The sequence below is a fragment of the Mercenaria mercenaria genome, chromosome 10 (genome assembly GCF_021730395.1).
Source record: "Mercenaria mercenaria strain notata chromosome 10, MADL_Memer_1, whole genome shotgun sequence".
In the NCBI taxonomy this organism is placed as follows: Eukaryota; Metazoa; Mollusca; class Bivalvia; order Venerida; family Veneridae; genus Mercenaria; species Mercenaria mercenaria.
This window is the reverse complement of record NC_069370.1, coordinates 66122361-66410718: the sequence shown is the minus strand read 5'-3', so window position 1 is coordinate 66410718 and position 288358 is coordinate 66122361. Positions and strand designations below refer to the sequence as shown.

General features: G+C 34.9%; 7 protein-coding genes across 9 annotated transcripts; 4 read left to right on the top strand and 3 right to left on the bottom strand.

The window, feature by feature from the left end:
• The first annotated feature begins 9160 nt into the window (after positions 1-9160).
• LOC123561377 (multiple epidermal growth factor-like domains protein 10) lies at positions 9161-37876 on the top strand. Its single transcript, XM_053516961.1, has 15 exons — positions 9161-9770; positions 9929-10080; positions 11318-11653; positions 12743-12883; positions 14361-14504; positions 17807-17935; positions 22111-22245; positions 22769-22903; positions 23519-23653; positions 25281-25415; positions 27522-27656; positions 28677-28811; positions 29946-30080; positions 34729-34875; positions 37647-37876. The coding sequence occupies exons 2-15, from the start codon at positions 10017-10019 to the stop codon at positions 37874-37876; spliced, it is 2136 nt and encodes a 711-aa protein (XP_053372936.1). The 5' UTR covers positions 9161-9770; positions 9929-10016.
• A 1054-nt stretch (positions 37877-38930) lies between these two features.
• Positions 38931-47953, top strand: LOC128559963 (uncharacterized). Of its 2 annotated transcripts, XM_053553247.1 has the most exons (6): positions 38931-39200; positions 40193-40315; positions 40970-41045; positions 42204-42278; positions 44303-44383; positions 46713-47953. In XM_053553247.1, exons 1-6 carry the CDS (start codon positions 39011-39013, stop codon positions 46960-46962), a joined length of 795 nt encoding a protein of 264 aa, XP_053409222.1. In that variant the 5' UTR covers positions 38931-39010; the 3' UTR covers positions 46963-47953. The 2 variants fall into 2 exon arrangements, with proteins under 2 accessions (XP_053409222.1, XP_053409223.1); XM_053553248.1 differs by lacking the exon at positions 42204-42278.
• A 7752-nt stretch (positions 47954-55705) lies between these two features.
• Positions 55706-74871, bottom strand: LOC128546443 (PE-PGRS family protein PE_PGRS33-like). Its single transcript, XM_053516960.1, has 2 exons — positions 74842-74871; positions 55706-56497 (listed from the first exon to the last, which is right to left on the bottom strand). The coding sequence occupies exons 1-2, from the start codon at positions 74869-74871 to the stop codon at positions 55706-55708; spliced, it is 822 nt and encodes a 273-aa protein (XP_053372935.1).
• Positions 74872-81249: 6378 nt separating this feature from the next.
• On the top strand, positions 81250-202379 carry LOC123561380 (fasciclin-2-like). 2 transcript variants are annotated; one of them, XM_045353714.2, is made up of 21 exons: positions 81250-81405; positions 112137-112290; positions 116070-116218; positions 119324-119461; positions 120101-120235; positions 122544-122662; positions 125334-125529; positions 129170-129321; positions 130748-130910; positions 132955-133178; positions 134693-134798; positions 136562-136726; positions 138359-138511; positions 154785-154912; positions 156398-156602; positions 160527-160553; positions 188404-188596; positions 189906-189977; positions 192241-192297; positions 193594-193684; positions 194266-202379. In XM_045353714.2, the coding sequence occupies exons 1-21, from the start codon at positions 81348-81350 to the stop codon at positions 194350-194352; spliced, it is 2772 nt and encodes a 923-aa protein (XP_045209649.1). In that variant the 5' UTR covers positions 81250-81347; the 3' UTR covers positions 194353-202379. The 2 variants fall into 2 exon arrangements, with proteins under 2 accessions (XP_045209649.1, XP_053409221.1); XM_053553246.1 differs by lacking the exons at positions 160527-160553; positions 188404-188596; positions 189906-189977; ... (1 more) ...; positions 193594-193684; positions 194266-202379 and adding an exon at positions 170301-178827.
• A 2071-nt stretch (positions 202380-204450) lies between these two features.
• On the bottom strand, positions 204451-205068 carry LOC128546442 (uncharacterized). The gene has a single exon (XM_053516959.1). The coding sequence runs from the start codon at positions 205066-205068 to the stop codon at positions 204451-204453; it is 618 nt and encodes a 205-aa protein (XP_053372934.1).
• Positions 205069-217606: 12538 nt separating this feature from the next.
• LOC123561383 (hemicentin-1-like) lies at positions 217607-253796 on the top strand. The gene is made up of 16 exons (XM_053553243.1): positions 217607-217838; positions 220854-221105; positions 221311-221580; positions 222269-222406; positions 226859-227026; positions 227288-227557; positions 233338-233475; positions 234087-234251; positions 235243-235512; positions 238805-238942; positions 239240-239404; positions 240192-240464; positions 243181-243321; positions 245922-246080; positions 246814-246951; positions 247204-253796. The coding sequence occupies exons 1-16, from the start codon at positions 217742-217744 to the stop codon at positions 247293-247295; spliced, it is 2874 nt and encodes a 957-aa protein (XP_053409218.1). The 5' UTR covers positions 217607-217741; the 3' UTR covers positions 247296-253796.
• A 1643-nt stretch (positions 253797-255439) lies between these two features.
• LOC123560235 (uncharacterized) lies at positions 255440-261387 on the bottom strand. The gene is made up of 3 exons (XM_053553244.1): positions 260895-261387; positions 260471-260610; positions 255440-255523 (listed from the first exon to the last, which is right to left on the bottom strand). Exons 1-2 carry the CDS (start codon positions 261367-261369, stop codon positions 260471-260473), a joined length of 615 nt encoding a protein of 204 aa, XP_053409219.1. The 5' UTR covers positions 261370-261387; the 3' UTR covers positions 255440-255523.
• Positions 261388-288358: the final 26971 nt, after the last annotated feature.

Sequence of the window (288358 nt, the reverse complement as noted above, 5' to 3'; positions counted from 1 at the left end):
TTCAAAGGTCTAGGTAACATTTGAAGGTCAAATGTCAGTTGGGCTTTTTCCTGCTCAGTCTATAATTCTGTCATCCATAAAGGAATTTTAGTACTACTTTTAACATACATTCACTATAATGAGATGATATATTTCCACAACTTTCAAACGCCTAGATTAATTTTAGTTCAAGGTCACACTTGAAGGTTAAAGGTCAACAGAGAATTTTTCCCTGTCCACTCCATAATTCAAGCATCCATCAAGGAATTTGATGGTAATACTACTTGGCACAAATATTAGGGAAATTTGTATTGCATGGCAAAACTTCAACCATACGTTTGGTCATTCTTGTGATACCTTTAAATGGTGTGATTTTTTTTGCTCCAAGAAAAGCACCCTTAAAACCATCTGATTGCTTCAGTGGAATGTTGTATAAAACAAAGCCAATAGGATAGAATGCTGTTTTCACATTTTTTCTTCCCGCCAGTTTTCCAACAAAGGAAAATATTTTGTTTAATGAGGATTTATGTATAAACAGTAGTTACTGTCCTATATCTAAACATTTTGGTTTGAACTCGTACATACCACAGTGAGTATGTTGTTGCTATAGGTGATGCCTAGTGGGATTTGCCATAATTGTGATCTGAAAGCAAACAAAATGTTTTACCATTATTCAAATAATTTTCAATCAATACATTTAAATGTTGACTTAGGAAGCATAGTGGCCATTCAGACAGTGTTGACCAAAGAAAATCTCGATTTTTTCGGCTGAAGTAATAAAAAAAATGTACTTTATTGTGGTCACTTTAACTATCAGTCTTTTCGGGGACAAGGTTAACGTTAAAATTTTCCGTTAACATGCATGTATTAACCGTGTTTTAAATGCATTAAATACAAGAATGCAGTATTTGTTTTACATTTTTTGTATTAACCTATTGAATTAACATCAGTTCAGTTAGTTTTAAGGGACCATTGCTTTGGATTATAAAAATTCCCATTTATTTAAATTAATGTAGATGGTAAAATTTTTAATAAGAATTTCATGCTTGAATGTATTTGTTTTGCTTGTCCCTGATAAGCCTTTCAATATTTTCATATGAATGTCAACAGAGCTTTCTGTCTTAAAAGTATTATGTACACAAACATCATAATTTGGTCATTTTTAACAGCAGAATAAATAGAGATTTAAGGTGAGGACTTGTACCTCATTCTAACTTTGGCCGTCTGCCTGATATCAGTGATAGTAACCTGCTAAATAAGGACCACACAATTTGACAGGGCTACTGTACACAACTATGGAACGCCAGAGCTGTCTTATGTTAGATGAATACAAGGTATCTTCTTTATTTAGAGATGTATCTTCTCAAGAAACTGTTATGTCTTGTTAAGTAATGTGTTATCATGTTGACTTGCAATGCTATGTACATGTACTATTTTGTCAGAGTGACATATTATTTTGTTAAATGACCATCCTATTTTCTTAAAGCAACATGCTATCATGCCCAGTGTATATGTTTTCTTGTTAGAGTAGCATACTATTTTGTTTAATGACCATCCTATGCTATCATGTCCAATGTGTATACTATCTTGTCAGAGTGACGTACTATTTTCTTAAACGACCATACTATTATCTCAAAGAACATACTTTTTTTGCCAGAGCGACAGACTATTTTGTTAAATGACCAATTATTATTTTCTCAAAGTAACATGCTATCATGTCCAGGATATATACTTTCTTGTCAAAGTGACATACTATTTTGTTTAAACGACCATTCTATTTGGCCCTTGACAGATAGAAATATGCAGAATGGGCTTTAAAGTTTGTGTCACATGTATCTCCAAAGGTAGAGATTCTAAGTATACGAGTCCTTCGCCATTTTGCCACACACAAATATGATTGTTTTGTAAATAGAAAAATGAAGAAACAAAGACAGTCATTGATTAACCCCATAATCAAGTGCAAAATCATAGGATGTTATAATGATATTGATAAAGTAATTTCTGCCTTTGTCAATAAAACTTAAGTGAAATTTTTTATGTTTAAGTTTGCAATGTAGTGCTACAGCTTGTTATAACACCAGTTTCTAACATCAGATACCAGTACATTAATGATATGTTGCTTCCATTTTTCAGCAGAAGTCTATTTCTTGATAACTTTATACAAAATAAGCTTTTGATTTTTTTACAGAAAATATAACAAATAGATCCAGCTACTTGGATAAGAATTTTTGTTGCTTTCTTTTCTTTACACACATGTGTTTGGCCCCTATGACATTACTTTTGGATAAACCCTCAAATTTATTTTCTAAATCACATAAGATGCATTATTTACCAGAAATGATCTTTCATTATCACAGGCATGTGACCACCAAAATAAATATTCTTCTTTTTATCATAAAAACTTCAGTCTTTCAAATTGATGTAAGATGTGTTTGTCAACGTAAATTAAAATAGATATCACAAACCTTCTTCAGTATTTAGCAGATGAATTTCTTCCAAACATTTACCATTGATTTGTTTAAAACTTAATCCTTTAAATTATTCAACCTTGAGTTAAATAGAGATTATGGCGGTAAAGAGGTACATAAACAGCTTATCCAAACTTCTACATTCACATGTTTGTTAATTAATAATTTATGTTAGTGGTTAAGATTGTTATTCAGTTTAAAATCCTTAGCATTATATACATCAGATATGAAAAAGAAAAACATACTGTGAATACATTATTATTTGTGGGGGACTAATTTTCATTGATTTTGCTATTTTGTGAGTTTAGTTCATGAAATTTTAAAAAATGAAACAAACAAGTAACATTTCAATATAGTTTATCGTTATAATTTGAAATCAACAAATTCACACCTCAAAGAAATAGCTGTTTTTGCCAAAACTTCAAAATTTTATGCTTGCAAAATTATATGATTTCACAGTTATGTTATATAATTATGCTCATGCTCATGCATATCATTAGAGTGGATGCAGTGGTCCAAGGGTAACACTGTTTGACTACAAAACCAGGGGTCATGAGTTTGAACCCTCCAACTGAAATTACCAATGTTAGGATAAGAGTACATTCATCACCTTCAGTGATAGCTCTAGTTTTAATAATGTAAATAATTATAAGACTATAATTATAAGGCTAGAACAATCTGACTAAAGTACTTGATCTTCTAAACGTAGATCTGAGAATGACCCATTCACATTCGTCTTCTGTATATTTTGGATTTCCGATATTGCTATTTTTACTTTCGCAAATCTATTTTTAGCTCGACTATTAAAAGAATAGATGAGCTATTGGACTCGCCCATGCGTCGGCGTCCGTGTCTGCATCAGCGTTCCGATTTGGTTAAGTTTTTGTATATAAGCTGGTATCTCAGTATAACCACTTGTTGGAATGGATTGAAACTTCACACACTTATTCACTGTGATAAACTGACTTACATTGCACAGGTTCCATAACTCTATTTGCTTTCTTAAAAAATTATGTCCCTTTTTCGACTTAGAAATTTTTGGTTAAGGTTTTGTATGTAAGCTTGTATCTCAGTACCCACTGAAGGGAATAGATTGAAACTTCACACATTTGTTCACAGTCATCATCTGACATGCACTAAGCAGATCCCATAACTCTGTTTTGCATTTTTTCAAAATTATGCCCCTTTTTATGCCCCCGGCATCTCCTGATGCGGGAGGCATATAGTGATTGTCCTGTCCGTCCGTCTCTTCCTCCATCCGTACAAGGTTAACCAAATGGGACCGTTTCGTCTAGCATCAATACCCCTAACTAGAATGACTTGATACTAATGCAGATGTAACCTGTGACCATTCCTCATCTTCAGACATCACCTGACCTCAGTTTCACCTTGAACTTGACCTCGTTTTGTACTTAGCTTTGCTTTGTATCGACAAGGATGCCACTGGGGGCATCAAGCGTTTATTGAACGCAGCTCCTTGTTTCACTTAGCAGTTTTTGGTTAAGTTTTTGTATGTAAGCTGGTATCTCAGTATCCACTAATGGGTATGGATTGAAATTTCACACACTTGTTCACTGTCATGATCTGACATGCATTATTTAGGTCCCATAACTCTATTTTGCATTTTTTCAAAATTATGCCCCTTTTTCGACTTAGAAAATTTTGGTTAAGGTTTTGTATGTAAGCTGGTATCTCAGTACCCACTGATGGGAATGGATTGAAACTTCACACACTTGTTCACAGTCATCATCTGACATGCACTATGCAGGTCCCATAACTCTATTTTGCATTTTTTCAAAATTATGCCCCTTTTTCGACTTAGGAGTTTTTGGTTAAGTTTTTATATGTAAGCTGGTATCTCAGTACCCACTAATGGGAATGGATCGAAATTTCACACATTTGTCCACTGGCTTGAGCTGATAAGCACTGTGCAGGTTCCATAACCCTACTTTTCCATTTTTACAAAATATGTCCCTTTTTCGACTTTTGTATTTATTTAATTGACAAGGCTGTTGAATAGTCGAGCGTTGTTGTCCTCCGACAGCTCTTGTGTTTTTAACCAATCACACGACTTGTTTTAACATGCATTTGGCTGAATGTCAAAGGGTGAGAAAAATGTGCAGTCAGTCCAGGGCTCGAACCTGGGACCTCTCACTTACAGGGTGAGTGCCCTACCGACTGAGCTAACCAGCTGTCTGACATCTTACGTGACCAAGTCCGTTCCATGACATATTGTTTCTCTCAAAACACGAAGGCGTAGTTGCGATGTGGTCGCCATAAGAATTGTAAATATGAAAAACCCAGGCTAAATATAGATTTTTTAAACTTCTACTTTCGTTTATAAAATCTTGTAAGTAGGCTCTGATTGGTTACCGTAAGAGTAGTCAGAACGAGGCTATCAATAGCACGTCTTCAGATCCTATGTGCGTAGCGTTAATTGGAGCTGTACTTTAGTCAGATTGAGGCTAGAACTAATTATATAAAACTAGCAGTATGAGTAGAAGACTATAAATAACATTATGACTATAAGACTATAATAATGAATTACTGCAAAATCATTTTATTTCGTGGATACGAAAGTTTGAGGTTTCGGCCAAAATGCCCGATTCATGGTGATTTGAATTTGTGGGTTTCATTTAATGAACATAAAATGAATGTTCACTGGGATTTAATTTCGTGGATTGTCTCAACAACCAAATAGATGAAAGTTAGTGCGCAATGAATATTAACCTTTAGCCTGCTGGCAGTAAGTGATTTTGTCTTTGTGACCAGTGCAGACCAAGATAAGCCTGCACCCGTGCAGGTTAATCATGGTCTGCACTGTTCGCTATTCAGTCAGTAAATATTCAGTTAACACCCCTTTGAATAATAAATAGTACTGCCCAAATTGAATAATGGACCAGTCTATTGTAGAAATTTAGCAGGCTAATAGTTAATGATTTCACAGTATGTAAGATTTTAAGACTGTAAGTGGTATGACTGTAAATAGTTATATCTTTGTTAGGCTGTTACTGTAACACTGAGTCAAGCCTTAATCTATCAAATAACAATAAGCCTATAAGACTATAGTCTGAAGACAGAGTAAAAAAATCACAGTCAATGCCTATTGATTTTAAGCTGACTACTGGAAGAAAAGGTAGAGCTATTGGACTCAATGGTGTGTCTGTGTCCTGATTTGGTTAAGTTTTTAGCTCGACTATTCAAAGAATAGTCTAGCTATTCTACTCACCCTGGCGTCGGCGTCGGTGTCGGCGTCGGCGTCACACCTTGGTTAAGTTTTTGCATGCAAGTACATACAGCTATCATTTAAAGGCATGTAGCTTTGAAACTTATTTATTCTTTTTTTAGGTCAATTACCAACCTCACTGGGTCAAGTTCCATAACTCTAACATGTATTTTGAATAAATTATGCCCCCTTTTGGACTTAGAAAATTTTGGTTAAAGTTTTACATGCAAGTTACTGTCTCCAAAACTAATGCAGATATTGAATTGAAACTTCACATGTGTCTTCGGGGTTATAAAACTAGTTGATAGCACCAAGTCCCATAACTCTGACCTTCATTTTGGCCAAATAATGCCCCCTTTTGGACTTAGAAAATTTTGGTTAAAGTTTTGCGTGCAAGTACATACAGTTATTACTAAAAGGCATATAGATTTTAAACTTATTTTTTCTTTTTCTAGATCAATTACCTACCTCACTGGGTCAGGTCCCATAACTCTGACATGTATTTTGGCCAAATTATCCCCCCTTTTGGACTTAGAAAATTTTGGTTAAAGTTTTGCGTGCAAGTACATACAGTTATTACTAAAAAGCATATAGATTTGAAACTTATTTTTTCTTTTTCTATATCAATTACCTACCTCACTGGGTCAAGTCCCATTACTCTGACATGTATTTTGGCCAAATTATGCCCCCTTTTGGACTTAGAAAATTCTGGTTAAAGTTTTACATGCAAGTTACTATCTCCAAAACTAATGCAGATATTAAATTGAAACTTCACATGTGTCTTCGGGGTTATAAAACTAGTTGATAGAATCAAGTCCCATAACTGACATGTATTTTGGGCAAATTATGCCCCCTTTTGGACTTAGAAAATCCTGGTTAAAGTTTTGCGTGCAAGTACATACAGCTATTACCAAAAGGCATATAGCTTTGAAACTTCTTTGTTCTTTTTCTAGGTCAGTTACCAACCTCACTTGGTCAAGTTCTATAACTCTTAACATGTATTTTTAGCAAATTATGCCCCCTTTTGGACTTAGAAAATTCTGGTTAAAGTTTTACGTGCAAGTTACTGTCTCCAAAACTAATGCAGATATGGAATTGAAACTTAACATGTTTCTTCGGGGTTATAAAACTAGTTGATAGCATCAAGTCCCATAACTCTGATATGCATTTGGTCAAATTATGTCCCCTTTCGAACTTAAAACTCTTTTGATATTTAACATTTTGGGTAATAATTTCCTGCTTCTGTGACAATATTTCGAATAGTCGAGCTTGGCTGTCTTACAGACAGCTCTTGTTATATGTAAGCTGGTATCTCAGTAACCACTTATGGGAATGAATTTAAACTTCACACATTTACTCATGGTGATAAACTGACTTACACTGCACGGGTCCAATAACTCTATTTTGCTTTTTTTTGCTCCACTATTCAAAGAATAGTAGAGCTATTTGACTCACCTGTGCGTCAGTGTCGGCATCCGCGTCAGCGTCCCGATTTGGTTAAGTTTTTTTATGTAAGCTGGATTCTTAGTAACCACTAATGGGAATGGATTGAAACTTCACACACTTGTTCACTGTGATACACTGACTTACATTGCACAGGTTCCATTACTCTATTTTGCTTTTTTACAAAATTATGCCCCTTTTTCAACTTAGAAATTTTTGGTTAAGTTTTTGTATGGAAGCTGGTATCTCAGTATCCACTAATTGGAATGGATTGAAACTTCACACACTTGTACAATGTCATGATCTGACATGCACTATGCAGGTCCCATAACTCTACTTTGCTTTTTTTCAAAAATTGTTCCCCTTTTTTCGACTTAGGAGTTTTTGGTTAAGTTTTTGTATGTAAGCTGGTATCTCAGTATCCACTAATGGGAAAGGATTGAAACTTCTCACACTTGTTCACTGTCATGAAATGACATGCAGTGCAAAGGTTCGGTAACTCTACTTTGCATTTTTTCAAAATTATGCCCCTTTTACAATTTAGCAGTTTTTGGTTAAATTCTTATATGTAAGCTGGTATCTCAGTATCCACTAATGGGAATGGATTGAAACTTCACACACTTGTCCACTGTCATAAGCTGATAAGCATTGTGGCATTGTGCAGGTTCCATAAGCCTGTTTCACATTTTTACAAAATTATGCCCCTTTTTTGACTTTTGTATTCATTCAATTGACAAGGCTGTTGAATAGTTGAGCATTGCTGTCCTACGACAGCTCTTGTTTACAAAATTATATTAAGTTTTTGTATGCAAGCTGGTATCTCAGGACCGAGTTACTAAATGGGAAGGGATGGAAACTTGACACAATTGTACACTGTCACAGTGATGATCTGACATGCAATGCACAGCTTCAATAACTCTAGTTACTCACGCTAAAGCTGTGAGTAAATTAATTATTCTCTTATCCCAATTAACTAATTACATAAAACCAAAACATGAATAGGTTTAAGGTATATATTTGGCAGCAAATATCGCGAACAATGTATCGCGGAGTAAATATTCAACAATACAAGATGTCAAATTTATGTTGTCCTCGACAGCCTCGTCTCTTGGGATGACTTTGTGTGATTGTAAAAATCTGAAACGACACTAATATAAAAAAAATCATGTTAACATATAGATGCTATAAAATGAAATACCTATTTTACATCTATTGTGCTACAAAGCAATATATTTAAAATTAAACATTTCACTTTAAATATGGAAATCATAATGACAACTAAATGAACGTTAAAGCGGTTCCCTCTTAAGAGTTGAAAGCCTCGAACAAATTTACCAAATTATCAAATTTAACTGGGAGGGAGGGTGGGCATAAACGTATGTTTGCTGCCAAATTTTAACCTGGAGTGGAGATAAAGCGCGAAAAAACCTATATATACTGGCAGAATTGCACGAAATGTTCGTGCAAAAGCCCGCCAAAACATATACAATAGAAACCAATGAAGTATAAAACTAATGAAGGATAGTTAATTTCGAAGCGATAATAATTACATTTTGCATTTATACAAAATTATGCCCGTTTTTCGACTATCTATCTGTCTATCTTGTTTATTTCTCTAGCTTGACCATAAAACGTCACCTTGTTTTTCAGGGGTGAAAAAATGGGCATATTAATGACTATTTAAAGTACCTGTAATATGATTAATGACACGGTATCTGTACTTAGAGTAGTGACTGCCACAGGTATTTGACAAAAAAATCAATTGGCCAGAGATAATTGTAGGTGGCAATTCATACATTTAATAATTTTACAACTATTAAAGGAACCTCCAATTTGAAATAAAAAAATATATATAAAAGAAATAGCACTTGATGATAGATATCGGAAATGATTAAGGACTATTTCTTACAATAGATATTTTTGAAATATATTATGCACTGTACAGCTAAATTCCATATATTGATATTAAATTTCTATAGTAGACTACTGTTTTCGTGTTTTCTGCTTGTTTTATTGACTAAAAGAGTGCTGTGTGCAGAACTGCATGGAATCATTTTTCAAATATCTTTCTATTGAAGTTACTAACTAAAGCCTTTTCTAAATGTCAGAAAGTTTGAGATAATTCTGCAGCATTAATACAGATAATATGTCATCCGTAAAATCTTACAGATGTTAACAATTTCCACATTTAAATTAATCAACAAATAATCTATTGTTAACTTCAATTTAAAAAGACGTTCATTTGTTAAAATCATTCTTGAAGATATTTGATATTAGAAGTTTTACGAAATGGGCAAGATTACTTTCTATTATATTGTAAAAGTATGTATGATATTTAACGATATTTTACCGATTTTAAAAACTTGCAAGGTTAGGTTGAATTGGCTTGTATTGGTATAAAATTTTGCCATTGAAATAGAGTAAATATTATACCTGAATTAATGGTCATATACAATATGTATTGGAGAATGGATTACAACCATCTTGGTAGTATGTTTGAAACTGTGTGTGTGAAAGGGATTAACCGCCTGTATAAACTTGTCATTTCTGATCATTTTATAAAAACCGTTTAATAAATGGTGTATTTGTAATTGCATAACTTTGTGTATTGGATCAAAAGAGAACTTTGAACATAGAAAAGAATGATTTGATCTGTATGTCCTTTTTTTAATTATTAGACAGAGTTAAAATTAAGATATTTCTAAAATGTTTTTTCGTAAATGATTATCTTGTAATAACAGAGACATAGATGGAGTTTTGAAATTACATTCTACATATGAGAGCATACAGAATTTTTCATTTCATTTTGCAGAGAAATAGATGAGACATTTTGAAACCTGGACATGATGGAGAATTGAAATAAATTTCTACACTTGACAGCAACATCATTCTCTAGCATAATGAAGCCAGTATATTTGACAGTGTTAATTTTAGTGCCTTATTTATCTTGTGTTGAAGCTGCAAGTAAGTGACCTTGTTACATTATTCCTTTCCATTTTAACCCTTAGCCTGCTAAATTTCCTAAATGGACTGGTCCATCATTCAATTTGGTCAAAACCATTTATTATTTGAAGGGGTGTACACTGAAAATTTACTGACTGAATAGGGAACAGTGCAGACCATGATCAGACTGCATGGATGTGCAGGCTGATCTTGGTCTGCACTGGTCGCAAAGGCTGAAATATTCGCCACCAGCAGGCTAAAGGTCAAGATTATTACGGTTGAAGAAAAGGTGCTCTGCATCACTTGAATATACCTGCCAAAGTAAACAAAACAATTTTGTACCCAATCCCAACTTCGGTAAAACTGAGCGTTATTATTTGTTTTTCTGGAAATTATTTCACTTTGAATATGTAAAACAAAGTGATACAAAATAACTCCAATGTCAGTGGAATTTCTTAATTTGTTTGTTCTTTAGTGATATACAAATACTTGTTATTTTTATTAAATGTTGTTAAGAACATGTATTTTCTTTTCAAATAAAAGTGACATAAAATAAAGTAAAAAATTGTAGAAATTTAGTTAAACCTTCGTTAGAAATAAAGTTAGCCCTTACCATGTTGGACACGATTATTTCTGCCTTTGCGACCAACGTAGATCATGATCAGCCTGCACATTCATGCAGTCTGATCATGATCTGCACTGTTCACCATTCATTCAGTATCTTTTTGGTAAGCACCCCTTTAAACAGTAAATGCTACTGTCCAAATTGAAAGATGGACAAGTTCATTATAAAGATTTAGCAGGGTAAGGGTTAGTATAATGATCTAGATTAAAATTATATCTCTCTTGGTTGTGAACCACTCACCCTGTTTTCATTTAATGAAAAGATTTCAGTTCTAAATAACAAACAAACATCCTCTATACACCAAATAATGAATGCTGAATTTGTTTATTTGATGTTTCATCACATAAAAGTTTAACTGAAAGTTAGATGTCCTAAGCTGCTCATACAGTTCTAAATAAACTTCTTTCTTAAACATACTAAATAAGCTTATCCCAGAAAAAATTCTTCTCTATTGCTTTCAAGGTGCCATCAAGCTTTTAACTTTGATCGGTCTGATAAATGAAAAAGAATTGTAGGAGTATAAGGAAAAACATTAAGTTGCTACAAGTGAATATATTTAGTAATATTTACATGTTAAGTGTTTATTCATGTATCGTATATTGCCTTTTTAACCTTTGTTTCTATATTTTACAGCATCATCATTAGTGTTAAATCTAGCGAACAATGTAGCTGCAGGGCAGTCAGCTACGTACAACTGCACAAGTTCCGGGAACGGAGTGGATCCCACGTTAGTTTGGTTTATTAGAAGAACTGACGGAACATATATAAGAAACAACAGTCAGCTGACCAGTTCAGTGGTAGATGGAGCGTCAAATCCAAATGACGGTACAGTTAAGAGTAGTGTGACATTTATAGTGCAGTCGTCTTACCTAACTAATCATCGACTGTGGTGTGGAGCTATTGACTCGGGGTCCTCAGCAACATCAATAACAATATATACCACTATTACTGCAACAACAACAACAACAGGTTTATTTTTTTAATTTTTTTCTTTTCTTTTTTTGGCAGTTTGCAATTCTCATAGTCTAATATTGGTTTACTTTCTACAGCACCATTTTTGTCATCCTTTTATGAGAGGTGTATATTTATGTATAGTAAACCCCTATACAAGATAATGTAAGCATCTCCTAAATTTCTCAGACTAACCTTGTTTGCTACAGGTAGTTCTACAATTCTAACTGTTACAAAAGTAAAGACAGACTAAAGGAATGTATGAATTGAGTTGCACCACCTGCATATTTGCAACCTGCACATTTTGAAATAAAACATAAATGGCAGAGTACCTTTAATGTTTAGTTTGCTGGTGACAAGTGATTCTGCCTGTGCTACCAGTGCAGACCAACATCAGCTTATCCGTGCAGGCTGATGTTGGTCTGCACTGTTTGCTGTTCAGTCAGTAAGTTTTCAGTAAACATCCCTTTGAGTAATAAATGGTACTGTCCAAATTGAATGATGGACCAGGTCATTTTAGAAATTTAGCAAGGTAAAGATTAAACAGAAAAGTTTAGGCTTTACTTACTTTAGGCAGTAGTTTGCGATTTCATACTTATGAGTCCATCTCTGTTTGAAATTTCATTCTTTACCTCAGTATTAGTGTCTGACGTGTAAAAGTTCAGCGCAAATCAATTTTCATAAATTTAGCTGTACACATTCAAAGTGTACTTGTAAAACTAAAGTCTCATTAATTTTTTTAAGAAATAAATTTCAGTTTTTTAGTCTTCTCAGAAATAAACTGTGCCTCTGGCAACAGTTTTGAAATCATCTCCTTTCCTCCAAAGAACAGATTTTCCTGTTTCTGTACTATTAATAAATAGCTGTATTCTGTTCAATTGGTTGAATTCAGACTCTTTCTAGTTCCATATGTTACATTTTTGCAATATAGTTCTAGATTTGGTACGTTAAAATTTATTTTCAAAGACCTTTGAATCATTGTTCTATTTTTTCATAGAAAAGGACTACATAATTTTGTAATCTATGTTGGTTGTTTTCAAAAATATGTACAACATTTAAAAAAGCATGTTACATCTTAACAACATCTTTTTATTTTATTGTCCACAGCGAGTCTCGGAGAAGCATGTTCAAGTCAAGTAACTTGTTCTACTGCCAATGCTGCCTGCTCATCCTCTAATGTGTGTGTATGTAGCTCTGGTTACTATGACACCAACGGTGTTTCCAGTTCTGGTGGCAGTTGCTCACAACGTAAGTCTAACATGATCAACATTTTCTTATTTTCAGTTTAATTCTAGGACACAGAAACATCAACTTCTGAATGCTCTTTTAATCAATTACTTTATACTGGGGTACTCATTTTCAAGGATTTTAAGGTTGCACTATTTTCGCAAAATCAAACAAATACACAACAAAATTGTAGTTTTAGCTGAAACCACTAAATTTTATACTGAGGAAAATTGGATTTTTCAGTACTTGAAAATATTGAAGATACACAAATTCTTCAATAAGGTTTTTCCTTGATTTTCTTGATTTCTTTATAAATATAAGACAATACTATTATTCTAAAGAACTCTTTAGCTCAACTACTTTAAGAGTAAAGATGATAGATTCTACATCTTTACAGTCTTTGTATTCAAGATATAGATTATAATTTGGAATCTTTTCATTTTGATAAAGGCCACGAGGCCGAAACTTTAATGAAATAAAATAGAGTGAAGGAGAGTTGATGTCCCTTTGGATAAAAACATTGTTGCAATTGATTCTTTGTTGGTGTCTACATCAACAGACCATTTTCATCAAGTTTTTGTATATCAGGTGTTATCTCAGTAGTCACTTGGTAGATTGCATCAAAGCTTCACACACCTTTTAACTATGATACTCTTATATGCAGTGCACCGGTTCCATAATTAGGTTTGAATTATTGTCCCAAAAAATAATTTTAAGAGGGAATTGTCCATTGAAAATTTTAAGCATTTTGGGGCCAAAAAATTAGAACAGTCTCAATGATGACGCAATTTTCCACTGGATCCTTTCAAAACATTCTGAATATGGTAGTTAAGAAATATTTTATAGCAAAAGAGTGCTTTAACACTGTTTATGCACGATGGGTGGTTATACATCGGGCGTAATAATTGCACGAGGGCGCAGCCCGAGTAAAATTATTTGAACGACGTATTACCACCCAAGTGCATAAATAGTGTTAAAACACGCTTGTGCTATAAATTATTTCGATTCTAATGTGCTCTTAATCTAAAACAGTAAATAAAATATAGAAGCGCTCTTTCTTGGTCGCAACAAAAACTATGACGTCACCGCACGTTAACGTGACGTCATTCTAGCGTAAGAGTGTTTTAACAGAGACAAGCATATTAGAATTAACATTACAGCAAACATTAATACAACTTTGGAGAAAATATTAACAAAATATTGGAATTTTCATTGGCCAAAACTTTACACAGGAATTTATCTTTGAAAAAAAAAGATTGTCCATAAAATTAAGAGCTAAGACATTTTAATTTTTTTATAATGTACCTACAATTCCTGCTGGAGACCTGTAGAATGACGCATAACATATAATTTGACCTTGAAAAATAAAGCCGAAATTTACGAAATTCACTTTGTTACAGATTTGGTAGCTCATACTCTAGATACAAGATTATTTATGTATGAAATATGTCAATTTTAAATTTTATGGTTAAAAATCTATTCTGATTTTTGTTAACAGAGGTTGGATTAGGTTCAACATGTACTGCTGGAATTGATGAATCTTGTTTGACAGCTAATGCACGATGCAGTTTTAGCTCGCCATATGTTTGTCAGTGTGGTAGCGGATACGTGCAGTCGGGAACCATATGTATTTCAGATTCAGGTATGTACACTAGTAATTTGCAGGCAGTGTTATTTGTGTCATTTAGCCTTATTCAATATTTAGTTTTCTAAAACCCTGTATAGTGATAATTTCTGTACACCCTGTAAGATGGCTATAGAGTCAACTGTTTGTAGTTGTTTTGATTTTGTTTCATTACAATCAGTCACATTATTTCAGATTTACTTACTGTGTGTAAAACATAATAGTACAAGAGGGATTCAGAAAATTCCAGTATGGAGGTCATAACTTTTTTACTATTTGATATGTACATTTTGCAGAACAAAGATGGAACAGAAACTATCACTTAATATCATCTTATTTTACAAAAGAGTGATTTTTTTTAAATTGAACATCTTGGCTTTTTTATTTTTAGCTTGACTCTTTGGAATTTTTCAAAAATGATAGCTTTTGTTGTATGTACAGTTACATCTACATCACAAAAAATATCAGTTAAGCAGATTTCTCAAAATCTAGTAGGCCGAATACTTTCAGACTTCACTTATGTCTTGAGCATCATTGGGCAACCTCGCAGGACAAGTTACATAACTCTAGCTGTTATTTTGTCAAAATTATGTCCCTTGATATCATAGAAATTTTTTCATCCTGAGTTTATCTCACAGAGCAGGTTCCGTAACTCAGGCTTACATTTTGTCAAAATAATGCTCCTTTTAAACATAGAAATTTTAAGAATGTTTTGTATGTAAGCAGGTTTCTCAAGAATTATTGTACTAAATGCTTTCAAACTCATGACCGTTCTGAACCAGGTTTCATATCTCTGACTTACAGTTTACAAAATTATGCCTTAGTAATTGTTCAACTTAGACACATTTGGTAAATTTGGTAAAGATTTTGTATGTAAGCCAGTAACAAGTGGAAGGGTCTCAAATAGTTGAGTTTATTGTCGTACAGCTCTTGTTTGTTACACTGTCGAGGTCCTGCAAGTTCATGTCAGTTGCAGTGTGTATTTTCTTCTTTAGAAGTTTTTGATTAAAGGGCAAACAATAGCTTGCTTTTTTTATATTGCTTCCACATTCAAGTTAAAAATACATGATAGCTAAACAGCTGTTACTTACTAATAAAAATCTGAATTTAAAATTCTTTGCCTACTAGATGAAGTTCCAAGTATTTAAAATGTCAGAAGGGTAGCTTTTATAGTAAAAAAGTTATGACATCTTTATTTACTCTTTCTGAGCCCCCATCTGTGTATCATATAGGTATTCCTATGCTTCATTATGTCTCCCACCACACTGTGATGTGGGAGACATATTGATTTACTCCAGTCTGTCTGTCTGTCTGTCTGTCTGTGTGTCTGTCTGTCACAAAGCTTGTCCGCACTCTAAGTTGAACATTTCTTATCCGATCTTCACCAAACTTCAACAAAATGTGTCTGCCAATAAATGCTCAGCCAAGTTCGATAACTAGCCAAATCGGCATAGGCACTTCGGAATTATGGCCCTTGAATTACCAAAAACACTCAGATTTCTTGCACAGCTTTGCCCCAAACCAGCGCCTATACTATAGGTGTCCTTTTGGTGTCAAGAAAGCGCATGCACATGTGGATTAAGTTAATGGTATATAAAGACTGACTTACTATTTAGACAGTTGTGAGAGACATGCCCTTTTCTCAAAAGCATCTCTAGTTTATTATGATTCTGTGTTAAAACCTCATTGTATTCATCAAAGCATTCAGTCTGAAATTAGGCTTTGACTTTAAAATTCTGAACTCTCAGTTTACTCTATTTTTAGCTCACCTCAACAAAATGTTCAGGGAGTGATGTTAATATAGGCAGATGGTCTGGCATCAGTCATACGTTGTCAGCATTATTACTTAAACATCTCATCTGAATTTCTGTTTAGAATTACACCAAATTTGGTCCTTGGCAAGGTCCTCCCCCAAGTTTGTTCAAATGGGAGCACATGTCCTCTTTTGGAGGCTGTTAGAGCTAAAAGATAGAAAAACATTTAAACAACTTCTTGTAGGATAATCACATTTGGTCTGTGGTCAGTTCCCAAATTTATCCAATTTATTTAACTGCTTTAAGGATCTTCATTGAACTTGGTCCATAGCATCCTTGTAAGTTGCTGTCTCCAGTGTGTTCAGTTTGGGGCACTTGACATGATTTATGTTTTTAAACTAAATACAGATGTTACCAATCCTGATTTAGTGTGTCCTACATATACTCAAGGTCCAGTAATCAAGGTCAGAACTGATGAGAGACTTAGGGCCACTGACTGGACCATTTGTTTGTAAAACACTAAAGTTTTGCAGAGATCTTTGTTTGAAGATGATTCCTATAATGCCAAAGAGTTCTGCACATGTTCTATAAAAATCAGTTACAGCAAATTTGAAATTTTAGAGACCTGATTTCTAAGTCCTTACAGATTTAGAATGTTGAAGAGTTATGGTTTGATAGATACAACTACTGTAGGGTTATATTTGCAAAAGTTTAATTTCGCTAATTTTTGCTAAATGGCATCCTGCCGATTCAAGACACTGACATGAATAAAAACATCATTATCTCAAAAAAGAATAACATTTTTCTTAAATAATGATTAAGTTATTTCTCTCTCTTGAAAAGTAAACTGATATACAAGGATTTTGAGGAACATTATCAATATCAGAAATCATGAATAAATATTTTTTGAGTCAATGCAGTATGAATAAGCTGTGAAATAACTGCTGAATTCATCAATATTAATTTTACTGTGTGACTAATGCAGGAGACAGTTTAGTGGTGTTTTTTTTTTTTTTTTTACATATTTTACATATTATTCTAGGATAAAACTGCTGCTTTTGTCATTTTCAAGGGGCGTTTTAACAGGAAAATAAATCTAATTAAGCGGAGAGTTTCCCATGCTCTTGTGCTGTTAAAATACCTTTTTATATATGCTTGTTCCATAACAAAGCATATACATACATCAGCCCTATAACAGATATAAATTAAAAAAGAAATGATGTCAAATTGGACTTTTTATTCATTTTATTTTTATGCTAGAATAGCATTAATGGCTATAACATCTGCAGAATCTCTTAGCATATGTTAATGCCTTTGGCCATCTGTGCTTGGGCACTAGCCAATTCCTCGGGAATCGTCGAGTGTTCTAACATGAAAATGCACGAGTTATCCTGTAGAAAATAAATACTGCACACTCAATAATTCTTTTCACTTTTTATTTTCACTTTCTAACAATTGATTGTATTTAAGCTTTCATTTAAAATTTGAGGCATGACCCTTTAAGTCCTTTGCCCTGGATAGTTTTGCTGTATACATTTCAGTTATGAAATATGTTTTTGTTTACAGCATCTTTAGGACAGTCATGTGTGAGTCCTACACGAACATGTTATATTTCAAACTCAAATTGTAATGGTAATATTTGTGTGTGTAACAATGGGTACTATAGATCGGGAAGTGTATGTGTAATTAGCCCAGGTAAGACTGCATGTTGCACCCGCAAAATGTGTTACTCATATATGCATGCCTGATATATATACATACATCTATATAGAAAGAACTAATATATCATTGTCCAGTGTATTCACACACTTGTTTCATTCTTTAAAGCAGCCTGGGAAGTCGACAATTTTTTGCTTTGTCAAAATAGGTCATACCAAATGTCTATATGCATTAAAGATCCCTCTTTTACACTAACCAGTGGTAGTGTTAATTGGCATTAATTGAGTTTCTGATATTATCAGCAGAAAGAAAAAAGTTAGACATTGTTAGACCAGATTTCCAGGCTATCTTAAAGTTTATGGTGGCAGGAGTTTGTGCAAATAGCATCCTGGTCAGGTTATAAATGTGTAATTGCATCCCCTTTGTATAAATTATTATTACATACACATCTGTTTGTATGTTTTATTGTTACCTTAAACATATCAGTATTTTTCCATATTGACATTTAAATTTCAAATCATTTGCAGTTTTCATGTGTATCATTCATTAACAACAAAACTTTCAATTTTACTAAGGCTAAAGAAAAAATTTGTACCATTTATATAGTGTTAATAAAAGTAGATGCTTAACGGCATCAAGAAATATGCACACATTATTTCACAAAATAAAATTAATAAAGTCCTAAAGTAAGGCAATATTTGCTGCAGAAGTTGTGCATATTTCTCGATACAAAGCTTATAACCTATAACTATTTCCTTTAGTTTGTATAGAAACATTTTTACTTTCTGTGAAATTTACCTTTCCATATACTGCACTGTATCTAAATTAGATAGGAATATTTGAGACTAGCCTTTCTTTAATTTCAGGATAGTTCTTAATATCGAAATATATCATAAATTTGCTCCTTTGATTCTCAATGCATGTAGGATGCATTGATGTATATTGTGTTAAACTGCAGTCATTTTAGTAAAGTAACTAAAAGCACGACCATTTATAGCTCGACCATTTAAAGAATACGATAGGTAGAGTTATTGGACTCACCCATGCATCAGTGTCCGCGACCACGTCCGTGTTGGCATCCTGATTTGGTTAAGTTTTTGTATGTAAGCTGTTATCTTAGTAACCACTTGGGGGAATGGATTGAAACTTCACACACTTAATCACTGTGATAAACTGACTTTTATTACACAGGTTCCATAACTCTGTTTTGCTTTTTTACAAAATAATGCCCCATTTCCAACTTAGTAGTTTTTAGCTCGACTATTCGAAGAATAGTCTAGCTATTCTACTCACCCTGGCGTCGGCGTCGGCGTCACACCTTGGTTAAGTTTTTGCATGCAAGTACATACAGCTATCATTTAAAGGCATATAGCTTTGAAACTTATTTATTCTTTTTCTAGGTCAATTACCAACCTCTCTGGGTCAAGTCCCATAACTCTGACATGTATTTTGAGCAAATTATGCCCCCTTTTGGACTTAGAAAATTTTGGTTAAAGTTTTACATGCAAGTTACTATCTCCAAAACTAATGCAGATATTGAATTGAAACTTCACATGTGTCTTCGGGGTTATAAAACTAGTTGATAGCACCAAGTCCCATAACTCTGACCTTCATTTTGGCCAAATTATGCCCCCTTTTGGACTTAGAAAATTCTGGTTAAAGTTTTGCGTGCAAGTACATACAGCTATTACTAAAAGGCATATAGATTTGAAACTTATTTTTCTTTTTCTAGATCAATTACCTACCTCACTGGGTCAAGCCCCATAACTCTGACATGTATTTTGGCCAAATTATGCCCCCTTTTGGACTTAGAAAATTCTGGTTAAAGTTTTGCGTGCAAGTACATACAGCTATTACTAAAAGGCATATAGATTTGAAACTTATTTTTTCTTTTTCTAGATCAATTACCTACCTCACTGGGTCAAGTCCCTTAACTCTGACATGTATTTTGAGCAAATTATGCCCCCTTTTGGACTTAGAAAATTCTGGTTAAAGTTTTACATGCAAGTTACTATCTCCAAAACTAATGCAGATATTGAATTGAAACTTCACATGTGTCTTCGGGGTTATAAAACTAGTTGATAGCACCAAGTCCCATAACTCTGACCTTCATTTTGGCCAAATTATGCCCCCTTTTGGACTTAGAAAATTCTGGTTAAAGTTTTGCGTGCAAGTACATACAGCTATTACTAAAAGGCATATAGATTTGAAACTTATTTTTTCTTTTTCTAGATCAATTACCTACCTCACTGGGTCAAGCCCCCTAACTCTGACATGTATTTTGGCCAAATTATGCCCCCTTTTGGACTTAGAAAATTCTGGTTAAAGTTTTGCGTGCAAGTACATACAGCTATTACTAAAAGGCATATAGATTTGAAACTTATTTTTTCTTTTTCTAGGTCAATTACCTACCTCACTGGGTCAAGTTCCATAACTCTGACACGTATTTTGGGCAAATTATACCCCTTTTGGACTTAGAAAATTCTGGTTAAAGTTTTACATGCAAGTAACTATCTCCAAAACTACTACAGATATTAAATTGAAACTTCACATGTGTCTTCGGGGTTATAAAACTAGTTGATAGCACCAAGTCCCATAACTCTGACATGTATTTTGGGCAAATTATGCCCCCTTTTGGACTTAGAAAATCCTGGTTAAAGTTTTGCGTGCAAGTACATACGGCTATTACCAAAAGGCATATAGCTTTGAAACTTATTTATTCTTTTTCAAGGTCAATTACCAACCTCACTGGGTCAAGTTCCATAACTCTTAACATGTATTTTGAGCAAATTATGCCCCCTTTTGGACTTAGAAAATTCTGGTTAAAGTTTAACATGCAAGTTACTATCCCCAAAACTAATGCAGATATTGAATTGAAACTTAACATGTTTCTTCGGGGTTATAAAACTAGTTGATAACATCAAGTCCCATAACTCTGATATGTATTTTGGTCAAATTATGTCCCCTTTCGAACTTAAAACTCTTTTGATATTTAACATTTTGGGTAATAATTTCCTGCTTCTGTGACAATATTTCGAATAGTCGAGCTTGGCTGTCTTACGGACAGCTCTTGTTGGTTAAGTTTTTGTATGTAAGCTGGTATCTCAGTACCCACTAATGGAAATGGTTTGAAACATCACATACTTGTCCACTTTCATGGGCTGATATGCATTAAAAGGTTCCATAACCCTGCATTTTTTACAAAATTATACCCCCTTTTTGTCTTGTATATTCATTCAGTTGACAAGGCTGTTGAATAGTCAAGCATTGTTGTCATCCGGCATTGTTATATCTGAGAAAGATATAAAGAAGGATGACTGAAACATGTACAGTATTTCCTGTTATTTCTTGATTTACCTTGTGTCCCTAAGATAGTGCTATGCTTACAGTAAAAGGTACATCTACTAGCTTCATTCTGCTGCTTCATATATAAGCTTTTGTCACCTTTGTCTGTGGACAGGGAAGCTGGAAAATTGTCTAACCTTTGTTTTAATGTGGCTATTTATTGAGATGTGTTTCTAACTTAATCAAATTCAATAGTTACTGTTATCTTGAGTTAAGATGCCTTTTCACAATAAACATGTAACATTGTCAGACTTTTACATTGCAAATATTGATACTGAAATGTGTTCATTTCAAACTCTCTCCCAACACTCATTCTAGCATGTGCTCACTGCTGACACTCATCCGAGCCCATGCTAACTTCTGACATTCATCCTGGAATGTTCTCTATCCCAACAATCATCCAGACATACACTCATACCTGACATTCATCCTTATACATGTATATTTCAGATTACATATCCTAGCATGAGTTCATTTCAAACACTCATCCCGACATGTGCACATTCCTGACACTCATACTAAAATGTGTCCATTTAAGACACTTATACTGATATATGTTCATTCAGACACTCCTAATAGTTATCAACAAAAATAACCATGATTATAGATTTTAATTTCTTCTTTAATGTTCTTTTTGAATCACTCTTTTAGCAGTGGAAACAAAGGTACATTTCTCATTTATAAGACAAAATAAATTCATCAGGATAAAGAAGTCCCATCCAAGGTTAAAATTTTTGGTTTTACTGACTTTTACAACAGATGAAATTATGTAAATTTGCCTGCTATAGCCACTTTTGCTTCATTTGACATTATTTTTATAATATAAGCTATCTCCCTCAAATACATGTCATAATATTTGTTTCTAGCTGCATTTGGGGCTGCATGTACAAATCCAACAAGGACATGTACTACTACAAATGCTGAATGTAGTGGTGGTACTTGTACATGTCAGTTTGGTTACACATACTCCAGTTCTGCTGGCTACTGTATCACAAGCTCAGGTAAGATAGTCCTGAATTTAATACTGGCATTAACTAACTGCTGACACTCAAACTGACACGTTCTCACTCCAGGCACTCATACCAGCATGTTTTCATTTCAGAAACTTATCCTGATGTGTGCTCGACACTCTTGACACTGCTTACCTCTGACACCCTTCTTGTCATGTGTTCATTTCAGACACTCATCCTGACATAATGCTCATTCCTTACACTCATTCTTGCATGTGCTCACCCTCATCTATCATGCTGACATGTTTTCATTTTAGACACTCATCCTAGCATGTGCACATTCCTGACACTCATACTTAAATGTATTCATTTCAGACACTCACATTTACATGTGTTCATTCACACACCAATAAAAAGTTGGAGAACTTTTTTCACAATCAACAAAAATAATCATAATTAAAGATTTTAATTTCTTCTCCACTGTTCTATTTAAATCTTTCTTGTAGCAGTTCATATTATTTTCAAAATTTCTGCTATCACCAAAAAGTACAATGTAATATTATTTGTTTTTCAGCTACTTATGGAGGTGCATGTACAAATCCGACAAGGACATGTACTACAGCAAATACTGAGTGTAGGTCCGGTACTTGTCAGTGTAGCTCAGGTTACACGTACTCTAATACACTTGGCTACTGTATCACAGGATCAGGTAAGTCAGTCTTCGGTTATTTGAATGTATTCTGTTAGCTGATAGATTGATGGACAACATTCAATATTTCAGGTAGGTATATTAAGTGTACATCAACAAGCAGACAGAGTGGTCCAGTGGTAACTACAAAACCAGGCATCATGGGTTCAAGCCCCTGCTCCTCAAACTAAAAATTACTTACATTGAGATAAGAGTCCTTAGTGAATGTTTTACACCTGCTGTGTGTAAGAACCCGGGAAGCTTCTGGAATGGAAGTATCTTCTGCAGGAGTTGCCCATATGAGCCGCCTGTGACAACTATAAATAATCTTACACTCATGAATAGTTATGCACTCTGTATGTTGACATTAATTTTTAGTCCACTACACAGAAATGTTCCACATGATTAGGCTATGTCTTCTCCCTTTTAGCAGCTTTTATCATCTGTAAGACAAAATGAATTTATCAGGATAAAGAAATCTCATCCAAAGTTGAGATTTTAAGTTTTACTGATTCTCTTTATCAGTTGATGTGCTCATGTAAATTTGCCTGCTATAGCCACTTTTGCTTCATTTGACATTATTTTTTTAATATAAGCTATAGCCCTATAGTACATGCCATAATATTTGTTTCTCAGCTGCATTTGGGGCTGCATGTACAAATCCAACAAGGACATGTACTACTACAAATGCTGAATGTAGTGGTGGTACTTGTACATGTCAGTTTGGTTACACATACTCCAGTTCTGCTGGCTACTGTATCACGAGCTCAGGTAAGATAGTCCTGAATTTAATACTGGCAAGAGCTAACTGCTGACACTTAAACTGACACGTTCTCACTCCTAACACTTATCCTGTCATGCATTTACTCCCAACAATTATTCTGGAATGTGCTTACAATTGACACTCATCTGGTCATGTTTTCATTTCAGACACTCATCCTGTCATGTGCTCACTCCCAACATTAAGTTTGGTGTGTGCTCCCTCCTGACACTTGTACTGAAATCCAGACACTTATATTGACATGTGTTTATTCAGACTCTAATAAAAGTTGTAGAACTTGTTTCACAAACAACAAAAATAATCAGAATAAAAGATTTTAAATTCTTCTTTACTTTCTATTTGAATCACTCTTTTAGCAGTGGAAGCAAAGGTACTTTTCTCATTAATAAGACAAAATCAATTCATCAGGATAAAGAAGTCCCATCCAAGGTTAAGATTTTTGGTTTTACTGACTTTTACAACTGATGAGGTTATGTTAGTTTGCCTGCTACAGCCACTGTTGCTTCAGTTGACATTATTTTTAGCTCATCTGATTTTTTGAAAAAAAATGATGAGTTATTGTCATCACTTGAGCGGTTGTCGGCGTCGGCGTCGGTGTCGGCGTCGGCGTCGGCGTCTGCGTCGGCGTTGCCTGGTTAAGTTTTATGTTTAGGTCAGCTTTTCTCCTAAACTATCAAAGCTATTGCTTTGAAACTTGGAATACTTGTTCACCATCATAAGCTGACCCTGTATAGCAAGAAACATAACTCCATCTTGCTTTTTGCAAGATTTATGGCCCCTTTTGTACTTAGAAAATATCAGATTTCTTGGTTAAGTTTTATGTTTAGGTCAACTTTTCTCCTAAACTATCAAAGCTATTGCTTTGAAACTTGGAATACTTGTTCACCATCATAAGCAGACCCTGTACGTCAAGAATCATAACTCCATCTTGCTTTTTGCAAGATTTATTGCCCCTTTTGGACTTAGAAAATCAGTTTTCTTGGTTATGTTTTATGTTTAGGTCAGCTTTTATCCTAAACTATCAAAGCTATTGCTTTAAAACTTGCAACACTTGTTTACCATCATAAGTTGACCCTGTATAGCAAGAAACATAACTCCGTCCTGCTTTTTGCAAGATTTATGGCCCCTTTTTGACTTAGAAAATATCAGATTTCTTGGTTAAGTTTTATGTTTAGGTCAACTTTTTCTCTTAAACTATCAAAGCTATTGCTTTGAAACTTGCAACACTTGTTCACCATCATAAGCTGACCCTGTACAGCAAGCAACATAACTCCATCCTGCTTTTTGCAATAATTATTGCCCCTTTTGGACTTAGAAAATCATTTTCTTGGTTGAGTATTATGTTTAAGTCAACTTTTCTCATAAACTATTAAAGCTATTGCTTTAAAACTTGCAACAGTTTTTCACCATCATAAGTGGACACTGTACATCAAGAAACATAACTCTATCCTGCTTTTTGCAAGAATGATGGCCCTTTTTAGACTTAGAAAATCATGGGTAGGACAATATTTCTATTACACAAAAAAAATCAGATGAGCGTCAGCACCCGCAAGGCGGTGCTCTTGTTTTAATATAAGCTATAGCCCTATAGTACATGCCATAATATTTGTTTCTCAGCTGCATTTGGGGCTGCATGTACAAATCCAACAAGGACATGTACTACTACAAATGCTGAATGTAGTGGTGGTACTTGTACATGTCAGTTTGGTTACACATACTCCAGTTCTGCTGGCTACTGTATCACGAGCTCAGGTAAGACCGTCCTGAATTTCATACTGGCATTAGCTAACTGCTGACACCCAAACTGACAAGTTCTCACTCCTAACACTTAATCTGTCATGCATTTACTTCCAACAATTATTCTGGAATGTGCTAACACCAGACACTCATCATGTCATTTTTAGCTCATCTGATTTTTTGAAAAAAAATGATGAGTTATTGTCATCACTTGAGCGGTTATCGGCGTCGGCGTGGGCGTTGCCTGGTTAAGTTTTATGTTTAGGTCAGCTTTTCTCCTAAACTATCAAAGCTATTGCTTTGAAACTTGGAAGACATGTTCACCATCATAAGCTGACCCTGAATAGCAAGAAACATAACTCCATTTTGCTTTTTGCAACATTTATGGCCCCTTTTGTACTTAGAAAATATCAGATTTCTTGGTTAAGTTTTATGTTTAGGTCAACTTTTCTCCTAAACTATCAAAGCTATTGCTTTGAAACTTGGAATACTTGTTCACCATCATTAGCAGACCCTGTACATCAAGAAACATAACTCCATCTTGCTTTTTGCAAGAATTATTGCCCCTTTTGGACTTAGAAAATCAGTTTTCTTGGTTAAGTTTTATGTTTAGGTCAGCTTTTATCCTAAACTATCAAAGCTATTGCTTTAAAACTTGCAACACTTGTTCACCATCATAAGCTGACCCTGTACAGCAAGAAACATAACTCCATCCTGCTTTTTGCAAGATTTATGGCCCCTTTTGGACTCAGAAAATATCAGATTTCTTGGTTAAGTTTTATGTTTAGGTCAACTTTTTCTCTTAAACTATCAAAGCTATTGCTTTGAAACTTGCAACACTTGTTCACCATCATAAGCTGACCCTGTGCAGCAAGCAACATAACTCCATCCTGCTTTTTGCAATAATTATTGCCCCTTTTGGACTTAGAAAATCATTTTCTTGGTTGAGTATTATGTTTAAGGCAACTTTTCTCATAAACTATCAAAGCTATTGCTTTAAAACTTGCAACAGTTTTTCACAATCATAAGTGGACACTGTACATCAAGAAACATAACTCTATCCTGCTTTTTGCAAGAATGATGGCCCTTTTTAGACTTAGAAAATCATGGGTAGGACAATATTTCTATTATACAAAAAAAATCAGATGAGCGTCAGCACCCGCAAGGCGGTGCTCTTGTTTTCATTTCAGACACTTACTCTAGCATCTGCTCACTCCCAGTACTCATCTTGGCATGTGCTCACTCCTGACACTCATACTTCAGACACTCATCCTGACATGTGCTCACTCCCAACAATAAGTTTGGTGTGTGCTCAGTCCTGACACTCATACTGAAATGTGTTCATTTCAGACACTCATCCTAATATCTGCTCACTCCCAACAGTAAGTTTGGTGTGTGCTCAGTCCTGACACTCATACTGAATTGTGTTCATTTCAGACACTCATCCTAACATGTGCTCACTCCCAACATTAAGTTATGTGTGTGCTCAGTCCTGACACTCATGCTGAAATGTGTTCATTTTGGACACTCTTCTTAATATGTGTTCACTCCCAACAATAAATTTGGTGTATGCTCAGTCCTGACACTCATACTGAAATGTGTTCATTTCAGACACTCATCCTAATATGTGCTCACTTCCAACAATAAGTTTGGTGTGTGCTCAGTCCTGACACTCATACTGAAATGTGTTAATTTCAGACACTCGTCCTAACATGTGCTCACTCCCAACAAAAAGTTTGGTGTATGCTCACTCCTGACACTTGTACTGAAATTCAGACACTTATATTGACATGTGTTTATTCAGACACTCATAAAAGTTGTAGCTAGAACTTGTTTCACAAACAACAGAAATAACCATGACTAAAGATTTTAATTTCTTCTTTACTTACTATTTGAATCACTCTTTTAGCAGTGGAAGCAAAGGTACTTTTCTCATTTATAAGACAAAATAAATTCATCAGGATAAAGAAATCCTATCCATGGTTAAGATTTTTGGTTTTACTGACTTTTACAACAGATGAAATTATGTAAGTTTGCCTGCTATAGCCACTTTTGCTTCAGTTTACATTATTTTTATAATATAAGCTTCCTCAAATACATGCCATAATATTTGTTTCTCAGCTGCATTTGGAGCTGCATGTACAAATCCAACAAGGACATGTACTACTACAAATGCTGAATGTAGTGGTGGTACTTGTACATGTCAGTTTGGTTACACATACTCCAGTTCTGCTGGCTACTGTATCACAAGCTCAGGTAAGACCGTCCTGAATTTAATACTGGCATCAACTAACTGCTGACACTCAAACTGCAATGTTCTCACTCCTAACAAACTGTCATGTTTTCATTTCAGACACTTACTCTGCTATCTGCTCATCCACAGTACTTATCCTGGCATGTGGTCATTTCAGACACTCATCCTGACATGTGATACCTCCCAGTAATCAGTCTGTCATATGCATGCTCACTCCTGACAATCATACTGACATTGTGGTCATTTCAGACACTCATCCTGACATGTGATACCTCCCAGTAATCAGTCTGTCATATGCATGCTCACTGCTGACAATCATACTGACATTGTGGTCATTTCAGACACTCATCCTGACATGTGATAACTCCCAGTAATCAGTCTGTCATATGCATACTCACTGCTGACACTCATCCTGACATGTGATAACTCCCAGTAATCAGTCTTTTATGTGTATGCTCACTCCTGACAATCATACTGACATTGTGTTCATTTCAGACACTCATCCTGACATGTGATAACTCCCAGTAATCAGTCTTTTATGTGCATGCTCACTCCTGACAATCATACTGACATTGTGTTCATTTCAGACACTCATCCTGACATGTGATAACTCCCAGTAATCAGTCTTTTATGTGCATGCTCACTGCTGACAATCATACTGACATTGTGTTCATTTCAGACACTCATCCTGACATGTGATAACTCCCAGTAATCAGTCTTTTATGTGTATGCTCACTCCTGACAATCATACTGACATTGTGTTCATTTCAGACACTCATCTTAGCATGTGCGAACTCCTGACATACTGAAATGTGTTCATTTCAGACACTCACACTGACATGTCTTCATTCAAACACCCATAAAATTTGTAGATCTTGTTTCACAAACAGCAATGATAATTCTAATGAAAGATTTTGATTTCTTCCTCACTGTTCTATTTGAATCTTTCTTTAACAGTTCATATTATTTTCAAAATATCTGCTATCACCAGAAAGTACAATGTAATATCATTTGTTTTTCAGCTACTTATGGTGGTTCGTGTACAAATCCAACAAGGGTGTGTACTACTACAAGTACTGAGTGTATTTCTGGGACTTGTCAGTGTAGCTCAGGTTACACATACTCTAGTTCACTCGGTTACTGTATCACAAGTTCAGGTAAGTCAGTCTTCAGTTATTTGAATGTATTATGTAAGTTGATAGGTTGATGGACAACATTTAATATTTCAGGTAGGTATATTAAATGTAAATCAACAAGCAGACAGAGTGGTCCAGTGGTAAGTACAAAACAAGGCATCATAAGTTTAAGCCTATGATCATTCAACTAAAAATTACTAACATTGAGATAAGAGTCATTTGTAGATGTTTTACACCTGCTGTGTGTAAGAACCTGGGAAGCTTCTGGAATGGAAGTATCTTCTGCAGGAGTTGCCCATATGGGCTGCCTGTGACAACTATAAAATTAATAATCTTACACACATGCATAGTTACGCACACTGTAATGTTGACATTTATTTTCAGTCCATTACACAGAAATGTTCCCCATGATTAGACTATGTGCTCTCCCTTTAGCAGTGGAAACAGATATGCTTTTATCATCTGTAAGACAAAATGAATTTATCAGAATAAAGAAATCCCATCCAACTTAGTTGAGATTTTAAGTTTTACTGACTCTCTTTATCAGTTGATGTGATCATGTAAATTTGCCTGCTATAACCACTTTTGTTTCATTGACATTATTATTATAATATAAGCTATCACCCTAAAGTACATGCCATAATATTTGTTTCTCAGCTGCATTTGGAGCTGCATGTACAAATCCAACAAGGACATGTACTACTACAAATGCTGAATGTAGTGGTGGTACTTGTACATGTCAGTTTGGTTACACATACTCCAGTTCTGCTGGCTACTGTATCACAAGCTCAGGTAAAACAGTCCTGATATTAATACTGACATTAGCTAACTGCTGACACTCAAACTGACACATTCTCATTCCTAACACTCATACTGACATATATTCATTTCAAACACTCATCCTGACATATGCTAACTCCTTACAATCTGTCTGGCATGTACTCACTCCTGACAATGATAATGACATGACGTTGTGTTCATTTCAGGCATCCATAAAAGTTGTAGAACTTATTTCACAACCAACAGAAATAAGCATGGTTAAAGATTTTAATTTTTTCTTCACTGTGCTCTTTGAAACATTCTTTTAGCAGTTCATATTATTTTCAAAATATTTGTTATTACCAAAAAGTACAATGTAATATCATTTGTTTTCAGCTACTTATGGTGGTTCATGTACAAATCCGACAAGGACGTGTACTACTACAAATACTGAGTGTATTTCTGGTACCTGTCAGTGTAGCTCAGGTTACACATACTCTAGTTCACTTGGCTACTGTATCACAGGATCAGGTAAGTCAGTCTTCAGTTATTTGAATGTATTATGTAAGTTGATAGGTTGATGGACAACATTCAATATTTCAGGTAGGTACCGTATATTAAGTGTACATCAACAAGCAGACAGAGTTGGCCAGTGGTAACTACAAAACCAGGCATCATGGGTTCAAGCCCCTGCTCCTCCAACTAAAAATTACTAACATTGAGATGTGTATAGATGTTTTACACCTGCTGTGTGTAAGAACCCGGGAAGCTTCTGGAATGGAAGTATCTTCTGTAGGAGTCATTCATATTCTGTTACATGATTGAGTTATGTGACATTATGAAATTTCGCAATATGATTGAATTGTCTGGCATTATTTACCTAGTCCTACATGCTTAATATCCCTGGACCTTACTGGATTGAACCATGTGCCCTTTATCTTTTTGAACCACCATTATTGGATCTCCTTGTATTATTTACTCCCCCAGTCATAGATGAATCTTGTGGCATTTTGTATTTTTCCTCCTATGTTATTGAACCTCTAACATTTTTAGCTCGACTTTTCGAAGAAAAAGTAAGCTTTTTGCTTCCCATTGCGTGGGCTTGCTGTTGGTTAAATTTTTTGATAAAGTCAGTTTAATCTGTTACTATAAAACTATTGATTGAAACTTAAAAAATTATTTCTATCAAATCAACACCAGGAGAAACAATCCCCAAAACTCGGATTTAAATTTTTGACAGAATTACCCCCTTTTTAACTTGAATTTTTTTGTTAAAGGGGGGGGGGGGTTTTGTAAATATTTTGTTTTTTATCAAAGATTGGATTGAAAACAAAAAAATCTTTTTTGGGTCTAAAGGAAAACAATAAAAAATTGTAAAATTTTTGAAGAATTGTTTTTAAAATTTAAAATTTTTTGGGGTTAAAATTTTGTGTTTTTTTTTAATTAAAATTTTGATTTAAACTAAAAATTTATTAAATATCAAAGCTACACCAAAAAAACCCCCCCCCCCAACCTTTTTTAAAGCAATTTTTCCTTTTTTAAACTGGATTTTTTTTTTATAAAGCCAATTCAATCCCAAGCTCAAAGTTGGTGGGGGTTTTTAGGACACCGTTTAAATTTTTTTCCAAACAACGGTTTTAACCCGTGGCATAAAAAACCCCTTAAAATGAATTTTCTGACGCAAATTTTCCCCCCCCTGGGAAAAGTTGAAAAATTTATTATTCACAAAAATTAAAGGCTTTTAGCCAAAATGAATAGGCCAAAGCTGCTCATGTACATATTTTAATAAACTTCCAGAGGGCGATACAAAGAGAATTTTAGCTCAAACCACCACAAAAGAACATGAAAATTTTGAGTTTTCCCTTTTCAGAAAAAAAATAAAAAGTTTTTTTTAAATTCATACACAACAAAAGGGTGGAATTTTTTGCAAGCTTACTGGTACCATTTTTTGGAAAATCTTTAAAAAAAAATTTAAATTTTTTTCCCAATAAAAGTCCCCACTCACATTTTTTCAGTAGAAAGTTTTTTGGACATTGAAATTTTTCCAAAATGAATTTCAGTCATGACAAATTCCCCCTATTTGGCACCAATGCCGCTGACGGGGGAATTTTAAAGTCATTTCGGAACTACAGGCTCATCCCCCTGGTCAAACGAAGAAATTTTTCTGAGTTTAATGGAGGCATTTATTAAAAAGTTTTAAAATCACGAAAATAACTTGGGGCCGGGGGCTAAAACCATTGTGAAATCGTTAATAGATGAACATTTTACCTATAAAATTGCCAGAAAAGAAAATAGAAAGCAGCATCATCACAGCATCATCAAAAACATTCAAATCTAAATTTCATTTCTCACTATATTGATTCCCATCTAACATCATAGCCAAAATTACATCACAAATCACAAATTATCTCAATAAAAAAACTTCATCATCATTACCATCAAAAAACTAATGTCCTCTTTTTCACAACATAACCACAATCACATCACACATCACATCTCGTCATTTTTATTATCTTTTATAAACCCACCACCATTTACACTGATCGTTTAAACCCTTTCAGGAAGACTTATTCAACTAGAAAAAGAAAAACCCTTATTTTAGCACCCTGGACAACCCTGTACAACACTGTTGGTTGTGCAACAAACCGGGAACAACGACAGCAACTGAAACATGCACCAAAAAATACTGTTGGGGCCCGTCGGGAAATTTTATGCAACATGGGGAGGTGCTATAACTAATAAACCCTTTCATACACATTATTAAATGTAAGAAAATAATTAATTGTTTAAATTTTTTTGGTGGAAAAACATCCAGCACCTCGATTGATCAACATAAAAAAAAAAAACGAGATTAGAGATATTTATTTTGTCACCCTATAATATGTAATGTCGATAAAGGGGAGCTCTAATTCCTGCTGTTCTGTGAAAAGAAATTTTTAAAACTCAAGAGTTTGGTTAAAAGTAAAAGCTAAAAATTTCCTTATTTAATGTGAAATTTAAAGAAAGATCCACCGGGAGTGAAGGGAAAATCCTTTGATTTAGTTTCGTAATTTATTTTTGTTGTGATAGCAGTGAATGTAAAATTTTAAAATAAACAATATTTTTTTTTAGGTGCTACCTGGGAAATCTTAACACGGTGCTTCCATTCCATTTTTGGGATATAATGCGCATGTACGGTTCCCTACTACTGCCAAGTAACTCGGGTTATCTAACTCGGGCGGTTTGCGTACAACAGTCCATTTCACTTCATGTAATACACACTGATGTAGAAGTCAGCTGGTTCCAACTTTTAAAAAATTAAACTAGAACCATCTTAGAAACGATGTCACCTTTTGGTCAATTTCAAATTTGAATTTAGAAACATCAGGCAGATGCTGTTTTCAAAAATTGGGGTTTTTTAACCTTACACATATCATTAAAATTGATACACGAGATTCCTTTGATAAGATTTACCCCTCCAATCAAAATAAAACTGTTTGGGAAATGCCTGTATGAAAAATAAAATTCCATTTTTGTTTTTGAGGGAATCTGTTTTTCTATTGTCTATGACTAGACCAGCCATGGGAAAACCAACAAAGTGGGTAGCGACCACTGGATCCAACCACCGCGCATCCGCGCATCGGGGTCGGCCCATGCGTCGTTTTAAAAAAGCCTTTTGGGAATTTGGGGGGAAACGTTCAACCAGGATCCTGACCAACTGCGCGGACGCGGGTGGCGGATCCTGCTGCGCACCCCCCCTAGTGATTTTCCCAGGGAGGGCTCAAATTCTATTTTTCCAAATTTTAGCAGGTTTTAACTAAATGCTTGTGGTGTATTAGGATGTGACAATACTACGTTTTGATAAAATTTTTCTGAAAACAAGGTTATTTTTTGGATTTTTTATAAATTTAAAAAAATTTTCATTATCAAAAAAACCCTTTTAAAGAGTGAAAATGGAATTTTTAAATTTTTGAAGTACTTGATTAAATTTTGAATTTATTGAAGGAAAAAAATGATAAAAAGGAAGAAAAGGGTTTCACACCTTGATTGAATATCATGCTAAATACCAAGGTCTCAAAAACTAAAACTTTCTTTTAAAACTGCAGGTCCGCGGAAGTAGTTCGCCTCAACTGTGACAGGAACCCCCTTCCCTCAACACCTTCAGTACTGTTGGCGTACTTCTAGACAAGCCCTTTACAGTACACAGGGATGGCATCAGAATTCTAAAGGGCGAGCTCACTTCTGTCTGCAAGATGGCAAAAACTCCCGAATTATAATACAGTAGTAATATCAACAGGTACGTTCATGTATTTTTACATTTATGCAATGATATATAACAGAAGGGTAATCTTTTTAATTTAAAACATGAAAAGGAGTGAAGTCCATGAATTAACCCAGGGGGCTTACTGGAGTAATTTATTCTAGCAGCATATTACCCTTTAGCAAAATTTAAAATTTCTAAAATATGTTCTGAATTAAAAATCTTTTAAGTTTATCATCCAGCCCCATATTTTGTCAAAAACTGTTTCACAAACTTTGGAACTTTTTGTTTACTACATACCCCAAAGTAGGCAAGACTACATAACTAGGACAAAGATTTTGGCCAAGTTATGGCCTTTTTTTGACATAAAAATTAGAAATCTGAAAATCTCTGGCAGTATTTTGATCCCATACTGACATCAGTTCTTCAAATAGCCAAGCGCGTTGTCAACATACTTACATCAATTCTTCGAGTAGTCAAGCGCGCTGTCAACAGACAGCTCTTGTTGTAAGGTAAGTCTGTTTATGTAAATGATAGAAGTTGACCATGCTCATTTAATCTCAGGTTGCCGTGACGATACCTGATGAAACAGACAAAATAATTTCTGTGTGTCTAACTTAGATTGTTCCAGTACTCCCTTTATTGGTTACATAATTACCTCGGGATCAGTTGTCTTTTGAAAAATTTTCTTTATATGTGGGTTTCAAAACCTCAATTATGGATTATGAGGCCACGGGGAAATCGGTTCCTGACTGTGTTCCCTCTTTAATAAAGTCTTTTATTATTTTATTATTTTTATTAGATTCTCTTTTCTAAATGCTAGTTTGTTTAGTTCTACCATTGTTTTCTCATTTAGGGCTAGTCCATTATTTTACACCCCCGGCTTTCTTGCTTACATGTATGCTACAGGAAGTGTTATGGGTTAATGTGTTATTTCAGGACGTTTTATAAATGGAGATATAGCCAATCCAAACTTAACAGTATCCAACCAGAGAGTGGGGGGCGCCGGGGTATTAGGTGCCCCTATGCAGGGTCAAATTATACACATTAAACCCGCAATCAAACCAGCTTATAGTCACGGAACTCGTAAGATTATTTCTGTATTTATTTATATTTTCAAAAGTGATCTGCAGCAGATTTTATTCTAATCAAAACATGTTTTGACCAGGGAAAGTAATCAGATAAGAATACAGCTTGGAGAAGATTTTTTTTATTTCAGCACAGGCATGTTTATGTATTACCAATACAACAAGAAAATTGTCACTTATAAAAGAATGTAAAGGTTTCTTATGAAACAGGGGTAGCAGGCAAAAGTCCCAACCTGGAATGGATTTAAAAAAGTTATTTCCATAACAAAATTTCAAATTAACTGTCATATTTACCTCATTATCACCAGTCCTACTGTCCGTTTGGGAAAAATACCAGTTTAATAACCCACAGGATACTTGCGGGCTATCAATTACAGGGGAATTAAAATTGAACACTAGAGACTCCAAGGCTGTATGTACAGAATTTTTTTTGTATTTCATCGTTTTTTTTATCAGTACCACGTCATCTCCACTCAGCTCAGTCTAACAGTGTCAGGGACACCGCCCCTCTTGTTACAAAGAGTTTCAAATCAAAAGCTGCGTTGTTGCAAAGGTCTCTCAAAATGTATTTTACTTTTGAGCTCTTGCAATGATTCCTTTTTAGTGCTAGTTTCAGTGTAATACAGGGCCATCAATGTAGTTAGATGAAACTGCCGACAGTTAAGCTCTTGGATGAACCTTTTTAAAAGCCCCCGTCACTATTTCCACATGGGTTCCTGAGAGAACCACTGACCTTCCGAAGCCACGATGGTTTCCCACTGAAAAATTTAAAACCCCCCAGTGAGGCTTTAACCCACATCGATGGGCAAGTGAAATTTAAGTCAGGGAACCTAAAAACTTGGCCACAGAGCCCCTCGGGCATACGTCACGGGGGGAATTCTACAAACCGTACGAAGAAAGTGAAAGAGTTTTACAATAAAAATTTCCAAGTAAAGGATGTCAGAGTCCACTATACATGCAAAAACCTCCTCCACAAGTGTGATTGTTAATCTTTTTTTGGGTTCTGAAAAGGGAAAGTTTAAACCATCCCCCTTATTTACCGACCTTTTCCTGTGACTTTTTTTTTTCCAAGGCTTAAGAAAATGCTTTCTTTAAAGAAATATTAGTCCAAATTCATAGGCACCGCCATTTACCCGTGTCCAAAAAGAACCAAAAAAGACTATTTACCCGCTTTTTACAATTTGGGGAAAAAGTTAAAAAAAAATTTTTTGATAAAGGGGGGAAAATATACCAAAAAAAAACAACCCAAAGACAGAACTTTTTGAAGGGCCATGTATTAGGTATTCTTTTCTGACTTGTTGAGTTCTTGGAGTGAATCATTTTTACTGCTAGTTTCAGTGTATCTACAGGTCCAGCCAGTGTAGTTAGGTGATACTTGTCTGACCTGTTGAGTTCTTGGAATGAATCCCTTTTTGCTGCTTACACTTCTACATGTGTAACAACATCTGTAGAATGCAGAGGGATTAGTTGATGTAGATAATGCTAGTGATAGATTGTTCAAAGTATTTCTAGTATCATTACCCCCACTGAAAGTTCTTCTTTGAAATTCCATACAAGTTCACACTTTTAATTGACAAATTAAAAAAACTGCAGTCAACAAGGTCATAAAGCCTGGTTCCATGTTTCTAGCATACTACTTTAATCTTTAGCCTCAGCTTCCAGTGATTTGCCTTTGTGACTATGCAGACTGACATGGTCTGCACTTTTGCTATTCATCAGTATATTTTCAGTTATACCCCTTTTAATGATAAGGTATGGCCCAAATTGAAAGATGGACCGTCCCTTATAGAAATTTTTGCAGCTTTGGGTTAAAATGTAATGCTTGAAATTTATTTCAACAACATTTTGATTAGAACTCTATACTGGTATGTTTAAGTGGAATGTGTTTAATTCGTATCACTACATATAGAGCTGCAATAATTTCAAAATATGAAAACGCTTTTCATACTTCAAGACAGCTCTAGTTTATTCTGTGACTTCTGATGTATTGAATGTTTAAAAGAGGGAGGCACTGTCAGAAGTAGAAATAGGGGGTAGGGGTTTAAAATGGTTGGGTATTTCAAGACATTTGTCTACAGTATAAACAAAAGGGGTATTTTTGGGTTTATACGGTACGTAAGTGTCTATTTTCAGCTTAAGTCACGAACTTTTTTCCAAAAGGGAAAACATTCCTTACTTTTAAGTTCATCAGCTCAGTATTGGCAGAAAAAAAGTTCTTGCTCTGTGTTGAAAGTAAAATAGTTCTTGCTCTGTGTTGAAAGTAAAATACATGTAGTTCTTGCTCTGTGTTGAAAGTAAAAACATGTAGTTCTTTCTCTGTTGAAAAAAAATATTCTTGCTCTGTGTAAAGTAAAAAATGTATTTTTTGCTCGGTTTGAAATCAAATATTCTTCTCTATGTTTAAAGTAAAATAGTTCTTTCTCGTGTTGAAATAAAAAACATGTAGTTCTTTCTCGTGTTGAAAGTAAATATTATTGCCTGTTTGAAAGAAAAAATTCTGCCTGTTTAAAAATTGAATAGTTCTTTCTATACATAAACTCAACACTTTTTTTTAACAAAAAAAAAACATTTTTCTTAAAGAATGTTTGAAATACTTATTTCCAGATTTTCTGGGGCTTAAAACCCGGAAATTATCAAAAAAAAACGTCAGCATGATAAACAATGGTAGTCTGCAAATCAACCCAAAAAAACTGCTGTTTAGATTACGTTGTATCCTTTTGGAGTTGACACATTATCCAGTAATAAATGCATGTCTGTATCATATTTCAGAAATAACAGCTGCCTCTGCTAGTGCAACTGCAACTACTCCGCTCAGAGGTAATTCTGTGACGTTCACTTGTACAACCACCCCCGCTACTGGCAACCAGCATTTGAGGTTCCTCGGGAGTACACAAGTGACACCATCCACAACACCCTACTACAAAAGGGAACAAGTCAGGCTGGGACCACACATTGAAGCAGGAAATAGCAGGCACGTGACCATAAAATTTATTACATGAGTGCAGTGTAAGTATAAAACCCTTCCACCTTACATACTGTCAACGTTAAAAGTCACACCCCCACTAGGGATATTAAAAAAAATTTTGGGTTTAATTTTTTGGGACTCATTTTTTTTCCTTTTTTGACTTTGGGCAGATGGGAAAACTTATTATCACGTTTCTGTCCCCCATAATACAAATTTCAAAACCTTTTAAAGGGGGGCAGTGGTCTTTGGTTTGGGGGTCAGCTCAGGGTTCAAGCCTACTGGGGGCACAACCATGACTTCTCAATGACACCCCATTTTTGGTTTTTCAGGAAGCAAACTCAAGAGTGGTTCAAATAAACTTGAAGCTTTCATCAAAATCATGCTATAATATATTAGTGATAACTAAACTAAAGTCAACACCATAGTGATATAAGAGGTTTATATGTGCATTATCATAATCATTAACCCTTTTTGTGCTTAATGATAATTACTTTTTTTGGACACTGAAATTATTTTTTTTACATTTACCTGCATTTCGTTGCTCTGGAAGATTTCAGTTTTTCCCAAAAACAAGTTTGAGCATCTTATCTTGAGTGTTCTTGATGACAATTTGACATAGACGACATATATAAATAATAATAGGTTCTCCACTTCTAAAATACTGTGAAATCATTAATAGTTGTGGGGAACTAATTTTCATGGATTTCATGAATGTATCAGTCTGCAAAATTCAGTCCCAAGAAACAAATAAAAATGCTATTCTTTGCATCTAAGAAAACTGGGTGTGTCTGCTAATTGAAAATACTGGAGAGCATGATAAACCTGTATTTTCTTTAGCCTGATGGCAGCAAAGGTTCTGCCTTTGTGACCCGAGTGCAGACCAAGATCAGCCTGCACATCCCTGCTTTGCAGGCTGCACCATTGGTTATTCAGTCAGTAAATTTTCAGTGAACACCCCTTTGAATAATAAGTGGTACGGCCTAAATGATTGATGGACTAGTCCATTTTAGCAATTTAGCAGGCAAAGAATTTCAATAACCTCAAAGGAACATCTGTTTTTCAGTATGTTTGATTTCTTACAGATTTACCTGAGGCAAGTGGGGGATCCTCAATAACAACAACAGGAAGTTTCGATGGAGATATTGCGATAATTAGGATAACATGTAGCATGAATGCGAACCCTGCCATTACAACTTACTATTTCTATGACAGTTCAGACAACCAACTTCAGAGTGGCAGCAGTAATACATACGTTGTCACTTCAAGTCTGGGGTATCAAACCTACAGTTGCAGGGCACAGAACAGTCGGGGACTGTCAGAGAAACAATTCCTCATTGTTGAGGAGGCAACAGATCCTCGTAAGATTTACACTTATACTCAATACTAACAAACCCTATTGTTCAAACACTTTTTACCCAATGACTAGTGAGGGGTTCAACTTATTTTCATAATATTTCCAAACTTCTGAAATATCCTCTTATTCATTAAGTGGTTCTCTAAGTGTCAGATGGGGCATATAGCTTTAACTTGGTTACAGATCATTTACTCACCATCTATTGAAGTACGTTAGTGTTCACTCAGCTACACTCTTTCACCACAAAAAAACTAGGTTCAATCATTTTTTCAAACAAATAATAAGGAATATTGGAAAGTATTACATATTTATTTTCATAATATTTCCCAATTGCTTAATTGACCCTCCTATTCATTAAATGTTCCAGTATGTGTCAAATGGCAGCATGTCAGTACATGCGATCAGCTGTTTAGACGTCATGCTGTTTAGACGGAGTAGAGGCTAGATATTTACATTTAGAAAATTTTTATATAAACAACACTGATATAAGAAAAGCAAATACAGATAGAACAAAGAAACACATCTTGGGTGGCTTCATGGTCTAATGCTTACACACTTGACTGCAAATCCAGAGGTCCAGAGTTCCAATACTTTTTCAGGCACTCGACATTTCTGAAATGCTCTTGAGTGTCTCCAACCAAGTAAAGAGGCCAGTACTGGTAGGAAGGACAGCTGGAAGGACAGCTTCATATGTATATGTGCTATACAACAGGCATCTTAAAGAACCATGCTGTCTATTTGTACAGAGCTTGGCTAAATTAGCCAGACATGTCTGTTTCTTTAAGATTTCTGTCTCGTGTTCTGGGTGCTTCCTCTTGCTCTGTCCCTCTGGTGAGATTGCTCCATGTCTGTGCTGGTAAAGGTTCAATTTTGTTCCCAGAGTGGCTTTCTTTGTATTTAAAAAAAAGCACCTATGAATGTGTTTAGCATGAAATTCTGGTAAATATATATGTTCTTTTCAATAGAGTTTTCTGACTTGGCATTTCTTTATTACAGCAAATATCGGAGCTGCAACCGAGAACACCGGTATTGGCACTGGAACTATTGCAGCTATTGTTCTTGGAATTATCTTCTTACTGTTGCTAATCATCATCATCATTGTCTGCTGCTGCAGCTACGGTAAATATAAACAGAGACATCGCACTGAAAGGATTTTCAGTATATACTGTAACATCATAATTAAATTTTGTGGTTTTACCAGTTTACAGAATAGACTCCTAACAATCAACAAAATTTCCCAATCCATAAATTTATGTACTGTCGGTACTGATAGGATAGTCATTTTCATGTCAATTATGTTAATTAAATGGCTACTTTCAGAACATAAAATGCTAACGGAAATAGAATAATTTTGATGAGCGTGGGAATTTAGAAATTAAGACCATGTATACTTACATTTAGCAGTGCATTTGACTAATTTATGAAATAATTCTTGCAAGCGTATATCACCACATGTGTTTATATTAGTTCCTAAACGCACTGGCATGTGAATGTTTATTGAAATGACTCTCGCTCTACATAATTTTCTTATGTGACTGTTGGTATATTATACTGTACTAATATGAATGCTTTCATTTATCATATGGTATATTGAACATGAAATAGTGGTATCATTTCTGAGAAATTAATGTCTGCATAACAGTGGCAGTCTGCAGGAATAGCAGACACGATATTTTTGCAAAAAATACCACTTATATGGTAGTTAAAATCCTATAGAGATACTGTTGATGAATAATCATGAAGACTTATCGAATGCCATTGTGTTTTATGCAGGTTGGTGTCGCAAAAAGGAAAAGGTCGAGCCACAGGTGATAGTTGAGAAGCCCATTGCCAAGCCATATATTCCAAGGTACTGTTATGTCTTTAATCCTAACTGACAATTTTCTCTCCTTCCAAGATATAACCAGGGTGTCTGTGATTTAAACTTTGAAGCACTGTGAGTGAGATAATAGATTCACCAAAATCTGGCTCCAAGGTTACAAAATTTTGTTGAAAAACCAGTCTAAGAAAGCTACCTTGCCATTGGTCAATTTTAAAACTGTGATCAGAAACAACCAATCAGATAATGAAGATTCCAGACTGGTTTTCAAACACTGTTTTGTAATCTGGAACCTTGGTTCTGACACATATTTCTTTTTGACTTACTACTAGATCAGTACTATTTAGAAGTTCTTTCTGTCAAACCTTGGATATCATACTATTAGATTATCCATAGGTAGTCTCTTAAACAGGTATTCAGGTACATTATTTTCAAATTATTTATTATTCTGTTTTATATATATTTGTTCAACACCATTTGAAACAAAACTCACAGGGTGATAGTAAGAACTTCTGGAGAAAAAAAAATGGTTTTGGTTTTATCATCATTTTGATGGGCATTTTCCTTTTGTATTTTTTCAGCTACATGTATTTCGGGCCACTAATTCTCTGCAATGTCATCAAACCTCATCCACATTCATGATTAAGTGCAATATATTAAATTTTAAGATATTTCTGGGACTTCGATTTATAAACACATATAACAGATTTAGTAAATGATTTGACATTTGTGAGATTTAGTCAGTTCTAGCAAAATATACAGGGACGCCATTTGGTTAAATAATCTTTGTTACATTACTGAGGTATTGATAACTCGTGTTTAAGTCAGCAAAAAGAAGATCACTATATACAGTGCATTAAGATTATTTGGATATGTTTAATAATTTACCTTGCTGGAATACCAGAATAAGATAGAATATTATAGGTTGTCATAAATTATTTGAAATGTCTATTAGCAAATATTACTGTAAGCCAAAATAAGAGCATACACTGCATGATCCAGTTTTTTGGTAAAATTATTCAAAATTTTACAGTGCCAAAATATCCAAAAGTTCAATAGGAATTCAGTTATTTGCCTTTGTCAAGAGGACTGACTCTGCATTAGTGTTAGTTACTAGTGTTATTTCCTATCCTTCTACTTACAGTCTTTCTTTCTCTAATCTGTTGTGCTCTAACATTTTACCTCTAGGACTATAGTATCAGCATCATCAACAGTTTCAAGAAAGGATGTCGGTGTAATGATGAATGGATATCGCGATGCATCGTAAGTTTTTCTGTTGTAGCTTGCCTAAATCCTTGCATATCTTGCAAGGCAATGCACAACACTTCATACATGGGACCATACAGGATTGAATCATGATTTTAAAGTCAACTATTCACAGAATAGGAAGAGATATTGCACTGACCAATCTGTCAATGTTGGTATCCTAATTTGGTTTCAGTTTGGACAGTACCACTGACTGAATAGCCAACAATGCAGATCTTGATCAGACTGCATGGATGTGCAGGCTGATTATGATCTACACTGGTCACAAAGGCAGACTCTGTCATGTCCAGCGTGCTAAAGGTTAAGTTCTTACACGCTTGTATCCCAGTACCCACTAGCAGGAATAGATTGAATGTGGTGACTTGATCTGTACTACACATGTTCTGTAACTCTGTTTTGCTTCTTTACAAAGTTACAGTCCTTGTTGTCTCAACAATTTTTGTTTAAGTTTTTGCATGTAAAATGACATCTCAGTAACCACTAGTGGGAATAGACTGAAACTTCTTACATACATATATCCCATAACAAGGCTTTTGAATAGTCCAGTATTGCTGTTCTCCAACAGCTTTTTATGATATGAGCCACACCATGAGAAAACCAACATAGTATGTTTGCGACCAGCATGGATCCAGACCAACATGTGCATCTGCAGTGGTTTCTCTAATTGCAACAGGCTTTGAAAGTGAACAGCATACATCCTGATCAGACTGCCCAGGCTGGTCTGGATCCATGCTGGTCGCAAATGCACTATATTGGTTTTCTCATAGCGCGGCTCAGTTATAAACATTGTTTCATGATTACACCAATTTTAAAATCTGCAACCAGTTAAGCTTCTGTGTTTTATTATTTCTTTAGATTTAGTGATATGTACTCAGTATCACATCTTCAGATCTATTGTCAGTACTTCTTTAGAAATTTAACAATTGTCTTGCAGTTTTCAGTAGCTACTGTTTGTTTATCTAATATATATATGAAGATTATGGTGAAAGTCTAAATTAGTTTGCCATGCATGGCTATATGGCTGTGTTTGGGGTGCTCTGTGCTTCCAGGATGTCTACCCTTACATTTTTTTTCAGATTTCTTTTCTTTAACTGAGAAAATATTTTCATTAGTTATTAACAGTAAATCAAAGGTGCAAACAGTGTGATTCAGTGAGCTTTATGCAATATTTATGACAAGTAACAGTGCTCTTTAAATGGTAGAAAAACACTTTTAATATGAAGAAAAGCTCATTAAATGTAAAAAAAAAACTCTTTAAATCATAAGAATAGTTCCTATAATGTGACAGAAAGCTGAAGAAAAGTGCATAAATTTTAATGCTCTTTTAATTGAGAAGAAAAGTTTTTTCAGTTGTGAAGAAAAACTTTTATGTGTGCAGAAAACCCACTAAATGTAAAGAAAAAACTCTTTAAATGTATAGAAAAACTCTTTAAATGTATAGAAAAACTCTCCTACCGCAAAAATTTGGGAGGGTGTGGGGAAGGATTTGTCCATATGCCTGTCTGTCCATACATCTGTTGGAATTTGTTTCATACATATCTCAACATTTCTCAAGAAGAATTTGACCCAGAGTCAAGAAATATTATAGGAATATTATTCAGCATGGAATTCTGTATTTTGTTTGGAATTCACTTAGCTAGATCAGAGTTATGGCTCTTGACTTAGTCAAAACTATGTACAAAAGACGTGTGTATCTAAAAAAGTATTTGACCAAAAGTCATGAGATTTTATAGGAATGTTGTCTAACACATGAAATTGTGTACCTAGGGTTTTGTTAGGATTAATCACCACCTTTACCTTAAGACACACCTGAAGGTAATATGAAATTTTTGTAAACAAGTAACATAATTATGACCATACAGTGACAGTATATGGGTGTGCCAGTGTCCTATGGACACATAGTTAGTTTCTTTTGATTTAGAACTTTCAGACTTGCAAAATTAATGAATCATTCCTGTTTGATTGCTTATCACTGATGTTAATATTTTGTTTTGTTTTGATAAATGTTTTATTTCTTACAGTGTGTCTACCGAATTTGAGGAACCCAGGTACACCACTCCAAGATACCACCTTAAACCAGCTAGTAACGGAGGACCAATCATGTACGTATTGTATTAATCTATTATTGCTCTGTATATGATAATATTATTACCTGCCTGGTTTGCTCATTATGTAGAGTTCAACACAATAAATCCACAGGATTTGAGTTTGATCATTGGCTGCATCTAATTCTCTCCCTGAAAATTTAATGAAAGACAATTTGTCTGAAAGCATTCATCCCACATCTTTAAATTATGTGGGGAAGTTGTCATAGTCATGTAATGACTTTTATTTTATACTTGCAGTTTTGTTTTGTTTTCCTTTTAATTGTTATTGCATACTTTTAAAGTCATAACTCTCTTAAATCATAAATCCCTGACAAGGGAGAGCTATCAACTGACAGCGCTAGCTGAAAAAGCAAATGGCATGCTTTCCTTTAAAATGTGCATATTCGATCTATATTGTGATGACTACACTAAACTTGTAGAATGTTCTGTGGGTTGATAGAGTTCATAGGAATTGAAATGTATTTAGCTGTATACAGCTTTCTTGAGGGAAACACATCTTGACTGTATATACGTGTAACATGATTGCAAGATTCTCTGTGTGAATGCAGATCTATGTGTGTACAACAGATTGCAAGATTGTCTGTGTGAATGCAGATCTATGTGTGTGTAACATGATTGCAAGATTTTCTGTGTAAATTCATATCTGTGTGTGTGCAACATGATTGCAAGATTCTCTGTGTGAATGCAGATCTATGTGTGTGTAACATGATTGCAAGATTTTCTGTGTAAATTCATATCTGTGTGTGTGCAACATGATTGCAAGATTCTCTGTGTGAATGCAGATCTATGTGTGTGCAACATGATTGCAAGATTCTCTGTGTGAATGCAGATCTATGTGTGTGTAACATGATTGCAAGATTCTCTGTGTGAATGCAGATCTATGTGTGTGTAACATGATTGCAAGATTCTCTGTGTGAATGCAGATCTATGTGTGTGTAACATGATTGCAAGATTCTCTGTGTGAATGCAGATCTATGTGTGTGTAACATGATTGCAAGATTTTCTGTGTAAATTCATATCTGTGTGTGTGCAACATGATTGCAAGATTCTCTTTGTGAATGTAGATCTATGTGTGTGTAACATGATTGCAAGATTCTCTTTGTGAATGTAGATCTATGTGTGTGCAACATGATTGCAAGATTCTCTTTGTGAATGTAGATCTATGTGTGTGTAACATGATTGCAAGATTTTCTTGTAAATTCATATCTATGTGTGTGCAACATGATTGCAAGATTCTCTGTGTGAATGCAGATCTATGTGTATGTAACATGGTTGCAAGATTCTCTGTGTAAGTGCAGATCTATGTATGTGTAACATGGTTGCAAGATTCTCTTGTGTAAGTGCAGGTCTATGTGTATGTAACATGGTTGCAAGATTCTCTGTGTAAGTGCAGATCTATGTGTATGTAACATGGTTGCAAGATTCTCTGTGTAAGTGCAGATCTATGTATGTGTAACATGATTGCAAGATTCTCTTGTGTAAGTGCAGGTCTATGTGTATGTAACATGGTTGCAAGATTCTCTGTGTGAATGCAGATCTATGTGTGTGGAACATGATTGCAAGATTCTCTGTGTGAATGCAGATCTATGTACGTGTAACATGATTGCAAGATTCTCTGTGTGAATGCAGATCTATGTATGTGTAACATGATTGCAAGATTCTCTTGTGTAAGTGCAGGTCTATGTGTATGTAACATGGTTGCAAGATTCTCTGTGTAAGTGCAGATCTATGTATGTGTAACATGGTTGCAAGATTCTCTGTGTAAGTGCAGATCTATGTATGTGTAACATGATTGCAAGATTCTCTTGTGTAAGTGCAGATTTATGTGTGTGTAACATAATTGCAAGATTCTCTTTGTTAATGCAGATCTATGTGTGTGTGACATGATTGTAAGATTCTCTGTGTAAATGCAGATCCTCTGTACTTATAACATGACTACAAGATTCTCTGTACAACTGTGACTGCATGTCAATGTACATGTAACATGGTTGCAAGGTTCTCTGTGTAATTGCAGATATATTTATGTGTAACATGTTTATAAGAATCTGAGTGTAAGTGCAGAACTGTATACCTGTAATATTATTGCAAAATTATGTGCCTAATTGCAGATCTACTTACATGACATTTTGTATGTGTAACAAGAATCTGAGTGTAAGTGCAGATCTATGTGTATGTAACATGATTACAACATTATCTGTGTAATTGCAGATCTGTGTATGAGTGACATTATTGTATTACTGTGTAAAATGATTGCTAGATTCTTTGTGTAATTGCAGATCTATGTATGTGTAATATGATTGGTAGATTCTTTGTGTAATTGCAGATCTATGTATGATGATGGTTATGAGCAGCCAAGAGCCCATCAGTTACCTGCCCTTGATACGCAGTATCTGTACACAGACACCAAGCCTAGGAAACACAAGAAGAAGCGTAGGCGTCGCCATGAAGATGTATCACCAAGACGACAACACTATGAACCGGAACCAGAACCAGATGTGAGATATGCAGAAGCTATGCCAGCTAGTGATGAAGATCTAGTTGTTGTACCTGGAAAACAAAACTATTTCGAATAGTGCTCCATTCTCACCTTGAAAACAATTGTGATATTTTTAGCTCATATTAACAAAATGCCCATCAGTTAAGGCTTTTGTTTTCGTTCTTTCTTTATATTTAAGTCTATCAATGATGTTTGTTAGTGTTGGATTAAGTAGATGAACAGAAGATGAGCATTGTCAGGTTCCTGTCATGATAAGAGGAGTATTCTCAAAATATCTCAGGTAGTCGGGGAAACTCTTCATGTATTGTTTTGAAAGATTTTTTGTATTTAAATCCCTGGTAAGTCCAAATAATAGGACATTTCAGGACAACTTTGATAACTTTTGACTGTCACTGTCCAGTCACATGACAACTATAAAATATCAGATCATATTTAAAAATAAGTCATCCTGATAAGCCAAAGTAAGCTAATACCTGGTGTGGTATATACTCCTATACCTTTATCAATAACTGCATTTTTCATGAAAGGGCAAAAATCTATACAATTCAAGTTTCTTATTCAGATTTATTAAGTTTTGCAATGTTATGCTTGTATTTAGATTTAAAATAATGCTGTTAATCAAAATTGCCTGTCACAATGTAGTTTGTATAGTTTTTTACATTGTGTAGATATTTTATCTTGTTCTGCTGAAGACTGACATTGTCCAGATTAACATTTAATTTACTAATTGCAGACTGATTTTGTCCAGTTTATTATATAATTATGATTAGTTGAAGATTGATATTGTCCAGTTTATCATTGTTAGTTGGAAACTGAAATTGTTGTGTTAGTCATGATTAATTGGAAACTGAAATTATCATGTTAGTCATGATTAATTGGAAACTGAAATTATCATGTTAGTCATGATTAATTGGAGACTGAAATTGTCATGTTAGTCATGATTAATTGGAAACTGAAATTATCATGTTAGTCATGATTAATTGGAGACTGAAATTGTCATGTTAGTCATGATTAATTGGAAACTGAAATTTCATGTTAGTCATGATTAATTGGAGACTGAAATTGTCATGTTGTCATGATAATTGAAACTGAAATTCCATGTTAGTCATGATTAATTGGAGTGAATTCATGTTAGTCATGATTAATTGGAGACTGAAATTATCATGTTAGTCATGATTAATTGGAGATTGAAATTGTTGTGTTAGTCATGATTAAATGAAGACTGATGTTGTCTGGTATACCATGATAAGTTTGAGACTGGTGTAGTTCAGTTTATCACAGTGAGTTGAAGACTGGTATTAATCAGTTTATTGTAACTAATTGGGGACTGACAGAGTTATTTGGAGAGAAGCCTTGTCCAGTTTATCATGATCAGTTTGAGACTGGCATTGTCCAATTCATCATGATTCTAGTGGTGTTGGATCTTAAAAAATGTAGTCAGAATGTATTAAATAATGCAATCAGACAAACATTTGAGCATAAACTTTTGACACAATTCAATCTTTCAATTTGTTTATTTTATAGAAAAGGCAATTTGGCAAAAATGATAGCTTGTTATTTGACTGTATATAGTTTAAAGTGAGCCAGTTTTTTTCTAAAATGACTGATATCTCAATTTTTGGCTATGAAATATGTTTGCCTGTTGGAATGTAGGGGCAGTATGCAAGTTACACACCTCCACCCCATGAATCTTGGAGACTAAAGTCCAGTTGATCATGATACCATGATTCGCTGAAATGTTCCACTGTACAAGAATAGACGGTGCTTGTTTTATGAACATTTAGTACATACTTTTTTCATTTGAATATAAGTTAGTATGAGCAAATGAAATAATATTTATTAGTTTTGTTTGTTTGATGAAAATTGTATTGTAACTTTGTCTTGAATTTTGATTTTCATGTGCAGCAATGCAAAACAGAAGATCTGTTTAAATAATGATATTGTTGAATTATTTGTATAGCTACACACCAAATAGTTGTGAGAAGTGATAGATGTTATGCATGCATGTTCCGCTCTTCTGGGGTCTTACATTTAATTGTTTGAAATACAGTCAAATCTGTCTACATAGACCAACCTATAAAATGAAAATTGTAGTATTTGTTTACAGACCTATGGTCTCATGTAACAGGTACTGTTTGTCAGCAAGCTTGAAGTATAGAATGGTGATCATTCCATATAGGTTACCACTATATAAGTATAGTCTTTCTTTAAAGTTGGACTGTAGCTCAGGTTTGACTGTACCTCAATTTAGTGTGTCATCACAGCACAATAACACATTTTTGACACATATCTTAATTTTTCAGGTATTTATACATTACTTTTGATGACTTTTAATTCTGATAAACAAATTCTATTGGAGTCGAGGGCCCACCCGCTTAGCTCAGTAGGTAGAGCATTGGTCTACGGATCGCGGGGTAGTGAGTTTGATACTCGGGCGGGTTGTATTTTCTTCATGACTATTTGATAAATGACATTGTGTCTGAAATCATTAGTCCTTCACCTCCGACTCAAGTGGGGAAGTTGGCCGTTACTTACAGAGAACAGGTTTGTACTGTACAGAATCCAGGAACTCTAGTTAGGTTAACTGCCTGCCGTTACATGACTGAAATACTGTTAAAAAGCGGCATTAAACCCTATTAAAACAAACAAACAAACAAACAGGAGTCGAGAATTTTAACTGCATTACTTTTAATTGTGCCTTCTATAAATATAGATACTGCATATATCTGTTTTATAGAAATATGACCAGTCTGTGATACACAAATGTATTGTAGAATATCTACATATTTTAGTGTCCCCATTGTCATTACGGATGTGGGTAAGTAACCCATTAGATTTTCTGATTTGATAACCTGTGTTTAATACATTCATGTGTTTCAAAGTTACTTTTGTGGGTTCATCATTCAACCTTACAAAATTTTGTTTGAAGTCCAGTCAAAGAATGAAAACTTTCCATAGGTCAATTTCAAAATTAAACTTACAAATAACCAATCAGATTTTAGACTGGTTTACAAACTTAATTTTATAACCTTTGACCTAAATGTCTCATTTGCATAATATGCAGGCTAGTATCTCAACCTGGATATTCATAGGTACTGTGTTTGTTTCATTTATGTATTACTTGTAGCACACAGTAATGTGTTACATTTTTATAGATTTACACTTGTATTTATATTTTCTTGTTACTTTGTTATACATGTATTTAGAGTTTGTGATAGATATTACAGTTTCACTCCGTCCCTTTTTGACTTTCTGTTATGTTTTCAGGGTAACGAAACAGTTTTATCTGATATTTATTAGCTATTTATTAGAAGAAATACTCTTATTTTTGTCCGTCCATGATAACGTCTCAGATTAAGTAATATTAAATTTCTTTCATTTTAATTACATGTATATGAATGAATGCAGGTGTTTTCAAAAACTATGATAAATAGTGTTGTAAGGGCAGTAGCGCAACATTTTCTGCATGAATATTTGCAGAGCTGTGCAATGCCAAACAAGTGATGTGTTTTTCCTTAAATAAACCTTATCACTTGGAAAATGAAAATAACCTACTGGTACCATAAGATGTTTTTGCAAGGTCATTTTCTTAACAGCTTTCTAACCCAAGTGTATATGTTATACTTACAGCAAAGTTTGGTAGGGTCATTAATTTTAAAATTCTTTCCATTAAAAATAACAACTCCAAAACAAAAAACTGTTTAAATTTACATTTTTATTCAGTCCATAGGCTGTTGTCTTGAGAGGGGGCCCTCTCTACTTGGAAACTAAAGAGCATATGATCCTAAAGAATTGGCAAAACAATATTTCTGGAAAGGTAGAAAATATTTCATGTATGCAGTATTTGACCAAAAAATACAGATTTAATTCTTAAACTCTTATTATTTGAATGTGTAAAAATTGTTGTAATAAAAAATACAGTTTTTACAATTCTTAATTGAATGACATTTTGTACAAAGTAAGATATAGATGCATTTATGCCTCTTAAATACAAAATGCATTTTGTATACATTATTGTTATGTGAAATCATTTCTAATCAGTGCTGTGTTATTTATACCTAGAATGTTCAAGTGCTGGTGCTTCTCACTGCATACTAGTTTTTGTGTCATGTGTTTTTCATAAGAAATCCTTTGTGAAATAAATGTGATTACTATTGTATACTATATACCCTGCTAAATTTCTATAATGAACTTGTCCATCTTCCAGTTTGGACAGTACCAATACTGTTAAAAGGGGTGCATACCAAAAAGATACTGACTGAATAGTGAACAGTGCAGATCATGATCAGACTGCATGAATGTGCTGGCTGATCATGATCTACACTGGTCGCAAAGGCAGAATCAATCGTGTCCACCATGATAAGGGTTAAAAAGTACGTAGGGTATAATACAGTTTGCAGTGGGATTTATATTTAAATTCAAGCAAATAGGTTAAAAATGGGATATTGACATTTAAAGGAAAAGACAACATAAAAAAAAGTCTGAGACATTTTGTCTAGCCAAATTAAGTTGAACATGTATATTTTGTGCATAAATTAATTATACATATGCTCATACAAGTTCTACTGTGAGTGAAATAGGTAAAAGGTATCATTTTATATAATTACAACAAGGGCTTGCTGCAAATGAAGAATAATTGTTATAAAAGGATTTACTAGTTCCTTTATAACTTAATTAATTACATAAATATATTATTTTGTTAACAGAGAAGATCATATTTTATAAATCTGCAGACATCTTTTAGAAATTTAGGTAAATTTTGTTTTTAACCTATGTCTGTGTATGAATGGGAGTGGTTGGGCATTGCTGTTGTAATTGTTTGTGGAACTATGCTGGTTCTCTAGAAATTCTGGTTCTCAATACATAAAATATTCTGGTTCCTATTTTATCAGACTTTGACCAAGCTAGTTTCCTGAAACTGGAATAGTTTGTGAATTCATACAAGTTTTATGTAATATTACCACAAGTTAATAAATATGCATTCATTAATTTGTAAAGATTGTAACAGAAATGCCCATCTACCTTCTAATAAGAGGAAGTATTTAAGTGTTTTATTGCTGTTCATTGTTAAATATTTAGGGTATTTAAGAGCTTTGCTTTGCTCCAGACATTGTTAGATTTATCAGGTAGATATTTTAATACAAAATCTATTACTTTGACATTGTGTTGTTTATTTTCTGTGTGTTAGAATAACAGACGAGAAAAGCTTTGTTTTGTCACACATAGTTATTGCCTGTCCCCCACATCCATATCCCGCCCTCATCGCCTAAACACAGATACTCAAAGTGACAGAAGAAATGTAACTCTAGGTTTTAAGATATCAGCGAAGTTTTTGAGTTGCGTCCCTTGTAAGAATGCCCGTTAACACGCACAGGAACATCTGTATCGTTATTAAACTACATCAACTAAGTTCAACTGTTACTTCAATTCAACATTTACCGCAAGACAAACAGAAGTCCATCCGCTTATTTTCTATATTTAAAGTACAAAAGTTTCAATTTTGTGGTATTTTTTTTTACCGTTCCCGGCGTGACGGGAAAGGCTAATGCGAGGCAGTATCAATATATAGAATTCAAGATGACACTTGGGTTGTTTGGGTTGTTTCAGTGACACAATGACAGTCGCTAAATTATTCTGTGCAGAAACCGCGTTGTAGAACCAGCCTCTGTATCTACCCGCAGCATTTAAATGAACCCAGCTATATTAGATTAGTACGGCTCGCTGGGCCGCTTATCTTATTTCATCTATACCATCTGTGACAACAGAATAAATTATTCATTAACATGCGACTATAACCGATTTCAAGAAAGGAATGACTATTGACCCCCATTGTAAATATGGACGATTTTTATATAAAAATATCGATTGAGAGCGCCTCCCAAACTACTGACAAAGAAAAAAGTAGTCCGGTCAGAAACAATAGTTTGCATACAGAAGATTAGGATCTAACTTCCAAATTTTTGTAATGTCAGTTTAGTAAAGTAGAGTCAAGTAAAGCGTCATACTGGCTTATGTGACACCTACATACATTGAACTACATTATTCCCCGATTCCTGTGAATGAATGAATGAATGAATGAATGAAAAGAAAGAAGACAGAAAAAAATGACAGAATCAATGGTGATCAGTGATCGTTATTCATGTTACGTGAGGCAAGAACTTTATGACTTTTGAATATTTTATACAAAAGCCGCTTAAACTGATGTAATGAAACGTTTTATTGCTTTTTTTTATCAATGAAGCAGCGAAATCCTCTATTAATTTCTTACAAGGTATGGTTACAAATGTATTTTGAAAAAAAAAATCAGCTGTAATTTTCCATTGAAGAGAAAAAAAAACTGTAAAATTTAAAAATGGTTTGTTTTACATATATATATATATATCTTTAACGCGTGAACACATCTTACATAAAGTATCTTAATAAAAAAGTCATTAAGATCAGAATTTAAGATTTTATTCATATAACTTTTTCTGTTTCACTTTAAACAAGTTCAGTTATGCATAAATATTTGTTTTAGATAATCGCGTCAACAGAAGATTATTTTTAATACTGAGATTTTTTTCTGTATAAATCCACTCCAACACCAATTACCGGAGAAAAAATCCGTATCACTTTCTAACATCCTTAAAAATTTCCAAATATTTATATTCAGGCTTGCGGCTGTGCACTAACATTTTAATTAAATGATTAGATAACCAGCGGCAAATTAGCATATCTAGATAATATCAGATTTAAAAACACGCCAATTCTGTGAAACAATTATATAGCGATTGTCTGAACGTAAAGGCTCGTCTACACTATTCAAGAAAATCTTGTAGGTCCCATAAATCACTAGATAATTTATATCTTGTACAAGCAATTAGTACTTTGCAATATTTCTTGAACTTGGAAGACACATTAATTTTAAATGGAGGGAAATCATGACAGGTAAATAAAAAAGATGGCCGAAATGATACCGGTACAAAGTGTTTATAAAGATAAAATTTTTGTACATTTAAAAATGAATCATTGCTGAAAACATTGATTGAGAAAAACTCTAGTTGAAGTGATACTGTCCAACAAAGCTACTTAAAAGATATTATTTCAGGAAATATGATAAAATAGTCATATTTTGTTAATATGTAACCTTGTGAGAAACATCATTGATAATGTAAAAAAATACTTTTTGAGAACACCGAACTTGCTGATGTTACTCTTCCATTGGAGTACTATATATAATTTTATCATTGAATTATATAAACTTGGCTTTTGAGCATGTCATTCAATTAAAACATCATTTTTTTCTGCTGTCCACACTGCCATGTTTATTGTTAAATTATCAAAGCCAAACATTCAATGATGGTTTTATTAGATCTCAATACACATTTAATGAAAAAATGTAAACAAAATACCATACTGGGCAGGTGCTCCTCATCAAAAACCCTTTATCAGAGCATCTGACAGCACTACCATCCAAGAAAAATAGGACGAGTTCTAAACGCTACAAGATCTTGTAGCCGAAAATTATCTGGAAACTGCCACTCAAAAAGACACTAATGGGGGACACAATGTACTGTCTACACTATACAAGTTGCTGTGATTTATATCTGGTGCAAGTTTTCTTGTATAGTGTAGACGACCCTTAATATTGTCACATGGATTTTTACAACAACTTATCAGCGTGCTGGGCTTGTAATTATGCTCTGCTGTCTTCACTATAACTACTCTCAGACCCAGGTGTCAGTTTAATACCACAATATATGTTCTGGCTTAAGTTTTTTTTTTTTTTGATATGTTTTTCTTGCTTATACATTTCTATACATTTCTAACGCTTTTCCTGACAAAAATTTGGAAATAATTAAATTCGTTGAGCTCCATTTACCTCGTGTTCAAATCCATACGCATGCGTTGTGAAATAAGTCTACTCGTCCTGATAATAAATCGAGGTACATCATGTTGTAATGTTCTGTCTGAAAACAACAAAGTAATAATTGTGTATTTAATATTTCGAGAGAAAAAAAGCAAAAACAAAAACAAAACGATACAGGTGTACTAATCAAGAATGTCCCACTTGAAAAAGATGCTGAGCACGTGCAATTTCGATTTCTTGAAATGTGGCAGGCTATTAAAACACACTTAACGAAAGAAATCATAATAACATATCTCAGGAACCAGTGATTATCCTAAAACGAGAAAAGAAAATAATCATAGGCCGCAGAACTGGTCATAATTTATATGTAAAACAAAAACTGACCAGGCTGACATATGAATGGAATTTTGACCTTCCCGATTGACATCTTGAAATGACCACCATAGCTACGGCTCATAATTATGTACAGATAAACATAGCCCGATGTATAAACACAACAATGACGATTGATGAATTAGGTAATTTGTCTGGACCTTGTAGGAATGTCTGCGAGAAAATAACTTCCCGGCAATAAAATTACATTTATTCCAGTCGGAATATGAAGTATTGTATGGAGAGGTAGATTTGTGATTAGTAATGAAATATAGCTTTTTGGAAAAATAATATGTATGGGAGTACCGTGACGTTAATAAATATTGTTTTCAAGGGATCGTACTTGTAAAAAATGGGAAGACCTTCTAACCTTTGTATTGAAAGTAGATCCTCTAAAGACCACTAAACTCTTCAAAAACAGGCTACTTTTGTTCCCGAGTCTATTCGGTTTTACAGGATTTTTCGGTGGGTTGGGTTTAGATTTCTGCCCTTTGCAATCGTACAGCACTGAAGTGATGGTTGTTTCTCGAAATATGGCACCTCGTATGTATGGTTTTCTCTCCGAAAGATGAAACAGGTTCAACAGTATATGAAATAGTTAGAGGCTGTCTCCACAGCCGACCCGAGCCTCCACAGCCGACCCCAGCCGACCCGAGCCTCCACAGCCGACCCGAGCCTCTACAGACGACCCGAGCCTCCACAGCCGACCCGAGCCTCCACAGACGACCCGAGCCTCCACAGCCGACACGAGACTCCACAGACAACCCGAGCCTCCACAGCCGACCCGAGCCTCCACAGCCGACAGCCGACCCCAGCCTCCACAGACGACCCCAGCCTCCACAGCCGACCCCAGCCTCCACAGCCGACCCCAGCCTCCACAGCCGACCCGAGCCTCCACAGCCGACCCGAGACTCCACAGACGACCCGAGCCTCCACAGCCGACCCGAGCCTCCACAGACGACCCGAGCCTCCACAGCCGACCCGAGCCTCCACAGACCACCCGAGCCTCCACAGCCGACCCGAGCCTCCACAGACGACCCGAGCCTCCACAGACGACCCGAGCCTCCACAGACGACCCGAGCCTCCACAGCCGACCCGAGCCTCCACAGCCGACTCGAGCCTCCACAGCCGACCTGAGCCTCCACAGACGACCCGAGCTTCCACAGAGGACCCGAGCCTCCACAGCCGACCCTAGTCTCCACAGACGACCCGAGCCTCCACAGCCGACTCGAGCCTCCACAGCCGACCCGAGCCTCCACAGACGACCCGAGCTTCCACAGAGGACCCGAGCCTCCACAGCCGACCCGAGTCTCCACAGACGACCCGAGCCTGCACAGGCGACCCGTGCCTCCACAGCCGACCCGAGCCTCCACAGACGATCAGGAATAAACTTTATATACGAAAGTTAACAATTTATAGACGAAATGGTCAACACAAGTAACCATTAGTTCGTTAGATCTGAAAACTTCTTCATTAGTCGAGCTAATATGGAAAATTTGCATTCCAGTCATGTAATACTAATCGTGCAGCTTAACCACGAACCCTAGGCACGAGTCGAAATAACCGAGACCAGTCTAACATTCTGGCATGTGATGCACAGTTTTTAACATTGACCAGTGACGCACAGTTTTATTACACTAGAACGGCAAACAGAAAGCGGATCCGATATTTACTCAAATGAATTTCAACTTGGCGCAACATTGAACTGTACATTATTTGTCTGGAGCGAAGTCACTGCTAGTTTTGTTGAACATGTTTGTTCTGCTTTTTGGCTGTGAATATCAAAATAACGGAGACATCATACTTATAAATTCAACATATGTTTGCAAATTATATTATATAACCATAAACTATATGCAATGCACCAGTATGACTTTAACAATTGTGAACAGTTTATGGTAAAAACATCACAACATCAAATAGTTGTACAGTGATGAATCTTTGTTTCTTGCCACATCAGCGTTCATATATATTGAACTATTTTAGACGTATGCGACTTCCTGTCGGGAGGATTCAGGTTCGAATCCTTGGAGATCACGGTTTTGTTTTTTTGTTGTTGATATATTTGGGTGTAAACTATAAAGTCGCCAACGGTAACATATATGGGCGACCCCTTCAGTAGGAGTATAGTGCAACAAACAGGGGATTCTTTAATCCAGAAGCTTCCCTGGTTCTTTAGCGTGCCCGATACACAGGAATCTTGTTCTAATCAGTGAGTTTTTAGTTAGAGGAACGAGGGCTCGAACTCAAGACGCCTAGCTACATTGTCGGACAGTGTTGCGCCCGCTCCCTTTATTTTTCGTCAGGACTAACTAAGATAATATGAATACAAACATGCTTCAGTGAAGGAATTGTCAGTTACTTGAGGCGAAAACAAGATTAGATGGGATATTCTTTAAAGACAGACTTCTGGTTCCCTACGGATAGAATTTCAGAGTCGTATGAAACTAGAAAGAATTCCAAGAACACTGGTATAGACCTTAAATACCGTTGAAAAAGAGGATGTTACCAAACAAAACTAACCTGGAGCTAAACATTGATTCAGTCTGCATAATTATTTTTGTTCTAAGAAGGAATTCGTGTTCTGCATAGTATCAAATTTTGTAAAGTGAGAAACAGTGCTGCACCCTTCATTTCCTGTTGTTATCTACGAAATTTGCATAATATCTTTTATAGATATCGGAATTTTATACAATCAATGGAAATGTGCTACAACTGGTATTCCATATAGAGATATATATGAGGGATGTCCGAATGGTAGTCACTGAGAATGTCGTGGCTATATACCAGAATATATGTGCAGTCTAAACTTGCATATATTTGAGGGACGTTCGAATGGTAGTTACTGAGAAATCGCGGCTATATACCAGAATATATGTGCAGAATATATGTGCAGTATAAACTTGCATATAGTTGAGGGACGTTCGAATGGTAGTTACTGAGAATTCGCGGCTATATACCAGAATATATGTGCAGTTTAAACTTGCATATAGTTGAGGGACGTTCGAACGGTAGTCACTGATAATGTCACGGCTATATACCAGAATATATGTGCAGTCTAAACTTGCATATAACTGAGGGACGTTCGAATGGTAGTCACTGAGAATGTCGCGGCTATATACCAGAATATACATATGTGCAGTCGAAACTTGCATATAGTTGAGGGACGTCCGAATGGTAGTCACTGAGAACTCGCGGCTATATAACAGAACATATGTGCAGTCTAAACTTGCATATATCTGAGGGATGTTCGAATGGTAGTCACTGATAATGTCACGGCTATATACCAGAATATATGTGCAGTCTAAACTTGCATAAAGTTGAGGGACGTTCGAATGGTAGTCACTGAGAATTCGCGGCTATATACCAGAATATATGTGCAGTCTAAACTTGCATATAGTTGAGGGACATTCGAATGGTAGTCGATGATAATGTCACGGCTATATTCCAGAATATATATGCAGTCTAAACTTGCATATAACTGAGGGACGTTCGAATGGTAGTCACTGAGAATGTCGCGGCTATATACCAGAATATACATATGTGCAGTCTAAACTTGTATATAGTTGAGGGACGTTCGAATGGTAGTCACTGAGAATTCGCGGCTATATAACAGAACATATGTGCAGTCTGATCGTGCATATATCTGAGGGATGTTCGAATGGTTGTCGCTGAGAATTCGCGGCTATATACCAGAACATATGTGCAATCTAAACGTGCATGGTTTCCGCCACAAGCTCATCTGGCGAAAGCCCTGAGTAAAACATCCATAAGCACTGTTAAGTACAATATGATATCATACATCAAAATGTTCGTTGGGAAGGAGAGGGCGGGAGGGAATTGAAATCAGTCAGGATGGGCATATACAATGTTTTGTCTAGAACTCGCGTTGGTTACCAGTCAGATGCTAGAATTTTGAAAATGACTTTGAATTCATGGCTTGTGCGGATGTACACGTGTCGTTTAGACAGATTTTAATTCCGTAGCTTGGTTGAGAGGGTCCCCTGCATGTCCGGTACCTCGAAAATAATATTTTCATGATGAAGCCCCACGAATGAAGATGTTCAAGAAGATATAAATAAACTATTATCTGAAGCTTATTTCAAGTAGAAATAATGTTAAAAAGTTATTGATTTCAACCTTGTTAACTTATATCGGCCTAGAATACTGCTCAGCGTACATTATCAACCATGTGCATTTATTTGATTAAACTCTTGCATGCAGTCCGCTCGAGAAGTTGCTTATTTCGGCCAAGCAAATGACTCGTACATTATCAATCACGTGAAATTATTAACTCCAGTGTGTATTTTCTGCCAAATGATTACCATGCACGGCTAAAGCTGTCAAATCATCAGTATATCCTCCGCAAGACAATGAAATTCGGCAGAACATAAAAAGTACGAATAGATACTGTATAGCATCGCTTTCGTCACAAAGCGGCAGACAAATACATGTGGACAATAATCGTCCATTTCCAGGAATATGTCATATCTTTATAATGGAAAAGCAAAACAGTGACAACTAATCAATGGATACAGAAGAGAAAAAGAGTTTTATATTATGTAATACGTTCCCAGAATTGGATACATTAATCAACACTTGGCGTCCCAAGATGGCTATCTTTTAGCTAGTTCAAATGAGCCGCGCCATGAGGAAACCGACATAGTGGCTTTGCGACCAGCATGGATCCAGACCAGCCTGCGCATCCGCGCAGTCTGGTCAGGACCCATGCTGTTCGACAACGCTTTCTTAGGCTTTGAAGGCGAACAGCATGGATCCTGACCAGACTGCGCGGATGCGCAGGCTGGTCTGGATCCATGCTGGTCGCAAAGCCACTATGTTGGTTTTCTCATGGCGCGGCTCAAATAAGAAATAGATACTCCAACTTTGTATGCAAATCGTAGACTGTAAAGACATTTGGAAGAAAAGGAAAAAATACAGAAAGATACCGAGCTGCAATACAAAGAAATTGTAATATTTATTATACGGTCTTTTTTCAGTAATCGTCCTTTTAGCAATTCTGGCTCAGTTATTGGAATCTTACTCAATACAAGGCCTTTCTTCCTCGGCAACAAAGATTAACAAGTACATGCACAAAACTGTACGTTTTATTACTACTGTTGTTGTTGTTTTTGTTGTTATTTGAAATTTCATAAATTAGTTAATACCAAGGACAAAATTACAACAAAGTATTAGTGCAAAGATGTATTTTATCGAAGTTCATTAACTCGAATTCCGTGGCTACATAGTGTGGCCCTCGGATAATCCTAGAGCAGGGTTATATAGAATGACCGAGCAGCTTTCGCTATTAAAATATCACTACATGTATTTTAATCATGGTTTAGCCTAGCTCCCTGGCTGCATGGTTATTTTTTTTACTAATGATACTGCAAACAATTTTAAAGTAACTGTTAAGCCTCCAAAATAACACATTTTATCTGATGATTGAACAATGTTCGGAGTCAATTAAAATTACTTCCTCCGTTAGTGAAAAATGTATATACATGTTTAAGAAATATGACGGAACAAACATAGGGACGGGAGCCAGTGCTAGTTGACCCCATATGCCAAGGAAATATAGACTAACAAGAACTTGTAGTTATGAGTCCGGCCAAGATGGGGTACCTGGGTAGCTCTAGATTTTAGGGCAAGGTCACAGGACCTAGTTGGAGCACTTCCACTAGAATGTAGTATTCTTATAAATGTATATATCATTTTTGGAGTAGCTATAGAGGCTAGGGTAGTTCACATATAGATATATATGGTATCCTATATGCTAGATACAATATATGTATATGAAGGTACATGTATCCACTTCATATATTTACTGTCTTAGAGTAAATACTATAGTACCCCTTAAACATTTTTAGCCCTTGACGAACGCTAAAATTTTGCGGATAAAAAGGCAATATAACCAATCGAACTCGAAATGTCAATTAAATAAAAAGACTATTCTGTCCTTAATGCTCTTCCGTAAACTTTGATATAATTCAATGCATTTGAAACAAATATGAGTTACATCATTGTTGAATGGTGTTGTGTTATTGATTTCATTTATCAATAGAACACTTAATTTTGTTTAATCAAAAGAGCGCCGTATTTATCTTTACTCCCACACGTGTTTGTTAGAAAACTAAGAGAAGTTCATTGACCTATTCTGTTAACTACAGGTATTTGTGATTATGTTTTGAAAATACTTGAGCCGCGCCATGAGAAAACCAACATAGTGCGTTTGCGACCAGCATGGATCAAGACCAGCCTGCGCATCCCCGCAGTCTGGTCAGGATCTATGCTGTTAGCTTTGAAAGCCTATAGAGAAACTGTTAGCGAGCAGCATGGATCCTGAGCAGACTGCGGGGATGTCGGGCTGGACTGGATCCATGTTGGTCGCAAACGTACTGTGTTGGTGCTCACTTGATGAAAATATTGTTGTATACCATTCCTAGAACTCCAATGATGATAATACTAGTATTTTTTTTTTCGGAAGTGTATTGATTTGCTTCAGTTTTCTTTCATCAAAATTTGGCGAGATATTTCCCGTGTAGCTGCATTTGGAAAGAGTCCTAAACATTTATTACAATATGCCTTATCATAAGTTTAGTAATATCTATTGTTTCGCAAACATCAGTAGTAAACAGAAAACGTTGTTAAAGCAAGATAATCGCTTGATATCCGACCCACGTTCTCTTGTTCTAGATTAGATAAACACAACTTGCGGTTATCTAATTAAGACTACTGGAATTTCCTTTGTTTCGCAAGCTGCGTCCGTTCCTGTCTGCTATTGTGGAATTTTCTAGTAGAAAACAACACTTTTTTTAATGCACCTGTATATTCTTTGTTTGTTACAGTTTATAACATAAACTCAATGAATTTATCAATTTATACAAGCATCGGCTATGATAAAACTCCTCTGACAGACATACTGTCTGTAGCCATTAAAATAACAAAATAACAAACTGAATGTGTCGTAATGTAACAGACAAAGCAAGTGACTTTGTCGCGAGTGTAAGAAATACACCAGTAAATGCATCACAGACTAATGCAACAGCCAATTTATACATTGATTTTAATTCTTCTGTAACGGACAAACACTGACTTTGTCGCAATGCTCCAACAGCGTCCCGATCAAATAAACCATGGTCACGATTCAAAGGGCATATCATTTAATTTTGTCACAATTTACGGAACAAGCGTTTATATATCACACAGACTATGTCGCTACTGAAATAATAAACGCATTTACTTATGTATTACTTTGTCGAATAAAGCAGTTAAAAGACATACACTTAAAACAGACACTGTCGCAATTATATGCACTTACCGTGTAAAATGTCGCAGTGTATATAGGACCAGTACTATAATATAAAATGCTCAGAAAGGACAAATCCATGCACTTATCACTGACATGGCCGTAATTTACATGTAAACGCCTGTATTTATTATTGACTGCGCCGTAATGTACAGGTAGACGCATGTACTTATCACTGACTGTGCCGTAATGTACAGGTAAACGCATGTACTTATCACTGAATGTGCCGTAATGTACAAGTAAACGACTGTAACATAGTGTGTCGCATTTTATAGTATAAATGACTTTGTTAAGATTATTGGACGATATACATGTGTGTGTGTATATCACTGGCTTTGTTGCAATTTACGAGGCAAACGAATATTCCTATAAATGGCATTGTCGCAAGTAGCGGGACACACGTGTAACAGTTTGTGCCGCAATTTACTTGTAAGCACGTGTATTTAAGTTTTACAAGACAAACGCATTTACCTGTATCTGACAGCTATTGTTGCATTTTACAAGACAAAGTCAACACACATGGCTGATTCTATAGCAGTGTGCATGACAAATACATTTGCTTGCAACTGGCTGTGTCACAATGGACAGGACAAAAGCATGTACTTTTCATTGACTGTCTGGCAATGTACATGACTAGTCTTGACCAAGCATGTACTTATCGCTCAATGTGTCCCAACATACAGGGAAAACGTAATTAATTAATGCAATTATCGCTGACTGTGTCGCAATGTCTAGGACAAGAGCATGTACGTTTCATTCATTCACTCACTGTGACACAATGTACATGACAAACTCGTATACTTATACCTGACTATGCCGCAATGTTTATCACAAAATGGTGTTTTGCATCAGAAAAAAATGGTATTTGGTTCTGTCAAAGCAATCTGCAATTGTATGCATTGATTATATTTGCCTGCTGCAGCGTCTTCACAGACACAATATAACATTATGAAACATGTTTGCGTTCAAATCAATAATTTCACATCATGAGAATATCATCTACAGACAGTATGTGAGAGGCAGGTTTTCCTAACTGGTACTAACATTGCTTGCCTGTACATGGATTTCCAATCCCGATCATCTGAATGTTAGGACTTTACAATATGTGGGTGCCATGTAATACCTCGTGAATTTTGACGCGCTAAAATCTTCAAATGTGTATATCTTTACAATATGAAATCAGGCAATGCCTCAATCGGGAATCGTTACAGTACATGTAGCTTATCCAGAAATGTGCGTTTGTATCAATTTATTTGTAGATTTTGGAATAAAAAAGAAAAATAATACTGCCCACTACGTCATGATATGCACGGCGTTGCGGTTTGGACAAGTTATGTGGAGGCCTATTACGCTCAAGGAAAAGGCGTATTCTTCCAAAAAAAGAAAAAGAAAAAAAAAACACCAAAAGAAACAACAACAAAAACCCCGGAGTCAGACGCACTGTGCACGTGCCGGAAGGACACATTTTTTAATTCGATAGTATATCTCATTCGGTATATATCGCATGTTACCGTAGAGGGATCGATTCCCTATTATATTCAAGAAAGCCCATATACATTTTAGAAGGTCTTTTAAATATATTAACATTGATAAAACCAAACTGATCACATGTCAATATGACTACAAAAATATATATAATAATAGGTCATTAAATGGACTAGAATATCATAATAAGAGGAATTCCCATGCAGCAAATGATTTTATGGGAACAGTGCCACAGAGCCTTAATATCTGTCTTCGAACTAATCTATGCCCTTATATCATATATGTGCAGCCCCTTAGCCACACAAAAATAGTAACCAGCCTAAAACGAATCAGTTGAAAAGAAAATCAACAAAAACAACAACAACATGACCTGCTCTCTTAAGGAGAGAGGTGTATGCAGTGTACCTTTCGGTATAGGGGGTTTTCCCTGGGTGTAGGCCCTGTGTGAAATTATAGATGGCAAGAAGAAAATGCATTCCTTTTGGAGACCTATATATCTTTGTGGTCTTACGCACTTTATTCCGTTTTATTTTATGTGCTTAGAGATAATACTTTTTTTAAAAATGCGTTTCTAATAACATGCATAATTAAAAACAATGTTACAAACCTTTGAAGATATTAGCGTTGAATGCCATCAGAGAAACCAAGTAAACTCTTTTCAAAGAAATATGCAATCCTTGCAAATCGAATGCAGTGCGTCTTGCACAACCAGGTTAGTCAGTATACCTGTAAGACACAACAAGTTTCACTACATTGCACTCGGAGACCAACAGAATTATATCCTTTGGAACGTTTCATTACAGGGATAATATTATATCCTTTGGAAAGATTCAGAACATGGAATCCGGCAAAACACAGTCATGGACACTACAGGACACTCGGCAATTTAAAATTGACAGAGCTATACACTGTATATCTTTTCTCATAAATGTGTAACTTAAAAATTCAAATCGATAGATTAAAACTTATTGATATTTTGCAAAACATAGGGCTTACATAGGAATTACTAGGTTTGCAGAACAAAAATCGAAACAGTTCATAATTTTATGATTGCAATGAAAAATGTTTGAGCAAGGGAACAATGCATTTAGAATAGAGTGGCTACAAGTCGTAATCAGTTTTATTCGATCTTTGGTTTTCAGAAGGTTGTTATCGAGGCATGCATCGCTAAAGGTAACATAGGAGGCATGGCAAATTAAAAGACTTTGGTGGGCCTCTCTTGAAGAGTTAATCTCCGTAAAACATAAAACATGCATCATCAATGATTAATGACACAGTTCTACCGATAATGTATTCTGTTCAACAGGCTGAGGTTTCACCATAAGCCTCATCGGGTTAATTTATCTGATTTTATCGGCCTTATCTAATTAATTTATCGATTATTGATAACAGTCAGACATTTATATTTCTAATACGCGGACTACTTTCAAAGGACCCGCTGAGCACGTGACGGGTATGAATAAGTTCTTGCAGGGAAGATAACTATCTCAGGTAGTAAATATTACGTTCAAACATGCATGAACATATTTTAGGATAAAACAGACGGATTACATTTGCTTGTACGATTTGAGTTGAAAAGTTAAGAACACATTTTACAAATGCAAGTCAGGTCCAGAAACAGGCGTGACGGGAGGTGCGCAGGACCCCCATCCCCGCCCCGCCACCTCCACCCATAGGAAGTCACCTATACTCATTAAGTTAAGGCCAAAAATGCACTGGTGGCCATCTTTTCATGCTTATATTTCTAAAATATCCAGGGGGAGACACCCTGATCTCCATCACAAGAGGGGATACCCTCACCATACCTACTACTCAGCACTGAGGGTTTTACCAAAATGGTGTCTGCAGTGTGGATATTATACCCCATGATCTCGATCAGCCCTCGTTCTCTCCCTACGTTCACTTTAATGACATTTGGGTACTCAGAATTTTTACCCACAGATGTACCATAGCATTTCTAGAGGGGGTCCTCTGAAACCCCTTCAGTACCCCTACCATACCCTCCCATACATACCCACAGAGGTTGAATAGCACTGAGTGGTGGAATACGACACGAGCCGGTGACGAAGGCCCAAATACTGTCATTAAATACAGACATGCAACTTTATCTTTTTTAATTAACCCTCACCCTGCTAAATTTCTATAATGAACTTGTCCATCTTTCAATTTGGACAGTGCCATTAACTGATAAAAGGGATGCGTACCAAAAAGATACGAACTAAATGGAGAACTGTGCAGGTCATGATCAGACTGCACGTATATGCAGGCACTGGTCGCAGCCGAAATAAGGGTTAACGGATTAATAAAATTTTCAAAGGAAGTCAATAACAATCAGTCTCTCGTCATACTCGTGATAATTTTATTGTATGTTAGAAAAATAAGCCTTGACACAGATGCTGCATGTGCGTGTCTTAACAGATTATCGAGCTTACCTTTCTGCATGAAAGCCACCAGATGCCGTGCATTTTTTTGTTGTTTACACGCAACATCTATGATAGAGGATAATGTGTTGATTTCTCTCTACAATAAAGAGACGGCATAAGGACATTCAGCGACGAGCTGTTACAAGTCATTCGGTCTTATATATGGGTTAATCAAAGCGCTGAAAGCACAGAAAGGTTGAAACCTTTCGATTTATAATCTGAAGAAAAACATGTGGTTCTGGTAAGAAGTTAGTTCAATAACATTAAACTTGCACAGGGCGCCTTTTAATATTTGGACGTTCAACATGTCCCTGTGTCAAGTTTAATTGAATGAAAACCATTTACATAGCAAAAATTCCAATCTTATTTTATCATGCCGTGAATTCCCGGTCAAAATTACCACTTTAGATTTTCGCAGTAGAGAACTGTGGCAAGTCTATATCTGCATGTAGTTTTCGTGTGGCTATCGGTGTGTAACATTAACGTATTCGCATTGACCGTTAATTATAGGCTATAGCATTTATATTTAACAAGTTAGAAGAGTTAAAGACCCACCAATTCCTAGTGGTCTACCTTTTCCTCCCACATGAACTTTGTGCAAATAATTCTGGTAATACTGGTATCATACAACTATTCTACAAGATGACAGGTGGACAAGCTCAGTCTGGTTTTCATAACTTCATCTGCAAACTTACTCAGTCATTCTCTTCTCAGAATAGTTTTATAAAAAATAGAATAATAACTATCTTACACTGTATATAGAAACAAAGTGTGATCTAAACTCACCTTAATACATGAAGTAACGCGCATACTACATTTAATTGAATAATATATTTAGTAATACATTGTCTTAGCCTTATATCTGTTACTGTCAAACTGTAATTAGACACTTGTTATTTCTCATTTCTCCATACAAAAATGTATAATTACAATTATGGAACAATCTGACTGAAAGTACTTGATCTTCTAAACGAAGATCCGAGAATGACCCATTCTTAATCGTCTTCTGTACATTTTGATTTCCAGAATTGCTATTTTTATTTTACGCAATTCTATTTTTGTTTATTTTAACCAATGAGACGATTTGTTTGAGTGTCAAAGATTAAGAAAAATGTGTAGGCTGTCAGGGACTCGAATCCGAGACCAGTCGCTTACAGAGCAAGTGCTCTACCGACAGAGCTAACGCTTTACCGACAGAGCTAACCGGCTGACACTTTACGTCATAAAAAATTTAACTATCAAAAACCCAGTCTAAATAAAGATTTTTTATTCTTACAAAATGTTGTAAGTAAGCCTTCTGTCTGGCTAACGGAATGGTCGTCAGAACGAGGCTATCAATAGCACGTTTTCAGATCCTAAGTATAGCGTAACAGGAGATGTACTTTAGTCAGACAGCATTATGGAAATACAAATGGTTACAGTTAGTTAGTGGTGTGTCTTTAAGGTAACTTGACAATAGCCACTACTGACCTTGACATTTTAAAGGGATAAGTACAATATATATAACTCTCAAAGTAAGAATTGAAGCTCAAACAAGAGATGGCACTATTAGTGACAAACGCCCCGAGGTTTGTCCAAGAATGCTACAGTTTGATGCGCAAAATATGCCAGAATAGTTAAGGTATGACTAATTTTTCGACAAGAGAAAAAATTTCTCCGAAGGTAACTTTGACCTTAGAGCTAGGGCCTGGGTCTTGAACATGACCACTAACTCATCATAGGGAAAATTGTGACAAATAATGTTTGATGATGGCAGAGTTATTGACTGGACAAGAAACATAAATGTTAGCTTTTTAATCTAAGTTTGACTTTGACTTTGAAACTAGAGATTTTGGAAATTGCGTCTGACACGTCAACGTTTATGCCATGTAATTTTAAAATGTCTTCATCGACGGAATAGGTATGGAACTGACAAGAAACACACCATGTAAACCGTTTAACCTCTAATGTGACATCGATCGTGGAGCTAGTGGTCTGGTTGTTATGCACGAGACGTTTTCTCGTTTTTCGGGGAATATTTCTGCTAATTAATTTCGAAATTTCTTGATTAATGACAGAGTTACGAACCGGATATGAAACAGACCCTTTTAACCTTTCACTTGACTTCTAAGTGTAAACTTGGTCTTGGAACGAGGGGTCTGGGTCTTGCGCGTAATCATTTTGTGGGGTCGAATCTACGTGAGTTTGTTTCATGTTTTGTCTTTGTGTGTGTGTGTGTGTGTGTGTGTGTGTGTGTGTGTGTGTGTGTGTGTGTATGTGTGTGTGTGTGTGTGTTTTCGTTTTCTTTTTCATTCCCATATTTTTTGTTTCATTCTTCGATGGTTTGTATTTGTATGTATGCCTTTATATAAAACAACAGTATGTTTATTATTTGCATGGCTTAAATGCATTTCATTTTAGTCAATATCATCTTTGATATAATGGTAACTTTTCTGACCTGCCATATCGGCTTTGATAGTGTTGTCACATAGTTCATGAAGGAATCTAAATGTTTACGAGAAAAAAAGTAATGTCGATGGTGAGTTTCGAACCCACACGGTAAAATATTTGTTTATCATGGACTGTATGCTTTACCACTGAGCTAATTTGCAATTGGTACAAAATCTTAGAATATTTAGATTGTAAACATGATTAATGACAGAGTTACGAATCGGATCTTAACCTTTCACTTGACTTCTAAGTGTAAACTTGATCTTTGAGCTAGGGGTCTGGGTCTTGCGCGTAACACATTGCCTCCTTATGGTAAACATTTATGCCAAGTTGTTTCAAAACCCCTCATAGATAACAGAGTTAATATCGGACACGTAAAGATCTATTATGATATGACTTCTAAATATGACACTAACTTTGGAGCAAGGGATCTGGGTCTTTTCGCGTGACACATTGTCTGATTATAGTTACCATTTATGCCAAGATATTTCAAAATCCCTCCATGGATAGCAGAAATATGGACCGGACACAAAAATAACACTGTTAACACCTTGACCTTGGAGCTAGGGTTCTCATTTTGATAAACATTATGCTAAGTACTTTAAAACCTCTTGAATGAATGGCAAAGTTACGATCCGGACACAAAAGAGACTGTTTGACTTTTAAGTGTGACCTTGACCTTGTAGAAAGGGGTCTGGGTGTTACACATGAAACGTCGTCTCATTAAGGTTAATTATTTATGCCAAACTATCCTCATGGATGACAGAATTACAGCACGGACAAGAATTACAAAGTTACGGTCGGCATTAAATCAAAGAACATTTCTGTAGTGTAAAAAAAAGTTATTTGCTGAAACATATTTAAATGATGTAAGGATGTTATCATTAAATAAAATCCTAAAATTATCTAATACAGTACATGCGTGAAAGAGATGCGCAGAAATTACTACCGCGAACGTCTTTAATAACAACATAATATATTAGACCCTAACAAAATCTGAAAAATAGATTCCTCAGAAGCAACGAGGACAAAACAAATAGTAAATATTGCAGACTCGATTTGTTGTTGGTTTAATTTGTACGCTAGTCAGCAGTGTACATGTATTTAGATAATTTACAACCATGCTTTGCACGGAATGAATTGCAACCGTGCTTGCAAAAGGAGTGTCATGGATCAGAGGGGTAGACTGGCTATATTCATACTAAAACCCGGCAAACTGTAAAGAAATCTAAAGTGGTAGGATATTCATGGCATGTGAAGTGTAATGTAGGAAAACTCTCAAACACGTAATATATTGGTTTACCGTAATTTAAACTGCACCAGCAATTACTTCCCCGACACATAACACAGAATATTCTAGTGTAATTTAATCAAATGTCATGAACAATACAACGCACTAGTAAAAAACTCTGCGGCCATTATTTAACGCACTTGTACCGCCGAATGCATGTAGACTAGACTTTTAAACTGCCTTTATATGAACTTATAACTTAATGAAATAAATTTTAATTTAACACAACCAATAAATGCTGGTTACACCCATCAATTATAATCATATGCACACTACACAGACAATACCTTAGTAACGGGCCGCGCTTTTTTTTTTATAAAATCCGACCATGAGAATACTTTTCGTCTACAATCATTTTTTATAATAAAGAAAACTGGACAGTTTCGTGTGGTGATGCAAAAGCGAATGGGTGTAAATTTCACTTTGAAAGTGAGGACAGGTCTTCGCTAATTTCAGTAAGACAGTATGTTCACTGTATGTGTAAAATAGGTTTTCTTTGTCCGTTGTTGGTATTTACCTATTACATTTTAGTCACTTCCACCGTGAACTTGTAAAACCTTCCGCAAGATATTTTGCGGAAAGGTCTACCGGGAAATTTATAAAATCTTCGATAAAACATCGGACTATATGAAATGTCAAAATTGTAAAATATTGAAGTCCGACGTTTACTTATCGAAATAGTAAGAAGTGGTATGTAACCTTCACTTTCACAGGAGCTGGTATTTAAGGCATGAAGGTAGTTATTCGCCGGATATACCACCATGGTCTACTCGAAATTGGTCTATATTAATAGATATTCCCGACTAGTAAAACCTGTTTTCACGTCAAATATCAGCTTTATTTATGCTTGTTTTTGTAAGGAAGAATGTCTGCTGATGTTTTAAGCTACATTATATGTTTCAAAAAGTTAGTCGAAGTTGTTTGGTAAAGTTAGAATAAAGTTTGTATTACCTGCTGTCTACCTATACCATATTTGCGTTTCCAAACAATGTTTATTCAACAGAAACTACAAACTCATTGTGTACATAAATGCGCTTCCCTTGTTTCCAAACTGCGCTTATCATTAAAGAAAGATAAAACAAACAAAAGTGTCATTGTGGTCCTACTGCTCACCAGGGTATAAAACGCTATTCTCTAAGTAATCAGATCTCCAATAGTTCAACTCCAATATTATTTATGTTGGCTATGTGTCAAGTTTTTTTTCTATAATTGAAAGTTGAAGCATATTTCCAAGAATTGCTAAATTGTGGTGATAAATTAGTAATTCAAAAGAATTATCAAGCGTAAATTAGAAGGATATGAAAATAATATTGTAAAATCAGACAACTACAGACAATGCACATCGTAATGTATCAGAATGCACTTACTGCAGGCACAACACCCAAAAATGTTCAACTCCAAACATTCAACACCTCAAAACTTAAACCCCAAGGTCATTCTCCAAGTAATCAGATCGCCAAGATTTTAAATTTGCTCACCTCCCATGACTGTTTGCTAGGTTTCAAGTTGTTTTTTTTTGTACAATTGCTAAATTGTGAGGCTTAATAGATAAATTAAACGAGAACTATGATTTGTTCTAGCAGGATTGGCATATAAGTGATAACTGTTCTGGAAAGGTTCAGAATTCAAAAGCTACACATGTATACCATCTTGGATGTACCTCTGCGTGTCGGTCTTTGGATTACAGTATGTTATAGCTTTTCGAAAACTAAAGAACAAATCTACAGTTGGCAGCAGGCAACAACAAATAATACATATTCTTGACCTAATCAATACTACTTTCTATGTTCACCAGTCTTTTGTACATATAATGTTTGAGTGAATGTTTTCTTGACAAATCGTTATGTATTAAAAAAAGAAGGCCACTTATTAAGAAGAGCCATTTTGTCGACTTCCACAAATCAAAAACACAATTTTCAGATATATAAAATAATGTTTTGACAAATAGGAATCTTATTCTTAACTTAGTCTATAAGCTAGAAGACATACTTTTAAAAGTATTTCTATGTAGCTATGTTAAAAGTATTGAGTAGAATAGAAAAATCTAATTATTTTTTCAAAATTTAACACGATATCACATAATACACCAACTTTCACAATTCTTGGAGCAAGGGTTGTATACTACACATTTCTGCGAAATCAGCTTCTTGTTTAGCCGACCCTAGAAAAAAATGTATTGATGTCTTAAGTCTTTAATTCATGGGTTGTTGTCTTTAAACTCCGCTACCTTGTTAAAAATGTTTGTACAAACGACCAACCCTGCTAAAACAACAGTAGAAGTCAGTTGTGGTCCACCAAGCTAGAAACTAGACCTATATCTACCCTAAGATCATGCTGTTTCGACTTCTATGCAGTTTTGAGATAAGAAAAAGAACTAATATTGAGACAAATATGTTATTTAACCAGACGTGCATTATGTTTCGTCATCAAAAGCACAAATTATGTCAATTACATGTATTGAATATTCTTTTTATATACTTAAAGGCACGATCTAGCGCCGCAGCGGCCAGAACTGATCCAAAATTTCTTTAATGATGTCCAGCAAATCCACTGTTCATAATTTGTACTACATGACTTGACTACATTCAACACATGTTTACTAGGCTAATAAGACAATCTTTTTGTGAAACTGATCTTCGATATCATGTAATAATCTGATAACATATTTATTATTATTATTATTATACCAGATTTATTGACTGGCTTGCCGGTCAATGTCAAAACTATTGGCCAGAGGTCCGAAGAATAGGTTTAACTATTGACCACTAAGCCATTCAATAAGTGTATATTACTCATCATAAAATTTGAAAATATAAATCGCCAGCCTATAGTTTGTGCTATATGATGTATATTCAACACATGTTTACTGGGATACCAAGTAAAAAAGTTCAAAACTAAAACATTAAAACTTAATATCCGATGTCATGAAATAAAAATTTTGACAACTGACCAGCAACCCATTTTATAAATGTATAAAATAGGTGGATTACAAAAACTTGTAATTTCGTTTCAGTGTCCTTCCTGACTCTTTCATATTAGTTTTGGTTAGTTCATATAATTTCTTAAATACTGTTTATTTTGAAAGAAACCTTTGTATATTTGTTTATGAAGTGTTTTTGTGAAGATTATAAAAACTCTGTTTAAGAGGAGTTAAATATTCGTTACATATTCTATCTGTGTTCATGAATAAATTAAATACCGGTTTCACTTGTTTTTTCCCTAAATATCAGATATCTCCAAGATCCCATATTCACTTTAATTAAAAAAAAATATTCAACATTGTTAAGCTTTTTAAAATTATTAGCCGTGCGTGTATTCGCGCCTCCGCAGTGTTGCTGCTTTGCTGTCAGAGCTGGGAACACGATCGTAAAAAACTGAATTTGAAGAAAAGTCTCAGAACTCCGGCAAATGATTGGTTGGTCTCGAAAATCTCGAAATTGTCCAATGGCAAGGCTGCATTTCGAACCTGGTTGCAATCTCAGTTTCTTTAATGCTTGGAACCTGATCTCGTTTTTTTTTTCGGTAACCAAAGGAGCAATAATAAAAAAGCATTGTTGCAATCCCGTGGGAAAGAACACCTATCTATGTGGTAGTCAATTAATCCTGATATATGAGTTAGTATAGGTCAATGAAATCAAAGTATCAAGATAAATAATTTGTGAATCACAAAACAAATGTTTGTTAAGGCGAAACATCTGCATCTTCTTTTTGTGTTATAATAGTCGTGTTTTTCTTCCTTCTGTACCAATTTCATGTCTTGTATGTCTTGTATCACGACGCTAAGTAATCATAGAGTTCAATTTTCTGATTGGTTGATTATGAGCCAAGTCTAGAAATTGACCAATGACAAGGCTGCATTCTGAGGCTGATTTCCGACCTACATGAAATGAAATTTAAAAAGAAAAAAAACCAAAAAAAAACTAAGTAAGACTTTTTTGAACCATCATAATGATGATCATTCAAATGTTGATTTTTTTTGTTTAAGAAATAATTTATAGCAAAAGAGTGCTTTAACACTATTTATGCACGATGGGCGATTATACGTCGGGCGTAATAATTTCACGAGGGCGCACCCGAGTGTATAAATAGTGTTAAAACACGGTTGTGCTATAAATTATTTCGATTCTAATATGCCTTTAATCTAAAACAGCAGATAAAATATAGAAGCGCTCTTTCTTGATCGCAACAAAAACTTCGACGTCATCGCACGTTAACGTGACGTCATTCTAGCGTAAGAGTGTTTTAACTGAGACAAGCATATTAGAATTAAGAAATAATATATCTCATCCAGTAATTTATCGTTGAATAAATCATTGTTTGGAGTTCAGATGCGAAGGAATAATATATAATAATACGCATCTGAACGACAAACAATGATTTATTCAAGAGAAAATCACTAAATGAGTTATATTATTTCGATTCTAACACGTTACCAAGGATTTTTAAGTACATCCTTGACGACATTCATTAAATATTTGCCCGTTTTCAATTGGTTTCTTTTCCAGCGCGCCGCTATGCCGTTTGACGCCATGACGTAATAACTGTGACGTCAAAACAGTGATTTATTGTATAATAATTCACTGTTTTCTGCCTTCTTTGTTTAAAGGGAATTCCTATAGTTTTTTTATGCGCATCTTTCTGCGCAGCCGACACTTTCTATGAAAAACTGAAATGAAGTCAACATTTGTTGCAACATGTGACAGACAACCTTAAATATGAGGAATCTTGAATGAAATAACATTTTTGATAAGTTTTATCCGTAATCAAATGTTGATACTGGTTTATGTTGTATTTACAAGTATCATACCTGACAGGTATCTTGCCATTTTTGTGTTTGTGTTTTCACATCGCATTTTAGTACAAAGACAGTGTTGTTCATATAATGTAAGACAATTGACTTAGTACTGATAAGACAATATCATCTTTCAGATTATTTAGTATTCAATTATAGAAGGAATTAAGAATTTTTAAAACTTTTTTTTTAACTTCTAGCAGATATACATGTAATCAATTTGGTCAGGTTCGCGCCATTTTTCGTCCGAACAGGTGTTGTATTCAAACGGTCTTTACATAAAATTTAAACTGGTGACCCATACATTTTTAGCCATTTTTATTCTCACAATACAATTATTCATATACAAGAAAAATAGGAAAAAATTCTATGAAACAGTTTTTTCAAAATTTAAAAAAATATTCTTCACTATGGGTATTTTTCATTGAAAAAAGTGAATAGGAAACAAGATTTATTTTTCATTTGTACCCATTATTGTAAGGATATAGTATTACAAATATGACTATGATATCTAATAAGTATATAATAAAATCTGTAAAAAGAATCAACCTTATTGTGTTGTCTTGATGTATATTTTGGTTGGTATTTATAAAAAAGCAGGAAATTATGAAAATGTTGAAAAATTGCTGGAAGTTTCAGCAAGAATGGGTGTGTTCAAAACAATTTTTCACAAAAACAAGCCTGGTGACCCATTGTTTTTATTTGTTCATTGTTTTCAGCACAAAATTTCCTATCATATATGTGAATTTGAAAAAATTCTATGAAAGGAAAAAAACTATAGGAATTCTCTTTAATAGGAAAATGAATCGGATCGTGTTAGAATTGGAGTTTAACGTCGTTTTTCTGAAGTTTAACGTCGTTTTTCAACAGTATTTCAGTTATGTAAAGGCGGGAATTGAAATGTTGAATATCTTCGTATACTCGCTCTGTACGATTAACGTTGAGATATAACGGTATTTAAGTTTTTTAAATAATTCACGGGTCGTGCGTTAGAGTCCCCGCTTCTCCTTTTTAAATAACTACCATTCGAATAAGAGATCCGTGTATGGGAGCTTTACACCTGACACGCTAAAGAACAAGATATGCTTCTGGAATCGGAACGTCTTCTGTATCTTGCAGTGTTTACGAACAGACGACTGCAGGAGTGTCTCATATCCTTTCCGCACCTGTAACGTAATATTTCCGCATCTGTAACGTAATAAAACGTACGAGCGTCTGGTGTCCCTTTCATGCGTCCGTAGAATCAACGTTTATTACAAGAAATTCATTTTAAAAGTTTGTCTGAAATGTCTAGGTCTGCAGCTCTAAAAAAAACAAACAACAAAAAAAACCCGGAAATATCTTACATCGGAAGCATATACTGATACTTCCAGACAACATCAAAAAGGACCTCTTGAGCGATATGACGAAGTTCCAAAAATTTCCATATACCCTTGTTCCGTTACGGACCCCTGTGGGATTGTTCAAATATCTTTTCGTAGATGAAAAGCTGATACGTCGTACAAAAGCCCAGGTACTTTCAAATACTAGTAGTTAGAAAGTGATGAAAATTGACTCCTTATTAGCAAAGAAAAAAAAAAGAAGTCCACGCGGCACGTGACCCCTGTATCGACCAAATTGAATGTAAATGTGACTTTCGTTTTCAACATTTCATCGGCAATAACTGAAGGTGGAGTGACATCATTTTCTGTGTTGTCAAAATCATACCTATGCCTGGCGAGATTGCATAAAGATATGCACGGTGTCCTATTATCAGTGGCGACTACAGTTTACTATCTCGCAACCACGAGGAAGGGACATAATGACGTGGGGCGAGATATCAAACCACGGAAACGAGTTATTATCTGGAACAACATACGTTAGCAATGGCCACGAGAAACATGTTCCCTTAGAGCTTCCACAAGTATTACATACAATGTACTATTTATTCTGTTTCTCATAAGTATACAATGAGGACTTGAATGAATCGCTTTGGCAGTAAACGTTTGCCAGTAGAAATTTGTCAATGTAAACATCTGTTTGACAGAGTAAATACGACAGTGTAAATATTTGTTTGACAGGGTAAATGCGACAGTGTAAACATCTGTTTGACAGAGTAAATACGACAGTATAAATATCTGTTTGACAGGGGAAATACGACAGTGTAAACGTCTGTTTGACAGAGCAAATACGACAGCGTAAACATCTGTTTGACAGAGTAAACACGACAGTGTAAACGTCTGTTTGACAGAGTAAATACGACAGTGTAATTATCAGTTTGACAGGGTAAATACGACAGTGTAAACATACGTTTGCCAGTAGGAATATGACAGTGTAAACACCTGTTTGACGGAGTAAAGTCGACAGTGTAAACATCTGTTTGACAGGGTAAATACGACAGTGTAAACGTCTGTTTGACGGAGTAAATACGACAGTGTAAATATCTGTTTGACAGGGTAAATACGACAGTGTAAACGTCTGTTTGACAGAGTAAATACGACAGTGTAAACATCTGTTTGACAGAGTAAATACGACAGCGTAAACATCTGTTTGGCAGGGTAAATACGACAGTGTAGTTATCTGTTTGACAGGGTAAAATGACAGTGTTAACGTCTGTTTGACAGAGTAAAATGACAGTGTAAACATACGTGTGCCAGTAGGAATTTGACAGTGTAAACATCTGTTTGATAGGGTAAACGTCTGTTTGACAGAGTAAATACGACAGTGTAAACATCTGTTTGACAGGGTAAATACGACAGTGTAAACATGTGTTTGACAGAGTAAATACGACAGTGTATTATCTGTTTGACAGGGGAAATACGACAGTGTAAACATCTGTTTGACAGAGTCAATACGACAGTGTATTATCTGTTTGACAGGGGAAATACGACAGTGTAAACGTCTGTTTGACAGAGTCAATACGACAGTGTAATTATCTGTTTGACAGTGTAAATTTGAAAATGTAAACATATGTTTGAAAGTGTAATTGACAATGTAGACATGTGTTTAAATTTGCTGTGCAGCTTTACCTACGAAGATATATTCCCGGAAACTAAAGGCGTTGAAGATACTTTGAGAACAATATCTATCATCATAAAATGTTTATTTATTAAGTCATAGGATCGCCATTATCTCGTTTGTAATATTGTTTTCAGTGTCTGAATCACGAAACCAATTAACTCAACACCAATGTAATCAATCATATCGTAGCGTCTGCATCAAACAACGAAACCGGGAAAGCTGGAGTATTCCTGGATGTACAATTATTTTATCCATACATCAAAGTAGATTGTGTGAAAAAAAAAGAATAACCATTCTGCATACTTCTCATTTATTTGTTTTCAGTAACACAATTATCTCTTCTGTACACGTGAGTTTGTATTAAATGTGATAACACATGTCAAGTCAAAACATTTACTGGCGAAAACATATATATATATATATATATATATATATATATATATGTTTTTCGTCAAAACTAGCCTAAAAGTATGTTAGTCTAAGAGCGTCCTTTTTACCTTGACAGGAAGAAAAGTGGATTCGATGTTGATCCTTCAATAACGTTGATACGACATTCACTAAAACATTTTTTAAAATCTTTGTTCTTATGTTGTTATACAGTTTCTTCTATGAACGCCCAAATTACTTTATTTTACGTGGTTTTAACGTAGTTGCAGTGGTGGAATACAACTGGTTTAAACATACTGAAATGCATATAATACATGTATTTATATGCATTGTGTATAATTACATTTAAAAATAAATGAGTTTATAGCAACAGGGTTGGGTCACAAATTCTGATAACATTTACCCAAAACGAGTTGATTAATGTGATAACCCCTTCCGAGTTCGTAAGTGTAATTCTATGAAATTTCTTCATTTGTATACCAGAACAAACGACAACAGTGGGAAAAACGGGAATTTTTTGTTCGTGTGTGTGCACATTTTCATTAAGCCCATGTCCCTTTTCCCTTGTCCAAACTCTTTTCTCCGTTGTACTTTACTATATTATTTTATCCAGCACCTTCCCGTTTTACCGGCGAATGAATATGGATCCAGCAACTTCCGTGCTATACCGGAGAATGCCGAATATGGATCCAGCGCCTTCCGTGTTATACCGGAGAATGCCGAATATGGATCAAGCACCTTCCGTGTTATACCGGAGAATGCCGAATATGGATCCAGCACCTTCCGTGTTTTACCGGAGAATGCCGAATATGGATCCAGCACCTTCCGTGTTATACCGGAGAATGCCGAATATGGATCCAGCACCTTCCGTGTTTTACCGGAGAATGCCGAATATGGATCCAGCACCTTCCGTGTTATACCGGAGAATGCCGAGTATGGATCCAGCACCTTCCGTGTTTTACCGTAGAATGCCGAGCTCGCATACGGAGGATACGTTTTCGAACGGAAATTTCCGATTACTATATATATATATAAATTATGCATCGTTTTCAATGGGAAGAGATGAAAGTGCTGTGAATGAAAAAAAATCTATAGTTACGATGAATCTACTTTATAGTTTGGTTTATTTACTTTATTGATTTAAAGTAAATGTATTATTGTCCATTAATAACACGACCTCAACGTGATTATCAGAGGTTATTCATATAGCAGCTCGCTACCTCAGTGTACCTGCCAATCATGTAGGTGGTAAATTCAAATTTTTACAACATTAAACTTTTTTTCCGACAAACACGCGTCTGGAGCGACCTTAAAGTTCAAAGCTTTTGAAATGTAAGAACCTGTATATATCGAAGATTTTTTTGGCGAAAGTTTACAATAATCTGTCTATTGGATCTGTTAAACTCGTAATAAGACTGGTCACTATGTGGACATGTTAGCGGGGGATAATGCAATATACAGAAAACGCTCAAATTCACCCATACACGGGACTCATGCCACAATGTTAGTAATTTTTTGTTGAAGGAGTGGAGGCTCGAATTCATGTTCCATTATTACGTTGTCAGAGTGTATTACCATTGGGCTTTGATCCCTTTTACACATTGTACTTGATATTCGTTATCTGTACAGTTTAAACTTTATCTTTACGTGTATTACAATGAATTCCGATAATGGAACCATTCAAATGAAAAAGATGGCAAAATTTCTGCTATACACTAGTTTATGCACGCGTTGCGTAGCAATCTACTTGCAACTGCGTTGCGTTATTTAGAAAACTGGATAATGCAGTTACTAGTCTGTGCTTTTGAGCAATGAAGAGGAAAAAGAATTTGGTCGCAGTAGTCTGTTACACTGATCTGTCTTATTGAATACATTAATATGTAGTATTTAACGCGCGGAAGAGTCTATTGGTCGCAGTTTTTGGACAATTGGCAAGAACATCAAGACACATATTGAGAAACGGATACATTTTCACTTTTGTTTTCATCATCCTCCTCATCATCCTCATCATTTAAAGTTGCCTTTTCCAAGTGGGAATCTAAGATGGCTTCTCCTCTCCCTACCCCACCTTGAATCTACCGAGCATACATTTTGGCAATCTAAAAATTGACTAGTACGTACATCTCGCGACGTGTCATGTGAAAATAAAATCCGTCATCTGTTTCAAGCATTTTTTTTCAAATATAAGAGATATCATTTTGTCAAATGTATGTCAGACTGCACCATTCGAGGTATATTTGGCCTAAAAAAGTCTTTGTTTCCGGTAACATGATAAAATAGGGTAGATAGGTCGAATTTTTTTTATTAGGGCCTAAGTGAGACTTTTCGGAAATTATTTTTCATTTTATGCCAAAAAATGAATACAGATAAGGGGGTTGTGCCTTTAGAGCATCAGTAAGTTGATTTCTGACATCACTGACCATGTTTACAGCATAAAAAGTACAGTTTTGAAAAAAAGATATATTCTCCAAGGCCATAAAATCATTTAGGCCTATAGGGTCGGGCTGAAAATTTAGGGTAGGTCGGGATACCGAAAACATACAATTATTTTTTGCGCCTAAAATTGCCAAAAAATGTTCATTGGAGGTATTCTCCCCGTACTGTAACGATACAAGCAATTATGAATACTTATAATTGAAAATGCGGTTATCATCATTTAGTTTTAAAATATGGTTATTAAAATGTTTTGGTGGATTCGTTATAACATATCAAGTCGCTTACGATCAGAATAAAAAGGGTTGATGCTCCCAAACCCAAACTCCCATCCCATCCACACCGGGGATGGAGATGGGGACATAAGTGCATGCTGTTTGTTGTCCCGCTTTTTATCGTCTGGTCAGTTAATAATCATTTTCATGTTTACTCAAAAAGTCATTCTTAAAATAATTTTAAAAAATCTCTTGAAGCTTTTCAGCCGTATCCCCCAAATATCGATGGCTGTTTATGATAATTTGAATATTGATTTCCGTTTGTTCATAGGACTATTTTCAAGAGCGCAAGTATAACAAGCACCGACTGTGTGTTGTTCGGTCCAATTGTCATTTTTGCAAGGGAAGGTTCATCTATGGAGTGACAAGCCGTTTAAAAACAAGCAGTGTTATTGTTTGTGATACAGAAGTCAAGATGGGGATTAAATTATTATATATCATTCCGTTGATGTTAGTTCAAACTGTTTATGGAGGTAAATACTTCATTAATGAGGAATTTATAAATTAGTCACCGCTTTTGACAGGACCCAAACGTTTTGATGTTGAGCACAAATATTGGATTTATAATGCTGGAATGGCCGCCGAATTCTGTATAACAAATAGTTGTTGTTTGTCCAGATTAGAAATGTACATATGTATTTACAAATATTGATTGAATGTTTATTTTTGTAGCAGTGGTATTTTTTGCCAATCGCAGTTAATTTGTTTTTAATTGGAAATTACCCCACCCACTCCCGGCATTATTTGATTTTTGAGTAATGTTTGTAAGCCAGGAAAAGACAATATTGTCGCAGATACAAAATTATTGTACTTTCAAGTAAGACGTACACACTATCTTCATCAAATTTTTATAAAATGTAAACGGCATCATCTATGGAATCACTGGAGATGAATCATTTGTAAGTGATTCACTTAAATTATTATAATAATCATATACCGCACAGAATAGATTGAGGGTTCTTATTGGAGAGTTTGCCTCTGGGATTCAAATATGTTACTTCTGGGATTCAAACCCAGAATGTTTGATAACGTTTAATATATGGGGACTGTCACTCACTTATTCTGGGGACTTCAGTATCAATGCTAGTCAGTAGTAAGAGTCTAATATAGCTTGTAGTCAGATTCTCAGACACTTTGGGGTCAGACCCTCCCTTCCTCTGCCCCTGCTACATGTCAGCCAATATATTTCAGCCTTTTAAAACAAACTTAGCACATCCATATCTTAATCATAAACTTTTTTTTTACAATTTCAGCATGTTTTAAATAAAAAAAATGCATTAATTTTATAGTCCATGCAATAAATAGGTACAGATTGTTTACTTCAAGATTTTGAACATGATTTCCTGGTCAAAGCAATATGTTCTGCAGAGGGGCTCTGGGTAAATTACAATGTATTACCATTAGTGTCATACCCCTAACAACATGCATGAATTTTGTAGATAAATTTGAAATGCTACCAGTTTTCATGCTTCAGTAGTCATGTCAGAAAATATTTGAACTTGCAAATAATTTGGAGTAGTTTGATTATGAACATTTAGGTTATCATGAAATTTATTATTTACTGTAGTGTATAAACTGATAACTGAATTAACAAATTGTTATTCTGATAAAAGTGAAATTTTTTTACACCCTCAAACCATTTAAATTTCCCATAAACATAAATACTTGTTGCTGTACCATATTAGTATTACAGAGTAGATGTAATGCTACCTTTATATTGTATTGTATTTAGGTACTATTTATTATCAAAAAAGTATATCTCTTTGCTATTATCCATTGTATTGCAGTACTTTGCACTACTAGTTTCTGCTGATTGACAGGTTTTGAAAACAATTTTATAATATTAACACCATCTGCAGCTGCATACCATTGTACAGTATCACACCACTAATTGTGTCAAAGCTTTGCCAGTGTCAGGATCAGATTCTGTATATTTGCCAATAACAGCTTTTATGGTATGTGAATGACACTGTCATTGACCAGTAAAATATTTTGGTTTGTGCCAGAGTATTTTATTTGATTTCATTGGTCAGTACAATTTATTTACAAAAGTATTCCTGCACTAGGCTTTCATTTTAAACCAGGATATCATTGTCTTTTGTTACTGTACTTGTTTTTATATGGTGGTCTAGAGCTCATGCTACATGACCTGTCTACGATGAATAGTATAATTGACACAATGTTGCTTGTCAAATGTCAGAACTAGGAAAACAGTTTGCAATATCATGTTAGACCTTGGAAAGTAGACTGGGAAGCCACTCGGTGTATACTATAAATACTCTAAATGTATTTTTAAAAGTTTATTTTCAGACTGAAAATCACTGTATTCAGTGTCAGGATAAGCAGGTAGCCTCCTGAACATTAAATCAGGTTAGGGCGTGTTAACTCTTAGCCTGCTGGTGGCAATTGATTCTGCCTTTGCGACCAGTGCAGACCAAGATCAGCCTGCACATCTGTGCAGTCTGATCATGGTCTGCACTGTTCGCTATTCAGTCAGTAAATTTTCAGTGAACTCCGCTTCAAATAATAAATGGTATTGCCCAAATTGAATGATGGATCAGTCCACTTTAGAAATTTAGCAGGTTAGGGCGTGTTAAATTGGTAGGCAGTGGTTAGAATACTGAATAGCAATTTGAACTCTGTTCTTATCTATGCCTGAAATGCTTTATTCTCTGTAGGCAGACATTTGTGCTTTTATATTCTGATAAAAACCTGCAGTACCCTGTGAAAAGCTTTTTACCGAATGGTAGAAAATACATAAACTCTTTTTTAAAAATTTGAAATTACTTTCTGGAACAGTCTTATTATTCGATAAAAAAAAGCACATGTTTTGTTAAAACAAACATTCCACTTTTTCTAAGTGTTTCTTATCTGCTAACAGGGGTGCTTTTTTCTGTAGAATAAAAGAAGGTGAGGTATTGTACCTTGGCAAGTCATTAATTAATGCTCTGATTTTTGCTGACATGCAAGAATGATTCAACTGTGAAAAAAACAGCCACTGTCTGCCTTTCCAATATGATATTATTATATTGATGGACAGAACTGAAACTGGTCTAAATACAGTGGGAGTTTGGTTCATCTGTATAGTGAAAGAAGACAAAAAAGTTGTCTGGAATAAGAGGTTTTGTAAGCTTAATATTAACCTAGGCTTTACCCTGCTAAATTTCTAAAATGGACTGGTCCACAATTCAATTGGGGCAGTACGATTTATTATTCGAAGTGGTTTTCGGTGAAAATTTACTGACTGAACAGCGAACAGTGCAGACCATGATCAGCCTGTGGCAATTTTTATAGGGTTATGTATGCTTGTATACTATTTTTTTCATTCTTTTACCATTGATATGCTGGTATCTGTATCAACTGGGAAAATCCAAATTGTATGTAGAAAACATAAAATAGAATGAAAAAGTTAATGACTGTCAAAATTTTTGTGCAATATCAAAATGTATGTTATCTAAATGACATTCGTGTAAAATATACTAATATATGACAAACTGCATACGCCGTGATAGGTCAGCATGACCTGGAGGGTAAGTCTCATCCAAGCCTATAGAAGGGTCGGTCCAATACAGATATCGATTTCCAGTTTTTTTAATGCATCTAAAGAGAAATAGTTAATCGTTGTTTGTCTTGCACTTCAGCCTTACATCGGAAATGCATGATAAACATTTTGAACCAGCAACAAAAAACTTGGTACTGTTAGTACAGTCTTCAAATTATTTTTACTACCAAGACATAATGGAATCCAACATGATGTTTCAGTGTGATTACCTTTTATAAATATTGTGCCAACAGCTGGCAAACACCAGAGATAAGTCAGAAAAAGAAGAAAGTTTCTAGATAAAACACAAGTTGATTTAGATTGCTCCTGGCCTAGTTATTCAAACAGGAGATATAGGAACTCATTTGAACTGTAATAATCCTTTTGATTTTCATTCCTCTAATAAAGCCCTTTGATGATGCAGCACATAGATCTGTTTTCTAAGGATATCACATCAAGTTTTAATTCTTATGAATGTCAGACAGGTAACTCATTTAAATGATTTCTCAAAGTGGCATTACTGTAATAAGTAGGATTCCATGCACATTGATAAGTCTGCTTGCTCTGCTAAATACCATTATTACAGGAACTCTAACTGTACCTTCATTACTGCTTTATACTGGGATTTAAGACTTATTAGCCCCAGACCTAAAGTTATATAAATGTAGAGCCTTTATGCTGGTAGAAGTTCTCAAAATTGTAAGTTAGACTCCAGGTTGTATTGAAATGTTTGGTTCATAGTAATTCTGTTTAAAGCAAGTTGGATCCAAATTTTTAACATTGCCATTCCTAATTAGGTACTAAGAAACTCATTAAATTTAATGATTAGGAGTGTGAGGTCATGGCAACCTTGGTAATTGTCCCTTGCAGATAAAGGTTTTCTTGATTTCTGTATTTCTTCAAACAACAGAATTATGGGTCTTGGCTATTTACATTGACTTTAAAGTGGTTTGCCTCCATGACCAAATGGTGGCTGCTGCAGACTTGGAATTGCCTCTCCTCTCTGTGGGTTTGAAACCTGGCATAATAGGATGTAGTATTTTATGGAAGCTATTCAGCTTGCTTGCTAAGGGTGGACCTTACTCAAGTGCCAGCTCATGCCTTACATAAAATCTCTTAGGACTTTTTTTACAGATTTTGGGAATGGTACCTTAATTAGTCAAATGGAGAAATGCATCAAATTAAGGATTTGGGGAAAAAACGAAGGAAACAGAAAGTGATGCACTGTTACCAGCAGATGTAGATGTAGTCCTGAACTTCAACTTAGTTTACCTTAAGTTTATAAGAAGTGTATTTCTTTTGTAATGTAAAAGGCTAGATTTTTCATCAGCCTCGTCATAATTTAGGTATAACAGTATCACTAGTAGTGTGCACTCAAGGTGTAGTTTGCTGTGAGAAATATTTAGTAGCTTTGGAACTTGTTTCAAAGAAGATTCTCTTAAAAATGTATTTTTCGTATATATATTGAAGATACTGTAATGCCTTTCATTTATTTTTATTGCCTGAATTTGGGGAATTTTCACCTTCCATTTGGGAGAAAAGGACATAGTTTTCAGCTGGGGACAGACTGTTTACTGGAGTCACATTGGAAAATTTCCAGGTCTGTGTCTGGAGACGTATTATCTTGGGATTTTCCTTGCCATCAAAGCTGAAAAGCTGCTGTATGTATGACCGTATTGTGTGAGTGCAACTTAACCCCAACAGAAAGAACAAAATTAACATTTTCATACATGCAGCAAGGTAAAAGCAATAATCAGCTTGAAACAATATCAAAATATGGAAATCAACATTGGGCTTTTGTCAGCAAATGGAAAATCATTGAGGTAGGAAGTGCTTGGGAGTGATTGTTCCGACAAAGCAACCAGATGCTAATTCTCTAATGGCCATGTTCACTGTTCTAAATTAAATTTTCGATTGGGGATTTTATGCAACAGTTCTCTTGCAGTAAGCCCAACATTGATCTAGAATGAGTCTGTATTCATGTGTCATATACCAGTATGAAAAGATGGAAGAAATTATACAATTTTCCAGAGGATTATGTTGAGTTATTGGTTTTGGTTACATGATGTGAGTCGATTAGTCTGGCCATAGACTACATGTGCCCCTTAGCTCAACAATCAATAGACACATCAGTTGAGTCATGAAATATTGAGAAAGAAAAAACACAGAGAATTATATAGGTTTTGTAAAATCAATAGAGCCGAGAGAGAGAAAGTCAAACTGGCTGCTAAACAGTATATTGTGGATGTGTACGATTGCATTTTATCTAAGAATTATGTATGCTCTACCAGTTTTACCTCTTATGAACTGAAGACAAGAAAGATTTCTGTGTGTCCAGTTTTATGAGACTTTGCAAGTTGCCATTGTGGGGAGGGTGGAAATATTTGCTGTCAGTTTGTTTTGCTTGGGATCGAATTCTTCTCTTGGAGAAAGCCATCCTACCATACACAAACAACCTATGAGATCTTTTTTTGCCAGTTCCTTGAATGTATCTCGTGGACAGATGGGAAATGAAGGAGTGGACCTATGCATTAAGCAGTGACATTTAGGGCAAGACTTGGAAGTATCTGATGTAGTCTATGGTACATTTAAGTACAGTCTAACCTGTGTATAGCGGTCATTGAAGGGGCTGACTGAAAGTGACCACTATAGACAGGTGACCACTATATCCAGGTTCACAATGTAGGATATCAACAATATTTGAAAACTTAATTATGTTTTTTATGTTCATAGGGTGCATTGTTTATAATAATATACTATTAAGTTCTTATAATATGTTACGCAGTGTTATCATATTAAAATGTATAATCTCATAATTCACATGCAACAGATTGGAATAGAATCTTTTATATATGATGGCTTCCTCTTCTGTTTCTTATGAAACTTATAATGTCTCATCAGTGATGATAATAATAATAACTCTCAGTTTTAATTTTGACATCCTTTCAAAACGCAAAATATTTCAATATGTGGCAGCGTTAAGTAAACAAGGCAGATTTAATCAAACGAGCATATCAAAAAAATCATAATCTCGCACCATTTTTAGCTCATTTGATTTTTTAAAAAAAAATGAGTCATCGGCGTTGGCATTGCCTGGTTAAGTTTTATGTTTAGGTCAGCTTTTCTCTTAAACTATCAAAGCTATTGCTTTAAAACTTAAAACACTTGTTCACCATCATCAATAGCTGACTCTGTACAGGAAGAAACATAACTCCATCCTGCTTTTTGCAAGCATTATGGCAGATTTCTTGGTTAAGTTTTGCGTTTAGGTCAACTTTTCTCCTTAACGGTCAAAACTATTGCTTTAAAACTTGGAGCAGTTATTTTCCATTAAAAGCTAACTCTGCACAACAAGTACCATAACTCTACATTGCTTTTTGAATTATGTCCCCTTTTTGACTTAGAAATAAGATTTCTTGGTTAAAATTTCTGTTTAGGTCACCTTTTTCTCCTAAACTATCTAAGCTATTGCTTTAAAACTTGCAACACTTGTTCACCATCAAAAGCTGACTCTGTACAGCAAGAAACATAACTTCATCCTGCTTTTTGGAAGAATTATGGCCCCTTTTGGACTTAGAAAATATTATAAAAACATGCGGGTAGGACAATTTTTCTATTAGAGACAAATAAATCAGATAAGCGTCTGCACCTGCAAGGCGGTGCTCTTGATTGATGTTTAGACGACTAAATTCCTTTCGACATTGTTAAAGAAAATAGCACCTTATTATTTTACCACAGAAGGTACAGAGTGACCGATACAGTGCATTTTGATGACTTTTATAGTGTCTTCTTATCGCGTTAGACAGGGTCACGCTATATATAGGGTCATTATGTAGGGGATTCCAAGGTCGCACTAGAAGCTGACAGTTTTATGCACGGTCGTGCTATATAATGGTGTCAGCTAATGCAGTTTAGACTTTTTCAAGTTTGAGAATGTTGCTCTTATACTTGCCAAACTGTTCAAAAGCGATGGTTGTCACCAACGCCTGCATTCCCGAAAACCTGAAATGAAGACTGAATGGATAAATTCCTAAGTATCATCATTTCAGTTCCATGCTATTTATTTTGACAAGCTGTCCTTTTGGACTTCTGGGCAGATCTGCTATGAATGTTTACTTTTGAAGAAGTTGGCTTGTGGCTTAATACTAACCCTTATCATGCTGGACATGAATGATTCTGCCTTTGCTACCAGTGTAAATCATGATCAGCCTGCACATCTGTGCAGTCTGATCAAGATCTGCACTGTTCGCCATTCAGTCAGTATCTTTTTGGTAAGCACCCCTTTTAGCAGTTAATGGTACTGTCCAAATTGAAACATAGACAAGTTCAATATAAAAATTTAGCAGGGTAAGGGCTAATGATGGATCTTTTACAAAATTAATGTTGACTTCTGGACTAGCCTTTTGGATACTGGATTACACATATTATTGATCAGAGTTTTGTGACCTTGAACTGTTACGAGCAATGATCACAACTTTTCACCTGGCTCTTAAGGTACAAACTCAAGATGGAAGAACTGAGTGGAATGCTTGATAAATAGGCAAAATTGGGCATTGTGATAAGTCAGTATTTTTATTAAAATTCACATTTAAAATTTTAAGAAAAAACAGTATCAAGTATATTGTGTTACATTTGAAGTACTCATGTATCAGTCTTTACCGATATATCATATTATGTAAAAAAAAAAAAAAGATCTTGGGAATTTTAGCTGTAAATTTAGGGAAAAATCATACTATTTTCAAAATTGGCTGCAAAAAGCCGCTGTTTGTTAAAATGAAGCCTAATTCCTCCCCCCAAAAAAACAATTTTTATTAACTGATTTCTGAACAGATATCAGATGAAGTTTTCAACATTTCAGTTGTTTTAAGAAAGTTCATTCCTACCTTTTATTGCTAGTTGATTCATGTAATTTTTATATCCTTAGTATGAAATAGTCTTCTTTTATGACTTTCTCAAGTGCTGGTAATTTAAAGATTTTGAAATGTGAAAGATTTAGATTTTCATGATTTATGATATCTGTTTAAACTGAATAAATAATGTGAACATCTTTGTAGAACCTGACATACATTAAAAAGAATGCACTGAGTTAATGCCGACCCTTTTCAAAACTTGATGGCCTATGGCAAGTTTGCATTCTAAGACCTGTCTTGCATTAATGCTAGCATTTGACCTTGAACATAACAACCAAAACTGTACTGCCAAAACTTAAACAGTAGCCCAAAGGAATTACACTAATTAGAATAAGCCTTTTAATCATTAATTCATTAAGTTATGGGGAATGCAATTGAAAGTGCAACATTCAAAATTCGCTATGAATTGAGTCAAATGTCCTTGTTCAGAACACACATATTTTACAATATTACATATAGACCATAAAAATGCCTTAATTTGGATGATATTTATGTGAGCTTTTTATATCAGAAAGTAACTGGGATAAAATAGCGCTTGAAGGGCTAATAAATGTGAAATAAATGGTACACTTGTTTAGTCATTTTTAGCAGCTGATATAATAGAAACTTCATCAAATTGCAATAAAATACATTTTTGTAATAAGAAACTTGTGTATAAGGCTTTCTTCTATCATGAGGTTACAGACTACATGTAATCTTTATTTATTTATTTTTAGTCATTTTCAATTTAATGTACACAAAAGGCTTGGACCTTTTATGATTCATACTTTCCTCAACTAGCTTCCTTCATATGTCTTTTCTTTCATGTCTTCATCATGAAAATCTCAGTCACTGAAGTTTCATCCAGCAGTTTGACCTGTGTCACAAGCCGGACAACATTTTTCTATTTTTAACTATGGTAGCCATTTTGTGCAGCGAAGGGGAATGTGACAGCAATATGCACAACTAAGGTACTGGTCACTTTTGTGTAAACAAAAAAAAAACAAGGATGAATTTCCTCGAAATCCAGCCAACAGTTTGACCTATGAAAACCAGACAAGGTTTTTCTATCTTTAGCTCTGGTGGCCATTTTGTGCAGTGAAGGGGAACATGTTGGCGATATGCACAACTTAGGCTTGGTACTGATCACTCCTGTGAAATTTCGCCGAAATCTGGCCAGCAGTTAGACCTGTGAAAGCCAGCTTAGCTTAGGACGGATGGATGGATGGACAGACAGGCGGCGAAGGCAAAAGCAGTATTACTCTCCCACCTATGGGGGAAAATAATAATTATCACCCCATAAATGCTGATAATTAAAGAAGGTTATGGTATCTTTTTGTGTTAATCTCTCGTTATAATGGGGTTTTTTTGTTTTTGTTTTTTTGGTTATTCAACCTAGTTACATGTCTATGCAGTTTTGCCAAATGAGGGAAGCACAGAAAGAACCCCATTTAATACATGTAAAATTATATTGCATTTGTTTGGAGTGTTCCGGAGGTTCTGTGGCTTGTATAAATAGAATGTCTTGACTAATTCTGGATGTTCTATTGATTTCATGATGTTTCTTCTGTCTGCGTGGGTTCCCTGTGATAAATGGAAGCTGGAGTATTAATGTACTGGTGCTTTAGAAGCTGTGAATACCTCTTTCAAGACAATTGATAGGCTAATCAAAATCATATATAAAATTACAGTAATTATTTCTATAGACGAGAAATAAGAGGAAGAGACAAATGGTCAGCATGAAAGATATCTGCTAAGATCTATAGCACTCTAGGCTGTCTGACATTTTTGCAACTTTGTTTCTTTGAGTGGCACTCTCTCTCTGTCTCTGAGAAGATACAAGATCTGAAGCTGGGAGATCAATAACAATCTAATGATTGTATTCTTATGTTTTTTCTTGTGAGGAAATGGTCAATATGGAAGGAAAAAGGATTGTGTCTTTTTATTACTTTGATGTACATTTCCCAATTATCCTCGGAGATCATTTTATTGCTTGTGTATCTTGTTATAAATATTTGGTATTATTTTAAGATTGTTGAGTGATTTCTGTCTTTCTGAAAAGATTTCTATTATGTCATTACTTTGTTTTGTAAATGTAATTGCAGAGAAGGCACTAATTATCATTGTTGACAATATGGGCTAAATTTAAAACTTTTACCAAGGGGAGTGCAAGTATTAAGGAAAGCCAGCACTGTTAGTTAATAGAGAACTCCAGATAACCCGGCCCATCCTCTGCTGTAACATTTTAGTATTAAAAATTGAATGACTTTAATCATGTTAATCTATGCAATCTATCCGCAAGGGCAGAAATTTATTCCTAGCAGAATTCAGTTAAACAAGAACATGCAGCTATATATAGATGAAAATGTAGAATACATTGAGTATTATTCTCCATTTTAGGGAGGTTGTGAATGTTGATTTATAAGTTAATGAAATGTTTTGTTTTAGGTAATAGTTGCACTTTTCAATATATCATATTCGTTATTATAGAAAATATATAAAGTGATCCGTCATTCAGGGTGAATGGGAATTGGGAATATTCTTAGGTCATGTGCATATTTTTCTCTCAATTAAGTTGATGCACAATTAGAATATGACATAAACATTGAGGATGTCAAAGTATTGTTTCATTTTGATATACTGTATGTTGTTTGTATGATATTGAATGGCTTCCAGACTTAGATATACTCTAAGACTGATTTTATTTAGTATAACAGCAGATTGAAAAATGGATTTTATATAACCGCTTCATCAATTTTATCGACCAGCGTTTTTGTAATGTATTATAGCAGTTACATGTATGATTAAGTTTGATTAGCTCAGAAAAGCGTGTTTAAGATCAGAAATCTAAAAGGTTATACAGACACTGGGACCTGGGCATGCGACCATGGAAAATAATTATTATTAGATCAACTATGTGAAGAAAAGGGCTATTGCACCCACCAATGCATTGGCGTTAAGCTTTTGTATGTAAGATGGTATCCCAGAAACCAATTGTGGGAATGGATTGAAACTTTTTATAACTATTCAGTGTGGTGATTTGACATGCAGGGAACAGGTCCCATAACTCTTATGCCCCTTTTTTTTTCTTTGAAACCTTAATGTGTGTTTATGGTGTCTCAGTTCTCACTTACGGAAATGGATTGAAACACAGTGATAAGGCAAAGGTTCCATAACTGTTTTGCATGTTTTTACAAAATGATGCCCCTTTTTATATGCCTGTCTCTGAAAGAGCAGGGTGTATTATGTGAACACCCGTGGCGGCGGCGGGCGGGCGGCATCCAAAACATGTCCGCTCTCTAAGTGGAAGAGTTTTCATCGGATCTTCACCAAACTTGCTGACAATATTTGCGGCCATAATATCTCGGCGAGGTTCGATAACCAGCCAAATTGTCCCAGGCACTCTTGGATTATGGCCCTTGAATTACTAAAAAATGTGATTTTAGCCTTGTCCACTCTCTAAGTCAAACAGTTTTCATCAGATCTTCACCAAACTTGCTGACAATGTTTATGGGCATAATATCTTGACCGAGTTCGATATCAAGGCAAATCGCCGCAGGCATTCCTGGATTATGGCCATTGAATTACTCAAAAACTGCGAATTTAGTGTTTTCATGCGATCTTCATAAAACTTGCTGAAAATGTTTGTGGGCATAATATCTTGGCAAGTTCCAATAACCAGCCAAATTGTCCAAGGCATTCTTGGATTATGGCCCTTGAATTACTAAAAAAAAATGCAGTTTTAGCCTTGTTCGCTCTCTAAGTCGAACAGTTTTCATCTGATCTTCACCAAACTTGCTGACAATGTTTGTGGGCATATCTTGGCCAAGTATGATAACCACCCAAATTGACCCATGCACTCTTGGATTATGCCCCTTGAATTAGGCCAGGTTCGATGACGGGCGTATTTTGTGACAGTCTTGCACTCTTGTTTGACTTAGCAATTTACTGTATGGTTACGTTTTTGTATGTAATTAAGCTGTTCGCAGTCTCAGTACCTGCAGAATAGATTGGAATTATTTTCTTCATTGTTTCGTTTCTCTGAAACTATCATTTATTTGTCTATATCAGCCATACACTGTTTTTTGAAACTGTGGTTAACAATGACATGATTGTGCAGATAAAAGCTATACTTATAATGCTTTTTATAGTCATATGACTAAATGAAATATTTTTAAAAATACAGCAGTGTGACACATGAATATGTCTCATCAAGACTAAAAGATACTTGTATTTTGTGTCTGTACTTAAAAACTATCTAAATATGTTGAAGTTATAATTTCTTTGTTTACAATATGTCACCTTAGGTCAAAAAGTGAATAACTGTATTGCCCATAAGGAGCATTTTATTCACTTTTTGCATTGAGGTGGCAAATTATTGTTGTGTTCTAGATTGAGGAAGAAATTATTGTCCTGGAAAATTGTCTCATTCTTATTTTTCAGAATGTGGAGTGTTTCATTATTTTATAATCTACATAAATTACATTCAGTATATACTGTTGTTCATAAAAGGTGACTTGATCTCTATTTAAAATGTTACTGACCTTTTCATAACCCTCAGAATGGTCATTTACAATATTTGTTCTAAATTCGAAACTAAAAAAGTCCCAGTCAGAGACTATCAAATTTTGGTGCGGACCAATACAGTTTTCATATTGGTAGTCTGACAGACTTGAGTTATCTACCCTGATCTTTTATGCCAACTATCTTGTCCCATGTGACATGTGTATGAAACACAGTTGGAACCATTGTCTGATTGTTAGAGGCGACTTATAGGGACTGAACTATTAGTTTTGCTGTATCTCTGTAGAAATACCTCCTTCTATTTTGATGTATATGAGATAAATAGCATGTACTATGTTGGTGCCCTGTAAAACCTTAATCAGCTTCAGCATGTTCATGTAATGTTGCACCCAAAGTTGAGCAGTCAAATGAGCTAGTAGAAATTTTGGGTTGGTAGGAAAAAGTTGTTTCTTTCATTTAAATGACCAGTACCTGTATAGATATAAGCCACCTCAGGATTTAGAGAGAATGTTGTAAAAACCCTTTTCAGTGTAGGTATAATATTGCTAGGAAGCCATGTTGGTCCTGAAAAGTGCAATTAATTTAAGGTACCTGACATATTAATGGTTGGTCATAAAGAAATTGCTGAAGAGTTAGGTAACACCTGGTGTTTTCCTGTACAAATGGTCTGTCCAGCTTGGCTTGTTACTGAAGTTCTCTTGTTACATTAATTTATGGTTCACACCAGGGAAGCATTTCCTAGTGGCCTCTAGCAATAAAATTGTGGTCATTTGGGATTTGAACAATTCTACAAAATGGTTTGGGAAGATTGTCAGACATTTCTGCTTATCTCATTATCTCCAGGCTCGGCTAGCTACATGTCTAAACAGTTTCCACAATAGAATTCTGGTTGTACTGAAAACATTTCTGCTATCATAAAATCTGACAACACATATTTCCTTTACTTTGTTTTGAGTTTTGAGAGATATTGTTCTGGGCAGTAATTGTTGTGTTTGATGATTTTTTGTTGTAAAATAGTCAAAAGGCTGTATTTGTAATAGAATGAACCAGGATGTCAGATAAAATAAGTTTCACCTGCAGTGCATGACAGGAGGGATGTTCCTGATAATGTCCACTTTGAATTTTTTGTACTTGCATTGCTTTATAGTGGTTTGAGATATGAGGTTCCATGGTGGTTCAACTTTTTAGGATCAAACATATTTTTATACGCCCGAAGGGACATACTATGTTATACCCCTGGTGTCCATCCGTTAGCAATTTCGTGTCCGCTCTGTAACTTGGAGCCCTTGAAGGATTTCAAAGAAACTTGACACAATGTTTACCACACTGAGACAATGTGTAGAGCGCATATTTTGGATGACTCGCTTCAAGGTCAAGGTCACACTTAGGGGTCAAAGGTCATACCAGTTTGTTTCGTGTCCGCTCTGTAACTCTTGAACTGCTTGAAGGATTTCAAAGAAACTTGGCACAAATGTTCACTACACCAATAGGATGTGCAGAGTGCATATTTCGGATGACTCGCTTCAAGGTCACACTTAGGGGTCAAAGGTCACATATGACTTTGCTTTGTGTATATTGCTCTGTATTGCAGTGCTCTTGTTTTTTTTTTTTGGCAGATCCCTTTTTTGTTCATTTATTCACTGTGATAAACTGACTTACACTGCACAGGTTCCATAAGGGTATTTTGCTTTTTTACAAAATTATGCCCCTTTTTCGACTTTGAAATTTTGGTTAAGTTGTTGTATGTAAGCTCGTATCTCAATTCACAGGAGCCTGAAATTCTATCTATAATGCTCCAAAATGGCTAAATATAAAAATTACCCCTCCTATATATATAAAAAAAGAACAGGAATGAAACAAAACCGTACCCCGCCCACTTTTTGTAAACAAGAAACTTCGAAAAACAGAAAAGCATCTCTATACGAGCGGTCTTATTTTGAAGAGGACAAAAAAATATAGTAGAAACACTGCTTACTGTAAACTGTCTTCCTTTTAACTAACACAAAATCATCATTTTCAATACCTTTTCGTTCATCGCCGAAACCATTGCGTGACGTCACATATACATGTACCTGTTTCACAGCCTCGCAGTTAATTCGATGTACTTTCACTTCGATAAGAAATAAAGGTAAGATATTGTTTATGTTTATATTTTATTGTTCATTTTTCCATGAATAAAAATTATATATTTGCATTTGTTTGTCAATGTATTCAACTAATATTTTCAAAACAAAAACGTAAACAAAACGGGAAGTATCTCCATTATTCACTGGAGGGAAATTTAAAAATTGGAAACTTCCATAGTGACTATTATTTATTATGGCAGATAACCTGAGCGCTGCGATATGGTATGGAAATCCTGTGTTTTTTATAAAAATGTTGCATTTGACCCTTAGTTAGTTATGACACATCGAAGTGAAAGTATATCGAATTAACTGCGAGGCTGTGAAACAGGTACATGTATGTGACGTCACGCAATGGTTTCGGCGATGAACGAAAAGGTATTGAAAATGATGATTTTGTGTTAGTTAAAAGGAAGACAGTTTACAGTAAGCAGTGTTTCTAGTATATTTTTTTGTCCTCTTCAAAATAAGACCGCTCGTATAGAGATGCTTTTCTGTTTTTCGAAGTTTCTTGTTTACAAAAAGTGGGCGGGGTACGGTTTTGTTTCATTCCTGTTCTTTTTTATATATATAGGAGGGGTAATTTTTATATTTAGCCATTTTGGAGCATTATAGATAGAATTTCAGGCTCCTGTGCTCAATTCCACCTAATCAACTTCACACACTTGTTAAATGTGATGATCTTACATGCAGTGCACAGGTTCCATAACTCTACTTTGCATTTTTACAGAATTGTGCCCCTTTTTGGACTTACAGTTGTTTTTGGTTAAGTTTTTGTATGTAAGCTGGTATCTCAGTACCCACTTCTGGGAATGGATTGAAACTTCACACGCATGTTCACTCTGATTATCTGACATGCAGTGCACAGGTTCCATAGTTTTACTTTGTATTTTTACAAAATTTTGCCCCTTTCTCGTCATAGCATTGTTTTGTGTAGGCTGGTATCTCAGTATCCACTAATGGGAATAGATTGAAACTTCATTCAGTTGTCCGTTGTGATAAGCTGATATGCATTGTACAGGTTCCATAACCCTGTTTTGCAATTTTACCAAAGTATGCCCTTTTTTCAACTTTCATAAATTCATATTCATTCAGTTGACAAGACTGTTGAATAGTCAAGCGTTACTGTCCTCCGACAGCTCTTGTTATTTCATGTTTTGATAGTTAATTGAGAATAGACAATACACTTAATATTAATGAGCGTTTTTGAATCCATGCATCACCCTGTTTGCAAATATGGTTGAAACTCGGTATCTTGAATTCTGAGGGATTGGGCGTTTTACTTCGAGATAACTGAATTTTGACTTAAAATGATATTTTGTGGACATGTTTGCAGGATCAGACTTGACAATGCCTTTGATATAGCTAGAATTTTTAGATAAGTGAGTTTGAGTTTCACTGGCAATAAATTAAACCATTGTGAATATATGATCCAGTATACAGTGGTGCAAATGTACCAATTATGAATACTACCTCCAATTTTTAGGTGTATTTTAATTTTTTGAATTACTTCCCTTTTATGTTACTATAAATAGCTTATTTTGAAATTTTTTTATTGTTGGTTATAGGGAAAAATCGAGACCACTTTTCTGTGGTACAACATGGATGGTACCTCCAACTTTAGGTATATTTTGATATACCTGTACCTGGTAAGGATTTTTTTGTGGACTTAGAATTTTTTTTGGAATTTCTTCCCTTTGTTGGTTCTGTCCTTTGGGCTTCAATAGTCAAGTCCTTTAAATTTTGCTCCCATCCTCTGATGTAACTCTTCAAGTGTATATTGCCTCACTTGGCACAGCTCTTGTATCATTTAGTTACCAGGGGCTGCTGTCTGGATTCCTTATATAATATGTTTGAATCAATTACAGTGACACTTGGTATTATAAGTTATTTATTTAAACATGTTGAAAATGTATTCATGTGTTACATTTTCACATGTTATTTTAGCACTGCATGCCCAGGAAATGTTTGTTTGGATACCATTAAAACATGGGGAGTGATTCCAGGTTTTTTTATCATTTCAAAGCAAAACAACAAAATGCCTGGTGTGTGTATTCATGTTGGTCCCTCTGATTTAACTATCTAACTAGTAGCAGAAATTAAGAGATTTTCAACTTTGTCAGACTCTGTTTATTTGTTAAAGGGAATACTAATGGAACATAAGGTCTTGATAATCTCTGGTTTATAACCAGTAGAATTGGATTTCACTATAACATGTTGTATTCGAGACATTTTACTTTCTTTCTCACCTACATACTTGGGTCGGATGGTGTCTGTGTTTACAGGTAGATGTCAGCAAAGTTTATAGGCATAAGGCTTGTCGGTACTATCTCACTTCACAAACTTGAAATATTGTCAAACAAATTTTTCATATATTTCATCATTACCTATAGAATAGATGAGTAGTATGTATATAAGATAGAGGAAACAGATTGTTCCTAATAGCTCAGCTCTGTTAAGACAGGTATAAGCAGGAATCAATGCCAACAAAATCTGTAGAAGGAAATGAAAAAAATATACAAGAGGCACACTTACCGATTGAATTCCTACACAGCTTGCATCCATTGAATGAAGTAAAAGTTTTCTTCTCTGTTAATTATAGTTAAGTGTGCATGTAATAATCATAATGATTGCAGCAGTACTGGGTGGTTATATAGCCAGAAATACAATCAAACTTCATTCGCTCAAATTTGGATAATTTAGACACCGCCCTTTGCTCAAACTCGTTGTAAGATCCCAGCAAATTCTCTGTATAATGTTAAGTTGTTTGATGGCTCAAACAGTTTATAACTCAAACAAATTTTGCTGGTCCCCTTGAGTTCAAGCGAATGAAGTTTGATGGTTTAGAGCAGTTGATTGTTCAGTCCAGAGGTTGATAGGGTCATGGTAGTGCATTCCCCATTAAATACTAGTACTGGTATTTCTTGGGTAGTCACTAGTGTGAAAGGCAGTCCTTGAGGTACTGTAAAATCATTTAACTTCTCAGGCATAAAATTTTTTGGTTTTGGTCAAAATGGCAATTTAGGGGATATTAAGGTAGTTCTGCATGTTTGATAAACCGGAAGTGATGGCGTAACGTCATTTATCCGGAAAACGTAGAATAAAGCTTGGATTCAGCGTACAGAAACGAAAATCATTTTCTGAATTAATCGAAACCCGTGAGTAAATTTATTACAATGGCACAGTTGCTATATTTCTAAAGTCAAAATATGATATTAAAACATATAACACGTTACAAACTTCAAAATAATGTCTTAATTTGCTTGAAATGGCCGGTTCACTTTGATCATGGTCACTTATATAAAAAAAAAAAGCACACGGACCTATACATTTTATTTCACCAAATAATAGGCCAAACCTGTATTTACAACTGTGATAAGTTTCATAAAAATCTACAGGGGTGTAAAATTCTTTTTCACACCACTCGCCCTGCAGGACTAGTAGCTAGTAAAATCTACTCGCCCTTAGTGGACAGTCACTCGCCCTAATAATTGACATTTTGAATACTGTCACGTTTTATGGAAGGAGTATTATGTACAACAAGCAAATTTTAAAGAAACACATAGCTCGTACACTACGTTTCCTTTTTGATTATTCATTTTTGTTACTCTTAAATTTCCTTTTCACACCAGACATTTTTCTTTCACTAATTTTGTCACCTCCACCATCAAGTTGCTCTCCATATAATAACTGCATCGATAGTAAAAATAATCACAGTCTTACCCCTACCGTAGTTTCCCAAAGTGTCAGGAAAGTATTAAACATCAGTTATTTTCATTTTCTCAAGACTTATTTCCCGAAAAATAATTATTTTGAAAAGTGTCTTAAAAATATGGACACCATAATCATCATCCACCTACCCGTCTTGATAGCGAAAAAAAAAATGTTGAAGATCATCGGTAATTATTCTGTTGATAAACTAAGTAATTGGCCTGTTTTCTCCATCAATTAACATACCCTCAAAGAGCTAAAAGAAGTGTGTCGGTATTATGACATCTGAAGTGGAGATCAAAGCGGTATTGTTGCGCGAGATTGTCATGGCATTATGTCATATTAAAGTTTTCGCACCATGTGACCTATTTGCCCTCAAGGAATTTACATTATCGTTTGGGAAGAATATTTTATTAAAAACAATACATGTACAAAGATTCATTTAAAACTTATTTAAAACCGCAACAACATCATTTTGTTTTATTTTAAAACCACATTTCTATTTACGTCCACGAGGTCACGTACCCTATTCAGCCGCACTAACAGAAACCTTTTTACCAAACAAATCGTTTTACTCAATGTATTTAAATTACTGTTGCTTTTTCATTATTTAAGATTTTTTAATTCTGTTTTTTGTTCTTTCTGGTCAAAAGTCTGAATTTTATGCCCATTGTATGTATCATTTATTTTCTCTTAGAAAGAAATCAGTAATTAAGATCGCACTGTTTGAAATTTAACAAAAGATTATATGAAAATTCGACCGTTTTCATACAAATTTGCTTACATTTCCGTCGATATTTTATTGAAATCTTAATAGAATTCAAATTGTATTACTTCTCAAGCGGTGTTGAAAAACTGAAGCGATAATGTTAAAAAATGAATGCACTACGCGGGTTTTTTGTGTACTTGTCGATAAACAAAACAAAGTAACGGAGATGTAAATTTGATATTACGATAGGTCGCATGTGCTCTCGGAATGGAAAATTACCGGCATAACGTTTGATATCTTTACGATTCGCAGGTAAATTCCAGTCAATCAAAGTAGCAACTGAACTATCTCAAAGTTTGTTGACGTTTTTCAAGATGTAATTTCTGAATTTCATTAAAGCAACGACGTAAAAACCACTAGCCCGATCGGTCGAGTATACAGCGAGATCCACTCGTCCTATCCAGACTTTAACTCGCTAATGCGAGCGAGCGAGTGGAATTTTACACCCCTGATCTACATTGTAGAAAAATGTCTATTCGCGAAAATGTTATGAAAGTTATGATTTTCCCATAGACTCCCATTATAAAATATTGCGTGAGGTCCACATTTTTCAAATCAGTCTAGCAAAAAAGCAAGCACACGACCCTAACTTTTTTATTTGCTGAACTTTCTAGGTATATTCTGAAGTTTTTATAGAGTTTAATCGAATTCTACATTGTAGAAAAAATTCTGATCCAAACGTGCAGAACTACCTTAATTTATAGATTTCAGCTTTCGAAAATAAAATGAATGGAAATTTTACTTGTTCATTGGGATTAAATTTCGTGGATTGACATAACCATGAAATCCATGAAAATTAGTTCCCCACGAATATTAATGATTTCACAGTAATCGTTATCTCTGAGTACTATAACCATAATGCTGATATGACACATATAAATGGTATATTGTGAAGTAAGTTTTTTTTGATAAAATGAACAAAATCTTCTAAAACCATTATGAGTCAACATAACTAACAGGATGAGTTTTTCCTATTTGTGAATTTGTTGTTAGGTTTTATGTTCCATCTCATTTAGCATACTGATACCACTATTGTAAAATTTTATGTCTAGAATTGCCAACTGCTTCTGGAACACTTGTCATCCGAAAGCTCTGTTCTATGTATAGAATTGCCAGCTGCCTATGGAACACTTGTCATCCAACAGCTCTGTTTTATGGCTAGAATTGCCAGCTGCCTATGGAGCACCTGTCATCCAATAGCTCTGTCTTATGGGTAGAATTGCCAGCTGCCTATGGCACACTTGTCATCCAACAGCTCTGTCTTATGGCTAGAATTGCCAGCTGCCTATGGAGCACTTGTCATCCAACAGCTCTGTTTTATGGCTAGAATTGCCAGCTGCCTATGGAGCACTTGTCATCCAACAGCTCTGTTTTATGGCTAGAATTGCCAGCTGCTGCCTATGGGGCACTTGTCATCCAACAGCTCTGTTTTATGGCTAGAATTGCCAGCTGCCTGTGGAGCACTTGTCATCCAACAGCTCTGTCTTATGGCTAGAATTGCCAACTGCCTGTGGAGCACTTGTCATCCAACAGCTCTGTCTTATGGCTAGAATTGCCAGCTGCCTATGGCACACTTGTCATCCAACAGCTCTGCCTTATGGCTAGAATTGCCAGCTGCCTATGGCACACCTGTCATCCAACAGCTCTGTCCTATGGCTAGAATTGCCAGCTGCCTATGGAACACCTGTCATCCAACAGCTCTGTTTTATGGCTAGAATTGCCAGCTGCCTATAGCACACCTGTCATCCAACAGCTCTGTTTTATGGCTAGAATTGCCAGCTGCTTATGGCACACTTGTCATCCAACAGCTCTAGCTGTTTTATGGCTAGAATTGCCAGCTGCCTATGGCACACTTGTCATCCAACAGCTTTGGTTTGTGGCTAGAATTGCCAGCTGCCTATGGCACGCTTGTTATCCAACAGCTCTGTTTTATAGCTAGAATTGCCAGTTGCTTATGAAACACTTGTCATCCAACAGCTCTGTTTTATGATTAGAATTGCCTGCTGCCAATGGAATATGTTTATTTGTTTATAAAAAAAACTTGTCATTCAACAGCTCTCATGTTATGTCAGGCATTGAGCATTAAATTCAACAGCCCTGTTTATAGGCAGGTAATTGTCTGCTTATGAAAGACTTGTTATCCAACAGCTCATAAGTTTGATTTTTGGACATATCAATGTTTTACATGATAATTTGACAGAAGACAGTTTGTCCTCCACCTTTGATTTATGTTTGGAACTTTGTGAGAATCAACAACATGGTACAAGCTTATGTTAAATGGTATCAGTAGCATATCCCAAAATATAGTCCGATTTCGAGGTCAGCAATGTTTTTGTACTTTTAATAATGGGATGGTCCGTTATTTAGGTAGTGTTATTCAGTATGATAGTGGTTCTTACCTAAATAAGGCAAGGTAAATCATGCTGATTTCCTTAATCGGCAGATGAGTCTATAAATGGAACCCTCAAAATTAATGTCAAAATCAAACTATAGTGGTGAACAAACAAAAGTAAATGCATATATAAATAGTAAAGAACGAACAAACAGAAGTTAACACATGTATGATTGAAAACATGGAACCACTGAAGATATCTTTTCATTTCAAAATGCAGCAATTTGCTGGTAACATGATATGATACAAGTAAGATGAAAATTCAAGGTATTAAATTTTCTTTAATGTTGATGGCAGATTATAGTTTATAGGATCATTTAGTGCATTTTATTGCAGTAAACACCTTTAGATTTCTCCATACCATCTGCTGGTGTACAACTCCAGCATTGGATTCCAGTCTGTTCTTTCATGATCAATAATATTTTCACTTAATTGCCTTCAGAATCATAAATGAATTCTTGATTAATACCACTGAGGGTTCTACATTTCATGGTTTTATGAAAGATTCATCCTTGTAGGCTTTACTTGTGTTGTGAAGTTGAAAGTTTCTGGTGAAACATAATCATAAAATGCAGTCCTGTCATAAAATGGAATCTTTAGAGATCTGTATAATTTTTAAATATTTGATAGTAGTTCAGAGTTGTGTCTGTCTTCCTGGAAAGTTAAATCTCCGCGGAGAGGCTGCAATATGATGTATCTCCGAATGCAACCGTGCTATTGGTCAATTTTAAACATATATGCACAGAGACAGCCAATCAGATGCTTGTGTTTTTAGACTGGTTTCAAAACTCACTCATGTAATAGCACGGCTTTTGCTCAGGTTAATTTGAAATGAAATAGCCATCTTTTTGTCAAGGAATCTTACTTTTTAAAGGTGTTGTATGGGGGTGGGGTAGCATTGGTCTTATGGGTTTGAGCCCATTGGGGTGACAACTAAACCTTATAAAGTGCCCTTTATCAGACAGATATTTATATTCAATCTTTCATCATAGTCAAGCTAAAATAAATTTAAAAAAGAAGTATTGTTAACTGATTTATACTGTATTTTGTACTTTTTTTGTAGACTTTAAAATTATTGATATTTGATGATGTCTATTCTGCATTTTGTAATGCATTATTTTAGATGCTATCAAAATTTTGATGTAAATTCTGCTGAACTTTTATATAAGTTTGTGTGCACCCAACAAAGTGCTGTTTCTGGTGTGACTTTTGTTTTGATATAAAAATGCATGATACTGTAATTTCCGTAAACATTTGAAATGCCAGTATGCCATGTTTTGTAAACATTTTTAAAATATCGGAACATGCATACAGGTTTAATGTTAACAAAACCTTGTGCATGCTGGGAAAACATCTACACCTTTTTGTTGGATATGTAATTTCCTGGAAGGCTGATAAATTGATATTAAATAGCTTAAGTGAATGTGGAATTTTTTTGTATTCTAAATTGGTTCTAAATATATCTTACAGTATGGTTTGTATGAAAATTAAGAGTACTGAAATGAACATGAGGGTACTGAAACATTAGGGTACTGAAACACTGGGGTACTGAAACATGAGGGTACTGAAACACTAGGGTACTGAAACATTAAAGTACTGAAATACTGGGGTACTGAAACATTAGAGTATTGAAACACTTTGGTACAGAAACACTAGGGTACTGAAACACAAGGGTACTGAAACATTAGGATACTGAAACACTAGGGTACTGAAACATTAGGATACTGAAACACTAGGGTACTGAAACATTAGGATACTGAAACACTAGGGTACTGAAGACTAGAGTACTGAAATACTGGGGTACTGAAACATTAGAGTATTGAAACACTTTGGTACAGAAACACTAGGGTACTGAAACACAAGGGTACTGAAACATTAGTGTACTGAAACATTAGTGTACTGAAACATTAGGATACTGAAACACTTTGGTACAGAAACACTAGGATACTGAAACACTAGGGTACTGAAACATTAGAGTACTGAAACACTTTGGTACAGAAACATTAGAGTACTGAAACACTAGGGTACTGAAACATTAGAGTACTGAAACACTAGGGTACTAAAACATTAGAGTACTGAAACACTAGGGTACTAAAACATTAGAGTTCTGAAACACAAGGGTACTGAAACATTAGGATACTGAAACACTAGGGTACTGAAACATACTGAGACACTAGGTTGCTGAAGCACTGGGGTACTGAAACATTAGAGTACTGAAACACTAGGGTACTAAAACATTAGAGTTCTGAAACACAAGGGTACTGAAACATTAGGATACTGAAACACTAGGGTACTGAAACATACTGAGACACTAGGTTGCTGAAGCACTGGGGTACTGAAACATTAGAGTACTGAAACACTAGGGTACTAAAACATTAGAGTTCTGAAACACAAGGGTACTGAAACATTAGGATACTGAAACACTAAGGTACTGAAACATACTGAGACACTAGGTTGCTGAAGCACTGGGGTACTGAAACACTACTTGGGTACTGAAACATAAGGGTACTGAAACATTAGAGTACTGAAACACTAGGGTACTGAAACACTGATGTGCTTAAAAAACACAATGGCACTGAGAAATAATGAGTACTCAGGTTTGCTGGTATTTCCATTGGGCAATAATTTACGTTTTGTTTACTTTATTGAGGGTACTGAAATACTGAAAGTATTGAAACATGAGGTTCTTAAACATGGTCGACCGTGGTGATTATTGACTATCAAAAACTGTATAAATATGAATTTAAAAGGGTTGTGAAAATACATGACCATGACAATAATTATTGTAGTCTATATTTTTGCAAGTCAGTCATTTATTTGTCATAAAATAGTTAAGATGACAACATTTTATAGTCAGACTATGAAAGTTTTCCTTTGAATCTGTCTATAAATGCAGGAAAACTGTTCTATAAGTAAGGAAAACCTTAGGAGCCAAATATTCAACCATAAAAAAACGTTGTGACCATTGTCAACCGTGGTGATCATTTCATCTGGGTGGGTGGGGCTTGACTGAGAAGTGACAATACTTATCAAAGTTTAGACTCATAAATGCAGTGAAGGCCTTTTTTTCATGCCTTCCTGACACAACACAAGGTTATCAGATTTACTTGAGACATACAACCATGAAATAAACAAAATCCCTATTGTTTGTGTGGGTGTAGCTGGGAGTAGAGAGAAATGATTATGCTTTTGCAATCCAAAGGTTAACTACTTGCTGTTATAATTCACTTCCAGAAATGCAGTAAAACAAACAAAAGTAAATTGAACAATCTTGCAATAATCATCATGAAAATAATGATCAGCAATTTTACACTGCCAGGAAGATCAAGGCTATATGCAACAATTGATTGCAGCAACGAAAAACCTGAATTGTCTCAACAATAATCAATGATCTGTTAGAGCTATATGTGGAACAAAACTGCTTCCAGCACATAATATAGGCTGTTTGTAGTCCCTTGGTGAATGATAACATCCAAGCTTTTTCAGGGAATAAATGATATATATTGATATAGTAGGCAACTTCAACTCTTACAGACATTGGGGAATCTGTGGTAGACATTTTGATTTCTGCTTTGAATGAAATATTATGTATTGTTGACCCAATGCAAAATTTTATGTATATAGTTACACAGTTTCAAAAGTTTTGCACTGTGATGATGTTAAGTTACAGCTTCAAGAAAATAACCTTAACATAAGTAAAATTTAATGTACCATATAAATATGGTACACTCATGAATTATTCAGGTTTAGAGATTAAATTTATTCTGGTTTAGAGGTTATTTTTAGTCACATGATTTCCTAGCTTTATAATGCACAGTCAGGACTACTGTAGCCATCCAAGTGACATTTTGTTGCAGTTAATTAGTTAATGACTTCCAATTATTGATAAATATGTGGGGTAATTTGTCATGGCTTTGGCCTTTTCACTGATGTGCAATAATTAGCTCTATACTAGGACGGGATATTAGTCAGAAGTCCTTGTGAATATAGTGTCTCCACCATCATTGATTTTCTACATGTTTAGAGTGCATAGCAACTTGTATTTGAAAACAAAATTGATTATTTCGGATATATCTGTTTCTTTGATGCAGCATTAAGTAGAAGCAAATAACACAAAGGAGAGAATATTATATTGTTCCAAAGACATTTGTTCTATTCCTTTCAAGATAAGCCATAAAAAAATTAACAACTTTTGTTTTCCCTAATTAGCATAGGGAGAAATTTCTAAAGGGATTCAATTTGAAAATTTTGGAGTGATATTATATGGCCATTTTCAAGAAAATTTTTGAAATTTAATTGTGGTAGAGATATTTCTCGTTTCTAACCGTGGGTGTGGGCTTTAATATAGTTGGGCATTGTTTGTCTAAGTTGTCAGTCATGTACATGTGTATATTATTTTAAAGGCACTGACCATCAGATTTTGGCTAAATATTATCTTTCTTTAGAATTGAAGTTTGGACATATTATGAACATTAAAATATAAGTTTTTGTTTCTAAACTATCTTAAAAATGCCAAACCAAGAAGAAAAAGATGCCCACGTCAGGAATCGAAACCAGGAAAGCTTTTCTACTGTCTTTACCAATACCGCCAGGGAGGATTACCTGTTAAAGCATTTAAAATGTAGATATTTATAATTAAGGTAGTTTATCTTGAGTAAAGTGTTACAAAAACTTTTCGATTTTCATTGTTACATTTGGTAAAAACAACTAATTCTCATGTCTTTCCATAACATAATTATAGTCTGTCAGTAATTAAGTTTTATAGCTATGTCACGGTACGGACTTGGTCACGTTAGGAGAGAAGATGTGCCAGGCAGCCGGTTAGCTCAGTCGGTAGAGCACTCGCCCTGTAAGCGAGAGGTCCCGGGTTCGAGCCCCTGACTGACTGCACATTTTTCTCACCCTGTGACATTTGGCGCCCAACATGGGACCGTGGCATGCTTGCTTGGTCAGTCTTACGACGCTTGCAATATTATGTACCTCCGGAATTCGAGGATGAATTTGCAATTTGTGGGGTGATTGTCAGGGTACGAACTTGGTCATGTTAGGGGAAAGATGTGTCAGGCAGCCGGTTAGCTCAGTCGGTAGACCACTCGCCCTGTAAGCGAGAGATCCCGGGTTCCAGTCCCAGACTGACTGCACATTTTTCTCACCCTGTGACAGCTATCTTAAGAAAATATAGCTTTAATTTCCTGATACCTATTTTTTTATTGTCCTGTTATCTGTAAGCCAGTGCCTTAGGATGGAGTAAGGATTTGAACCTAAATTAGTGTGGTGACATTCCCTAACAACATAAATCTAGCTGCTCCCAGAAAATTAAAATAAAGAAAAATAATGTGCTTTTTGGGAAAAGGAAACATTTAGGGTGAGAGCTATATGACATTAAATTTTAATGATCTAAAAAAAGGTTGTTAGTTGTCCTTGAAAACTAATATTAAACAACTTTCTATTGAAATGAGCTGCGCCATGAGAAAACCAACATAGTGCGTTTGTGACCAGCATGGATCTAGACCAGCCTGCTTTTCCGCTCAGTCTGGTCAGGATCCATGCAGTTTGCTTTCAAAGCCTATTGCAATTAGAGAAACCATAAGCAAACAGCATGGATTCTGACCAGACTGCATGGATGCACAGGCTGGTCTGGATCCATGCTGGTCGCAAATGCACTATGTTGGTTTTCTCATGTTGTGGCTCAAATATATAGGTATATGTGTATCTGTATTAAATGTATGGTATTTATGTTGTATTCATATTCATTCATGGATGGTTTTTTGAGACAAAGTCATTGAGGCGATAAGAGAAAAAAATATGGAAAAAAATCTAATGTTATAGATAAGTTTAAGATACGAAATTTACTCTTCACAGTTGAAACTTGTATCTATTATAAAGACCTATGCAAAAAAATATTTATTCATAAGTTAAAAATTTGGTTAAAAATGGTTGTTAGAACAGGTTTGGCTGTATATACAAAGGTTTTTGAACATTTGACAAAGAAATGTTGATATTCCCTTTCACATAAACCATTCAGTTGTTAACATTGATAAACATTATTATTAACTTGTGTGATAAACATGATAAACATATATTAACTTGTGTGATAAACATGAAATAGAAATTAACCCTTCTCAATTTACCCTGGACACAATTGATTCTGCTTTTGCGACCAGTGTAGATCTTGGTCAGCCTGCACATCCATGTAGTCTGATCATAATCTGCACTGTTCTCTATTCAGTCAGTATCTTTTTGGTAAACACCACTTATAACAGTTAATGGTACTGCCCAAATTATTTGTTATATTTTGATTTTTGATCACTTTTAGCCAGATGCAACAGGTACAGAGAATATAATATTAGTGATTTGGTGTTCATCACTTTGGGAGGTCAACAAGAATTACCGTATACTGTTGATAACTGCCTTATTGCTCTTATACTGTTGTTTGTTCCCCTGACAATCATAAGGGTATATTGTTTTACTGTGATGCCCAGTTTATACAACAGTGCATTGTACTTCCACAGAACAATCTGAAAAAGTCTGTTCCAAGTTTCTATTTTGAGTTTTATTGCATAAAAACTTGTTAATTTTGGAGAAGGGTGGAAATTTTGTATTTCCTGACACTTTGTGTCAGTTATTTATAGCTGGTGCAGTAATTATGACTAGCTTCCAGTCACTGTAATTCAGGAGGCATAATGATGTATTCATTGTCTGTATACTCATTGGAAGCAACCAGATTCCTGTTGTTAGATTAAATTTTATGCACCTTTTGATAAATGTGCAGTATTGTAGCCTTGACCTGTAGAGTGACCTACCCTACTGTTGCATGTCAGTACTGAGTAGTAACACAGGAATATACTGCAGAACTAGATCTGTTGTTCTTAGAACATAACCTTGTTTTTAGCTCATCTGGGCAAGTTCAGGTTGTGCAAGACTCAAGACCTATTATCCATCACCAGTTTACTTTTAACTCATTGGAGATCTTATTCTGGAGCAGTCTCCATGAAACTTACTCACCATGATATTAAATGCAAAAATGCCGCAGTAACACCGAAGTTATCCCCCTGAAGAAGACCATATGTAGCTGAAATGTTGGTGAAAAATAGTGACTTGTTTAAAAAAGTTTTTAGCTCAACTGAGCACAAAGTGCTCATGGTGATCTATTGTGATCATGCTGTGTCTGTCGTCTGTTGTGCATCCGTCTGTTCGTTCGTCGTCAACAATTGTGTTTAGACAACATCTCCTCCAAAACCATAGAATGGATTTTGATGAAACTTGGCCATGATGTTCCTTGGGTGGTCCTCTGCCAGAGTTATTCAAACGGCTCCACTTGGTTGCACATAGGGGCTGCCAAAGCTAAAAATAGAAAAAAACTTCAAACAACATATCTCCTCCTAAATCGATGGTCCGATTATGAAATAATTTCACACAAATAGTCCTTGTGTCACCTTCTACCAATACTGGTAAAATTTTACCGATTCGTCAAAAAACATGGCCGCCAGGGGGTGTGATTACTTTTTCCTATTATGTATTTAGTGGAAACTTTAAAAATCTTCTTGTGTGAAACTGCTGGTCTGATTTTGAAAGAATTTTACACAAATGGTCTTTGTTTGACCCTGTACCAGGATTATTCAAATTATTTTGATTCGTCAAAAAACATTGCCACCAGAGAGCGTGGTCCCTTTTCCCTATATTTATATATATTCGAAACTTTAAAAATCTTCTTGTGTAAAACTGCTGGCCCGATTTTAGAATAATGTTACACAAATGGTCTTTGTGTGACCCTCTACCAAGATTGTTCAAATTATACCGATTTGTCAAAAAAAAACATGACTGATAGGGGCGTGGTCACTTTTCCATATATGTTTTTTCTGATTCGTAAAAAAAAACATGGCCACCAGAGGGCATGTTCACTTTTTCCTGTATGTATATAGTGGAAACTTTAAAAATCTTCTTGTGTGAAACTGCTGGCCCAATTTTTAGCTCACCTGAGCAGTTCTCATGGTGAGCTGACATTTGAAAGTGCTTTTTCTTGATGCGTACATGGCGCTAAATATCACATTGACGTTACGTCAACATAATATCGTTGTGATGATTAAAGCATTGTTAGTCATATTAGAATTATTGTTACAATTTCAACATTTAAACAAAACCGCCAATATAGTAGCATAAAAATGGTCCAGACTAATTATTTAAATGAATTAGAGACATTTTCAAATGATTGGGGTGACACTGGTAAATACTTTAAAAGCGTTATGGAAGAAGGAAATGAGGCACATATGTTATAAATAAACAAATTTTTGATACAAAATAGATCGGATAAAAGTGTGGTGGCGATCCAGCTGGCTTACGGAAGGTCGGTGGTTCTACCCAGGTGCCTGCCCATGATGAAGTAATGCACGTAGGGGCTCCTGGGGTCTTCCTCCACCATCAAAGCTGGAATGTCGCCATATGACCCCAAAAAAAAACTGTTCAGCCAGTTCCTGAGGCATTGTGTATTATTTTTACTAAATACTGTAAAATCATTTAATTTCGTGGGCATAAAATTTCGTGGTTTTGGTTTCGTGGGGTCGTGATTCGTGAAGTTTTGAACATAAAATGAATGGTAGTTTTACTTGTTGGTTGTGATTTAATTTTGTGGATTGACTCAACCACGAAATACATGAAAATTAGTCCCCCACAAATATTAATGATTTCACAGTAGTATGTTTTGCTGTTACTAGGACAAATGGATTGGTATAAAGGGTTTATAAAAAGAAATCTAGGGGTGTAACTTATCTAAAAGACAAAATATTGGTTTGAATCACATTTTCCTGTATTTCCCACCGTCCTGGGAAACACGAGTTATTGATGATTTCCTACTTAACCATTAGCCGGCTAAATTTCTATAATGAACTTGTCCATCTTTCAGTCTGGACAGTACCATTAACTGTTAAAAGAGGTGCTTACCAAAAAATACTGACTGAATGGCGAACAGTGCAGACCATGATCAGACTGCACTGATGTGGGCTGATCATGATTTACACTGGTCGCAAAGGCAGAATCAGTCGTGTTTAGCATGATAAGGGTTAAATGCCAACCCTGGATAGTTTTTTTAACAAAGGCCAATCATGTCAGATTGGATTCTAGGATATCTTTGGTAAGAACTAGGTGAGATGATCGATACTGGCCCTCATGTTAAAGTATGTTTATACTCTTGTATAGGGTAAAATCCCACCCCTAAAACTGGTAGGGCATGACTTTGAGTTTTACATTTTGTATTTACAGGCATAGAATTCAATGTACAAGAGAATCCGCTGAAATGTCTGACAGGAAACTTAATAAATGTGATCTGTTCACTAACAGCAAATGAGGAGCATCAGAATGCGAAGTTACAATGGATTGACAAAAATGATAATCCAGTTTTAAGTACAAGCCTTAGGTAAGTATTTTAACACCATAATTACTCTCATACCTGTATCTTAAGACCATGTTTGGGAAGCCATAGAATGGTCCTCATTGACGTCATGTTAACATAAACTGAAAATGTTTAAATATGAAATGAATTGTGTGGTCTTGAAAGCCAGACCTGTAAATTTTTTACTAAAAAAATATAACACACTGTCTCATGAACAGTGAAAGAGCTTACACACTAAATTTTGTCCCTCGGTGATGAAGAAGTTAAGTACTTTCTTGTGCTCATGCTGCCAGTTCAGTCATCCTTGCTAAATCTTCCATTGGAATGAAGTTTTTAGCTCACCTGTCACATAGTAACAAGGTGAGTTTTGTGATCGCCCGTCATACGTCGTCTAGCCGCAAATACGATAGACACAACATTTTGCAATCGATTTTAATCAAACTTGCTTGCAACTTGTATTAGCATCAATATCTCTTCCTTTTGAAAACTGGCCTGATTCCATCATGGGTCCCTTAAAGGGCCAAAATTTGCTATTTTGGCTATTGCAGTCATATAGAGACTTCATAATGCCCCACTTCGAAGAAGGAGGCGTTTGCAGATGTCAGTAGGTCGGTCGGTGGGTATGTAGACCAATCCGTTTCCGGATGATAACTCAAGAACACTTTGGCCTAGGATCATGAATGTTGATAGGGAGGTTGATCATTGCCAGCAGATGACCCCTTTTGATTTTGAGATAAGTAGGTTAAAGGTCACAGTGACCCGGAACAGTTAAACGGTTTCCGGATGGTAACTCAAGAATGCTTAGGCCTAGGATCAGGAAAGTTGATAGGGAGGTTAGTCATGACTAGCAGATGACTCCTATTGATTTTGAGATCAGTAGGTTAAAGGTCAAGGTCATAGTGACCAGGAAAGGTTAAATGGTTTCCGGATGATAACTCAAGAATGCTTTGGCCTTGGATAATGAAAGTTGATAGGGAGGTTAGTCATGAGCAGCAGATGATCCCTATTGATTTTGAGGTCAGTAGGTCAAATATCAAGGTCACAGTGACCCTGCACAGTTAAACGGTTTCCAGACGATAACTCAAGAATGCTCGGGCCTAGGATCATGAAAATTGATAGGGAGGTTGGTCATGACCAGCAGATGACCCCTATTGTTTCTATGCCCCCAGCATCTACTGATGCAGAGGCATATAGTGATCGTCCTGTCCGTCCGTCGGTACGAGGTTAACCAAATGGGACCGTTTCGTCTAGCATCAATACCCCTTACTAGAATGACTTGATACTAATGCAGATGTAAACTGTGACCATTCCTCATCTTCAGACATCACCTGACCTCAGTTTGACCTTGACCTTGACCTCATTTTGGACTTAGGTTGCTTTATATGGGCCAACACTTGGTTAACCAAATGGGTCCGTTTCGTCTAGCATCAATACCGCTTACAAGAATGGATTGATACTAATACAGATGTAACCTGTGACCATTCCTCATCTTCAAACATCACTTGACCTCAGTTTGACCTTGACCTCGTTTTGGACTTAGGTTGCTTTGTATCGACAAGGATGCCACCGGGGGCATCAAGCGTTTATTGAATGCAGCTCCTTGTTTAGACCAGAGGTCAAGGTCACAGTGACCCAGAACAGTTAAACCGTTTCTAGACGATTACTTGAGAATGATTGGGCCTAGGATTGTGAAAGTTGATAGGGAGGTTAACCATGGCTAGCAGATGACCCCTATTGATTTTGAGGTCAATAGGTCAACGGTCAAGGTCACATTGAACCAGAACAGTAGAACTTTTGTGTACAGTGACCAAATAATTTCTGTTCCTTGTGCAATTACTGAATGCATCAAGGGGGGCATTTCGTGTTCTACGAGCTCTTGTTTATAGTTTGATTTGATACAGACTTTCAAAATATCTTAAACAACAATAGATCTTAGGGTCCATGATGAATCAGTCAGATCGAATCATAGGTTTCAGAGTTACAACCCCTGATTGACCCCTATGTGAACCAGAATTTGTTAATTTTTACCTTGTGAACACAATGGAAATGACATTTTACATTCGATTTTAATTACACTTACACACAACTTAAGTTACAATAAGATCCCGGTTCCTTTTAAGAACTGGCTAGATTTCAAGGGTTCTAAAGTTACTGTCCCTGAATGGAGCAAAATTTTCTATTTTAGCCCTTTCAGCCATTCATTTATGCTTTGATTTGATACACTTGCACAGAATGTTTATCTTGATGTTGTTTAGGCCAAGATCGAAACTGGGTCATATGGGGTCAAAAAACTAGGTCACCAGGTCAATTGTTAACACTAGAGGCCACATTTATGACACATTCTTGGTAAAAATGTTCATCTTGATGATTCCTGTTTGGGCCTAGGATCATGAAAGTTGATAGGGAGGTTGGTCATGGAGGTTGGTCATGACCAGCAGATGACCCCTATTGATTGAGGTCAGTAGGTCTAAGGTCAAGGTCGCAGTGATCTGGAACAGTTAAACCATTTTCGGAAGGTAACTTGAGAACGCTTAGGCCTAGGATCACGAAACTTGATAGGAAGGTTGGTCATGACAAGCAGATGACCACTAATGATTTTGAGGTCAGTAGATCAAAGATCATGGTCACAGTGACTTGGAACAGTTAAACCATTTCTGGATGGTAACTTGAGAATGCTTGGGCTTAGGATCATAAAATTTTATAGGGAGGTTGATCATGACCAGCAGATGACCGCTATTGATTTTGAGATCAGTAGGTCAAAGGTCAGGGTCACATTGGCACAGAACAGTAGTACTGTTTTTGCCAAATAACTAGGGAATGCTTTGGTTTAAAATCACATTTGATACAGAGGTTACTTATGACTGGTAAATGACCCAAAATTATTGATTTGAGGTCAGTATACTATCAAATGTCCAGTGCACAGTGACCAAATAATTTCTGTTCCTTGTGCAGTTACTGAATGCATCAAGGGTGGCATTTCCTGTTCTACGAGCTCTTGTTTAGCATTTAAGGTTAGGGTCTGAAAAACAAATATCAGTGTACCTAAAAACAGTCAGGGGTGTAACTGTTTTAAGTTATGTAACCTATTTCAGTTACTTTTTCAAGCATTTTATAACCTGTATTAGTTATAAAATATAGTTAACTCGGGATAAGTTATTCAAAAAAAGTCTTTTTGCTGTTTTCACAATGTGACCATTAAAGTGACATTAGTAGCAAACTGTGGTTAATCAAATTCTCTTTGAGTCTGATCATGACCTATTAAGCATAAATTGATGATAATGGGATGTTAAGAGTTTTACTGCTTTAAATCTTTTGCGTAAGACTTTATCAGCCTTGCGTAAAAAAATTTACTGCATAGCTGGAAAGATAAAGGCTCAAGGATTCAGGAAATAATTGCATTAGTCTCATTCAAAATAAGGAATTGGCACAGGAGGGCTTTGTAATATATAATGATAACTGAAACAAGTTATGAAAGAATAAGCAGTAACTCAAATGGGTTATAAACTGCGGTAACTTGAAACAGTTACACCCCTGACTGAAAAATAAGTTAAAGTTGTAACATTACATGTGTGAACTTCTGAGATCATTTCGTTGTTTCTAATAGAAATTAATGCAAATTTTCTTAACTTTGGCTACTTCCTTTTGATTAGACAGAAAATTCTGGTAGTGGCTTAGAAACACAGACTGCAAGTATGCCAATACTGTTTTGCTTTTGTACAAAAAACATGCACACCACAGTCCAGCTGTAACTCTGATTCTTTAAAAAGTCTTATTTCTTTTATTTGTAACTGTTTCTTCCTCAGCAAAGTGCCATATATAAAGGATCTTGGGGCAACAGGTGTTATGCTTTCACTTGGCACGTGTTCAGATGAAACGGCAGGAACTTACAAATGTCAAGCGGTCGTTGATGGAACTGTTGTATTCGAGAATGAGATTCGTATAAAGCATATAGGTAGGTATCAACTCCATTTCTTACACACACCTTCCAAGAAGAACACCTTCCAAGAAGAACACCTTCCAAGAAGAACACCTTCCAAGATGTTCTAAACGGTTTTTGCTCGTTATTGGTCCGTCTATTGACACTTCAGTTTCTAGTCAATTACTAATGAATGATTTTGCCAACAAGAATCAAAATTCATAGGATGACTGCATATAGAAAGTAGATGACTCCTATTGTTTTGGTGTTATTAGGTTAAAGATATAGGTTGCAATGACATTGAGATTGAAAATGGTTGATAATCAGTACTGAGAGACTGCTTGTAGTTACAGTGGTCAAATTTTATGAATTATTGACTGTTGTCTGCAGATGACCCCTATGTTTTCAGGGCAGTAAGTGAAAGGTTAAGGTTAGTGACCTCAAGCCTAAGCGTAAGTCAAACTTCAGAAATTGATTCATGTGGTAAATGACTTCCAATTGTTTTGGGGGTCAGCAAGTAGAAGGACAATGTCATAGTGATATTCAGACTAAAAGTGGTTTCTTATATCAATATAATAATAAGAATGATAATAATAATAATAATAATAATAATAATAATAATAAAGATTTTATTTAACGAGGCAGAATTCTTGTTGAAGCAATCTTCCATATTGGTCTCAACATAACAATATAATACATTTTACATATTTACAACATGAACAAAGAACAAAACAGATACATTTTACATAATCAACAGGGCTCAAATTCACGTCTCCGTAATTTTGGCTGGTCACTAGTGGTAGTTAAGTTGACACGTTCAGAATTATTTTCACGGTCATTTTGAAAATCAGTGTGCTAAAATGTACAAAATTGTGCACCAAGGAAATCCCTGCAAACAGTATTAATGTTCTAGCTCGATTTTTAAGGATATTGTAACATTTTTAATTGAAAGTCTAAATTTGCAAGTAGATTTTCAGATTTAGCAAGTAAGAAAAAAAGCTACTTGCTAAAATTTGCAAGTGGTCAAAAAAGATAAATTTGAGCCCTGATCAACAGTACAGAACAAAAAGATTTATTTTAATTGTCAGTTTGTCCCACAAGGAAACTAATAGAAGATTCTTGGGCCTTTCATAGCATAAGGTCATAGTTAAAGGTTATGTTCATAGTGTCCTTGTGGCTAAAAATGGTTCAGGGTGTAGAAGGAGAAGGCTTTGGCTTCTGACTGTCGTACCTCATTTTATGCTTTTCTCTGGTCAGAAGATGAATCGGTTTGTATTGGCAGTCATAAGGTCAAAGGCATACCTCAGACAGAAAGTTACACTCCCTTTTGCCTACAACAGGTGATCATGGGAGATGTGGGGGTGGGGGGGGACACATTTGTTTTACAAAGAGGTCTTGTCTTTCAGAATTTTTATTTTTAGCTCACCTGAGCACAAAATGCTCATTGTGAGCTATTGTGATCACACTATGTCCGTCTTCCATCTGTCAAGTCATCTGTTCATTGTCAGCAATTGTTTTCAAAGGACATTTACTCCAAAACCACATTTTGATTAAACTTGGCCTTGATGTTCCTTGGACAGTCCTCTACCACAGTTGTCAATCGGTTCCACTTGGTTGCACAAGTTAAAAAAAAAGAAAAATCTTCAAACCACTTCTCCTTCTAAACCAATGGCACAATTTTGAAATAATTATACACAAATGGTCCTTATGTCACCCTCTGCCAAGAATATTCAAAGTATACCAGATTTGTCGAAAGATATGGCCCCCAGTGGGCGTGGTCACTTTTCCCTGTATGTATGTAGTTGAAATTTAAGATATCTTCTTGTGTGTAACTGTTAGTCGGATTTTAAAATAGTTTTACACAAATGGTCCTTGTGTGACCCTCTACCAAGATTCTACAAATTATTTTGATTTGTTAAAAAAAACATGGCCGCCAGAGGGCATGGTCACTTTCCTATATATGTATATAGTGGAAATTTAAAAAATCTTCTTGTGTGAAACTGATGGCCCAATTTTAAAAGAATTTTACACAAATGGTCCTTGTGTGACCCTCTTCCAAGATTGTTAAAATTACTCCAATTCGTCAAGAAAACATGACTGTAAGGGGCGTGGTCACTTTTCTGTATATGCTTTTTCTGATTTGTAAAACATGGCCGCAAGAGGATGTGGTCACTTTTTATCAACAATTTCTTTAAACAACATCTCCTCCAAAACAACTGAATGGATTTTGATGAAACTTTACACAAATGATCTCCGGTAAAGCCTCTTTCAAAGTTGTTAAAATTGTTAAAAATAGGTTTTTAGCTATCAGACTTTAAAAATCCTTTTCTCTAGAACTTTGGTATTTGGCATGTGATATAAGGGTTGACGCTACCATAATTGTCCAGATTAGTGCCGTAAGGTCAAAAATGGCCATGCCCCTGTGTGTGACATGTTCTTATTATAGGCTTATATATAAGAAACTTTGAAAACGCTTCTTCTGAATCAGTAATAGCTAGAGCCTTGATATTTAGTGTGTGATATGAGAGGTGTACTGTGTACTGTAATTGTTCAAATTATTGCCCTAGATTCAAAAATGCGTATGACATGTATATAACATAGGCTAACAGAAAGTAGAAACCTAACTCTGTACTTGTACCATTATGTTATAAAAACACTTGAAGCCTTGTACATAGGTGAGGACACCTCTTCGTATTTTTAGCTCATCTGAGCACCTGATTGCTCATCGTCAGGCGTCCGTCTTTAAACAACATCTCCTCCTAAACCACCAGGCCAATTTTGATGAAACTTCACAGGAATGTGCCTTGGATGGTCTTCTTTTATATTATTCAAAGATTTGAATTCCATACAGAACTCTGGTTGCCATGGCAACTGGAAGGAAACACGTTAAAAATCTTCATGTCCAAAACCATTGAGTTAATATCTCATTTGTGATTTAGTGCTTTCAAACAAATTAAAGTATTCTTAATACTACAGTGGGTAAACATGAATAAAAAAAATTAACATGTTTAGTTTACCGAATATATCAAGTGAGCACAGAATTCCTGCCCCCTTAACCCAAAATTGTTTATCTGTCCATGAAGTCTACTTATTTCATATCACACTTTGTTTTATAATGACTTCATGTTGTTTCAATTTCAGCATTACTGACCTTGACAAATTGTGAATTGGAACAGTGGGGTATACTTGGACAAGAGTCACAAATTGAATGTACAGCCCAGCCTAGTGGGGTTATTGTGTTTTGGGACAGGGATCCTCCCCTTGGCAACAATAGTGACAGTAAGTCTATCAAAATACTGTGAAAGCCATAGTTCTTAACCCTTACCTTGCTGAATTTCTGTAATGAACTTGTCCATCTTTCAGTTTGGACTGTACCATTAACTGTAAAAGTGGTGTTTACCAAAAAGATAACTGAATGAATAGTGAACAGTGCAGATCTTGATCAGACTGCATTGGTTTACAGGCAGAATCAGTCGTGTCCAGCATGGGTAAAGGTTAACTATTTCATGATGGCAATATCTTTGATCTGCTCTTAGGTGTTTATGCAAGCAGTGAATCAACAAAATTAACCTAAACTGAAAACAAGAAATGTTATAGCTCCATTATCAACATGAAGTGAATCCTGAGTTTCATTTTTGGTTACTTCTATAGAGTTAGCCCTTTATGAACTTTATTATATATTCTGTCAAACATTTTCAGGGGGCATGTGCCATATAATGTTGGCATCATTCTTGTTAAAATTGAGTCGAGAGTGTAAAAATTAAAAAATGATATATTATGGAATTTTAAGAACATATTTCTCTAAAAATGTACAATATGTAATTTGAAGGATGTTGTCAAGATATTTTTGGTGAGGGATGTTGAAAGTTTTGTTAAGTGTATGTTACAGTATGAATCCTTTTCTTTTTGCATTTACAGATGAATATGTGAAATCGCCAACATCTTTAAGAATTAAGAACACTAAAATGTCTGATGCTGGGACTTACACCTACACTGCAGTTCAGAAAGAAGGGGCCCAGACTGAGGTTCGGAATATTAAATTTGACGTTTATAGTGAGTATTACAGATAGTTAGTTTTAGGACTACATGTAGTCATTTTTAGGATTTTCAGACCCGAAAAATTTACCAGCTGCAGGATTGCATTTTGAGACTGATCTTCAGTCTTGGAGTCCAGTGGCAAAGATCATTTTCTGGATATTATGACCAGTCATGTTTCTCCAGAATCTGATTAATGGATTCTGAACTTAAACTTCAAATTGACCAATGACAGAGCAGCTTTCTGGACAAAGGAAGAGACATGCTGTTTCTGCCTAATTTTGATTGGATGTTGCTTGTATTGTTTGTCAGTGTCAGTTCCATGGTTCCATGTATAGAAATAAAAAATTATATTTGTATGCATGCCAGAGTAGTTTGCAAAATATGTAATCTAAATATTGCGGTTAACCCTCCGCTTCCTTTATATAGGTAACTGACTGTTCCAAGGCGAAGCCCCTATTTTCAACTTGTTTTCTGTCTGTCTTGTATTTTGTTTTGCATATGATGTCTTGTTTGTTGTTGGCGTTTTTTTTTCCTCCTCACTCCCGCCATTGCCCCAATCCTTTCCCCTTGCAGTTACGCTCCCTTGTTTTGGCATCCTCTCCCCTTTTACTATGAGTAAGTTTTCATGTCTCTCTTTATTTTGGATGCCGGAATCCTAAGGCGTTACATGAGTTTTTTTTCCTGCTTATATGTGTGTGCTTGTGTGTCTTGGGTGGTGCCCTACAGTGTTGTTGTATCTTACTTGTCTGTTTACCTATGTTAGTTGGGTGTGACTGTGTGTGTTTATCTTTGGTACTTGAGTGTCTGCGCTATTGTAGCTTACGTTGTAGTGTAACTGTGATTAAGGAACATAGTATTCCCTTTGTATATTCATCCTTGTTCTACTTTCCCCTTCAACCTCCTCCCCCTCCCCATTCTACCCCTTACCCCTTCCTTCTCTATCTATATTTTGCTTAAAATTGGATTTTTGAAGCAACCCGTCTGTTCTGTGATATTTTTCCGTTACAGCTTCTTTTTGTTGTGGGCCTACTATGCAAATGCGTGGCTCTAAGGCTGTGTTTTTAGTGCTCTGTGCTTCCGAGAAATCTACCCTTAACTATTATCTTCATTGATAAATACGGTGGACATAACCACGAGTGGAATAATTAATAATGTCATTTTAGATTATGTAGTTGTTACGTTATCTTTCTATCCTGTGATATATTGTGTCATTAACTGGAAGAAATATACATACAAGATATTGAAATGACTATTGGTTAACCTTACCCTGGTAAGTAAGTTGTGAAACATTCTGTTTATATGTGTGTGTTCGGGTTTGATGTCTTTTTCAACAATTTATTTTTCAGTCATATAAATGACATTGTCTTCGTGTAGCAGTGAGCACAATGCCCAATTTTATAGTTCTGCCTCACCAGAATATCACGCCATAGACGTGACATGATATCCCACCCAGTCACATTATCCTTTTAATGCTGAGCACCAAGCGAGGAGCTACTAGTACGAGTTTAACGTTTCTGGTATGGCGCTGTGAGGGATTGAACCCATGATCTCTCGCACTCTTAAGTGGGCGCTATACCACTAGGCTACCGAGGAAGTCTTTTATTTATATAAATATGATAATAAGAAAACAACTTACTATAGGGAATTCTATAAGATGAAGGAAATTATTAACATAATCAGGATGATGTGCATAGCACTAACACCGGTCACTAGGTCCAAAGTCAAGGCCACACTTCGAGGTCAAACAGCTTAACTTTGTGTCTGCTTCATATTTTCTAAACTGCTTGGAAGATTTTTGTAGAAATAAATCAAGGACAGTTACAGAACACATGTACTTGGTCACTTTATCCAAGGTCAAGAATCAAATAGCATAAATTTGTGTCTATTCATTTATTTTCTAAACCACTAGAATGAATTTCATAAAATAATATTATTTGTTAACCTGATCTAGATGACAAGCACTATTCAGGTCACAAGGTCAGAAGTCAAGGTCACTATTAGAGGTCAAAGATAAAAAATCTGCTGCATAATTATCTTCTTAACCACTAGAAGAATTAAATAAAATAAGTGCCAGTAAGTATTGTAAAACTCATGCCGAGTGTACCACACAGATAACTAAGTAGAGGTCAAGCTCACATGTGAAGCTCAAAGGTCATGATAACGACATTAGATGTTATCAACAGGCTTTATTGATGAACTAGTTAAACTATATTCCAGAGGTTTAATGCATCTTCATAGCATACATTAGGAGTTAAATATGCAATTAGACCGTGTATTGGCATTGAGTGTATGATGAAAACATGAATCTTGTCTTTTGTTACAGCTGCACCAACAATTGTAGGACCAATACTTCAGACAACAGCTATTGTTGGAAGATCAGCAACACTGTACTGTAAGGCAAGAGGAATTCCTGATCCAGAAATTGAATGGAAAAAACAAGGGGTAATTATTTCATGTTTTTATCCAGGCAATTTGTAAACGGTTGGAATATTACACACTTGCCAGATTGCGAAAATTCTGCACATGATTTGCAACTTTATTTGCTGTGATCTGCTATTACACTGCTGTGATTAGCTGTAACACTACTGTGATATGCCATTACATTATTGTTATTAATACCCTGCTGGTTGAAAACCAGTTTCAGGAACTATAGGATTGCGCTTTTTGTCCATCATTCCATCTGTTCATCCATCTGTCAGAAAAAAGTTTGTGATACCTCTAGGTGAAAAAGTATTTGATACACATTGATGAAACCTTGCGTGATTCTTTATTTGATATGAACTTGCACACCTCCTATCTTAGTCTGGCTTTGCCCCCTATTTCCAGAGTTATAGCTCCTTAAATAGTAAAAAATGCACATTTTTACCTAATGACGTATCTAGCTCAAAAAGCATATGATGTAAATTCGTGAAACCTTGCATGAGTCTTTTTCATGCTGTGACATTGCACGTTAGGCATTCTTCTATAGATTTTAGCACTAATTACAGAGTTACGGCCCTTGAAATAGCCAAAATAGTGGATTTGTGTTTATGATGCTAGAAAGATAGAAACGTTTCTGTTGTAATAAATTTATTCACATGTTGCCATTATTGTACACTGATATAGTCTGAGTAAAATGCAATCATTACCCAAGTGAAATTAGTATCATTCCCCAATGTTTCGTACATGTTAAAGTTATGAATTGATGTTTATCTGCCCCTGCTATGATTTAAAATGTAGCTAAGATTTGACCTTTAACACAGTTGATGAATTCCATGCAAGATCTGCTATTGATTATATAGAGTCTTGCTGGAACTGACTGTTGTATAACCTAATCAATACATTGTTTATTACGGTACCCCAGGTCTAGACTATTATACTGTCTAGAATATTCATAGAAATTATGAACCAAGTTTTCTTTTCTATAAGCTGTAACTTAATTATTTTTGCTGGCACATGCCAACAGGCAAACAAAGGCTTAATTTGTCATAGAAATGTTGATGTTGCTCTTTCTTCAAGGCTATTTACTTTGAAAGTTGCTTTGTCTTCAAGGCTTTGAAAGTTTTTCAGTGTTATGATATATGCCAGACTGCTTTTAAGCCTTCTTTTGAAATTCCATTTTGTGCCTTTTTTTATGCTGTTTACATGTTAAAAAAAAATCCCAATCTGACTGTACCAGCCCCTTCCATAACAGTTTAAAAGACCTGGGTTGGTGGAGTGCAGAATATGAAGTTTTAATGTTGTCTATCTATTCTGACCATAAAGTAAAATCCATTTATACTGCATAGTGAATCTGGGTACATACTATAATGTCTGACAAATTTAAACAAGTGGATTGCTACACATATATGGTAACTATTTTTAACAGATAAAAATTAGATTTTACATATAGATTTAACAGAATTTGATCTTTTATTAATGGTGAACATCTAAATTTGGTTAGAAGGTTTTGGCACTAGAAGGGCATAAAGAATTCCTATACGTATGCTTGTATATATATGCGTGTATTATATCGGAGTCTTGCCATTTATCAGCCATTTTCTTTTTTGTATATATTTACCTGTTTGTAAAATGTGTTGCTGTTGTACGATTGTAGTGAAAACCATCGAGCAGTTAGCATGCAGTCTAAGAGGATTTTGACACAATGTTTCTGGGAACACTTTATCTCACTCATTAATCTCACATATTGAATGTAACAAACATGTAAAACAGCTTATAATGTTTGAGGGACAAGGCTGTGTATATAGCATTACTGCACTTAAGTGTTAAATTACTTGGAATGGAAACCTGCTAGGCTGCAAACAACTATTACTCAATGTGTATTGATTTCTCCAGTATGTTTTTTTCACTCCTCTGACAGTTATGTAGAGGGCAATGAAATATTGGCAATAGATGCAGAGAGCAGATATTAGGTGGCTCTGCAGATGATAGTTTGTGCATTGGTTTCTGTTAGATCAATTGTCCTTGAATTACAAATGCATCCCTAACCTTACCAAATTATATTTTCAGAATAATTATTGTTATATTATATTTAAGTGCAATGATTATTAAAGCTATTGTCATACGTATTTGACAACATTTGGCATGTACATTTGTATAAGGGAGAATATAAATCTTAGTGGCTTTAAGTTTTGAAGTGATGTACTGAAATATAATGGTGCATTAACAGATATGATGGTATATTATATGTTTACAAACTCGCAGCGATTTACTGAAATACAATGGTACATGATTAAATATGATGCTACTATGTTATATCCGTATGGAAACTCATTTTCATTTGATAATTGCATAAGAGTTTTTATATGTTTTTTTAGCAGTTTCTCTTTCCTGTAATAGAAAAAAAAAACACATGAACTTCATCTAAGAGTAAGCTTTACAAAAATGTATGGCCCTTATTAAAATGCAAATTAATTGTCTATAAATGTCATTTTATCTCACTTATTGTCTTCATAGCATTTGGTAAGTAAAATAAAAATTGGTTATCACACATATGAAAAACCTGCTGATGAATTATTTATTCCTATATAGATATACTGAATATTCTCTGTAACTTTGTACTTATGTGCAGTTTTCAAATACAGTAGAATATAAATATGGTTCCTCCATAATTTACAAAACATTTTTTTTTTAGTCGGCAAACGCTCTACGAACAACTGACCGTATAATTGTGAGTAAAAGAAAGGAGGGTGAAGATATCCAAGGAATTCTTAATTTTACATCTGTAGTGAAGGAAGATGAGGGTTTTTACACTTGTACCGCCCAAAATATCGCATCAAGTAAGGAATCAGTGGAAGAAGCAAAAACAGAAGATAAACTTACAGTACAAAGTGCGTATACTTTTTTACAAAAAAAAAAGCGAGTTTTTTGCATTATTATTACACCTTTTGAAACAAAGTTCATGGGGGTATATAGATGTTATCTGACAGCCCATTGGTCATGAAGTGTAGATTAGCATTACATATTTTTATCCGGGTTACGTGTACTTCAGCATAATTGTTATGTAGTACATTGGAGTTTATTGAGCAAACTACTTAACTTTAAGCCTGCTGGTGGAAAGTGTTTGCCTTTGTGACCAGTGCAGACAAAGATCAGCCTGCACATCCATGCAGACTGATCTTGGTCTGCACTGCTATTCAGTCAGTAACTTTTCAGTGAACACCCGTTTTGAATATTAAGTTGTACTACTCAAATTGAATGATGAACCTGTCCATTTTAGAAATTCAGCAGGGTAAAGGTTAAACAGTTTTAAAAGAACTACAACGAAACTTTATACACATGACGATCACTAAGACATTAGTGTAGATGTGTGTTGTGGAGTAATAATCTCTGTCTTACACTGGCATTTCTGGTACATAAGTGTGAGTGATTTGAACTTCTTCCACATTTTTAGCTCACCTGAGCCAAAGGCTCATGGTGAGCTTTTGTGACTGCTAAATGTCCGTCATGCGTAGTGCATCATGTGTCCGTCAACAATTCCTAAAAAAAATCTTCTTCTTGAAAACCACTGGGTAGATTTACTTGAAAGTTCACAGGAATGTTCCTTGGGTCGTCCCCTTTCAAAATTGTTCAAAGAATTGAATTCCATGCAGAACTCTGGTTGCCATGGCAACTGAAAGGAAAAACTTTAAAAATCTTCTTCTCCAAAACCACTTGGCCTAGAGCCTTTATATTTGGTATATAGCATCATCTAGTGGTCCTCTACCAAAGTTGTTCAAACTATTCCCCAGGGGTCAAAAATGACCCCGCCCCGGGGTCACAATTTTTACATAGAGTTACATAGGGAAAACTTTAAAAATCTTCTTCTCCAAAACCACAAGGTCTAGAGCCATGATATTTGGTATGCAGCATCATCTAGTGGTCCTCTACGAAAGTTGTTCAAATTATTCCCCTAGGGTCAAAAATGGCCCCACCCCGGGGTTACTAGTTTTACATAGACTTATATAGGGAAAACTTTAAAAATCTTCTTCTTCAAAACCACAAGGCCTAGAGTCTTGATATTTGGTATGTAGCATCATGTAGTGGTCCTCTACGAATTTTATTGAAATTATTCCCCTTGGGTCAAAAATGGCCCCGCCCCGGGGCTCAAAATTTTTACATAGACTTATATAGAGAAAACTTCTTTGCTAAATCCATAAGGCCTAGAGCATTGATACTTGGTATGTGGCCTTATCCAATGGTCCTCTATGAAAATTGTTCAGATTGTGTCCCTGGGGTCAAAAGAGGCCCCGCCCGAAAGGGGTCCTTAGTTTTACATAGCCTTATTTAGGAAAAGCTTTAAAAATCTTCTTGTCTTAAACTACAATGCCTAGGCCTTTGATATTTTGTTGGTATCATTGCCTAGTTGATCTCTAACAAGATTTTGGAATTATGCCCCTGGGGTGAAAAGAGGCCCCGCCCCAGGGGTCACTTGATATATCAGTTATATAGGAAAAAATACTTCATATATTATCAGATCATATTTCCTTGACTGTTTAATTATATTTACCTGATGACCCCAAGTGAAAAGGGGTCACCCAACTGTGACCTTGACCTACTGACCTACTTTCTTGTTTTTAAAGATACAGCCTTGATATTTGGATTACTTGTACAGTTTTGCACATCGATCTTAAAACTGACTTTCAGTGACCATGACTGTGACCTACTGACCTACTTTCTTGTTTTTTAAGATACAGCCTTGGAATTTGAATGACATGTACAGTTTTGCACATCGATCTTAAAACTGACTTTTAGAGACCATGAATATGACCTACTGACCTACTTTCTTGTTTTTGAAGCTTTAGCAAAGGAATTTGTTCAAGCAAGAACTTAACTAAGATGAGCGATATAGGGCCATCATGGACCTCTTGTTTTTTTGTTTTAGAAGCTTTAGCAAAGAAATTTGTTCAAGCAAGCAATTAAACTCAGGTGTGCGATATAGGGCCATCATGGCCCTCATACACGTGATCACAATAAAGTGAAGATATATTTAACATATTTTAAGCTTGACTATTTGGAGAATCAGTAGAGCTGTTGTTGATGTAAAATTGAAGCTTTTTAGCTCACCTGAGCACGAAGTGCTCAAAGGTGTGCTTTTGTGATTGCCCTATGTTCGTCGTCTGTCAGACGTCTGTCCGTTGTCCATCGTCGTCAACAATTTGACTGTTAACACTCTAGAGGTCACAATTTTGGCTCAATCCTAATGAAACCTGGTTAGAATGTTACTCTCAATAAAATCTTGGATGAGTTTGATATTGGGTCATCTGGGTCAAAAACTAGGTCACCAGGTCAAATTGAAGGAAAAGCTTGTTAACACTCGAGAGGTCAGAATTTTGGCCCAATCTTAATGAAACTTGGTCAGAATGTTACCCTCAATAAAATTTTGGACGAGTTCGATATTGGGTCATCTAGGGTCAAACACTAGGTCACCAGGTCAAATCAAAGGGAAAGCTTGTTAACACTCTTTGAGGTCACAATTTTGGCCTAATCTTAATGAACCTTGGTCAGAATGTTACTCTCAATAAATTCTTGGACGAGTTCAATATTCGGTCATCTAGGGTCAAAAACTAGGTCACCAGGTCAAATCAAAGGAAAAGCTTGTTAACACTGTAGAGGCCACATTTATGACTGTATCTTCATGAAACTTGGTCAGAATGTTAATCTTGATGATCTCAAGGTCCAGTTTGAATCAGGGTCATGTAGGATCAAAAACTAGGTCACCAGGTCAAATAAAAGGAAAAGCTAGTTATCACTGTAGAGGCCACATTTATGACCATATCTTAATGAAACTTGGTCAGAATGTTAATTTTGATGATCTATAGTTCACGTTCAAATCTGGGTCAGGTGGGGTCAAAAAGTAGGTCACTAGGACAAATCAAAGGAAAAGCTTGTTAACAGTCTAGAGGTCACAATTTTGGCCCAATCTTAATGAAACTTGGTCAGACTGTTACCCTCAATAAAATCTTGGGCGAGTTCGATATTGGGTCATTTGGGATCAAAAACTAGGTCACAAGGTCAAATCAAAGGAAAAGCTTGTTAACACTGTAGAGGCCACATTTATGACTTTATCTTCATGAAACTTCGTCAGAATGATAATCTTGATGATCTTTAGGTCAAGTTCGTACTTGGGTCATGTGGGGTCAAAAACTAGGTCACTGGGTCAGATCAGAGGAAAAGCTAGTTAACACTTTAGAGGCCACATTATGGCCATATCTTAATGAAACTTAGTCAGAATGTTAATCTTGATGATCTTAAGGTCAATAGATCAGGTGAGTGATACAGGGCCTTCATGGCCCTCTTGTTGTTTTTTTTTTGACAGTCTCTCTGAAGTGTCGGTTTTATACTGTTAGATGTTTTTATGCTGCGAAATGAAAGCATAAAGTCAGTACACGGTTTATTTTTACATTGCTAAGTTGGTCTGTACATTTGTCCCAATCATATTGTATTTCTTCCATACTGTTGCAAAATTTCTTGTTTGTATGTTTATTCTAGTACCTCCAACGATTGAAAAAATTTCTGGAGGTAAGGGCAAGGAAGGCGGGCCAGCAAATCTTGAATGTATAGCAAGAGGTGATCCAATTCCAGAAATGATATGGTTTAATGTGAAAACTGGTGAAAGGCTCTCAGTAGGAACAGCAGGCAAGGTGAGCAAGTCAGAATTATTTTCAGTCCCTTACCGGTGCTTTCTGCTCCTCACAGACCATTTACATTCATTTTCAGTTAAAAAGAGAACGCATGCAATATTTAACACTTGTATTCATTTAAAGACTAGATTAGAATTGCTTGTCAAATCTTTTGCACACATACCAGGGAAAAAACTGACATCACATGTTTCAGTTTTAATCAAAAGTACAAAGTTGGTTTCAAACAAAATATTCAGCTAAGTAAAATAATCCCAAGATGAAAGATTCTTATATAGATATTATATTTATATATGTGCCGCGCCATGAGAAAACCAACATAGTGCATTTGCGACCAGCATGGATCCAGACCAGCCTGCACCTCCGCGCAGTCTGGTCAGGATCCATGCTGTTCGCTTTCAAAGCCTGTTGCAGTTAGAGAAACTGTTAGCGAACAGCATGGACTATGTTGGTTTTCTCATGGCGCAGCTCATATGAAATATTTACTCCTGTATTAAATCTGGATATTTGTGTTTTGGAACATTGCAAGTAAAGCCTAACATAGGAAAGAACTCATCAATACTTGACACACTGCAAGTAAACCCTAACATATGAAAGATCTGATCAATGCTTGACACACTGCAAGTAAACCCTAACATGGGAAAGATCTTATCAATACTTGACACACTGCAAGTAAACCCTAACATGGGAAAGATCTTATCAATACTTGACACACTGCAAGTAAACCCTAACATAGGAAAGATCTTATCAGTACTTGACACACTGCAAGTAAACCCTAACATAGGAAAGATCTTATCAATGCTTGACACACTGCAAGTAAACCCTAACATAGGAAAGATCTTATCAGTACTTGACACACTGCAAGTAAACCCTAACATAGGAAAGATCTTATCAATGCTTGACACACTGCAAGTAAACCCTAACATAGGAAAGATCTTATCAATACTTGACACACTGCAAGTAAACTCTAACATAGGAAAGATCTTATCAATAATTGACACACTGCAAGTAAACCCTAACATAGGAAAGATCTTATCAATACTTGACACACTGCAAGTAGACCCTAACATAGGAAAGGTCTTATCAATACTTGACACATGTGGTCAATTTGATGTGATTTTTTTTGGTGAAAATCATGAAATGATAATGAAGTTGTCATTTGTTATACAGTAAATAGTTGCAACATATTTGAATAACCTTTCAGAATGATATGATATTTTAGAAGCTTCTGTTATAAGATACAGCAGTCTTTTAAAGGCAGCGGAGATAAAATGACTTAACAAATACTCAGTTACAGAAATAATGAAAGTTCAAAAACTAAAATTGAAATACCAGCTGTGAAATTCAGCTGAGCGATAAAAGGCCATCCTTATATTCTTTTTGTGTAATCTTATTATGCATAAAACAAATTACTCTTGGCATTTTTTAGGATATTAGTGTGACAAAAGAGGACCTTACAGAGCCTAGTAACCTGGGAGCCCGCCTGACAGTGAAATTTGACAAGCTAAAACATTCTGATGCAGGAGAGTATAAATGCGTGGCAACCAATAAGGCTGACACAGCTGAAGCTATTGTAAACCTTGAAGTACAATGTAAGTTTTTCTTCCAACTACTCCATTTTAAATTATTTGCTTGATTATCATGCACAATTTTAGTTCACATGAGCACAAAGTGTTCAAGGTGAGATATTGTAGTATCCCTGGGTCATCTTTCTGATATTTACAAAACTTGGTTGGAATGTTTGTCTTTATGGAATCTCGGTCAACTTTGACTTGATCATTGGGATTTATTGTATCGGTTCATAGCAAAACCTTGCTAACTCTGAGACTACCTTTTCTATTCAAAACATGGTAAGAATGTTGACTTAATCAGGTCTAGGTTAAGTTTGAAATCAATTGTAAAAATGTAGGTCATTAGGTCAGATGATAGAAATATCTTTTAAACCTGATGGATGCCGTATTTTTTACCTGAATCCACATAACATCTAGTCTGAATGTTTGTTTTCAAGAAAACAAAACCTAGGTCTAGATCAAAACTAGGACATCTTCGTGATGATCTAGGTCACTAGGACATCTTCGTGATGATCTAGGTCACTAGGCTCATTGTGATGATTTAGGTCACTAGGCTTATCCATAGGAAGACCTTGTTAATACAAGCCTAGAATTGGGCCTGATTTCAGGCTTTTAACTGCTATAGTTTCGTTATATAACTCCATTGAAAAAATAGATTCCATTTTTTAGAATTCAGATTTTTTCACTGTTTTGGTTTCTTTCTGAATCCCAGACCCGTACCGTCACAAAAAGCCGTATTTTCTTCCTGATCTGTATGAAACATGGTCAGATGTTTGTCTGTATGGAATCCATGCCATGTTTTAAACTGGGTCATTTGTAACTCGGCACAATTGTTCACCATCATGGGACAGAGTGTCATGCACAAGAACCAGGTCCCTAGGTCTAAGGTCAAGGTCAAACTTAGAGGTCAAAGGTCAAATTCAAGAATGACTGTCCTGAGCATATCTTCTCCATGCATTGAGGGATTTTGATATAACTTGGCACAATTGTTAACCATCATGAGACAGAGTGTCATGTGCAAGAACCAGGTCACTAGGTCTAAGGTCAAGGTCACAGTTAGAGGCCAAAGGTCAGATACAAGAATTACTTTTTCTGGAGCATTTCTCCTTCATGCATGGAGGGATTTTGATGTAACTTGGCACAATTGTACACCATCATTAGGCAGAGTGCCATGAGCTGGTCTCTTCTTTAGAATGACTTCCCTTTATTGTTACTATATATAACTTATATTGTAACTTAGTCATTACTGGTTGTAGGGAAAAATCAAAATCACTTTTCTGTGGTACAACATAGATGTTTTTTTTTTTTTTCAAATTTTAGGTGTATTTTTAGGTGTCTCTACCTGGTAAGGAGTTTTTTTGTGGACTTAGAAAAACAAAAGAATTATGTTACATATATTGACTGTGACATTCTGGCACTCTTGTTTTGCCATGTTTTCATATATGTCAATAAGTTTCAAGTCATCTGCTTCAATTTAAGATTTTTGAGATGAAGTGAAAAAGTCAGTTGTATGGGTTCCAGGAACATTGGCTTATTAATTTACCAGTTGCTGTTACAGGACTGAAATACTGTCGAAATTTGGTTTAATCCTTATGAAATAAAGATAAAATTATATTTGACATCTTGAGCAATGTTATTTCTGAGAGTAAAGAGACTAAATAACTCTTAGCAACTTAGAACTGATTGAGATGTTGTCCTAAAAGTTTGCTTAAAAAAATGTTTTTGCCAAGCCATGTTTATTACGTTAAGTTTCAAATATCAGAAATAAATATCCTGATCATCTTACACAAGGTTGTTACAGCTTATTGCATTTTGTTCTTTTTGCCTTCACTGTCTGTCCGTCTGCCTTAAGCTTGTCCAGTATTCACAGGTCAAACTGCTGGCCGGATTTCCACAAAACATAGAGGTGATAAATACCAAGCCTAGTTTTGCATATCGCCGACACATACTAATTCGCTGCTCCAAATGGCCGCAAGATCTAAAAGTATACATAAAGGGGAGACTTATGTTTTTGTGACAAAAACACCACCTAGATTTGACTATAAATTTAACAACTTCATTTCAGATAAACCAAATTTTAATGATCAGGGACCAACAACATTCTACAATTGGTATGTGGAAGGGGAGGATAAAGACAATTATCTTACATGTATTGCTAACGGCAACCCATTGCCATCCTTTACATGGTATAAAGGTGATGCAGAAATCACTCCCGGCTACCCCCAACATTCTGTGGTAAATGAAGAGACTGACCCTGAAAACCCACATAGAGCTGTCAGTAAACTATATGTAAGTAATAGCCAGTTACCAGGACATTATGTGACATATGAGCCACGCCATGTGAAAACCAATGTAGTGGCTTTGCGACCAGCATGGATCCAGACCAGCCTGCGTATCCGTGCAGTCTGGTCAGAATCCATACCGTTGGCTTACAAAGCCTATTGCAATTAAATAAACCGTTAGCGAACCTGCAGGCTGATCATGGTCTGCACTGTTCGCAAAGGCTTAATCACTTGCTGTCAGCAGGCTAAAGCTAAATTTTGTGAAGTTAAAATTTTCATTAAACTTTTAGCTGTAGAATAGAAGTGAGTTCCTTTGGATTAGTGAAATTTAATATTGTGGATGACATAACACAATTACAAAATCCAGGAATAAAGTTTTTTCAGGGAATACTTTTTCAATATGTATATAAAAAAGTAAAAAGTTTGGCTTTAGTTTTTGTTGGATTGTTACAAAACTTTCAAGATACCTCAGTTTGCATTGAAGAAAGTTTTTGGAAAATTTCTAAAAAAATAAATAGATTTCAAAATTGTTATTCTGTCCTAATGTCACCATGGGATACCTCAGAATGATATCTAGTTAACAACTGGATCTTGCAAAATAAAGTGGCAGTTTGTAGAAAACCCTGTCACATATAGGAGAGATCGGAATTGTCAATTTTTAATAACTTTTTCGCTCATTTATGAATTTTAAAAATTCAAAAGTTTTGAAATGCTTACGATTTTTATATTTTTTCATTTCAATATCTTTTTGAATTTTAAATGACATATGATTTTAAAAGCGGCGTAGCGATGCTCCAAACTTTTAGAAAAACACTGAAAGTTAAGCGTTCACAATTAATCCATTTTATTTGGAAATAATAATTAAAAGTAATCAATAAATTGCTTGTTTTATATCCTTGCCATTGATCAAAATAATATTGATATCATTTGTGTTTTAAGAAAGTTTAAGCTGTTTGAAAAACATCAGTGTTTACAAAAAACATGGACGCTCGGCGTCTACCCACCCGAACTTTGTCTTATCAGTTCTAAAAATAGAAAATACAACGGATTTGTATGCAAACACGATCTCTCCTATTGGGACAGATCAGTAATTGTGTTCGCTATTTAATCTATTGTAGTTTCAGATGGTTCTGGGTAGCAGAATGTGTTATGATTTCATTTTATACTCCAGTAGTTAAATTTTTAGAAAAGGTTTCTGTTGTCTTAGCAGCCTTAAGTGTAACATGTTCATATAAACATTCCGAGGAAAGGTTCTTTTTTGAAATATTCACAGACTAGACTGTTCCTTTTATTTTTCTCTGAAGAGATACATTTTGGCTATAAAGTTGAAATTATTCCAAGACACAAAAAAATCAGAATGCAAAAAGTTCAAGCTGTCCTAGCATGCCTTGAAACAGTAACAGCAACATAAAGAGTCCTTTATATGCAGGCTGAAATGCCCAGGAAACAGTAACATTTTATGTTTATATTTATACTGAAAAACAAGCTTGTGAATAGCAATACTGTTATTTTATATTGCAGGTAACGTATACTGGTCAAAATGGTGATAATGTATTTGGTGAATATAGATGTGTAGCTGCTAATTTGCAAGGCAGAAGTGAAATTACTTTGACTATGGAACAAGCAAGTAGGCTTCCTTTCTGTCCTTATTTTGTGTTTAACTTGTAGTAGAGGTGTGTGCTTAAATACAATTACACCAGGACTGGTTCTTTTTATTGGAAAAAAAAAAGAAATTTCGTTTTGGGTTTAATACTATTTTTAGCTCACCTAAGCACAAAGTGCTCATGATGAGTTATTGTGATCACACTTTGTCCGTTGCGAATGCGTGCATGCATCCGCCCATCATCAACAGTTTCTTTCAACATTTCTGGAATCACTGAATGAATTGGGGAGCTAAAAATAGAAAAATCTTCAAACAAAATCTCCTAAACTGCTGGTCTTTTTAAATAATTTAACACAAATAGTCTTTATGTAACCTTCTATTAAGATTGTTCGAATAATTATGATTCATCAAAAACATGGAGGTACAAGAGGGGTGTGGTCACTTTTCCTTACCTGTATATAGTGGAAACCTAAAAAAATTCACTTGTATGAAACTGCTGGCCTGATTTTAAAATAATTTCACACAAATGGTCAATGTGTGACATTCTAGCAATAGTGTTAAAATAATTTGGCTAAAATTGCCATTAAACATGGCCACCAGGAAGAGTCAGCCAGGGGGAGTTGTCACTTTTTCCCTATTTCTCTATATATACTGTAAAATCTTTAAATTTCGTGGGCTTGAAATTTCGTGGTTTTGGTCAAAACAGCAATTTCCTGGAGATATAAATTCGTGGATTTCAGCCTTCGACCATAAAATGAATGGGAATTTTACTTGTTTGTTGGGATTAAATTTCGTGGATTGATTCGACCACGAAATCCATGAAAATTAGCCCCCCATGAATATTACTGATTTCACAGTATTGGAAACTTCAAGAAAGTCAGAAGTAGCAGGCCCAATTTTAAAATAGTTTTACTCAAATGTTTTTGGGTGACCTTTTACGAAGATAGTACAAATTGTACTGTATCTTAAAAAAAAAAAAAAAGGTTTGGGTCACTTTTCCCTATATGTATGTAGTTGAAAAATCTTCTTGATATGTAGGTCTGAGAATATCATGATTTGAGAGATTGCATGTTTGGTTCCTGGGCTAGATGAATAATCTCTGTGTTGGTTGTATGACAGACAAAATATCTAAATTCGTTTATCCTTTACTTTTGATCAATGTGTAGAAGTTGCCATTCCTTTACTATTGATAATCGTGTAGAAATTGTCATTTGCTTGTGGAGAACAAGTCAATGCTGATACAGAATCCAGCAACACTGCTAAGTGAAGGTTAACTGACAGTTAATCTAAAATACTATTGCAAAATATGTGTAAAGGATCCATCATTGAAAAGCCCCTCTAAGTTAGTGGACCCTTAATGTATGCGATTTCAGCATCTTTTAGATTTAACAGACATGCATGGGGAAAGCTGAAATACCTGAAGAAAATACATAGTCACTCAGAAATTTCGGAGTGCCATTATGGGTCTAGTACCTTAAATACTTTTCATTTTTCATTAATACTATACTGAACAGCAAAAGAAACTATCCAGATGTATAACTGGTAAATTTTGACTTCACGGTTGATTGATTTTTTAAGATTTTACATATGAAGTTCTTCAAGTTTAATGTGATATGAAAAACACAAGTGATTTATAAATTAAATGTTTTTAAATAAAAAATACCCCAGTTATAAAACTGGATAGTTTCTTTTGCCGTTCGGTATATATAAATATGCTATTAAGTTGACTCCAAATGGTTAAAGTTCATGTGAAAAACACTAATACTGTGTGACTTTTACTTCAACAGAACCTCCGGGAGAGCCGATTGTTAGTGCACAAGACGAGGATGCTACTTTCATTGATTTCTGGTTAGAAGGGCCAGTAGTGAGAGGACCAGAGGTTACAGAGTATAAGGTAATCTACAAAGTTAAAGGAAGCCCTGATGAACCCAAGGAACTTACCGTCCAAAAAGGTACAGTATAAACTCTTGTTTAACTCCTCACTAGCAATACCTCACTGTAACATCGTATTCCCTATAGGAAACTGAATGAATTAATTAACATATTAGACTGTGAAGATGACTTTTTTGGATATTTTTTATATTTCCTTGTATGTGGGGACATAAAATTATATTGATTTGTACTGTCTATCACTTTGTCTGTCTATTTCAAAGTTGTTGGGATCACTTTGTGGAACTACAGGAGGGATTTCAACCAAGCTTTGTAGAATTAAGAAAGGTTCATGACTAAGGCTACTAGTTCACATGACCATGTTGAATGTTTTTTATACACCCAGTGGGAGGTATTATGTTATGTCCCCGGTGTCCATCCGTCTGATGGCTGGCCTCAAGGTTCCACTTAAGGGTCAAAGGTCATATGACTTTGTTTCATGTGTATATTGCTCTGCATTGCAGTATTCTTGACCTCTTACTTGTTCACTAACAATAATTATGTCTCCCACCACACAGTGGTGTGGAGGACATATTGATTTACTCCAGCCTGTCTGTCTGTGTGTGAGTATCTGTCACAGATCTTGTCCACACTCGAACATTCTCATCCGATCTTCACCAAACTTGAACAAAATGTGTTAAGACCCGGGCTAAGTTTGATAACTAGCCAATTGGTCCAGGCACTTTGGAGTTATGGCCCTTGAATTACTGACGGGAATCACTCGTTTGAACTATCCAGACAAGCTAGACATTAATGATACGAACCACTCCTCTGCATCATCCAGACAAACCAGACATTACTGATACGAACCACTCATCTAAACCATCCAGACCTCCAAGACATTACTGATCAGAACTATTCATCCAAACCACCCACACCACTTTGAATCACTAAAGGATTAGGCAGTTGTGGGAGACATGCGCTTTTCTCAAAAGCAGCTCTAGTTTTTTATTGAATTACTTTCCTTTTACTTTACTATAAATAATTTACATTGAATTTTGTAACTTTTTAATTATTGGCCGTAGGGAAAAACCAAGACCACGTTGTGTTATGTCCAGATATTGCTTATACAATAATCATGCCATTTAAAATGAAGGGGTATTTCAGGACATTCACTTTTTTCAAAAGCAATCCCCAACAATGATGTCATCATGAATTTATTATCAGAAAGTTTTTAAATATTTGTGTGCTGCAACCAGCTTAAAAAAGATAAAAGAATCAGGAACCACTCAACGTTATGCCGAGCTTATTCAAGTGTTCACATGTGATCGATTACCCAAGTTATGTGGAATGTACATTAATGGAGGCACTGTGGTCAAGTGGTAAAATGCCATACCATGAAACCAGGCGTAGTGAGTTTGAGATAGCCCCTCTCTTCCACCTAAATATTAGGATAAGATGCCATTGTATGGGTGCTTTGGCCTGTCATGCAAAAGAACCTAGAGAAAGATTCTGGAATTGGAGCAACATCTATATAGTGAAGAAGTTAATCATATTGGTAACTGGTGGTGACTATAGATAAACTTGTATACACCCATGGCCTGCTTCAGTTATTGTGAGAATGAAGATGGTTGTGTCAGTAGAAATGCTTGATGAACTTATGTAAAATATATTTGGTTTGACATTATTTATTTGATCACATTATTCAATTACAGAATATAGGGATCATATTGATACATCAAGGAAATATACTGTTCTCACTGTCAGAGATCTCCTTCCAAGTACAGAGTATGTGTTTACCTTCTACGCAACAAATGCCGTTGGGACAGGACCAGGAAGGGAGTTCCCCAAAACTACAAAAGCTGTCAGTGAGTATCTCTCTAACAATTCGACAATTTTCTAATAGTGTGCATATCTATATAAAGGTCTGTTTGTATTTTGTAGTCATGTGTTTTCATAAAAAATACATAAAAATTGACTAAAATTCCAAAACAGACATCATTAGATTTCTCTGGGATTATCATAGGTATAGGAGGAAGTTCTCCCACCAGCCCCGGTCAGTTTGGGAGATCATTTAGATGAAATGAAGTGGATTTGATGTGATGTCTCTCTTTTTTATGTATGTGAAAATTTTCAGGTTTAGCTGGTCGACCCCCTTTTGGCCCCACCCCCCAACTTTGTGTTTGCTCGTATGCCACTGATTATAGCATATTCGTATAAAGGCCATACTAAATAAGATCTTTGTTCAGCATCCCCATCTTTTATTTTCAGAACCTACTTGGAAAAAAGTGTCCATTCAGATTTATTTTTAGCACTGACCAATCTGTCAGAATATTGTAAGTTGTCCTTGAAAATAACACTGCAAAATATAGTACATAAATGCATGACACCTTATTAGTGATCATTTACATGCAATAACCTGTTTCCACTTTGATTTAATTGATAAAATCTTGTCAAGACTCCTTTGTCCTCCCTACTCTCATGTGGAGATATTTGTCTTGTGGAGAAGTTGTCGGTCCACTTTCTTGTCAGCCGCTTATTTTTGTAAAAAAAAAAACATATGAAATGAAACAGCTGTTGTTTAGTTAACCCATAGCCTGCTGGCGGCAAGTGATTCTGCCTTTGCGACCAGTGCAGACCGAGATCAGCCTGTACATCTGTGCAGTCTAATCAATGTCTTCACTGTTCCATTTTAACAGTTAATGGTACTGTCCAAATTGAAAGATGGACAAGTTCATTATAGAAATTTAGCAGGGTAAGGGCTAATGAGATGTTACTGAGTAAACAAAGCTAGTCATTAAAGCATATTTGTATTTCACTATGATTAAAGGTGACCCTTTTTACTAGCCCTTAATTGTGTTTAATGTAATGTAATTCAATCGTTATTGTTTTGTTTCTGTCTTATTTTCTTTCTCAACAAATACCTAGTGTATTGATTTTCCAATTGACCGTATCTAAAATAAGCTTTTAGTGCCATATAGCCTGAGGTACTCACTTTGTTGAAATATTCATTTAAAAGCCTTGGTTAAAGTAGGGTTGGAGTTTTCTCTCTGTTTAAATTGATTATTATTCTTTTTTTTTTTTGTTATTGTGGACAGAAGAGGAAAGTCCAATCATATTTCTTCATTATTAAATAATTTAAAGTTGTCATTTGTCCTTGTAAATAGTTGTTGTATTTTGAATATAATAAAGATGTAGAAGATATTTTTTTTTGTTGAAATAATATATACTGTAAGTGTACTTATATTAGCGCAGCTAAATTTTAGTGCAAACACCTTAAATTGAGTAGTTTTGACTTATTAGTGCATTGTATTAGCGCAGTATCAGCAGCGCTAAAATAGCCTATTGGCGGTATCTGAAACACCAATTTCCGATGAAATACTGAATGGCCCGAACGTGACAGTTGCATCAAACAGTTCTGCCACTATATATATATATATATATATATATATATATATATATATATATATATATATTATATACACACGCTTTTCTTTGAAAAATATTACTTAATAAAGTTTGCATATTGTTGTCTTTTTTTTTTTTTTTTTTTTTTTTTTTTTTTTAATAAAAAGCAAAATATAAATTATGCATCTGGATCTGTTTTCTTTTTCTTTCTTCTCTTACTGTGGAAAAATCTCGTATTAAATAAATGTTACTAAATCGACCAGGCATGCAAATAAATCTACATTTGTTTAGATCAGTGTTAATCTGTATACTATAAATTTGTACATGTATACAGTACAGAATGGTGATAATTGTTTGTTTTCAAATCCACACTTGGTTTTCACAGAAGTAAAATGTTATGTTGACCCTCGGAATTAGCGCAGCAAGACAAACTGGCGATTTACTCTGAATGTGTTATATACGTTTACATACAATGTCGAAGATAAAAAAATGTAACTTAATTTATAAAATTACATGACTTTTGCACTAATGTTCAAACAGGTTTAATTATTCTATTCAAAACTTTTGCAGAATATTAGTTAGGAATGCAGTTATATTTACACAATAAATATTTTTTCTTTTTGTTCTGTTGCATTGTAATTACGGTATTTTCAATGCGATAAATGTTACTTTTTATGCCCCTGAAGGGAGACATATAGTTTTTGAACCGTCTGTCTGTCGGTCTGTCCACAATTTTCGTGTCCGGTCCATATCTTTGTCATCGATGGATGGATTTTCAAATAACTTGGCATGAATGTGTACCACAGTAAGATGACGTGTCATGCACAAGACCCAGGTCCGTAGCTCAAAGGTCAAGGTCACACTTAGACGTTAAAGGATAGTGCATTGATGGGCATGTCCCGTCCATATCTTTGTCATCGATGGATGGATTTTCAAATAACTTGGCATGAATGTGTACCACAGTAAGACGACGTGCAGTGCGCAAGACCCAGGTTCGTAGCTCAAAGGTCAAGGTCACGCTTAGACGTTAAAGGATAGTGCATTGATGGGAGTGTCTGGTCCATATCTTTGTCATCGATGGATGGATTTTCAAATAACTTGGCATGAATGTGTACCACAGTAAGACGACGTGCAGTGCGCAAGACCCAGGTCCGTAGCTCAAAGGTCAAGGTCACACTTAGACGTTAAAGGATAGTGCATTGATGGGTGTGTCCGGTCCATATCTTTGTCATCGATGGATGGATTTTCAAATAACTTGGCATAAATGTGTAACACAGTAAGACGACGTGTCATGCACAAGACCCAGGTTCGTAGCTCAAAGGTCAAGGTCACACTTAGACGTTAAAGATCATTTTTCATGATAGTGCATTGATGGGCATGTCCGGTCTATATCTTTGTCATTCATGCATGGATTTTAAAATAACTATGCATGAATGTGTGACACAGTAAGACGATGTGTCGCGCGCAAGACCCAGCTCCGTAGGTCAAAGGTCCTAAACTCTAACATCGGCCATAACTATTCATTCAAAGTGCCATCGGGGGCATGTGTCATCCTACGGAGACAGCTCTTGTTTATTAGGAAAGCCATTCATTTCAATCTAATATTAGCTCTAGACATGAATTAGCACATGCCTGATTCCGCTAATAGCGCGAAAATTAGTACTTCGCTAATAGTAGTACACTTACAGTACCATGTAACAGTAATTAAAATTGAAGACGACCTAATGTATTTTCTTTTGGAAGGAAAGATCTTCTGTAGAAAGATATTTTACATTACCTCATGATTATACACCCAGATACAGCTGTGTAGGACTGTTACTTTTGTCTGTCATGTTTTTTCATCTGTAGGTGTATCTCCAAAATCTTTGTACAGATATTAGAGATAACTACACAATAAACATGAGGTCAAGGTCACTATGTCCAAGTCTAAATAAACATATTTTTTACACAGTATCAGTTGTTTACCCCATCAAGACTACATGTGTTTCCTGTCCTTGTATCAAAGCTGCTTCTGGGGGTATTAATCACCTTTAATGATAGGTCTAGTTTCTACTGATGTATTGTACTGCTGTATCATTAATTTACAATCATGTAGTTATTTATGGAATCTTTTCTTAACTTCTACCTCACTTTATTCATTTGTATTTCTTCATTAATTGCATACAGGCAGTAAAGTATCTAGTTGTCATAAAAAAATGCTTGCTTGCTTTCATTATAAAAATAGCTTTTTTGTGTCGGTATTTTCCCCCAAAATATTTTTTTGGACATTGAAGTTAAATTGCCAATAAGCAATTATTACTGTTAATTCAGTGAGTTGCAAATGTTTCTGCTTACGCTCATTGTTTGCTTGCAGTTAGAGGTCATAGAGCTTACCCTAATTTGAATCTAAAATTGAGATGTTGAGTGATTTTTCAGCATGAAATCTTTTCATTTGAAGGGAGGTCCATGGCCAAGGAATTGGTTTAATTTAAACATATTAATCCCCAAAATAAAGTACATACACTAATACATATGTCGTATTTGATCAAAGCAACACAGGAAAGAATATGAATGAAAGACAAGTCTTATAGAAGTTTTCTTGTAGTGGATGACCCCTGATGTTTTTAGCTTGACTGTTCCAAGAATAGTCTAGCTATTCTACTCACCTTGATTCGACGCTGGCGTCACACCTGGGTTAAAACTTTGTATACAAATACTTATAGCTATCATTTAAAGGTATATAGCTTTGAAACTTGCTTTTTCTTTTTCTAGGTCAATTACCAACCTCACTGGGTCAAGTCCCATGCCTGACTTGTAGTTTGGCCAAATTTTGTCCCCTTTTATTCTGGTTAAAGTTTTGCATGCAAGTTACAATCTCCAAAACTAATGCAGATATTGAATTGAAACTTCACATGTGTCTTAAAGGGTTATAAAACTAGGTGACAGCATCAAGTCTTATAACTCTGCCATGTACTTTTGCCAGATTATGTCCCCTTTTGTACTTAGAAAATCCTGTTAAAGTTTTGCATATAAGTTTTCTATCTCCAAAACTAATGCAGATACTGGATTGAAACTCTATAGATATTTTAAAATTAAGGGTAATATTCCTGCTTCTGGGACAACAATTCAAATAGCGGAGCACTGGCTGTCTCATGGACAGCTTTTGTTGTCGAGCCCACTTGCAGTGAGTTCCACTTAGTCCACTTTTGCCGGTTTGGTGTATGTGCGTGCATCCCTGTGTCTGTCCATGTGTGCGTGCTTCCGTCCGATTTTGTCAGGACCATAACTTTGGCATGCATGGACCAATCTTGTTTATATTTGGCTTGAATGTTTACCTCGATGAGAAGGCGTGTCATGTGCAAACCCCCTTGTTCCTATCTCAAATGTCAAGGTCACAGTTGGAGATCAAAGGTCAAATTGAAGTTTGTTCGGAGCATTTCTTCATGCATGGTGGGATTTTGATGTAACTTGGCATGAATGTTCACCATTTTTAGATGAAGAAGAAGCAGGTCCCTAGGTCTAAGGTCAAGGTCACACTTAACAGCTGGTGGGCTTGACATTCTTCCCGTGGGCATACTTGTTTAATTCATTTTTGGTTAAAGGTCAAAGAGTACAATACTCACTTGCCTCTGACAGGCCATCATCGGGGCATATATGTGTTTTATAAACAGCTCTTGCGCACAAATGTTTATGCCTACCACATTTATGTGGGGGCATATAGCATTCATCTGCATGTCCACCCGTATGTCCCCAAATCTTGCGTGTCTAACTCCACCCACACTTTCAGGCTGATATGCTTCAGTCTGGCACAGGTGAACAAGCTTGATGTGCAGATGACCATAAAGGAAGGAATTTTTTACTCTGTCTGTGACTATTTTTAGCTCACCTGTCACTTTGCTTTTGTGATCGTGCGGCGTCCGTCGTCCGTGCGTCAGTGCATAAACTTTTGCTTGTGACCATTCTATAGAGGTAACATTTTTCATGGGATCTTTATGAAAGTTGGTCAGAATGTTCATCTTGATGATATCTAGGTCAAGTTCGAAACTGGGTCATGTGCAGTCCAAAACTAGGTCAGTAGGTCTAAATATAGAAAATCCTTGTGACCTCCCTAGAGGCCATATTTTTCAATGGATCTTCATGAAAATTGGTCAGAATGTTCACCTTGATGGTATCTAGGTCAAATTCAAAAGTGGGTCACATGCGGTCAAAAACTAGGTCAGTAGGTCTTAAAATAGAAAAACCTTGTGACCTCTCTAGAGTCCATACTTTTCAATGGATCTTCATGAAAATTGGTCAGAATGTTCACTTTGATGATATCTAGGTCAAGTTCGAAACTGGGTCACATGCCATCAAAAACTAGGTCAGTAGGTCAAATAATAGAAAAACCTTGTGACCTCTCTAGATGCGATATTTTTCATGGGATCTGTATGAAAGTTGGTCTGAATATTCATCTTGATGATATCTAGGTCAAGTTCGAAACTGGGTCAACTGTGGTCTAAAACTAGGTCAGTTGGTCTACGTCGACAGTGTGTCCGTGCGTAAACTTTTGCTTGTGACCACTCTAGAGGTCACATTTTTCATGGGATCTTTATGGAAGTTGGTCAGAATGTTCATCTTGATGATATCTAGGTCAAGTTCGAAACTGGGTCATGTGTCATCCAAAACTAGGTCAGTAGGTCTAACAATACAAAATCCCTGTGACCTCCCTAGAGGCCATATTTTTCAATGGATCTTCATGAAAATTGGTCAGAATGTTCACCTTGATGATATCTTAGGTCAAGTTCGAAACTGGGTCACATGCGATCAAAAACTAGGTCAGTAGGTCTTAAAATAGTGAATCTACTTGGTGGTTTTCAATGAAACTTAGCCACAATGAACTGGGTTGCGTGTGGACAGGTGAGCGATTCAGGACCAGCATGGTCCTCTTGTTATAACAGTGGCCTTTTGATAGTTTTGTTATAGAGACTGTAGAGAAAAACCTTGTGTCTAACACTGTTAGCCTGATTATGCTTGAAAGTTTCACAGATGAAGGACCTTGATGTGAAGATAACCATAAATAATAGACTTTTTTTCTGTGGCTATGCTTTTCAAGAATTATGGCCCTTTTTCTCACAAAATAGGCCATAGTAAAGAAATTTGGTGTGTTCAGCCCGTACACTTCTTGAAGGAATGGCTTCAAAGTTGCTCAGATGCACAACCTTATCTGAATACAATTTCCATCAAACTTTTAGTTGCAACATCCTTCATGTGAAGATGGTTTGTACTTAAAACTTTTCGCCTGCTCATGATGAGATAATGCATGGAGGGGCACCTGGAGTTATTCTCCACTAATTGTGTCGGTGCGACGTTAAACCCAGCAAAAAAAAAAAAAAATAAATAAATAAAAAAAAAACCAAAAACAAAAAAAACTTTGATATTTAGAGGATGGCACAGAATGTGGGACATCACAGTTATAGTTGTTGCTATATAAACACTTTCTACGTAAAATATTTAGGTAGAAAAGACTATTGCATTTTTGTTCTAATGGCTGTAATCACTGAATGGCTGGATGTGCCCTGCTTTACTAAAAACTAAGTTTGAAGACCAGTCTACTAGAGCAGCATTGCTATTGGTCAATCGCAAGGTTAATGATCAGAAATAACCAGTCAGATGCTGGAAATTGGAATTGGTCTCCAAATTCAGTTGAGTTACCCCAGGACCAAGGTTACTTTTGAATTTAGTGTTTTGTAGAGGCAGTTTGGAGATTGCAGAGCAATTTATTGATTTGCAGATATAAATGTCACCCATTTTTGTCTATAATACATTTACAGTAAAACACCGCTCGCTCGAGGTCGCAAGGGGATGAGCAAAATGCTCGAGTTATCCATGGTTTCGAGTGACCCAAACATTGACCAACATACGAAGAAAACTAAAGTTTGTTTTACGGTCATCGGGACCGTTTGCTGAGTAAACGGTGATGCGTAATAATAACATACTTGTGACATTTTCGAAAACAAACGTATTACAAACGTTATCTATTGATAGACGTTTCAATATGTAATTTGTAAATGGCACATGCGAAGAAACAACTAAGACTTTTTTTTAATTTTTATTCATCAACAAGTGCATATCATAATTATCGTCTCAATTTTATGAAACGGCTATATTATTTCCTTCATTTGCATGCAAACAACTGCTGATTAAATTACTAAGATCTCGATCCCGCAGAAAAGATGCTTTAAATTAACAGTAATTGATCGATATTTGATCAATAAAACTTTTCTTTAAGCTTTTATCAATAATTAATCTCATCTTAATATAAAATATACCGACAAACAAACATTTAAGATAGTCTGGGAATAGACTACGCAATTCTCACGGTGTGTGAAAATGTTTAATTAACCGATGCATTCTGACCGCCGAAGGTGTGAAAAATTTTGACACCTTTGCTCGAGTTAGCCAGAAGCAACAAAGAGTAAATTAATACACAGGGACCAGGTGTCATGCTCGAGTGATCGAGTTATCGATGCTCGACCCAGCCATGGTAATATCACATAGAAAATAGAAGGAAATCGGCCGGGACCACATGAATTGCTCGAGCGAGCCCGGGTGCTCGAGTCATCGATGCTCGAGCGAGCGGTGTTTCACTGTAGTTTCAATGAATTACATTTATTTCTTGCTGTACACGTTTCCTTTATTGTTATGTATTGTTTTTACTTCTTTTTATGAATTTTTGCTTGTATGATACTAATATGTTAGCAGATGGCGTGCATTTTCATTCATGAAAAAAAAAATGAATTGGTGAATTCTATACCAGGGTGAATAAGAAAATATTCCATAGATTTTAGCTTTAACGTCAGTTTTATTTTAATAATGCATTTTGGCTTGTGTAAATATACATGTACTATATGTCACTTTCTGTTGTTTATCTTGATATGATTTTGTTTTGCAGAATATTTTGTTGTCTTGCCTGAAACAAAAGTTCAGGTTGAACTAATAGTATAGGTGGATAGGCCAGCGGCATCCATTGTCCATGTTTCATCTTCCAAAATTTACATTAACATCTCCTATGAAACTACTTGACAGAATTACGCTTGTCCACTTACTTCAGTAGGGAGAGCGCAGATTTATAGATCAAGAGGTAGTGAGTTCAGTCCTTGGGCGAGGCACAGTCATGTTCTCTGTGAAGATTTCATGAAATACATTGTGTCTAAAATCATATTTCCACCACCTCTGACTCATGTGAGGAAGTTGGTAGTTACTTGTAGAGAACAGGTTTGTACTGTTTTAGAAACTTGTTAGGTTAACTGCATGCCCACCATTATATAACTGAAATACTGTTGAAAAATGGCATTAAACCCAAAACAAACAGAAAACTTGTCATAATTATGCCAGAACCTGGCAAGGTTACCCATATCTGTTTGTATGGTTCTGCTTGACCCTTTAAAGTAGCAACTAGAGCTGAAAATAGAAAATAATTTGTTTTGGTCATAAACCACTTGATGGATCTCCATCAGACTTGATCAGAAGCATTATTATAAGGTCCTCTCCAAAGTTTGTCAAATGAGGGAACTGGTTTTGCTATAACTTGGGTGCTTTTAAACGACTTTTCTATGGCGGATCTTTATCAGACTCGAACTGTAGCATCAGTATAAGGTCATCTCGCAGTTTGTTAAAATGCAGGCATTTGGGGTTGTTAGAGCTAGAATTAAAACAATCTTTCAAGGACTTATGAACTGCTTTAATGATCTCCATCGAACTTGGTCTGTTCCAACATGGTAAGGTCCTCTCTCCTTTCAAATTTGTTGAAATGGGGGCACATGACCCCCTTTAGTGGCTACTATTGCAAATATAGAAAAACCCTATTGCAACTTTTTAAACTTGATCTGTAGCATCATGTAAAGTCCATTCTATTATTATACCTGTTTGTCTGTGCTTCCAGCCATCTGTCCAAAATTGTAATTGCTTATAATTAAAAAAAATTTAAGCTAGACTCACCAAACATTACATAAATGTCAGTTTGCAACCAGAGTTTCCTATCTCGATTTGTTTGAAAAAACAAATGCTTGTAATTCAAAAAATATTTCAGCAAGAATCACCGAATCTCAAGTAATTATTGATTAGCTTATGACTTTAGCTCACATATTGTATTATCCACTTGACCCAGTCAAAGCAGAGTTTCCCCCTTGATTTGGTAAAAATAATTGAAAATGATTATAATTCAAAAAGTGTTTTAATTAGAATGATCAAACCTCACATAATGATGAATTAGGTCAAACCTTTGCTCACATGTAATATTACCCTCCTTGATCAAGTATGAGCACAGTTTTTTCCTTGATTTGATAAGAAATATGGATTTTTGACTGTATCTATGTACATGATGTAAGTTTACACAAATGTGAGTACTGTGAGATGGGGATGCATGCAGTATATTGTCAGGGCTGAGGTGCAAGTGTTTCTTTCATCAGGGTCTCTTCAGTAACTAAAGAGTTATTGTCTTTTAATTGTTTTCATAAAACAAAGTTATCCATTGATGGTTCTTATTGAAACTTAATGCAAGAATAGATCACTGTAGGGCAAAGTTTACCTTTATTTTTAAAAAACCTTTGCCTGGTCCTTTTGTACATAACTTCTGTTTATTAAGATTTTGAAAATTGAATATCTTTCAAAATATAGGCCCCTCATTTGCAAAAAAACTTATTTGGTTGGGGATATAAATTCACTGAATTTGCTTGTTTTCAAATGGGGCACTTTGCCCCATTTAGGGTCTGCTATAGCTATAGTAGAAATACCATTAAATCAATTCTTCTCATGAACAGCTTCGTCAAACTTGGTGTGTTACATCCTTAAAAGATCCTCTCCCAATTTTGTTCAAACTTGGACATTCTGTCTGTTTTCTGTTAATTATATTGTTTAATATTAAACACAAATGTTACCATCCATGAGTCAAGTGTTTAATCATACATATATTTAAGGTCAAATAGTCATGGTCAGGTGAGCCACTTAGGGCCACTGTGGCCCTCTTGTTTATTTATGTGTGTAAAGTGAAAAAAGGAATCAGTTTAACACAGCATGTAACAAGTATTTGGACTTTTTCATTCGTTCTCAACTTTCAAGCTGTTTATGTTTCACTTCTTACTGGTCATCAGTTAATAAGATAAAATTTAGTTTAACTCTTTGACCTTACACATGAACTATTTCAGTTTTTGTTATTGTTGCAAGATTGATGTTTAAACATTTTCCAACTTTCAGGTGTTATATTAAAACAAGAGGGCCATAATGGCCCTATATCGCTCACCTGTTATCATTGCACTTAAGGACAAGAAGGTCAAAAAATTATAATCAAGATCAATCAAAAGAATCATGAGAAAATATAGTTGAAATTTTCTTAAAGGTACAGATAAGTCAAAATACATCTAAAAATTGGAGGTACCATCCATGTTGTACCACAGAAAAGTGGTCTCGGTTTTTCCCTATGGCTAATAATAAAAAAGTTACTAAAGCTATTTATAGTAACATAAAAGGGAAGTAATTCAAAAAAATTATTGTAAGTGAACAAAAGAAGGATCTGCCAAATAAAAACAAGAGCACTGCAATGCAACGCAAATGCAGAGCAATATACACACAAAACAAAGTCATATGACCTTTGACCCCTAAGCGTGACCTTGACCTTGAAGTGACCCATCCAAAACATGCGCTCTGCACATCGTTTCGATGAGGTGAACATTTGTGACAGGTTTCTTTGGAATCCTTCAAGGGATTCAAGAGTTACAGAGTGGAAGGGAAATTGCTGACCAACAGACAGACGGACACCGAGGCGATAACATTATACATCCCTTCAGGCATATAAAAAGGAATCGAGATCTTATGGTGATACAAGTTGTGTGCAAGTATGGTTAAAATCAAATCATAAATGAAGCTGCTATTGTGCAGACAAGGTCAAAATAGCTAATTCTGGCCCTTTCAGGGTCATAACTCTAACCCAAATTATGGGATCTGGCCGGTTCAAAAAAGGAACCAAGATCTTGTGGTGATACAAGTTTTGTGCAAGTTTGGTTAAAATTAAATCATAAAGGAAGCTGCTATTGTGCAGACAAGGTCAAAATAGCTAATTTTGGCCCTTTCAGGGGCCATAACTCTGAAGCCTATTATGGGATCTGGCTGGTTCAAAAAAGGACCCGAGATCTTATGGTGACACAAGTTTTGTGCAAGTTTGATTAAATTCAAATCATAAATGAAGCTGTTATTGTGCAGACAAGGTCAAAATAACTAATTCTGGCCCTATCAGGGGCCATAACTCTGGAACCTATAAAGGAATCTCGCCAGTTCAAGAAAGGAACCAAGATCTTGTGGTGATATAAGTTGTGTGCAAGTTTGGTTAAAATCAAATCATAAATGAAGCTGCTATTGTGCAGACAAGGTCAAAATAGCTAATTTTAGCCCTTTCAGGGGCCATAACTCTGGAAACCATAATGGGATCTGGCCGGTTCAAGAAAGGAACCAAGATCTTATGGGGATACAAGTTGTGTGCAAGTTTGGTTAAAATAACATCATAAATGAAACCACTATCATGCAGACAAGAAATTGTGGACGGACGAAGGACGAAGGGTGATCACAAAAGCTCACCCTGTCACTATGTGACAGGTGAGCTAAAAAGGAATGAACCCAGAAACACCATTCAGTCAATTATTGATGGCCAGTTAGCTTGGATTCACTTAAGGAAGTCAGGAGTTCTATGTATTGTCTATGTTTGAATTGTTTGAAACCCAGGATAACTTGAACATTTTGATCATTCTCTTGTGACCTCAAGAGATCAATAATTTCATTTGCATGAAACTGTTAATATATATTATGAGATTTACCTTATATTCATGTAGTTTTTCACTCACCTGAAAGGTTAGCTTTTGTGACTGCTCAATGTCTGTCGTCAGTCGTTTGTCATGTGTCGTGCGTCTGTCAACATTTTCTTAAAAATATCTTCTAATTAAAACCACTGAGCAGAATTACACAAAACTTCACAGGAATGATCCTTGGGTGGCCCCCTTTTAAAATTTTCAAAAAATTGAATTATATGCAGAACTCTGGTTGCCATGGCAACAGAAAGGTAAAACTTTAAAAAATCTTCTTGTCCAAACATAATTGTTTTGCAGATGTCAGTTGGTCGGTCTGTTGGTTAGTATGTAGACCAATCCGTTTCCAGATGATACCTCAAGAATGCTTGAGTCTAGGATCATGAAAGTTGATAGGAAGGTTGGTCATCACCAGCAGATAACCCCTAATGATTTTGAAATCTGTATGTCAGAGGTCAAGGTCACAGTAACCCTGAGCAGTTACACGGTTTCTGGATGATAACTCAAGAAGGTTTAGGCCTAGAATCATGAAAGTTGATAGGAAGGTCGGTTATCACCAGCAGATGACCCCTAATGATTTTGAGATCTGTATGTCAGAGGTCAAGGTCACAGTAACCGTGAAAAGTTACACGGTTTCGGGATGATAACTCAAGAAGGCTTTGGCCTAGGATATGGAAGTTGATAGGGAGGTTGGTCATGACCAGCAAATGACTCCTATTGATTTTCAGATCTGTATGTCAAAGGTCAAGGTCACAGTGACCCTGAACAGTTAAAAGGTTTCCGGATGATATCTCAAGAATGCTTGGGCCTAGGATCATGAAAATTGATAGGGAGGTTGGTCATGACCAGCAGACGATCCCTATAGATTTTGAGGTCAGTAGGTCAAAGGTCAAGGTCACAGTGACCAGGAACAGTAAATAGTTTCAGGGTGATAACTCAAGAAGGCTTGGGCCTAGGATCAGAAAAAATTGATAGGGAGATCGGTCATTACCAGCAGATGATCCCTTTTGATTGTTAGGTCATTAGGTCAAAGTTCAAGGTCAATTGGCCAGGAACAGTTAAATGGTTTCAGGACGATAACTTGAGAACGCTTTTGCCAAGGGTCATGAAAGATGATAGAGAGGTTCATCATGACCAGCAGATGACTTCTATTGATTTTGAGGTCAGAAGGTTAAAGGTCAAGGTTACAGTGACCCGGAACATTTAAACCGTTTCCAGACAGTTACTGAGATCGCTTGGGCCTAGGATCATGAAACTTGATAGGGAGATTGGTCATGACCAGTAGATGACCCTTGTAGATTTTGAGGTCAGTAGGCCAAAGGTCAAAGTCACATTTACCCGGAACAGTTAAACCCTTTCCGGAAGATACCTTGAGAATGCTTGGACCTAGGATCATGAAACTTAATAGGGAGGTTGATCATGACCAGCAGATAACCCCTATTAATTTTGAGGTCAGTAGGTCAAAGGTCAAGGTCACATTGAACCAGAACATTTGTTTACAGTGAGCAAATAATTTCTCTTCCCTGTGCAGTTACTGAATGCATCAAGGGGGGCATTTCGTGTTCGACGAGCTCTTGTTTAGTATCAGTTGCAATTTGAAACATGTAGCTCATATTACTCAGGTGAGCAATTCAGAGTCATCACGACTCTCTTGTCCTTATTTGTGTAACAAATGGTTTTGTCTTTAGATCATTGAATTTTGTGAAATTGCATTTTAGTAGGTATATATTAGATAGTTACAATTCATAATTACAACAATTCATTACAATCATCTTCAAACATTAAAGTGGCTTGCCTAGTTAGCACTATTTGAAATGAAGAACTCAGTTGTTGTTTTTTGGTAGTTCTTATTGAACATAGAAGAAATTACTGTTATTGGTAGTAAAGTATGTTAAAGGTTTTTACCTTGTTTTTAATGAGGAGTAGATTATCATCATGAATGACTTGTAATACTTCTCTATGACCTCATTAATATTTTTTGAGGACTAGTTTTTGTGGTTGTAACAATCTGAGAAATTTATGAAAATAAACAAATGAGTTCTCATTCCTCTAGTGTTCAAAATGTTGGATTTCACAAATTCATTTCCACACAAAATCGATGTTTTTCCAAAATACCATGGATTTGATGCCCACGGAATTAAAAGTTTTTACAGGATGTAATGATAACAGTCTAGTATGCAGATTTTTCATTGTGTTAAAATTTTGGGTATTTCGAAGTGAAAATTGGGAGCTTTAAAATGGAGAGACAGCAAGCAAGCATTTTTATTAGCTCACCTGTCACAAAGTGACAAGGTGAGCTTTTGTGATCACGCAGCGTCCGTCGTCCGTCGTCCGTCCGTGCGTTAGTCCGTCCGTGCGTGCGTAAACTTTTACTTGTGACCACTCTAGAGGTCACATTTTTCATGGGATCTTAGAAAATTGTCAGAATGTTCAGCTTGATGATATCTAGGTCAGTTCGAAACTGGGTCACGTGCAGTCAAAACTAGGTCAGTAGGTCTAAAAATAGAAAAACCTTGTGACCTCTCTAAAGGCCATATATTTCACAAGATCTTCATGAAAATTGATCAGAATGTTCATCTTGATGATATCTAGTCAAGTTCGAAACTGGGTCACGTGCCTTCAAAAACTAGGTCAGTAGGTCAAATAATAGAAAAACCTTGTGACCTCTCTAAAGGCCTATTTTTCATGGGATCTGTATGAAAATTAGTCTGAATGTTCATCTTGATGATATCTAGGTCAAGTTCAAACTGGGTCACGTGGGGTCCAAAAACTAGGTCAGTAGGTCTAAAAATAGAAAAACCTTATGACCTCTGTAGAGGCCATACTTATGAAATAATCTTCATAAAAATTGGTCAGAATGTTCACCTTGATTATATCTAGGTCAAGTTCGAAAGTGGGTCACGTGTTTTCAAAAAGTAGGTCAGTAGGTCAAATAATGAAAAAACCTTGTGACCTCTCTAGAGGCCATATTTTTCATGGGATCTGTATGAAAGTTGGTCTGAGTGTTCATCTTGATGATATCTAGGTCAGGTTTGAAACTGGGTCAACTGCAGTCAAAAACTAGGTCAGTAGGTCTAAAATAGAAAAATCTTGTGACCTCTCTAGAGAGCATACTTTTCAATGGATCTTCATGAAAATTGGTCAGAATGTTCACCTTGATGACATCTAGGTCAAGTTCGAAACTGGGTCACATGCCATCAAAAACTAGGTCAGTAGGTCAAATAATAAAAAAACCTTGTGACCTCTCTAAGGCCATATTTTTCATGGGATCTGTATGGAAGTTGGTCTGAATATTCATCTTGATGATATCTAGGTCAAGTTCGAAACTGGGTCAAAGTGGTCAAAAACTAGGTCAGTAGGTCTAAATATAGAAAAACCTTTTGACCACTCTAGAGGCCATATTTTTCAATGGATCTTCATGAAAATTGTCTGAATGTTCACCTTGATGATATCTAGATAAAATTTGAAACTGGGTCACATGTTGCCAAAATTAGGTCAGTAGGTATAAAAATAGAAAAACCTTGTGACCTCTCTAGAGGCCATACTCTTCATGAGATCTTTATGAAAATTGTGAGAATGTGCACCTTGATAATATCTAGGTCAAGATCAGAACTGGGTCATGTGCCTTCAAAAACTAGGTCATTAGGTCAGATAATAGAAAAACCTTGTGACCTCTCTAGAAGCCATATTTTTCAATGGATCTTCATGAAAATTGGGTCATGTGGAGACAGGTGAGCGATTCAGGACCATCATGGTCCTCTTGTTTAATTTTGAAACTACGAAATTGCTTTCACTTTATTCAGAGAATAATGAAAGTAATGAAGTAAGCTTGCTTTTACTATATCTGAGTAAGATGTTCACTTGATTAAGCATCAGGTAGAACCTAGGAAGTAGTGGTAGATGATTTTTTGTTGCTTTATTACAGGTGTGCCTGATAAACCGGAGATAACAACTCAGTCCAACTCTCCACAGCAGACCAGGATTTTGGTACAATGGACTGTACCAAGCAATGGAGGGGCTGCAATTTTGGAATACAAACTCACTTACCAAAGGGTATGTGTTTAGCAGTATGTTTATAAATTACAGTATATTAAGGTGTTTCGCATTCCAGGGATATCACCCACTTGAGAAAGTCGGGGCAATTTTACAGTTTTTGCAGGGCAGCGAATTGTCATGGAGTTCTGAAAAATAAAATTTAAGAAAAGTCAGGGTAAAGTCAGGGCAAATTAATTTTTCTGAAGCAGATTCAAGCAATATCAATAAAATGTTTTTCTATGTTAATGATTAAATTTGTTCTAGTACATAAAAGTTATTATTGTTGTCTTACACATGCTGAACAGTCTAAAGTGTAATTTTCTGTGCAGCTTTTGATATTAAGCTTTCTTGAATACTCACTGTCATGCGTGTGTGCATCAGTATGTTCTACCTTTACTTAGATTCCTATGTTTGAAAGGTATGGCATGTTCAGTTAACACATGAACATTCATATAAGAGGTTGAAGGTAAAAATCATTTTGAAAGTTGTTTCTTAAACAGAATATTTTCACTGACTAAAGCCATTGATTTTTAATGTGTGTTCATTTTTAGGCCGTCTCTTAAGGTTTGTTTGACATTGAAAAAAAAACAAACAATAAATGCGTGGACTAGAAGGTTGTAGGGGAGGAGGAGCCTAGCAAAATAGTGTATTAGCCAGTGAAAGTCATGATTTTGGTTAAGGAAAAGTGGGGGAATTTTATTTTGAATTACATTTCTGGTGGCAACCCTGCATCTACTTGGCATTCAAACAATATAAATGTTCAGGCTCAAGGATTTTCAGTGGAGTTATGGCCCTCTATTTGTCAAATGATATTTTGGCAACTTCTCTTACACCATTGGACAGGTTTTCTATAAACCTTAAGTTGGTTACTTGCAGAGAACAGGTATGTACTGGTACAGGTCCAAGGTCAAGGTCACATTTGGATATCAATGGTCAAATATCCTTACTTCACATCTGCCCCATGTTTTCGAAATTTCATGGAAGATTTTCATAAAACATATCAATTGTTTACCTCATCAAGACAACATGCAGAGAGCACAACTTGGATCACTAAATCTAAGGTGAAGGTCATTCTGGAAGGTCAAAGTGGAATAGCTAAACATTATGTCTGCTCTGTATCCTGTAAACAGCTTGGAAGATTTTCTTTAAACAAGTGTGAGATATTACTGTCTCAAGACAACAGGCCACTAGGTCTAAAATAAAATTACACTATCAGTTTTTTACCTCATCAAGATGGCATGCAGAGCACACATTCAAGACCTTAAGCTCGTAGTGTGCACAACCCAGGTCTCTAGGTTCAAGGTCAGGGTCACATTTGAAGGTCAGAGATAATGACAACATATGCCTTTCAGTGCATCAAAGCGGTACCTGGGGGAAATAATCACCTTTAGTGATAGCTCTAGTTTTGTGAGTTTTGTTACAGTTCTTTCCTTCTATTAATATTTCTAAACTTGTCACTGATAATTATCATGCATGTTGGAATTGATGTTTTCTCTTACACAGGTGAATGTAAACAAAACTTTTGATAGTACTAAAGGCTACGAAGTATTGAACAAAGTCAGCTCAGAGTCAACTATAACAGGAATTAAAGATCCATCTTATACTATCAGAGATCTTCTTCCTGGAACATACTACCAGATTAAAGTTTCTGCCCGCAATCGGGAGGGCTTTAGTGTTGCAGATAGAAAGGTTATTCGAACCCAAACCGGTAAGTACTCCAGTTATTTATGTGTAGGTTTCTGCAACTCCAAAGTTACTGTTAGTCATGGTGCTGATAACATAGTTCAAGGAACTTTTTCCTGTGATAACTGCAGTAGTTTTGTATAGTAAAGTTATTGAAGGATACAAAGAAGTTTGATTTGAAAGTTCAAGGCTTGTATTCCAATCAGCAGGTATGTCCTTAACTTTGTTTAGGGTGAGCTGTTAGTACAAGTGTTAGAATTACACCAAACTTGATCAGTAGCATCCTAGCATGGACCTTTATTATCTGTAGCATCATTGTAAGGTCTTCTTTTAGATTTGTGCAAGTGGTGACACTTGCCCCTTTTGAGGGATCACTGGAGATGAAAATAGAAAGTTTAACAACTTCTTATGAACGGCTTAAACCTTTCATCCAACTTGGTCTGGAGTATCATTATAGTTTGTTGAAATGATGATGCTTTGCCCCTTCAAGGTGCCAGTAGACCTAAACATAGAAATATCTTTAGACTCTCATGAACTGCTTGATAGATCTTCATCAAGCTTGGTCTGTAGCATCACAGTAAGGTCCCCTTCCAGTTTTGTTCAAATAGGGGCACTTGGCCTTGTTAGGGTTTGTTTAAGTAAAAAATAGAAAAAAACCTTTAAACATCTTCTTCTGAATCGCTTGATGAAACCTTATCAAAGTTGGCCTGTAGCATCATTATCTGGTCCACTCGCAGTTATGTTGAAATGAGTATGCTTGGTCCATTTAAATAGAGGTTATGAGGTTATTCCTAGGTGCTTCAGTACCTCAGTTGTTAAGGTCGCTGATTCCAAACCACTTGCCCTTCACTGATATAGGTTTGAGCCTCACGGAGGGCATTGAATTCTTGATGTGAGGAAGCTATCTAGCTGGCTTATGGAAGGTCGGTTGTCTTATCCAGGTGTCCTCTTGTGATGAAATATTGCAAGGAGCGGCACTTTGTGCCTTCCTACGCCATCAAAAGATGTAATGTCTCCATATGACCTGTAATTGTGTATCTCTTACATTTAACCCAAAATAGCTTGAAGGTGGTATGGCTAAACTTTTAAGTCATTCATCCTTCACCTCTGATTCAATGTGGATAAGTTTTAGTAAAAAAAATTAGTTCTGATATTAAATACAGGAGCACTGGTTAAGTTAAATTACTAATTTTATAAAAGTGAATTTGGAGATAAGTCGCAAAATGCAGCCTTATCATTTTTCGGATTCTAGACATTATAATCTGTCTGGTTCTCTTGTATTTATAACCTTGTACCCTTGTATTTTTAGCCTGTACCCTTGTTATTCAATTCTTTAGGTGGTTATATTAGCCACTGAAATTTTCAGCTGCAGATATATCTCGGTGTTAACATATAACATACTGGTTATGTATGGCAAGTTGTAGAAACCTACACATACTATTTTGTTTTTGTTCTTGGACGTACTTTAATCTCAATATAACACCACAGTGCCTCCAGTGTTTTTTCATCTTCTTTTGTAACCAGTGTCAGTTATGGCTGAAAGAAGTGCCAGTGCCGATTTTTACATCATGGAAACTAACAGAATATCAGTCTGTATTTTCTTTCTGATTTAGTACAAATGGTTTGGAATTTTGTAAACGATTATTATTGTTAAAAGACTGAGAGGAATTTTGGAAATGATAATTTTATTGTTGGCATATTGATTGTAATTTCAGCATTAGAAAATCAGTAATGCAAATGAACTGTAAATGTTTCAAGAGGTGAAAAGTTTGATCCCTGGGCAAAGCGTGGCAGTTTCATAGAAAGTTGTAGATTTCAAGCAATACAGGAACACTGGCTTAGGCTAACATACAGTATTACATAACTGAAATACTGCTGAAAATGGTGTTACACCAAAACCATTCCAATGTTTAGTACTTGTTACAGTGGTGTTATATTGAGAATTAAGTGTTTTATATCTTTCTTTATGTTTGATGATAGACACATTGTGTAAAATGAACAGAAGAATCTAGTCCTTTGACATCTGCTTCCACTATTGTTCTCGAATAAGACTTTTCCTCAGCTCAAATTCCAGACAACAATTTCACAAGAATTTCTTGGAAATGCAAAAGGTTATGAATATCTATTGATCTTGTCAAATTGAACTGCAGCCCATCTTACCAGTGGTGCAGTATGAAATGAAATTAAAAATGAATGTTGAAATACAAGTTGTCAGTTCGAGAACATTCAGTGAAAGGGATGCTCCTCAGATTTCTCTTTATTGATACAGAAAAAAGAAAAACAATTTGGAATGTTCTGTGATCAGTGATTGATCATGTATTTTTATGTGCTGTGATTATTTTGGCAGAAAATCCATGATATTAGATAAGCTCTTCTGCTTTCAATGGTGAACATAAAATTTGGAACTTTTTTTGGTAAATGCTCTATCTGTTGTTCACTTAATGAGATTTTTTTACATCTTATATGCAAATAAACAAATATTGAAACAAACAAAAACTCTAGGATAACTGTTGGAGAGGTTGCAATTTAGTGCTTGTATGTGTATGTGTGGGGCGTTATTCTTATACTTAAATAAACCACAGGTATGAAAAGTCAAAAAATGGCATGTTCTTCTAACAGTTTAACATGACAGACCAAACCATCTAGCAAACAGCTCAATGAAATTTGAATTTTTTTAGCAAATGATTATGTACAGTGGAACCCTTAAAACATTACCTCATATAAAGCTGAAATCATTTTAAACCAGATCCATTATAAAGTGGAAGCCCTTCTAAACCAGACCCACTGTAAAATGGAAGCCCTTCTAAACCAGACCCACTGTAAAATGGAAGCCCTTTGTAACCAGACCCACTGTCAAGTGGATAAGCCCTTCCTTTTACACAAGGCCCACATGTAAAGTGGAAGACATCCTTTCTGTATACCAGATCCTCATCTGTTCAGTGGAAATTGCGTTACTCAGAGAACAGGTTAACTGGACAGAAACCAGGAATATCTTAAGGATTCTAAACGCCCAGTTAATGCTGAAATACTGTTGAAAAACGGCGTTAAACCCAAAACAAACAAACAAACAAAAAGAATTTCTGTAAAAGGAAAACTCTTCTAAACCAGATCCAAGGTAAATTGGAAACCCTTTTAAACCAGACCAACTGTAAAGTGGCAACCCTTTTAAACTGGACCCACTGTAAAATGGAAATCCATCTAAACCAGGCCCTAGGTAATGTGGAAGCCCTTTTATACTTGACCCTCTGTAAAGTGGAAACCCTTCTCAACTGGACCAACTGTAAAGTGGAAACCATTTTCAACTGGACCAACTGTAAAGTGGGAGCCCTTTTGAACAGGACCAACTGTAAAGTGTAAACCTTTTTAAACTAGATTCAATGTAAAGTGGAAACCTTTTTAAACTGGACCCACTGTAAAGTGGAAACCATTTTAAAGCAGACACACTGTAATGTAGAAACCCTTTTCAGCCAATCTCCTGTAAAGTGGAAGTCCTTAAAGTGGAAACCTTTTAAACCAGACAAACTGTAAAGTGGGAATCATTCTAAACCAGACCCATTGTAAAGTGGAAACCATTCTTAAACTAGACCCCATGTAAAAAGAAACACTTATTTAACCAGACCCTTTTGAGACCTTTCTTAACAGTTAAGAAAGACCCTGTAAAGTGATACCTCTTCATAACTAGACTCTTGTTAAAGCAGAAACGATCTAAATTGGATCCACTGTAAAGTGGAAACCCTTTTAAACCAGACTCCCCACGTCCTCCTTCCTGTAAAGTGGAAATATGTCCAAACTAAACAGGTGTCTGATTTTACTACACATACACATACTGTTTGGAAATGCCAACCTCTTTGATATCTCTATCATGACATTTTATGCTAAATAATGTTACTGAATTTTATTTGATATAGTCTTGTTGTTCGAGTATGATGTAAAATGCTGCTGTTTTCAGCTGAATTTGCACCTGGTGCAAGCACTGGTAAGGGTTACATACACATTTCTATTGTATTTTCTGATTGTTGTTCAGAAACTTTTAAACATGTGAATCTGGAGACTTCAGTTGACAAAATGTAAGAAAATATCATGCAACAGGTCTGATGTCACAAATATATATATATATATATATGCCATGAGGTTAGAATGTTACCTGTGAAAGTGGATTTTAGGCATGATAGGTTGGGACAGTGCATGCCATTTCCACCAAAGGTTTTATATGCAAGGACTTGCTACCCTGAACAAGTTTTACAGCAGCTAGAAATCGTTTTTGACACACCCCTTTCTGTACGAAATTGATTACACCTATACCTTCCGTTGTGGTGTGATTATCTGTATAGAATCAATTACACAAAAGCCTTCAGTTGTAGTTAGATTTCCCATATGGAAACAATAACTAAATACGTTTTGTTGCAGCAAGATTTCTATTTCAATAGGAAGATTCAGTTATGTTAGTGTATAGATTGAAAGACATGTTGCTTCTAGCTGAAGAGAAGAACACACACTCATATTAATGGTTTAGTACACAGACAAATAAATATGCAAGTTTTAAGCATATTAATTTTGGAACATACAGTCAGATATGTGTATTTTCTAGTAAACTGCCAAATACATGTATCAAGTTCAGGAAATTTTCCATTAAACTGCCAAATACTGTGAAATAATTGATATTCTTGGGGTTTTAATTTTCGTGGTTGAGTCAACCCATGAAATTTAATCCCAACAAACAAGTAAAATTCTCATTCCTTTTATGTTTATCAGTTGAAATCCATGAATTCATATCCCAACGAAATCACTGTATTGACCAAAACCATGAAATTTCACGCCTATGAAATTAAATGATTTTACAGTACGTATGTTTTCCAGTATAGTGCCAAATATATAAAATATGTGCAGTGGGTGTAATTTCCAGTGAACAGAAGTATTTGTAAAATGGAGCTATTACTGTTAATAGAAAATGAAAGTAGTGAGTGTGTTTTTTCCAGTAAACTGCTAAATAGTTCATTTAGTGGCATTCCAGTTTGCCAAATATATAAGTGAAGTAGGCGTAAATTTCCAGAATACAGAAAAAATGTATCAGTAATAGTTAATACAAAATATTGCATTAAGCAGGGTTGATTTTCCAGTAAACTCTGAATGTGTGTGCATAGTGGGCGTAATTTGTGGCTGAACAGGCAAATATATTGATCAAGTAAGTGTAGTTGTAAATGTGCAAAGTTCAAAATTAATTTTGATACAACTATTTGGGAAGCTGATCTTCCAAAAAAACGAATTTCCATGATAGAGTATAATGAATTCACTTTTTAGATTCGTATACTTTGTCTCACTGATTGTTTCTTAGGTTGTCCCTTGCACTCTGTGTAAAACTGATTTAGGAGGAGTTCATCGTTGAATTTTGAATTCTTGTAAGATGTGTTTTTGACTGAAAACAGTACAGTGAAATATTTATACTGCTTTTGTAGTTCGGACATGAATGTTCACATAAAACTACTTTAGCTCATTTGAACCTGATTCAAGATGAGCTGTAAGTATAATGTCAATGGTCTGGCATCCCTAATCCTGTGTTTATCAATTTGCTTCAACATTTTTACCGAAAGATCTTCTGAAACTGCATGTTAGAATTACTCCAAACATAGTCTGTAGCACCCATTTGGGTCTTTTGAAGTGTGTTTAAATGGTTTTGCTTGATGCAGCGCTTGAGCTAAAATCAGAACAAAAAATCTTCAAAATGTCTTCTCACAGGAACAGCTTGATGGATGTTCACCAAATTTTGTAAAAAGCAGACTTATATCAATTTTTTTTTCAAATATATTTAAATGATTTGTTTTTCTACATGTAGAGGCCACAAAAGCTTATATAGAATAATCTTTAAATGGCTTCAAATGAACTGCTTGATGGACTTGCAGGTTTGTTCTATGGTTTCACTTAAAATCTTGAAAAATATCTGCTCATGAACCACTTGATAGATTTCAACTAAATATAGTTAGAAGCAAGGCCATGGTCAGGTAAGCGACTTAGGGCTTTCTTTCTAGTTATATTACATTTCAGAACTCATAATTATAAAATATGCTATGCAAATACACACACAAAAATCCACATGAACATGGAATTAGAACTAAAAATCTTTAAACTGTGTGTTAAGTTGCTGAACAAAAATTTTATTTGAAAACACTGTAGAAAAGTCAGGTGTAGGTAAGAATGGGAATGAAGTAGTGAAGCTTGAAATTTGATAAAGTGAAAAAACTTAAAATTTGTTTACTGTTTTTTAACATAAACGTGACTGGAATCATGTGGTTAAAGTAAGAAAAAGACAAAGTCAGAAATGCTAGCTGCTTTGATTGGTTTCCCATTGCTCTTAAATGTTGCTGTAGCCTGTTTATTTTTTCTCATTGCATGTACTGTGAAATCATTTGTTTTTGTGGGATACTTATTTTCATACATTTTGTGGATTAAAGTGTGATATTGGTCAAGGTGTGGTGAAATGACCAGCTAATGAAGAAGGAAACTCAAATTGCCCAGATGCCAGTAAAGGAATGGAAAAAAACAGACTCATGGAACATCAAATTGACCTAGTGTCAGTAAAGGAATGGAAAAAACAGACTCATGGAACTTCAGATTGTCCTGGTGTCAGTAAAGGAATAGAAAAAACAGACTCTTGGAACTTCAAATTGTCCTAGTGTCAGTAAAAGAATGGAAAAAACAGACTTATGGAACTCCAAATTGTCCTGGTGTCAGTAAAGGAATGGAAAAAACAGACTCATGGAACTTCAAATTGTTCTGGGGTCATAAAAGAATGGAAAAAAAACAGACTCATGGAACTTCAAATTGACCTTGTGCCAGTAAAGGAGTGGAAAATACAGACTCATGGAAACTCAGATTGACCTGATGATAATAAAGGAGTGGAAAAAACAGACTCATGAAAAACTCAAATTTGAACTGGTGCCAGTAGAAGAGCAGTCAAAGCAAACTTTCAGCCAGTGAAGGAGTAAAAAAAAGCAGATTCATAGAAACTCAAATTGAGCTGATACCAGTAAAAGAGTGAAAAGGTAGACTCATGGTAACAAAAAATTGATCTGATGCTAATGGATGTGTGGAGAAATGAAATTGATAAGATAATGAAAGGGGAAATTCAGACTGATGTTATGTCATTAATGATGCCAATCAGTATATAAGAAAACTCATTAAGACCTGGCTGATAGCAGTGAATAGATGAGAAAACTTTAGAAAACCTGAAAATTGGTGATCTCACAAAGACCATGAATGTGAACCTGATGCTTTATTGACAAAGGACTAATACCATTAAATTAATGGGACCTGATAGCAGTGCATGAACAGGACTTGGTGCCAGTAGATGAGCAGGATTTGATGTGTTACATGAGTTAAAAAACTCACAAAATCCTGATGCCATTGTATGAGTGGGATCTGATGCCAGTATGTGGTGGAAAAACTCACAAAGACCTGATGGCAGTATGTGGGACCTGTGGGGAAAACACGAAGACCAAAAGCCAGTACATGAGCAGGACTTTAGCAGAATGTGAGTGGGAAAACTCAAAAAAGATCTGATTTGAATACACGTGGGATGATTGAATGATATGATGGCAAGATGTTTGGAACGGAGTCTGTTGTTAATACATAAGTGGAAGATATACAGCTGCTATGCATGTTAAACTTGTTGTTGTATATCTCATATATCAGCATTATTCAATATTACCTAATTTAGATTGTTAATTGAAAATAACTCAAAATAGCTGAAGTTATATGGGATCTGATTACTTTCTCTTACAGTTTGCTTATCCAATCAGAAAACCCTTAAGGACTAAAAAAAAATTCTTTGTTTCCAGTAACATGCTCAAACAATTAGGGTAGGTAGGTCAGAAATTTTTTATTTTTTTTTTATTTTTTTTTTATTAAGGGAGACTTTTCGGAAATTATTTTTGTATCAAAAAATGAATACAAATAAGGGGGTTATGCCTTTAGAGCAGCAGTAAGTTGATTTCTAACATCACTGGCCATGTTTAAAGCATAAAAAGTGCAGTTTTGCAATTTTTTGTTAAAAAGTTGAAAAAAATATTCTCCAAGGCCATAAAAACATTTAGGGTTGGGCCAAAAATTTAGGGTAGGTAGGGATACCGGAAACAAACAATTTTTTTTTTTATGCCTAATTGAAAATAATCAAGGAATTTTGAAATCACAAAAACAGAACTTGCCAAAAATTGCATACATAGAATTTTTTATAAGCTGAAAGAAAGAATTTTTGAGACTAAATTACAGTTACTATACCCTTTTTTACTTTGTTTTTTTTTGCATTATTTTGCCTTCCTCAATATTTCATCAATAGAAATCATGACCAGAGAATTATCCAATAAAAAAGAATGTATTTAAGTCTTTGTTGCATATTTTCTGTCAGTATTTAGTCTCTGTCAAAATGTGTTGCTGACAAAATATTTGTATGACAACGTACTCACATTCACAGTAAAAATGTAATCGTTTCTGTAAGTCACTTCTGCACAGTATATATGTATCTTTACAATTCATATAGCTTATTCATGTCTTTCTTGTTTAGTTTCCTTTTACATACATTTAAACTATTTTACCACTTTTACCTTCGAATTCATCAGAATCTTTCTTAGAATTTTTTTTTTTATTTTGTATATGTGGAAGTTGAGTATACTTGTTTGTGGATATTATTAAATTATGTGTAACACTTTAATGTTTTTCTTCTGCTATGTCTTTGAAACTTCATTTTTGAGCTGGTTGATCCCACATAGTAGTCTTCATTGAGCTAAATTTGTATGATTATAAAGTTAGCATTATTGCTTGTGTCGGCAAGATGACTTGTCCTTGTAGCTTATAATGCTCCTAGTGGATTCTTGCAAGATGACTTGTCCTTGTAGTTTATAATGCTCCTAGTGGATTCTTGCAAGATGACTTGTCCTTGTAGTTTATAATGCTCGTAGTGGATTCTGGCAAGACAACTTGCCCTTGTAGTTTATAATACTCCTAGTGGATTCTGACAAGATGACTTGTCCTTGTAGTTTATAATGCTCCTAGTGGATTCTGGCAAGACAGGTTGCCCTTGTAGTTTATAATGCTCCTAGTGGATTCTGGCAAGATGACTTGTCCTTGTAGTTTATAATGGTCCTATTGGATTCTGGCAAGACAGCTTGTCCTTGTAGTTTTTAATAATGCTCCTAGTGGATTCTGGCAAGACAGCTTGTCCTTGTAGTTTTTAATAATGCTCCTAGTGGATTCTGGCAAGACAGCTTGTCCTTGTAGTTTTTAATGCTCCTAGTGGATTCTGGCAAATAGAGATGTCCTTGTAGTTTATAATGCTCCTAGTGGATTCTGGCAAGATGACTTGTCCTTGTAGTTTAGAATGCTCCTAGTTGATTCTGGCAAGACAACTTGTCCATGTAGTTTATAATGCTCCTAGTGGATTCTGGCAAGATGACTTGTCCTTGTAGTTTATAATGATCCTGGTGGATTATGGCAAGATGACTTGTCCTTGTAGTTTATAATGCTCCTAGTGGATTCTGGCAGGACAATTTGCCCTTGTAGTTTATAATGCTCCTAGTGGATTCTGGCAAGATGACTTGTAGTTTATAATGCTCTTAGGGATTCTGGCAAGACAGGTTGCCCTTGTAGGTTATAATGCTCCTAGTGGATTCTGGCAAGACAGCTTGTCCTTGTAGTTTATATTACTTGATGGATTTGATTCAAACTTAGAATAGTTATTCCTCATCATCACTTACATCATCTGACATAAGGGCCATAACTCTTGCACCAATATTTCATGATTTATTCCCCCTTTTCACTTACATTTTCAGGTTAAAGTTTTGATGCACTTTCACTCTATCTCTGTTATTTGTGAATGGATTTGATTCAAACTTAAAATACTTGTTCAACATCATCGCCCTCATCATATGTAGCAAGGTAACTCTGGCACACTTTTTCATGAATTATTCCCCCTTTTTACCTAGAATTTCAGGTTAAAGTTTTGATGCACTTTCACTCTATCTCTGTTATTTGTGAATGGATTTGATTCAAACTTAAAATACTTGTTCAACATCATCACCCTTATCATATGTAGCAAGGTAACTCTGGCACACTTTTTCATGAATTATTCCCCCTTTTTACCTAGAATTTCAGGTTAAAGTTTTGATGCACTTTCACTCTATCTCTGTTATTTGTGAATGGATTTGATTCAAACTTAAAATACTTGTTCAACATCATCACCCTCATCATATGTAGCAAGGTAACTCTGGCACACTTTTTCATGAATTATTCCCCCTTTTTACCTAGAATTTCAGGTTAAAGTGTTGATGCACTTTCACTCTATCTCTGTTATTACTGAATGGATTTGATTCAAACTTAAAATGATTGTAATATCATTACCCACATCATATGACACAAAGTGCATAACTCTGGCACAAATTTTTAATGAATTATTCCCCCTTTTTACTTAGAATTTCAGGTTAAAGTTTTGATGTACTTTCACTCTATCTCTGTTATTACTGAATTGATTTGATTCATACTTGAAGTAGTTGTTCAACATCATCACCCACATCATATGACACAAGGTGCATAACTCTGGCACCAATGTTTCATGAATTATGCCCCCTTTTACTTAGAATTTAAGGGTAATTTTGATGCATTTTCACTATATCTCAGTTAATATGAAATGCATTTGATTCAAACTTGAAGTAGTTGTTCCACATCATCACCCTCATCATATGACACAAGGTGCATAACTCCTGCACCAATATTTTATAAATTATGCCCCCTTTTTGCTTAGAATTATGGTTATGTAGTGTTTTGATACACTTTATATTTACCTCTCTTATTACTTGATATTTTTGGCACTGTAAATGTTGATGCTATCTTGAAACTCCAATGCTGTATATGTTGATCCAATTTTGACATTCCAGTGCTGTATATGTAGATTAAACATCAATTCTCCATTGCTGTAATTGAAGATTTAAGTTTGACTACCAAACTCAGTGTTTGATTCTCCAATGCTGTATATTATGTAGATTCAATTTTGATGCTCCAGAGCTGAAGTATATATAGGTTCAGTCTTGACTAATCAACTGAAATGTATCAGATTAAACCTTGATTCTTCAATGTTGTATATGTTAATTCAGTCTTGACTCTCCAGTGTTGTATATCCTTTCCATACCTGTAACACAATAAAACATATTAGTGTCTGATGGCCCTTTCATGCTTCCGCAGAATCAACATATATTACATGAAATTCATTTTGAAACTATTTCTAAAATGTTTAGGTCTGTAGCTTTCAAATGCGAAAATATCTAATATCGGAGGCGTATACTGACACTTAGAATACATCAAAAAGGATCATTTGAACGATTTGACAAAGTTCCGAAAATTCTACATATACCAGTGCTCCGTTACAGAACCCTGTGGGATTTGTGTTTAATACAGGTTCAAATAATTTTTCATAGATGAAAAGCTGATATACCATGCTGAAGCCCAGGTATTTTCATATCCTTACAAATTGCTGAAAAATGAGTCCCCATTAGCAAAAAAAAATGTCCATGGGCATACATTTAGACTGGGTGACTCTGCGCGTGACCCCTGACTATAGACTAATGCAAATGCGACTTTCGTTTTCAAATTCAGCCTGTTTACTTTCATTTTCTTTACTTCCGGAAAAAGCTTAAGGTCATCTGATATCATTTTCTGTGTTGTCAAAAACATATGTATGCCTGGCAAGACTGAATAAAAATGTGCCAGTCATCCTAAGGTTATGTAGATTCAGCCTTAACTCTCTAAGGCTGTATTTGTAGATTCAACATTGATTCTCCAGTGCTGTATATATAGTTTCAGTCTTGACTGTCAACCTTCATTCTCTACATTATGTTTTTCATGTAGATTTAATCTTTACTCTCCAATGCTCTGTATAATGATTCAATTTTGACTATCCAATGCTGTATATGTAGATTCAACCTTGACACTCCAGTGCTGTTATGTAGATTCAACCTTGACATTCCAATGCTGTTTTGTAGATTCAGTTTTGACATTCCATTAATCTTGACACTCCAGTGCTGATATGTAGATCCAGTCTTGACACTCCAGTGCAGTTATGTAGATTCAACCTTGACATTCAAATGCTGTTTTGTAGATTCATCCTTGACACTTCAGTGCTGTTATGTAGATTCAGTCATGACATTGCAATGCTGTTTTGTAGATTTAATCTTGATTCTCCAATGATGTAAATGTAAATTCAATCTTTACTCTCCGATTCTGTGCATAATGATTCAGTTTTGACTGTCCAAAATGCTGTATATGTAGATTCAGTCTTGATTCTCCATTGCTGTATATATAGATTTAATCTCCAGTCTCCAGTGCTGTATATGGTGGCTGCTGTGTACATGGATCCATCACTATAGATTCAGTTTTGACTCTCCATTGCTGTATATATTTTACTTTCCAGTGCTGTATAATTATATTGATTCAGTTGTTGAGATTCAGTCTCTTTTGTGTTTATCGGTCAACATTTTTCTAGACTTTCTAATTGTGTATACAGATTCAGTTTCTATATGACTATTTTCTAAACTGTAGGTAGAGTATCAGATGCTGTCAGAATGTCCTTGAAGAAAAAGAAAGCAAGTTAACTTTATTAACAGGTGTCACATTTTAGGCTGTATGTATGTTCCAGTTCAAACACAGCAATCACCGTTACATTGCTGATGTAGAAGTTACAACAAACTTAGGCAGTAAGATAAAATGGGTAACTAAGGTTTTCAAAGTAAGGCAAATGATAAAAAAAAAGGTTGTATAGTAAACAGTGGGTAATAAAGCATGCTAATAATGATTAAGGTGGTTTACTTGGCTTGTTGTGTACCCTTTTGCATTTTGATTTGTATAGATATAGGAAAACCAGGTTTAATTAAAAGTAAAAAAATGCTGTTAACACATTTGATATTGATAGAGCTAGGGGGAAATGATGAACAGACTTACATGTACAACAATGCTTTTGCAAGATTTTTTCCCACCTACCCTGGTTTTCTTAATGATTTATTTTATTTGTTTTGTCTATATTCTTGTTAGCTTCAGGTAGACTAGTTTGTGCATCTTTCAATATAATTTGCTTGTCAATCTTCTATGAACTCTATGATGATGTTTAACAATGAATGTGTAACCCTTACCAGTGCAGCACACTGCCGGCAATGTTCAGTATCTATATTTTATCATCATGGGTATGTAGGTTTGTAACTTTGTATCAACAACAACAGATTGTCTGTAACACTGCCTAAATTAGCTCCACGATCACTGGCTGTATATCTAGGAAGATTTCCATTGGGAATTTTCTATAGATATATAATGCAGTTTACGTAGACTGATGCTATACATCTTGTAAGAAAATAATGGTATAATAATATTGGGATGCTCATTATTTTCACGATAGGATAGATACTTGGAAATTCAAGTTGTCAGGATTTAGTCATGCTTATAATTTGCAAGGAAGACATGGAAATTGAAGTATGAATACAATATGCAAGATGGACAGTTTTGAAAATTTGCAGCCAATAACTTCCGCCATGCTTATGAGCTAAACGACAGACATTTTAGAAAATATATCCAGTGCAGTCAGCTTTTCAAGATAGACAGTTATAGACTTAAGATGTTGTTGATGCAGAGCGAATCTATATATACTCTGTTCTAAATATATCTCCTGCACTGAATCCCCTTTATTCCCTTTTTTCAGGTCCGAGATATGATCAAGACACTAGTGGTGGGGTATCGAGATGGGAACCAGTGAAAGTTTCTATGACAATGTTTGGTTGCCTCGTAGCCATCTGCGCATGCTTGAAACGCTTAATGTGATGTGTGTAGTCTCAATATTGTAATAATCTCTTCATTCCTTCATTCAGCAACTAGTCATTTCTGCATTGTTCTATAAATGTTCTATAAATAGAAAAATCTTGTGACCTTCAGGCGAATGTCGTATTTTTACAGTGTAAGCCCCACATGTTATTACTGACATTTTTTATGGGGAAAAAAGGTGTTTTTTTACATATTAAATACATATTGGTTGTTTTCTGTGTTTAATGTATGGCCTAATTTTTCCAGTAAGTAGGCCTTTTGTGCTTAAAAAACCATATAATTATTGGTTTCAGCATACATGCTTTGTAATATTTTGACCAAATGTTTTAGTTTAATTTAGAACTTATTATTATGCAATATTGTTGTATATTGTAACTGCATAAAAATTCTTCACCATTTCATGTTGAAATATTTTTTACTTATTATCTCACTTTACAACAGTGAGGTTGTATTTAGTGTTGGTTTTGTTTTCTCCTGACAAATACTGCGAAGCCTGCGACTTTGATTTTCTGTCCAGTAACAGTGAAATCGCAATATATCTTGACTTCTATTGGATTTCCGCAGTGATGTTTCTCCTTATTTTAATGTATATTGTTCTGTTAAATCAATAGTCTTCTTATTTTTTCCTGAACTTTGCTTTCTTACTTTTTTTTCCCATATTTCAAGTGCCACAGAGCACAGTATCAGTGCATACTTGTATTTTTTTAAGTTTTTGGGAATTGAAGTAATGTTTTAAACAGGTTGATTATGTAAGAGATAGGTTGTTACCTGCATATATATATATATATATATACATGTATGAAAGATCTGAAAAAGATGAGCATGGAGACTGTAATGAGTGACTGAATTCATATGTTTTGGACACCTTTGTCATACCTGAGTTTCTAACATTTTAATAAAAGCAGTCACCTTTGCTCCTTGCCGAGAAGTATTATTGCTTAGAAATACAGTCTTTGTATCTGTGTTGCAAAACTGGCAGCAATCCAAAAAAAAAAAAATAACACCAACAAACAAATTAACTCTAGTGTTTGGGGATCACCTATAAACATCTTGTGGCCTGGTGTTTTACTGATAGAACTTGTTTTATTTGTGAAAGTATAGTGTTTTGTAAGAAATTCTAATCTTGTAAATGTAATATCTTTGTGAAGGTGGACCAGGAGCTAAATGTATTGATCTCTGAATGTCTGATGTGAACATCATGCAAGATAGAACATTGCAGTATAAGTGAACATTTTTTGCATCGCAAAGTTATCTTGAAACACCAAAGATTGGCGTTTTGAATGCAGAGGTGTTTGCCTGTGATAAAATGGTGGCAGTCAAGGATATTTGAATAATTATTAGTAAACAATCAGCTGAGTTTGCCCTTTTACAGCAGTGAAAGTAGCTGAAGTTTTACATCTGTTTTGTTATAACTGTGCTAAAGGTTCTATTTTGTGGTAGATTTGGGCTGAAACATACTTAGGTGCGACAGTTTTTCTAGAAATCACAAGATTCATCACTTATACAGTACATTAAATATGGTTCTATTAATGGAATATCTTTGTTTGTGTAGCATCATACAAATCTCCAGGACAACTGGTGTTTTTGGCATTATCATTGACATTAAGAACATTGAGATAACTAAATAACTGCAAATTTTTATGCTGACTGACCAAGTGTAAAATTGTGATTAATTCCAAACATCTACAAGTGTGGCATCAATACTTAAAACTTTTCCATGTCTGTCAAGTTCTTCACTATAAATATGCAGAATGATACTGTCTAGATTTGTATCCCTAGAGGATAGTTTACTTACTTTATTTACATTTGATAAATGTGTCTCATTCTGTCAGCTGTGACAAATTCTTTGATTGGTGAATCATGCTGTTAGCTTCAACTTTTGCTTCTCTCTTGCATCTATAGGTATAATGAGGGTTCGACGCAATAATGGCGTATCTACATATAATAACTATATGCAGATGCGCCCTTATTGCGTTGAACCCTATATGTAAATTGAGGGTTGAATGCTGAACTGTTGTTACTCTTTATTTATTTAATAAAAGTTATGACAGTTTTGCACTTTACCCTTGATCAGTAAAGCTGTCATTTCTACAAAGTGTTGTTATTTTTTAGTGATACATATTTTATGAAGTGTATAGTCATACTGGAAATACGATATTCAAGACATACTGAATCATTGTAATTCATTGTGGTTTAAATGACATGGATGACTGTAAAACTGGAATAATATTTAACATCATAGGGTTTACTGTATTGTAGATTTTTTCCATGAGAATATTGAGTAATGTCTGTTTGTTTCTTGTCCTATCTGTATTGATATATTGATTTGCTTATTGTATTCATAACACACAAAGCCTCAGAAATCCGTATGATTCATTATCAGGTATTTATTATGAATGATTGCTAAGGTACGATGTCATATTTTAAACCATGTTCAAGCAGGAACTTGTTTTATCGCAGCTAAATCTTTCCTTTTTCCTTGAAAAAATAAAATCACCCTGAAAAACACTCATACAGTCGAATCTGTATGTAAAAACAAGCTTAGGAAAATGAAAAAAATTAATTGTTATGTACCTTTGGTTAAAATTAACAGAAAAGCCTTAATTAGAAATTGAATAAAATGTCTTTATGGTGAAGTTGACAATGTTGCTTTTCTTAGGTTCTGCTAGCACATAATTTCACTGTATTATCAGGCATGTGTATATGAAAGATTCACTTAAAAATTGACCAACCTTAATAAGAAGATCTGTTTAAAAAAACAACAGCAAAAACAGGAAGATTCTGCGGAGTTCAGACCATTCTCGGTAAAAAGTGCTCTCAATAAGACATTATGACCAAATTGATTCCACTCCCACAATCATTTCTTAGAAATATTGAAGCACTGACTGACCACAGATAAGTATTAAATTATGTAAAGAAAGAAGGTTTTTCACACCCGATACCAACAATTGTACACCTGGGAAAAAGAAAGTTGTTTCATTCGTCCATGTCATGGACATTTTTGACACTGACCATTTTGTGTTGTTGATTTCCATAGAGATTTGGCTGCAAATTGTTCTTGTGAATTGACAGAGGTCATGTCTTCAAGACAGAGAATTACCAGCAGAAGTGTTCACAGCTCTGCAGTTGCAATTTAGAAAAGCCTAATACTTTTCAGTCTGTCCTATAACTGAACAAAGTCTTACACAAAAACCTATCTTTTGTAGTTTATTGTCAGTTTATAGGTTTTATTGTAGATTTTTGTACATAGTTCTGCATAGCCAGAGTTGATATAAATTTTGTAATTACAGATGTTGCGTATGGTATTGTAAATATGTAAAATGTGTACTTAAAATATTGCTTGTGTACATTTGAGTATTGATCTGGTTCTTGCTATATTATTATACATATGTGTATACACATGCGTTTGTATGAAGCGATGTTGTTTTTACTCCTGTCAGCCATAGAAGGGAGCTTTCTGTATACTGTTTTATGTGTTCAACTAAAATGTCAAGGTCAGTCTGTCTCAGACAAATTAATGGAGTGAAATAGAACAGAACAATAGGATGTGTTTTATCATGCAAAAAGTTATACATATATATCAGGGATGAAACAGTAGGCTAATTGCAACAAACACTTACGGCTTAAAACAATAGCTTTTCAATAGAAAAAAATTCTTCTGTTCAGATATAAAACTCTTCAAGTGAAGGTGGAAAAGTGAACATTGAAGAGTTTTTAATTCTTCAAAGGGGTTGATAGAAGAGTAATGTAAGTTCCAGAACTCTGTTCTGTACCATTTCATTACCTTAGACTTTTGATTGGAACGTGCGTTATTTAACAGATTAGTGAACATTCCATGCTCACTTCAAAACCATCTTATGCTTTAATAAACAAAATACTCAATTGCTTTGCTGTATATTTTGTTGATACTATTAAGTGAGGTTTTGTAATGCCAGTCCATGATAAAAACAGGTAATGTCAAAGACTATAAGGTGCATATGTATTGAACCCTTACTGCAGTATGTATTCCATGCTCAATATTTTTACCCATTTTTAGATGCAAAAGTCTTGAACATTCTTCATGATGAAGACTTACAAATTAGGTTTAATTCTACTGACTTGAATTGGGTTTTCATTATGACTTAAATTAATGTATCCTTAATGGGCAGGACAGAGTACATTATAAATTGAACAGTGATTTAAGTAGTCAATGGATACAGCTTAATTGCATATGATATTTGATCAATTGAGTTTATGGAGCAGAGATTAATGTTTACCCAACGTGGCCTCTTTAATTTTGTACTATGCAGTGTTATATAAACATTTTCTCTGCCAACCCAGTTTGCATTCCATGTTTTTTGTCTTTTATTGTTTTGTTTTTGTTTTTTTTATGTAATTTTTTGCATAAGTTTGCCTATCCCTGTTGTGAACCTATGTTGTCTGATTATTCCACTAATATGTAAACAAGCCAGTACAGACCCTTTTACCTCCCAAATAGTTTTGGTGACTACTATCATAAGCAGTAGTTGAGAGTTCCATCAAATAATTTTTTAAATTGTGCTCTATCTCCAAAAGAGGAAATACGTTCAGTGACAAAATGAATGAAAATACTCCTAAAGTGTTTTTTTCCTCCTACAAGAAGCATCGACGATGGACTGGTAATGTGAAAAATATATTTGTGTTTATACCAGTTTGTACATTCTGTTTTTTTTTGTACATGTTCTGAGGTTCCCTTCATTGCTTGTGTTTGATATTACATCTATTATCTGTGCTTGATATACTAATAAGAAAATGCTTGTTTTCAAGTGCTAGATATTTATGTTATAGCATATGACCATATTCCATCTATTATCTGTGCTTGATATACCAGTTTCTAACAACAAGGGCTGTCTCCTCTGCTATGAGTGGGGGAGTTGTCTTTGTAAAGGTATTGCCTGAGAAAACAGGTTGGGAAATCAACTGGAATCTGTTTAGTTCATTGTTCAATGAAACAAAGTGTTAAGTAAGATGTGTTACAGAAATCGTTGCACAATATTCATTAATATGTTTTTCTGTGTAAAAGAAGTCTCAGAAATATTTGATAGACTAATGTTGTTTGTATACATGTGACAGAGAGTGGCAGTTAGTGAATCTACATCAGTAATATGATGGAATATGGTACGATGTTGATACAGTTTTATTGGATATTGACTTAGTTCTGTCTTTATTACAGATTGTTTTTGTGCATTAACTATAAGCATTATATGTTGTTATTTTTATATTTAGTTCATTATAAAGTGTGTATTTTTGCTCTACCAGATATTGGTGCATAATATGCTTCCAGATTTACCATAATAAATCTACAATTCCATATGTTTAGAATTACTGTTTGTTTGATATGTATTGCGGCAATATTTCTCACTTTTGTAAGAACTAGTTAAAAAACCTGAAATATTTACATTTTTATATTGGCAAAGATTTGAGGCTTTAATAAAGTTAAAGGAACAACCAGTTGATGTCACGCACAAGAAATTGTTCTCAAACTTTTGTCATACAGTAAATGTGGGAAAATTTCATCTCCTGGGAGTTAGTTCCTGCATGGAGATATAAATCATCTTGACTTGTTTATATTCACCAAGATTCGAGTTTTAAATGGAGTTAAATGGGTGCCATTCTCAAAACTGATTGGTTGATTTAGAACACACAGTAGAAACCAACCAATGACAAAGCTGCATTTCTTATACTTTTCTCGAGACTCAATTTTGTAACCTTGAAACCAGTAGTATTTCAAATAAAGAACAATTCCATTAGACTAATTTTATTTTTGGAAAGCTCTTTGGTAATGTAAAGGAAAAACAATTGGTGTGTTTTTTTTTGTGCATTATGCTTTAACTTTAGACAGGGAGAAAAAGAGAATTTCCCCACCTTCAGGCTCGAGACTATAAGTAATTGAATTTTATGCTAGGAAAGCCTTCAAAACCTCTTTAAAGCTTTAGCTTGTAGAAGGTAGAACAATTTTCTCTTGTTGTAAGTGGTCTTGGTTGTTATTTTTTAGCTCATCTGATTTTTTGAAAAAAAAATGATGAGTTATTGTCATCACTTGAGCGGTGTGTCGGCGTCTGCGTCGGCGTTGCCTGGTTAAGTTTTATGTTTAGGTCAGCTTTTCTCCTAAACTATCAAAGCTATTGCTTTGAAACTTGGAATACTTGTTCACCATCATAAGCTGACCCTGTACATCAAGAAACATAACTCCATCTTGCTTTTTGCAAGATTTATGGCCCCTTTTGTACTTAGAAAATATCAGATTTCTTGGTTAAGTTTTATGTTTAGGTCAACTTTTCTCCTAAACTATCAAAGCTATTGCTTTGAAACTTGGAATACTTGTTCACCATCATAAGCAGACCCTGTACATCAAGAAACGTAACTCCATCTTGCTTTTTGCAAGAATTATTGCCCCTTTTGGACTTAGAAAATCAGTTTTCTTGGTTAAGTTTTATGTTTAGGTCAGCTTTTATCCTAAACTATCAAAGCTATTCCTTTAAAACTTGCAACACTTGTTCACCATCATAAGCTGACCCTGTACAGCAAGAAACATAACTCCATCCTGCTTTTTGCAAGATTTATGGCCCCTTTTGGACTTAGAAAATATCAGATTTATTGGTTAAGTTTTATGTTTAGGTCAACTTTTTCTCTTAAACTATCAAAGCTATTGCTTTAAAACTTGCAGCTCTTGTTCACCATCATAAGCTGACCCTGTACAGCAAGCAACATAACTCCATCCATGATCCTGCTTTTTGCAATAATTATTGCCCCTTTTGGACTTAGAAAAATCATTTTCTTGGTTGAATATTATGTTTAAGTCAATTTTTCTCATAAACTATCAAAGCTATTGCTTTAAAACTTGCAACAGTTTTTCACCATCATAAGTGGACACTGTACATCAAGAAACATAACTCTATCCTGCTTTTTGCAAGAGTGATGGCCCTTTTTAGACTTAAAAAATCATGGGTAGGACAATATTTCTATTATACAAAAAAAATCAGATGAGCGTCAGCACCCGCAAGGCGGTGCTCTTGTTAAAAAGATAATACTGCAATTCCACAGAATGTAAAAGTGCAATATGGTAAGCCATGTATAGTATGTTTATAAGTTTGTACATGTATATGCTTTCATTTAGGCTAGGATGTAATGGTTGTTTTAAGTAAGGCTTTTCCCATCCCTTCCCATTTTGTAATAGTTCTAATGACTAATTTTAAGTGCAAATTTATTGTTTCAAAGTCCCATTTCTCTCGGATGGTAATTGTGAAACTTCAGTCACATTTCATCATTATTGCCACAAAATCTTACTGTTCTGCTTTGAATTTTATTTAGAAAAAGGTTATTGTTTACAAAGAAATTGTTTAATGCAAATGGCCTATGTATTGCAGTAACCTTCCTCTTTCATTTGTATATAAATCATTTTTGTACATTTTTCATCATTAAAAATGATAGTTTCGTTTCTCTTTAGAAAACAGATGGTAAAAATCTGGTTAAAGAATCATTGTCATTTAGAATTGCACAAAGTGAATATGAGAAAGCCAGTTGTGTAAAGAGGTTTATATTTCAATGGTCAAATGACATTGTTCCAAAATCAATCAGGACATACCTGTTATTGTTCTCCTTTAATATTATGTTTGATGTTTGGCTAAAGCTTGGTTTAAGTTACAGTTTGTTCTGAACTTCAAGACACAAAGTAAAATTTAAGTTTTTTGCTCAATCTGAATGTTTCACTGTTACTTCAGTTTTGACAGACTGTTTTTACGTCATATAGAACAGTACAATATGTCTGTAACAGATGCAGATTTAGAAAATGCTTTGACCACCTTTTTTTAGATAATACCCACCTACTTGTTTATATTGTCTTTTTTCCCTAGATACAGGTCCTCAAACACCTTACGTCCTAATTGTTTAGTATAACTAAATCTTTAAACAAACAGAAAACAATATGGTACACATATAGTATTATATAGATATTTTTTTTGTATGAAAAAGAAAACCCAGTACAAATTGCTTTTTCATAACATGAGATAACTCTTATTATGAGTACATTATATAAACAAGTATAAATTATTCTAAAAACTATCATTTTTATCTGGAAATCTTGTGGTGTTCCTATGAGCCGTATATAACCATTTAATTGCTAAGATACCTGTAAGTAATTAGTAATCAGTTACTTTTACTGGAATAAACGCTTCATTTTTCTTATTTATACATGTTTTGTACATCTGAAAGAGATTTCATTTGGCATATATTGTTCTATTGTAACATTATACTACATATTTTTCACAGGAATTTTTGTTCTTTAACTTTAGTTTTGGTGTAAATGTGTAATGAAGGATGTAAACATGCACATAATTTTGTTGTACAATGATCAGTGTTTTGGTAAATACTAATTTCTTGTAAAATCTGTACTTGCTATTTCTTTTTCTTGCATCCCTGTCAACAATCAGGCTTAAAGTACTTTGGTAGTTTGGATGCTGTAGTTTTGTCTCACGGGAATGCACAATACAAAATGTACCCGCAGAAAGTAAAGTGTATGACTCATACATGATGAAATATTCATGTTTGCTGAGTAATTGGTGTACATTTGATATGGTTATAGTTTAAAATGGGAGATTCAAGATTACTGAAAACCTTTATTTCCAGTATACATGATAAAATTACCCTGTAAGAACAGGAAACACAATGGATTCTGAAGAGGAATTTCCTGTGTTCAATAATGAATAATCTCAAGGTAGCACAGGAAGTGAACAGAGCAATAGTTACATGCATGATGCATTGAAATATGCACAACTACAGCACAAACTAATTTTAAAGTGAAATAAATATTGAGTCATGCCTGTGTATTGCTGTTTAAATTCTGTCTGTACACAGCAAATGTCCCCTTTGGATTGTGTGTTTTGGATGATGATGAATTCAATTTTATTTGGAATATGGCCTGTCTCTAGAGGAAAGTGTCTATTATTTGTTTCATTCAGCCACACAAATGTCCCGGGGACTTTCATCCATTCCATTTGACAAAAAATGTCTTGTTTGTATGGTGACATTTAAACAAATATCAGTAACTGTTGTCAATCAGCCAAAGTCCTTGGCTCAGAGATAGACTATTAGAATTGAGGAAACTTTATTGTAACTCCAGATACTAAGTATATGGGGCTATATTGGAATCATTTGTGTCTGTACTTTGTTCCTTTCTTGAGATATATCTCTGAAACCTTTGAATAGATTTTCAAATAACTACACATTAACTCCCTGGGGCCGAAATGCGACTATAGGCGTTATATTTTCTACCCCTGTAGCGTGGATATGCGACTATACGCACGTTATCAGGACTCCCCAGGACAGCAATTGACGAGTATAGTCGCGGCACCGAGATCATGATGATTGCGATAAGTACTTGTTGATTTTTGATAATCTTGACAAAAGCAAAATTTCTTTGCATACTGGCTATTATTTCTTTGATGTAAAAAAAAGAGTAAAATAATGTCGTCGGCCAGAGATCTTTCTTAAAATGATGAAAATATTTATTTATTATCATGCTGATTCTGAAATATCAGTTCCGTCGGATGATGATTCCGACGACGCGATTCCATTATCAGATAAATGAATGGTCGGAAAATGTTAAGTTTTAGAAGGCTGAAATATTGGTACACTTACATTACATACGATACAAATGAATAAAAAATAACACAACAAAGCATGTTTCATAAAATACAAAAAAGTATATGTAAATAAACGCATGTTTGTAACTTTAATAATTATTCAAAGATGGATGTAAATATTACAACTTAACTGTCTCAGCGCGTGACACACAACATTTGTGTACATGTTTAGAAATAGATTATACACCAAAAGAAACCACTGATATTAACACAAAACGGGTGTAAATTTATGTAATGCTGATGTAAATAATCGGTGTTAATGATGCATTTCTATTTATGGGAATTTAATGTTCAAATATCTATTAAACGCAGTAGGTGTGTTAAAATTATGAATATTTCGAAGCGAAAATTTCAATGTATATTTCAGTTTACACCCAAGTTAATCATGATTTCAGTTTACACCCAAGTTAATCCCTGCATGATTTCAACTGACTGTATGCGAGTGTGATTATGATAAGGTTAGATCATGTTCTTCGACGTCAGGTGGTAATTCTTATCCCGCCGCAGCAGGTATGTTACAATATCGGCCTCAGGGAGTTAATGTCCATCTTACAAAAAAGACCAGACCCACAACCAAGGCCATAAGGCTCAAGGTCGAAGCTGAAGGTAACAGCTTTTTCTAAGCGTTGAGCACAACATGCTATCTTATGTGAACCTTTTAACCATCTTGTGTAAAATATTACCTTGCGTACATGACTGAACTATCTCATATATAGTATATTATAGACTTGACTTAGACAAATAATCTTATTAGTTGCTTCCAGACTTGTGTTTAGTATTATTAGTACTGTCCAGGTGCCCGCTTCTGTCAGAAATACTGCTGAGAGGAGGCACTTGGTATCTCCTTCCCTCAGTTACAAGCTGCTGGAAAGTTCAAAATATGACCTACAGTTGTGTTGGTATGATATTAAACCAAACAAAAACAGTAATGTTAACTAAAAAGGTAAGTTAATGGAAGACTATAAGCCTAAAATTCAACTATTCTTTTGGTTATAATAGCAAAATTATACATTGATATATTAAGAAAGATGGTGTCTCCAGATTCACATGTAGCATGATGTTGTAGTGTTGATGTTGTGTATTTCAGTTGTATGCAGCCTTATTGTATTCATTCCTTGCAGATACTCAATGTGATGTGTATGTATGTTATAATTACATTACAAAATAATTCCTTTTCCGGAATGTATTGTAAGTAGTTGATGTTTAGTAGCATGGGAGATAACTCTTGAAGTTATTCAAAATTTTATAAATTGAACAAAAATGATTGATCATAGTTGATTACGATTACTTATTATAATTATTCCGGGTCTGATAGTGAATTACACAAGTTTAAAGATTAAGGTTGTTCACTCGCATTTAAGTAACATTTTGTTATTTTTTGCCTTTCATGTTATTTTCTTAAGGTTGTTCTGCATGTTTAAAACAATGTAGAATTTTAGTTAACCATAGTTTTTCAAAACACTATTGTGTCTGAAGGAACTTTGGCCAGTAAAAAGGATAGGGTTGTGTGCTTAATTTTTTATTAGATCAGTCTTCCAGTCAGTTTTCACAGAGGTCATCTATGACATTTTTGTGTATAGATAATTTCCATGTAAAGAAAGACTTCGACGAGGTAGATTTCAATGAAACTTCCTGTAGTTTCAGATTACCCTATTTTAAACCATGTGGCTAAAAAAAATATGTAGGTCTGTATGCTTCCATAGTGCTTTCATAGCAACTTGCGTTATTATTTTGTATTATTTTACATCAAAACCTATCCACTACCAAAATTGAATTGAAGAAAGACAATATTGTTGACTGTTTAATACAGTTCTCTAAATATAGTAGATAGGAATCTACATTTAAGTTTCCCATAATTATAATGGCAACCAAACATTCATATACATGTAGTTTTGCAGATTAGTGACAAATCACTGTCATTTCAGGTTAATAGACTTGCAGAACCACCAGAATAGATTTATTACATTACATAGGGCTAGATCTGTATCAAGATATTTTAAAAAGTTGAATCAGAAGGCAAGTTTCAAAACGGCATGGAACTTCAGAATTGTTGTAATTATTCATGCAACCAAGAGCACTCAGTGAAGGTAACAATAGTTTTGCAACGAATTGCGGCTAAATGTGTATCTGGCAAAGCAAAACCTAAACAAATGTAATACAATAAATGTTAAATGTATATTATTTGTTGGGGAAAAATACATTTATCAAACGGAGATAGGAAAATCAAATTTAAAAATACCAGAATGTGTTAAGCTCTTGGAAAACATAATGAGCCCACCCATGCCTGAACTAGCCAATGCAGGAGATAAAATTGTGTCATGAAATGCAACAACACAGCACAGACAACAATTAGGGTGTTATTTGTATAAAGACCATTGATTATTTGCCTTTAAAAGTGTTTGTACCCTCAGACAGTTAAACCTTTAGTAGGTACATCTGTTTTCAGCCAGGATTGCTGGCTTTGTCAATCAAAACAAATGAGCCTTATTTCATATAGTTATCTTTCTTATCCTACATTTACTTAAATTAGGAAGCAAATTGATTTAAGCCTCTAAAACTGATTCAATCAAAGTTGTTCACAAGAAAAACACTCCCAAGTAATGAAGTTTGGTATAGGCATTGCAGCAAGGGACCTAATCTGTTGTATAAGATATTGTACATTTGTTTACCATCAGTCCTTTCATTAGTTATTTTTATTTGCTTGAATTGAGTGTGTAGTTATTTCCGTAGATTTGTGCATGTTTGAATGTTGTCTAGTGGTGATGTATGAATGCTCCCAGCTGACGATGTTTGCATGACGGCTCTTCTTTATAACCATCAATGAGCTGAACCAAGGTATGTATAATATTGTAATGTTATGTTTCTTTTACATTGTTCAGTACAATATGGCAGTATATTTGGACAAGTACTCATTCCAAGAAGAATTAGGTGAGCCGATGCTCATATTTCTTTTATGAGGGGAGGCAGGGAGGGGTACAAGTCCAAATACACCCCATATTTTACAGGACAGTTTTAAAAAATCTTTTTATTATATACTTATTTTTCTCAGTAAAAAGTAACATTATTCCATCATACAGAAAGTTTATTATGTTGATAGTCATGCAGATAGTCATAACACGGAGATTCAAATCATAGTTTTTACATCATCCAATATAAAAAAACATTACATGGTCAGGTTATACAATGCTAATTGCTGATTGGAAGAGAAAAATAGGTATAAATGAATGGTATCAACTGAAAACTGTACAATGAGTTTATATAGTTGAGCAGCTAAGTAAACATAATTTACAGCTTCTACAAAACTAGGTGTTACACAAATTTACACATGAATGTACACTGTAGAGACTGCGAAACTAGGTGTTACACAGAAATGTGCACAGTAGAGACTGCAAAACTAGGTGTTACATATACATGTACACATAAATGTGCACAGTACTAAGAGACTGCGTGCTAGGTGTTATACATTTACACATAGATGTACACAGTAGAGACTGCGTGCTAGGTGTTACACATACATTTACATATAAATGTACACAGTATAAGGCGGCAAAACTAGATATTTCAAATAAATGTGCACAGTATGCCCTGCCGAAATAGGTGTTACACATAAATGTACACAGTATAGACTGCAAAACTAGGTATTACATATAAATGTTTACAGTACGGACTGCAAAATTAGGTGTTACATACAGCTTTTCCAAAAGTGTACACAGTAGAGACTGCAAAACTAGGTATTTCAAATATCTGTGCATAGTATGCCCAGCAAAATAGGTGTTACATGTAAATGTACACAAATAGGTGTTACAATATGAATGTTCAAATTATAGACTGAAAACTAGGTGTTACATGATTATATCACAATCGACCAATGTGTCAAACATCTTTTTTTCAGTTAGTAGTATCACCTATTAGATCAGGTCTTTTCTGATTTTCTAAATGCCCACTGGATGCAGAAACTACTTAAGGAAACTGCTTAAGGAAGGCCGGTGGTTCTCAGCCCCTTGAAACAATACAAAGAGGGGCATCTCCCAGGTCTTGTTCCACCATAAGTGCTGGATAGTTGCCATATAACCTTTTTTGTGCCGGTGCTATATCAGTAATACTTTAACATACTTCAAACAATACGATTGTAAATCAGCCATTAACAAATTAATAATTCATGCAATGTCTGTGGCACAGTCTATATGTGTTTCCTGATGAGGGATGATTTCAATAACCTTCACTAATCTTTATGACTGTTAAGCAGATATATTCAGCTAAAATTACAAGGTCAAACTGACATTGCCAAATATTTTATGATGTTAAATTTAATAAAACTCAAAATAGAGTGCTATGTGCCCACTCAAGAAGTTTCCTTCTTCTGAAACAGTTTTTACTTTTATCATTTATTTATACAATACTTTTTGTCCTTTGTGAGGTAAGGTAGCTGTTGTGGGACAGCGTTAGAAACAATTACCGGTAGTCTTGAAATATTAATGTTTAAAGTTGCCATTTTTATTTTGAAGTGCCTTGATTTTGCACAGTCAAAAATGTCTTTGCAGCTCTCTGATTGGTCAATCAGAATTCACTGTCAGTATTATGAATACTCAATCAAGACACAATTATAGTTGCTATGGTGATTTGTTGGAAAATATCTACTTCCAAAATTGATACCACTGCCATTCAAAATGTTGCCATATGCCATTCAAACTTCAGTTCATACATATGAATTAAATTACCCTCAATTCCCAAGGCATCAATTTCTGGGATGAACAGCCTTAATTTCCACTCTAGATTTCATGAATATTTATGAACAAGTTATTTTTGTGCCACAACAGTTGCATCTTGTATTGAATAACAATTGGCTGCTGCTTATCATACGCTGTCATTTTCATAAAAGCATCCCAAGAATTGGATAGAAGTATATAGAATGTTATTCAAAAGGAAAAGTTCGAGAGAATGCAAAGCATAGTAATAGATGTTGGTACTGCATTATCAAGACCATAACTTTCATTAACAGAATTAAAGTATTGGACCCATATGACACCTGACATTTTGTGTTTTGTTACATACTCCAGTCCCCATAGTGATTTTGGCATTTGCCAGTTGATATGAAAAAAATCTGTTTTAGCTGGGAACAATGCTGAAATAGCATAATAGAGAATTTAGCTTTTTTTAATTGCACAGAGATTGCAGGCAGTCATTACGGGTTAACTGTCTTAAAATACCAAATGTCATATCAGTTAAATACTTTTGATTATGTACAGGTAATAAAAGACTTGCTAGTCAATAGTTAAAACTGTTTACCAAACTTCAGACTGAGGGTTAGTAGTTTGCCCAACTTCAGACTAAGGGTGAGTAGTTTGCCCAACTTCAGACTGAGGGTTAGTAGTTTTGACTATCGACCAGCAAGCCATTCAATAAGTATTTTATCGAAGGACATCAAAAACAAGGTCTAAGTTTTTTTTCTCTGGGTTTGACTTGAGCCAAACAAACCTGTATTAAACTATAGATTAAATTAAAATAAAATCTTCATGGAATTCAAGTAAATGTACAATTTCACACCTGAAAGTTTCATACAAGTCGGCAACATGTTTAAACTAAGACTGACAATGTTTAAGGAGAAAAAGATATTTACAAGTCCACAACATGTTAAGAGGAGAAACAGAAATATACCAGTCCACAACACGTCAGTTAAACTAAGACTGACGATGTTTACTGGAGGTAACTGCATGAAATAAAGAAACACTTCATTAAATAAGTGAAATAAATCTTGATTAATAGAACAATTACTTCCAGTCACAAAATGTATATCACAAAATTCCATAACATGCAGTACTTAATGTCCTTTGTGCTAAATGAAATATAACATATATAAAAATATTTCAAGAATTTAACTGACAATTTTGTAATTATTTTCATAGAATAAAAAACTAATTTTGAACTATGCAGCATGTGCCAGTTTATTTATTAGTCTGGAAGTATTTTTGTTATACCATAACACTCATAAAATTGTTCACAGTTTTCTTAATTTGATCATGCTGGGTAACATTTATAAAAATGAGAATAGCAGGGTTTGAATAATACTCAGTTTATTGTAGTTTGTCATAGTTACATATGTATAATGCATTTAGTTTATACTAATTCGTTTTAGTCCATTCCTGAAAAAAAAAAACCAAAAAAAAAAACCAGTACTTCTATCAGAAGGCATAGTCTGATACCTTAACCACTAGATCACCACTCCCCTTAGATGCATTTAAGTGCTAAGTTAATACATGAAATGCCATGTCATCCCTCTTATTTGGAATTATCATGGCTTTCACTTTACTTCACTTTATGTATTGAGATGAAATTCAGATAGTTATTGTTATACCCCCACCAAACATGTTTGAGGGGGGTATATAGGAGTCAGTTTTGTCGCGTTTGTCGCGTCCCGTCCCGTCACGTCCCGAAATCTATTATCTCAGTTATTACCAAATGGATTTGATTCAAACTTAAAATACATGTTCCACCTTATCACCCACATCATGTGACACAAGGTGCATAACTCTTGACACCAAGTTTTCATGAATTATGTCCCCTTTTACTTAGAATTTAAGGTTAATTTTGTTGTATTTTCACTATATCTCAGTTATTACTAAATGGATATGATTCAAACTTAAAATAGATGTTCTACCTCATCACCCACATCATGTGACATAAGGTGCATAACTCTGACACAATTTTTTTTATGAATTATGCCCCTTTTTACTTAGAATTTAAGGTTGATTTTGATGTATTTTCACTTTATCTCAGTTACTACTGAATGGATTTGATTCAAACTTAAAATAGATGTTCCACCTCATCACCCACATCATGTGCCCACATCATGTGACACAAGGTGCATAACTCTGACACCAAGCTTTCATGAATTTTGTCCCCTTTTACTTAGAATTTAAGGCTAATTTTGTTGTATTTTCACTATATCTCAGTTATTACTAAATGGATTTGATTCAAACTTAAAATAGTTGTTCCACCTCATCACCCAGATGATGTGACATAAGGTGCTTAACTCTGAAATAAATTTTTTATGAATTATGTCCCCTTTTACTTTAAATTTAAGGTTGATTTTGATGTATTTTCACTATATCTCAATTATTACAAAATGGATTTGATTCAAACTTTAAATAGATGTTCCACCTCATCACCCACATCATGTGACACAAGGTGCATAACTCTGACACCAATTTTTCATGAATTATGCCCCTTTTTACTTAGAATTTAAGGTTAATTTTGATGTATTTTCACTATATCCCAATTACTACTGAATGGATTTGATTCAGACTTAAAATAGATGTTCCACCTCATCACCCACATCATGTGACACAAGGTGCATAACTCTGACACTATTTTTCTTGAATTGTGTCCCCTTTTACCTAGAATTTAATGTTAATTTTGATGTATTTTCACTATATCTCATTCTGATTGGCTTAGAGCCAAAGGGAAGTAACCTTTGTACTGAGTTTCTTCCCCTTAAATTCCAGGAATTAGTCTATTTTTAGAAATCCTATTTTTAGATTTTCAATCTTTTTTATTATAAGTCCTATGTAAAAAGTAAAAACATTTTTCCATGGTAACATGGGTCAGTAAGACACTTCTTTGTATTCACTTTTAGTGTATCTCTAATATTAGAGATTTAATATATTTACTAGTATTACTATACTAGTATTATACTAGTATTACTTATATGTGGGAGCCCAGGATGAAGTACTCCAAAGTATTTTTAAGATTCCTTATGGTTGCCATTCTTCTGTGACAAGACCGTATGGTGGGGGTATGAGTCACTCCTGTGACAGTTCTAGTTAGATTTTAAGTAACATTCCTTATTTAGGTGTTATGCATATTCATTGAAGATTGAATATTCTGAGAAAATGGGCAGAATAAATAGTGCAGTGCGCACTACTATTACGGAAGGATTATCCACTATTGCGTTCCGTATATGGAAACATCATTTTGATGTATCAAGACACCCTAGAGCTATGCATCTTTTGCAGGAAATGGCATTTGTAATCAGATCTTTATCCTGGAATTCTATATCTCTAAATATGCTGAATAATATTTCTCCATCCTGAAACTATAACTTACTTAATATTCTGATTATATTATCAACGTCCTGAAACTTTTAATCACTTAATATTCTGAATAGGATAGATTATCTTCATTCTGAAACTTTATCTCACTTAATATTCTGAATAATTTTCATCAATTTTATTTCACTTAATAATTAAGTTTATCATTTTCCTTGTCTTAATAATTCAAGGTCATCCTAAAACTTGATCTCATTTATTATTCTGAATATTTTATCAGGACAACCAGGAGGATTGTCAACAGCAGCGATCATCGGAATTGTTATTGGCATCTTTTTCTTACTGTTCATCATTGTCGATGTGACATGCTACTTCAAGAACAACTGTGGAATCTTGATGAGTATCAGGGAGAAAGTAGGAGGAGGCAGGGAGGAGGGCTATGCTGTCGCTAAAACAGAAGATGTTGAAAATTTGTAAGATTATCTCAAAGTTTTAGTTCACAAGAACACAAAGTAGTGCTCACTTGAGCTATTGTGATACCCTTGTGTCTGCCACCTGTTATGTGCCATGGTAATACTCTTTAAGTCACAGATTTTCGCCCAGTCTTAATGAAAAAGAATTTTTCCCTCAATAAAACTGCATGAAAAATTGAACCTGAACTGTGAAAAAAGATGGAATAACCATAACTGGTAAAAATATGTTTTGTGGCAGCTAGAGTTAAAAATAGAAATTCATTTAAACAATTTTTATATGCCCGTACATGTCCACTCTCTAAGTCGAACAGTTTTAATTAGATCTTCACCAAACTTGCTGACAATATTTGTGGGCATAATATCTCAGCCAAGTTTGATAACCAGCCAAATCGCTCCAGGCACTCATGGATTTTGGCCCTTGAATTACTTGAAAAACTGCGAATTTAGCCTTATCCACCCTCAAAGTCGAACAGTTTTTTGTCCGATCTTCACCAAACTTGCTTACAATGTTTATGGGCATAATATCTTGGCCAAGTTCGATAACCAGCCAAATCACCCGAAGCACTCTTGGGTTATAGCCCTTGAATTAGGCCAAGTTGGATGACGGGCATATTTTGTGACAGTCTGGCACTCTTGATTCTTTATGGATTTTCATCAGACTTGGGCTATAGCATCATTATAAGGTCAATTTTCCCTGGGTATTTTTTGGTGACTTTCAATTAGCAGTTGCATGACTAACCCATCTCCTAGATAATTAAAGACTTAAGTTTTGGTTACTCTGTACTGATACTGCATCTAAAGGACACTGATTGACAAGAGACAACTTTGTGCAAGTGGAAACTTGCTACATTTAATTACATCCTGAATCGATGAGAAGATCGGAATCGATGAGAAATACGCATACAACAGTGATGTTATTGCATAATAAGGCTACACTATCTAGAGGAAAACAAATAACTGCAGTATTAAATTTTCCTGTGATATGATGATAGAATTTTATGGTAAACAGACAATAATCTGCCAGTTTTAATTGACTAGGGACTGTTTAAAAGGTGATTTAGTGTGACAACTATTACTTTATTCCATTACATCAATATTTACTGCACATGTACTTGCTGTAGCAATCCTTGCAGCTTTCTGTTTATTAACAGTGTCAAGGGCAATACAGGGTTGTTATATTCCAGGCGTAACTATGTAAGAGGGACAAATCTTTCTTACTTATATTTACAAGCATGGATTAACTCCCCTGTGCTGTTCTAACTCTTGCAAGGATAAACCTCTCTGTTTCACTTCTTGCTGGCTATTTCAGGGCAAAGAAAGATGAATTAACTGAGGAGGTGAAAGCAGCAGAGGAGGGTGAACTTGCTGAGACACAGGAAGAGTAAGTTTGTTGTTATACAGACATTGTTACAAAAATCAGGATTGTTACAACTTGCAGTGACATCCACATAATGTATTAATACTGTACTTTGGCAGTGAGCTCGAAATCACATATGTATGATGTTCTTTGGAAGTGAACTCCATATGATGTATGTATAACATACTTTGGCAGTGAGCTCCACATCATATATGTATGATGTTCTTTGGAAGTGAACTCCACATACTGTATTAACAATGTACTTTGGCAGTGAGCTCCACATCATATATGTATGATGTTCTTTGGAAGTGAACTCCACATAATGTATGTATAACATACTTTGGCAGTGAGCTCCACATCATATATGTATGATGTTCTTTGGAAGTGAACTCCACATACTGTATTAACAATGTACTTTGGCAGTGAGCTCCACATCATATTTGTATGATGTTCTTTGGAAGTGAACTCCACATAATGTATGTATAACATACTTTAGCAGGGAGCTCCACATCACATATGTATGATGTTCTTTGGAAGTGAACTCCACATAATGTATGTATAACATACTTTAGCAGGGAGCTCCACATCATATATGTATGATGTTCTTTGGAAGTGAACTCCACATACTGTATTAACAATGTACTTTGGCAGTGAGCTCCACATCATATATGTATGATGTTCTTTGGAAGTGAACTCCACATAATGTATGTATAACATACTTTGGCAGGGAGCTCCACATCATATATGTATGATGTTCTTTGGAAGTGAACTCCACATAATGTATGTATATTAACATACTTTGGCAGGGAGCTCCACATCATATATGTATGATGTTCTTTGGAAGTGAACTCCACATAATGTATGTATATTAACATACTTTGGCAGGGAGCTCCACATCATATATGTATGATGTTCTTTGGAAGTGAACTCCACATAATGTATGTATATTAACATACTTTGGCAGGGAGTTCCACATCATATATGTATGATGTTCTTTGGAAGTGAACTCCACATAATGTATGTATAACATACTTTGGCAGGGAGCTCCACATCATATATGTATGATGTTCTTTGGAAGTGAACTCCACATAATGTATGTATATTAACATACTTTGGCAGGGAGCTCCACATCATATATGTTTGATGTTCTTTGGAAGTGAACTCAACATAAAGTATGTATAACATACTTTGGCAGGGAGCTCCACATCATATATGTATGATGTTCTTTGGAAGTGAACTCCACATAATGTATGTATATTAACATACTTTGGCAGTGAGCTTCACATCATATATGTATGATGTTCTTTGGAAGTGAACTCCACATAATGTATGTATATTAACATACCTTGGCAGGGAGCTCCACATCATATATGTATGATGTTCTTTGGAAGTGAACTCCACATAAAGTATGTGTAACATACTTTGGCAGGGAGCTCCACATCATATATGTATGATGTTCTTTGGAAGTGAATTCCACATAATGTATGTATAACATACTTTGGCAGTGAGCTCCACATATATGTATGATGTTCTTTGGAAGTGAACTCCACATAATGTATGTATATTAACATACTTTGGCAGGGAGCTCCATATCATATAAGTATAATGTCCTGTGGTAGTGAGCTCTAAACAAACATAATTAGGCATTGAGCATTGAGCTCCATATAGTTATCCAATATGTGCATAAGTTTGTCCATTAATCTTGTTCAGACTGTAACTGTATAAAGCAGCTGTGAGTGCAAAAAGTAATAAAAAGACATGCTCCTTCCTGGAAGGTATTTGTTGAGGTTTTTGCTTATCAGGCCATCAACCAAAAATGGGTTGGACATCAAAGATATTGTCACCATGTCATTGAAATTCTAGTTGCAATAAAAAAAAATGAAATAGTGCAAAGTTGACATTAACATAGACAACTACCAAACTACTGTGAATGAAAACACAGTGATCATTGACTTTATTCATAAGCTGACCATTAGCAGACTGCATTTGTTTCTTAGCATAGGACTTCAAAGATTTCTCAGTTACTGATTAAAATTCTGTCAAATATATAGTTTTCTTGTTCATATAATATAAAAAAACAGCAAGATTTCTTGCCTACATTTTCTAACAGTTTTACAGTATCATTCATGTCTTCATTCAGACTTTTTTCCTCCAAAAACCTGTCAAGGTTCCCACTAAAAAAAACAGAAAAAGGATAAGAAAAAATGGAAGAATTAGATGGTCATACTGCTCTTTGTTAAAACAGTTATAAACCAGTAAGAAAACAATAACTTACTGTTTATTTCAGTGAGAAGAAAGAGCCATTGTTATCAGAGGAACAGAAAGTAGACACAGTTGATGAAGGGTATGTTACATTTCGTATATCATTTTTTATCTAACTTAATTTATTGCCATCACTGTTTTAACTATTTGAGCATGGCCTCCAGAAAATGTTTGTCATTGAAAATTTTAGAAGATAGTCCTATGTGTAGAAGGTGCTACAGTAACCTTCCATGGTGATATACAATGTACCACCTTTAAATGTTGATTTACCATAAAATCCAACTTTCCCTAGGTGTTTAGACATACCAGGTGTAAATTGTCAATTATTGTCACCGTATTTGTGACATGGTGTTATAAGTGTGTTATTGCATTGAACTGAATGTACTTTTTGCCATTGATGTCAAAGACCTGGAAAGCATATAGTGTTTAAATTGTCTATCAGACCATCCATCAGTCCATCATTCCATCACACTTTCTTGTGTACTCAACTCCGCTTACAGTTTACATCCAACTGAAATGAAACTTGGTAAACACCATCAACATGAAGTGGAGATGCACATATTATCTGGACTTTCTTGTCTATTGTTTCCCAGAGATTACGGTCCTTTCTTTTTTACTTTTGAATATTACAACTACATCAGGACATTGGGTTCTCATCTCCTTCAACAGTTTCCTTCCAATTGAAATGAAACTTGGTATACATCATCAATATGAAATGGAGATGCACATATTTTTGGGACTTCCATGTGTGATTATTTTTCTGGAGTTATGACCCAGTTGTGGACATCATTAAACATTTTCAAGGGGCATGTGTCATACAATGTTGACATCTTTTGTAATACTCATCAGTTAATTATTATTGAAATTCTCTGTAACATCTTGCATAGACTTTTTAAAGGATATATTGTAAAAAAGGTATATAGACTTCTCATTAGTTAACTTTGAAGTGTTTTGTTTGGTTCATGGACATACAACTTGTGTCTGAAAAGAAATGGAACCACTGTCTAACCGTTGCATGATTGTAAGAAGTGACTAATATGGTCTGATTGTTTGGTTTTGCTGTATCTCTGTGATTCCAGGAAATATAAAAAGGTTTAATAACTCATATTTTCATTTTGGTGTAATAGAGATATAGACCAAAATTTTTAGCCCAGTTTGGTGCCTTATAACCTGTACTTTGTTGGTGCAACTCAGCAGATCACTTTTGATATAAGAAAATTCTGGTTTCAGGTTAGAAATTTTGCATTATGATGTAGAAAAAAAAATTGTCAGACATTTATAGGGAACTGATTGGTACTGGAAAAAAGCTTACTACAGTCTACCAGAGAGAATGTGTTATATAGATATGTAACATAAACATGTATATCATATATTGTAGAAAACCAGAAGAGAAAAAGGAGTTAGAACCAGAAGAGAAGGAAGCTGCTAATGCAGAACAAGCTAAAATTGAATCTCCAAAAACGGAGCAGGTATTACACTTAATTTTTTGTTTGATTGCTTTCTTGCATTTACACCCCACAGGGGTCTGATGTAGTCCCCAGCCCTCCAGGAGACCAGGAGTGGAATGGCTAAGGTTGCTTATTTCAAACCATTTGCCTGTCATTACTATGGTTTCTAATGTAACTGGGGGTAAACAATTGATTTATTTGAGATATCAAAGTGGTGTCAGACTGTGAGGAAGCCTTTCAGTTGGCTTATGGAAGGTTGTTGGTTCTACCGAGCTGTCATTTAAAGTGGGAAGATTGTCATATTGCCTGAATTAAGTCAATTTGATTTTAAATAAAAAACAAACAAACAAATAACCATAAAGCAGTAATTGATTGTATGTCATGTGAAATGAGGGAAATTAATAGGTTAACAAATTCAATACCATTGAAAAGGGTTTTAAACTAAAGAATGAAATAATACTACCATATACTTGTTAATACAAAGAATTAGTTAGTCTGTCATGAATAATTCATGTAAAAAGTTTAGTCTGTAGCTGCTCACTAAACAATCAGTATATGTTTTTCTATTGATTTTATAATTCATGCAGTAATATACCCTGCAGGCGCCCACTGAAGAACCAGCACAAGAAGATATCCCGGCAGCTGATGACCAGCCTTTGACTGAGAAAACAGATAAATCACAAGAGTAAACTTCTTGGTCAGCCCTCATCTATGAACATTTATAAGAACTGTCTCAGATTAGTGTTAACTTGCTGGCCATTTTGTACAATATATACTTTACTGTTTCTTTGTCTCAATTAACATGTGATAATTAGAAGGTGTGCGACTTTTCAGGACTGGTCATAATTTCAGGCTTTTAATTGTTTGAACATACCAGCTATGTAACTCCTTTTTGAAAAATGGTTTGATTTTGTGAGTTTATATCTGTGTAACTGTACTGGAAGGGGATGTTACAAAGTTTAGTATTTAGATTTTAGGTATCACGCTTTCAGCTGAAACTGAGGCCTGAATTAAAGTTAGAATCTTCACAACATTATTCAGTCACTGCACATACAAGATGAATAATGGGTCAAGTGAAGGTACTACATTTTTCTCAGTTGAGCTTGGTTTACTGACTGAATACACATGATACAAACCTACTTTAATAAGAGAATTTTTTCTTGTAATTTTCTTACTTACAAGTTATGTATGAAATTGTTCTTGTTTGTTAGTATATTTTATAAGACAAACAGTTAATGTTTAGTGACTTTGCTTATATAGTTAGAAGAGTGTTATGAAATTTATTTAGAAAAAAAAAAGATTTACGCAAGACTTTCAACATTCTATTGCATCATTTTTAAAAGCATTATTCTGCAATAGAAAGCTGTTACAAATTCATTACCGATTTAAATTTACATCAGTCACCATTCTAGAAAACGCTAAATCATTCTGTACCTCAAAATTTTTATTTTGATAATCGCGCCTCTCATCCGAGTGCTTTCTTAACACCGCTTCCATTAACAAAGACACTATTGTTTGGTTTATATATATATTTGTGTTTGTGTCTATAATAATGCAAAACATCAAATGTGAACCATTTTGAAATCATAAGCTTACTATATCTGACCTTTTATAATACTTGCTAACTTACTAAAATATGTTGTGAAAATAGTCCTAAAACGATAACTTGAATGTGTGTAATAGTTGTGTTCAGAGAGATTGGTTTAAGAGAGAAGGATATTGACTTGAAGTAAGCATACATACCAATAAAATCTGAAAAGTAGATCCCTCGGAAGCAGTCTCATGGATTTTCTGAAATAATTGAAAACTATTTGGAAATGTTACTCTTTATTGATACTACATTTTATGTCATGTCATTCAACCTTGATATTCAGGATGAATAACCATTCATGATTTTCAGGATTGCTAAATGTCCTTGATATTCAGGATGAATAACTATCCATGATATTCAGGATTGTTAAATGTCATTGATATTCAGGATAACTAAATGTCTATAATATCCAGGGTTGCTAAATGTTCATGATATTCAGGCTGGTTAAATGTCCATGATATTCAGGCTGGCTAAATGTCTATGATATTCAGGATGACTAAAAGTCCATGAAAATTTTTCAACTATTTGACAAAACCTGAAAGTTTTCAGTACACATTACAAAATAATACCATCTTATGATGTAATGAAAGCTTGGAGTTTACACAGTTGCATGTTTTCTTGATAATGCAATATAAATATTATGTGTGCACAAGAGTAATTTTTGGTGTGTGAGAAAGGTAACTTTTGTGTAGTGTTGTCGCCTGTTTTGAAATGTTTAATCAGTTTTTTGCTACTGTTGTAAAGTTGTATTTAAAATACAATTAAAGGGACCAAGTCCGGAAATCTGTAGTCATTTAGACCTGTAATGTTGTTGTTGTAGCTATAGAATGTTTAAGTTGTCTTATATACAAAGAGCACATATTTTCCTGAATATGGTAGATTCTACCTGTATGTTTATAATCTTTTTAAGATCATTTTAAAGAATGAGTGATTCTCCTTGTACACAAAGAGCACATATTTTCCTGGACATGGTAGTGCATAATGTTTGACAACATCTGTATAATAATTATATAGAACATTTTATAAGATATATTTATAGAATATGTCAAGTTCTGTAAGTACACACAGAATGCATATTTTTTTGAACATGGTTCCTATGTCTTAATTTAATATCAATTTGTGAGTTGTCAGGTTAACAAAAGTTCATCCAGTTTAATTTTCGAGAAATATTTTATGTTTTAGTTGTATTTATAAGCAAGCAGCTCTGTTGAAATATGTTAAAATTTTGTGTACATATTGATATATTGACAGAAAATAGGTTGACATCACTAAACTTTGAAAATTGTTTCTTTCACCTAAACATGACTGTTCTACATGTTTTTTTTATAACCTGGCAACTCACATTTGAATAGATATATCTTTTTGGATTGTTATATTAAAAATGCCTTTTGTGATGAATATTGCGTATGATAAGATTTTGAACAAGAATTATCAGTGTAGCAAAAATGAATGCAATCAATGTACTAAGCTGTCCCTTCCCTTCCCAACACAGAAGTATCTTTCTGGTGAACAAAGTGCTAATATTATGGTTTCTATCTGATACACTATTGGAATAGAACATGTGTACACAGTCCAATAGCCCATTACATAGCACATCAGAACAGTTTTCTGAGTTTTCCAAGGTCGGGAATTTCAGTGAACTCTTCAAATACTTAATGAGAGCTAAAGACTCCTAAAGTTAATCATCAGACCCTAATGTCACAGGGTGGTAAAAAGTAATTTTATCAGATATGAATGTCAATGAGTGAGAAAAAGTAATTCTGTCTGACCCATATGTTACAGGGTGTGCAAAAAATAATCTGTCAAACCCAAGTGTCACATGGTGAGACAAAAGTTATTCTGTTAGACCTGAATGTCACAGGATGAGAAAAAAAGTAACTCTATTAGACCAAAATGTCATAAGAAGAGAATAAAGTAATTCTATCAGACCCAAATGTCACATGATGAGTGAAATTTTGAATAAAAAAGCAAGGATGAATATTAAACAGACGACAACGCATATTAAGCATTACAATGACATCACGAATGTTGTCACACACACCAAATGAAGTTTACATGCCAGTATGGAAAATTATTGACATTAAAGTTTCTATTGTACATTAACCAAGTTTTAAAAAATGGATATGTAATAATAGTGTATGTTAACTTATATGAAGTAAGCTGAGATAAGCATGTTGTGTCAGTAAATGGTTGTTTTGTATCAGCCACCTTGCTCCAGTTACCCCACTCTAATCAAGGAATTAAATAGAATGAATATGTAATTGTCGATCTAGCTTTAATCAATCCAAACTTCAATCCATCTCAAATTTCTAAATTCCCAAAGCATTTTCACTCTCTTCACAAGTTACTAATAATAATGTTAGATCTAATATTTGTTATTAAGAGTCAAGTCTTGTAAAATTTAATTGCTTTGTCTTTTCTCAATTATAATGGCAGGGACAGTCTTAATCTAAATGTCTCATTTTGTTAACTGTCACGGGAAAAAGATGTGTAGGAAAAGAATTGGAACCACTGCCCCTTAAAAGGTAACTAATAGGGTCCGAACACTGAACACCTGGTTTGCTGTATCTCTGTAATTCAAGCAAGTATAAAAGTTTTGATTCCATACCTCATGTTTTTATTTCAATATCAATTAGATGTGAAACCAAAATGTTTAGTCCTATTTGGCGCCATATAACCTGTATTGTGTCGGTGTGTGGTAAACCCAGATCAAACCAAATTTCCCCCAAAATAGCTTTTGTTTTGTGATGGAAAGATTGGGACTTACATAACCATCTCTATTTAAGATCCTTGTTGTATTGCTAGATGTTCATATTTTAATTACTATAGTTGTGGATGTATTTTGTTTGGAAACCTCTGTCATAAGAGCTCATGTTTGTATTGTATTTAAGGATGTTGCAAGCATATTTGTGTTTTTTACTTGTATTTTATTTTACTTATTTATATATATTATATGTACTCGAAATATAACATGGCTAACCAGATTAGATCTTTACATAAGAAGTCTCTTTATTCTTATCTTAGAAAGTATATAAATTTTAAAACTAAAGATATCACTGTTTATTGAATCCCTAAATGCAAGATATCAGTAGTTGATAACTATAAATATTAGGTATTTTTGTTAAAGAAACCTAAAAACTTTTGATACCTCTGTTAAAATAACCATAAAATTTAAGATGTCACTGACAGGTATTTTTTTAAATGGAATTCGGCATCTATATTTGGATGAGAACAAGATGGCGTTATATTTGTTGATGTTTTTGTTAGATATTGCAGCACTTACCTCACTTAAACTGATTGTTAGTTTGTTTAAATTCTAACTGCCTTTGCTCTGTGACATATTAGAATAGTTCGCCAGTCTTTGGATTGAAATAAAGGTGAAAAGAGGTAAATGCCTATGCATGCATAAAAGAAAATTTAAAATGGCATTAGAAAACGGGTTTAAATTCTGTTAAGTTTTTTGGCATTCTTACATATTTTATAACTTGAGTTTTAATTTGTGAGACAAAAAGCTTAAAATTATTATATTTCTTTTAAGATATATGAGTCATTATGTTAAAAAGGGCTGTCTTGTTTGATTTTTTAGATCTTGATGTTTGCATATTACTTAAGAAAAGCACAATATTTTCTGTGCTGAAGTATAACATTGCAATGTTGAAAATTTGCACTATATCCAAAACTGTAGTTCAATGATTGCGACATAAATTACCTCAAGATCAAAATGTCATTTTGCAAGATAGTCTTTCTTACCATGACAACACATACAAATAAATACCCAAAGATATTATTTAGCTTAATTCTGTAGATAAGAGTATATTATGACATTTTCTTGCCTACCTCTTATTGATATTTTTTTTTGTTCATTATAAAGGATGTATACATCTTTAACTCTTACATACAGTATTGGCCCTTAGTCCACATGCAGAAATATTTATACCATATCAAGCAGATAAACCCATTACAAGATGTGCAATTTCACTTTTCTTTTTTCAGTTTCTCATAACATATAATCAGTATTTGCATTGATAGATACATTTTAAAATTTTGCTTTGTTTTTTATCAAATTAAATTATGTATTTTTGTAGGAAATAGTATTAATATTACAATAATTATGTAGTCTATTTATTAACTATTATAAAATTTAAATTTTTTGCAGTTTTCATATTTTCTACCATAATCTGAAGAGAAATCTTTCATACATATTGTAAAATGCTGATATATATACAAAATTAATGAAATACTTGATTGATCTTAATTCATTCAACTTTCCATTTTCTCAGTATGAACAGCTTTTGTAGTGTCTAAGGATGTCCTTGTTGTCAATTACAGCATTTTATAGGTAGAAATGGAGTTCATTTTGTTTAAGTTGAATTTATTTTCTGAAATGTAAAAGAAGACAATTTCAGATAAATGTTCTGTGTTCCTGAGTAAGCATCATGGATAGTATGCCTGCTTAAGCATTGTTCAATGCTTCTTGGAGTTCTGCTTGTACATTTTGTTATTATTCGTGAGAAAACCAGCTTGTTCACTGGAAACAAATACGGTCTGTTATTTGACATTGTTACAAGCTACCACTGGTACCTTTTAAGAATAAGCTTGAATTTTCATTAATTTGTCGGCTCTGATTATAAAGTGAATCAACAAATTATACAAATGGTACATTACTATAAAATTATTCGTCAATATTGCAACAAGCATATCTTTTTAACAACCATTGCTTTCATGTATACCATTTATTTCCTACTGAAAGTTCTTAATAGAGAACTACCCTTTTTATAGATCTCACAATAACAAGTGTTGTGATTAGTTGTTGCTATGGTGTCATCAACTGTACCTATGTTCTCACAAGAGTTTTTATTTTGATAATTATATTTGCATAGTTAGTAAATATCTCTTTCTTGTGATAAGTCTGCATACAATTGTTTACCACAGTTACCTTTGCACTAGCAATATTAGTTTTTAATGCCACTCATGTTTTAGAACCAAGCTCGCATTTTTCACTTATGCATTTTAAAATCTAAAATTTTAAACCATTTCTTTCAGAATTTTAAAACTATTTCTGAAAATGAAATGTTCTTCTGATTATCACATAATCATACAAAATGTACACTAGGTTTTTAAATTCTGTAATCTTATAAGGGAATGTTTATCGTGGTTGTTTTTCTTCCTTTCATGATTCATCCTTTTTGCTGACCAGAGCAGGTGGAGCTAGTAACTATAGATTGGCTTATATTCAATAGGAGCTTTTGATGTTGATTCGCCATAAAGTCCAACTCACTTATTTGTGATAGTTTTATGTTCGTGATAAGCGTGTCACACGAAGTCAAAACTCCCGCAAAATATAACTTGTGTTATCTCCAACAGTAGAAACAACTACAAAGTGCGAATTCTCAAAAATAGCTCTGTTGTATATAAAATCTTGAAACTAAGGGATGGAAAAAGTACTGCATCTACAATGAGGTGAACTAACTTGGTATAGATTCCAGTCATAATTTTGTCAGTTTTGCATAGCCATTTAACAGTCTTGCACAAAATTTGATGTGATGTGATTTTTACCAAAAAAATAGTGAAGATTTATGCTAACTGTGTCTTGTTAGATCTAAAACCCTTGAGCCATCCAGCTTGCTTAGGAAAGTTCAGTTTATCTACCCAGGTGCCTGCAATATTACCTGGAGAGTATTTCTCCACTATCAAAAGGTAGACAGTGGTCATATGACATATACTTTTGTCAGCGTGACATGAATCCCAACAAAAAGAAAAACCTTCGAAAATAAGTTACAGTTTAATTGTAGAAAAAAACAGCTGCTGAATGTGTATAGGTTATTTTCATAAGATTTTCATCAACGTTAGTCAAAAATGGTATGTGGATAAAATTTACAAGAGTATGTGTATAATTTAATAATCTAAAATATTTTCTTGTCAGAATGACTTTTGGTACGGCTCTAAAACAACTATTGTATGTAAGTTTACAAATATTCAAAGGCAAAACATGTTTGTGTGATCAGTGAAGAGCTATGATGGTGCATTTATTCTCATGCATCTAAGTCTTTTGCACCTGTGAGTTTAGCTTTGTATATACAGGAATAAGCTTAAATTGATGTTTTTTAACATTCCATCTTGGTCATGTTTTTGGACATATATTGTCCCTGTTATTCTTTGAGAATATTTGTTTATGATACAAAAGTAAGAAAAAGAACTAAAGAAAATGTTAAGGACGGACTGTTTGTTGGACAATTCATGATAATTGTTAGAATAATGATAATTTTAACACTATGGTTTTTCACAAAGATAATATGAAAACTTATAGACAAGTCAGTGCTAATATATTTTCAACATGCATAATATTTACTGCAATAACAAAATATTAATCCTTTATTAAGACAATATACATGTATATTACTTGATGTACATGTGTAGAAAAGGCATAATTTATATAAAAAATTGAAGCCATCGGTAATCCAAAGTTACTTAAATACATAGTGAACGCTGCTTTTTGTACATATATCATGTGTTGTGCAGTTTGAATGTGTTACACATATTACAATTTTCGTGTTTTCTTTATATATGTATACATACGGTTTTGAGAATACATTCTATGATTCAAGTGATCCGTTCATCAGATAAATTGATTGTATTTGTCCTCTACATAGGAAATGGAAATACATGTACTGCATTATTCGAGTACTTTATTTTAGTGAACATTTTGTTGTCAAGAACTACTCAAAAGATACTTGAATAGCCTAAAAATATAATTATATATATATCCTACAGAAATATATTTAAAATATAAATGGTTGTTTTGTGAAAATCAGTTTAATTTATTTGTTGTTGATTTTTTTCTACAGTTTTAATAGGATGTATATTTATAGAAATAAACTAGTTTGCAGTAACGGTTATAATAGAGAACAAAATTAATATTTTCTAAAAATGACTTATACTGAATCTGAAATAATTTCTCAGTACAAAATATTAATGTAAATTATAGTGGATGCTTGAATCATAGACAACTTGTATTGTTAATGTCATACAATGTCATTCAGTATTGTGCTTGCTGTTTGCTATATTTTAAAGAGTATTTGTATCTTTCTAATTACATATGCTTAATAAAAATATCACAAAAATAGAGTCTGTTGTTATTGTGTTAAAAGTCACATTGGTTTTGTTTGTTTTGGGTGTAGCGCCGTTTTTCAACAGTATTTCAGTCATGTAACGGCGGGTAGTTAACCTAACCAGTGTTCCTGGATTCTGTACCAGTACAAATCTGTTCTCCGCAAGTAACTGCCAACTTCCCCACATGAATTATCAGAGGTGGAGGACGAATGATTTCAGACACAACGTATTTTATCAAATCGTCACGGAGAACATACGCCCCGCCCGAAGAGCGACTCGCAACCCCGCGATTTGTAGACCCAACGCTGTCCCTACTGGTGGCAGTAAGGAAAGGAGCACCACAAACTTGCAAGACAATATATATAACATATAATACGAAATGGACAAAAGGCATGTTTAAAGTAGGGGCACTGCCTTAAAACGGTCAGTAAACTATACAAAGGAAATTGGGAGTTTAAACGCGTTTTAGGCATGCCAACCCTCGCACTCCCCCCCCCCCCCCCAGCCCCCAACCCCCACCCCCCATTTTAAACAATTTAGACAAAACATTGTAATTAAAATAACTCGCCACTGAGGAAGGTTCTAGATAACATAAATGAAAAATACAAGATTGTATAAAGTAAAACGGCCATCTTCTTCTTCTTCGTCTTTATCCTCCCATATGGAAGAACCGTGAATTCACGTATTAATATCAATAATAATAATAAACTGTCCACAAAATTCCCTGATTTTGGTTAATCGAACACCCAAGAATAAGCACATCCACCAAAATTGTACATGTATATGATTGCTTGTTTCAATTCTCAAGTAAAGGAAAAAAATTCTATGGTGGTTTCTCACCGGAAGCTCGGATTTCAGGGTACTTTCTTTTAGGTTTATTAACAGTAGTATACTGCCTATAACGATTACTATGCTGGGCACATACCAATCTCTTACACTGAAATTCTAGTTTTGCAAGTCTTTCTAGTTTCACACCGTGAAACAGATGTGTACAGTCAATATTAACTTGTAACTTTTCTTCAATGACCAGGTTACACCATTGTTGATTAAGTTTAAATCTTGTGATATCATGAGACGAGTTTAGTGGAATCCTAACCAAGGGATGAGGTTTACCAGGTTGAAATAACTCGCAGTTTAAGAACTTCAAACTTTTACTGTAACTTGCTAGAGAGAGTATTTGGTCTTTCCAATATTCATTTACAACCTTATTGACAGTCTTTTTCCATGATAACTTCTGAATTGGATGTTCAAGTAGTCCATCAATATTTGGTAGATCATATAACCAGAAAATTTTCTTAATCTCAATAAACCAACTGTTACTTTTCATAGATTTAACACACAGTTGTCTTTTAGCAATGGCTTTTTCGACTGACTGGTCGTTTTGTAAACAAATGTTATTAAACAGAACCAATGCTTTTTTATGTATTTGTGCTTCAACCGGTAAAAATCCAGACAGAATATAGACTACAGAATCAGTGGTATTGTTTGGTATAGATAAAATGTGTTTCAAGAGTCTCCTTTGATACAGCTCCAACCGTTCCAAGTCTGTTTTCTTTGGAAATATCACCTCAAGACCATAAGTTAATACCGGACTGACATATAACTGTATTAAGTGTAACATTGAACAATGGTCCAAGCCATTATGACCATGTAAACCTGAAGGCATAAAACTGTATACTTTCCTTCTAGCCTTTGAAATGTTGTTATCAACGTTATAACAACTAGTTGCGCTAACTGTAACTGACCTCTTGATCCCCAGATGTGTAGAAGACTTAACATTCTTAATCTCATAATTGTAAATAGTATATGTCCCAGTTGAAAGATTGTTTTTCTTGGATTTCCGAGGGTGTACCCTTAGGGCTTCAGTTTTCTTTGGTTGAAGAGTATACCTTTCCATGTTTGAAAATTGTTCAGCTGTGCTGATTAAAACTTGGGCGTGATCATTTAAACTTGAATTTAGAGTGATGTCATCAGCACATGCACTGGCATTACATCTGACAGTTCCAATGCGCGAACCAGTTTCAGTTGCTTCTAAAGTCTTCAACAGGGGATTAACATAAACCTTATATAAATCTGCACTTAAAACTCAACCTTGTCTCACTCCTTGTTTCACATTGAAGACATCTGTAACCCTATTTTGCCATTTAACTACACTAGAAGTTTCCTCATGAAGACTCTTTAAAAGTGTCCAATGTTTGTCTTGTATACCAATTTGATACATCCGGCGTAGAAGATGGTCATGGGATACAACATCAAACGCAGATTTAGCATCCAGAAAAATAAAATCAATGGGGATATTGTCGTCTTTGGAGTTCCTGGCAATTTCCTCAAAAATAATAGCTGCATGAAGTGGAGAAGTATTCTTTGTAAAACCACGTTGATACGGACTTTGACAGATGTCAATCAATGGGGCTATACGCTGCTTTAATATAGATTCTATAATTTTCACAATCACTGGTAGAACAGTTATACCCCTGTAGTTTGACACATCATTACATGATCCCTTATTCTTGTAGACAGGAGACAGGACACCAATTTTCAGAAGAGATGGAACATCACCCTTATCGAAAATAAAGTTAATAATCTGAAGCAACATCACATGAAGAGTTTCTCCGCCAAACTTAATGCTTTCAATTGACAAATCATAAAAGTCAGTGGCTTTGCCAACATTAATGGAACAAATTGCATTTTTCAGTTCGCACATACTAACAGGATTGACTTTTTTTATTAGAAACAATCTCTTGTATTTGGATAATTTCTTCTTCAACCATTTTATGGTATTCACTGTCAAAATTCTCAGCTTCACTTTCAACAGCTAGGGTTTGGAAATGCTCATAAAAACCATCAATCACAGTAGCAGTACCACTGTATTCAACCCCATTTACATGTAGTGAGTCCAAATCATCAGAGGATTTACATTTTTGCTTATTTACCAGTTTATTAAACACCTTTGAATCTTTGAACCGAGTGTTCAGAATTTCTTCTTGTTCAAGTTTCTTACGTCTTGCCCGTTCAATCCTACATTTAGACTTAAATAACTTCTTATGTAATTTCATTGTATAAAACCGTGGGTCATTTGGTTCCCGTGGTCTGCCCTCTGCGTTCCATGCTTTATATGATTTCCGTAACAGCTGAAGTGCTTCAGAAATATCCTTATTCCAGACTCTCAATTTTGGTTTAGAATTCAGTTTCTTGGGTTTAGCTTTGAAATTCATCATGGTATTTTTAATGACTTCCATGAATGATATGAAAAACTTGCCGGATCCTTAAAATCCATGAATTTAAGGTCATGTAGATTTTGTGTAATCATGGCTGCATATTCTTCCTTATCTATTTTATCCCATTTAATTCTTGGGGTATAGTATTTCACTTCTTTTTTATTTTCAGCTTTTGTGAATGAACAATATACAGCAATTGCTATAGGGTAATGGTCAGAACAGTTAGTAGCCATATCCTTCAACACTATCTTATCTGGCCAAAGGTTTCAAAAAAAAAAGTTCAGTACAATCATCACCTCTTGGATTTACGTAAGATTTACCACTAACGTCAAATTCCAATAACAAGTGTTCCATAAATTCAAACATAAGATCAGAGCGCTTATCTTTACCATGATTACCATTCTTTGATAAATCTACATTCAGGTCTCCACCTATCAACATACTGTGACTGTTGCTGTATTTTAAACTGATACTACGCAGTAATTCTAAATTATCTTCAAAACTAGAGTCAGAGTAGGCTGTTCCCCTCGAAGGCATACAGACAGACATAAATACTATATTATGTTAATCTGACTTAAATTCAATACAAATAATCCTCTCATTACCATCAGGAAGCACTGTTACTAATTTATCAATGTCAATACTCCATAATATTGCAACTCCACCATGACCCCGAGGCATTTGTTTACGAGGAATTGGATCAAAATAACCACAGCCTCTACCTACATATTTAACCCCCCCCCCCCCCCCCAGGAGATATTGCTCACACTGAAAAAGCCAAGTTTCTTGTAGTAATAAAATGCCTGATTTTGAACAGAGTTCGCGTATAGCTTCTACATTAGATTTCACATTTTTACAATTATACGAACTAATTTGCAATACTTGATTGTTTGATTTCTCTATGTCTTGTACCTGGGTCCCTGGCCTATCTCTAAAAAAGAGTTCGAGCTCTTTCTTTCATTTCCGTTACTAATAACCTGGACAGAAGGTTGATTTGTGATATATAATGGTGAGATGACATCCCGCGAGTTGTCATCACACTGCCTAATTGTACTAGCAGTTCTACAGTCAGATACATCTAAAGCGGTTGTTCTAGTCTGTAGAAGGTCAGACCGATGAGTTTTCCCTTGTTGTGGTTGACCATTCAGTTGATCCTTACTTGAACTAGATTCATGACCTGATTTAGTGGTTTGCTTCTTTGAATCCTGTTTATATAGTATTTGACCAGTTAATGCTACATCTAACTTGTCTTTTGGAACTGAAATCTCACCCAGCAATTTGTGCGGAATTGTCAGTTTTACATTCTCAGTGTTAGGAGTATCAGAAGTATTCATATCATTTGAACCACGCAAAAAAGTCTGATTACTTCTCGACTGGCTACTTGTTTTTAAAGTTTCTTTATTCACAGAATACGCAAAATTTTGTTGAGTCACAGGGATTGGCTCATTATGTTCACTACAAGTGTTAACATTCACATTTGAGGCACCAGTACTACCTTCCTCATTCTGAGTCTCTGAATGGGTTTGTTCTTTATGGGTAGACTGTAGATCTGATGTTACTGCATCGTAATTCAGGATGTAATCAAGTTTACCTAATTGTTTATCAATCTGCATCATTACAAAGTCAGAAATTTTGTTGTGCATTCTCAGAACTAAATCATTCTTATCAATAGGTTGATGACCCTTATCAGACATAGATGGGGAATTTCCTGTTTTATACTGCTGTGCAGTTTCTAGCATCTCAACTCTTTTTACATATGTTTTCAAGGTGTTCTCTAATTTATTGTTCTTCATCTCTAATTGTTTAGCGTATATTTCTAGTTTATCCACCCGCCCTAATGTGTCTTTAAGCTCTTTTTGTTTCAATTTTACCTCATTTTCTAGCTTCCGCAGTTGTGTATCTTTTTGTTTCAACTGACTTGATTTTAATTCATTAAGTTGGTCAACAGCGCAGTCTGTTTGAGTTGCTAAGACCTTTTTTTGTTAAATTCACCATTACCATTTCCTATATTACGAGTTTGATTTTGATCTACAGCAGGAAACTGATTGTCATTTACATCACTAGCATTGTACAGAGAAGTATTCAGCGAAGATTGTACTATCTGTTCAATGGAACCTGCACAGAGAAAGCAAGTAACCCTATTATCTAAAGTTTCTTCCATACACGTGAAGTGGCAATCGGACTGGCAGTGATCACATGTAGTATACTCATCAGTATCAACTGACTTATTACAGACGATACAGAGTAGTGGGCTTTCTACTTCTTCCATAAGAATGTCTTTAGCAGGATGCATCGAGATTGCTCTGCATGTGGGGGTAAGTATTTCCTTGGCACATAATTTACAGTTGAAGGGTTTTTCAGAGGCAGACTCAATTATTTCAATGCTTTCTTTAGAGAGCTTTGTACATCTATAGTGGATCCAATGTTTACCAGATTCACAGAACACACTCTTAGTTCTACAGTTTTTTCCACATTTAAAACACGCAATACTATAGTCATTGTTTGCATCTATGTCACATGGAGAGGCGTATAATTCATTGCGGTTAAGAATGGTACTTGATTTGGACGATGTCGAGTTCCTATGTAAAAATTTCTGGATTTCACTAGCTAACAGACTATTTATATTTACTGGTCTGCCTTCAAAAGTTGCGGACAATATAATATCTTGAATAACTTTCAAATGACTTTCAACAAATTCAACTGCATTTTTGCCATTGACAAGAAATCTACTAGATGTCGGATAGATATTGACTGTATAAGAACTGTCAGTTTTAATACAATAATGCACAATGTTCTTTTTAGTTTTATCTGTACCATGAGTAACACAAGCACCCGTATTACTAAAGAAAATCAAAATGGCTTCTTTCAAAAGTTCAAATGTGGTTGCATCTGCTTCAATTACAATATCACGACCATCATTTTTATATTCAATCACAAGACTTTCAGTTCGCTTTGCAGCCTCCAGCTTTTTGTACAAGGATTTCTTTACATTTAACTGATATTTGAATGTTTTAGCTCCCTCTGTCTGTAAACGTGTAGATTCCTTACTACTACTACTTCCCTTTGTCAAGAGTGCCATCACTCAATCTCTAGGTACTAGCCGTGCAATATATCAAGTGCATCAATAAAATCAAAACAGCTAAAGTCAGTAAAATTATGGCGGCACACAATCTAGTATTCAAAGTCACTACTGAAAAATTCAGCTAAAACTTGGTAGTTAAAAAGTCATAAAAGTTCTTCAAAAAGCCGATAGTAAGACTATAATACAAGGGAAGGATCTGACATCCGACCTTCCAGCAAGCAAACCAACTTTCCAATGTCGATTTCAATATGGCCGCCACGCTGCACGAGACGAGGTCAAATAAAAGTCGGAATTTTTGTCCTTTCTTTACATGGTTTTTCAATAAAAAATCATCACACCGATGTACTAAATTTGTCTGAAGTCGGAGCTTTTAAAGACACGCGAAAGCAAGTTGCACCTCGGACAATTTTTGTAGGCATCTCGGAGTGTTACACCTTATTAGTCACCGCGCCGCAAAATAGGAGGGCGAAGCGACTAACTGTAGAGGGACCAATTACCAAACATGCAGTTGAACCGTAATTTTCACACATACGAATTCGTCAGGTGAGAAAAATTTGTTCGAATTCCTCACATATTGTGTGAAAAATACGTGCGAATATGTCGCACATTTGTGAAAAAATTAGTTCTGTACCTATACTTCCCTCAAAACAGAAACGTATACTTCACAAGTCAGACAGAACACATTGAGTAGATGACCCATACACAATTTTAGGTCTTTGGATCAAAGGTCAAGGTCACAGGGGGTAAAATGTCATATTCTTCAGCACTCAATACTGATACTTCTGTCCGTCGCATTTCGTGTCCGGTCAATTACTTCATGATTCACTGATCGGTGTGCAAATAACTTTGCACAAGTGTTGACCTCATCCTGACAATATGTAGCATGCAAGACATATGTCTATAGCATAAATGTCAAGAGCACAGTGCACTTTGAGCTTTGTTGATTTTCACTATATAAGAATAGTGATGGTGTTGTTGGTGTCTGGGGCATCACTTTGTCATGCATAATGGGATTATAGAATGACTTGGCAAAAATGTTAACAATACGACCTGCCGTCCACTTACAGCCCGATGCTTTGCGGAGGAGCTGCCGATAAAATTTAGCTTGTTTCGGAAATCTTTCGGGAGCATTAATCAATAAAATGGGCGGAGCCTTGCCATCGAGCTCGTTCGGAATGTAGGAGTGGCATACGAGCGGTTGCGGTATAAACGCCGAAACCTATCCGAAGTAGCCGAATGCGACGCGGAAGAATGCTGACAGCTCCAGAATTTGCTCCCGAATGTTTCCCGATTATGCGGAAAGTCTGCGGTAACATTTCTGAACATGCGGAAAAGTTGCCGAATCGTTCCCGCTAGAATGCTGAAATGTTGCCGATTTGAGAGTCTGGGTATATAAATACTGCCGAACTACTATCTTGTTATGATAGCTCAGTGGTAGAGCGCATGACTTGGGATCTAAGGGTCACCAGGGATTGGCGACTTCGCATACTGGGGCTAACTACTGGTCTTTTCTAGGAAAAAAAGCCTCTGTGTATCGGTGCTATACATCCGGCACGTTAAGGAATCAAGGGAGTCTATTCGAAGAAGAGCTAGTGCCTGGTGCCCGAATTCCCTTGTATCTTCACTCTGTCTTAAACTGCTCTCCCTTGAGCAAAACCTGTGAGGTAGGTCACCTACCCATACCTCGAAAAGACCGCTCGGGATGGCTAAAAAAATGATTACGAAGCCTTGCAGAAGGCCTTCCGAAGATGCCGAGTAAATGGCGACGGGTTCCCGAACATCCCGAATGGCTGCCGATTGCTATCCGAAGATCCCAAAGCCGTCCCGAATATACCTACTTGTGACATATTCGTACGTATTTGTCACGCAATGTGTGAGGAATTCGTACTAAATTTTCACACGTGTGACGAATTCGTTTGTGTGAAAATTACGGTTCAGCAATGCACTGTGCTTAACGATTTTCTAATAATGAATGTAAATGAGGTGTGAAACCAAAATTTGTAGTCCTGTTTGGCGCCATATAACCTATACTGTGTTGGTGCGCCGTAAAACCCAAAACCTAAATAAATAAATAAATAAGTTTTCTAACATATTTTACAAGTATTTGTTAAAAATAACCAGTATGTTTAACGTGTCATTGTTTATAAACTACATCAAAAGAATAGGGGGTGTACAAGGCAAAGTTTTAGATTTGTTTAAGGTTTGTGTTATATTTCTTTAAAATTTGGATGATATGTGGTACAATTTAGTGAACGCCATCCGTTGTTTACGATATCGGTAACCCTGTTGTAACGATGTTCTGGAAATAAAAAGATTTCTATGATTAAATTCATTTACTTTTTAGCAAGCTCTTGCAAAACGAATAAGTTGTGATACACGTTGCTCGAGGGAGATCCCGTACCAGGTGGGGGAAATTTGAAATCGTCTCTTTCATCCTAAACTTTTGTGTCTAAATTAACATTCACAATTTAAAGTTGTAATTCTCTTGGATAAATGTGTTTCACAATTTCTTAATAATATATAGGTTTCTATATGTAAAACATATTCAAGGTAGAAGCTCCAATAATATCAAACTGGGTTTCAGTGACAAAAACGCGTTCATAATAATCTAAACATAAATAATCTACAAATGAGGCGCAGTTGGTCCCCAAGGGAATGCCAGTTGCTTGCCTATATGTTTTTTGCTAAATTAAAGAAATGTGTTATCCAACAGAAATGAAAACTCTTCGCATACCAGAACAACTCAAAGGTGTTGTTGTTAAAATTATGGTTATTAAAGTGCTTTTGATAAAAGCATTTTCTCTTGCAAATGTTTTCTGATTTAAAGCAATCAGCTCTTGTATGAGAGTATGTAGTAAATTAGTATACAACGTAGAAAACTTGTAAGTACTCGAAAATTTCTAGTGTATATTTAATAGCTTTTTGTAACCTCTTCGCAATACTTGATGGACCAAAAAACAACAACATAGATTAACACCCTATGTTCTCATATACTTTAGAGCAGTACATCAGTGTACCCGTGTAAGGTTTTAAATCTATTTACACTCTCTACAGACAAGAAATGCTCAGTCTCTGCATTCTCCTGCATATGTGAGAAAGACGACTGATGAACTCTCTTTCAATCATTGAGACGACCTTCATAAGTGCTTCAGTCTCCGCCTCGTAATTGCTGCAGTGTTTTTCTGTGGCTACATGTAGTGTTTCTCTCTTGCAAGATGGGTATAGAATGAAAACTCCTGCTCCTCCATCTTTGATGGCGCATGTGACAGGTCCATCTGTATAGACATGAGTCCATGTTTCCGGAGGATAGTCTTCATTGACCAAGCTAGTGTGAGGCTCTTCCGAATATCTTCATCCTCTTGTTTCCCGCGGTCAAGATGAGGAACAGCAAGTCTCACAGTCACTGAAGACAGAACAATCCCCAGAGGTTTTATAATGTAATCTCTACCTAGATGAGGCGTTGGTATGTTCAGCTCAGTTTCGAAAACTCGATTGAGTTTCTTTGCCTCATGAACGAAACTGCTACGTTTGAGCCGATATTTGGTGTAGCCTTACAACTTGGCTTTCATGGGATGGTCTTGAAAAGACCTGAACTTCTTTGCTTGAAGCAGGACCTTTGCATGTCTTCTGTCTTGTAACGGTTGTGTACCTGTTGTGTTGCTTCTCCATGAAGGAGATTGGCGTAGACTTTTAGCACCTGTCATGATCCGCAAAGCTTGGTTTTGAAACTTGTCTAGAGCCTGTTGGTTAATTTTGGCAGTAGTGGACCAGGCAGTTGCACTAAACTCTAAATGGGGCCTCACTGTTCCCTGATATACTGTCTTGAGTATGTGCTCATTTGCCACGTTGTTCCAAGAAGTTTACGCATCATGACAAGCTTTCCGTGGGCCTTCCCTTCTGCTTTACTAATGTTGGGTCTCCAGGTTAGCCGTTTGTCAAAGGTCACTCCAAGGATTGTTGCCTCGTCTGCTTCAGTCAGCGAAATATTTCCCTTGATTATACCCGCCCTCTGCTTTGACAACGGAGGACGATTTCTCTGCAATGATCACGACACACCAATCCTAAGCCCAAGCTGAAAACTTGTTGATGGTGTCTTGCATCCTGTTGTGGGATGTTCCTCCTTGTACCATAACACTAGGTCGTCAGCTTAGTGTGCAGCCTTAACTCCTTTCGGTTGTTCAGACACCAGGTCATTGATGAAAAGCAGGAAGAGTGTAGAGGATACGTCTCCGCCTTGCGGGACACCATGACGCAACAGGAACCTCCTACTGCTGGCATGTTCTAAGCAGACCCTTGTCTCCTGTGGTAGAGGTATGACTCAATCCGCTTCATCATGTGACCTCCTACTCCACTCCTCATCCGTTTGACAAGGAGTCCATCAGTTCAGACCTTGTCGAACGCTCGCTACAGATCAATCCATGCTGTAAGCACGACCTCTGCTCTTGGAAGGCGTCCTCTATCTCTTGCGATAGGCAAGTGCTCTGGTCCTCATTGGAGCGGAATTGTCTGAAGCCAGCTTACGGGTAGGTTGTTAGTCTCCATGTATCACTTCAGACGTGCATTAACAATCCTCTTCATGGGCTTTCAAACACAACTCGATTGATTGATTGAACGATAGCTTGCAGCCTTCTTTGGATCCTCCCCTTTCTTATGGATGGGGATCATAACTGTCTCTTTCCATATCTGTGGAAGTAATCCTTGTGTCCAGCTGTAGTTGTACATTTCCAGGAGTTTTCAATTGCTGCAGTGCCTAAGGAATCAGCATTTCATTTGTGACTCCATCTTGTCCAACAGACTTCTTTGTCTTCAACTGCCAGAACTGTCTGTAGCTCATATAGTTTAAGACTCTGTTTCATGCATTCTGATGTCACTTGACTTGTCTGCCTTTCCCTTTGTTATCTTTGGGCTTCCGTTTGCCATTCACTGTTCATTTGGATGTTGTAAACATCTTTGTAGTTGGTTGGAGACAAAAGTGTTTGCCGCTTGTTTACCTATCAACAATTCACCATTCTCTTCCAAAGTTGTTGAACCTCTCCCTGTGACTTCATCATTCAGCTGTCTCGTCAAGCTCCATAGCTTTTGGCCATCTCGCTCTAGGTTGAGCGAGGCTGTTTTGTTTTTCCAACTTTTCTCAGTGCTTCCAGTTTGTGCCTGAGGAATTTGGCCTTGGTTCGCTGTAGAGAAAGGTTACTCTCTTGTGAATGATTGTTTTCTGCTTCCTCTCTGGTTTCTGATAGCTTTGCCTGTAGATATTCCAACTCATCACTCCAGTAGGGCTTATAATCATTTCTTGCTCCCCTTGGAATGGCGCTGTAAGCAGCCTTTAGTATACTGGCGTTGAAGTCTTTGGCAACCCAGTTGATCTCTCTACCTTCCACTTTGATGTCTTCACAGAGCTCATCACTCAGACGTTGGTAAAAGGTCCATCTGGCCTTCTTGTAGTTCCATCTACATAGGGATGTTGGGTGAAGTAGACGTATACAATCCATAGTAAGATGGACTGAGCGATGGTCTCTACTTCCTAGTTTCTCATCAACTTCCATTTGTCATGTCCGTGTATGTCATCAGTAAGGTCAGAGGTTGACGTCGTTCGCCAGCTTCTGGAGTAAAACGTTGGGGGTCGTCCGACTTGTTGATGAGGTTAAGCTTGCTATCATCTTGTCAGGTCTCCGATCTCCACTTTCTCTTCCCGGTTATCCAGGAGGTCATATCCCAACTTTGTGAGTGACTGTTAAAGTCTCCTACAATGATGAATCTGGTTTCATCAGTTGCAACTTTGCCCAGGGACAGAGCTTTGTCACTTGGAGAGTATATATTCACAAGTTTTAAGTTGAACTCATTCATTTCTGTGGCTCGGAGTCATCCTTATGCATGTTGGTCTGGACAGCACTGCTGTGGTTCGTCAAGAGAGTGCCAATGGTCAAGTACCTCTGTTTTCAACTCTCTAGGTTTCTGACGGTGTTACTTCACCTTTAGTTCCGAGTTCAAACACAGGAGCTATTTGTCCCATAGCTGGGGGTCTGTTCATAGGCATCAGGGCGTGTCCACACCGGCGGGCCTGGCATGCCACATGCCTTGGGGCAGACCTCCTCCGTGTCACCTGCAGTTCTGTCTGAGGCTGCAAGGTCACCATGTGGCGCCATCTGGGAGGCACTGCAAAGGGCTTGTCTGCAAAGAGGCTATGTACTGGCACGGAAGACTTACGCACTCGGCTTCTTTGTCACCAGAAGGCTAGCCAGCGGCGGAGGCTGAAAGCGGAAGGTGACAAGCACACAACACATAACACATCACACTTGCCGCATTGCGAAATATTACATAACGTCATTTTATCTTTAATAGATAAGTAATCATTTATTAGCGTTTACGTTGACAGACGCACAGCGGCCATTCGTCCAGACCTAGGCATAAATACGGAATAATAGAATGCAATTGTCACTAGTAATTTCTGAGGTTCTCTTAAGCGTCTCCTACCTAACCAGAGGCCAATACTGGTTCTTTCTCGTGTATGTATCGGTCCTTCATATCGGACACGTTATAGCACCCGACTGTCTTTTCGCAAAGAGCTAGGCTAAGTTAGCCAGACATGTCTGTATCTTGAGGATTTCTGTCTCTCTTATAGGGATTCTTTGCATCTGTACTGGTAGAGGATGAATTGGTACCCCGAGTGGCTGTCTATGTATGGAAAATGCCTTTGATTGTATATTTCATGAAAAGGGCGGTATATAGATCTAGTAAGATAAATAAATTATGTTCACTTTGCCTTTCAGTTGTAACCAATCACAATTTATTAAAATAATTTTATGATTGGTTTATAAGTTTATTTTTTCTCTGTTATTATACAATACATGTTAAGTGACAAAACTGTCAATTCTAAATGGATGTCTGTACTATCTAAAATCCAGGCTACTCGTGCAATATTCAACAGCGTTCATTCAAACTTCATAGAGGAAGTTCGTTTTCACTTCTTTTATTTTCACTGAGAAGATATATTGTTAGAATCTACATTGCATTTGAACCGTAAAACTTATAAACTGAAGACATCACGCGAGTGACTAAGTTTCTTAGTGTTCTTCTGGCGACATCTGTTTTTTTTTCTCCAAAACATTGAAACCATATATGTAACTACAATATTTACGTTCTCCCTACCCGTTCTACTGAGAGAAATATAGCATGTGTTCTGACTTTCTTCGTATCATCAGGCTAAATTTTCTCTATCCGTCATATTTTTTCTGAAATAAAATGTATAACATTAAAAGACACTCTTTTGATGATGGTGATGAAGACTAGTATATGCTTGTGATCGTGTTTTTTGAAAAAATTTGAATTTATACTATGGTATTCGTAAAATATTCACGGGTACTGGGAGTAATACTCAATTAATACTCTAGTATTTCAGCAAAATTAGTTCTTAGTACTCACATGAGTAAGTACCAAGGTGTCAAGTACTCAAATTATACTCGAGTACTGACACCCAGTACTCGACTCAAATCTGGTTTGATCAAGTTATTTTTTCATTTAACAAATAAAAATACTAGTTGCAAAAATCAGAAATTCTGGCTAAATATCTCCCGAATTTTGCGAGTATGCGAGCTAAGATTTGAGCCCTATAATCACATTTTCTTTGGAGCCTCTACCTAATTGTTTAAAAGTATGCTGCCATTATATAGTTATGTTTGAACAGTGAAACTCGAGTGAGCGAGTCACAGTTATCATGGCCTTCTTGTTCTCTCATGTTGTTGCTATTTTCAGCATGAACCTGTACACCCTTTATCACAGTTGGATTGGCCACAGGTACTTGAACTTTACATATCTTATGATACCAGTTTTAGATACACATATTAACCTTAGACAATCCTGTCATTTTCAGTAAATATTAATGGTATCTGTTGATATATTCTAAAATTACACTAAAACATGTTAATGATATTTTATCGTTTGTGTATATTTGAGTCTAAGATTTTATAATTTATTATATTATACTCTATACTTTTAACACCCCTAAGTATTCCAGCAGTATTTTGATATGTTATTAACAATACATTTTAAGAAATTTCATAATATAATACTTAAGTAATATGAATGATATTGCCACAATAGCGTGTAGGTGTTAGAAAGTTTATTAAGTTTATTAAAGTATGTAACATAGCAATGCTATTCAGATCTTTTTTGATTTATTGCAAAAATGAAAGTAGGACCCGAAAAATATCAATAAGTTACGACGTTAAACGTTCATTCTAACATGGCTCGAATTGATTTCCAGTTAAACAAAGAAGAAAATCAAACGCAATATATCCTGCGATAAACAACGGTTGACGCACGGACCGGTAAGAGGACATTATGACGTCAATTTCGACGTCATGTAGCCGCCTGACGTCCGATACATTACTCCTCGCGTAAATGAATTCCAGCATAATATTTATTGAAATATATCAACGTGCATGTCAGAATGAAAACAATCAAGGCCTTCTTGTGATTTATCGTCTAGTTTACCACGGTTCATCGTTCAGATGCTTCAGTATTTAACCACTCGGGCTAACGCCCTCGTGGTTCAATTCCTACACATCTAAACTCTGAACCGTGGTAAATTAAACGATAAACAACGCGATGGCCTTGATTATTTGTTAATTAAACATCCGCTTAAACTTTAACACAATGTCGACACGTGAATTAATATCAGTTACCCTTGTTTGTCTTAGATATCATTAGGGAAGAATAGTTTAGTAAATTTATTGTTACAACCTAATTGCGCCATACATCGTATATAGATCTGGTTATATCTTGCTTTTGATATGTAAAATGCTAGAGCTAGTTTATAAAAAAAACACTATCCAGTCAATACATTATCAAGTTTAAAGCGGTATCACTAACAGCCAACCCCTGTCTCAACCCTTGTTGCGCGTTATCTTTATACACTGATTGATAACCCTGTGAGATACGATTTGATATTCTAGTTTTCGTTTCATTGTGTTGAACTTCCTTATTTATACGAATTTAAACACAAACCGAGGAAACTTAAGCTGTATTTTCAAGTTATTTTGTACAACTGGAAAGAAAAGGAAACGAAGAGACTATACAGGATGGGACAATTTTTAACTTTTCTATTGACGGCGTTATTGGCAGCTTTTGTGTTGTGTGTCTCGTCAACACCCGGTGGAAGGCCGTCGGTTTCAAGTGGTAGGTATGTTTTAATTATGTCTTATGGGAGCTATTTAAGTCCAAAGGGTGGTGAGACAGTTGATATAAATTGTGTGAACCTCCTGATCAATGCGTGAAATATTGATTGTTTGATTGTATAGTTTTAGAAACTAGATATTGTGTGATCATTAGAAGATACTCGGTACGCCGTTGCTAAATGCTATTGCAACTGAAACCAAGGATCATGACCTGTAAAAATGGTCGACTTGAGGCAACTTTCGTTTGAAGGACGACTAAGTTAAATGAGCTTGACATTCACAAAGAAGGCGCTTCTGTAAGTTAGTAATGTTAAAACGTATTTACAAGTTAATTAAGACGAGTATTTTTCTTCCTATTGTTTTCATCAACATTTTGTAGATTTTGTTCAAGGATTTGAGTTAGATCAATGGAAAGAACTAAAAATGCAGGTTTAACAATGACAGTACGAGTATATAACAGTTTCACATTGCGGTTATCGTATACAATTTCACTGGTACGTGCAGGAAAGGCTATATGAATAATATCAAAAGCTAATAAAAGGTAAAGGTTCATTCATTAAGACACAAACAGACTAAGGCTTCACCAAATTAAAAAGTTGTTTATCGAATTTGCCGCTCGTATATTTTCAGAAACACAAAAAAAAATATTTTTTTTGTTTTTGTTTTTGGCATGCGCTCGCCCCATTGAAGAAAATCAAGCCAAATTTTTTTGGTGCGCTACTTTCTACGGACGTAACCGTGTACAAATGCTTAAAATACCAGTCCAAGATTGTTCTGAAATGGACTTTAATCACAATAAATATATACCACGCACACATCGTCTACAATATATCATAATACTGATATTTAGTTGCATTAAACTTATTTCCCCATAAAGTTCATGTAGAGCGTTTGAGACCACCCCTTAGGTAAATTTTCATTTTGGAAACTATACCGGAAAGACTTATAATATTCATAACATACATATACGGGGTTGTTTAGAAGAAGTAGAAAATACTTTCTGTATAGGTCACCTTGTTTGGTAATATGTATTTTGTCTTACAAAACATGTACTTCAGCTGTCCACATTCTATTTTGTACAAAATATCAAACTTCTTTTTCAAACATATTTTTTCTTTAAGTTTGTTTTTGTTGTGTGTCTTACATACTTATCTAGGTACTCCGGGAAATGAAAAATAGGTTACTTTTATATTTGCTGGAATACTGCAGTTTTTTTGTCAATTTGACAGCTCTACTTTCACTTTCATTTTGCAATTTTTGCATTTTTTAAAAATATACATGGTTTGTAACACTTTCAACTTCCGGAGTACCTGGACAAATATGTTAGACACACAATAATTATAAAAGTAGTGACAAAATACTTTTGAAAAAGGAGCTTGATATCTTCTACAAAATAGAACATGAACAGTCAAAGCACATGTGTTATAAGACAAAATGTGTTGTTCAAAAATGGAATAACCTGTCTTGAAAGTTTCTTCTACTTATTATGAACATTTTGGTTTATTCTTTTTGATAGCCCAAGGCCTATGTGGCTTAAAAAAACTAAAACAAAAATTTCCCCGAGGGGTTGTTTCAAAATACTTTACATGAACCTTAATGCAGTTACGCCATTTTCGTCAAATGTTTACCAAATTAAGTTACTACAATATCGGCTTTATCTCATTGAAAATTGGATGAAAAACATACTAATTTATTTAATAACACCAATCTACATTATTTTGGTAAGGGTAATTACGTATTGATGCATGTCAATTTTCCGTTTTCTGTTTTTCTTGTCCAAATGATCAGCATTTGTATACGATAGTGGGTGGGGTAAGGAATTTACATTATGAGTTGTGTTCTGACCAGTTTAGATTTTCAAATTTTCCAATCCTCGAGTAGAATAATGTTAATGCACGTTAATCTCCATTTCAGACCTTAATTGAGACTTTGTTTCAACAAATTTAATCTGTTAAGAAAGTTTAAAGTTAGAACAAGATGCTGTCCGTAAGACAGCATGCTCGACTTTTCTAAGTGCTGGACTCTGAATAAGAGCTTTGCCAGTAAAAGGGGCAAAGTAGTCAAAAGCTTTGAAAGTAACAGACCTATTGGACGCTATATAAAACTTAAACAAAAATATTCTAAGTTAAAAAGGGGCATAACTCTGTCAAAATTGAATCAGAGTTATGGTCATGGGAATTGTTTCTCCTGGTGTAGACTTTGGTAGTAAATAGCTATTTTAAGTTTCAAGTCAAAAGCTTTTATAGTAACAGAGATATTTGACTTTATCAAAAACATCAAAAAGTCGAGCAAAAAATGCTACGTTTTCATAGCAGTAAATATTCAAGTCATATATCTATGTCATGGTTATGGTTTAAGGTTATGCATTGTTGTATATTACATATTTTCTAACAGCACTTTCAAAAGCATACATTATTTGATAACACTGTACTGTATGCCAATGTTACTTAATACCTTTCTTCACGAGTTCGCTTTGTTGTGTGTCTGCAGGTCAAATTTTCTCAATCCCTGGTGAATTATTTTTAATGTAAAATGGCTTTACATTCTAGTTTAAGGTTTTTATTAGTCAATCGAGAGCCAAATCAAGACAAATATATTTCTTCGCTCTTCGCTCGCTCTGATTTTCTCAAAAACCACTCGCCGCCTCAATTTTTTCAGAAAAAAAAATCCGATGAAAACTCCGATTGAAAATCCTTTTCAATTTGGTGTGACCTAAATTACGAATACACAAGTAGACTCATTCATAACAAAATGTAAAAGAAATCTATAAATACTATAAAACTGTCTACCATTTTCAATATAAATATGATAGTTTCAAAAATGTTTACCGTTGACAATATATGAAATAAACGGAAAATATTTCTTGTGAATACCAGATTTAATATTTGCAACGCCCGATAAAGTATTGCATCAGGTGATTCGTTGCAAGATATTCCTGTCTTTCATTGAAGTTAAAATATCATCTTTGTACATGTATCGCATAAAATAGAAACTATTTTTCTGCCTTGTCTTTCAGAGACTATCAATGTTAAATATGTTACAGAAGGTGAAGATTTGCATATTATGTGTAATGTCACAGCTACAGGTCAGATATTATGGAGTTTCGGTATCACCGCTTTTGAATATGGCCCACTACTGAACATTACAAATGTTACAAGAAAAAATACAGGAATTTACACATGCAGTGCCGTCGATAAAACCGACATGAAGTCAACAGAAGAGCGCAATATAAAAAAAGATATATATTCGTTTTTCCTGAATGTATTGTGTAAGTTTACTCATAGTTTACATAAATTTATAAAATGTCTGAAGCTAACAAATGCTGGCATCAGCGTTACGAATGTGTTGTTGTTAGAAAAGTCACATTTGATTACAGAAGCAGCAAAATATATAATTAAACAAACAAAATATACAAAAATAGATTAAGAGATAAATAAACAAATAGTTATGAGAAAGGTCATAATATGTTTTAGATCCGGCGAAGATTCTTCTGGTGAATGTCTCTAAAACAGAGTTTCACCTAGGCGGTAATTTCCACATGCAAGTTCAAGTAGAAGGAAACCCCGAACCTACCACCACTTACAGGTCATTGGTTGATGGACATTTATATTTTCAACATAACGGAGAAGGAATATTAAACATTACCATTCCGTCTTTAAATTGCACTGACAACGGCCAGTACGAGCTTGCTTGTAAAAACAGTCTAGCAAATGCTACTGCCAGAGAAAAAATTGTTGTATTGTGTAAGTAAATGTAATATCGGCTTTTTACCAGTCCTTAGCCCCAGTTAGGAAAATATTCATTTACAAATCTGCAAAGGCTTGTTTGTGAACAGCATCAGTAATAAAGTTTCAATATCTAACTCCCATTTGGGTCTTAGTAAATTTCAGTGTTTAATTAAGATAATACAGAAAATGAGATACATTTCCATTTAAGGGCCTCAAGAACTATGTGAATCTTTTCGAAATTTAGAACCTAATTTTCAATAGTTAGTGGTTGTAAAAAAAGAAAAAGTAATGTGACTCAGGGATTTCTAGCCAACATTTATTTTAATAACGCACAAGTAGTCTGTAAAATATGTAGAGTTTTACTTTTAATTCATACACTATCGACTTAAATACTATTAGTTCTTTTTAATACTCCGAAGTTTCACAGTTTCAAAGTTTATTGATAAAGTCAGGGCCCTTGAAGGGCCTGGGATACCTGTTTGTTTAATGTAATGTTACGACATTGATCTGGAAGCCAGGTGTTTACTGGTATTGTAACATTCACCACCATGTTGATATCAAATCTATTCTTTTTTCTTACTTCACAAAATAATATAATATTCTTTCTTATTACTGTAAAGGCGAAATACTACGTTCTATCTAATAAACTATTGTTTGCAAATCTAACTAGATTTGACGACACTGATTAACATTTATTTCGTAGGTCCTCCGGAACCAGTTACAGGCCTAAAAGTCTCTGACGTCACAATATACTCGGCTAACCTTAGCTTTATTACTGGTAACGATCATAATGACACTCAAACATTCTACATTATGCAGGAAGTTGATGGAAACCTCACAGGTATTAGCTGTACTATACGTATTGAAAATCTCCTAAGTTACACACATGTAGATAAACAGATAAACCTGTATTAAGACATCACCTGTAAATATAGACAGTATATTTTAACTTGTGAATGAAAATAGATACATTGTCTTAAAACATTTCTAGTTTATCGCAATGACGAGTTGTACATTTTGAGAGGAAAAAAAGAACCAAAAAAAAAAAAAAATAAATAAAAAACACCAAATCATAGAAAGGAAGAGTTGTTTTACATGAAAATTTAACAGCAAAGAAAACATGTTTCTTACTCTACAAAACAACTTTTAACTATAAGCTCGACTATTCATAGAATAGTAGAGCTATTGGACTCGACCGTGCGTCCGCGTCCTCGTCCGCGTCGCCGTCCCGATTTGGTTAAGGTTTTGTATGTAAGCTGGTATCTCAGTTATCACTTGGCGGAATAGATTGAAACTTAATACACTTATTCACTGTGATAAACTGACTTACATTACACAGGTTCCATAACTCTATTTTGCTTTTTTTTTACAAAATTAAGCCCCTTTTTCTACTTAGAATTTTTTTAAGGTTTTGTATGTAAGCCAATATCTCAGTAACCGGATTGAAACTTCACACACTTCACTGAGATAAACTGACTTACACTGCATAGGTTCCATAGCTATATATATATATATTTTACAAAATTATGCCCCTTTTTCGACTTAGCAATTTTTGGTTAAGTTTTTGTATGTAAGCTGGTATCTTAGTATCCACTTATGGGAATACTTGCACTGTGAAGGTTCCATAATTCTACTTTGCATTTTTACAAAATAATGCCCCTTTTTCGACTTTGAAATTTTTGGTTAATGTTTTGTATGTAAGCTAATATCTCAGTAACCACTTGTGGGAATGGATTGAAACTTCACACACTTGTTCACTGTTATGATATGACATGCAGTGCAAATGTGCAATAAATCTACTTTTCGTTTTACAAAATTATGCCCCTTTTTCAACTTAGCTTTTTTTTGGGTTAATGCTGGTATCTCCGTACCCACTAATGGGAATGGATTGAAACTTCACAGACTTGTCCATTGTTGTGAGCTGATAAGCACTGTACAGGTTCCATAATCCTGTTTTGCGTTTTTACAAAATTATGCGCCTTTTTTGACTTGTATTCATTCAATTGACAAGGCTGCTGAATGGTCGAGCGTTGCTGTCTGAAGACAGCTCTTGTTGATATATAAAATGAATTCCGAAAAAGTACAGTATAAAAGGACCAGTGCGAACGGTTCAACTCCTTTATAACTCCTGTTACATCTTCGTTTTATTGAATTTACAATAATCGCCCTGTAATGAATCTTCACAAGAAAGTGAAACGTAGTTTTCAGCAGTTGTTTATAATGCCTTTCATTTTTAAGGGAGACAACTTCCTGTCTTGATAATATTTTAAGTATCCGGTCGTAAAGGACAGTACGGTAGAGGTTGATTGTTGGTTAAGATGTTGTTTTTTACCAAATGTTTCCATGTTTTGATGCCATACTTCTAAACTTCAAGGGCGTATTTATCAAGTCATGCACTGTTTTCGGTTATTTAGAATCCCCGTAATAGGAGAAGTTGGACAAAATCCAATCAAGGAATTCGATTGATTGGTCAACGATACCTTTGCAGTCCAATCAGTCCAATCAACCAAGCGTTATATTTTGGGCTTCCCGTGAAATATAAGGTCTATAAAAGCACAGTGTATAGAAAACGGATTGGTCCCCAGTATAACTGTGTGTCGTTTTAGGTTAACGTGAAATATCTTCCTGCGTTTACTGTTCGCCAGCACATTTCCAGTTGACGTTAAGCGTAGTGCTTTCTGATAGTGTTCGCTGACTTGTGTTATCAACGTGACATACAACAGTAACAAAAAATGAGATTTGTCTCTGAAAAGAGTAGAATTATAAATTAACAAGAATAAAGCCACTAGATCTACGTATGACTGTTTCCTGTTATTTATTAGATATGTTAAGGTTTCAAGTTAAAAAATAAAAGACTGCCTTTATCAATAAAATATGTGTTACTACCAGATCGCCTAAAAAGAAACTTTGATATCATAGACAGTATTGACCGAAGCGATGAAGTAATGCAATCTGCCCTTTGGGTATCGCGGAGGAATTTTTGCCACAATTTTCTGTGCTTATGTTTTGGCCGATACCATTAGTCTGTAAAGGGACCTTGTTAATTAACAAACAAATCTTTATACAGCTTTAGCAAATAGGATTTCAGGATATCATGTACAAATACTTCCTTTTCAATCACCGGACACTAACTAGCTTGAAACAACTGCCTTCTCTGGACTCTATTTCCTCAACTAGCCAAGCGAATCCTTTTTAAAAGGATTTTTTTATTCGTACTAGTGAAATAACAAAATTATGTAATGGTTTTATTTCACTCCCACAACTTCAAACATGTAATGATAACAGTAATTCCACGGATATATTCAGTAATTTTACAATAATCTGGTTGTCAATACCTGATTCTGGCCAAGTCATCACTTGTTTATAAACTTTTTAGGGTGAAGCTGTACGCGTAAATGAATTCCTCAAGCATTTGAGTAATGTAAGATATCGACAGGAAGTCGATTTAAAGTCAGAATTGTATTACTCGGTTACCAAACATAGATAAAAAATAAAATGATTAAACATCAGCGTAAAATAAATTAAATTATGTTTGACTCTAGCATTCTAGCGTGTTAAAAATGCTGCATTAGACGGAAGATTGCGTGTTATTTTAGCAGAAACTCAAAATTTCGAGTTATTTACCTAAGTCATTGTATATTTCAAAGTTTAAGATACCTTACTCGAAATTTCGCCTTACTGACTGTACATTTCGAATTGCCTAACTAGGAAATTGCATTTACTTAATATATTCATACTAAGAATTTCAACGTAGAATCTGTCATACCTTCATTTTTGTCATTTCTTTATATTCCTTTGTTTGTAAGTGAAAACTGTAAGTAAGTAAGTCGAAGTTTAGTAAGGCATAGTAAGAAATTTCGGGATAGTAAGTCGACATTTCATTTACAAGTTAACTTTCCAGAGAATGTCCAGTAAGCTGGTAAAATTAGTCGAAATTTTGAGTAAGTAAATGATCTCTCAAAATTTTGCATTTCTGACTATACAAAGAAGCACGCAGATAGCACTAATGCTTATCTGTAGGATAATAAATTTCATGAATTTGATAAAAAGTACTTTTTGCAGAAGTTAGAAAAGAAATTCTTTTATATCTCGTTGGTCTATCTTGCAGCATATTTTGTTATGTCGTTCTTTTGTCGACTTGTTTAATGTTTTTGTATGCTAAACACAAATTTTATCATTCATGATTCAGTGTGTCATATGTTTACTCAAGGTCAAATATTCAAGACCAGGTGAGTGACTTAGGGCGATTGAATCATTTCAGCAGCCTAATCACTAATCAAATTGAAAAGTAGAATATACATTATGTTAATACAGAGTTGTTCTGTGCATACAATATATGTACAAACTTCTTGAAACACACCGAACGTAAAACATAAGTAGATCTACTGGAACGTTTTTAGTATGAGCATAAGTGCGTCTGTTGTTTGTAGGAGCAAACAATTGGAATAACTAAAATAATTGTATGTTTGCAATTAGATATGGTAATTATTTTCTAAGACAATGTATAGTGCACCCCAGTCTGACTAAAGTACTTGATCTTCTAAACGAAGATCTGAGAATAACCCATTCACATTCGTCTTCTGTATATTTTGGATTTCCAATATTGCTTTTTTTATTTTTGCAAATCTATTTTTATTTGAACCAATCAGACGACTTGTTCGAATGTCAAATAGTAAGATAAATGTGCAGGCAATCCAGGGTTCGAACCCGGGACCCCTCGCTTACAGAGCAAGTGGCATACCGACTGAGCTAACCGGATATCTGACACGTTACGACATAAGAATTGTAAATATCAAAACTCAAGGCTAACTATAGTTTTGCAAAATGTTATAAGTAAAGTTTGGCTAGCGGAAGGGTCGCCAGAACGAGGCTATCAATAGCTCGTTCTCAGATCTTAAGCATAGCGTAATAGGAGATGTACTTTAGTAAGATTGTAGTGCGCCCAACAAAAAATATCCTTCTCATTTTACTTCAGCCTTGCCTTTGAGTATACGATGCGTTTGAGAAAACACCCGATATATTATCGGCATGCGACATCTAACTCAGTTTCGTGATACGCTAGAAATGTCTAATAGTCGAGTACAACAGTTCTTAAGCCATCTTACAGATCTTTTAGTTGCTTTATTCATAGTATATACACTAACGTCATACAATTTATCACTAAGGTTAATCATAAGTCAGAATGCAAATGCTATTATTTCTATACAATAGACTATTCAAGATTTTAAAATGAAGATTTCATAACACGCAATATATGCACCTAATATTTTGCATAAACTTTCTAAAAATCTAGATTTCCACAGAAAGAAGGAAGACACACCAAATGACTCTGGTGGGAAACATGTCTCCCTTACAATCAATGCTCTCAACGAAAGCACTCAATACAGTCTCACAGTGGTGTCTGGTAACAGTCGGGGAAATTCAACACATTTTCCCAACAATGTTCAGTTTTCTACATACGGTATGAATATATGCCATTCTTCGTTACAGAGAAGTAAAATTGTCAAGTAAATCTAAGGTATTCAATATTTTAACTTGAAGTACAACCAAATATTTTCCAATTTGCACAATTTAGTCCAAAATAGAAAAAGAAAACGAAAAATACTTTAAACGTTACTTTTTACGTTTAACAGAATGATTTATATGTAGTTATATATAGCTATCAATTTTATCGGTACATTTGTGTTTTATTTATAACAATAATTTCTTTTCCATTGTATAGGTAAACCAAAACCTGATCCAAAGTTTCATACGAATACAACATTAGAACCACGACTTGGTGACACTGTAACTCTGACTGCACACGCTCAAGGTTTCCCAATTCCTGTGTTCCAGTGGCGGCACAATGGCACTTCAATAAACAGCACCAACGATAACTATACTAGCACCGTTCTCATCAGAGAAATTGTTGTCAACGATTTTGGGAAATATACACTCAACGTGACAAATAACTTTGGCTTCTATTTGGAAGATTATGAAATACTTGCAGATGGTATTAATGCCATGTTATTTTTTCATACAATAATGACTGATGCAAATACACCTCAATTTCATGATATATAGAATTGAAACAAATCTACTTTGAAAGTCAAGAATAGACCCCGTTGAAACAAACAAAATAAAAGCAGTATCGGGTGGATCGAGTCTGTTCATGAGAGATAATGAAACTTACAACACCCCTCACACCCCTCATAATAAACGCAAAAAGCAATGTATAATAATGAATTAGGGTAACCTGTTTGTCTGACATGTCAGTACTTTTTAAATATTTTTGAAAAGTTTTCAGTTTAACTGGAATGACCGTATTACCTCTAACATATCAGATACAAATCTGAACTGGTGCACTTTACTTGGGAAGGATAATATTTGCAAGAACATAGCATTATACGTGTCACAAAAGTTTATTAAGCCGTTGACCTTTCAAGCTCTTTCACTCGTTTGCTAAAAGTCATAGTTTTAGCTTGACAACATAGCTGGATCCTGGATATAATGTAATGCGTTCTTATCTTCTTATAATGTTAAAAATATTTCACTACTATTTACATGAACATATTTTGTGTACTTTGGTATACTAGACTAAGAGTTTATTCTAATTTTGGAATCCTTTTCATCATATGTTATTTCTTTTTTTAATCAAAGAACCTGTTTATAACCTTTTTTGTGTATTTTACAGGACCTCCTGGGCCCGTCTTACATCTGAACGTTGTTGATGTTAACGTTACATGTGCTCATCTACGCTTTATAACCGGATACAACTATAACAGTACCCAAACCTTTATCATTGAAAGATATAAAGGTGAAAACGTTACAGGTAAAAACAAAACCGTTATCGTCTGACAATAATTAATCTCATTACATCCATTTGAATTTGAAAGGTTTACCGTGGGAAGTGCATGATAAATAAGTCGTATCACAAACAACGGTTACATATAAAAATAAAAACGAACTACTATTCATTTCTTTCCTTCGCTATACGAAGTAGTTTAACATATTAGCTACAGCTATGCTTATATACTGCAGATTTCTAAACTGCATCGCAATTATGCCAACTTTAACGGAAAATACAGCAGCCGGGTTGCTTAAAAATCAAACAGGTACAGTTTAATTATATGCAAGATATAAAAATGGTTAAGAGGTACATAAAAGGGTGGATGTGTTGGGGAAAATGGAAAAAAGGCAATGATGAATTTTCAACAGAAAAAAACACGCTCAAAAAACAACCACACAGGGACGATCATTTACCAAAATTATGACTGGCACTTGACCTCACTCAGAGTCAAAGAAGAAGGGCGTAAATGCAAGGGGAGTGGGGGAGGTGATGGGGGAATAGGAAAAAAAACACCGACAACAAACAAGACAATATATGTAACATAAAGTACGAAGTAGACAAAAGTAAAAAAATGAAAATAGGGGCATTGCCTTGAAACGATTGTCGCATTGTTTCCTCATTTGATAATCTTTTTGTACACATTTTTACAAATATTTTATTAAAAAAGCGTTATGTTTAATAGATACGAGAAATGTTAAAAAATAACCATGTGATGCGAACTTCGAAAGTCAAAAGTTTCTTTTGAGGGTCATTAGACAGATGGTGCGGTTCTATACTAGTTGGGTAAACAAATGGAGTTAAGTAATTATTTATCGGATGTGGTCATCAGAAAATAAAAACAACATCAGCTAAGTTATGATAGACAGAGCACAGGTGTCGAGAAGCTGCGTATTGTTGTAGCTTTATGTAAAACAAAATTTTTTGTTGGGTTTAAGGACGCACGGATATAATGCAGGCCATATGACTACTTTTTCAGCATTTGTTGATAGACTTTCATCAGACATTATTTCATTACGGGCGGGCACCTTGTTAGAAACACTGACTTTCCTTAGACCAGATGGATGGCTTTCTCAAATGAAAATGAAATAATGTACACCCAAAGCGGGGTTTCGAACCCACATAGGTGAGGGACATGTGATTTCAAGTCAGCGACATTAACCACTTGGCCAAGGATTCCCCAAATAAATTTGATACCAGGTTAGGATATTAATGAAACGTTGTAAGAATTCTGTTAATAATTAATACCTTCATAATTTTGATAAACATACCTTTTTTTTGTTTAACATAGTTTTATGTTTTTTCTTTGGATAAATATACCGTTTTAATAAGCATACAGTCCATAAAATAAACAAACGTGTTTGTAAACATGGACGGATCCAAACGGAAGGGGAAGAAGCATTTTATAGAAATATTTTGATGTCAAAATACAATACATATCTTAGTCCTGACCAGCCTATTAACCGGGTCAGTCTATTATATAAGTACAACAACACGGCTGATCCATTTAAACGAGCTGTACTTCAATAATTTCGATACAAATACCTTTATCCTTTTTAATACACACAACTTAAAATTTTCTTGATAAATATATCTTTATTATTTTGATAAAAATATCATAATTCTTTATTATTAACATAACTTTATCATTGTAACATGCAGCTCGTTTAAATGGGTCAACCGTGTTGTTGCACTAATGAAATAGGCTGTCCCGGCTTATAGGTTGGTCAGGGCTACGGATGTATTGTAATTTGCCATCGAAATATTTCTTTAAAATGCTTCTTCCCCTTCCGTTTGGATCCGTCCATGTTTACAAACACGTTTGTTTATTTTATGGACTGTACCATTATAATTTTGATAAACATACATATAATTTTATAGAGCTAACACGGTATAAGGACATGACTAGTGGTAGAGGAGGTGATCAATTCACCTGTGAACTCTGTCAGCTTGAAGAGGATACTCTGTATAATGTAACAGTTGTTTCCAAAAACTCACGTGGTGAATCTCGGGATGTTCCTGATTCTGTCAAGTTTTCATCCTACGGTAACAAATCTGTATTTGTGTTTCAGTAGATCTTACGTTTGATAGTCAGTTCTGTAGTAAATCATGTTGTTTCACAGTATCAAAGGAATGTACTGTTTTACAGTATTAAATTTGTACAGTGACAAAAATAATAAATACAAAGCTTACACATAACAATAGAACATTGTATATACATCGCCACATATGTCAAAGTTACAGGTATTATTATATGTATTCATATTGCAAAGGCTGAATGATAACTTGTGAATTAGAGTTGATATTGCCCTGTTTAGGAGCCCAAAATTGTTTTTGCAGCTATCTTTGAGTGACAATAGTCATTATCACAATTCATTTATGTATTATAGGAAAACCCAAACCAGACCCGGGACATACAAGTAATTCCACATTTAAGCCACGCCTAGGTGACACTGTATCTCTAACTATTCAAGCTATCGGCTACCCACCACCTAAATATGTGTGGTTACATAATGGTACACAAATAAAAAGCTCCGATACCAACTACACTAGTACCGTATATCTAGCAAATATCAGTGTTAATGATTTTGGAAAGTATACACTCAACATGACAAACAAAGTAGGATATTTTGCGAAGGTGTACCAACTACTGGCTGAAGGTAAGGATCCCTTCTAAAGCTTACTGTATTTGCAAGTGTTTGAAATTTACATGATACTTAAGCATATTTGCATTTGTAAAAAGGATTGTTTCAAAATGCAGCTGCTAAGGGAAGAAATAAATGAACCTTTAAAGGTAATGTATCTGGAGTTACATTATTGCTTCATACCGCCTGCTTAGCTCAATAGGGAGATTGCAGATCTACGGACCACGAGATCGCGAGTTCGATCCCGGGCAGGGCCGTATGTTCTCCGTGACGATGTGATAAAAGACAATATGTCTGAAATTATTCGTCCTCCATCCATATTAACAATCATTCGAAAATTGAACAATCAGAATAAAATGAAGCAATTTGGCGTAATACTTTCTTCTGGAATTGTTTAAGTCGTCTCTACCACGGGCGGGCTTTTTTCTATATGTTTTTATTGGACACTTTGAACATTTTCTTGTCTAAGACCTATTTCGATATCATAATAAATTAATATCAGCAATCTTTAATAGAACATAGCTTACTTTTACAATATGTCTTGTGACGTATTATCATACTAGTAGTTGTAGTCCTGGTTCGCGCCAGATAACCTATACTGTGTTGGTGAGCCGTAAAACCCAAATAAATAAATAAATAAATTAACATAATAGTATGTTAAATGCCTTGTCGCAGTGTTTTAGTTATGAAAAGACGATCAGTTTGTCTGAATATCTCAACACTGATTTTCCCGACATAAGTGGTAGATTGTCATCCGTCATTCCTTACGAAGAATGTTTACCTTCCCAGGAATCATATGTATTATCTGGAGCCTTATCTCAGAGGAAAAGGAAAAATCAGTTTACATGAAAAAAACAAAAAAAAAAAAAAACAATAGCAGTTGTCAAATGACTCGCGTTTAAGATGTTGTAGAGAAACAAGCAAGCGAGAATAAGTGTAATGTAAGATTTGAGCCCAGTTAAGAATTGAAAAAGCCGCAAAATTTCTGCAAACCAAGTGTCTAATCGTCAGTCAGTCCGTGTCACAGTGTGCGAAAAAGTGAGAAGAATTGTGAACACCGTTGGTTAATAATAGGTGCAATTTATGTCTTGAAAGAACCCCAATTAACAAATTTAACTACAAAAAGATATACACTAGATGTTTTTATAACTAATGTAAATGTATATTTTCTGTTTGATCATCATCCACTTTTTCCGCAATAAGGTTTCAATGGTAACTTTTAATATCATCTCGGTTTGACTGAGTCAGTTAGTGAGAGATAATGAAATGTGCTATACCCCTCACGCCTTCTAGGGTTACATTCTACCAATTCAATTCCTTATTTATTTCATATTAATAACAAAACATTCCGACCTCATTTTCAGCACTTTAGAGCATTTCAATGATATGAAAACCATATATGGTCATTTAGTATAACATGTCTTCTTATCAAAAATAGAAAAATATTGACATGTTATGTTGTATATTAGAAAAATAATCTGATCTGAGAAACTTCACCCTTTAAAAATGACCTCCTGAAAACAGCCGTTTAGCAGTTACGTGTAGGTAGACATTTTTCGCAAAGAATAAAACTTATTCCAAGAAATTTACAATGAAAATGGTCTAGATCTATTTCCATACTATAAGCAATAAACATAGGCCAAAAAATTTAACTGTCACCTCCTCATGTCACTCATTATACCAGATTTCATCCATAGCATGGAACTACATTTTGGACTACTTCACATGTAACACTGAGTAGTCACTTCCGGTTTGGTGTAATCCGTCCTTAAAGCGCCGGCTGAAGTAAGAAAAACAAAACAGTAGATTATAATTAAGCGGGGTGACCTTTTTATCTGATCTGTAAGTACTTCTTTCTCTAAATATTCTTAAAATTTCACTTCTTACCGTTTTCAATATAACTGGGATGTCCGTATTATCTACAACATATTAATTACAAATCCTAACTGGTTCAATTGTACTTGGGCAGTATAATATTTGCAAGAACATCGGCACACAGATACATAATTATACCTGTCATTAAAGTAATTCAAGCCGTAGACTTTTCAAGCTCTATAAGTTATAGCTTTTGCTTGACAACATAGCTTACTATTCTGTATAGATAGTCTAATGCGTCAATTTTAGATAAATTATGAAAAGTATTTTCACCAATACCAACATAGCCATATTGTCAGCTAGGTTTAATCGACAAAGAGTTTATTCTAATTTTGGAAACATTTCATCATATGCCATTGTCATTTCCATTGTTAGATAAATGAACTATTCATAACGCTTTAAATATATGTATTTTGTATTTTGCAGGACCTCCTGATCCCGTCTCAAATTTGAGTGTTCTAGATGTTAACGACACATGTGCTCACCTACACTTTATAACCGGATACAACTACAACAGTACCCAAACATTTATCATTGAAAGATACAAAGATGAAACCATTACCGGTAAAAACAAAACGTTTTCGTCTTAAAACTAATGCTTTTACGTTTACAAAGGTTTAACAGAGGAAGTGATTTCTAAATAACGTCACAAACAATGATTGCATATAAAAATAATAGCTAACTACTCTTCATTTCCCTCCTTTGCAACACATTGACATTAAAAAGCTACATATTATTGTAGCTTTATGTAATCAATACTTTTTTGTTGGGTTAAGATGCACCTTGACACAACTTCGCGAGCATTATTTCAGCTATCGGCTGGCACCTGGGTAGAATAACCGATCTTCTCTAAGCCAGCCGGATGACTCTTTTACATTACAAATTCTACATTCCAACTTCCCAAGCAAGGTTTCGAACCAACGACGGTGGGGCAAGTGATTTCATTCAGTGACCTTAACCAGATAGCCACATAGGCTCCAAGCAACAGCTTCAGTTGATAACGTGTTTGAATGTTAGTAATTAGCTTGTGAGATTATTACTTGTTCATTATTAGTACCTTAATAAGTTTGATAAACATACTTTAATTATCTTGTTAATTTGTTTTTATAAACACACCTTTATAATTTGAAAAACATACATTTATAATTTTGATAAACAATCATGTGATTTTATAGAGCTAACACGGTATAAGGACCTGACCAGCGGTAGAGGGGGCGAGTCATTCACCTGTGAACTATGTCAGCTTGAAGAGGATACTCTGTATAATGTAACGGTTGTGTCCAAAAACTCACGTGGTGAATCTCAGGGTGTTCTTGATTCTGTCAAGTTTTCAACCTACGGTAACAAATCTATATTTGTGATTCAGTAGATCTTACGTTTGATAGTAAAAATTTTGTTTCAAGGTATGTACTGTTTGAAAATTTCAAAACTTACATATTTAAACATGCCATGAATATTCTACCACTTTAGATTCCCTACAGTTTGTCGGGTTGTAGTGATGAATATAGCCAGTCTATCCCTCTGATCCGTGACATTCCGTGCAAAGCATAGTAGTAAATACATGTACACTAAATTAAACAAACTAGAGTTAATGCAGACTTAATTAAATTGAGTCTGCAATATTCAATATTTGCTTTGTCCTCGTTGCTTCCGGGGGATCTACTTTTCAGATTTTGTTAACATTTTATGTTATTATTAAGTTATTAAGTATATATCTATTTCAAGAATTTTACAAAAACATTTGATACGTTTAGGTTCTTATTTATTTATTAATAACTTCCTTACATCTTTTAATGTTGTTTCAGCAAAGAACTAGTTTGGCATAAATATTAATCTTAATGAGACAACGTTTCATGTGTAATACTCAGACCCCTAGCTACAAGGTCAAGGTCACATTTAGAAGTCAAACGTTAATAGGGTCTATTTCGTGTCCGGTTCGTAACTTTGCCATTCATCAAGAGGTTTTGAAATTACTTAGCATAAATGTTTATCATAATGAGACGACGTGTCTCAGAACCCTAGCTCCAAGGTCAAGGTAAGACTTAGAATTCAAATGTTAACAGGGTCTGTTTTTGTGTACGGTCCATATTTCTGCCATCCATGAAGGGACTTTGAAATAAAATGTGGTAACCATAAACAGGCAATGTGTCATGCGCAAGACCCAGATCCCTTGCTCCAAGGTCATACTTAGAAGTCAAATATTAATAGGATCATTTTCGTGTTTGGTATATAACTGTGTTATCCATGAAGGGATTTTGAAACAACTTGGCATAAATGTCGGAACTATCTTTGAGTGACACCACTCATCATCAATCCATTTATATATTATAGGAAAACCCAAAACAGACCCGGGACATACAAGTAATTCTACATTTAAGCCACGCCTAGGAGACACCGTATCTCTAACCATTCAAGCTCTCGGATACCCACCACCCGAATATGTGTGGTTACATAACGGTACACAGATAAAAAGCTCCGATACCAACTACACTAGTACCGTATATCTATCAAATATCACAGTTAATGATTTTGGAAAGTATACACTCAACATGTCAAACGAAGCAGGATATTTTGCGAAGGTGTACCAACTACTGGCTGAAGGTAAGGGTCCCTACTCAGATCTGCTCTATTTGCAAGTGTTTGAAATTAGCAGGATACTTGGGCATTAATGTATTTGTAAATAGATTGTTTCAAAATGCAGCTGCTTCGCGAAGAATTAAATGAACCTTCAAAGTTAATGTCACCTTCCCCGGGATCGAATGTATTGTCTTAGCTCAGAACAAAAGTAAATCAATTTATATGGGAAAAACAATATCAGTTGTCAAATGTCTCACTTTTAATATGCTGTAGAAAAAGAAACAAGCAAGCATGAATGCAATGAAAGATTTGACCTCCGTTAAGAATTAAATAAAAAGCCGCAAAAGAAGACATGACACTTTCTGTAAACCAAGCGTCTTATCGGGAGACAGTCTGTCACAATGTGCGAAGAAAGGAGAAGAATTATGAATAATGTTTGTGAATAATAGGAGAAATTTATATCTTAGGAAGTATTTGAAAGAACCTCAATTAACAAATTCAAACTACAAAACTAATATACTTCAGATGATTTAATAACTAATTCTGTTTGATCCGTTTTTTTCGCATTTGAGTTTTTAATATTTACATATTCCTTAATCAAGCTTGAAGTTTTCGTTAAAACGATTTGTTGGGGTATTTTCCAGTGTAAACTTCAGCCATTTTGAACGCAAAAATCTAAAAATTTAAATTATGGCTTGAAGTTCCAGGTTTCATGTGCACCGCCGTATGAACACATCTCCGGATGTCACTAAATTGTTTTTTGTACTTGTAACATGTGCAAATGCAGGTTTAATCAAACCTTTCATTTTTGTCGTGTTGAGCGATCTGTGAAGTTCCATTTTCTCTATTTTATTTGTTGGTGGATTGGTTATAATACTTTTAGTATGTATTTATGATGAAAGGAAACATTTCCATGTTAAAAAGTATATTAAAATATATAAAAACAATTTGTTTTCGAAACTTTGATTTGAACTAATTTTTGCACGGGGGACAGTATATTTTTGGCAATAAAATTGACATTTGTTAAGATATATTAAACATTAAAAAGACCCCACTGCAGTCCTTTGAAAGAGTAGGTAATTGTGTCTGATACATTGATTTTGGAGAAATCATCGCACCACATTGTTAACGTTGCGCTTCGATGATTCAGTTTGCATGGAACCAATTAACTGAAAATCAATTATGTAATTCTGGTGCTGTGACCAAGATTAGAATTACCGAAATACTGAGAGTAGTTGCGATTTTAGACGTAGGTGTACATCCACATTGTAACAGGAAAAAAGTGTTAAATAGGAACTTCTGTAAGTACATCAACCACTTAAATGTGGCTACTTTTTTACACAACAATCTGTTTTCCATTGTAACAACCGTTTCTTCTGTCAGCACAATAGATGTCAGTCGGTCAGCCGATCCGTCCGTCCATCCTTGCCTACAATTTGAATTTATGTATTAGGATTTGCCCATCTTTGGTTTATCTAGTTTGGAATTGTGTGACGTTTTTGGTTGGAGGGGCGGGATGTAATTTATATTCTATTTGTCTTTAGCCGTACAAGATGCCCATGCGTCCGTCCGTCAGTCAGATAAAATGTGTACAGTACATGTATACATGTAAGCAGGCCTACAGCATACAAATTCAGCTCATCAAAATATACTTGCTGCTAGTCGGTGTTACATTAAATATTAACGCCGTAGAAAAAATGACCCCATTGATGAAAATTTAATTTTGAAATATTGGCGGGGTCATTTTGCAACGTTGAAAAAGAACCTTTTGATCAAAATTTAATGTTGAAATGTTGGCGGGGCCATTTCACAACGTTGAAAAAGGACCTTTTGATCAAAATTTAATGTTGAAATGTTGGCGAAGTCAATTCGCAACGTTGAAAAAAGGACCTTTTGATCAAAATTTAATGTTGAAATGTTGGCGGAGTCAATTCTCATCGTTGATAAAGGACCTTTTGATCAAAATTTAATGTTGAAATGTTGACGGGGCCAATTCTCAACGTTGAAAATGGACCCACAGGATCTATTTTCAACGGGGTCCGTATTTTATGTTACACTGGCAGTAGAATATCTGGCACTGTTTTGTCAAACTGTTGATGAGACATCCACTTTTTAAGACAGCTTACTAGACACACTGTGTGTCACACAGTTTCTTACACATGTGAGACAACTAGATGCCTCTTTGTAAGAAAGCTTACATGACCACTTTGTGAGACAGCTAAATAGGTTGCTTTTGAAAGACAGCGTACTAGACATCTGATTGGTGAGACAATTCATACACATCCTGCTAGTCAGACAGATTACTAGATACCCTGTTTTTCAGACAGTTCATGAGAAATTCAGTTTGTGAGACAGCTAATTATAGATCAGAGACAATAGGGTAGATAAAAGAGTACTTTGATATGAAATGTTGTATTCTGGTCAAGTGGGTTTTGCTAGCTCCTCGTGGGATACGATGTGGCATCCATGATAGCCGAATGCTTTTGGTGTAGATCAAGGTATTGCTGATATGACCCTTTTATGATATACATATTCCTATTTCTACTAATATCATCCAAATGGACAGCAATTTTAAACAAATTAAGCTAACTCGTTTGAAACGGCGAACTTTTTGACCCCTGGAACGTTGCAATTTAAAGAAGTAGTCCAACCATTGAATATTTTCACGTTTCCGATGAGAGTTGAATACAGAACTTCGACCGAAAATTCGTAGCGATATATTAAAATTTGATAGACATCCTGCTTATCAAAAGCTAACTAGACATCCGGTTTGTGAGGCAGCTTACGAGACACTTAGTTTGTAAGACAGCTACCTAGTTATCTTCTTTTAGAACATACCTTACATTCAGTTTAGCAATCATCCTATCAGACAACAAGTCTTTCGCATAGTTTACCAGATAGTCATGTATCAGTTATTTTGCTGGCAATTCATGTAATGAGGCATTCAGTTCGCAATTTCCTTTACACGGTATAGTCGTCAAGTTAAGTCGGACACGGTTAATCCATTTGTTCAAATACCTTGTTAATCTAACAGTCATTCGTTTAATGCTATTTAAAACGGACATCATATCCTGGTATGCTACGCGTTCTGCTAACACCCCATTGATGGTCTAAAGTGTGTATTATATATGTATTTCTTTACAATATCTTAGAAACCCATAAATAGCAACCATTTTACCAAATAAAAAATTGTTCCAGTGTAAAAATGGCAAGGATTTCATTTATATCTGCTAGGAAGTACCGAATAGCTATTCCAAAAGGCTATGCAGATGTTTTGAAGAAATAGTAAAGTTATGAATTCGTTTCGTCTTGACAGGTCCGCCAGCTCCTGTTACCAATCTCAACGTATCAGCTGTTACAACAACAACTGCCAATCTCAGTTTTGTCACTGGTTATGATTACAACAAGACACAAACGTTTGTGGTGATGCGATATGAAAATGGAAACTATACAGGTAAAAGATCGAAACATACACAGATAGTAGTGAAGGGGTATACTGTCAATAAAATTCTCTGCAGGCCTATGAGTGATGGAATATACCTTATTTAATCCTGTGTCTAAAGCACCTGACAATATTAATTGTTAACATGTGCTACAGTAACTGAAAATTGTTTGACAGTTTCCACCGTGATGTAAATATAAATACTTTGTACGGAGGAATTATATGTTCGCATCATAGAACTTCATACATATTATATTCTTAGCCTTTGTAGTTATCTAGTAATTATAATTTTATAAATTATTACATTAGAACTACACAGAGTCAACGACACGCATCCGGATCCAGGGCAGCAAGAATTCAGCTTTGTGGTAAAGAATTTGTCCACAAACACAGAGTATAATATAACAGTGGTGTCTATGAATAGTAATGGTACATCTACACCTGCAAAGGCTTTTGTATCATTCTTGACCGAGGGTAAGTATAGTATTCTTACGTGTCTTAGCTGCGTATAATTTTGTGCAGTTTTTTTCTAATGAGAATTATAAGATATTTAATAAAACACTTTTTATATATAGTAATACAGTTTACAATGACTGTCAAAACTGCAGTAGTTATTTACATGCCTAGTTAATCCAAATAGCTTCCGCTCGTGTATGTGCAAATAAAGTAGCCGAAAGTTGAAGCGACGAAATATTTCTTAATTTGTGCTTCCCTTTTGTATGGTTTAATGAAATTTGATATGCAACATGGTAAAATTAGTTTCCTTCGTTGCATCTGTAAAGCTGCGTTGCATCACATAATTGAAAGATATAAAAATTGGTAGAATACTGAGAGTAAACTCTTTGTTGTAAGGGAACATGAGATATCAAACCTCGTCCCTCCAACTAAAAGATTCAAACAAAGATAACATTGTGATAAGAGTTCTGCATTTGGGTGCTTTACATTTGGCACACTAAAAAGCAGGAAAGCTGATGGAATCGGTGTAACATGCACTATACTTCCGCTAAATTGCTAAGTCTTTTGGTGGAATCACCCAAATGGCTTTCCGGTGGCGATTATAAACAAGTTTAAATACAAACAAAGAGAGTAAAAAATGCCATATGTAAAATTGTGCTAGTTTAGCACACCCATTCTTTTTAGCGATGAAGATGTTATATTTTATACAACTTTCAAACAAAGTATTTAACTACATTTTAAGTTGGTTGCCAAACCAAATCATTTTTCGTGAATTATCTGTTTGACTCTGTTTAATCAACTAAAGGTATTCCCGAGCCGGACCCAGCGTCGCCGGTTGTCAATACAACTGCACCTCGTCTTGGAGCTAACACAACGTTTAAAGTACAAGCGGTTGGCAACCCTCTCCCTGTTGCTTTCACTTGGTGGCACAACAACGTACCTTTTAAACATACAGATCATGGACTCACTACTATGATAGAAGTACATAACGTTACTGAAGATGATTTTGGAGATTATGTTCTTAACATGAAGAATGAAATTGGAAATAAAAATTATACATTTACAATAAAGGAGGATGGTAAGTTGGGATCATGTAAGAATATGTAAAGAATGTTTGGTAAGATTTTAAATAGGTACATCTTTGTTTTGGAATATCGCATCATTTCAGGGAAGAGAGATATTAACCTGCCCTTCAGTCTGTCCTGTATTTCATTTTCGGATAATTTCCTCCAGTAATTAACATCATTTATCTTATAACATTTAAATGTTTTTTTTTTTTTTTGATGACTGACATATAATATTTAAAGTTATTTCATTTCCGGATAATATCTTTTAATAAGAACTTCTTCAAACCTATCAGATGTAATCTGTGACAGGTCTAGGTTTGCATCTGTGAAAGGGTTTCTAGTAACCAGGTAGTTACTATCATCGTTTAAGGATTCTCTTAAGGGTTCTCCTTGGTATTGCAAAGACATTTCGCACATTGCTTTGGACATTAAGTTACCGCACATATACTAAAATAAAAAATAGCAGCAACGTGAAGTTTGTCTTGCTTTTTGGAACTGAAGCATTGCATCTTCAAATTTAGTATTTAGTAAGTTCAAGACATTTAGATACAGCCTACTTTTATATTAGTATGTTTAAATTTTCTGAACGTCTAGAAAAAACATATTTTGTACACATAACGAAACTTGTAGCGCCCCAACTATATCTTGGCATAACTGAAAAATGCACTTATAACATTTGCCAAACGTTAAAACAATATGTTGTTAAGGTAGTTCTGCACGTTTAATAAACCGAAAGTGATGGCGTAACGTCATCTATCCGGAAAACGTAGAATAATGCCTGGATTCGGCGTACGGAAACGAAAATCAGTTAATGAGTTAAGGGCAACCCATGAGTAAATGTATTAAAATAGCACTGATCCTATATTTCTAAAGTTAAAATATGATATTAAAACATCTTACACGTTAAATAATTCAAAATAATGTCTTAAAATTAGCTTGAAATAGGCGATTCACTTTAATCATAGCCAGATATTTCAAAAATAAGCACACGGACCTATACATTTTATTTCACCATATTATAGGCCATATGTTTCTTTACGACTGTGAGAAGTTTCATTAAAATCTACATTGTAGAAAATTTTCTATTCGCGAAAATGTTATGAAAATTGCGTTTTTCCCATAGACTGCCATTATGAAAAATTGCGTGAGGTCGAAATTTTTCAAATCAGTCCAGCAAAAAATCAAGCACACGACCCTATCTTTTTATTTCCTGAATTTTCTTAATATATTCGGAAGTTTTGAAAAATCAGAGTTTAATCAAATTCTACATTGTAGAAAAAATTTCGATCCTAACGTGCAGAACTACCTTAATAACATAGTGATGCATTCTATTCATTCATCCCAATTTTCGAAATTCACAAAAGCAACGTTAATGTCTAGAATAATTGACGGTTGAGCTATTTTCATTCAAGGCACGAATATAAGATGCTTTCACTGGTTGTAGGTGCAGATGGGAATTTCCGGTCTCGAGGGTAACTGTTTAGGTGGTTACGAGGCTCCAGCCGAGTTACCGCCTAAACAGTTACCCGAGAGACGGATATTCCCATCTTCACCTATAACCAGTGACAGTATCTTTTTCTTGCATACCGATATCAAGAAATAATAACAAAAATAAAATCAACCGAACGGCTTTCTTTTTTAAACTATTTCTTATAGCAGCGTATTTAAACAAAACACGGGAAAGCAACGTCCATAAACAGGAAAGACGCCATGACGTTTCAAAGACAAATAACAATGTTTAGTTCCGGTTTTGTTTTATCAGTTGCAGCGTAACGTTATGAATTTTTTATAAAATAACGTGTTTTGAATCAAGAAATATACTATCAGGAACAAAGAGGAACTGTCAAGGTATTGGATTTTTATTCCGTTTTCCAGCACCGGTAAAGATACCAGAAATCCTCATCTGGTATGCAAGAAAAACATAACATTTCTTATCCTACCATATCCTAGAAACATAATTTTATTTAAATGGTTGGATATTTGAACATATATAAGTGAAACTTCATCATCTTCACCTCTGCATCCTTATCAATGATATTTACAAGTTGAATAAAAGCACAACACACATAATATACTGTATTTATGAGTTATTAAAAGTAGGTAGTGTTTGTAATATATACAGATGACATCGTTACACTACTAGTATCCAGGTTTGTTGTTTAAGTAGGCTATTAACAGCATACTTTTGACATACTTTTTCCAAATGTGTTAGAAATGTCACAAATGTACTATGTTTAATAATAGTTATTGCAAAATATATCAAACGGACTTTAGAAATTTCGTACGGTCCTTACATATTTACGTATTTATGGAAAAACGACATAATCATAATGTTATAATTACCAAATGAGTAAAACAAAAAATCTGACAACAAAAAAGATGCGCTTAGAAACATATCTTGTACTTTGTGTCTAAATTATTTGTTTCTTTTGGGCTGCAAGTCGTACAGTCTTCAATTCCGTTCTAGTGTACGTTTTTCGATATCTCTTTTCAAAGCCAGTTAGCATCTATTTCATTGACTTTGAAACTAATGACTTAAAGTAAGGTTCAGTCACATATGAATATATTTGCTTATGACGACCTAATGTCCATACAATATTGAATTCAGTATCCATTTGTATGCTGTCTTATTGTCAACTTAGATTTATATTAGTTTGCTTTAGATCCTAGTGGATGCTGTTTTGTTGTTTACAATCTTGTACCTGTATATATACTGGTTTTATTTAGGTCCTCCGGATGCCGTCTGGAACTTATCTTACAGCGATATAACTGCTGATTCAGTTGAATTAAAATGGATGGCAGGCTTTGATTATGGCAGTAAACAATCTTTTGGAGTTAAAGGGACAGTCAATGATAAAGAATTAATAAGTAAGTAGTTTATCTACAATACCTATTCGTTTCCCCTTTTGTCCATATTACAAAATGTATGTTATTATGACAGAAAATATTTTTATAAACAAGTAGCTAAAATAGCGCTCAGCATCGCCAGTTACATTTCGGCCATTTAAAGGACCGACAATATCCATCTCCAAGAACATTTGACACCTCCCGGTTCATTCTGGCATTTACTATGGTAAGAGCAGTGTGCTGATTATGTTGCTCAGTTTCACTCATCTCAGTAAGAATTGTCTTCTTGTGAATTTCCTCTCTGTGGTGAACTGGTAGTAATCTCTATAGTATGGTCTGCCGTAAAGACTTGATAGGCTGGTCTATATCCAGTATTAAAGTCACTGGTTCTCGTCACCTAAATAACCTGTTTGACATATCTGCAAATGTTAGATTATTGTTAACGTCTTTAGCAATAGATCTTATAGTCCGTCCTGCAAGTCCTTGTATTTTTTCGGACGCGTGACATCGCAAAAGGTTCTATGTAAGGTCGGACAGAAACTTATACTTCTACATTTAATTCAATATGTTTGAAAGAGGTTGTGAAATGTAACAAAACACACAATGTCATTATCTTTCAAAATTGAAACACAGATGTTTTTAACAAAATATTAAGTAGATTATATTTTTGCTCCCAATGTCATAATAAGTAGGGCCGGTGTAGCATTAAATATTGACCCAGTTGAAAATTGACCCCATTGATCAAAATTTAATGTTGAAATGTTGACGGGGTCAATTCTCTACGTTGAAAAAGGGCCTTTTGATCAAACTTTAATGTTATAATGTTGACAGGGTCAATTCTCAACGTTGAGAAAGGACCCATGGGGTCTATTTTCATTTGGGTCAGTATTAAATGTCACACCGGCAGCATTTTACTGAATAGGGTCGGGACATCGGAAACAAAAATGTGTTCACTTTTACAAATTAAATACCTGGTAAATAAATAATTACCTACCGATTTACTATCGTGAACTTGTGAAACAAGCAAACGGGGTAAGTTGTGACATTGCACCAATGTACCCCGTGCTCAATGTAACAACATGCCCCGACCCTACCACACGTGACAACATCTAAGATAGACAACTTAAGGAAAGCATGTTACTTTTAGAGATTTTACGGTTTTTACGGTTGCTCACATAGTCTTGTCTGCTGAAATCATGTTTTGACATTTTTTCAAAAGACGCCATCTTGTTTTTCAGAAAAAAAACCAAGACATATTTATGCAGAGATTTTTTATAAACAATTTTTTATTAATATAATAGTTATGTGAAACCATCAATGATATTTTTACAACTAACACGAGAAGTATTTTATAAAGGAATCACTCAATTCCAAATAGCGTCTGCTTTTATACAGCGTCTCGTCTGCTTACATATATCATTTCATCTGCGTATATAGCGTCTCGTCTGCTCACATAATGTTTTCTCTGCTTATATATGATTTCTTGCCTGCTTTTATATAGCGTTTCCTTGCTAATTTAGTCTCGTCTGCGCTACACATGTTCCGTTGTTTAGTTACAGTTACGATTATACCTTTTGCGATACTATTTAAAACGTTATTGAATCCAGGTTTGTTATGCAAAATGTCTGTTAAACAAATGTCGTATAGGAGAGATCGCGTTTGTATACAAATCCGTTGTATTTTCTATTTTTAGAACTGATAAAACGGCGATCTGGTGGGCAGACGCCGAACATTAATTTTTTTTGTGAACAATGATGTTTTCCTAACGGCCTAAACTTTCTTAAAACACAAATTATATCAATATTTTTTTTTGATCAATGAAAAGGTTATGAAACAAGCAATTTATTAATTACTTTTAATTATTATTTCGAAATAAAATAGATTAACTTACAGTGTTTTTCTAAAAGTTTTGAACGTCACTACGCCGCTATCAAAATTATATATCATTTCAAACGGTTATTCATTTAAAAAAGATATTTGAATACGAAAATATAAAAATTTTAAGTATTTCAAAACTTTTTGAATTTTGAAAATACAAAAATTAGTGAAAAAGTTATGTAGGGATAACGCATGTTTTTTCGTGTTATAACATCTGCAGAATCCCGAGGGATTCTGCTGATGTTATAACACGAAATCAACATGCGCTAACGCTATTCTAGCATAAAACGCGTAAAAAACTGATAAATGAATACATTGTCACTCAACGTCATTAAATTTCCACGAAATGCGCGAGAATGTCTGAGTTATTTTTTACGTTGACGTCATTTCGTTTTGAACTATCCGTTTTGGGGCCGAATGGCGTTTACGCTTTGCCACGGAACGCGCATATATAAAAAGGTGTTATAACAGCACGCGAGCGCGAGAATCTCCTTGTTTACACACGTTTTCTCTCCTGTTAAAACACCCCCGAAAAGTGACAATAACAGCAATTTTATGCTAGAATTAAGAATTAAAAATTCCGATCCCATACACAAACGATGTTAAAACATTTGTTTTGCCCTCCACCAAACAGATGTTGACACGTGACGTCACGGCGATCTTTCCTATTGTTGCTAGTTTATATTATTATTATTATTATAATTGTTATACCAGATTTATATATAATAAATAATATAATTTAGATATCAAAGACATAGATGATACAACAGGTGGAAGAGGAGGGCCGGAATCTTTCAAATTAGAAAAACTTGAGAGTTCTTCCAGCTATAATATTTATTTGGTGGCTAAAAATGCGAGAGGTTCTGCTTCAAAGTCTGATCCCGTCTCCTTTACAACACAAGGTACGTATATATCCTGCTTTAAATGTAGAAAATCGGCATTAAATGTAATATATTAATAATTGGGTATGCAAAGCTATATTCATAATCAAATGTCATAATAACTTCCAAGATTTTAGTAGTAGGACACTTTTATACTGTTTGCCTACACATGTATAAAGTGTATACTATTGTAAACGTGGTGCATAGTAATTTTAATACACATAACAAGTTAAGTTTATGTTAACATAATATGCAAATTATATAGACAGTAATTGTTCAAATTTGAAATTTGGGTCTAGTATACCTTAAATAATTACGGAGGACTGGGCAAGGAAGGTTTGTTTAAGTTGGTTGCAAAACATATGAATTTATTTCTACATTTAATAAATAGCATTTGATACAGTTTTACATTTACAATAAAGCAGAAACAAGTGAAAAAACTTAATATTTTAAGTTAAAAAGAGTCATCATATTACTACATAGTTCTACGTTTCTCATTGTATTTAATCAAACAATAATTAATCTGCTGATCATAAGTTTTGTATGTCACAGTTTAAAATATGGGAATCAACACAAATATTACAAGCCGTCTTGCTTATCTATTAAAGATAATTCCAACTTTGGACGACTAGCCGTCAAACGAAAGCTATTTTTGTAACCTTTAACAAGCATAACAAAAATATATTTTACCAGATTTATGGAGACGTCATTTTTGACAGTAAAATTTGCCTCTGCTCTCATTTTTCAATTTTAGCTGGTTCAAAAAATGGAAAGGGTACAACAGCCGCGGAGTATGTGGGATATGTGATGGGAGGTATCGGAGCAATCGTGTTTATTATTGCAATTATATCCGTGGTCAGGTGGTGTTCGAAACGAAGAAGTGAAGTTCCATGTAAGCTAGCAATCATTCTTTCAACCATAGCACTTGATATATGAAAGGTTTTCATTTTGATTTCCTTCTGAAATTGTGTCACGTATCATGACCCATTTTTTATAGTTTACTGAATATTTCTAATATTGGTATATCGATTGTATTATAATCTTTTTAAAAGTGATGTCGTATTTCTTAATTGAGCATGTGCAAGACTAAGTATGAATAACGAGTAAACGTTATCAAATAGATATGATATTATTTTTGATATAGACGAAGAACTTCCTGAACGCCCGGAGGAAGATGCACAAATACAACCACACCACTATCGATATGACGATGCAGCCGCGCCCTCTGATCTCTGAAATGCCATTAAATTCTAATATTCTACTACAGCTGCACTCTGTAACGTCTAGAGCGCCACCTGTTTTTATAACGTTGTCATGGTATGGTGCAGCCCCGCTGTTTTTCGTCTGAAAAGGCGCATTTTCTTACATTGCCTTGACATATACATTTTTCTACATATATGTGAACTATAAGTCCATGCTTTAGTATATTCTTTCAGTATCTTTCCCTTTACATTGAAATTAATTGTTACTTGTTTGACTGTGATTATTTTATTAGTCGCTAAGTCGCTAGACGGAGCTTGCGAATGTATTTGATAAACTCTAGGATATTGCTTATGGTAGAAGAATGCTTTAAACATGAAGACTGTAAACTCTTTACAAGATTAGTACAGATAAACAATATAATTTTTTTATCTGTATTACATCGATTGACATTGTTTTCATGGTGTTTGATTATCGCCCCTCATCTGAACTTTCTGGTGTCAGTGTTATACTTTATAGACTGATAATGTCAAAATAATTATACGTTCCTTTATTTAGAGTTTTTATCCCTTTTATAGTATAATACTAAGCCTCTTCATGGTTGATTTAGTAGAGAACATCAAACATCTTTTACAATTTGTTTCAAGACGTTTAAAATGATTATGCAATGAACGTGTTTCTTGTTTGAAATGTAAGATCAATGTTTATTTTGACTGTTTTACAAAATGAAAAAAGAAAATGCTGCAAATATTTGTAATATACATATATTTGTTATATTATCCCTCTGTATATTTATAAATGCTGTTTACTAAGAAACTTTTATGTGTATTTTTGTGATTTTTTAAAAATGGGATGTTATAGTAAAATGATGTCTTTGTGTAAGTTGATATTTCTAAAATTGTGAGATTGTTAGATTTTATTAACATGCTGATGTTTTATCAAAAAAGAGACTTACAGTATTTTTAATATAATTATTTGTAAAATAGCATAGGGCGGTTAGCTGTTTCGTTTAGTATATACATTACTTTGTCTAAGTTTATAACTCTGTACAAGTTCAATAGAGTAGAATAAAATTTGTTTATAATGTAAGAAATGTAACGACTTCATAATGTAAATATGGTATGGCAAGAAGACAAAATGACTGTCTGTGCAGAATGTATGTATAAAATTTCGTCTGAAACGTCCATTTTCTATTCGCATAACGTATTTACTATGTTATCATTAATTATAGTCGAGGCTAATAATGTTTGCTTGTTACAATTAAAAGAAGCATATTTATTTTGTCATTTGTCAAAACTTCTAATTTGCAGGTTCGTTTAATAAAGTCTAGTGAGCAAATAGTATTTTTTTTTATTTATCACATAAATCCATAGTCCGAAAAAATGTATAAATACTATAATAATTTGTGTTTGCAACGTGTGTAAAAAAGAAAGAGTATAACCGCGCCCATTATCGTAGTAATAATATCATATGTCGACATTAAATAATATTCATTTGAGATATTTTCTCTTATTACATACTCGTTTCTACTCCCTGTTAAGTTACACTGATACCGGAAACGTCAATATTTTTCCAAACACTGACGCCTGAATTCCATATCGGGTGCGTGACGTAATTTAGTGTGTGCTGTTGCACTATTTTTTCATTTAGTTCAGTATTGTCAATCCTATTTAGGCTGTTGAACAAATTCATAATATTTACATTAAATTTATACGCGTAAATGCGTATGTAATTAAAATGTTATTATCTTTATATCGGGAAATATGCACTTGTTCTTCAGCGGAAGAATATTGCGCTCCTAAAGTCGCGCAATATTTTCCACTGAAGAACTCGTGCATATTTCACGATACAAAGCTAATAACCTATAAATATTTTATGAACGTCGTTACAAATTTACATTTCAATGAACATCTCTGAGCATATGCTTTAAAACAACTAATGAAGGCTTTTGGAGTATAGTGCCTACTACATTGTGCGATTTTCACCATGCCAGCACTGTCTCCAAATTTCTCCAGACTACCGACTCTGTCTTGTAAATTATCCGTATTATCGTCAAATGTTCTTGTTAAAGACTTCATCAGCTTACATTGCGAGAGGCTTTTATTTATAGATTCTATGACCGCTTTTTTACAGTCCACAATATCTTGTGTAATTTTTGTAAATGTTGATCAGTCAGAATTTACCTTTTCCGTATGTATTTTATCACTTATATGAGTCCTTTGTTTTTCAGAACTGAAATTACCTTCTATAATGGAAACTGTTTACATTCATTGAATAAAAAATGTTCGTCTTGCCAGTCAGTAGCATTTTATTTTTTTACAAGTAGGATAGATATTTTTATGGCACAATGATTTGTCACGAGGTCTTTTTATAAGAAACAATTACTAATGTTTTGCAATTTGTGTTTTTAAAGCATAAATGAATAGTTACTCTCTTTTTGTCTGAATCCGCAGTTTTCATACAGCTTTGTATCTCTGAGAGGTAACAACATCTACAAGAAAATTTTGTACATGTATTGAACTCAACCTAGTAAAATAGTCTGTTCTTGAGAGGTAATTGAATGTGTTGCGTCCCACAGGTTCCATGGCAACGCCTTATTAATTGAACATCTTATGTTCTAAAACATTGAACGGACTTTACGATCAAAACGAACAAGAAAGTACACTAAGAAGTCCAAGCATGGAAGACATCTTACAGCCGTCTGAAAGACGATACTTTGGAAGCATATAACTCAACTAATCAAAAAGTAGCAAACTGGACTTAATCAAGTCTCTTCGTGGGAGGTAATGAAATGTGCAAAAACCATCACGCTCCCTAGTACCAGCTTAAGTGGAACATTTATATTCACAAACATCACTTGACTTAAAGAGAACGTTCTAATGAGATAAAGACAAAACCTCATCGTAGTTTGATACATTGCATGGGTATTATTTCGAAGTTTAATGCCCAAGTTCTGGCGACAGTAATTCTGATAAATGTCCGCTTCATCCAAGTGATAAATACGCAACTTGGCTCACTTGTAAAACCTGTTTTAAATGTGAAAAGTTTAGAAACACTTCCAATTTATCTGTTACTGACTTCAGAAATTGCTGAAAACCTATGTACCCTGAACAATCTGTAAACGCAACAAATATTTCTTTTAAATAACTCAGTTTGAAGTTTTACACACATTTAGAACAATACATTGCAAAAGTGCAACCTCTTTAGAGCAACACCCTTTGAGAGATACAAATATTGACTGTTATATAGAGGTTATTGTTCTGGAGAGGTAAATTTGATAGTAAAGTTCAGCATAGAAAAATTTTGATGATGTTGTTATAGAGAGGTTTTTTTTCTTAAGAGATACTTATTTAGATACGTTAAACAGTTTTGAACAACTTTTGGCTCTCCAAAGGGTGGTCTTTATAGACAGGTTTGACTGCATATTAAATTATGATAAGTTGGTACCACGTTTTAAAATTTCCGATGTAAGACAAAAGATAAAAAACAATCAATTGTTTTCAAAAATAATGACGTTATTATTCAAACTATATTTTTCTTTACCCTTCAGAAAGGAAACACTTTTGTGCCTTAAGTTCGAGTTTTAGGACCCATGTTACCAATAACAAATCAAAACAATAGAAATTCTTACGTGATTCCAATGAACGCAACAAAATAATCCCTAGCATAACTATTGTTGCAGAGTTTATTGTAATGTTACATACTACAATGCCCTACCAAGATATTTACAAAAACAATGCAAATGGAGAATGAAGAAAGACATTCATTTCGATAGTTCGTGAAAACGTATGACAAAATTTGACTGTTTGAAAATGACTCTTGTCATGATTAAAAGTTTGCTGAATCTTTTTTCGATTTTCTTAAAATGGTTCTTCTATATGTAGCTTACAACTCATGAATCAATACAATTAATGAATTGACTATTACCTTACTGTTGTTTTCGCTATTAGATTCACGTAAGAATTCCTATGGTTTCAATCACCTGAAAATTATGCTTGAATTAGACAAGACAGATCCTTTATTTTCACGTATATTTTGAGGATGTATCTAATTAAGCATTTATTTCAAACTGCATTTTTGAAAATGACCTCAACATGGACTTCTGCAATTTGACTCCTTTAAGGTCAACACTTTTCGAAAGGGGGATAACGCATGGTAAGGCACTTTTGGAAGAATGAACATACGCATATGTTTGAAAGTTTTATTATGACATTTCACTTTTTTTGTTATTTTCCTGAGTAAGAAATACTTTATGCATATATGATAATTTCTACAAACGTGTATGACTGAGCAAAATTTTATTTAATATACACAAAAATGTAGAATATGTTTAAGTTAACTTTTCATTCAAACTTTGACAAAATAAGGATGTTATTGTATACACTATGACCTTTTCTGTGTTACAATCACACTTTCTTGTTGAAAATATTCAACGCGTAACTTTTTATCTTTATTTGAGTCTCAGCAATGCGCACAGAGTACAGTCTACAAAAATATAAACAGCACAGTATAAAAGTACAGTGCCACTCATATAACGAGTTATGAGATATTTGATGCATAAACATTATATGATTCATAGCGATATACTAATTACATATCATTAGAGCTAAGAAGCAGTTAAAACACTGATATATGTAAACACAAGCATATAAACGATATCAATCCGATCACATCGTAGCTAGCAGACTACGTCCTAAAAATGATTAAGACGCATAGAAGGAAGTTTTTATTTACAAAGATGTAACTTTTTCTGATATAGGTTTTGGCATAAATTCTGATGAGTGAATAATTTAAAAATATACATGCATATATATTTATACACCATCCCAATTTATACATTATATAGTCAAATGATTGACTTATACATTCTACAACAGACACTTATATAAATATATTACGCATTCAATTCATTCTAATGATATGTAAACAAGAGGACCATGATGACCTTATATCGTTCACCTGATTTTAGTTGCTTGCTTGAACAAATTTCTTTGCTAAAGCTTAAAAAAAAAAAAAAAAAAAAAAAAAAAAAAACTAGGTGAGTAGGTTATGTTAAAGATTATTCAAGACAACTACTGAAATTTGTTACACAATTAAACAGGTGTTCCAAATCTCTTGGCAGTAGCTTCAAAAACAAAAAGGTAGATCGGTAGGTCAGGGTTAAGAATATTAGGAATATTGAAGTCTGTATCAAAAGTTAAACATGTGGTCCAAATTTCTATGCTGTACCTTCAAAAACAAGACAGTAGGTCTACAGATCAAGATTAAGACTATTCAAGATAAGTATTGAAATCTGTATCAAAACTTATACTGGTGGTCCAAATTTCTACGCTGTAACTTTAAAAACAAGGAAGAAGGTCGGTAGGTCATGATTAATACTATCTAAGAGATGAATATTGAAATTTTTCAAACATTTCACTCGTGGTCCAAAATTCTTTGCCATTGCTTCAAAAGCAAATAAGTCTATGTTAAACAAGAAACCACCCGGGCATGGCCTGTATTGACCCCAATCTTGGTAGAGAATCGCTAGAACGGACCAGCCGTATAGGAGGATATGTCGTTTAAAGCTTTTTATATTTTATATTTTAGCCCTGGCGGCCCCTATGTGTAACCAAGCGTAACCATATCAACAACTCTGGCAGAGGTCCTCACAAAGAACATCCAGGCCAAGTTTCATCAACTTCCACCAAATGGTTTCTGAGGAGATGTTGTTTATAGGAAAGTGTGGACGGACGGATAGACGGACGTCTGACGGTGGGCGATCACAATTGCTCACCCTGAGCACTTTGTGCTCAGTGAGCTACAAAAAAGGACAATCACATATTGTGTCAATTACAATAGACAGGTACAATGTCTTGCACATTTCTTTAAAACATTTAAGGCTATTTACATTGCGAATATTTAAAGATATATCATTCTAAAAATGTGTACATTCAAATAAAAAGTATCTTTAAAAATAGTTTGCGTTAGCGTTTGTACTTAATGTTAACTTTATGTCAGATTGTATTGTTTATTAATAAAATTAGTCATCGATTCCCACACATAATTCTGTGTCATGACATGTTATTAATGATTTGAAAATTAGTACCATTTATATAAAGTCAAACTGACGTTTGGAGATTCTGTAGTTCCTTTTAATATTTAAAACATTATTTATATACACATGCCTTTGTTACTTTTGACTCATACGATGGAGCAATAGTACAAAATAGGCAGAATATATATAGAACAATAATTTCGTACCAAAGTTGGAATTAATCACCAGTTTCAGTGTACTTTTTACAAATATTATCAATTAACAAGAACCAGTTTAAATGATGCATATGTCTAGAACGTGCTCAGTCATGTTTTCAAAACTATTCTATTTAGTTTATGATATAATATTCCTAAGTTGTTTGCTTCGCCTCGTGTCTATCAGTTTTGGTTTATTAGAATTTTATTGTGTACCGCCCTTCATTTGCATATAAATAAATGTTTATGTTATCGCTTATGTAATGTATGTCATTTTTACGGAAAATAAACAATAAACAGAAATTATTTTCATCTTTCTTAAGCATATTTTTAACCGTTTCCTTTCTGTATGAAATATGTTTGATATATTTAATAATGTGTGTGTGTTCGGGTTTAACGTCTTTTTCAACATTTTTTTTTCGAAAAAAAAACGACGGTGTCTATTTGTAGCAGTGAGCACAATGCCCAACTTTATAGTGCTGCCTCACTGGAATATCACGCCGTAGACACGTGGCATGATATCCCATCCAGTCATATTATACTGACACCGGGCTGACCAGTCCTAACACTATCCCCTTAATGCTGAGCGCCAAGCGAGAAAGCTGCTAGTACCATTATTTACGTCTTTGGTATGACGCGGCCGGGGATCGAACCCACGACCTCCCGCGCTCGAAGCGGACGCTCTACCACTAGGCTTACGAAGCGGTTGATATATTTAATAAAATAGAAAGAATAGTTAGATTGCCCAATGATGAAAATATTATGGTATTATAGTCCCTAACTACATCTTAATCTATAGATTTTTATACGCCCGTTTGAAAAACGGAACGTATTACGGGAACGCCGGACGGATGGGCAGATTTAATATAGGCTAGTATATACTTTTTGTGCATTGACAAATGCGGAGATCAAAAAACTAAGATCAAGTCCTAACGTTTATAACTTTAACGTGGTCCAGGGATTTTGCAGATGTTAACGCATGAAATAAGTGTATTATTGCTATTCATGCATCAAAATAGGATTAATTAATTGTTTTTCATATTCTTTAACTTCATTTTCATCAAAGGGAAACTGGTGGCGAGAACGTTACTCCATCTGTTGACGAGAAGTCGTTTTTAGGCAAAATACTTTTAGTACTATTTGAATAAATCAGTTACTGGTTGACATCGACACTAGATGAATTCAGATTTATGAGCCGCGCCATGAGAAAACCAACATAGTGCGTTTGCGAGCAGCATGGATCCAGACCAGCCTGCGCATCCGAACAGTCTGGTCAGGATCCATGCTGTTCGCTAACGGTTTCTCTAATTTTAATAGGCTTTGAAAGAGAACAGCATGGATCCTGACCAGACTGCGCATATCTGGATCCATGCTGGTCGTAAACGCACTATGTTGGTTTTCTCATTTTCTCATTGCGCGGCTCATATGTGATAATTATTAAAGTAATATCATTTTTGTGCCCCCCCCCATGAGTGGTGGGGGCATATAGATTTGCTCTTGTCCGTCCGTCCATCCTTCCGAGAATGTTGTGTCGCGCCTAGCTCCAAAAGTATATGACGTAGGGTCACAAAACTTTACAGGAATATTGGTCAGCATGCGTAGTTGTGCACCTGGGGTTTCGCGTCCGGATTCATTCAGTCTTGTAGGAGTTATGGCCCCTGACTTTGTAAAAATTGGTCATTTTAGTGTTGTGTCGCGCCAAACTCCAAAAGTATTTGACGTAGAGTTACAAAACTTTACAAGAAATATTGGTCAGCATGTGTAGTTGTGCACCTGAGGCTTTGCGCCCGTATACATTCAGTCGTGTAGGAGTTATGGCCCCTGACTTAGTAAAAAATTTGTCATTTTAATGTTGTGTCGTGCGTAGCTCCACAAGTATTTGACCTAGAGTCACCAAAGTTTACAGGAATGTTGGTCAGCATGTGCAGTTGTGCACCTGGGGTTCGCATCAGATGGTAGGTTATGACCGGAAACAACCTCATATGAATCGTGTTGGATCTTTCATGAACTGCAAACTTCCCCTTCTGTGATACCTGAAATATTGCTCATGTCTTTGCAAATGTTCGTTCTTGTACTTTTGTAGTGTAGATTTTAAGCAAATGCTTCGAATATTTACCTTTGTTGCAAAGCGTTCCATGTGATCAAGCTTTATATTGTAACATTTATCAAGTGTATAAAACACGTTTACACAGTGAAGTAAACGTTTTGCAGCAAGAGGCATTTTTAAAACTTTAAAATCAATTTGAATCAGTACTACTTTGTGCATAGATAAAAAGCTGAATTTTTACTTCACACCATCTAAATTTTATTACGTCATACACTCCTCGGTTTACAAATGAGATGCGCGCGCATAATCACTGGTGATACTTCAGTGCGTTGCAAAATGTCGGAGAGGTCGGACTATAATATATATATCATTCAGTAGCTACGCGGTAGCTACAATATAATAATTTAGAAAATATATATACTGTATATTACTACGCGGTAGTAATATTAAATTGAATGATATTCAATAATTTCCCACAACGTGGTTGCGGAAATAAAACAGTTCTTTTTTTGCTATAATTTTTCGTCTAATATTGACTGTGTGTAAAATTTTAATATTGGTAAAGCGTGTTATAGAAAATATTGTATAACCAGTCACATACTGTACATGTGCTGGAAAAATGGCGGACGCCATGTTGTCCGCCAAAGAAAATCAAAATGGTAAAAACACGCCAACTAAATTCTTTGTCGGGTAAATCGTCCGTTGGAAGTAATAAAGGGCCTTCTGGGGGGAAAAAGTCTCAACCTAAACAGGACAGTAATTCTAACAGTACGTCTACCTCTAAGAATCCCGAGGTTAATTTAGCCCAGTTCACAGCGGAAATGACCGGTATTATGAAAGAAATGAGAAACAACCAAAATCAACTGTCTCAGCGAGTAGAATCCATTGCCTAGAGAGTAGATAGTTTGACTTATGATTATGATAATTCTGGGGGCAATGATGATTATGATGCTCAGCAGTTTTGTGATAGAAGTGATGACAGTTTTGGTATGCCCTGTTCGGTCCCGTCTGCTATTTTTGGCCCTAATTTTCCGTCAGATCATGAGGACAGCTCATGTGATCAAGGACGGTTCAAAGGCCTCCTGAACAAATTAAAACAGTCTGAAGTAATAGATGAGGTGAATGATGATTTAGCCTCATTCATTAATGAAAGTTTTCGTGGTGGTATTTCAGACGAGGCATTTGCTAACCTAACAAAAGATATCCAGTGACCGTCTAATTGCACCAGTCTCACCAAAACCTCTGTAAATCCGCAAATATGGTCTTATTTGAAACCTTGGACTCAAACTGCAGATGTCAAAATGCAAAATATTCAATTAGCTGTCGTGAAAGCAGCAATAAATTTGACAAAAATGATGGACAAAACTGCCAATTCTGTTGATAGTGAGGTTCTTGAATTGGGTTCAGATGCACTAGGCATTCTTGGTCACGCTCATAAGTTAATAAACATACGTCGGAAAGAAATGCATCCGGCAGATTTAGTCAATAGATATAAACAGTTGTGTTCAGCAAATGTTCCATTTACAGACAAGTTGTATGGAGACGATGTCTGTAAAAATGTCTGTACCTCAGAAGCCAGCAGGCGCTAGATTCTGAGGTACGTATACCTATATTTGAGGTAGGCAGACTGAAACATTTTGAAAAACAATGGAGAAAAATTACTTCAGATCAATTTTAGATATTGCACTTCATTGTCATTTTGAAGTCAATGATAGTTACAGATTTGAACAACCACATCAGTGTGGTTTAAAGTTTGATGAAGCAAAAAGTAAAATTATCGACTTAGAAATTGAAACATTGTTACAGTTAAAAGTCATCAAAAAAGTAGATCATGAAGAGGGAGAATTTATTTCTCCCATTTTTATACGGCCGAAAAAAGACGGAGAGTACCGTATGATTTTAAATTTGAAAAATCTGAATGAACATATAACATGTCATCATTTTAAGATGGACTGTTTTGAATCAGCATTGACATTAGTGACAAAAATTGTTACATGGCATATTTGGACATCAGGCACGCTTATTATTCAGTGCCAATAGCTGAAGAACAGCAAAAATTACTTAAATTATGTTGGAAAGGAAATCTGTTTCAGTATGTCTGCCTCCCAAATGGTATTTGTTGTGCTGCCTTACTATTTACAAAATTGTTGAAACCAGTGTATGCAACTTTGAGGAAGCAAGGTCATAAAAACAGTGGTTATATTGATGATTCAATATTAGCTGCGCAACAATTACAGAGCTGTAAGAAAAATGTAGATAATACAGTGAAATTGTTTGAAGAATTAGGGTTTATTAAACATGATAAAAAATCTGTTGTAGTGCCTACACAAAAAATAACTTACTTGGGCAATGATATTGATTCTGTTGAAATGACTGTCAAATTACCACAAGAAAAAGTAAGAAAACTGGTACTTGCTTGCTCAGAGGTGTATTACAAAAATGTATGTTCTATAAGGAAAATAGCTCACATATTAGGGTTAATGGTGTCCACTTTCTCCGCAGTTGAATACGGACCACTTTTTTTACAGAAATATAGAATGTGAGAAAATAGCAGCTTTAAAACTGGTTAAAGGTAATTTTGATGCAAACATGTCAATCTCGGATGCTATGAAGCAAGATCTTTTATGGTGGATTGAAAACTTGCATTTACAAAAAGAGAAATTTGTCATGGGAACCCTGAAATGACTATTACATCAGATCTGTCCCTTATAGGATGGGTTGCAGACTGTAATAGAGAAAAAATCCAAAGTAGATGGCTATCTGATGAGACTGGAAAACACATCAATTATCTGGAGTTAAAAGCAGTCTATTTTGCTTTAAAATCCGTCTGTAAAAACAAAAGAAATATACATGTCATGATACAATGTGACAACACCTCAGCTGTATCCTATATAAACTCAAAAGAAGGAGTAAAATCAGCTGATTTGAATGATCTAGCTAGAACTATTTGGTTGTGGTGTATAAGTAGGGGCATTTGGTTGTCGACGACCCATGTTCCTGGCGTACAAAATATAGCTGATCATAGTTCACGAATATTCAATGACAATGTGGAATGGATGCTTGATAAGTCAATTTTTCAGAACATTTTGTCTTACTGGGGTACTCCAGAAATTGACATGTTTGCCAGTCGAGCTAATAGACAGTTGAAAAGGTTTGCTTCATGGCGTCCGGACCCTGAGGCTGAAATTATTGATGCTATGAAAACAAGTTGGTCAAATATCTATTTCTATGCTTTTCCACCTTTCAGGTTTGCAGAAGGTACTGCAGGACAGAGCGGAGTGTATTTTGATAGCTCCAGCGTGGGAAACACAGAACTATTATCCAGTATTAATGAATTTGTTGATAGACCACCCGGTGATGCTCCCTCAAGGAAACATTCTGTCAATAGTGAACACCAACAAAATACATCCACTAAGGGAAAAATTACGACTGATAGCTTGTCGACTATCAGGAGATCTTTCAAAAGTAAAAACATTTCAGTTAAGTCTACCAATATTATACTCGCATCATAGAGAAAAGATACGAAAAAACAGTATGTGTCATATATCAACCGTTGGACCAGATTCTGTAATGATAGACAGATTGATTCAATTCAGACAGATGTACATTTTGTTTTAGATTTTCTTACAAGTCTGTATGAAAGTGGATGTGGTTATAGTGCTATTAATACAGCACGTAGTGCTCTCTCTGCTAAAGGGATTATAAAAGATGGATTTTCAATTGGATCTCATCCAATAGTAATAAGGGTCATGAAAGGTATTTTTAACCTTCGTCCTACAGCTCCAAAGTATTGTGAAACATGGGACATATCCAAAGTGTTAACTTACTTGAAAAAGTTATCTCCAGGTAGTAAACTTTCACTGAAATTGTTGACTCTTAAATTGTGTATGCTAATTGCATTAACTTTGGCTAGCCGGGTTCAGTCTATATATTTACTTGATATAAAAAACATGAGGAAATGTTATTCTTCATATGTGTTGTACAATAGTGGGCTGTTGAAACAGACACGTGCAGGGGTAAGTAACCCTGTTGCTGAATTGAAATCTTAACCTCCAGATAGGAGGCTCTGTGTAGTTTTTGTGCTTAAGGAGTATCTTAAGAGAACCAAGGCAATTCGAGAGGGAAAAACATGTTTGTTTATAATTTACATTAAACCACACAATGCTGTCACAAGAGATACAATAAGTAGATGGCTGCGAACAGTTATGACAAATTCTGGTATAGACTGCAAAAAGTTTAAAAGCCATAGTATAAGAAGTGCCAGTTCTTCAAAAGCCAAGCAGAATTTTGTGCCTATTGAAGATATATTAAAAACAGCAGGATGGTCGAACAGTAAGACTTTCGCTCAGTTCTATGACAAACCAATACAGAAGACTACATACAGTAATGCAGTTCTGGAATGTAAAGGTAAATTCTTTACGGAATGAATATCATATTACATTTAAACACATGATTGGTATATGTGTTTTTCCTTTGCAAAAAATTTGCTTTGAAATCTCATTTGTAAACCGAGGAGTGTATGACGTAATAAAATCCCCCAAACAAACGAGACTTACCTCGGTTAAGTTGAAGTTTGGTTGGGATTTTATGTAGTCATACACTTCGAAGGTGGTCAAATGCCCACCCACATGGTTTACCCTCCCCATTTTTTCCTTATATTTTGTTGTTGGAAAGTTATCTGGGGGTTGTGGGAGGGGGCGGGGGGCGAGTTTTTGCAAACAGCAAGAGTTTGAACTTTGAAGACTGAAGTATCACCAGTGATTACGCGCGCGCATCTCATTTGACCACCTTCGAAGTGTATGACTACATAAAATCCCAACCAAACTTCAACTTAACCAAGGTAAGTCTCGTTTATTTGGGGGATTATACCTTATGTAATACAAAGGAATGAAAAAACGGGTTATCGTCTAAATTTAACTGAAATTTTACTTACTTAAGAGCACAAAGGATATAATCTCCTATGTTCCTCCTGTGGGTTGTCGGTTTCAGCAAATTCATATAGCCGTCCTCCACATATGTAGCACTCCACCATGTCATACACTGTTCTGTTGTTTTCTTTAATGAAGAAGGCCCCTAAAAACAAAACAATAACACTCCGGAAATGTAAAAATATATACATTTGAGGAAAACGTTTAGTATCAAATTAGATATTACTTAAAAAGTACATGACCTGTGTGCATCAAAGAGAATTCATGTATATAAATGTTTATATAAATATCTAAGCAATATGATTAAATTTTTACACACCTTTGTTCTATTTTCTCAATAACTTGTACAATGCTAGTAGATAAAACATAATAAATTACCATTATAAGAGTAACAGTCAGAATGTGTATGATATATAACTGAAGCAGTACCTTTAAATATCATTCCAGCAGCTGCCATCTGTTCAGCGGAAGGTGACGTATGTGGCCATACAATCGAACTCTTGATAAACGTTGACAGACGTACATTTACGTCATCATATTTTTCCTTTTGTTGCAAAAACAATTTACCCATGTCTGTTGTCACTATTGCCTGTTTACTTTCTATAGTGAATTGCTCTTCTTCTTTTGCAGAATCTGATCCTGATCCAGAGTCATTTCTAACTCTGGCACACTGGTACAATGGATATTGTAGGGCATACTGTCGTTGACTTAAAACTTCTGGCGGCTGCACTTCAGGAATTGATGGAGGAGTTTTGATTGTATACTCATGTGACCCGACAGCAAGTATTTGCTTTTTGTCGCATGCTTCTTCTTCAGCATGATTGGCTATAACGACACTTATGCTTTCGATATTGTCGGTTTCAACAATACTCAAATCATCGATGGCCTGGGTACTGGTATTCATATTTATGCGGCTGGCTTTAGCTGTAACATTGTAGCACTTGACTTATACTTAAGAAGAACTGGGCAATCATGTTACTAATATTAGGTTTATTTATGAATTAAATGATTAAACCAAATATATTATATTATATATTAAATATATTATCCTTAGATTGGTATGCTGTAATTTTGATTAATGTCGATGTACACGAGTTCGCAGATACCCAATCTCAATGCAAATCTGTATATTATCTTTACACACTGACGACGATCATGTGCAAATAGAAAATGCTTTCTCAATTAATAACTGTCAGTATAAATGTATATATAATTTATTGTAAGAAGCAATTAGTGAATTACGTAACAGTAAATAATTTCATAAATCGAAAATAATGTTTACCTGGCTAATGTCACGTTTCAAGTGTTAATAAACTTCCTTCTATCACAACTTTATATAGCGGGCTAATTTTAGATAGCGACCATATATAAGGTTTTAGCTCTGACTTACTGATTTAAAGTTTGAAACACATTCTTCGACTGGAAGTTTAATTAGCCCGCTTCATCGCTAATTCAAGCTCTTGTACAACTACAAATATTTCAAAACTATTAACAACATGTCTAACTGCTGTGAAATCCCACGTGGAAAGATACTGCGATAAAGTATACGAAAACTCTGGTAAACATTTATTTTGGTCGATTAAAAATTCTGGCGAAATCCTGGATAAGTTTAAAATTAATAATTACAAGGTATCTACAGTCAGCACATACGATTTTTCTACTTTGTATACCACTTTACCACATAACTTAATAAATGACAAACTAACTGCCCTAATTCAAAAGACTTTTTGCCAGAAAGAATGCTATATTTCTCGCTTGCAGTTTTGATAAAGCTTTTTTTACTAGCAATATTATTAAATATTATACAATGTGGACCTGTGACGAAGTTTGTAAAGCCCTTTCCTTTTTATTGAACAACATTTACATCAGGTTTGGGAATGCAGTTTTTAGACAAGTAGTTGGTATTCCCATGGGAACATATTGTGCATCCCTTGTCGCAGATTTGTTTTTATATTGTTATGAAAGAGACTTTATGTTGAGCCTTTCTCCAGATACGCAGGCAGATATTATAACTGCATTTAATAATACATCACGCTATTTTAATATGGATAATCCCTTTTTTGGTCAATTGGTGAGTACTATTTATCCTAGGGAGCTTCAGTTAATTAAAACTAACAATTCGGATGCTGATGCTTCGTTTTTAGATTTACATCTCTCTATTTATGACAATATTATACATACCAAAATTTATGACAAGAGGGATGATTTTAACTTTAGTATTGTAAATTTTCCCCATTTGGATGGGGATGTACCTCAGGCTACATCTTATGGGGTATATATTTCTCAATTAATTCGGTTTGCCAGAGCGTGTAGTCATGTCAAGCATTTCAATGAACGTAATCAATAAATTACAAGTAAACTTCTTTTTTCCCTAATTTTTACTGTCGTAATTCTGATTTAGTTTTAAAATTCAATAGTAATTTAAAGACACTTCTGCGAGAAGGTATTTCTAAACCCGTTTTTTATGGGGATGTGGTTTACAAACTTCGTAAGATCTTGGGTCATGGTAATTTTCCAAATGTATTTGGTAAAATTATAAAACGTTTTATTAAAAGAGGTTACGACCCAACTGTTTTGAGACATACCGCATGTTTAGTGTTCAAACCGTTTGCAGTTGGACACTACGTTTCCCTGTTTGATTGTGTCTGACGGAAGAGGGGGAGGACTCTATGATAAGCAGTTTTTAAATCCTACCAGGACTGAACTGTTTTGATATCTGTCTTCTGGTCTGTTTCGTCGGGCCCTTAAGGGTGTTTCTCTTGTTGCTCTGTCTTCTGAAATGGCATTGAGTACATACGTTTTTGGTTCTAAAGGTTTGCTTTTTATTTATTTATACACGAACATTTTTGTGTTTTACATGCCATGCCTTTTTGTTTCCATTACGTGTGTTAGAGATTCACCTGGAGGGGATTACTTTCATTTACACTGTCCCGTGTCTTTGGAACATGGTGGGGGTAAGAGTGAGGTTGGGTGCGCACCATAAACCGGTTTAAGCTCCCCAGTTGTGTTTTTGCCACAGACCGTTCCAAGGCGGTGCCCCACTGTGTTCCTTTGTTTGTTCGTTTTGTCCTCGTGTGTTGGTTTTGTGTGTGTGTGCGCGCGCGCGCGCGTGTGTGTGTGTTTGTGATGTGCACGTCTGCGTGCTGTAGGTTTCGTTTTGGGGAGGCTGCGTTTTGGTACATGACATTCCCTTTTTGATATTTGTCTTTACCTAGTGATTTCATGGAGACAAATATTCTAACAAATTTTCATTAAGGTGGTCTCTTGAGTGAGTGTAACAAGCTTTTTCTTTGGTTTGACCAAGAGACCTGCTTTTTTACCCCACATGACCCAGATTCAAACTTGTCAAACCTTTCATGGATACAAATATTATGACAAGGTTTCGAGAAGAGTGGAGCAAAAAAATGGCCTCTACAGTGTATACAAGCTTTTCCTTTGATTTGACCTAGTGGCCCAGTTTTTGGCCGCACTTAAATCAGATTGAAATCTTTCAAGACTTCATAATAACAAACATTCTGACCAATTTTTATGCAGATAGAATAAAACATGTGCCCTGTAGGGTGTAAACAAGCTTATTCTTTGATTTGACATGGTGACCTAGTTTTTGACTCCACATGACCCATATAAAAGTTCATACGATATTTCATGCAGAAAAAACATTCTGACCAAGTTTCATACACATCAAATGAACAAGAGTGTTAACAAGCTTGACCGGGTGGCCTAGTTGTTTTACCCATATGACCAAGTTTCGTACTTGGTCTAGAAATCATCAAGATAAACATTCTGAGCAAACTTCATGAAGATAGGGTCATAAATGTGGCCTCTAATTTGTTAACAAGCTTTTCCTTTGATTTGACCTGATGACATAGCTTTTGACCCGACATGACCCAGTTTCAATCCAGGCCTAGAGATCCTCAAGATTATCATTCTGTACAAGTTTGTATTAAAGCCAAGTATAAATGAAACCTCTTTATGGCTGAAGGGACCACAATAGAAAAGTTTGCCCCTTTCAGGAGCAGTAACTCTAGAAAGAACCAATGATGAAACCTAGCCGGTATTCGAAAGGAACAGAGATCTTATTGTGAATTAGGTTGTGTGTAAATGTGGTTAAAATCAAATATAACATGTCACATCTATCGCTTTCACAAGGTTAAAATTAACAAATTTTGGCGCTTTTAAGGGTCAATCAGGGGCAGCAACTCCAGAACCTATGATTGGATCTGACAGATTCATGATGGAATCCAAGATTTGTTGTTGTTGGAGATATTTTACAAGTTTGTATCAAATTAAACCATAAATTAAGTTTCTATATGGCTACAAAAGCCAAAATAGCAAATTTTGGCCCTTTAAAGGGCCGTAACTCAGTTTGTCGAAAGGAATAGAGATATTATGCCGATACAAGTTGTGTGTAAGTTTGATTATATTCTATTGCAAAATGTGGTCTCTGTTGTGTTCACAAACCAAAATAGCAAATTTTGGCCCTTTAATGGGCCATTACTCTAGAACCCATGATGCGATCTGGCAACTTTTCGAAAGGAACCGTGATATTATGCCAATACAAGTTTTGTGCAAGTTTGATTAAAATTAATTGCAAAATGTGGTCTCTATCGTGTTCACAAGAAATTGCGAACGGACACAGACGGACGACGGACAAAATGCGATCACAAAAGGTAAAAGCATCAACTGGCGTGATCCAAACGTCTATTTCTGTAGTACGGTTTTGATATAGTATTTCTGTCTGTAAGATATCAATCTCTGCTGAAATGGTGAGAACCTTTATAACATTATTTTCAAAATTTGTCCCCAAAAAGTTAAAAGCGTTATGATTTTATGATTATTTAAAAGTTCTGATTATTACTATCAATGCAGTCTTATTTATGAAATGTCTTTCTAACATTTTCATGTAATTGTCTGACCTGGAAATGTGTGTAGCACAACTTCGTTGCAATTGCCTTTGAAGTTTTTTTTTATAATCCTTAAAAATGAATTGGGTAAACTAAAAAATAATTCAAGGAAGTTTCTTGTCAGTTCTTTGGCGATTCACTTATGCAGCTAACATTAGAATTGACACGCGTTTGGGAATTCGGAATCTATTGGGCATCTACTATAATATTCTTTTATCATTTGGAAGCTTCACATTGCTCTCCCTTTAATCAATAGAGCAATTTTGCTACAACAGAGCGTTTACATGTTGTATCGTTTAAGAAATATATACCCTTCGTCAGTAGTATTTTTGTGCTTGAAATAATGTTTTACAAGTCCTTTACTTGTTCAGTGTAGGTTAGGTATACGTATATATATACATTTATTTTGTTAATGCCTGCATCCCAGATTTTTTACGTTTAGACTCATTAAAAAGGCAAAAGTAATATCTATTTACTTGTAACATAACGTTTAGTAAAGTTTACGCTATATAATGTAATTCTTTCTTTATTTCTTTTGTTTTTGTTGGGCTGAATGTCACAAGAGATGCAACTGATTTGAAGTTAATGATACTTACAATTCTAACCGAAAGCCGCTTAATTAAAACATGGAAATGATATCAATATTGTTCTTCTAATTTGATGTAAGGCTAATGTAATATCATGTCATATGAATGAAAGGCATGTTTGTCTGTACAATGGACATAACATGAATAACTAGGCTCTCATGTAAAATCGCATAATAGCACACTTTCCGTTGAGTAACAGATATTGGCGATATAGCTATACTAGAGGTCTATTTATAAAAGATAATTGGAATGTCTAAACAATCCAGATAAGACAAATCATTGTAATTGTCTGCGTCGAAATGGCGCTTGGAAGATAATGCCTGCTCTTAGATTTGCTTGTACATGAATAGCCGACGAAAGTGTTTTTTGGTTAGCACAACAAAATTTTAAAAGATAATTGTCAGTGACAAATTAGGTAATCTACTTACATAAGGAGCTGTCAATAACATGCCAGATGATGACACTGGAACAGAGGTAATAGCGCTGTTGGTTACGACGACGGGAAAATGTCTTTATTGCCGCGGCGGTCTTTTCTTGATTTGGATTTTTAAAAATTTTTAGAAACAAAAATTCATATTCTAATGTTCATAATATGACCAAAACTTCAATTTGAAAGAAAGATTAAATCTGGAGGCATGCTGCTTTAAGATGATATGTATCGTCTTTCATGACTTACGTAAATTTTAATGTTAACTGAGCAATTTGATTTTGTTTTATGGTCTGATTTTGAAGTTCAGTTAAGGTAGTTGTCACATTTGATTAGCCAGGAAGCAATGTTTCTTATCTGGATAACATAAAATAAAAACTGGACCCTGCATACAGAAAAAAAAATAATCCTTTACATTACTGTAAATGATTGTGAATATGTATGATTTTTACAGTATATTTTAAATTTCTGTGATTGTTCTCGTGCCTGTTGTATATAGTTTATTTATTTCTAATAAATTAGTCATAGAATTACGTTGTTGGTACTTGTAGCGTTTCCCTTGCATACATTTGATATACTTATATATGTATTTATGTATACCTTTGGTATAAAATTATGAATATAATATTCTTCGTTTTGCCTTTTTCCTGATTTACAGGAAAAAATATTTTGAAAATTTCTTATAAAAGTATTCAGTCCCTTCTAAAATTGTGCAGGTGATGCCTGTTGAATTGCAAATTTTAAAATGTGATGTCACAATGCTCCATTTAGATAAGACACAATTTAGTAAACTATTTAAGTCGTAAAGATATGGCATGTATAAGAGTATCTGAGTATAGATAATGTTTTAGTTCAGAAACAGTGCAATCAACTATTTACCAGAATCTCATTTCCTTGATCTTTCTTGCAAATATCTCGGAACATCAGTCGAGCTCAAAGAAGATGTTTACATTTGAACTTTGTCTTTAAACTCTCAAAGCATCTGCTACATTTTTATAACCCGCTTCCTGAACCTACGTGGAAACTCCTTTTGGCGTGAGCGTGTTTGGCTCATTGGTTTATGTAGAACCCCTTCTCTTTGGAACAGACATGTTTTGTCCCATTGTTCTGCGTAAAACATCCCGTTCTTTGGCATAGGTGTATTTTATCTTATTGTTCTACGCAGAGCATCCCGCTGGCTCTCATTGTCCTGCATAGAACCTTTCTTTGGCAAAGGTATACTTTTCTCATTATCCAATGTAGAACCCACATTTGGCACAGGCGTGTTTTTCCAATTATTCGACGCAGAACCTCTCTTTGGCATACGCGTATTTTTCCAGTTATTCCACGTAGAATCGAATCTCCCTTTGGCATAGGCGTAGGCGATCTCATTGTCCAATGCAGATATTCTGTTAATAACTGTAGACGCAGCTTTAGAAGTAACCTGTAATAATGAGACACTGCTTCACAAGAATAGATAGTTTTCATTGACGAAAGAGCTTAAAATTCGAAGCATATAATACAACTGTGTTTCAAAATGTCTGATTGTCTACAGAAAATTAATTGAACATAGAAAATTTGACATTGCTTTTCGTGCAACTTTGTAAAAACCCAAGAACGTCAATATCAGCGTGGTATTGTAAAATATTGTTATATAAAGGCCAATTTACTTTGCTAACTCTGTGGAGAAAGACATGTTTGTTTGTTTGTTTGTTTGTTTAAGATCTACCGTTAACCATCATATTTTATTAACATGGATAAACATGGGGCTACATCAGATCCACCAGACAACTTTCAAGTTTAAACTTATCATCAGGCGAACCCTGTTTTTTTTCAATATAGATTGATAACTTGAATATATTAACCTTGCATTATTGAGGATTATCAATATTTCGAAGAGTGTGAAATAACAGGAATTATTCCCAATATTTCCCTGAAATTGACGTTCAATCACCCGCCTAGTGTTCAACATAGTCTTCTTTCTATCTAGAAATATTAACATGAACAACATCTGATTGAAACTTGCTATCAATGAGTACTGCAGATAATACACACAGAAACAGGCTCATAAGTAATTAAACAAATCCCAATCACATGTGGATGATTGTATAAGGTGAAAACGGATGTCATTTTTCGATTTCTCTACAACGAACTTTCCAGAAACTGTCGAATATCTTCCACATTGAACATTTAAGTATTGAATTCGATATATCAAGTGAAACTTTGAAGTGTGAACAATAAGTATTTTTTCATTTCCACCTCAATCCTTTTGTCTACCCCCTCCCCCGCCCCCTATTTTTGTATTTTGCATATATATATATGGATGTTTGAAGCAACCCGCCTACTATATTTTCCTGTTACAGTTTATATTTGTTGTGGGCCTACTTTGCGATGCATGGATCTATGTCTGTGTTTGGGGTGCCTGTGCTTCCGGGAATTTTACCCTTACCTTTTATTACAAGATGTGTAAAACCATCTGATACGGCAAAATAAAACTGAACTCCACATGTCGCTTTACATGACAAAATAGAGTGTTGAAGATTTGGTTTGCTAGCGCCTATTCATGGACAGTAGTGGAAATACATGCTACTGTCCATGCACTTCAGTCATGGGTTGAGAAAACAACACGTACATATGAAACTGATGTACATCTGTTTGCTTTAGGCCCTCTACAAGTCCACTCATTGTGGATCTGAACATACTGAAGGACTATTAACAGAGTCTATCCACTGTCATTTAATCGCTTTCACGATACTGTAGCTGATGCTAGCGGTAATTAATTTTTTTTCAGTCTAACACTGCTCTTTTCAATCAACAGGTCGGCACAGCCGTATTAAGCTCGTGTCCATGACCTACAGTGACCTATGCCGCGCGACTAAGTTGGCAAATCAGATTGCTTGATAACGGTATCAAAAGGTTTTTTTTGCTATACTAAAGACTTGTGCAACAGTCTTGTTAATTGATGAAAGTGTTCAATTTTTTCACTCTGTCTCTTTTGCAACGTTGAGTCAGATGACAATGCGTTCACCATGAATGACATTATTTACAAATTAAAAAGGTCTCTGTCAGTCAGTATATTTAGCAAGTATACAATACAATACAGTACAGTACAATACAATATAGTTTATTCGTACTAAAAGGCCTCCAGCCCAAAATACATTTAGCATGGCAACAATTTATCGTACAGAATAGTATTGTGTGATTTTTGTTCCGTTAACAAACATTGTTATAAAATAATTATATCTTTAAGCAATGTGTTCAAATTGTTATATACCGATTATCTAGTCTTCTAGTGCTAGTCTCTACCATAACTTTCAAGCAAACTAATCGTGTACATATTCAACGAAAATGGCACTAAATTTGTGTAATGAAGTATTGGCATAATTCACAAATATGTTGAAACAGTTCACTAAATAGAAAACACATAAATCATATATACAAGTACATTGTCGACAGCAACAGATTGAAATTCAACTCTCATCGTTTAGTCGTTAACAATTGACTTTCGTGTATGAAACGCTTTTATAAAAAAATTTGAAAGCAGACAATTACTGTCTTTATCAGAGGCACTCGTTATATTTATTAACAACTGATTATTTATGACTGAAGATAGCCATTGCTGTTTAAAATATCTTTCCCGTAGTGCGTTGTATAATGGACAAACAAGGAGAAAATGCATCTCGTTTTCAACTGTGTATACATTATTGCTCAAACAGTAAGGACAGAATTTATACTCTCTATCTATATTTAAATGTCTCCCCTTTTCAATCATAAGTATATGACTAGAACATCGAAAGTTAGAAAGAGTTCGTTTTTGCATATATGTCAGTGGCAACGATAGGTACATCTCTGGGTTTAAGGTGTTTTTATAAAGTTTATACGTTAATGGTTTCGAGGAATCGTTAATATCCGACCACAATGACTGATAGGCACAGTCCTTACGTCTTTGTGTAAAAACGTGGAGGAACACTTAGGGGTCACCTACGTCCATAACCAAATCCATATTGGTACAGTAAGTGTTTAATGTACGCTGGCCACGTGACTCGACCGACGTCATCCAATCTCTTTAGCATTACGTAACACTGTTTAGAGTACCTTTCCTTTGGCATTTGCAGTAACTTTGTCCAATACTTCACACATTTTGAAACGTATGTCACTGATAACGGATATCTTTTGCATTCACTGAGAGCAAAGAAGTTCGATACATTTTGATTCATGCAAGCGAGGCGTTTGCAAAAACGTATTTGGACTTGTTCAATCACTGTGCATGGACGGTATCCCCATATTTCCGACGCGTACGTCACAATAGGTTTTACTATAGAGTCAAATAATTTAAAGGCTTGCCTGTGGTTTAAGTACCCAAAATGTTTTTGGCATTTAAATATCATATTGACCGCTTTGTTAGCTTGTAGAGATAGCATTTCTTGAGTCTTTGACCAACACAGTTTTGGCGTAAAATACGAACCAAGATATTTATACCATGACACAACTTCAATTTCTTTCCCTTTGATTGTCCATTTCTCACTTTGTCTTAGATAACCGCCTTTTCGGAACACCATAATTTTAGATTTGTCTAAGTTAAGCTTCATTCCTGTTCCATCACAGAAGTCACTTATTGCGTTTATTTGAGTTTGTAGTTTCAAAACTGTTTCTGCTACTGTGGATCATAAAAGCGAAAATGTCTGGTATGGCGTTCCGTAATAAAGATTCCTGATCCGCATCTTATTTTTAAATAATCTACTAGGTCATTGATAAAGAGTGAAAAAATTATAGTAGAGCTGACACAACCTTGCTTTGTACCAATTTCACATGGGAAAAAGTCTGTAATACAGCCATTTAGTTTTACACAAGATTTCAACTGGCTGTACATTGATTTAAAAACACACAAAAATTTAGTTCTCACTATTGCCTTTCCGAATTAAACTACTCCAAAGTTGATTATGGTCACAATTGTCGTAAGCTTTCATATAGTCAATAAAAATACGTAAACTCGCCCCTTCTTTTTCGACAAATATTTCTGTATGGTAGCTTGCAGATTGAAAATGTTATCAACCGTAGCATACCCTCGTCTAAATCCTGCTTGCGACTCATCTATAACACAATAACTTTCGGCCCAAAACGTTAAGCGGTTACTCAAAATCTTCATAAACAACTTACTTAAACAATTTATAACGGATATTGCTCTGTAATTATTCGGCAAGTGTTTAGGTCCCTTTTTATGTACCGGAGTTATGTAGCTCTCACACCACTCGGGTGGAACTTGTCCTGAGTATAGAATAGCGTTAAATAGTCTTTTTAGGTACGGTAATACTAGATCAATTGTGCATTTATACATTTCAATACACGTACCATCTATCCCTGGTGCACAGTTATTTTTCAAAGATCGCAAACTCGAAATAATCTCCTCATCGCTAATCTCAATATCTAATATCTCATCGCTGCGCTGAATATTTATATTCTCGAAAATATCTTGTTGCTGCGTCGCATTAACGTCATTATCGCACTTAAAAAGACTTTCAAAATACGAATACCATTCAGATCCAGGAACACAATTATTTTCATGTTCACTTCCTGGTTTGTTTGAAGCTTTTTTTATACAACTCCAGAATGTCTTTGGATCGTTACTGCATTCTAGAAGTTCGTCTCTTCTACTTTTCTCTTTGCTTAGTTGTTTAGCGCGGCACAGATTTTTAAATATTTTCTTATGCAGCAAATATTCATTAAGATCTGTTTGCGAACTTGTTGCGCGGAACTTCCTGAGCTTATTGTATTTAACGTACTTGGCCTTATCGCAATCACGATCCCACCATTCTGGTTGGTTAGTATCTTTAACGCTTGCGGATTTTGTATTGCGGCGAACCTTTATACATTCTCCTGCCTGTTTGTATAAATCCACAAAAGCATTGTGGCTATTTAAAACATTTGAGTCTGTTAAATTTATAACAAAATTTGAAAATAATCCGCCGAATCTTTCTAGGAAAGTTGATCTCGACGTTTCTCGCCACTTACAATGCTCATAACGATGAAGTACCTGTACATTCTCACTGGTATATTTATTGTTTCTATTTTCAACATCACGTTGCAAACGAAGTGAACATATTATGGGGAAATGATCTGATAGGTCAAGGTCGCCAATACAGAAGTCATTTATAACTTGAAACAATTCAGATGACGCAAGAAAATAGTCTACCACGCTTTTCCCGTTATTTGCAGTGTATGTATAATTCCCGTCACTATCGTTAAATCTACCATTTAACAGGTGTATGCCTTTTATACAGCAATGGTCTATGAGAGAGATACCGAACCGATTACATTCCGTGTCTCTATTGGAACGCGGCATACAAAACCAATCACCCGGATAATCAGTTCCATCATTAAAAACATAATCCAAATTATCTTCTGGTATAAAGTCAACCAGGTTTTTAACTCGTGAATTTAGGTCCCCACCTATCAGAATTGAAACATTTCCATATCAGCTTCCAGCTGGCTTATCTTGTTAAACAAAATTTCGATACCGTTATTATTTTCATCAGTATAGATCGGAGACTTATCTGGAGCAACATACGTGAAAAAAAGCATAATGTCGTTTCTTAACCCCAATTCCTTATTAACCAAAAACACTACACATTCATCAAACTCTTTATGAATTCTTTTAACATGCGTAGATTCCACTAACCAGTTCTTAATAAATACTGATCACGTCGAACTGTTTGCAATAATTTAAAAATTCCTCCTGGTCTCTATATTTTCTTAGACCTCGAATATTTATTGAACATATTTTAATCACGGTATTGTATTTTGGACGTCGGCCTAAACCCTATTTTTCACAAGGGACAGCAGTTTTCCTCTCCTTGTCGAAAACATATTTTTGACCATCTACCATCAGATAATCATCCTTAAAATAGACATGTCTTTCTTCCTCACGACATTGTTGAAAGAAGGGGAAAAGGTCCCTACGCGCTTTCGAGATCCGTTCTGGTAGATCTTCCCCAATTCGAAACTGTAAATCTGATTCGCCATCCTTGCGCTTCTCGCGGAATGCACCCAGTTTTTTTTCTTTAGCAAGTATGTATTAATATACATGTATAATGCGTATGTCTAATAAACACTATAAAACTCCTGTTAAAATACTATTATTTATAAATTTACAGAAAGAGATGTGTACGTCGCATACTGTCCATGTTATATTAACAGCTGTGCTTTTCAGCAATCAATTTAAGTCTTCCATGTAGAGAACGGGGTTTTGATTACAGTCTTTTCTGTTAAATGTAATAAACTACAGTCATTTTCATGCAGTTCTGTGATGCCATATTCTTTATATGATTTAGCGCAGAAGTCTTGCGTTTTCGAATAACAAATAATACATTAGTTTATATCAAATTATTATGACCATTTTTGCCCAGTTTATGAAGTTTTGTTTTCTAATCTATCAGTAAAACATCTCTTCCAAGCAGTGATTTATGTATTTATTCACATTATAGGCTAAATCAGACAAGTAATTGTCCGCTTTTCTAAATAAAGGGCAAAACACCCGTCTAATGAAGAAAATAAATTACGTTGTTTCCTGCAAACACTCTGATTATACCAATCCCACTTGAAACTGTTAGGTTTGTTGATTTTTTAAAGATGTTGTTGTGTCTAAAATAGATTGACAAGGACATGACAAAACCAATCGACAGAAAACAATAGAAACATCCATCTTAAAACAAACCATCAATTCAATTTTAAAATATTCTTTTTTCCGTTTGACTTAGTGTCTACTATTACTATAAAGACAAAATTTCATTGTGTAACTTTTTCACTTGGCGGAAATGTCCTCAAAAAGACGCCATGTCTAACTGATTTGTACATAACAACCCGGTTGTTGGTATCATAGTTTGCTATATCTGTGTAATTCTTCCAATAATAGATCATACAAATTCATTTCAAATGGAATGTGTATGCATGGAACACTTGATTCTAATGTATACAAAAATCTCTTCGAATCTGCTAGTACTAAAAGATTATTCTAAAGCATTTCATAAAACGATATCAGAAATGTAGAAAGCAATGTCAAGTCGAAATAAAAAGAACGTTGTTTCAAATAAAACTGCGGACAACAGGCTACCATAGGCCTATCTCAATATTTTCTAATGATTGAGTCACAAATTTTGCAAATTGTTACCTAGAATGAAACTCAGAGTTTATAGATTTTCAAAAAAAAAAAAAAGATCTCCCTTTAAATCAACTTTTATTCTGGCATATTATCTAGATAGTTATACAATGTCAGTTTAAAGAAACAGAAGGCGTTTCAGACACAGGAGTTCTCATATTTACCGCTATTGAGTCAATATAACGCTTCAGACGATCGAGGGCACAACTGGTCTGGTGTTGTTTCAAACACAAGTGGACACAGATTCATCATTTTATAATGCCAAGGTAATAAAAAGCAGTTGTCCCTTCAAATGCTAGAGGAGAAGCCAACCGATGCATTTAAAGAGATGACGCTCCTGACGTTCCTGACGCTTCAGAGTTCTTAGCTGCACCGTGATACATTTTCAATGTAACTAAAAGTTTATGTTATTTGAGACACAAGAAGAAACAGTTGTACAATTATGTCAATGTAATGAAAATAACATGTTGCTTCAGTGCGTCACTCAACTTTGATGTAATTAAAACATAAGGTGATTTTACAGTGTCGCCATTATAAAATGTCAATGTAATGAAAATTAAATATCGTTTCAGCCGCCACCAAAGAAGCAGAACAATATCGCCGTACAATGTCAATGTAATAAAAACAGTGGCTTCAAACGCTAAAGTTTTAGCATTACCATTATTATATATAAAAAAAAGTACGATGTCTCTTCAGATATCAGACAGCACGATGTGTCGTATATTGTCAATCTGTGAATCAAGTTTCACGCCCCCCACCCTGCCCTTCCTCAACAGCCACAGACAACGAATATTATTTGCAATATAGATACTTCAGTTTTCCAAACAACATTATTAATACAGTGATGAGTTAATGATAGTTGTGAAAAATGGAAAATGTATAAGAGATAAAAGGTACGGGTAGATTTCCAGGAATCGCGGAATCGCATAGCACCCCAAATACAGCCATAGAGCTATGCATTGCAGAGTAGGTCCTCAACAAAAATAAGCTGTAACGGAAAAAATTGTAGACGGGTTGCTCCGAAAATCCAACAACTACAATTTAATTATACGCAAAATACAGAAAAATATGATATTATTATACCAGATTTATATAGCGCCCTTTTCATAATAAACACGTTCAAAGGCGCTTTATAGCAACTGCAGGGCGCGAAATCATCCTCTACTAGTACAGACACAGAGCGATCTGACCAGAGGGACATAGTGAGATAAAGCCCCCAGAACAGACAGAGAGAACTTTTCAGATACAGACGTGTCCGGCTAACTTAGCCTAGCTCTTTTCGAATAGACAGTCTGGTTCTTTAACGTGTCCGGTGTATAGCACCGATACACGCGAAGCAGTCCTTCCTGGGAAGAACCAGTACAGGCTTCTAGTTAGGTGGGAGACACTCAAGAGGATCTCAGAAATTTCCGGTGCCTGGATCTGGATTTGAACCCCGGACCTCTGGATTGACAGTCAAGCGTGTTACCACTAGACCACCGGCCCACCATAAATAAACATTTTACAATACCTGAAGATAGTCACTCGCCAGCAGATTTGTTTTTCACCATTGCTGATGTCACAATATATATACCTCGCCGCACATTTCGTTTTGCTTCATGTGCGCGGACTGTACAGCACTTATTGAAAAGCACACTATTCAAAGCTAATTCTAAGTGCAATAAAGCAATTGAATATTTGCTACTAGAAGAAACTTATTTTACATGACATCTTTTGGAAACAAAATAATTTTTTTACTGATAGATCTACGTTTTATATTCTCCCTTGCCTATCCTTTTATGACGTCCGAAATAGGTGTACAAATTCAGCACGACGTACATTGTAGTAAGGGACCACTTGCTTTAAATGTCAAAAAGAGCATAAAAAGCTCAAAACCTCAACTGTTATTCTAATTATTTGTATATAGAAATTTAGCACATTGTATGCTAATTATGAGCAGGACTTCTGGCAGTTCTTAATAAATTGTAAAAATTGTTAACTAATGTGGCTTCAAAGCCATCAATAAACCATACCATTATATTCATAGAAACAACCAAACATAGTGACATACCAAGTTGCACATAGTGTCTGCAGGTGAAGCAATCCCACTCTTGAGCAGAATTGACATCGACTTTGCAAATATGTCTATGATATTTACGAATATCAGTGTATTTCTTTTAATTTACGACCATATACTAAAACTGATATGGGTTTATACTAAGATATCTACCACTAAAAATAATGTAATTTCTTAATTCAATTGATTTTGTTATTATATAGCACACTTGACTGAGATTTGACAGAAATAACAAAACCCATGTTTCTAAATGTAATAGCAATTGTCTATCATAAAATGTTGTAAAAATGTACAATATTGCATTAATGCAGTACTGCATATTCAGGTCAATATTTTTCTACAATGTTGAGATTTATTAAACTTAAGTTTTTCAAATATACTAAGAAAAATCTGCAAATAAAAGATAGGGTCTAGACTGATTCGAAATAATTATGGATCTTATCATAGGAGTCTACGGGAAATATTTGACGACATAGTATTACATGCATTTGAAAATTCTATAATGTACGTTTTGATAAGTACGGAATCCTGTTGGGGCCATTTATAATGTCGCCGTCGTGTTTATGGGGTCGACACACGACAACGCGAAGTGACATAGCGACATTACGAGGTGACACCGGACAATCGCAAACGACGGCGACAATCCCAAACGACAATGTCGCGATATCCACTTTGAAATGTCGCCTTTCAAAAGCACCATATATCGCGATGTCACTTCGCGTTGTCGAGCGTCGTATCGCTTTGTCGCTATGTCACTTCGTAATGTCGCGATGTCACTTCGCGTTGTCGTGTTTCGACCCTGCAAACGCGACGGCGACATTATCAAACGACATAGATAAGACGTCTCATACTAGTTATTGTCTTCATTTAGTTAAATAGAATATATAGGTCACTGATCAAAGTTTTCAGTTATTTGCTCATGCTTGAAGAGATCATAAAATTTCAAACCTATCTTATGGCAAAATTTGGATCTTTTGTCACGTGTCATTATGTTTAAACGTTTTGAATCCCACGGAATTACCGTAAGTTCATGATTTTTGCTTAATGATATAAAATTGGAAATTTTTGATACATCTAGATTTTTAAGACGCTAAAGATGTTTCCATATCTTATGTTACATAGAAAGAAATCAATATCAGCTCATGTGAAATGCATTGTCCAAATATATGAGATATTTAACAGTGTTGAGTACAATACTGAATTCTATTGGACGAGTACACAGCAGTAGTAACCTATATTTGGACGAGGCGAATGCCGAGTCCAAATATGGGTTATTACTGCTGTGTACGAGTCCAACTGAATTCAGTATTGGACTCAAACACTGTTAAATTACCTCTTTATTTCACACCATAAAAAGATAGATGTAGAAAACAAAACTTCTCTATTTCATACATTTTAACTCGTAAACAACAACACACATTAATTTAAAATACGTTCTTCTCTGATGACACATGGATTCTATACATTTAGATCTACTTTCGGTTCAAAAAAAAAATTCGAAAACAACTTTTCGTAAAATTTTGAACCGTAACCGTGTTTATTGGACAGGAAATGTTCTAACTAAGAAATTGAGTGCTTACACTAACATGTTTTGTTCAAAAATAAGAAAGTTATACTCCTTTTTTTCAACAAAAATACTACTGTTGTCGCTATATACAAGGGAAGTAATTCAAAATTTCCTTATAAGGAATCGGAAGAGTCGTCGCGTCCAATATGAAAAAGATATGGATTTTTGGGACTGGCGTCCAATATGTAAAATTATGGAGTTTGTGGATTGTAGATTTCGGATGTTACTATATATACTTAATAAAATGTGACACACAGTACAATACTGGTTTCTATTGTATTGTCACGTGATAGAAAGAAAAGCTTCCAATTTGTTAAAATTATATAGGTGTGAAATAATATGTTTTATTTGAAGCTCTGTCTTACTCACTTACTAATATTTGGATGTGGTGTCAAAACAAAGCTTTTTTAATACTGATTAATGATTTTAACATATATAAGCTAATATTTAGCAATAAATAGGCGCGTTGCAGTATTGTATAAATTCCATTGTCAAGAAATTTAAATCACAGAATATCTTCGCCTCATCTTTCGTAACGGTTCTTTAAATTTACATATTTAATTATTTTGACAGTAACGGTAACAATATTTGCAAGCAAGAAATTGTAAAAATATACCATACTTTTCAAGTAGATTTAAATTTAAAAAAAAATATAACAGGACTAAAGAGTACGTCTTTCTGACTGGCCTCATGAAAAATCCTAAACATATAAAACTATAAAATTATGACTTTATATTCGAAAAAAGTCCACTTTCATGTACTGTACATGTAACACCTATAAAAACCCGAAAATGTAAAGTATGTCCGACATGAAAATGAGGATTGAAATGTAGGCAAATTCTATTATTATCTAGGCATATGCCTTGAAAATGTATTTTGTGAATTCTTCAGTTGCCTCGTTTTATCATATACCATTTAAAGCATTTATAGGAAAATAGTTCTTAAAACTACATACCTGTGTTGACTCATTTCTCTGTCTTTAGGCCCATTGTCACTAGCAAAGTGTTCTACTACTGTTTGCAGATCAAATTGCCCCTTCAACCTTTTTCAAATCGATAGAGTTGCACGTTTACGTCACAAAAACTGTGAACCTGAATCTATTTTTGGAGTAACCCTGACAGGTTAACCACGCCTCATCCACAATAAATTATTCATTCACCTTGTCGTGAAACTTTTTTTCTTTATCTTGACGTCACACAAAGCACGAGCTCTGACACTATCTTCGAAGTATCGCCATACTAAGTCTTGCATACATTGTAAAGTGCAATATCACCTTAAAGGTGATAATGGTTATGTTTTAAAAGTAGAATATAGAATATTTCAACTACGTTCAAATGAAAACTGCGTTTTTTGTTTGTTATGACAATTATTATCGCCGAAATTTCTAACCACGCAAGGTATACATGGTTTTATAGAAAGGTATCATTGAATCTTCCAGCTACGTAACGCTTGTAAATCTAATTTTCATATCCATAAAAACAAATTTATTTGATATTCATGCTTTTGCAGAGTCGTCCGTAGCTTAATTATCGCAGATCTAACTCCATTATAGATCTAGTTTTTTGTGTTTATTTTTTTTTGGTGGGGTTTACGTGTATGTGAACTTATCTACTATTTATTTGAAGTCGTTAAAACCCTATTTCAGTAATTTACATACACGCAGTTGATAAGAATTGCCTTCGTTCACATGGAAAGAACAAGTTATAGACTCACATAAGTCAAAATAATTCGATGTTAAGTCTGTTTTATATTTGTGACAGTCACTCTAAAAGGACTAAAATAATTGAGGATAAATAACAGAACACCGTCATGTAAAGTTATTGTTTTTTCGCTTGCACTTTATGTGTAACGTTAATCGTGTTAAGGGGAATTATGATAACTTTTACATAAATTAATGAGTAATTGAATCCGCCTTTTGATTAGTCTAAATAATGAGACCTCGGGAAGACCGATTTTATATTTTTGATATTTTACGTTGTCTACCTAAAGGGGATATCGACCAGTCAAAAAACAAACGATATTCAAGTCTTGGGTACAATTATTTGGACTCCCTTTTGATACATGTAAGTTTTATTTGAATTTATCTCATATTCGCCACAAAATCAGCATTTCAACACAAATTTAGCGATGACATTTTCTTTTCTAATGGAGAAAACAATTTGTAACTGTTTCCTAGGATCTCGTCAAATTAGTTAGACTAAGACTCACATATTCCATAAGAAATTGCCGACTTTTTTCAACTTAAGAGGCATTGTCGGTTCCCGGATTCGAACTTATGCCCTTCAATCAGTGATGAGCGAATCCAACAACTCGAGTCAGGCACGTTTTATAATTATAGTGAAAACTAAACACGAAAACCATTATTTAAAAGAAAATTCTGCAGCAAAAAAGTACTGAAAGTTTGGCAGAAAAAGGCCTGTAATGTATCTTTTTTCACATACACACTACTTAAATATAGTGTGCATTGTGGCAAGATGCATTTAAATTCTAAATGAAGATTAGATCTGCTACATCTGTTACAATCCGGTTAAACACCCGTTCCAACAGTATTTATGAGTATTTAAATCGTCATTTCTCGGTCATGCAGCCAATGTAAAAAAGTTCATTCAGTATTTTTACTCGTATCGGAAAGGCGGAGTTACCTGTATAGACAAGATCCAAAAATAGCTTCAGCATCGCTAATTTTGTGACGTAAAGGTACAAGTCTATCGATTTAAGAAAAGGCGAAAGGGCAATTTGATCTGCAAACAGTAGTAAATAAACTTTTGGCGACAAAGGAAACTTTGTCGAAGTTGTCTGTCGTCACCATCAAAGTTCATAGGCAAATATTATGCTATTTGATTTTATATTTTGTTCCAACTTACCAACTTACTTCGCACGAAAAGAAAATACCTTTTCTATAGCAAGCTTCAAAGTATAAAAATTCACAGAAGAAAATTGCCGGGCCATGAAATATCAGGGAAGGACTTTTTTCATTTTCCGTGATATGTTGATGTTAGTTCTTTGTTCTATGCCAACTCTATAATCTCACCAATCAACACTTTTTTTATTTCGCTTACCTTTTCCTTATTTTGTAGTAACATCAGTCCGAAATTCAACTTTGATTGGCCGATTCCATCAAAGTGCATCGAAGTTTGAGGCAAAATAGGATATAGTTCTATTTAAAGAAAGATTATTAATGTTTTTTGATCAAATAAGGAATATGATCACCGTTTCCTTTTACCGTTATCATAATCATTTTGTCTAAATTTTGAAAGAAATGTTTACAACACTTGATCCCTTTGGCTAATAATAAAAATATTATTTTTTGGAGCTAACATCATTTTCAAATTGTGCAGGTTTCATGAATGCTAAAGGTGTTGGTTTTAAGTTGCATTATTTCAGTTCTACCACTGTAGACGAATATAAAGGAAAATATTAAAACAAAAAACATACGAAAATCGGCAAAATCATAGCCCCCTTCAAAACGAGTATGGTGTATTGGCTTGAACATTGCTGATATCCTGCAAATAAAGTAAATAAGATTGTTTTACTTTTAGTTTTTTTTCGTGGGTGGTGGTGGGTGTGTGTGTGTGGGGGGGGGGGGGGGGGGGGGGGGGTGTGGAGGAGGTGAAAGGACATATCCAAAAAATTACATATGGTTTATATGACGATTTTTCAGCTTTTTATGGTGGAAGAAATTTCCACCCCCTACCCCTATCAACCCCAAGCATTATTTCAGGCACGTGCAGGCATAAGAGTAGAACCACTGATCTTTCGCAAGCCAACTGAATGGTTTCCTTAAATGAAATATTATCTGAGGCGAATTTTTGAAACCCACACATAGTTACACTGTAGGAGGAAAGTGATTCGAAGTCATGTTAGTAAAGGCCATTTATGAAAAAAGGGGAAAAAACTCGCAAAGAATTGATTTTTGGTGAAAGCATTATACAATATGTATCTAACAGCATACTAAAAGTATAGAATGTTATCATGGTGCAAAATGCATGTTTTGGGGTAAAAAGTTAAAAAATATGATTGGAACTGTGAATTTCTGGAATCGGTCCATAATGATGTCAAGTTTTTTATTAAGAAAGCGAAATTTTGCATAGTAGTAGAAAATTATAACACAAAAAAATTAAGCTCATGACTATTTGAAAAAAATCCAAGATGGCTGCCAAAATCCAAGATGGCCGCCATTAAATCTCATTACACAGGAAAACCGTTTAAGCATTTCACAAAGTTCAAATAGTGTGAAAAATGACCAGCATCATAGAAAATACAAACATTTTATTTCAAAACACACAAACTTCAGTCTTAAAAAATTCAAGATGGCTTCTCAATTCCAAAATGGCCGCCATACGGTCATTTAGACAATACAGACCATGAATAAAGAAATGGCTCTAAAAATGGTTTGAAAATATTTTTCTTGCATCAAACATGACCCCCATTTTTTCTGATTTTTATTTAGCACTGACAATGGTCGTCAAGAGAATGTAAGATAAAGACATTTAAAGTAGGTCCTGATGTGTGCTGCAGCCATTGGAAATATGTTAATTGTATATAGAATAACGAAGAACAGCTATTTAGTCTGCTGTAACATACAAGGGAACATTGGCAAAAATTGAAATCTGGCCAGATCAGGATGGGAAAGGTCTAATTTGACTAGAATTTGATCATGTTGATAGAAGATGACAAATGTATTGCAATTTTGCTTTAAATATTGATAAAAATAAAAAGACAACATTTTCAATGTATTTGTGTGTGTGCACAGTATTTTTTCTCAAACTGCATTTTGGTGTCCTAACGATTGCTAATTTCTAGTAGTTAGAGGTAAAGTTGAACATATTTTACAGTTTAAATGTGTAATTTGCCCTAGCAGTGTAGCAGATCGCAGTAGAAAATGACAAAACAGGGCAAAAGTAGGCTACAGTTATGGTAATTGATTGAAAATTATTTTTGCCAAAATTTGACGAGTTGTCACATGTTACTGAAATTGCCATAAAACCTGAGAAATTGTTGGTATAAACTGAAACCTTGTATTTAGGTTGTTTGTACATTTCAAATGAAACTGGCACAATCTTAGAGAAAACGTTGATCTTATAGGCATACATACACTTAATAGGAAAATGGTCAAAAATCGTAGTCGTATAATAACGGATTCATATAGTCCTCATTTGTGGCTCTTTAGAGCTATTTTCCTTATTTTCTTTGCAATATTTGCTGAAATCAAATGATAGATCTATGCTTGACATGTAGGTAGCATTTTCATAATAAAATAATAACTCTACAGAATGTGTCATGTTGACTTAGATCATACACTACCACTGTAGTTTGGGATCTCATTGGTTAGCTAATTTTGCAGTTTGTGTGTTTGACTGAAAATATTTTTCTGCATCAAGCATGAACCCTGCTTTTCTTTTTCATTTTATTCAGTATTGGCAATATTCTGCAAGAAAATATAACTTACAGACATTTTAAATAGGTCCTGATGTGCGCTGCAGTCATTGGGAATATGTGAATGTTATAAAGAATAAAAAAAGAACAGCTATTAAGTGTGTCATTACCTTAAAAAAACATTAACTGAATACATTTTACTAAAGTACGATTCGCAATAGCATAGAAATCTATATCATAACAACACCTCCACATAACATATGTAAATATCGGGATACGAGTTATATGACACAGGAAAATGCTTACGCCTTTAACATCTTGAACAATGTAATGTGTCCAATCGCTATGGAGACTGTGCTATGTTAAAACGTAGAGCTGGTGAGACCATATACAGTACCTTATAAATTTTTTTTCTCTGGCTACCTCGCCTTAATGATTCATGACTGTAATGATTTCAGGGATCAGACGAATCACTCAATGTTTCAAACTAACAACCTTAAACTAATGATAATCAGCTCAAACTCCTATAGGCTGGGAATACTGTGTTTAACCCTTTTTTTTTTTTGAAGTTCCTGTCCGCCAATGTCTTTGAATTGACAACATACGATGGTCCTTTCGCATAGATGTTCAGCCGGTGTTCTCTTATATGAAGCTGCAACTCAGTATGATGCTCCTGGATGCTCAGCGCTTATATGCTTTAAAATATAGCATTAAAATGACCAAAATGCCTTGGCTGTACTTTACCGATAACGTTGAACCTCGTTCTCTTACTGACTCAGACGATTACCAAACCAAACGTCTCTGTCTCAGATTTCCAATGATCAGCCTGTATTTTCTATTATCTATCCCGTAAAGGTTTAATTTCTATGCGCTGGCATTAACGCTCGAGACCTAGTTACAATACTGCAACTCTTCTTTAGTCTCAAACGTCTTTTTTATATAATTTATCTGCCCTGACATTGTAGCTGCAACCGCTTTTTTTTCAAGGTACTGGGATAAATTATAAGTTGAATCATTGATGTGTGGATACATAATGACTTCATTGTAATTCATCCACTCATCTATACCCTAGCAGAGGTGTGCTTTGACTGGTGCTATTTATGAAACTTGTTTCTGATTGGCCCAAATTCGAACATATTTTACATTGAATACACGAGTACATGATCTAACAAATAGTTGGTTCTCTTTTACTATATGACTGTATATAACATAATGTGCGATGCTGAGATCCAGCTATGACTGTTATTAACCCAAGTCGTTCATAAGGTTATAACACACTAAATAGCTGTTCGTCTTTACACTATATAAAATTGACATATTTTCAATGGCTGCAGCACACACATCAGGACCAATTTAGAATGTCTGTAACTTACAATTTATTGAAGAATATTATCAGTGCTGAATAAAAATCAAAAGAAAAGCGGGGGTGATGTTTGATGCAAGAAAAATATTTTCAGTCAAACACACAAATTGCAAAAATAGCTGAAAATGAGACCCTAGATTGTAGTGGTGGTGTATTATATAAATTTCCATGACAAATTCTGTCATATTATTATTTCGTTGTGAAAATGCTAAGTACATGTCAAGCATAGATCTTTCATGTCATTTCAGAAATATAATTGCAAAATATAAGGAAAATAGCTCTACATAGCAAAAAAAAAAAGGAAAAAAAGGATGAGGACTATTTGTATCTACCATATTTTTCATGCCATTTTCCTATTTAATGAAGAAGACAAGAGCTGTCAGTGAACAGCACGCTCGACTATTCTCAGTGCTTGATAGTATAATATAAGCTATGAGTAAAACTTTAACATTACAATAAGCATATTCTTAGTTGAAAAGGGGCCATAATTGAGTCAAAATGCTTGATAGAGTTGCCTCCTCCTTTTTTACAGAATGTGGTCATGATGGTAAACAAGTATGCAAAATATGAAAGCAATATCTCAATGGACTTTGAAAATATTTGGGATGGTACGCAAATTTTACGTTACAATAAGCATATTCTAAGTCGAAAAGGGGCCATAATTCAGTCAAAATGCTTGATAGAGTTGCCGCCTCCTTTTTACAGACTGGGGCCATGATGATCAACAAGTATGCAAAATATCAAAGCAATATCTCAATGGACTTTGAAAATATTTGGGATGGTACGCAAACTTTAACATTTGTGTGATGCTCACACACGCTCACGCCGACGCCGGGGCGAGTAGGATAGCTCCCCTGTTCTTCGAATAGTCGAGCTAAAAATTAACTGAAAACACTTTTTAATGTAATTTTGCCTCAAAACCATGATTATCATATGGGAAATGATCTTACTAAGAAAGAAAAGTACCCATACTTGTATATTTTGTTAATAAATAAGAAAGTTATTCAACTTATTGCTGCTTTACGACAATTTCTACTGCCGAATGACTCGGCAATTTTATCTCTGTACTTCACTATTGCCCCGTATTGAATCTGCTGGCAGAATGTTTTCCATCTTAGGTAAACTGCATACTGTAACTAACAATAACCAGCTTATTATAAAATTATGTAAAAGCAATGATAAGAGACAATTTGACCTAAAATCGACGACAATTCTGGTTTAAATGTCGTTTTTATGGCGGCCATATTGGATTTAAGACGCCATTTTGTTTTCTTCTAAATTTCTAATTAGTTTACATTTTGCACAATACAGTAATCTAATGTTGTGCCAAAGTTGGACCTCGTTAGATGCATAAATATGTTGTTATGAGCCAGTTCCAGAAATCCGCAGTTTCATTAATATTTTAAACATTTTAACCCCAAAAATAGACATTTTGCATCATGATATTTTTCTATACTTTTTATATGTTGTTGCATACATCTTGTTTAATACTTACACAAAAAATCAATTCTTTGCGAGTTTTTTCCTTTATTTGGCATTTTGGCCATAAATGGCCTTTACTATGTTTATTTTGTGTTATCTTGCTTAGAACCAACAGGTCACATATTCTGTTCTGTTCTTATCTACATGATCGCTATTAGTCACGTTTCTATGATACTATTAAAACAAACTTCAAACAAACTTCTAACAAACAAAAGCCCTTGGCTATAATTTAATGAGTATTGTGATAATATTTGTTTTTTTTTATAATGATTATAGTTTGGATTATGATTTGGAACACGTTTCCTTCAAATAATCTAAACATCAATCTTTCAGTAATTTTGAAAAGAAAGTGCTATCTGTATGAAAACCAATCATTTCAGAAATATAATTATCAAAGTTATTTAGCATTCAATTTACATATAGCTGGGGAAAAGCGAAATCTTATTTAATGTATGTTTCAAAAGACTTGTTGATCTGGAGCATTTTGCAACGAAAAGGCTTATGGACAGAGCGTCCGCTAGGAGTGCGGGAGGTCGTTGTTTTGACTCTCGGCCGCGTCATACAAAAGTCGTAAAAAATGGTACCAGTAGATTCCCCTTTCTCTTCAGAATCGACCGAAAATAAATTTGTATAAACTAGCGAAGTATTGTACTGCGAATAACACTATTGAGAAAGACTATACATATATGATACATGAAACATAATTACATTTGTAAACCTTACTGGTGCACTTTTTCCCTGACTTCCGTACCATTTTGTGGAATCTTGAATCCACTTGCATTTATTTAAAAGCAAGCTTTATGTCTGTAGAATTAAAAAAGAACATACTAACTAACTTAGCTGTTCTAAAGATAAATATATTATCTATAGCAAACTAAAAGGAGTTCAAGTATCATATAGTATGTTACAATTCATATCTGGCTGTGAATTACTCATAATAATACCGGGCTTTGGACGCTTTTGGGTTGGACATAATAACATAAGACTGAACTGAAATGAAATTGAGATTTCCGTTACGAGTTGGACGTCGCCATACAACGTCAATGTTTTCAAAATAGAAGTCGTTTCAAACACCAATCGCCTTAGTTGCACTATTCTATTATCTTTTTTCGATGTAACAGAAATTAGATAATATTGCTTTTATGGATGTTATGAGGCGGCCACTGACCATCAATTAATGTCAATGTGATACAAAAAAGTGACGCTTTAGTCCATAAAAGGCGCGGCTGCATCAGTATACCAGTAGGGTCGTTGTTGCAGTCGACCATTTACCTCCAGATTTTCTCCATCTGTATCATATAACGAAAAAACGTTAAAAAGTATCATTATATACATGAACTGAAATAAATCAAATTATATTAAATACTAGCATAAAAGTACACTTGACAGAACATGAAGTATACTTGATGATGGGACTGTATTACTATGTCGGCAGTGTTGTGGTTGCTGTCGACCATTCACTTTTTTGATCTGTTTGTTTGTGTTGGGTTTAACGCCGTTTTTCAACAGTATTTCAGTTATGTAACGGCGGACAGTTAACCTAAGCAGTGTTCCTGGATTCTTACCAGTACAAACCTGTTCTCTACAAGTAACTGCCATTTTCCCCACATGAATCAGAGATAAGGACGAATGATTTTAGACACAAAGTCTTTTATCAAATCGTCACGGAGAACTTACGGCCCGCTCGAGGAACGAACTCGCGACACCGCGATCAGTAGATCGGCGCTCTTCCTATTGAGCTAAGCGGGTCCATCTGTATCATATAACATATAGTATTCAAAAGTAACTTTATATATATGGATTAAAATAAATTCAATATTACGTTACTAATTCTAATACATATATATCATTGCACTTTAAAAGAGCGCAAAAGTATACCTGTGGTCGGGGTTGTATTATCATGTCGGCAGTGGTGTGGTTGCCGTCGGCTTCTCACCTCCAGAATTTCTCCATCTATAACATCATATAACGGTAAAGTACTCAGAGTCTATTCATTTAGA

Coding starts and splice junctions, on each gene's coding strand:
- LOC128546442 (XM_053516959.1), bottom strand. CDS start 205,068: ATGTGCGAACTGAAAAATGCAATTTGTTCCATTAATGTTGGCAAAGCC.
- LOC128559963 (XM_053553247.1), top strand. CDS start 39,011: ATGAATGCGAACCCTGCCATTACAACTTACTATTTCTATGACAGTTCA. Junction 40,316..40,969: donor TGTCTGCTGCTGCAGCTACG/GTAAATATAAAC, acceptor TGTTTTATGCAG/GTTGGTGTCGCAAAAAGGAA. Junction 41,046..42,203: donor GCCAAGCCATATATTCCAAG/GTACTGTTATGT, acceptor TTTTACCTCTAG/GACTATAGTATCAGCATCAT.
- LOC123561377 (XM_053516961.1), top strand. CDS start 10,017: ATGAAGCCAGTATATTTGACAGTGTTAATTTTAGTGCCTTATTTATCT. Junction 10,081..11,317: donor ATCTTGTGTTGAAGCTGCAA/GTAAGTGACCTT, acceptor TATATTTTACAG/CATCATCATTAGTGTTAAAT. Junction 12,884..14,360: donor TGGTGGCAGTTGCTCACAAC/GTAAGTCTAACA, acceptor TTTTGTTAACAG/AGGTTGGATTAGGTTCAACA.
- LOC123560235 (XM_053553244.1), bottom strand. CDS start 261,369: ATGAATACCAGTACCCAGGCCATCGATGATTTGAGTATTGTTGAAACC. Junction 260,611..260,894: donor TGCTGGAATGATATTTAAAG/GTACTGCTTCAG, acceptor TTTTGTTTTTAG/GGGCCTTCTTCATTAAAGAA.
- LOC123561380 (XM_045353714.2), top strand. CDS start 81,348: ATGGGGATTAAATTATTATATATCATTCCGTTGATGTTAGTTCAAACT. Junction 154,913..156,397: donor ACAAACTCACTTACCAAAGG/GTATGTGTTTAG, acceptor TCTCTTACACAG/GTGAATGTAAACAAAACTTT. Junction 192,298..193,593: donor GTAGACACAGTTGATGAAGG/GTATGTTACATT, acceptor CATATATTGTAG/AAAACCAGAAGAGAAAAAGG.
- LOC123561383 (XM_053553243.1), top strand. CDS start 217,742: ATGGGACAATTTTTAACTTTTCTATTGACGGCGTTATTGGCAGCTTTT. Junction 221,106..221,310: donor GTTTTTCCTGAATGTATTGT/GTAAGTTTACTC, acceptor AATATGTTTTAG/ATCCGGCGAAGATTCTTCTG. Junction 239,405..240,191: donor TGTATCATTCTTGACCGAGG/GTAAGTATAGTA, acceptor AATCAACTAAAG/GTATTCCCGAGCCGGACCCA.
- LOC128546443 (XM_053516960.1), bottom strand. CDS start 74,871: ATGGCAAGATACCTGTCAGGTATGATACTT. Junction 56,498..74,841: donor ACCTGTCAGGTATGATACTT/GTAAATACAACA, acceptor TCGTATATAAAG/TTTATTCCTGATCGTCTGTG.